Here is a 288358-nt window from a genome sequence, read left to right on the forward strand (position 1 = left end):
TTGCAATCGATATCAATCATCAAAATGCTGCAATGATTACCAACTACCGCTACAATACAACTATAGTATACTATCCACACCTAACTTAATGCTGCAATAAATATCACGCAGTCAATGTCCTGCAATGTCGAATTTTGTGTCATAAAATCATAGTTGACTACCAAATAACGGCTACAATGTCGATCATTTTGATGCAAGGAGTTTACATAGTTCATGAATCAAAGACATCCAACATATTTGAATCCTTGCGCATCTCCATGACACTTGCGAACGTTTACAGCCCGAAAACGATAATATACTGTATCCGAAATACGGCTACGTTAACGACAGATTTCTGCGTAATTCTGACGATATCATTCTATGTGCTTTGTACAGGATTGACATCTAGGATAGGTAAATCTCAGATGACTTCTACAACAAATTTTCGAAACGTTTACAACCAGAAATCAACAGTACACTATGCGATATTTAGCACTGAAGCAGGTGCGCGAGAAAGTAGCTTGCTAACCAATTTGTTGTTGTTATGCGTATCTAGTCACGTGATCGAAGTCCTGCAAAATGCCTATCTCAACGCAACGTAATTGCTAATCCCATAGCTGACGACCCGAGCGCTCAAATTGAATAAAGTTGCTCTAATTTGAAAACTACTGTCGGACTGATTCCGAAAATATACATTAAAATCTGATCAGGGCAATGAAACCGCCTCGAAATACACCTCAAAGTCTGAAAATCGGCATTTTTCTCAACAATGACAGACACGCAAGTGTCATTGTGATGGTCATTGTGGTGCGTCGCTGCGATTGTTTGAAACAATGCAGATTTTCAGAATTTACTGGCTATTTCGGGCTGGTTACTTTGCCTTGATGAAAGTTTAATATATATTTTCGGAATCAGTGCGACAGTGGCTTTCAAATAATATCAACTTTATTTAATTTGAGCGCTCGGGTCGTCAGCTATGGGATTAACAATCACGTTGCGTTCAGATTGCTGAGCAGTATTTTCCTCCGAGCAAGCAAGCGTGACGACGGGTGTTGCGTATCTATCCGTAGGTTAGTTATTTACATAGTGTCCTATATGGTGTCGACACAGCCAAATCTCACGCCTCAGTGAAATTGTATCACGTCACAATTTCCATTTAGCTACAGGCAATTTGACGGTCATTTTTGACCGGCTTGCCGAGCATTAAATTTGGAAAAACGGGTATCAATCGAAAGCTGACTCTCCACTGATTACGAAAATATAAATTTTATTCCGCTCGTGGCCCTGGAACTCCCACAATCAGCCTCGAATTTTTCATTGTTATGGAGATTGGCATTGGGACGCAACAATGCTGTCTGGCGAAACGAGAGAGTAGCTCAGGACGTAACAATGCTGTCTGGCGAATCGAGAGAGTAGCTCAAGAAAAAAAGAGCCAGACACCATTGTGATGAAATATTTGATATGGGCGACAATGCGGTGCAAGCGGAACCACGCAATCCGGTACCTCAATTATATTCACTGATAGGCCCTACTTTCGTGAAACATATCTGTCACTCCATAACTACTGTGCGCGAAGCGCAACAAAGATTCTGGAATTTACTTGAAGTTTATGAATATTAAAGGTTGGTCATCCGTCAAAACAGCCCTGAAATGCCTCGGGCTAACCTTCTTATTGGGGGGTTAAACTACTTCTACTTGACAAACTGAAAATGGCGAAAAGTAAGTAAGTAGATCACAAAATATTACGAAGTCGAAGGAGAGAAAATGAGATCTACTTGAGTAAGTACCAGAAGTAGAGGAAAACTACTTGAGCACCTCGTTACTGACCACCTTTGGATTTCAAAGACTACTCCAAGTCGTTTCGACACCTTCCTATCTTTTCATTGTATTGGGGTCTTGTGGTGTAATGAAATGATGAAATTTTAGTAATAAATTGAATTGAAAAACATCACCGATGTGATAAAAGAACATCCCCAAAAGAGCACCACAGATAAGCATATCACATTCCCCGTAATAAGGCGACTTCTGAGAATATCCTGATGTCGCTGACGTTCCGATTCATGATATTTTACATCAGTGTCGCGCAGGATCTACCTTTTTCCCTTCTCCTTCATCTTCAAAGGTATAGGCCTACAATACCGCCCAATGCGTGAATGCACATTTACTGTTTAATATAGGCCGCGTCAAGCTATAGATTACTAACCTACGGATAGATACGCAGGTCCCGTCGTTACGCTCCGGCAAGCAGTTACACTTGTCGCTGAGCAATCTAAAAGCAGCATAATTGGTGGTGTTATAGTTCGCGACCCGAGGGCTGAAATTTAATGAAACTGGTCTTAATCGAGAGCTACTGCCGCACTGATTCCAAAAATACAAATTAAAATCTTGACGGGGATATGGAACCACCTCAAAACAGCCCTCAAAATCCGAAAATCGGCATTGTTCCAACAATGGCACCACCGCAACACGATGAACGTAACAATTGCAATTTCATCAAGCGATTGTTCAGAGCAATGCCGATTTTCATATTTCAAGGGATGTTTTGACGTGGTTCCCTTTCCCCGACAAGATTTTAATTTGTATTCTCAGAATCAGTGCGACAATAGCTCTCAATTAAGACCAGTTTCATTAAATTTCACCCCTCGGGTCGCAAGTTATAACACCACCAAATATGCTGCTTTTAGATTGCTCAGCAACAAGTGTAACTGCTTGCCGGAGCGTAACGACGGGACCTGCGTATCTATCCGTAGGTTAGTAATCTATAGTCAAGCTCTAACCTGTCGGTTTTGTGCAACAAATCGGCGATTTTTGCAATGAACGGTTTTTCGTTTTAGCCGCTCGTGAAACTATAGGTAACTAACCTAGGTATGTTAGTTATCTATAGTGACACACGAGGTATAATGCGATACACAAGAGGCATTGCTCCGCTGTAAAGAGGTATGGTAAAGTAGGAAAATTGCCACGAAATCAATCAAGATTTAGTGGTGGCAGCAGAGGTGAGAAACTTGCACGAGCCGAGAATTTCGGCTGATGTCTTTCTTTCGGAATGTAGTCGGCCCCTAGACCGAAGCTATCTATTCCGCTGTCTTTGAAAACTAGTAAATAAGCTCTCGACATGGTGAGTTGACAAATTTTAGGATATTAGAATCAATGTGGAACAATCTGGCTTGCTTTAGGATCGTTGTTTCTTGAAGCAATGCCCGATTAACTTGGATTAGTCGATGCTTCGCGACCTCATGACCAGGAGCACATGCGATGGCGAATGTGACGTTTTGTTCAGGGTTTTGTCAAAGTTCTCAAGAACAAGGCTTACTTCAAGCGTTACCAAGTCAAATACAAGCGAAGGCGTCAAGGTATTACCGATTACTACGCTCGTAAGAGGCTGGTTGTTCAAGATAAGAACAAATACAACACCCCCAAGTATCGTATGATCGTGCGATTCACAAACAAAGACATCGTTTGCCAGGTACGTTTGTTTTTGAATAGAAATAGGGTCATTATCAAACTGTTAGATCTGTAAAAATGTGTCTGGAGACCTTTATGTTGGAGATACATAACCAGAATGCTCGCATGCTGTCAAGGGTCATCGAAAACCATCCATCCTTTTCTGCACATGTTTAGAAATTGATTGTCCGAAGTATATAGGTCTATTAAATATAATATTACATGTATACCCGAAACGAAATGATTGTCTGACCCATTATCACAAACGTGAATTCATTTTCGCTGAAGTCTGTTGTCACCAGTCCAGAAATGCTAAAATTGATGCTACTTGATAGTTCATATTGTTCTTATGGCCCCACCTACGCACATTTTTGCCCCGTGACAGCATGGTTCTGTTGCTCTCGCGGCTTCTTACCTACAGCTGTGCCAGAATAACTGCAGATTAATTACTGGTTGACATTTGATAGTTTGCCATTCAGCAGTCATCTGCATACAACTGAGACTACTAATTCCATAAGTTTATGTGGTTGTGATATATTCTTGCTGGTAAGATAAGAATTTATGCACAATTCATACATATATCATACTCGCATGCTGCGTCTGTTCACCCCATGGCTCGTAAGCATGGTGCAATGTATTATATGAATTGTTCATAAAATGTGATTTTTCATATCGCTAGATTTATTGAGTCTCGGTTCATTTTTTGAAATGAATCCTGCGTGACGTTGCCACCAATTCCACTCTGGTCATTGATTAACTCAATGTGGCACTTTATGTACCCCTCTCAATTTTAGATAGCGTATGCCCGTATTGAAGGAGATTACGTGATTTGTGCCGCTTACGCGCACGAGCTCCCGCGATATGGCGTCAAGGTTGGGTTGACAAACTACGCCGCTGCGTATTGTACAGGACTACTTCTTGCCAGAAGGGTAATTATCGAAAGCTCATTTTGCTTCCTAGATGATAATATTAACCACATGATTGTTACAATATATTCGTATAAATTTTCCAAATAAGATTGAAATTACAATTGATAACTTCATATTTGTCGGAATTCCTAATCAACAAATATCCAATTTAAAGTCTACTCAGAGCTTACTCCCATGGACATCGACATGTTCATGACAAATTTCTGTGCACAAGTTTGGCTCGTTCCGTACTTCACAGTTCTTGTGTTACATTTTCGGGGAAACTGGAAATTTGACTATAATTGTAGAATCGGACTGTTCAAATGAAAAATAATCAGATTTCACTGGCTCTGTGATGAAACTTGACTCATTTATTATATAAAAAAGAAATTTGAAATTTTTCTGTCTAGCCCATGAAATCGTTTGACTTTCAGCAGAGATGATGCACATGAAATTCCTCAATTCCAACCCCTAGAAGCGAGGTTATTGCAGCAGACTAATTTCTAATTCCATGATTTTACAATAGATGAAAGAGTTAGCCACCGTAAATACTATTTTGTTGAAATCGAAATTTTTCTACTGCAACAACTTCGCTTCTACTGGTTGGAATTGAGCCAAATTTGGTGTGCTGCGTTGTTTCAGCCAACATAATAATTTTTATCGCGTAATTTGAAAGAAAGAACTGCTTTTGAACAGTCCTATTGTGTACAACAAGAATTATCTAGTCACAAGTCTGTCATGGTAATTAAAACGAGGCGTCATTGAATCCTGTTCTGTTTCCAGCTCTTGAACAAATTTGGTCTCGATACGATCTATGAAGGCCAGACTGAGGTCGATGGTGACGAATACTATGTTGAAAACATCGACGGCAAACCAGGCGCTTTCCGTGCTTTCTTGGACATCGGCCTGGCGCGCACCTCTACCGGTGCCAAGGTCTTTGGTGCTTTGAAAGGTGCCGCCGATGGCGGTCTGGACATTCCGCATTCGACAAAGCGTTTCCCAGGTTGGTTTGAAATGCCCGTTAAATTATCTGTGTGTTCTTGCTGGAATGCCCTGGTACAAGCACGTACTGTAACTATATGTGATGATTTGTGGTGTAAGGAAATATCACTATGTTTCTGTTTGTACACTATGCTGCTCTGTTAAATCACCTCAATTTCGATTAGTTAACAAAAATTGTACCACATTATTACACATCTATGATACATTAATATTTAATACAGATGCACAAAATGAACTGCATCAACAATTTTTTCAACGAATGGATTGTGATCAATATTCTCAGTAAATCAGTATGACCTCGGCTGTGTTTATTGACGGCAAAGCGAACCACTGCCTTAATCTGAGCATGGTCTGTTTGTCGGCACCAAAGTAATTTCCATGATAGCCTCTTCTCTTGACTCTGCCATGCTTGTTTTGTGTGTGTGTCAGAGATATTTATAAGAGGTATAATATCGGTTTGCTATGTCTTCGGTGCCAACGGTACGTCTGCCTTGGTTCTATCCTCAATCGAACCGACACATGATGCAAAATTGCTACAATAGATCCGTGTATGATCTGTATAGTGTAAAGCCGCATTTCACCAATGTCTCAAACCAATGGTGGGTTTTACGACAAAGCTCTATCAGTATTTGATTACTTGTGAACTATTAATACGCTCAACTTTTTCAAGCACTGCCAAAATCGTATACTTCATTTCACTACAGGTTACGATGCGGAGTCGAAGGAATTCAGTGCCGAGACCCATAGACACCATATTTTCGGTGGACACGTCGCCGATTACATGAGACAGTTGCAGGAGGAAGATGACGACGCGTACAAGCGACAGGTATTAGTCGTTCCGAGCAGTATTCGCTGCCGTGACGCACATTTTTGCCCCGTGACAGCACTCCTTCATTGCTCTCGCGGCTTCTTACCTACAGCTGTGCAAGAATAACTGCAGATTAATTACTGGTTGGCATTCGATAATGTGTCAATCAGCAGTCCTCTGTATACAATTCAGATTCATATTGACTTAGTCGTGTTGCTGATCATCTGTAGTTATGATCACACCGTCATTACATTATCAGTTTTCGCAATTCATCAAAAACGGATTGAATGCCGACAACTTGGAAGAGATGTACACGAAATGCCACGCTGCGATCCGCGAAGATCCCACACCCAAGAAGAAACCTGAGCGTACTGATGTGAAGACCAAGAGGTGAGTCGGCTTGCCTTTTTCGTACTCGAGTACAAACTCCTGGATTTTCATGACCCGAGAAGTCGGATGCGTGGTGTATGTTACGACTATAGGATGTAGCCTACCCACTGAATCGGTAAGGTTGCATTGTGCGAGATCACACTGAAAAAGAGTGCTCAGAAGTAATGTGGAATCTTGAATACTCTCTACATGCCTCTTCTCTTGACTCTGCCATGCTTGTTTCGTGCGTGTCCGAGATATAATACAGAGGTAGAACATTGGTTTGCTATGTCTTCGGTGCCAATGGTACGTCTGCCTTGGTTCTATCCTCAATCGAACCAACACTTGAATGAAAGCGCTAGAATGCTTGTGATACTTCGGTGTCGGCACGTGTCTGACAGAGTTGCCTCGATGTTGTAGGTGGAACCGTAAGAAGATGAGCAAGTCTCAACGTGATGACCGTGTCAGACAGAAGAAGGCGTCTTTCCTCCGCGCCCTCCAAGCAGAAGAGTAACTTTATGATTGCTCTTTCGCATAGCAACGCAAAATACAAATTTGCTGCTACAGAAATTTGTTATGTTGATCTCGTTTGACTTGACAAGTGTGTCTGAAGCTCAAAGAGTTACTCGAAACCGGGAGCACGAATGTCGGGGTCGGGATTAGCTGCACTTGAGATGAGACAAGGGGTACGCAAATTAGTTACAGCGGTTTGTAAAAGCGGGAAACCCATAAGCTTACCTTTCACCGATTGGAAGATGATCCTGAATGAAGTGTAGCTGTGGCATTGATTTTCGATTCGGTTTATGGACAGTAGGGTGGAGTGAAAAAAAGAAATTTGAAATTCAAAAAGTGCCATTGATATTTGGTCCCAAAGCTCAAACGAATTACTTCTATCGTGATTTCAGGTTCTTGCGCCTTCCAGTGGCCGTGTAATTTCACCGAACGAGCCGAAAATAGCTAATTTTGTTCTGTCAAGGTAATCGCTTATGCTAGAAAGCCGGTTTTAGGCTTAAAATCTGCGGAAGCAACACGTTTCTATCTCACTTCCGTAGAGCTTTGTGTTGAAAATGTAAAGAAAAAAGTTATATAAGTAAATTATTGATTTTTCAAGTAAAATTGAGCATTGACGCAGAGTGATGATCGATCTTGTGACAGCGAACCACACCCATCAGTTACAGTTACAACTACTTTTAAAAACTTAATCAACCAAATGAAGTTCCCATTTTAGTGAGCGCCTACTAAACAGGTGTACTGGGTTCGATTCCCCATCGGAGGTTCATCTGGGCTCCGCTGTCGCCGTTCTTATCATCATCATCATCATTGGTTTATTAGCAATTTTATCAGTTCAATACACCACAAAAAATGCGATACAATGAAAAGACAGGAAAATGTCGAAGCGACAAGGAGTAGTCTGTGGAATCTGACACCCACCTTGGCCTAGTCGATGTAAAGAGGAGGCATGCACAGTGAATGGAAGTAAATAAGATAGTATAGAAAGCGACAAGAAATAGGGCGGCATGTCATGGGAAGCGAGATCGATAGGTCAGTCGTGGTCCGGTAATCTTGAGGATGGACTGTATCAATTTAGTAGTAATTGCTTGAATTTCTACTTGAATGTGGACATGCTCGTCGACTGTCGGATGGCCGGCGGGATACTGTTCCACAAATCAGGTCCGGCATTTTTGATAGAGCGATAATCTTTTCGGTCGATCATAAGATATTTGGATGACGTGGGCGCTCGTGTGTTGTACTTGTGCGCTTACGGCGACAAAAAAGACCCGAAGAAAGAAAGCACTAACAAGGAATGGAAAGAACTAGTAGAAAGGACAGCGGCTTCAAAAAAGATCAACATCGAAAAGAACGGTGACATCGGGCACTCTAGGACGAGGTGGATGTTTGAGTAAAGGATCGCTACTGATGCGTGTCGTTCGACATCCTATCTGTTCGTTACATCGCATTGTACATTGTGTGTAACTTGTTGAAAAGAAAATTCTAACCCAATGATTATTGTTGTTATATTGTTGAATACAGCTCAGTTTGCAAATAGTTAATGTTAGAGCTGCGTGTTAAAGCATCTCGATTCAACCATCAATAGACTTGAACCAAAATAGACTTCTTACCAGCATGTTGTAGGGTTTGTACACAGACAACTCCCTATTGAAAACACAAACCTACAACACCACATTGAAAACAAAAGCTGCTTTCAGATGGCACTGCAAAAGGTCCGGATAGTTTCGGTGACTGTCCAATCGGCTCGAAACTAGATGGTCCTGTTTCTGAATGGCCAATTGCTAATTTCAAAAGAATCCCTAATCCGCATTTTCCAGAATTGTCTGGTCTGCTATGGAGGAGTTGGGCAATGAGCATTGAGCAAAAGTATGCCTATCAAATGTGCAGTGTGCACAGTTCCTTTGATTGATCCAGTTCAGTGGTTCTCAGCCTTTCTCTAAAGACACTGCCGTGTCTCGAAAATTCGTGCTGTCGATTTGACATGAACTACTGCCGAAAATCCATTAATTTCCATAAAGATAGGAGGTGGCGAATGTAATAATAACGCGCAACGCTTCCAAGTACACCTTTGCATCTGATCGCAACATACATGGCACCAATATCATCATCTTCATTTCATCATCATTATCGATGTAGCGTCGAGCCTAGTCATTTCTATGTAGCAGCTCATCTTGAAGTTATTCTGGAACAGCAGTTATGTTTATTATAGGGATAAATGATTTTTTTTGCAAGCGAATTTATTCCGAAACCATAACAAAACATCTCTAAACAGCAATATGATTCTATCAGTAGGCTATTGGCAATTTTGCATATAAAATGAGTTTACAGAGTACAATATTTCATCTCGGACGGCCATACTGTTTACGCGAGTCCTTAAGTATTGCAGCTTTCAAGCGAAACTTCGTTGTGAATTCTCAGATTTAAAAAAATTGAAATTAGCTTCATCTTTATCACACATTTCTCAAATTTGAAGGTTTCGCGGACCCCTGGTTGAGAACCTCTGGTTTAGTTGAACCTGATCTACGGTACTTGGAGGTTGGGCCGATCATTCAATCCAGATGGTTAACTTTCGCATGTAGAATACTAAGGTTCTATGTGGGACGGAGTGGTCCATCAACCAACGTGAACTCTCTTGCACATTTCTGCATGGAGGTATATTTTCCGTCGTGGTTCGAAATACAAATGCACAATCAGATTATTGGGGGTGCTGAGAATTTCTACAATATTGTGTGACTGGATTTGAGCGTCGAGAGGGCCTCAATAAACAAAAACTTGAGTCGCGAAAGCAGATGGAATTGTTCAATACCAAACATGATGTACAGCTACAGACTAATACTGTTTATTACTGAAAGCAGCTTATGTTTTCAATATGGAATCGTAGGTTTGTGTTTTCAATATGGAGTTGTGTCAATACAAACCCCACAGCATGCTGGTATATTGGTTCATTGCTTTGTCTATTGGTCAATGGTCCATTGCTTGGTCTATTGGTGATATTGGTCTATTGATGACTGAAAAGAGATCGCGGGATGACTTTAGCATGCAGTTCTAACACTAGCTATTAGCAAACTGAGCTCTATTCATACTAGAAAGGGGACTTAATTTGGTTGAGTATATTTTAAAAAGCAGTTGTAAGTGATGAACATGACTGTGGTTCACAATCATAAGATCGATCATTACACTGCGTCAATGTTCAATTATACTTGAAAAATCAATAATTTGATTGTAACTTTTTTCTGTACATTTTCAAGACAAAGTTCTATGGAAGGGATAAAAACGTGTTGCTTCCGCAGATATTAAGCCTCAAACTGGCTTTCTAGCATAAGCAGTTAGATATGGCAAAATTATCAATTTTCGGGTCGCTCAGTGAAATTGCATGGCCACTAGAGGGTGCAAGAACCCGAAATTATGATAGAAGTAGTTCATTTGAGATTTGGGACCAAATATCAAAAGGCGCTTTTTAAAATTCAAATTTTTCTTTTTTTCACTCCACCCTAATGGACATTAGGGCTGCTAAAAAAGAAAAATTTTCCTGAATCTTGCTGACTACGTGACGAAATCGTTACATTGCCTTAAAAAACGATGCTCACTAAATTTGAATTCATTCCAACCCGTAATCGCGGATTTCGTAGTTTGAAAATGTCGAATTTACCCAAATATGCAGAATTTTTTAATTTTTCGATTTTTCTGTCAACCCCATGAAATTGTTGCGCTGTCTTCAAAAGCGATGCAAAACAAATTTGACTCAATTTCAACCCGGAGAAGCGGAGTTATATGAGTTTTTCACCGCGCGGCACCCGGGCGCGTCGAGTCCCCCAGGTGCAAGAAACCTGGTGACTAAAAAACTCACCAACCTACGTCATATCTCCGTAACTTAGTGCAGCTATAGATAACTAACCTCCGTAGTTAGTTCAGCTCAGATCCTGATGATGGTGACTAAAGAAAATGTGTCGTCAATTTTTGCCAATACTAGTAAAATCACGACTTCACTGCCGGTGATGACTTTTCTCTTTAATTATCATCATCCCAAATGTTACTCAAAATTTCGATGTCCTTTCACGGGCACTGCGTTCTAACTACGATGTGGTCTCAAATTAGAGTTGAAGGTGCGAAAAGCATTTGTCAATCAATCAGGTTTATTAATATTTTCATCGTTTCAAAACATCACAAGACTGCGATACAATGAAAAGATAGGATTGGAGTAGCCTCTAAGATCAGACACCCACCTTAGCTTAGGCGAAGTAAATAAGAGGCATCCACGTGCACATTGCATGAAAAGTAATGTCAGTGGCAATTTTTTTTCGGAAATCCACCGTATACAAATGACAGCTAGAAGATTTTCACGAAAAGCATACCAGTCCATGTCGGCTAACGCGTCTTCGATTTCTAAACATCTTGCGAAAAATTTTACAGACATTTCTTCACTGTTGCAATTTCTCGACGCGATCGAGGCAGAGAATGAAATTTTGATGGTTGTCACCCGATATTATGAAGAAGCTGTGTCTTACAATACTACGGTGAGACATACAGAGAGACAGGTGAGTGAGTGATGCTTGTTACCGGTAACAATTCTTTCATAATATCTGCTGTCAACAAACTAAAATTCATTCTCTGTCCTGACCGCGTCGAGAAAGTGCAACAGTGAATGCATGCCAGCGATTTCGCGATTTGATGGACTGGTATGGTGTTGGGATGACTCGAGTCATGAATTTGACTCCAGTCACCATTTTCGTATAACTTGACTTGACTTGACTCGGCGTATCAGAAATGTGGATTGACTCGTGACTCGGAGCAAAATTCACGAGTCAATTTCAAGTCATCAAGTAGTCGGTGTCGATAAAAATTACTGTATCTTACATATGTCCGGATTGTTCGCGAAACGCGCGACCAATCATTCAATGTTCGTGCGTTTTACAAAGCCTTCATTGTTCTCTCACAAATAAATTGACCGCAAACAAAGTGATCGAAGATTACAGCTTACGTTGTCGTAAACTAGGAAAGTAAAGTAATTTATGTTCTCACTTTTTACCTTTTAACCAAACCTCTTGTTTTATTGAAATTGAATTCGAATATAGTTTGTATAGTCCTCAACCATTGGCGCAAGCTCGAATTGTTTCATATCGATTTGTAAATGGATAATGTATTGCATCCTATCAATTCGTATCTATTCTCGATTTTGACTGGTAACTGTCAACTGAGGTTTAGCAGCACTACGTATATGTGAGTGCTACAGCGCCTTCTTGCGTACAAATTTAACTATATATTCGTTCATCGGTTCAAAATCAATGACCACTCAATCTGTATTTCAGACGACTAGCAAAATACAATGACGTTATTATGCCTCATACTTCGAAAAAGCAACTTGACTGGAATTGTGACTTGACTCGTGACTTGACTTGACTTGACTCGACTTGACTCGAGTCACCTCAAAAAATCGAGTGACTTGACTTGACTTGACTCGAGTCAAAATGTACAATGACTCGTGACTCGAAGGTAGTGACTTGATCCCAACACTGCTGTGCATGAATATATTCTGTACCACCATCACTGCCGTGTGTTATGTATTTTGTTTGGATGAAAATAAAGATTCTCTCTCTCTCTCTCTTGGCCTCAACCCTAGGTCCTAAGGTTTTGATTTGTCTTTCAAGGACTCCTTTGAAGTTAGTCAGCGTTCCCCCGAAGTGTTCACCTCAATTTGAGAATTTTGCTTTACACACTTGTTTTGTCCCTTCATACTATCTCCTTTCAATAATTGTTGACATTTTATCATAAACTTTAAAAAAAATATATGTTTCCAAAAAGCCTTATTTTAGGCTTTTTCAAAAATATAAGTTTTTGGCTGTTTTGGCATCTGGTTTCTAAAATGCCAAAAATATCAATGCCTGGGTATAGCCTATTTCTAAATGTGGGGCATTTTCTGATTTCGTAAAAATCTCGCTATCATGAAATCCGCGCGGAGCAAGAGATCGAATATTTATTTACCACATTGAACAAGAACATTTTAAAAGTATAAATATGAACACAGTGCAGATTTCATATAATGCATAAGAACATAAATCAATATAATTATATCGCATCCTTGTATGATTTTCGATTACCGAAAATTTCAAGTGTTTATCTGCGCGGGCCTCACGCTCAAGGACGAAGCATTGTAAAATGTTGAAATATTTCCGAACGGGAATAATCTTTTATTCCAATCCGCAAAGGTAAAGATTCCGCAGAACACAAGCACAAATAAATTAACATTGACAACGAGCATACCTAGATCGTCGACGACTACAGGTATCGCAATTAAAATTACCAGGCCTATTATTGTGAATGCTACTCCGACGGCTGCAGTGACAAATGCTCTAAAAATCATCTTGATGAGGCGGTGTTCTCGTTTTATCTTCAACTTGGATGCTATCGACCCTCCTCTCTTCATAAGAGGAAATATCAGTAAACACACGAGCGTAATCTGTGTCGCCACAGAGGTGAATGCCAAGATATAGAACGGAGTCAAGTCGTCACCATCTGAACATCCTAAGCCAGGTCTTGGTTCATAGCCAGCCGTGATCATGAATAAAATCAAACTCGCTATATACAGAAGAGACATAACTACCAGAAATGCCACACCAAATATTCTTGTTCCCGGACTGCTCAGATGGCTTAATTGTTTGTTGCCGTGAATAATTCTTTGTCTTATCCAATAATTCACACATGTGCACCCGAATGACACGTAACTGACGAATATCTTCGGCTTCTTTAAATAAGTGCAGTTCAACGCGGAATCTCTTCCGACGACGCCGTCAATATCCGTAATCACTCGAAGGAACGCAAAGATCGCGGCTCCCAAAGTCAAGCAGTCCAACGCGACCTCAAATCGCTTTGATCGTATCTTCGACTTGGTACGGTCCACGAAATTTCGTAATCCCTTTCGTTTGTGATAGATTGACAGCGTGATTAAAACGACACCAAGCACTGATGCCATGATGATGTTCAATATTTCGCATATTAGCCACTGTAAGTCGACTGTTGACTTCAAGACTCCATCGATAGACGTGTTTTTATCTGCTTCTAAACTGTCATCAACGAATATATCCAACGAAGAGTTCGCCATAGCTACGTAGGCTATGCTAGGCCACTGTCTGTTAGCCTGAGATTATGTCGTCAAATAAATTAAGCTCTCGCGTAGCAATAAAACAGTTGCTCCGATATATGACTGAACCACCATGATGAATAACGCGTGATTTATATAGTTACGGCAAAATATGTCATCCGACGTGACGTTACAAAGCCTCAAAATTTTGGATTGATCCGTGCGAGAAAGGAAGTGCTTCATTAAGTCTTGTGAAGTCAGAGGGCAGAGTTCGTGACATCATCTTTAGCTGTTCGGTATCGGCCTAATTATAGACAACGTTTGTGAAACTGTCCGATTTTCTGACGCATCAGGTGACACCAACAAATACGACGGCTTCCCAAGTAATTTCGTTTACGCGTCGCTGGATAATCCCGTCGATTACAGTTGCTGCGTTGCGTCTGACTTGGACAACGAGATAATTCTAGTTGTCTGATTAGAGAGAAAAGACGGTAATCTAATTCTAATATAACCTGTGAAATCTTTCTGTGCTACAATTTTTTCTATATCTGGTTTTCCCGAAAATGCAGCGGGAGATCAATATTGCGCGAAACGAGTCAAGCTCGGCGCGCAGACATTTGCAATTCTCGTGCTTATGAGAATGAAGTCTAATTTAATATGAACTGAACTTGTTTTTTTTTAATTTCCTTCTAATTCTAATTAATTGTATTCCCAAGTTTTTGTGAATTCAGTAATTCTAATTCTAGTCTAATTTGAGAAAACGAAACAGTGTAGCTATAACTCTAATTCTAATAAAAGCTGAAAATTCTCTAGTTGTCAATTCCGGTCGTACACGCGTCATGAATGGATTGATTGCATCAATTAATTACATCTTGATAATATCTATAGGCCTATTTACTGAACTCAAAACCTGCACTTTGCGATAAGTTAATAGTTGAATCCGCTAAATCGGAAATTGACAGACATGTTACTGGATCTTTTCCCTTTTACAATTTCGGTTTCGCCTACATCCGGGACAGACATAAGCCGCACGTATGCCGACTGGTAAACTTTGTTTTAATTGAGATTACCTGACCACGATCTCATATACCAACCTCGCCTTCGTTGACATACCAACTATGTTTGTAAATTGTCCTTTTTATGTTAGCTCGTATTGCTTTTCCATCGGCGTAAAACAGTGCATGTGGTGTGCAACTGCGCATGCCTCTTCTTAACCCTAGACTCAGCTGGGTGTCTGACTACTCCAATTCGTTTCGGTATCTTACTATCTTTTCATTGTATCACAATTTCGTGGTGTTTTTGAAAGGATAAACTTATCAACAATGAACCCAACTCAACTCAACTGGTGCCATCACAAAAATCTTATTTATTCACTGGAATGTGAAAATAAGTCGTGGAAATCTGACTATCATTGTAAAACAATCGAAAAACAAGCTTATACTGGTTGAGTATAATTCGTATTTATATTTATGACGCTTTGGCGACGCCGATACGGCACCGTATCTGTTTTGTTGATAGCGTGACTCGCGATAAACGTAATTGTGAATTACGCGCATGAAAGTTTATTTCTCCCTTTATTTATGGTACGACCATAGCGATTGGATTCCTTACTTGATAAAATTTGATACTTAGTCGGTAGTAATATTTCGATTTCGTCATCAACTTAAGATTCCAACTCTTCAAGCACTGTCAGGTGTCACGCGTGCAAAAAGGACCTATATTTCAGCATTGGATACACAGTAAAACTGTCACGAACGCTGAGATTGAATCGCAGCCTATCAGAATCTGTAAAACATGATGCATCCGAACGACCAGGTGAATGTTTGGAATAGGTTGCATTGCATGTATACAGTAGGTCTACATAGTATAGGCAACTAGTAAAACAAAAGATTTATTTGGTGAAATGTGATCAAAGTATTGCAGTAGGCCTAGTAATACTGCATTGATCATAATATTCTAAAGATAAAGGGTTTAACGGGAGAATGTCACCGATGCTGCTTTTGCAACATTAGCTTCGCTTTGCATCCAGAATAGGTCTTGATGAGTACGTGAGTTCAATTTTCCCGACCATGTAAATTCCATCGCCATATCGCTACCGTCCAAACATTTCATTCACCGAAAGTTCTCGCTCCACCTCCCTCCGTTCTTTTGATCGGATATAGCGTGCTTGCCGCGCTTCCTTGAAAGACTTGTCAAAGTCGGGAAGAGTGTGTTTTGTGCGCAATCTAGATGTGAAAGAATTGTTGGTTGCCGCATTTCGCCTTACGGGTATTGAGCCTGGAAATTTGTTTCCAACTGTATTTCGATGTGAAATTCGTCCGCTTGAATTAAGAAGACGCATTTCAACTGAATAATGATTGGGAAAACGAACAGACGATGTTACCGCAGCAATCCGCAGGTTATAGTCAGGCCGTGTTATTTTTGGCATATGCCAAAACTGCCAAAAATAACTTATTTTTGGCATTTTTCGATTTTTATTTTTGGCAGTTTTGGCATCGTCCTCTAAATAGATAGTTTCAGCCTCGAATTAGTCCCAAAAACGCTTTATTTGGGCTAGTTTGTCAAAAAACACCACAAAATGTGCAGCATCCACGTATAATCAGTGCCAACAAACAATAAGAAGAAGAAAAAACCTAACGATTTCATAGGTTAATAATATCAAACGAAACCACAAAATGTGCAGTATCCATCGGAATCGGTGCCAATAAGCAAAAAAAAAAGAAAAGCCTAACAAACACGCTCAACAGCTGATTGTTACAGCTGTTGAATAGACTTAATCTTTTGTACTGTAACGGTGCTTCCAAACTCACGTCAGCTAAGTTTCTCCTAAATTAATTTCTCGCCCAGCAAATCTGGGAAAAATCGGCTTCAACAGTAGCCGTTGAGGGAAAGAATGTTGCCAGTCATCCACAAAAGGTTTTCAGAGCTTTAAAATCTTTGGAGGGCCGAACCGGCTTCCATGCATCATGAAATGAGATCACTTCGCCGGTGCCATCGATCTCATCGCGGAAAGAATTTTCTTCTCGATCCTTTTCCAGGAGTTTCCTGTGTTGTCTCTCAACACATTCTATATTTTATTTAGTAGCCCGACTATCGTTTCTCCTTCAGTCTACCGATATATTTTCGGAGGACTTTTGTCACTTCAGGTGGCTTTAATATTACCAACTCGCATGGAAGAGTCCTGGGAAGGTTAGCTTGTTTAAGAACATTGACGCAACAAGACGGTCTGGCAAAACGAGACTATGCAGCTCAGAAATAGCCAGACAGTTTGTTGCGTCACAATGCTCAACTCGATCACAATGCAAAAATCGTGGTTGATTTTGGGGGTTCCAGTTCCAGTTTGAGCAGAATATAATTTATATTTCAATAATTAGTACTGCGGCAGCTTCTCATTGATACCTGTTTTATCAAATTTAGTGCTCGACAAGCCGGTAAAAAATGGTCGTAAAATTGCCTTTGGACAAATGGAAAGTATGACGTAAACCAAATACAGTCAGCCGTTCAATCTCGCTGTGCCCACACCATTCAGGACACCATGCTTGCAGCCTTGCACCCCTAATGGGTGGGCTGGACCCAGATTAAGAAACCTGCCTTCCACAAACGCTCTCCTCGCTTGTAACGCGGTCCTTTTATCACAACACCATGAACGAAATACACTATTTGGCAGGCCGTGTTATTTTTGGCATATGCCAAAAATTGCCTATTTTTGGCATTTTCAAATTTTTATTTTTGGCAGTTTTGGCATCTGGCTCCTGAAATGCCAAAAATAACACGGCCTGGTTATAGTGGTTACTGTAATCAGTCGCTACGCAATAGGAATCGGACTATAAATGATGATTGTTCGTTGTCCGTTGTTCGTCTTTGGAACGTTACGCTAACGTTCACATTGATATCAGCAGCTATATGCTTGGAACTCCCGAGTTTTCGGTGTAAATTTAAGTTGCAATTGATCACTTGACCACGGACGACCGACTTGTGAGACCACTTTTCACGATCGGACACAACGCAACAATTGCTAATTCGGTTAGGGGTAGTTTGGTTAGCGGACGTGTTACCAGTCAGCGTTTGTTTGCGGATTGGTTTAGGGTTGGGGTTGAAGTTGGGATTTCAGCGGTATATTGGATCAATCCGAGACTTCACTACACCCAGATAATCGTGTTTTACAATGTAAATGTTTTAAAAGTTTGGTCTAGAAATGCCAAATGTCCGGAATGTACAGCAGACGACTTGCGCGTGTATATTGCGCATTTACTTGCGCTATCACTGCTAGGTGATGCAGATGCTGGTATAGCTATAGCCGAGAAAGCCTCTTCTATGAATTATTTCGAAGGCTTGGATGACAACTATTCCTACTCAGAAATGTACGCCTAATAGATGATAAGGATGCGATGTGTACTGTCTACTTCAGAAATTCCGCGCTGAATAAGTAATATAATTTGTCATATTTGGTGTTAGGGTTGTTGATATGCAACATACAATGAATGTTCTTTCCGATTCTCTACTAGCCGATTGCCCCTCACAAGTGTCAGCCTACACTATTCGGATTTATTGCAATAAGGATATTTTATTCAATTATCATTCGCTACCTTCCGTCCGGCGCATATGTATCTGCATCAAAGACAATGTCCATTGTTGTTCGTGGTTTCGCCGCGCGATACAAAGGCATGCTTATGGTAGACCGTGTCGCAATTGACCCATCTTCCCAAATCCTTCCCGACGACGGTGGCGAAACCAGGATTTTGCTTGTGCGCCGTGAAATTTGCTGTCACATGCGAAGAAATAAGCTACGGTGACATAGTGACCAATTTGTGCAAGTCATATAGTCATATGGTGTTATATATACCTCTTTGTTTATGGAGCTTGGGGATTGTACGTCGACATTGCCAATCGTTTTATTCGTCTGATCATTCTTTGCCTCCATCATACTCATATAGGACTGAGTTGTGTCTTGAGCAGTGGACTGTGGGTTTGCATGCGATTCAACAGAAACCTGTAAATAACAATGGGTTGCATATAAATCATGAGCTGTTTCAAACACTTTTGTGCAAAACATGTTTTAAAGGGTGTTTTTAAAAATTATTTTGGAAAAGCTGTATAATTATGTCATGATTGCATAAATACTTTCGAAAATACATGTACAGTGTACATGTACGTGTCATATTTTGTGATACGATTATTGATGTACCATGTTCTTTTCCATTCTATACTAGTTGTTGACGATTACCCCTGATGAGTGTCAGCCGAAAACATTCGGGCTCATTTCAATATGAATATACTAATCAATTGTATATTGAAGTTCTGTACCTCCTAGAAGCTTTTTAAAATACATGTAGTATGAGCCATTGGACGACTTGCACTAGATATAGTCGACGTATACGATATGGAATTTTTGGAACCCTCAAAATCGCTGTCGGTTTAACAGTTATAGCACATAATTATGTATCACTGGAACGGAAATTCTGATCATGATGATAACCGCCGACCGTAAAGATGCTCCATGACGATGTAGTCCTGGTCAAAGATATTTTGGTCAGAGTCAATCCCCTGTGACGTTACAATTCAACATTCGATAAAAACAATACAACACATGTTTTAAACAGGCGCAATGTTTGTGATAAATGCAGCCCTTCCTATAAATAAGTGTTCAAAATAATAACCATAGCGGTTCTAGTATATTCATCCGCTCAAGACACAATTGGATCTATAACAACTGGACTCCTGTGTTGAGATGTATTTATTATTAAGATACATTCATTTACTTCATTCATATGTATCCTTTCAGTATAAAATGAAATTTGTTATAGGCTGACGGCTAGTAATTCGAGAAAGAAACTCGGTACAAAAATAGCGGTTCTCTGACATTAAGGTAATCACATGGGATGAATGATGTGAGCATATTTTACGGAGAATTGTCGTTATCACATAAACCAGTGGTCAAGCCAAAATGAACTCTGGGGTTTAGTAACCGTTCTTGTCATCTATAGTCGCTTGGTGCACTGACCTTTATAGATATACTCTCTTTTTGTTTATCGGTTGGAACAATGTTGGCATCGGTTTCATTTGCATTTGTCTCTGTAGTTTCGCTGGAGTTGTCCGGGGCTTGGTATCCTGGTACTGTAAAAACACACCAGCTAGATGCATATCACGGTTTGAGGCACACGCCAAAGGGAAAACATTGTAATGAATCAGCTATGTGTGAATGAACATTCTTCTGACCTTTCGGCTTTTCAGGTTTCGAGAATGATTTCACTTTCTCTTGTACATCTTCGTTCAGTAATTTTTGCTTCTGGAGTCGTTCGCGCGCTGCCTTATCCATTTGTTTTGGCCCCGCGTATTCGTAATAATTTCTATTGAATCGAAAGTGTTGTGTTTACTAACATTAGATTGTCATGATACTTCTTCGAAACACAATATCCTGTAAGTCTATCAGTATACACATAATAGTAGAAATTGTTGAGATGACTGGCAACAATTTCCAATGTGGGAACTCGTATTGGATATATTTCAAAATTATAAAAGTGAATATCACCTACCTCACGTTGCTGTACTTGCCCTGCAGCGCTTTCATCTGCAGGTAATGCGGTTTGTTGCTACCGGGTTGGCTTGTATACCCGAAAAAGTTACGTCCGTAACCTAGAGTAAGACAGCTTGTTTTTAAGTATGAATAATAATGTATTTGAAGAGCTTCTTGGAGGTACAGAACTTCAATATACAATTAAATAGTATATTCATATTGAAATGAACCCGAATATTTTCGGCTGACACTCGTCAGGGGTAATCGTCAGCAACTAGTAGAGAATTGGAAAGAACATTGTATATCAACAATCGTATCACAAAATATGACGTCACCAGCATGAAATTTCGAATGAGAGAGCGTTCAATGTACTATTTTTAGGTGATACACGAACTCCTTTTGTTGACAGAGTTTTGGTTGGTGTATTTTGATAAAAGTTGATTCCAAGGCACACATTTTTACAACTTTTATCAAAATACACCAACCAAAACTCTGTCAACAAAAGGAGTTCGTGTATCACCTAAAAATAGTACATTGAACGCTCTCTCATTCGAAATTTCATGCTGGTGACGTCATATTTTGTGATACGATTGTTGATATACAATGTTCTTTCCAATTCTCTACTAGTTGCTGACGATTACCCCTGACGAGTGTCAGCCGAAAATATTCGGGTTCATTTCAATATGAATATACTATTTAATTGAATAATGTATTTGTAGGCATGGATGTATGAATTGAATGTAAATATTCGCAAATTTGATCACCAAGGCTTAATATTAGGAACGCCAACTGCCAATGCTGAAACATAGACAGGATCCGGATGCGAAACTTAACGTTAGGAATGAAAATACCGAATTGGATCAGGAGTTCAATTTGATCGAACCGGATGCGATTTATATCCCAGCAAACTGTGTCTAGTTTAGTATCGATACAGTCGAGTTCCCATACCAGACTGATTTCTCGATATTGTTGTCGCGACTTTCAATTATGCAGGTATCTTATGTTATAAAAATAGGACACCTTTGTATTCATCGTCGTCGGTGATATTATTTTGCGTCGCGTAATATTGCTGCTCTTCCATTGCCTCTGCGAGCTCGGGATCTGCCAGTCGCAATGCCTCTGAAATTGTCATGCGGGTTTAGGAGTCTAATAAGTTCGTATTTCATAGGGTTAATAATTTTCGCAACACGTCATTCATACAATCTTGAGTGTCAATGAATGCGGCCAACTATGGCATTATGATTATAGTCATATAATGTTAACTGCCAAACAAATAATATCCAATGACCATCGGTGAGGGCAGATTTAACAATCAGCACGACTTTAATATTGCGATGATTGGTACTACAATCTTACTTACCCGGGTCTTGCAATCGCAATAAATGACTTCTCTTTGAAGCTGTTTGGATATTGTGCAGTTCCTGTCTCACCTGTTCTTGCTCCCAGTTACGGACTGCGATGTTGTGTCTGCGAGAAGAGTTTTCCATACAAGTGTCAGCTACTTTATGCTACATGACAGCTCTATGCTATGTTCAGATTAAATGCGGTTGAGGTTCCTTGTCGAGTCAGGATTTCACCCGCACTATAGTGAAAGCTTGTTTGAGTACTCACATTCGAAATACGACAATAATTCTTCATTCTTACAACTAAATTCAAGCCATTGTGTTCAACACTACGTCGGTGAGCCCAAAGGTGAGTCAGCCCTACGTGCTTTCGCCCGTCTTTCATTTATACAACTTGATCAATGTTACATTATCAACAATAATACTGGCTTTGTAGTGAGCAGCAGGTGTTCTCCATTTATTGACTTCACTGTATGTCAGCACATAACTTGTTTCTTGTTTTTGACGTTGTACCTGCAGTATAGTGGTGGGAAAATTAGTTTCCTAAGACCTAGGTGCTTCAAGTCATATCAACCTGCGATATTAATAAAATAGTTATGAATCCGAGAGATTTGTGCTTTTGTGCTAGCTATATTTCATCATTTGCTAAATATATGCCCGTCATGACTATTGTATCAGCAGACTATCGGTATTAGGAGTGACGTCTATAATAATAATAATGAATAATTGTGGTGAAATAGCGATGCCATGCACAGTCGTATATTCCAAGAGACTCTCGGAGGTAGCCTACAGAACTTCATTATCAATTGAGTAATATATTCATATTGAAATAAATCCGAATGTTTTCGACTGGCGCTCGTTAGGGATAATCGTCACCAAGTAGTAGAGAATTGGAAAGAACATTGTATATCAACAAATATGACGTCACCGGCATGAAAACCATCTGTTCGCCCCGATCATTCGAATTTCCATGCCGGTGACGTCATTTTTGGTTATACTATTGTTGATACACAATGTTCTTTTCAATTCGCTGCTAGTTTGCTGACGAATCTCGGCCGAAAATATTCTGGCTGAATGCAATATGGATATACTATTCAATTCGAAATGATGTATTAATTGGTCAGCATATTGGACAATGGACATAAAAGTAAAATAGGCCTGATTTCATCTGCATTTTAGTGGATTATCTGAAGATCTTCTTCAGGACTTCAATATACAATTGATATTTTGTGATACGATTGTTGATATAAATTATACAATGTTATTTCCAATTCTCTACGATTTGCCTTACGATTACCTTTGACGTTTATTTCAATATGAATATACTATTCAGTCGATTATCTGCATTTTAGTGACCCAAGCGTAAACTCATGGGGTTTCACGTCATCCAAACTGTCCCAGGGTACATAAACTTACTTTCTAGCGCTTTCAATTCCACCAGCTTTAAAAATGCGGTTCTGCATTCGAACTTCCGCTCGGTTAGTTGCTCGTCGAATTTCGTCTTCTCGTTTAACTAAATCCAACATGGTCGGAAACCCGCGGTTTCCAGATCTTTGCGGCATTTTGTTGCAGGGTGAGCACGGTTATAGTAACACTGTTATGGCAACTTCACTAATAGTACAGTATGTCTAATCCTGTGTAATGGCGAAAAGATTCAGTAATGTTTTACTATATTTTACGGCTGCACCAAGCAAGTTATTATTATTATTATAGCGGGCTAAATCCACAAAGTGGGATGTCTAATCTTTGTGTGGATGCGACCGGAAACTATAGAGCAAATCACCGACTCATTGATTGGTAGAATAGGTAATATACTTAATTCTGCACAACCTTGCGCATATGCCTATAGCATCTTACTACAGCGCCAGTGATAAGATCAGCTGTTGCAAGGCTGTCGTAATATCTTTTATACCAATATTTGTATTCTATGTATTTATGTCCTCTACTGCTGCTAGACACTGCTACATTGTCTGCTCACTCGGAGCCCGAGATTTGCCGCACTCTGCTCAGAGCTGGCACTATTTCGGACCCCTTTGAAGATGAAAAAGAACAACTACATATTTTTGCATTTGTACATTTCCGTCGCCCCCAAACGAAGATGTCATATAAGCTCGGCGTATTTATGAATTACAAGCGATTCAATTGAAGCAGAGATGAAAGGCGTACTTGAAAATAGTCATCGTAAAAGTTGTTAGCTAGTAGCTACAACCTAGAAGATATACGTACACCAAATGGCAATAACCTCTGGAAATATACAGTGTCGCGGTCACTGTAGACATACCTATATTCTCAACGGTCAGCGTGGAAATACATTTTGGCACCACAAAATACGGATATTGTTATGAACAGATGTTTGTGCCCGGTTATAACTCGACTTAGCACGCATTCGCCATCCTCATTCGGATAATCCACGCCCATGGATTTCCCACACAATCGGTCGGTACCGCGCCTAGGTTTGTTCAGTTGTAAAGCTGAATGCACCGCACAATAGAATGTAATTTATGTGGTCATATAATAATACCGACAGGTTCTGTGTTATTCTGGAAGGAATCAATCTTCGCTGGGATAAAAAATTAATTTAGATTGTTTTCCTATATAGGAACTTGCCCACAGTTCAGTGTTCATGCCACTTAAGAGTTCACAACATTCAAGAAAAGCTTTTATCCTTCAACCGTTTTGGGAATTCTATTTTCCGCTTTCTATCCAGATATCTTTCTAACAGGGTCGCGTCATTGAGTAGTCTAATATATTCGATTCCTGATAAATGATTCTAAATGTCTCAGCAGAAAATTGCTATAATACATTCTTCAGCATGAACGCGAACAGTAGATGGAGATGCCAGTATTGACGAAGAGTAGCCTATATTCGTTCCGATTTATCGGAAATCGATTTACGGATATTGCCTGACAAACCATGCGTCACCGCTTTTAAGTAACTCATAATGGAGGTCGGCGCAAATATATTAAAACCAAGGGAAAGTCTTAATAGCAACTTCGCCAATTCACATGAAGTGACAATGATTTATATTGCTAAGACTTTGGGCAGTAGAGTGTGTACATTGCGGTTCTCGTTTTAATAACCAACTGCTGTTACCAATGACAATTTATTTCATTTTGCATAAGCAATATATACCCTTATCATTGAATCTTTGCGTACAGCAGCCCAAGTCCGTTGCAACTGGGAATATCTCGTTGTAATGGGCGAAACTGTTTGATGTTTAATGAAACTGTGTGACTAACAGACATGTTCCAATTTCTCTAATGGCTGGCCGGCTGGGAAGTACTCGCAAATCGCAATACATATTAAGGCGGATTTCAATCACAGAAAAATCCTCACAACCATTGTTGTTTATTACGCGAGCTATACTCTAACAAGCACGATCTACGCTATGTCAGTGACGTCACAATATCAACGTTTCACTTGTCATCTATCGTGATGGCTATGACTTTACTGATATTATTCTATAACTTTTTATGGAAGTGATGAAATGCTATAAGTTCGAAGACAACAGCACCCTGCCGGAGAATGTCGAAGCGGCGCCATCACATACGCTTTGTTCGGTCTGCGTCCAATCCTAGTAATCTGAGTGCCCGTGGAGCCGTCATCGAACGCTTTCATACTCTTATATTTGAGAACATTTCACCCTTCGTGCCTGTCTACAGAAAGGAAAGCCTCTCCCGTCCAGAGTATATATGCGAAGATCCACCGCCAAATTAACAATATTACGATGTTTACCTTTTTCCTGTGTTAGGTCAGACACGGCTTTAACGCTGAACCGCCTTTCTGGCCAAACATTTTAATCCTCATGTTTTGGCAGATGGGACATGTTATACGTTCGAACAAACAAACCTCGTGTTTGGTTATCTCGCATTCAGCCAATAAAGGGAATCTTTGACTATTCATAAGGACGCCTTGACTGATAACGCGCTGAAATGTCAGCGATGTAATTTACGATTATGTGCTTCTGGTGGAGTGTTTAATATGCTTTAGATTTGAGAACCACTCTAAGTTGTTTCCACAGTTACCTGACTTGTAGAATGCTCTATAGCGAGACATAACCGGTACGTAGTTATCAAGCATGTCGATAATAATATATTCGATAGCGTATGATAAAACGGAAAAATAAACCAATTTTCTGAAATTAAGGCATAAAAAATGAAAACACTATAAAAACGCACAGAAATACGGTATGCATGTAATATTTTTGACTCTGGCAACAACGTTACGACTTCCGAGGCTCTCGAACTTGAGTTTAAACGAGCCTTCAAGAACCATTTAATGCGCCATTGTATGCGACTCGTTAAACCGGGTTCAAACATACTCCCGGACTCAAGTTGGGATTTAGACACGTTGACGAATCTGCCATTATGCTGGACAAAATTTCAAGGCTTTGCAGTCGATACACGGAGGCGGAACATCTTCCGATCGATACGTGTCATGCGGAATCTGAATGCTAGACGACCTTGTTCTCTGGGCAGTATTTCACAGGATGTCAGCCGTCGGTGTTCTTGCATTTATCTTTCGAATTTCGCATCATCTCTGCAACAGCTACCGAAACAAATAGACAGCATTAATTTCAGCTGAATTGATTGGGTATTGAAGCGATATTCTGGCACACGAGAACAGCAGTTTTATTATTTAGAGTCCTTAGGCTCGATCCAGAGGTGGTAAAAGTAGTCGTCGTTGCTACTCAAGTAGAAGTTGAAGTAACGTAGTAAATTTATACTCAAGTACAAGTTGAAGTAGTGATTTACGGGTAAGTAAAAAAGTAGTATTCTAGTACCAAAAGTTCTGCCTAAAATCTGAAATCTATGACGAGTAAGTAGTGCAGTTAAGCAAAAAACCAACTTGAGTACTTCGAAAAGTAGAAGTACGCTACTCCGGTACTATGGTTGAATCACGCCTCATCAAATTATGGTACAGTAGCGTAATGTATGATATGAATAGGATAGTTCTGGGCCTAGCCCTGGGGTGCCAAACTCAACTTGCGTCGTGGGCCAGATTCAATCCTCCAAAGCACTCGCGGGCCGGACCAGTCAAATGATTCCAAAAGGTTACCTAAATCTATGCCCTTTATTTTTCACTTGAATACTCAATTATCAAGCCTATCACATAACAATTCGCTATATCACGAACCATAGGGTTCTATTCTATAAACACGTTATATATATTTGCAAACAATGAAATTGGCAAAATTTCGACGATTGGCCGGTGGAATAGTTTTATAGCGTGACGATATATATTTTTGCATATAACGGTTTCTAAGTGAGGTTTTCACTTCTGCGGATTACTACTTTTTGGTCCATTTTCCATAAAATCTGTGAACTCACTGTGCACTTTTCCCCCTCTCGAAATTGGGTATCAATGGCAGAGCTACTTGTTTTTGATGGTGACTACAATGTAACCGCAGCACCAATGTCGGATGATTATAAACTTATAATGTGCCTATGAACAATTGAACAGCCTATGAACAATTGAACATACTCAACATTTGCTGTCTTGAGGGATTATTTAATTAAGGATGGCCTACTAGTATAGGCCTTGAATAAAGGTATTTCGTACTAAAAGTCTCAACATTTGTTGAAAATGTGCCATTTTTCAGAATCGCGTCGCGGGCCGTGCTGTGTTTGACAGTCCTGGCCTAGACCAATTAGTATATATCTATCTATCAATTAATCATATCAAATGCATCTGATAATTACAATTAAATAGCATTCTTATGTGTGATTTGTCTCTCTGTGGCTGATAATAATTAATTATCATCACCCGCACATAACCTATATATGCTGATTAGATTACAATGTTCTATCTAATTAGTTTATTATTTCGGCGATGGCTGTGCATTTGTGAGGAGAGAGATTATATTCCATGGGACGTGTAATGTTAACCTATACTCACCATAAAAGAGTATTCCTAGCACAGTAAATATCACTTGGACGATTAGCTTTGTGCTGACACACGTGAAGGTACTCAGTCCGTATTGGAATCCCATGCCTCCGACATACGCCGTGTTGAACACAGTCAATGCAACCGTCTTGTTCTCAGTGAAATGGATGGTATACGCGGCTGTAACAAATTTAGTGTTTTTTAAACTTCGATTTACTTTATAGCTACCAAGCGTACAATAAATGATGATGTGCAAGGCCTATGATATTCGCCTATGATTCGCATCTTACAGGAAAACTGGAACAGTTTTAATCGGAGTTTTACCCTGATAGGTATCACAGCTAGGGATGGTGTGAACCTCTGAAAGGTTCAGGTTCGTGTGAACGCGAACCTTTTTGAAAGGTTCTGTGTGAACGCGAACGTGAACCTCGTGACGTCATAATGCTAATTCCAACCATGCATTTTAGTGAGTTGATATATTAATCTAAATCAGTGGTTCCCAACCTTTTTCGGTGTCGGGGCCAAATTTAGAATTTCAGAGTACGGTCGGGGCCGCACGAATACCAGCGCAATGAAACGGACCCAAAATAGTCATCAAAATATGAAAATTGGCATTGTTCCGATCAATCGCCCGAAGCCATTGGCCATTGTTATGGTCACTGCGTTGCTGCGTTCCCATTGTTCAGAACATCGACCTTTGGTGGCTATTTCGGACCAGTTATATTGCCCTGGCGAGATTTCAATTCGTATTTTTGGAATCAGTACGATAGTAGCTTTCAAATTATTCGGGCACTTGGGTCGTGAGCTGTAGGACTACCAATTATACTGGTTTCAGGGCCGTCTAGTGAGTCAGCTTTTATTGCCTAAACGCGCGAGGCGCGAAAATTTTCTGTAATTCATAATTGAATCGGTCAATATGATCGGAAATCGCATATATATTGCTATCAATTTTTATCCTCTCTCTGCTCACGTGATCAGTTTTACAGGTAGAGCCTAGGGAGGTGTGTTTGAAAAGGTATAGGACCCCTCAATAATAATTGAACATATCCGGGCGTATATCCGTTGGCAGGAATGAAAGAGCACTTCGTGAGCCTCCCTCCCCCAAAAAACTTTGGTCTTGGGCTCCCATAGGGTGAAAAACCTACCCCTATCACTTGTTCGCTTTTACCACGAAATTATCTGTACCGTTTAGCGAGCCAGCGCAAAGCGCGAAATTTTCGATAATTTATGATACAATCGGTCAATATTATTGGGAATTGCATATATATTGCTATCAATTTCTTGTCCACGCTGCTCACGTAATCATATTTACAGGTAGAGCTATTAAGTGAGGTGTCTTGAACACCGTAGAACCCGTTTATATGACCCAGTTATTTCATGACCTCCTGTCTGCTATATCAAAAAATATAGAATAGCCCAAACGTAGGCTACTAAACTAAGAGACCCACACTATTTCAAATTGGTATTTCTTCACTGCAATATAATTTGTCCCAGCGGGATGATATGTGCCTTGTGAGGTTCAGATTGCCAAGACAGTATTTTGTATATATAACGAAGCTTCGGTCAGCATAAGGGCAGTCCTTTTCGGCCAAGGTTTTGTCGCTGTCAATCGATCTGACACACTTCTTGGAGTCGCATGTTACATGGCGTTAAATGATTAATATTCGATAAATATGATTTTTTTGGGGATGAGTACCCAAAAGTCAAGATATTTGGCAGCATGAATCACGCCTAGAGTAAAAAGATGCACAAATTTTCAAAAAATATTCTATAATTTATGCTTATTCACGAAATAATTTTGAGCCCCCTTCGAGCTTGCCCCCCTCAATTGGAGGGTGAGGCGTGCCGCAGTTATGGTCCTGTCTATACCTATATCTATAGCTACTGCTCGTTCAACTGGAAAGTTAGGGCACATTGCATTGAAATAGCAGCGACGTAACGTTAGCAGTCTACTCACGACTTTCCTGCAATCCTAATTACAAACTCCAGACTCCAAGCCAAGAACGGGAATTTTATTATTTTTTTGTCAATACTCGATTTCTTAATATTTAGTGGGGGCCGCAAGAAGGCTATCTGCGGGCCGCATGCGGCCCTCGGGGCCGCGGTTGGGAATCACTGATCTAAATAATACTTAGCGTCAACTAGGACCACATTATGCCACAATGCAGGAGTAGGCTACATACTGACTTTTTAACCGTCACCTAATGTATCAAGTGGAGCAATCAAATGATATAATAATCCCATAAAATCAATATCTTCCGTCACTTCGCCAAGAATTTTGACGAGGACTTTGGGGAAATATCAGCATACGCCGTAACGGTGTAAGCCAGACCTGAGCATGGTGTAAAACGGGTTTCTATACTTGCTACCCATATTACCCCATTAACAAGTTATACAACAGTGACCAACCACAATGTATACATGTAGTGTATTTCGCTCGTGATGTTGTGTGATTGCGGGTCAAGCTCACAGCAGAGAGTCACTAAATATTCACAAACGGAAAGCTGGATATTTCGAGCAAACTTTTGCAACAAAGCAGGTAAAATTTTTAAGATTGTCCAGGTGCATGCTCGTTTAGCGTTGATTTTTTATGCTACCAGCGCAATGCATAGAGTGGCCCGCATTTGAAATGCGAAAAATCTGAACCAAAGATGCTATAATGAAGTGAAAATTATAATACATGAAAAAGGTTCACAGTGCAGAACCTACCAAGGTTTTGTTGAGAACGCTAACCTCTAAATTTCCAAGGTTCACACACAGAACGCGAACGCGAACCTCACGTTCACACCATCCCTTTTACAGCCCGTGGGAGTTAAAACAATGATTAACATGCTCAATATATGTCGAATTCAATTACATGTCTAATGAATGCAGCAATGTTGTTTCCGAATGTTCGTGAAGTATAGCTAATTCTTTCTTGTTATTCTCGTGATAAGACTTGAGGCATCGTGAGTAACAAAGTGCTTTACTTCTTAAACTATCCAATATTACGAATAGTATGTATGGTTGCCACCGCGATAGGCTGAAGATACTCGGGCTTGAAAATAATAAAAAGACTTACCGATAACATTCTGTCGTATCATCCCGTTGACGCATCCAATTCCAATAAAAATGACGAATATGATATAAATGGCGTCCGGATTCGGGTTCCAGAAATAACATAGAGCGTAGAACGCTATCTCCGCTGTGCAAGCAACACTAAACAGCGGCACACGACCAAAAAACGGAAGAATCTTCCCGTAAATCCACGATGAGACCATTCCAGCGACTCCAAACGTTAACGCGAATGCCCCGGTCTGCAAATGCCAGTTATTACGAAGGTAAGTGTGCAAAGGCATTGACGTTATATATATGATCGAGGTCCACCGTCACTCATACGGAGTATTCAGACTATTATGGCCAGAACAACGGCATTCTTACCTCTCGACCGGAAGTATAAATTTTGATATGAACAGAGGTAGGCAAAGTATAGTCGGTCAGAGTTGGTATTCAAGTGGACGTAAAGCCATAAATTTCCACTCGCTTACAAGTAGAAGACGCGATTTCTCGTCAAGTGATAAAAGTAAGTAAAATTGTAAATATCTACTCAATTACGAGTGGTAGTAGCGATTTCTAAGATATTCCAAAACTAGTAGTGAGAAGTCTCCGAGTTACTTGAGTACGTAGTTTCAAAAACCAGATTCGGCCGAAGGGTCGCATATTTTTGGCAATTATTCGGAGATAGTTACTTTTGAAATTGCACTGAATCTTCTTGACTAATGTCAAATGACTAATGACACTACAAATAGGTGCAGTTTTCGAAATATGTTCATGATAAATGACTTTTTGGATATGGCGAACAAAGCCACTTGAGTTATAATCGCCAATCAAATAATAATAAACAACAACAACAACACAAAATGCGATCTAATCAGCCATATGCGGATGGAGAAATGGCACTCGGACCTATCCGTATACTGGTACGTTTCGTCCACATTTATTTACCATTTGAACTCCAGCCACGCAAGAAGCGTATGCTCTGGTAAGGTCTGCGAAGACGAATCCGACCAACATCCCTGTGTGAACAGCTGGGAATCCCAGCAACATTGCCCTTTTACTGATCATGAACCGGAAAGTTCTCATTATCGAGCTCCAATATCCACTTGTTTCTTTACTCTTGAGAAAACGTGAGAATTTACAGCCCGTGTAAGCCTACGAATCACAAAACTCGTTGACGGGACAATAAATGAAAGTGGGAGAACACAACGATCTTCCGCGATTGCGGATTTGTTATCGATAGTGGGCTTAGTCTTCAGTTTATTTCAGTTCAGTTTTATTAATAATTTCAGCTCTCAAAACTCACCAAGATTGCACTAAAATCAAATTATAGGATGCAGTCGAAACTACTTGTAGTGTAACCTTTCAATCACAAACCGACATTGGCCTAAAAGTTGACCTATTATATAGTTGGTTGAAGTGACTGCTACATCAATGGGGTCGCTGGTTCGTCATAACCATCCGATTGGATTATGCAGTATCATTACTGCTACTGCGTGTTGTTCACCACCGACTCCCCTGTTATGTACGATTCGGACATCTTATATAATTCATCGCCAGGTGTCAATATGGAGCCTTGAAATGATTTTATGCTGCAAATCACTAGGATTCAGTATCAGTTTGTCGCTGGCACCGTCATGGATTTGCATAAGAAAAAAAATCGATTACTTAAGCTGGATTCGTATCGGATTTTGAATTACTACATTTTTACATTGAATTAGCAGGGTCGTAATGACTAGAGTCACGATTTTTGGCGACTCGACTCGAATCGAGATATTTTCTTGTATATGAAAATGACTCGACGCGACTTGCGTCAATTTGTGTATTGACCCTAATTGTACTCGGGTTACGACTTGAAGAATAGTAAGCTTATCACATTATTGGTATTTCCCTTATTAGTACTGGTACTTGAAAAATAAGTGACGAAAATTAGTACATTATGAATGCGAGACATTCGATATCACCCAAACTGAGTTCCAAAAAAGTGGTTTGAACAAGATTTGAACTTGAAACTGAACCGTGAATACAATAACTTGTACTCGTATTCGGACTCGACGCTTTGTATTCTGACTTCACTCGGTGGTGAATTGAAAATGACTCGACTTGACTCGATTCAAAACTATGAAAGTAAGATTGACTAGTGAGTCGGAACCGTGCGACTTGATTACAACCCTGTCAATTTTCTGACTTGTCGCAATAATGTTCGATTTCCACGAAACTTTTCTAATAATTATAGCCACTACGATGTGGTAATATGTTTAGAAAAGAAAATATTTATCGAGCCTCAATGTAATCAGAACAAATATTGTTAAGTCGAACATTCAAGTACGAACCTTTCTTCTATCTGCATTTTTCTGCAAATATTTGCCGACGTCGGGTTCGATTTCTGATGTTAGACCATCGGCAGCGCTTTCATCGGTCGACGCATTGCACGACTCCGTACTTTTCGAAGCTTGCGATGTATTCGACTCCGGTTCAGAAATATTGCAGTCCTCGATAACATGATTTGGTTCTCTGTCTTCCCCGTTTGAGAATAACAGTTTTCGGCTTACGTTTTGACTGATTTTGGTAAGTTTGTGCGAGAACACGCCGATCCCAGGAAATATTGTGCAATGAATGATGATAGCTAACGCGTTAAGTAAAACTGTTGACATTATAAAAATGTAAACGCTCGTTTTAGACGGAGGCACGTATTGATGTAAACTCTGCTGAATGATGGCTTCATCTTGACAATCATTTTTGCCGCAATATTGATATAATGAACTTGCAGCGCTTGTGAAATTGTTTGTAGACAGGATAGATGTACTCGCGTCGGAATTAGGAGGTTGGTATGTTCCATAGAATATACCGTAAGTTAGTCCGTTGCCAACAATCTGAAATAGAAATGGTAACGGTGTGTTTGCATATATAAAACAAATAGAGGCCGTGTTGTGTGTGAGAAGTCGTTACGTTGTTGACGAGACTACATTGCATAATTGAAATCGCTTACACTTGCAATCTTGCATGAACTTTATAGAAATATTGATTACCGAGTTTAACATCATTGCTCACTTGTTGGTTTCACGTACATCATACGAAATCTATTTTAGCTGTAGTATGGGGTAAATTGTGCTGATCTGTATGTTGAAAAAGGGGAAAGCATGATGGGAATGACAAATGTCTGTAGGATGCACTACACCTAGCCAGTAGCTTGGCTCGCTTGACACTATACACCAGGGGTTCTCAACTTTCCTTGTATAACGGGCCGCATTTTAACAGCAAAAGACGCTGCGGGCCGCAGAACTATGTTACCTTGCATTCATGGGCTACTATTAAATTTAGGCTATTGTGGCAGATTTACCAGTCGTATACCGGCATTTAGTACATTTCTATGCATTATAAAGTAATAATGAACAGCGTTCGTAAGTTTGCAGCTGCTGCTTGTGAGAATATGTATCTTCTAGCGGCGCATGTAAATCCCTTCATGGAGCGTGCATTACATTCGTTGTCAAGTCGGTATATGCAACTTCAAATCCTTCCACCAGAGAGCCGAACTCTTTGTTCCAATGCGTGGGCGAGCAAGTATAAAATTACTATAACTTTTGCGTTACAGAGACCATTATCACATTGAGCTCTGAGTGATATGAGAAGAAATCTGGTGTTTGGGGGCATTTCTGAGCAAAACAATCAACATTTCTCCTTTCCATTCATGCCTAGGGCACTGTACCAATAGTTACAGAAGTCAGCTTTGTCAAGTTGATATTTTTCGCTGGTCCCCTCCCCACGTTTGCCCAGCCAGTATTTCTCTGCATATATGTCCACTCTGATGAAATTCAACCAGATATATAGTTATACAATGTCGGTGGATTCATCCAAGGCTGCGTAAAAGTAGTCTACGCGGCAACGTGTTTCAGAACAGGCGATAAAAGATTGACTGATATTGATGTTACTCGTCTGGTCAGGATTGAATCAGACGATTGCATCTTCGAAATTTGTCTGGTGATGTTGTCCTTGCTGCTAAGTTCCGGAAACAGCAAATATTCGCAAAGTATGTTACGATTTTATTGAAATCACACCTTCCATATCAGATTTCTTGGGTTTAGCGATATTCGAAGCAATTTTAAACGATGCGTCTGTAACGTCGTCGGCAATCTCAACAACCGTTCGCAGTGAGTCAAACACTCTTTAAAAGTGTAGGCCTACTAAGAAGCGGGATTCTCGTGAACCAGAGTCCAGCCGAATAATGATTCAAAACAATAACAATCTGAAGTCGAGCATATATCAAGAAACGAGAGCACATTGAAGCAGTGGTTCTCAAACATTTTTTAGTCACGCCCCCCCCCCCCTTTTTGATAGGGAAAAATTTCGTGCCCCCTTATCGTCATATAACAAAATGCAACCAGAATGCTAGCAATACAAACGGCTAGTTTGATGGCATGGAAGGTTATAGCCGTTGATCAGAGAATTCTCAAATATGAAATTCGGACTATACACAGAGAAATAACAGTGAATTAGGGATAAATTGTGCGCAGCGCGAAATTTTTTTCAGTTGACCGCACCTTCGCGCCCCCTCCAGATGCTTCACGCACCAAAGAGGGCGCGTGCCCCCAGTTTGAGAACCACTGTCTTCAAGAATGAGTAATCAAACGAAACAGAGACGGTGCGATAAAAGAGCTAAGTATCTAAATTAATTTGTAACAATACCGTGTCATTAGTAATTGCGTTTATAATGAAAGATGTCGCGGGCCACAAAATCTACGTCTGCGGGCCGCATGCGGCCCGCGGGTTGAGAACCCCTGCTATACACTATACATTTCTCCTGTAACATTTTCAGGGAATCCATAAATTGAATTAGAATTATTAGAGCATAAAAACTTTTCACAAATTAGAGAATAATTAGAATTAGAGCAAAGAAACATTTTGCAAATTATGATAGCGGAATTTCGCACCAGTTAGTCTAATCATAGACAAATAGAATCATTTAGTTTTCCGGGTCTGGAACCGACTATAAAGCATAGCCCCTTATTCCTACTATTAGACTACATAAAGAATATAATACCTGGACTCCTTCATTAATACTGTAGTATTTACTTTGAAACTGATCGAAATAATGGGCTTGATCTTGAGAAGTGGAGTACCTCGCACAATGCATTGTTAGCTTAATGATGAGCATAGAGTACGAGGGCACGAACAATGCTCTGCCAATACCGAAGAAAATCGCTCCAGGCAGGAGGACTTCCAACCCTGTGTAAAATGCGTACAGTGTGAGTAAAGCCAAGCGATCTAGTCTTCAACAGTAGAAAATCCAGCTAACCATGTACAGTAGGGCTGTTCAAAAATAGTTTTTTTTCCTGAATCTTGCTGGTTACGTGATTAAATCGTTAGACTGCCTTAAAAAAACGACGCACACCAAATTTTAATTCATTCCAACCAATAATCGCGGATTTCGTACAGTTTGAAAATTTTGAATTTACCCAAAGATGCAAATCGAATTTTTCTGCCAACCCCATGAAATTGTTGCGCTGTCTTCAAAAACGATGCAAAACAAATTTGACTCAATTCCAACCCGTAGACGCGGAGTTATTTGAGTTTTTCGACAATAAGTCTTGGATTATCCAATGATCAAGGATAATCTCCGAATTATCGAAGAATTGGAATGAATTAAAATTTGGTGTGCGTCGTTTTTTAAGGCAACCTAACGATTTAATCACGTAACCAGCAAGATTCAGGATTTTTTTAACAGCCCTAATGTACAGTGTACACTGTACAGTGCGTGTACACTGTACCGGCATGGGTATGGCGATATCTCGGTAAACAACTTCATAATGGATATCTCATGTGGGCCTAGTTCGAGTATAGGTTCATTTCATATTTGTATTTATAATCGGGTCAATACATCACGATACACGGGCAATCGGATATCGACAACATCTATGTATAGTAAGTATACATGTATGCGTCATTACATTGACGGCTAAAGTTGGACTTGAGGCCGGTTGAGTACGCCCAAATCACTTACAGTTCGATGCAACGCATCCAACAACCTATAATCCTGATTATTCCAGAGAGCTGCCATTATTGTCACACGCAACAATCAAACTAGTAAGTAGGCCTATATGGAGTACATGTTAACTTATCGAGCTCGTCTGCCTCATACAAACACATGTTTTTAGTACAACTGCATGATTGCGCAATGCCCATATATCTGATGCTGCGTGCGTTCCTCCGGTTAACGCATCGATTCTGAACCGGTGTTCCACTGACGACTATGAGTTGCATGATCCAGTTTCAGGGGCTCCGTGGAGGTCAGGACACACTCAACTTTGACATATGATTTGTAATGACACGCCTCATGATTCCCTATTCTCAGACTAACTCTAAATTTGAGTTGCAATTACCTTATTATATTCATTTAATCTTCCATAACGCAGTGTGTCTTTTCCTACATACATATTCCCGCCAGTTGATCAAAGGTTTTGAGGGTGACGACTTCTGTATATTAAGACGCTATTGTCCAGGATGGCTTGGCTTTAACTTGCTTATCTATATATCACGTTTCACTCAATTCCGTTTTTGTCATGCATGTTATTGATATACATACGGTTGCAAAATAAATATTTTTTCTCTCTCTCTCTCTCCAATGCAGCTCGGCATTGCGGTGTTTTAAGCTGATAAAAACACAATAAAGTAGCATATAGTCGATATATAATTCATCAGTACTTCGTAATTTGTTAACAATTGCGAACAGGCGATGTTTTGACTTGCGTTTATGATAGTTTATTGACAATCGATAGCTTTATTGTTGTAATATCGAGTCAAGTTTTACGCCTATAGTTGTCACGCTATCGGCCAGTACGATTGCTTGCAGTAGGAATTGTGCTCTGCAATACACATTGCATGTAAATATTAACCTCGATTTGCACGTGTATGTGTCTTCGTTTTTCACGAAGGTCGCTAAGCGTGTGGTAGCCTAGTATTTCGTGCGTTTAATTTGAGTCACCGCAGCTCAACGGATATAAACATTATAATGAGTATGGATCTTTGAACCTTGCTGCACGATCGACTTTTGCAAGCCGTTGATGGGGAGTAGCGGATGCGATAGATACCCCATAACATGTATATATAGTTCTAGAGATATACCTTACATTATAAATCACTGTTCCAATTCTCCACTAATTGCTGACGATTACCCCTGACGAGTGTCAGCCGAAAATATTCGGGTTCATTTTAATATGAATATACTATTCAATTGTATGTTGAAGTTCTGTACCTCCAAGAAGCTCTTTAAATCATTGTTACTAATCATGCATGTGATTGAACCACGAATTTCAGGCCACCAGTGCTAATATGCTGGATATATTTGTTTGATATTTTCAAAGGTTTATCTGGGCTTCTTATCGCCAAGCTCATTGTGACTGGTGAGTATACACTGAATTGAAAACTCATAGCTTACTTGAGTAAAGTTTCAAAAATAGATTTTGTCTATGAGTCGCATTCGTTTAGTAGTCAATTGGGGATGTCTATGCTTCGAATTGAATGATTCATCGTCGGGGCTTGCTCAAAACGAATAATAACAATGCAAACCGGTACAAGTTTCATGGTATAGTGGTGATTTCGCTCAGTTTTCCGGACAATTCCACTCGTCAAAGTGACGCAAACCTGTCTAAAATCTACTTTCTATTTTACAAAATCCAAAAGGTAAAGAGAAAGTAGTATTGCTTTAGAAACTATTAGACATAAGTGGAGGTAGTCTATAAGCATATCCATTTTGGTAGGCTACGTAGCGCAAACAAGCAAATCCTATTTGAGTACTTCAAAACTGTAGAAGTACCTCGTTACTCAGAACCTCTGCATTTAAATTAGGAAGGTCGCAGTATACCTTTTAATGTAACGGAGTATACTGACTTGGACAGAAGTTGCTGGCGCAGAATAGGAGCAGACTGAACTCTGACAAAATTAAAGTTGTAGTTGGTTGCAGCCTGTGCAGCAGAACCGGACACACAAACAAGCACATGAAAATCGTGACGAGAAAGGCTGTCGTAATGGTGATTGCACCTGTAATATGAAATGCAAAATTGAACAGATCATGGATATATTATCATGGCATGCGGGTGATCTGTTATTGGATATATTGGATAGAGTTGCATTTAAAACATGAGTTATTTCAAACAATACTATTTCAAAAAAATACCATCTCAAAAGTTGTATAATTATGCCATAATGGTGTAAATACTTTCGAAAAAACATGCAGTATGTGCCTTGGGACGAGTTGTACCAGACATAGTTGACGTATACGATATGGAATGGTTGGAACGGTTCAACAGTTATAGCACGTAATTATATATAACTTCACTATAATGAATGTTTTGATGATGATGACGATGTGGTCCTGGTCACAGATATTTTTTGGTCCGTTTAAGACAGGATTGGAAACCTTTTTCGTCAAAAGAGCCAAATTGACCCAATATTTTCAACTATGTACAAACGTATATTAACTGTGACGTCACGATTGAAGATGCATGACGTCATGACTAAAAATCATAAGCAAAGGCCATGTTTTAATCATGTCTGTTTTAAATTGAATTTATGTTTTAAATGCAACCCTGTCCCTCGTATCTGAGGTTAATCCCGTGTAATAGTTCAGTTACACGTAAACGTACGTGTAAAGATAAGATGCGTATGATTGAAACTATAATGATGTATAGCAAGACTCGCTGTTGTTTTATTTTAGGTACCGCCGCAAACCTTTATTCAGACTAAACGTTGTCGCGGGTCACACCACGGCGATGCTCCCATATCAAATGGAAGAGACGAATTGCAGAGATATACTGCTACTGCTACGTATTATAGAGTCATTAGTAACTCAAAAACACAAACAAGCAACCCGTCTAACACTGACAGCGCATACTAACCTACGCGTCCTTCAACGTTTAGACTCGTTTGCATCATTTGCACTGCGAGCACACCGCCGATCGACAGAACTTGTCCAAAGGCTTGCAAGTAAAATAAAGTCCGAACACGAGATCGTGCATTTCTTAAAGTCTTTTCTTTCTGCGTGTTGATGCTGGATACGACCATCACTCCTGTCTCAACGTCTTTGGGGTCTTCCATGGCAACAGTCGTTGCTGAACGGTTTGCTATTCACTCATGTATAGAGCTCGTGTATTTACTGAAACGTATGAAGTTTAGAAATGGTTTAAATGTACTTTGCATTGACCGCCGTGTCGGGATTGAAGAGGAACTTCATTTACGATGGCTGTCCCATCCAAGCATGGTTGGACAACTAGAAAAATTTCAGTTTTCCCAAATTATATTATAATTAGCATTGCGGAAATAGTTGCACATTTTTTCAAATTAGATTAGAATTAGAATTACTGAATTCGCAAAAGCAATAGGCCTACAACAAAAATCAAGTCCTGTCCGTGTTAATTCCAAGTTCATTATCACAAACATGGGAATTGGAAATGTGTGTACACCAAGCTTGGCTCGTTTCGCATTATACAGTTCTCCTGTAGCATTTTCAGGGAAACCAAAAATTACATTAGAATTCATTGAAACATTTCTCAAATTAGAATAGAATTAGATTACCAGCATTTCACTCTAAGTCTAAAGAGCCAACTGTATTGATCTGTTTGTCCAAGCCTGCCTGTAATGTCTGTGTTCTGTAGTTTGTGCTGCAGGATAGAGAGTCCCTATTGACAAACTGCGGATGCATAATTGCATATAATGACTATATTCAGGTTCCTCATCACCTCTGTATCCACTAGCATACACGTTTCATAAAGTCCCAGAACGAGAGCGGGCTTTACGGGCGTTACTGGTCCGTGGGCACATAGCATGCGACATTACCTTGCGTGTCAGAATTAGGGTTAGTTAATGTTTGCGTAAGAGGTAATTTCTGGATTTGGTTTGGGCTGAGAGAGGGAGAGAGAGTATCTTTATTTGTCAAATGTGCAAATCAATAAATTCAGTCGTTATAAAGTCATGGGCGTAAGTGCCATGCACACTGCCCAAGTGTCGTTTTCATTGTGTCATATTCATATGCTGAAATGTCAGACATACCGGCCTATAGGTTGAAATCAACCGTTGTGCAGCAGCAACAACAACAACAAAAACAACAACAGATTAATAAAGAATAGACTTCGAACTTGAAAATCTAGTACGTATTTGAATGACATTTTGCAGATTTCGACCAGCCAGTTTACAAAAAATCCAAGCACCATCAACCGTACCCTTGAACCCGTTGATATTTCTTTCGTAAATAACGAACTGTCACTCAAGCACGCGAAGTAGTATACCTATATTATGGACGCGTAGCCGTCACAGTCGGGAATTCTCCATTTTGATCAGCGCATCTGGCCTGCCTACAAATGTTTTCAGTCTGTCCTCTGTAGCTAAAAAAAGGTTCCCTCCCGATCATTGACTCATGGTATACTGTGCGTCATGTTCGACTCCTCTCATTGTCACCTGTGGTGCATATAACTCACAATCGCGTAGTTATTCCGTTTCTGTTCCGATTTAGTACTTCATTTCTCTACGCAGGGAGAGCGGTGCTTTATATTTTCTACGGTTAGTTAGGCGGATACATTGTCACGATTGGCAGCTATGATCAAATCAAAAACACATGTTATTTCACCCTCTACCTTGACCAAGCGTTCGGTATTATTGCCATAAAACGCACCGCACGTACAACTCACGTATTTTCGTTAGTCGTGAGAGTAATGACGCCAACTACAAATCTCCAGCAGAGGAAGTTACCACGTAAACAAGAAGCTATTGTGCAGCGGAGCCTGATGACTAAATTATAAACTATGCAATAACGGTCACCATCAACTTATTTTGATATAGTCTGCTTATTTAGATGGAGTTTACCCAACTCGACAAAGCAGAATTTCAAGACTTGGGCAGATATAGAGTGAAGCGAACTGGCACAGAGTTCAAGCGGCAGGCAGTTTCTGACAACATGGCCATAGTTAAACTTCCTACAATTGATATCTGATTATCTTGCAATAACGGAAAGTCAGGAAATTTTGGTGGAACGTACAGGATGGTCATAAGTCGTCGACTTTGAGGTACATAAGGTAAACGCCAAATTTTATCACGCTACACCCCCCATGCGCCGGCCGGTTATATTGAATCCAGCGGATTAGCTTTCCAACGCAACGTTTGAACGGGAATTCTGTTTTATCAATACAAATCTAATCTAATATAGTCACTTCACTGCTTGTTTCTTCAAACTGGTCGTTATATAAATATATCTGATTACGTCGACAATATATTTTACGACCGACATTCTTCCTTCCGAATATAATGCGATGCCGTAATTGTCAGTTCGTATCCAAACTTACGATTGCCCTGTCTCTTGTACAACTGTATATAGATCATAGGAATATTATCATCACACGGTATCATGTTCTAAACAACGTGTCTTATAATTACGGCATCTTCGTATAAAACTGGTAAGTATAACCTTCTCGGCGACCGCGAAACTCATCGGTACAACTGGGGTCATGCACTGTTTTTGTCGCGATATGTCAACTGTTGCATTCTAACTTTAGATTTCTACTGGCGGCTACATCTCACAAGGCTACAGTTTCATATATATGAAGTGTCTGATATTGTAAGCCCCTTATGTCGGTTTATAAGCAGGCATAGGTGATGTAATTTGCATGCGATTACTCTTTTGGTAACAAAGAAGCTTACTAACCCAGCAACATGTTATGGAGCAGCAGTGTATTGCTTCAAATCAGCTGATTGTTTCCCGTCACACATCATTGAACTCTCGTATGGCTGGTAGGCTACGCAATCTGCTTTGTTTACTTCTTCAAAATACGGGCGCTGAATTCAGTTCAATGCGAGAAGCGACGGTCACTATATTTAACATATAAAACAGAAACAACCGATTTCAAGGTACACAAGTATCCGTAAACATCGACTAAAAAGTTGGCTAAGATCGTTCGGGGCGACATTGTACAATCGCTTCACGCGATTTTAACATTTCAACACATATGTCGATTGTCCATGGCGTGTCCTAATCTGGAAAAGTGAACTAAGACTCATTTTTTTAGTTTCAGCGCTGTTTTAGCATACCACGTTTGAAACTTTTTGGACTAAAAACATGAAATAGATGTTCCGCTTTTAGAAGTAGTATTTATACTTCACTTTCAATTCCCAGTATCATATACTTTTAGTTCTATAATTGAATAGTATATTCATATTAAATGAACCCGAATATTTTCGGCTGACACTCGTCAGGGGTAATCGTCAGCAACTAGTAGAGAATTCGAAAGAACAGCGTATATCAACAATCGTAACACAAAATATGACGTCACCAGCATGAAATGTCGAATACGAGAGCGTTCAATGTACTATTTTTAGATGATACACGAACTCTTTTTGTTGACACAGCCTTGGCTGGTGTATTTTGATAAAAGTCGACTCCAAGGCGCACAAATGAAAGTGTGAGCGACCCTTTCCGAGTATGCGAAATCTGTCGTCTCGATAATTTTTCGCACAGGCGGGATTATCCAACAAGTGTTTGCCAATTGCAGAATTTATGGCCTTTGATTGGTCCGCATCAATCTTGAGCGGGTGGGTTAAGGGTGAGCTTTTCATCGAGCGTGTTCTAATGAATCTAGGGACATGCTGATTTACGCGTTCCTGCAAGCGCTTTGACGTTCTTCCCACGTAGCCACAATCACAGTGGCACTTAAATTCGTAAACTACATTGCTTTGCTGAAGTGCGGGTAGCACATCTTTACGTGTTGCGGGGAGCAGTTGCGTTGTCGTGAAAATCACGTTGGTCTTCACTGTGTCGTAACACTTATTGACCGCTGAAATCAATTGCTTTTCAAAGCGGGTGGAAATAGGCCCTATCCAAGGTAGATGGATGTAAACATCTTTGGTTGTTCGTTCGGTAGGCTCTATTGACTTTTCTGCATTGAAATGCGTTACTTTCCTCTCTATGCCACGGTTGATGACATGTTCAGGGTAACCGTTATCAAGTAAGATTTTCCGGATATTGTCAAGTTCTGAGTTCAGTTTATTACCCGAACATATCATCAACGCTCTATGCACGAGGGTGCCTATGAGGTTGATTTTTCTGCGGCTAGGACTAAATGAGTTCCAACGAAGGTATTGGCCAGTGAATGTCGGTTTCCGGAAGATTGATGTTTCAAATTTATTGGTATCATGTTTTTCGACTAAAACGTCCAAAAATGACAATGAGTTATTTCGTTCTTTTTCAATTGTGAATAACAGAGCCGTCGACGGTTTCGGCAATATTACAATGAAGACATAGCGTATTATCGGAACATCCTATTTTTAACGTATGAGCCTACAGTGGCTAGAGCGCAGACGGAACATGATGACCTCAAATTGCCGACATGTATGCATTGACGGTAATCTAGTTGAAACGCTCATAATGCATCCTTTTATCTTCACATACGTACAGTTCCTGCCAGAGAGTTCGCGAATATTGGCGGACAAGTGACTTAATTCTATAATTGATATCAGTTCTTTTGTCTCGATAACATACATGTTGAAGTATAAAAGCAAGTGCCTTTAATTGCCGGAAATAAAGCTACACAATATGGCATTTTTGCGGTCCACCATATTTCTTATTAACGTTTACTAATCGCGCAAAGTGTTTACACCCTATCCTAAACAACTTCTCCGTATTGCTCTTCGACTAAACTACGGGCTTTATAATATCGGGGAGGGCGCCATACCATGATATTTTTGAAAACGTGCCGTTCGAGAAAACAGAGGATTAGTATCGCATTTCCATATCAATACTATCATTTTCATCCCATGATGGCGACGAATGCTTCTGTTGTTGAAAATTGGATACCTCCCGGTACGCATCAGTATGAATCAATAGATTTTTTCGACGCTACTTCTACTTCTACTCGAGTAGCTTTTTTGACTACTTTCATCACCTCTGGTTAAAAGTTGTAGTGGCGCTTATCTCCCTTAAGGGTGTGGTGCACCACGGTCTGAAATTACCTCTTGGTATAAGTACCCTTGTAATGTAATTCAACCTCAGCTAAATACGAAACAAAAATTAAAGGATTCTACGACATGATAGCACGAATTCAGCCACTGGGGTTAATAGCTCGGGCTGGACCAAGAGGTTATAAGTCGTGAATGGGATGTCATGATTACGGCATGACTCAATGAGAAAGGACCATTGAAAATCATATCTTGCACAATTCCGTCGACGGTTTCGGCAATATTACAATGAAGACATAGCGTATTATCGGAACATCCTATTTTTAACGTATGAGCCTACAGTGGCTAGAGCGCAGACGGAACATGATGACCTCAAATTGCCGACATGTATGCATTGACGGGAATCTAGTTGAAACGCTCATAATGCATCCTTTTATCTTCACATACGTACAGTTCCTGCCAGAGAGTTCGCGAATATTGGCGGACAAGTGACTTAGTATTTCCGGTGGTCAACTCAGGGACCTGACGATTGGGGCCAGACATAGATGTTGCTTCGCGGTCGGCGATCTCGTTGCCATGGATACCTTTGAGACTGCGGAATCCATCCAAATTTTACCTCTATACGGATACCTCTTCCAGTAACCCGCTGAAGCTAGGGGAACACTTGTTGAAGATATCTAGATAGCACTAGATAGTATCATCCTTTATGATACGAAGAAGAAATATTCTGACGATTTAATTTTGTAGCTCTCAAATACAAATATATTTAGTTCTTCATTTCGTTTCTGTTTTTTTCTGGGTTTATTTCGCCTCCACATCTGGGTTTTTCCGAAATATCCCAGTGGCATCTCTGTTAAGAACCACTGTGTAGAGTGTAGGGTAGGCCAATGTGGATGTCTTTGTCTGATTAAAAGACTACTCCAAGTCGTTTCGGCACCCTTTTATCTTTTCGTTAGGTCGCAATCGTGTGGTGTATTGATTTGATTAAAAAATTAATAAAATGACGATGATAGCGTTAAGAAGCCTTTGTGCTTTTGAGCACTTCTCTTGAAAAAACACTATTTGCTACTCATTTATGTTTCGTCATTCATAATGGGGCTACCTGTAAGCCAAAGCCAAAAGTATATCGAATAAGGAATCTCATTTATTATGTGATGATTCTCTTCACCAGAATATCCATGAGGAGGTTTTTCTACACTGGGAGCCTCCCATCTTTTCCTGAACGCTCAAATAGTTTGCTGCTGTACTTCCTTATTTGAGCATAGTCAAATGGCACCGTCTAGCGGTTACACAAATATATTGATTCTGAACACCTGGAGCTGCGTTGACCTAATTATTTGAGGAAGGTTGGTTCGATTGGTTTGAAATAAGGACAGATTTGTTTGAAATGAGGAGAGTCTCATGTTTGAAATGAGGATAGTCGTGTCAGAAATAAGGATAGTCATGTTTGAAATGAGGATAGTCGCTATATTCACTAGAAAGTCAGTTGCAGTACCAGGCACGACTTCCCAGTGGTAACCCAGTCAGAACACACCCCAGACACGATGTCCCATTGGCAGCACAGGCCGAACACACCCCAGACATGATGTCCAAACACGCCCCAGACACGATGTCCGATTGGCAGCACAGGCCGAACACACCCCTGACATGATGTCCAAACACGCACCAGACACGATGTCCGAGTGTCAATACAGGCCTAACTCGCCCAAGACTAGGCTTAACATACGTCCTCTTTTAAGAAGATTTGTCCTGTTTTTTGACTTTTTTGAAAGTGTCCTCGGAGGACGCCCTTTTGTCCTATTTTTTGAAAGTTTAGGTCAGATTTAGAGCAAATTGCAAGTGATATGCTGCAAATTAGCACAGAAGTGAAGCTCCGGCGGGTATTTCGGAGTGAAAAACGGTGATTTAAGCTCTGAGCGAAAAGACGACTTTTTTTTTTTTTAGTCATCCACCTGACAATGTGAAGTGAAAAACGGTATTTTGAGCTCTGAGCGGAAAAGTGTCCTCTTTTTACATTTCCAAAATATGGTAAGCCTACCCAAGACACCATGTCTGAATGGCAACACAGACCGAACACGCCCCAGACACGGTGTCCAAGTGTCAACTCAGATCCGGAAACAATCCAGACACCATGTTTGAATGGCCGAACATGCCCCAGACACGATGTCCGATTGGCAGCACAGGCCGAACACTGCCCAGACATGATGTCCAAACACGCCCCAGACACGATGTCCGAGTGTCAATACAGGCCTAACTCGCCCAAGACACCATGTCTGAATGGCAACACAGACCGAACACGCCCCAGACACGATGTTAATAAGGTTAGTAATGTTTGAAATAAGGTCAGTCTCGTGTTTGAAATAAGGATAATCATGTTAGAAATAAGGATAGTCATGTTTGATATAAGGATAGTCATGTTTGAAATAAGGTTAGTCTCATGTTTGAAATGAGGATAGTCATGTTAGAAATGAGGATAGTCATGTTTGAAATGAGGATAGTTGCTATATATTCACTATGAGGTCAGTTGTAGTACCAGGCACGACTGCCCAGTGGTAACCCAGTCCGAACACATCCCAGACATGATGTCAGAACACACCCCAGACACGATGTCCCATTGGCAGCACAGGCCGAACACACCCCAGACATAATGTCCAAACACGCCCCAGACACGATGTCCGATTGGCAGCACAGGCCGAACACACCCAGACATAATGTCCAAACACGCCCCAGACACGATGTCCGATTGGCAGCACAGGCCGAACACTGCCCAGACATGATGTCCAAACACGCCCCAGACACGATGTCCGGGTATCAACACAGGCCGAACACGCCCAAGAGACTATGTCCGAATGGCAACACAGACCGATCACGCCCCAGACACCATGTTTGAATGGCAATAGCACAGGCCGAACACGCCCCAGACATGATGTCCGAACTCGCCACAGACACGATGTCCGTGTGTCAACACAGGCCGACACGCCCCAGACATAATGTCTGAATGGCAGCACAGGCCGAACACAACCCAGATATGATGTCGGAACATGCCCCAGACACGATGTGCGATTGGCAACACAGTCCTAACACCCCCAGACACGATGTTAATAACGTTAGTCATGTTTGAAATAAGGTCAGTCTCGTGTTTGAAATAAGGATAATCATGTTAGAAATAAGGATAGTCATGTTTGATATAAGGATAGCCATGTTTGATAAGGTTAGTCTCATGTTTGAAATGAGGATAGTCATGTTAGAAATGAGGATAGTCATGTTTGAAATGAGGATAGTTGCTATATATTCACTATGAGGTCAGTTGTAGTACCAGGCACGATTCCCCAGTGGTAACCCAGTCCGAACACATCCCACATCTAGTCCGAACACGTCCCAGACATGATGTCCGAACTCGCCGCAGACACAATGTCCGAGTGTCAACTCAGTCCGGACACAACCCAGAGACCATGTTTGAATGGCCGATCTCGACCCAGACATAATATCCGAACACGCGCCAGACACGATGTCCGAGTATCAACACAGGCCGAACACGCCCAAGACACCATGTCTGAATGACAACACAGACCGAACACGTCCCAGACACGATGTCTGATTGGCAACACAGGCCGAACACCCCCGGACATGATGTCTGAACACGCTCCAGACACGATGTCCGAGTGTCAACACAGGCCTAACACGCCCAAGACACCATGTCCGAATGAATAATTGACCATGATATTGGGAATTTTATCGAGCGATCATTCGGAACTATGCCGATTTTCAGATTTCAGACTTGGACGGCTATATTTATGGGTGGTTCCGTTGACCTGCTAGCTTTAAAATTGTATTTCCGGAATTGTAAATCCGGAATCAAGATCGGTATTGTTAAATTGGAGTTTCAAAGTTAATACATGAGTTCGGCCAATACTAATGTCCTTTGCATTTATTGCCGGTCGCCTGTGTTTGCCGCTGGGCTCATTTGACAAGGACAGGAATATTTGGGAATCACACATATATATATCGAAGATTCCTGATTACACGTCTATAATTGCAAGTGCAGATGCGAAGTCGACACAGACGACACGTTCTCTCATAATTGCGAGTATATCAGACTCAATTCGGTAAATTTTCTGGAGGGGGTGCTAAAAACAAGAAATTGAGTGACAATAAATCGCGCTTAGTACTTAGAAAAATATCAGGTCAAATGAATCTACCACGAAATATTATACTTTATGATCATACACGAAGATCTACGAAAAACAAGGCGAGCCCCGAACTACGCCAATGCGTCGGAACTAATGCTTCAAGTTACTAACAACCCAAATTTCGCGGGCAATCTAATCAAATCCACCCTGCAAATTCACAAAAAATTACATAATTTGTCGCGCCGATACATATAAACGTTATAAATTACATCATGTCTGGGGTGTGTTCGGCCTGTGCTGCCAATCGGACATCGTGTCTGGGGCGTGTTTTGACATCATGTCTGGGGTGTGTTAGGACTGGGTTACCATTGGGAAGTCGTGCCTGGTACTGCAACTGACTTTATAGTGAATATAGCGACTATCCTCATTTCAAACATGACTATCCTTATTTCTGACATGACTATCCTCATTTCAAACATGAGACTAACCTCATTTCAAACATGACTATCCTTATATCAAACATGACTATCCTCATTTCTAACATGACTATCCTTATTTCAAACACGAGACTGACCTTATTTCTAACATGACCAACCTTATTAACATCGTGTCTGGGGGGGGGGGGGGGGGGGGTTGGGACTGTGTTGCCAATCGCACATCGTGTCTGGGGCGTGTTCCGACATCATGTCTGGGTTGTGTTCGGCATGTGCTGCCATTCAGACATTATGTCTGGGGCGTGTCGGCCTGTGTTGACACTCGGACATCGTGTCTGGGGCGTGTTTGGACATCATGTCTGGGGTGTGTTCGGCCTGTGCTGCCAATCGGACATCGTGTCTGGGGCGTGTTTGGACATCATGTCTGGGGTGTGTTCGGCCTGTGCTGCCAATCGGACATCGTGTCTGGGGCGTGTTCGGCCATTCAAACATGGTGTCTGGGTTGTGTTCGGACTGAGTTGACGTTCGGATATCGTGTCTGGGGCGTGTTCGGTCTGTATTGTCATTCGGACATGGTGTCTTGGACGTGTTTGGACATCATGTCTGGGGTGTGTTCGGCCTGTGCTGCCAATCGGACATCTTGCCTGGGGCATGTTCGGCCATTCAAACATGGTGTCTGGGTTGTTTTCGGATCTGAGTTGACACTAGGACATCGTGTCTGGGGCGTGTTCGGTCTGTGTTGCGATTCAGACATGGTGTCTTGGGCGTGTTAGGCCTGTATTGACACTCGTAGATCGTGTCTGGCGCGTGTTTGAACATCATGTCTGGGGTGTGTTCGGCCTGTGCTGCCATTCGGACATCGTGTCTGGGGCGTGTTCGGACATCATGTCTGGGGTATGTTAGGACTGTGTTGACGCTAGGACATCGTGTCTGGGGCGTGTTCGGACATCATGTCTGGGATGTGTTCGGACTGGGTTACCACTGGGAAGTCGTGCCTGGTACTGCAACTGACTTTATAGTGAATATAGCGACTATCCTCATTTCAAACATGACTATCCTTATTTCTGACATGACTATCCTCATTTCAAACATGAGACTCTCCTCATTTCAAACAAATCTGTCCTTATTTCAAACCAATCGAACCAACCCTGTAGAATTATTTTATTTTCGAGCGAAGAGTTGTCAACAGAGAGTTGTGGTTGTATTTATCGAATTCGACTTGTTGTGTCATTCATTAATCCATATTCATTTTTCCGTGGTTGTATTTTTCAAGGATAAGGTTGGTTGTAGGGGTGGTCATTAACAACCTCATCCATTTTGAGGTTTTGTCTACTTACAACGAGCCCTAACCTGACAGACAGGCAGAACCTGAATGGCTTTGTATCATTGTAATTCGTTCGTGACATGGTTGGTGCTGATATATCTTACTAGTTCGAAAATTTGAAACACACCTAGGACTAGTTACTGTATTAAGGAGAGTAGGGCAATGCCTATTGCCGAAATCCCTCTGGGTGACTTTCACTGGTCCCTGTCTAGAATAATAGCTAGGTTTACTTTTATGAACGCTCCTGATTTTGGCAGCTACGATTGCAGTTAATCTGAGCTGATGAAAAGAAATCGACATGAGCCTGACGCCTGAGCAGGGCAGAGAGAATCTCGTCGTAGCAAAGAAGAAACTTATTGAAGGTTTGGGCTCCATTGAAAATGAAAAAATGTGAGCAGCCTCCTTGCGTATGTTGAATTCTATCGCATTTGACTGGCTATAGCGCAACCATACAGTGGACGTACCATTCTGACCATATTTTGAACACCGTCAAGAAACTGGTCATGTTGGTTCATGTTATTATTATGTCATAAGAACAATATCTTTCCTCAGGTTCAAAAGTTTATTTATCATGTTACCGATGTTTGCTGAATGCTACCGATTAAAATCAAAAAGCTTCATCTGAATAAATTTAGCAACTGATATAGTTCTTGTTTATTTCAACGCCAAATTTCCATACATCGTATCTTATCCTAATCTCCTTTTCTCAATGTAATTTTAGGTATTGGGCGAACATGAAGGCTTGGTTCAAGAACAGACTAACGAAAGAAGAATTCGATATCGAATGCCGACAATTGCTACCTAAATCTTCCACCCATCTCCATAATGAATTTCTCTTGGCCGTCCTCACCAAATGCCATTCAGTTGGCGGTACACAAGGTAGGCTATAATTACAGTATAAGCCTATCCTTACTGGAGACAGGTATCTCACTTTCGGGTTTAAAATATCCAATCGAATGATTCAAATTAAAGGGAACTCATCACTCTAGTACAGGGGTCGCCAACTCAAAACGGGTCGCGGGCCACTTTTCACAATTTGTAGAGGCCGCGGGCCGCATAACTTCAATGTCGAGATAAAATAGGAAACGCATAGTTTAACGGCCACGCTTCGATAACTCTACGTCAGTACAACGCTATTTTCTCTAATAGTTACATATATATATAGCATATAGTTACCACAAAAGAAATAATATTTTATTGAAGAAATACATATAGCCTACAACAAAACAATCTTGATCATCACTTTCATTCCATTTTGAACTATGAGCAGCCAGCGCACGATACCTGACAACACTCTTCAGCAACTAAAGCAGATGTGGCCAACCTTTTTGCTATTCGCAGCTACATTTCGATTCGGCCTACTTATATTGGCTACGGCCGCATTCTAGTGCATAGTCATAATGAACTAACTGGAGGCCAAATTCCCACGTTAAACTGTCACCGTCCATTGCCTGTGAACTCCGGACTAATCTATTTACTGATATCGGCTTACGCACCCAAATCGTGAGTGGTCATGTTATGAAGAAGCACAGGTATTCGTTGATATTCTTGAGTGAATTTCTTCATTAATACAAGTATAGTTTCACATATTGCTATCAAATATTAATCCTTCGTCAGCCCATGTGATCAAATTCAACGGTAGAGTTGATGCAGGGGGTGTCTTCGAAAATTTAGGGAAGTTATTAATGCATTCATTGCATGTCTACATCGCACACTCACTGACCTTTTAAACTTGAAGCAAAGTCATTATGATAGCCTATTTAGCTTTCCAGGCCAGAAATCAGTACTCCATAGGTCCTCAACTCAAATTTTGTGGAGTCTCCTAATATATTAATTTGAAACATATTTAATTCTTCATGTCAACTTCTAGCCTCGAAAGACGCGTCCGCCATTTTATCTCTAAGAGCAAAGAGAAACAAACGGAAATTGCATGCTACAAAAAGAAAATTCGAAGTAAGTGCTTCATTGAATAGATTGATTGAATTGATATTGGTAATTAGTATACTATACTCGACTCACTTATAAATATAAAATATGTCATCAATAAAATAAAACCAATACCGGTATCCAGAGCTTACACCTCAAAATCCTTTGAACAAACCGATTCGCATGTTGTTGATTGCCAATGCAATGCAAGTGACTGGATATTGTGCAAAATGACCTATTTGATAAGTAACCACATGCTTTGCCATGTTAGCTCTATTTTGTGAAACTATGTACCGTCTGTGGTCGCTGTTTTCATGTTGAAAAACTGTGTCAAAACTGGTAAATGATTCATCTGTTCATGCGATTGTCAATAGCCTACTGCATACTATAGGAGGTGTGTCGTCTGATAACCTGCTAGAATTGTAACCTGAGTCCCAAGTAATGTGCGGCTGGGTATTTTATACTTAGCTCGTGGATGGTAGACGCACGTTCCTGCGTTAAGTCCTTGATCTGGCAACTTCAACGTGAATGCAACGACAGTATTGCCTCAGATAGATATATTGGTCGGATATGCATGGAATATACAGTAGGATATCGCAGATGAGTCTGGTTTGTAATTGAAACGCGTGGGCTGATAAATGGTCAGTCACGTGGTACGACAAGAAATAAATAAATCATGTGATATACAGATATGAGAGAGAGCCCGGGCATCACAATACCTAGTAATGCTAGTATGCTAGTAGTATTTTGCGCACGCGTGATTGAACCCCATTAACTGTCACAGTGCGAGTCGTGAGCATAGGTGGTCAATAACTAAATACTTTATTAGAGTACACAAGTAGAATCGCAGAACCCACTTCATCCCCTTCTAAAAACCTCAATTGTTCTCTTGGAAAGAGTGACCTGCTTATCCCTGACTGGCTTGTTCTAAATCCATTCGCTTATTGTTCATATTGTTTCTGCTTGCAGTTGTTGCACACTGTCTGGAGTACCTGAATCTTTACAATTAACCATTCGTCATACTAGTTTATGCCAACACATTCAGTCATCAATAGCGCACCGAAATTTGATTGTGATATGCTTCCCCTGATTTGTGATAAAGTCATTATTCACATAATCGGTATAGAATTGAATAAAATGAATCTAAAGCTAGATTTTAATATATCGTAACTGGCATATGTTTTTATGTATGGATACATTAACACGAGAAAGATTATCTGATCCTTGTTGCATTGGAATTTGACCCGTTTCATCTCACTGGTCAACAAAATGAAAAATTTTTTTTAGGCAGAACATCTGAGAGCCGTTTCCGGGGTTTTTGAGGTTGCTGATTACGAATATCACATTAGTTTTGTCAGATTGGCTCTCTGTCAGAAGATATTTATACCCCTAAAAAAAGCCCAAAATTACTGTATTTACCCTTAAATATTTCACTCGGTATGAAAAAAATTGTAGTTTTTCTAATTTTATACTGCGCATAAATGGCTAATTGACTATAAAGAACCCTCATGTCAATCTCAGTCATTCTATCAATATCAACATGGCATGATGCGAAATATTTGTTTGTCAAAAAAGCAGTTTGTCAAGCCTAAAAATTGTACTTTTGTACAACGGAGATTCATATTCTTCTGTATCAATTGGTCATTCTACCAAGATTAAAGAGGAGTATAAAACTATAAAATTTGTCCTTGAAAGGCTTAACTACAATAGTCATTATGTGTCTCATTTCTTTTGACTGGTAAATGAATAATTTTCCACTGAGTCAACAAAGTGGGTATACCTGGTAACCCTATCAAACGAGCAACTTAAATCTGGTATCTGGTATATTCGAATGCCGATGAAAGATTCCAATTTCACATTAGGAGGAGCTCACAGCATGTTATTTCTCGTAAGATGTAGTAAATAAAACTTTTTAGCTGATCACAAAGCACCCAACTACAAACAGTTGGTCCGAAAATTCGTATCTGCATATCGAAAACTTGGAACAAACATGAGCATAAAAGTTCACTTCCTGTTCAGTCATCTTGATATATATCCTGATCATCTTGTCGATTAGCAAGGGGAGAGGTTCTACCAAGACATCAGAACAACAAAAGAAAGATACCAGGGCAGATGAGATGAACCATTGAACATATTATGTTAGACCATTGCCGGAACCTTTCGAGAACCTGCACTAAATAGCTTACAGGCGAAAATCGTACAAAAATCAATTTCGATTTAAAATATATCAATAATATTGTATTCCAACTTATATTTCAAATTTACAATAGGTGGTTGGTGTAAAACTGATTGAATTAATGCCACGTTATTTGAGTATCTAGGCAAATACTTATGTACATGACTGGAGTAAATTTATGTAGCCTACATGGTATTCGTGAAAGTCTGTAACTATGATAAATCTATTACCCCTAAATATAGTGCTGTTGCTGTATTTTGATATAAAATAGTCTTCTGTGTGTAAAAATAAAAAGTAGAATGAATTTCTAAACTTTATAGTACGACTAAGCCAATTTTATATCTAGTCATTACCCCGAAAATGGGAGATTTTGGTCAAAATAGCCCCATGGGTTATCTCCGCAACAAGAGCCAATTTGAAAGAACTAAGGTCATATTCGGAATCAGTGCCCTTCAGAACCCCCAAAACCACTCTTACTTTGTCTGCCTAAAAATATGTGTTGACCAGTGTTATTATTAGGAACATTGTCTGTTTTCAAAATATCCCTCCTCTCCCCCATGTTCTTTACCTCTCCTTCACTTCCTCTTGGCTTGTTATGCGCCTGAACTAGTCATCTTCATTTCAGACTCGATTTGCTCCTGCGTCGCCGATTCATCTTCCTCCGACCCGAAATCTTTTGGCTGAAAACAAACAGCTGGCTTCGAAAAGGCCGGCCAAGGCGAAGGAGCAGAGATTCCCGAAAAACCTGGTGCTGTGCGCCAAGTCTCACGAGATCCCAGGAATGGTGGAGATGAACGGGCGCGTCGGGGTGGTGACTTGGGAGAAGGGGCTCGATGATTTCTCAGAGGAAGTGTCGCAGTATGTCATCAAAGCTATTGATGTAAGATCACAGGCAGAGTTGGACAACGAGAAAGTCTTCAGCTTTTCCAAATTAAATTAGAATTAGGTAATAATAGCTACACAGTTTTCCCCAAACTTGACTAGAATTACAATTATAGCCTCAGTTTCTTTTCCAAATTAAATTAGAATTAGATTAGAATTATAGCTACACAGTTTTCTCCAAATATAGTTTCAGTTTCTTTTCCAAATTAGACTAAAATTAGAATTGTAGCAACACTGTTTTTTTTTCCAAATTAGCATTATATCTACCGTTTCTCCAAACTAGGCTAGAATTACAATCATAGCTACACAGTTTTTCCAAACTAGACCAAGATCAGAATTACAGCTACACAGTTTTCCCACATTAAATTAGAATTATAGCCACACAGTTTTTCCGAATTAGACAAAAATTAGCATTAGATCTCCAGTTTTCCCACATTAGATTAGAATTATAGCCACACAGGTTGTCCAAATTTGACTAGAATAACATTTATAGCTATACAGTTTTTCCAAATTGTTCCAAAATTAGTATAACAACTATACAGCTTTTCCACATTAGTCTTGAATTAGAATTATAGCTACAGTTTTTTTCCAATTTAGTCTAGAATTAAAATTATACATACAGATTTTTCATCAGATTAGAATTAGAACTACTGAATTTGCGAAAGCTTGGAAATAGACTTCGGTTTTAGTTCGTAACAAATCAGATACATTCTCGTATGTGTGAGAATTGCAAATATCATTACGGCAAACTTGGCTAGTTTCGCACTATACAATTCTCCTTTACAGGAAAACAAGAAATTACAATAGACTTAAAATTCGAGGATAGAAGTCAATTCATCTTTAATTCTGCATCGATTCATTGTCGAGTTCATGCACATACTGAACTGTTTGTTGCTGACCCGCAGGTGTTTCTCAAGAATATAATTACCGGTGTCTGCGCTCAAAGGTCGTGCTACAAGATACACGGGAAAGATTTCAAGCACCACATGGGTTGCACGGCTCGGAATCCCTATGCGCTAGCCGACGTGAACCTTCCCTCTCTCTTTGGAAAGAAGTCGAAGGAAACGTAAGCGGGGGATATGGCGTTTGCACTAACGCGCGTTGATTTGTACTTCATGTTCTGTTTTCTGTGATATGACCAATGGAGGTTTGAAGGCTTCCATAGTGTATCAAAACTATAATTTCTGTTGATAATTTAACTTGTTGGCAAGGTGAACTCGGAGAAAATCATCCCGGCTACTCGACTGAAACCATAGTGCCCAGTCCTATATGCGATCAGCGGCACTACACATTAGGGGTGCTCGAAAATAACTTTTTTTTTTCAAATTTCACTGGCTACTTGATAAAATAATCAGGTTTGCTAAAAAACTGCACTCCAAATTTGGTTTGAGAAAATGTTTTGTATTTATGACATAAAAATTGAATGATTTTTTTTCATATTTGGATAACATAGTATTTACAGTGACTATGACCTGTCACCGTAAATACTATTTTATTCAAATCGAAATTTTTCGACTGCAAAAACCCCGCTTCCACTGGTTGGAATTGAGCCAAATTTGGTGAGCATCGCAAAATTTTTATCATTTTTTTATGTAATAAATCCAAAACTTTCTTCTCTGGTAGCAGAACGGCTACATGTTGGAATTGAGTCAAATTTGGTGTGCAGAGTTATTTCAGCCAACCTAACGAAAAAAATAGTTACGTTCTGATCACCCTACTAGACATAGGTACAATCTCCAGAAATATGCACGACAATTTCTCTCATAAAAGTGACTAAAACTGCCTTCTACTTTTCAAATTCCGAATTGTAAAAAATAGAATTAGTTTTGCCGAAAAAAGGTTCGAGGAGACGTAGTCATAAACCTTCCATAACCACGTGATTAAGTAGTGCAAATATGCAGTACTTACGACTATACTACTTTGATAGAGTACTTTGTTACTGGCAACCACCTGGTTCCTTATGCGTTTTGTTTTCTGGTTCAGATTCTCTAACTCAAACAGACCGACCTACGACCAAGCCGAGCAAATTGCGATCGAATGCATGGGACATGCGGTACACTGCACCCCGCCGCCGAGACCTCCTGCTAATATGTACGACCTGCTGCAAGCTCTCAAGGTATGTGCCGTGTCTAGGTCAGTTCTTACTCTGGCTTTAGTTGAATGGCGTACTCTTCAATGCCAAGGTAATTGTGCGATTGTGAATTTGATTGAATCAAAAGTACACTGCAGGATATCGCTTTGCGATCTCGACCTCCCACTGTGTATTTATTTGTACGACAAATTGAGCAATTGCCTGTTACTTGATATGCGCGCGGCATATTGGCGACATTGCATCTCGCTGGTAATCTCGTGTGCAAATGTACTATATTTTTGTTTCTGTTAGAGTTGTTATAGTATCTACGAAAGTATAGCTTGGAGCGACGTTACATACATCATATATAGCCTACATAAGTTCATCAACACGGGCGAAGCTTGTCTGACCCATGTATGATAGGCATTATACGCATGTCCGTGACCCTAATAAATGAATGCTACATGATGAATTGGAAAAATTTCAAGCTACATACTTTAATAGTAGATATTTGGCATTGATCAAGTTTATTAATCAATTCTGCCATGTCATTATGGCACGACTTTGTGACATCATCGAACCCACATGCATACGGAAAATTAGTGCGGCGCCTATGCTTATGGGAATGATCTCTGATACGAACTGAACCTGATTTTTGTTGTATTCTGGAATTTCATTCAATATCTTAAGTTTTCAGAATTCAGTATTTCTAATGTAATTTGAAAAAAGAGTATAGCTATGATTCTAATGCCAATATAATTTGGAAAAGCTGTAAATTTTAATAGTTTTTTAACCCTGCTTCAAATAACCATGTGGCCAACGGCGTACTGCTGATTGATATCTTGTCTCGGTGGCAGTTGAAAACGACTTTTATCGAATTCGCAGAAAGACAAGTCGCTGATACCATCACACTCTGTCTATTCGACGTCGATGGCAAGAATTATCGAAGGTCTTTGGCATCCCGATCATGACGAAATAGAACAAGACCAGGAATTCGCCACCATCACCTCGAAGCAGATCACTGCGTACGGATGATTTTTTCACAAGATGACACGTCAAAGGAAGAAAGTGTCGTTTATTCATTTCTGTAAGTTGAAATGTCATTATGGAAGTTCGTTGAGAGTCATTGTTTCGGCGCTTCGACGATATACCCCCAAGATCAAAATCTATAAACGAAAAAATAATTTTTTTTTCATGTTGGGTACTGAATATGGGTTAGGACAGCGGTTCCCAACCGGGGAGGAATTCTCCCCTTGGGGGGAATTTTGCAATTTTTAGGGAGGAATTCCACTTTATAATTGTAACGGATTTCCAAAATTGTTCATGTCGGAACTGTCATGTAGTCAACCAGTTATATCCGAACGTGTGACCCTTATAGCTGTTTTTGCTGAAAGTATGTTCAAATGCTATTTGAAATCTCTTTTTTACATACGAATTCCCCCTTGTTGTTTTTTAAACTAGTTCAGATGTGCTGCAGTTTGCAAGAAAATTTTTTAGGACAGTGACGGCCTCTCGATCAAATATGTTCTAAGCGAGCAAATGTCTTGCCGAATCTATCACAACAAAGCCTCTAATGAAAGTATTTATCTTATATTTTCAAGTCAACATTTTCAGACAGTGACTGAATATTCCAACGTCATCGATTCAAGTCAAAGAGATCGCTAGCCTTGCTTTATTTTTAGTGAACAGCTACCCGACCGAAAAAAGACATGGTAAACTTGGTGCAATGCTGCCGAAACGGAATGGGTGTCCCAACTTTCAATGAGTTCTAGCAGGAAATCTGATCAGTTGTATGTATCACTTGTATGTATCAGGGCTGTAACCAAGTCACGAGGCTCCGAGTCACAAGTCAATCTCACTTTCATAGTTTTGACTCGAGTCAAGTCGAGTCATTTTCAATTCAACATTGAGTCAAGTCTGAGCCCAAGTCACCGAGCAGAGGGTCGAGTCCGAGTCATTGTATTATGACTCGAGTCCGAGTCCAAGTCATTGTGTTGACTGCTCAGTTTCCAGTTGAAGTCTTGTTAAACCCACTTTTTATAACTCTGTTTGGTGATATTGAATGATTTTGATTTATACTATACTAATTTTCCTCACTTTGAGCAGTTTCTTGTCGCATTTTCAAGTACCAGGACCAATATACGAAATTCCAATACGAAGGCCACTTTACTGTTCTTCGAAATTACAATGGAATGTCGGTCTTGGCCGTCTTATAGTCTCGAGTCATATGGCTTGGTTCGAGTCATGCACAATGACTCGAGTACAAGTCGAGTCAATACACAGATTGTCTCGAGTCGAGTCATTTCCCTATTTTGAAAAAATGACTCGAGTCAAGTTGAGTCTTCAGAAAATGGTGACTCAAGTCTGGTCAATCCTGCTATATATGAAAGCACCAATATTATTGTCCAAATGCATACGCATTACGCAAACTTGAGAAAAAATCGCGAGACCAGTAAATTTATGCATGCTGATTTTTCACAGCAGTTATATTAGCGATTGGTGCATGGTAAGCCGAAACACACAAATGGAAGTGTGGGGCTCTGTTGAGTCAAGCCTTCCAGAATTTGTTTGATTGGGGCCAAGACCATTGTTTTTGGAGGTCTACAAAGTGTTGTTACAGCCCTGCTAGAAACAAACACTCTGTACCGCCCGTCTTATTCTTCGGTCAACAGGTGTTTGCGCGGTAAAAATGACCTTTTTTAGTCATCGGCAGATTTCTCCTAAGGGGGGAATTTTGGCTCAAATTTCGGCCAAGGGAGGCAGGAGATGAAAAAGGTTGGGAACCACTGGCTTTGGATATCCCAATATTAGGGTTGTGGGTGAGAGATATTAGGGTTAGGGGATGAAAGATGTTAGGGCTCTGTGAATGACGTATATCAGGTTGGGCGTGAGGGATATTAGGGTTAGGGGTGACAAAATCCCCAAAGTAATGTCCCCAACCCTATTATATTTTATCACCCACTCGCAACCCCAACCCTATTATATTTTATCACCCACTCACAACCCTAATATCCCTCCCACAGCCCTATTGTATCCCTCCCACAGCCCTATTATATCCCACTCACAACCCGAATATCCCTCACCCACAACCCTAATGTCTCCCACTCACAACCCTAATATCCCTCACCCAAAACCCTAATATTGGGGTACCCTGACCATAACCCTAATATCCACCTCCCACACTTCCAACCCAACACTAAACAGAAATTATTTTTCTGTTTATAAATTTTGACATGTTTGAGCTCGGGGGCATATCGAAGAAGTGCCATTGTTTCAATCTGCTAATTCGAATGCATCCTTGTGTTGATGATAGGCCGCTGTCATTACTCAACAGCAGCCATCATGTCATGAATGGTGTAAGCCTCTTCTTTACATTGTCTAGGCCTGCGGTTCTTAACCTTTGCGAATTCGTACGCTAGTAGTCGACAATCTTATTGCTAATATTGAGTTGACCACAAAGACAAAAACTAGCACAATACACATCTATTATTACATTACTATAAAAGACTCGTGCACAAAATGAACTGCATAAACAGTGTTAAAAGAGCAAAACCATTAGAACATGATTTTCACACAAACAAAGGAATATTCACTGCAAATTAGTATGACTTTTCGGGTGCGTGTCTTGGCATCCAGTGACTGCCATTAAAACACCAACCACTGACTTGGATTTTCTATTTCGAGGGTTACGAACCTGAGGGCCATGACCACTATCAAGAGAGCCATGAAAAATGTAATGTTTTTTAGTTATCATCACTATAACTGTACAGACCGGTATTTTCAATGAATGATGTTTCTTACTTTTAACAGGGTCGAGAAATAGGGGGTTATTCATTGATTTTTGAAACTTTTGGAAGGAGTCACGGCGTAGAAAAGGATGGGAACCCCTGCTCTATATCATGAATGCTATAAGCGCTCAAGATTTTCACACACCGTTAATGATAATAAGACTAATGTTGAGGATGCGCCAATTTATCTAAATGCTCTGTGTCAACAGCAAATGCAAGTATTGACTACGTGACTCAATACGGAGAGGGTGCCGGAACTTCTAGCTTTTATCCAACATTCACTCTCTTGCGCCACTGCTTGATACGGGAGCCTGCAGCCACATATATCGTGGATGGAAAGACTGTTTGGAACATCACTCTGTTGCTTGGTCAAACACCGTAACCTCAGGCGGCAGATCATCGTCTACGTATGCGCCATCAGCGGGATGCAGCCAGATCCTCCATGAATTCTGTTTGCTTTTTACTACGAAAACAGCATAATGTAACTGCCAGCTGAAAAACAAATATACATCCAGTCTATCGGCCCAGTTTGTGTATGCTATTTCATTTATAAATTATGTGTGCTACTTCGGTTATAAATCAACACCCCTTTAACAGATTTATTCAGTAGATGCACCAACTTGACACAAGTCTTAAGTTTGTACATCCCTCGAATAGAGCTGCTTAAGTGCGGTAATTCATTGAAGGACTAATTTGATTTAGGGATAGGCTAGACCAAGGTTAGTTTAGTGGCGACCTTAGGTCAGGAATCGGGTTTGCAATGAGGCTTATTTCAGGGTTGAATTGACTTAACGTACATCTGGAGTACAGGACACTTGAATACGTTGGATCAGCAGCTCTCAAACGCGACTCATCCAGTCGGTTTTATCCACTTCATCAATACATTTTGTCACCCCTACCTCTACAGCGTGTCGGGTGATGCATAGATTAGGTTTGGGATTGGGTTATGATCCAATATCCAGCTGTGACCACGGAAGAGTAGATGATTGAAAACCAGAACATCTGGCATTCACAATGTGTCAATAATACTGCAGCCTGAATTGTAACTTTAATACATTGAACACTGCAGATAAAATATTCTGTTTTACCTTTCTTCAACACTATTCCTCGATGACTTGGTGTAGATATCTGCTCCTCTAGTGTTACCCCAAACTGGGACGGCCGACTGCAAATATCAGGAATGCAGTATAAGTTCAGGGGGATGAACTCGAATTCGATGAATGAATGAGTTGCTGCTTTAGACAATTTTGACAGTTGCGTGACACTTCAGGGTCAATTGCAATTATTTATGATATAAACAGGGTAAAATTGCAAAAAACATGTGACACTTCGCCCGAGTATACTTTCCTAAATATTCTCAAGTATTATTCGTTTCTTCATTTACTACTTCCTCAGTTTTACTGTGTATAGGAAATCACTCTAGGATGGAGTATCAAACTGTCTACTTTGAATATACGGAACCAGAACAATATAGAACAAGTAATGTCAAATCAACTTTCCACCAGCTTCAACATTTCCGTCTGTGTTCTATTGTAACGGTTGTATTCAAAAAATGAAAAGGCCACCTAGGTACATAAGTTACTAACCTTGAATTCGGTGTCCGTTGCAATCAATCTTCTCAAGTTCAAATTCTTTATTTTCATTTCTCCCCCTCCAAGCAACTGAACGCATTTTGTGTTCTGTTTCGCTAACTTTAATGGAACGGTGCAATATTCCTGCTTTTTGTGTTTTCCTGTATAGCGCATATTTTTGTGAATGTAAACGGTCGAAATTCAAATGTTCTTGACCTCACTCTGTATTACTCTTGTCGCTATGTTTGCCCCCAGCACGCCGACTACTCCGATCCCGAGAGAGACATAAACAAGGCCTTGAACGCCTTTACTGGCCATTATCACAGCCTTTCACGTTGTTTGAGGTACGCGGTAGCAGTTGTATGAGCATGAGTAATTTATAAACAATGAAGCCAAAGTTACTCAAGCAAGCAACACAGCTGCAATCTGATATGGCCACAGTCCGGTTCAGGAGCCAAAGCAGGATTTCAATGATTTTTTACATGGCCGGACTGGATCCGGATTTTGAATTTGCAGCGACAGTCGGATTTTAGCCGGATTGTTTTTTGGTGCAATATGATTAATTAGCATTGTTCTGGTAGGATTTTTTCGGATCAGCCGGATTTTTTCGGACTCTGAATTTCCAATTGCCAGCCGGGTCCGGATAGATTCGGATCCCGAAATTTGGGAATCCGCCCATCTCTGCAAAGTCACTAGTTGAGTGACTTTGCATCTCTGGCTGCAATGTGGAACTATAGTGGAACGAATTTAATATAAACGGAAGTATGGATGCTTCACCTTGACAAAAATAGCATGGATTCAATCATTGAAATCTGAATGAATCGAAAATCGCAATGGAATGGAAAACTGAATGGGATAGAACGGTTTACAGTTTTCCATACCTCAATAAATTCATAGGTCAGTACCATGTTATTTAGGATTGCCATACGTCCTCCTATTTCAGGAAGTTCGCACAAATGACGCGAAATAGGCCGAGTCAAAGTGATGACTTTTTTCAGTCAACACAACAAGATTTCCAGTTTCAAAATCAGCTGTTTTCAATTTCTGCGAACTAACTTTTATGTTTTTAAAAAGTGTCCTCCTTTCCGGATTCCAAAATATGGTAACCCGATGTTATTGTCATTTTCATCGATTCAAAATACCGCAAGAGAGAGAGAGAGTATTATTTTTCGCCTGCACCATCGAAATGCTTTGACGACGGAGATACGTGATACGGCCTTTATAGTAAGGTCATCTAGTCTGCACCCCCGTTTTTTATCCTCCATGCTATCCGTGATTGCTGAGCGCCTAGCCTATACAAATTGACTACCACGACCTATACAAATTGGGGCCAACAATTAAAAGATGGAACCAAGCTCTGTTCACCAATAGCATGCCACACAGAATAACACTCACCACAGAGTCGAAAATACTAATAAACATTGACAAAAAACTTGAGTGGACGAAAGAACAGTGGGCGGAAAGCACATTGAAGCAAATATATCTAGACATAAAGAGAAAATACGAGGAAACATACAAAAAACCCAAAGCCGAAGCGAACTGGCTGAACATACACCGTGAAAACATCTACGTGAGCGGGACAATCACAAACAAAGAGAAAATAGCGAGCTACAGAATAGCAAACGAGGGCTATCTCTTTGGCGCGAAAAGAAAAGGGTCTACTCGAGATGAAGCCAGGGCAAAAAGCGCTAACAAACTGCAGACAATGTGAAAACAACACAGAAACATCCAAACACATCGTTTTTGATTGTCCAACAGCAAAAAAGATTTTAGAAAAACTCGAGCGCCTCACGACCAAGAAAAACCAAAAACATACAATCTTCACAATGGATAACGTTATAAAAGTCAGTGAAACAAAAGAAAACAAGAACCAAACAAAAATAATACTCGCCGTATACAAACAAAACATGATACAGCACAGAATGAAATTAGAACACGAAAACATCAACGAGACAAACGAGGAATTTATGATAAAAGAAATACACAACAAAACTTTCAACTCAATCAGGAAACGACTAATACACCAAAACGATTTACCACAGGACTTGAAAGATCTTCAAAACAGGCTATCATCGGGCCCAACGAGTGCCTAATAAAAAAGTCATCGGGCCCAGCGAGTGAAAAAAAAGTTGAGCTAAGTAATCAAAAAACAACACATCCGTAATAAGTTAAGCAATCAAAAAACAATCGAAAACAACACATAGGTCATAAGTTTTAAAAAAAAAACGAACATAAAACCCCCAGACCGGAGGACGCCCCTATAACAGATGTGGAGAGGGGACTACGATGGTCTGGGTTTTCTGCTGGCCGCAAAAAAAATTTGTACGGTGGGAATCAGTGCGACATTAGTTTTTGATTAAGACCAGTTATACTAAATTTCAGCGCTCGGGTCACCAGCTATAGCACTACCAGTTACGCTACTTTTAGATCATTGCTCAGCAATAAGAGAGACTGCTTGTACAAGCGTAATGCTGGGTTTTGCCCACTCATTGAGTGCCTTTGTTGCGCACTGAGCTAATCAATTTCACTCAGCTTAGTCAGCTATCAGCTGTATCACTCAGCTTTACAAGTATCACGTCTATAGACTACGGCCAGGATGCAAAACGGTCAGGTAGGGGAGATGTGGTACCGATGGATCAAAAATCCCCCTAAAACAAAAATCATCTGTGAGAGACCCCATTGCTTGCGCACGTCAAATTTTTTTGTATGTGAGGAAAGATGTTGCCAGCATGCAATTGTAGACAAGTTCACGGAGTGCAATCATGGAATTATCATAGAGAATTTTCAAAGTATTTTCGGTCCCAGTGATCCGTCGGTACCACATCTCCCCTATCACTCAAGTTTCCGCTATTTTTCGCCAAGGGATTAGGGTTGGTGAGAGGGATATTAGGGTTGGAGGTGGGTTAGGGTTAAGGCAGGGGTGGGAAAACTTTTGAGCTCGCGGGCCGCATTCAACATCTGTATCCATTCGCTGTATAAAATTGAGATTATAAACCAAAACGCAATACTGATATTTGATTATGTAGTGAGGACACGGAGATAATATATGTGCTTATTTAATACAAGCCAAACATTGCTTTGATGATATCGTACACGCGTCAGAAACATAGCGGCGAGATGTCATAGGCTGGCGGACCTCCATAACCAATTTGTCAATACTATAAAGATGAAAGTCGGTTGGCCCGATTCTTAGAACAGGATTGAAATTTAAATCTGTGAGCAGCGATCTGTTCATAGATTTACTAATTCCACTTTTGGTTCAGTTCCAGGACACACAATGCTGACAGCATCATAACCATGTTATATAGCTTCAAACGTGCTTCTACTATGTGTAGATAAAATATAAATATACCCTAATTCTACGCACACGGACAACGAATCTACCTAAGACACGCCCGAATCGTTTTTTATAAGCAAAGAACACTGAAATAATTTAAAATGGAGTGGCCAATCTGAAATCTCACCCGTGATCCAAATTATGTCAATCTCGTTGCAGCTATCCCGCTGTGATATTAAGTATTTCCCTTTTATCAGTGGTTCTCAAGCTTTTTAAGACACCCCTTCCCTTATGATGGTGAAAGATTTCGCGCTACCTTATCGTCATATCACAAAACGCAACCACGATGCTCTCAAACCCAACGGGTAGTTCAATGATATTGGGTAGTTTGATGGCATGGAAGGTTACGACTGTGGATGAGAGATTTTTCAATATGTAATTCAGATTAAATACAGAGCAATAACTATGAATTGGTTGTAAATCGTACGGAGCTCGAAATTTTTTTACCGTTGGGCACAGCTTCGCGCCGCTTATCAGATGCTTTCACGTCCCCAAGGGGGGCGCGCCCACCAGTTTGAGAAACACTGTATTAGAATTATCAGGGTGAAATATACTAAGAAAAAGTTAATCAGTTCCCTGCATTAATTCGATTTTTAGTACGCATTTTAGCAATAGTCTGCCCACCCCTGGGTTAAGGTAAGGCTATCCCAAGATTAGGGTTGCGAGTATCGTGTCCGTCACCCATACCCTAATGGCCTAATCTAACGGTACTCCCAACTCTAATCTTGAGATACCCTAACCCTAAATTCGACCCTAGCCGACCTCCAACCCTAATATCCCCTTCCCAACCTCATTTTTAGAGCCATCTAACATTGTTCACGAGACTTGACGTGAGGCGTTATGGAATAACATGCACTGGACATGGACTGACATATATGAATAGACAGTTAGTTCGTGGTGCAGAACTTGAAGATAGCTTTCAAAACAACATCCATTGCAGTAAAATATTTTTTCAACTCGAAGACTTTTCGGGTGCCTCTGTTCAAGAGTTATCGTCACACTGAAGGGATTTAAACAGAATGAAAAGCAACAATCAGAAATTACATACCATGAGGTCCGCAATGTAACAATGGCAACACTAACAAACTTTGAACTGTACGGTACTATAGTAACATAGCAATTTGAAAATAAACAATACCAAACACGAATTAGAACGCACTAATGGGAAATTTGTAAGTTATACAGAAAATCTTTTTGTCAACATAAAATAGGCTTGGACTTGGTCAATTGGATGATTGTTGATTCTGAGGCTTTCAAATGAAACAAGGATCTCCCTCGCGCAATGACAGTAAACATTTGGTCATTATAGTTTTGAGCGCAAGTAGGGTTCTCACGTTGGCCAATTGACGAAGCGTATGCTTGATAATCGTCATAACAGTCAGTTTTTGCGGCTACATTGTGATGCGAACTCCGTACGGTCATTTGCGCAAGTTTTTGAGCGAATCAATTTGTGAAATCCGAAAGGATGTACTTCCTGCTTTAAATGCAAGTAAAGTTAGGCTTACCATATTTTGGAAATCTAAAAAGAGAACACTTTTTCAGAAATTTGAGACTTGCAAAACCGGAGAAGAATTCTCAAAATTCGGGGAACTTTTTCCACTTTGTGGTCGGTTGACTAAAAAAAAGGTCATCTTTTCGCTCAGAGCTCAAAATACCGTTTGAGCGTCACTGCTGTGCTAATTTACGGCATATCTCTCGCATTTAGCTCTAAATATGACCTAAATTTTCAAAAAAGAGGACAAAATCTCAAAAAAGAGGACAAAAGGGCGTCCTCCGAGGACACTTTCAAAAAAGTGAAAAAAGAGGACAAATCCTCTTAAAAGAGGACGTATGGTAACCCTAAGTAACGTTGTCTACGAATTTAAGTGCCACTGTGATAGTAGGTATGTGGGTCATCACAAAGATTGTTTGAACGGATAACGCAACATATTTCCAAATTGATTCGACCCTCAACATGATATAGTCCACTGGATAGTCTTAGTAGAATGTGCTTAACCTATCGATGCTTCTGCTTCTTGGATTACGCCCACACTTCCACACATTGCATCTGGAAGTTTTTCCTCATCATTACACCCTGCGGTTAGTTCATCCTCAACTGTCTCACTATCCAGGACGCGTACAAGTCTACGTCTGCACCTTTCGATACAATGGCACGTTTCCAGCATTTTTCTGAGGTTGATGGACAAAACTCTTTGCCTCTTTCGTGCCGTCAACCGCAAAATGTGCAGTTTATTAAAGGCGGTCTGAGGTCTCGCTTTATTCGCCACCGCTTCTTTTGCTGGATATGCAAACCTCCGATCAGCATTGTTCCGTCTCGCTTCTAGGGCAGTCACAACGTCGATAATCTTCTGAGACGTTAGCTTATCAAATTCGATTTCAGTTACCTCCTGTCCTTCCTTCCCTATATGATTCAGTAATAGTCCAACTTTCTAGAGTCGTCGAAACATGATGCGTAATTAATGTTCATTCACCGAAATAATTTAGGGCACCCTTCCAGCTCAAAATGGGGGGTTGGGTTGCAGCAGTTTCGGTCCTGGTAAGACGTCAAAGTCCAGTCGGTATTTTCGGGACTTAAGTATTGGAAATATTTCGCGCTTTTATCGCGCTCGAGGACCACTCGAGTATAATAAACCACATGATAATTATATGTGGTATATTCAGGGTCAAATCAAAGTTGTTAAAACAACAATCGGGTACGGTCCCATACCCTGTGGTTCGAACCATTTCTACTTTACATCTGCGATTAGCAACGCGGGGAAATTAATGGTATTGGATTTTGTTTTGGTGCTTTGTGTGACTAAGTAAGTCAACTGAGAAAGAGAAATGGGGTGCATATATCTGCTCACATTGAATTTAATACTCTACCCAGTTATTAATTTAAATATGAATGTTTTCCATTCATATGAGCTTGTGGACCACAACACTAGATCGTATCATCTTTTATGCTACGATGAAGAAATATTCTGACGATTCAATTTTTTAGCTCTCAAATACAAGTATATTTAGTTAATCATTTCGGGCACAAAGCTTCAAACATATTTTATGTACAAGGGGCGCTCACTTTTAAAAGTGTTATACAGTACCCCTTTCTTCGATGTCCAGTGTCCACACTCTGTGCGCTGCAGAATATAATACCTAGTTCGATACATTTTGTTGAAAATAACCCTAGCAAGTGTGACGGCAGTGTTATAACGGGAAATTGGCAATCTAAAAATACGCGCAATCCATTTTACATGAATTATGATAACCCACTACATTTGTGCAAACATTTGTATCAAACATCGTCACGTAGCGCGACTAAACATTTGACATACTTTGTGGAATGTTAATTTGCTTTGAATACTCGTTGGGCATGTGTCCTACTACTACATCATCAACTGCGAAGCCATTTTTCTTCAGCCCCCCCCCCCCCATATCGCCCAATGATTGAACGGAATCAATCAAGCATATCATAACATCACAATTAGTGTATTGCACCAAATCACTTTGAAGTAACGAAGTACTTCTACTTTTTCGAAGTACTCAAGTAGTTTCCCTCTACTTCTGGCACTTTTACTCAAGTAGATATTTCTTTCGCTACTTCTACTTCGTAATATTTTGTGAACTACTTACTTACTTTTCGCTATTTTTAGTTTGCAAAGTAGAGTAGTTTAATCCCCCAATAAGAAAGATGGCCGAAGGAATTTCGGAGCTATTTTTACGTAGTACCAACATTTAATTTTCATAAAGGTCATGTAATACCCATAATTTTCGTTGCGCTTCGGGCACAATAGATATGGAGTGGCAAATCTGTTTTAACGAGAGTATCGCTGAATATAATTTAGATACCAGGTTGCGTGGTTCCGTTCACACCGCATTCATCACAGTAAGTATGCCCCCCACCCCCCATGACGTTTGAAACTATCGTTTCGCAATCCAGCAATTACCTATTATACCTAGCAGCCCATGGCGTGTCCTAATCTGAAAAAAGTTTTCTATGACTTTTTTAACGTTAGACCTGTTTTAGCAGATCCACCGCTGAAACTTTCGGGACAAAAGACTTGAAATGTATTTTCCGCTTTTTAGAAGTAGTATTTGTATTTTTCTTTCCATTACGAGTACGCCTACTATACGTTGAGTTCTAATTATATTTTCAGATCTTTTGTTTGGCGAACGTGCATATTGAGGTATAAAAGCAAGTGTAGTAATGCGTTATATTTTCCGAAAATAAAGCTATACACTATATGACATTTTTACTATCTGCTATATTTTCACTAACGTATACTAATCGCGCAAAGTGCTAAATCCGTAACTGACACAACTTCTCCGTATTGCTCTTCGACTGAACTAGGGGCCTTATAATAGGGAGGAGGGTGCCATGCCATGATATTATCTAAAATCGGGTGTTCGTGTAAGCAAATGATTAGTATTGCATTTCCATATCAATACTATCATTTACATCCCGTGATGCTGACGACTGCTTATTCTGTCAAAAATTGACACCTCCTGGGATGCATCAATATGAATCAAGCAATCTCTACACCTTCGGCATAGCGCCATTTGCAGTTTTTGACAGTCCATGCGAACGAATTACGATCGTTTTCACTACTTACTTGAGTAGATTTAAAGTCAGTAAATTCTACTTCTACTTCAATTAGTTTTAGGTCGATATTGAAAAAAGTACCTCTACTTGTACTCATAGGCGCCGACTTTTATTTTTTTACGAGGTGGCGAAGTCTTGTGACGTCATAATTGCTCCATATCGAAGACGTCATCGTCGCACTAAAACTCGCTTTACTACATGCAGCGTGTACGTGCAGCGTTTGTGCGACATTTTAATACCGGCCCTGCACTCATTAATATCAAACCATTACGTCGAGTTATTCAATGGAATCTTAAAACGGCACGATCATTCGTCCGACGATGCACGATGCATTCCGTCAGACGGAAAAATCAGAATTTACGTCACTGAGAATTTGGAGTTGCGTCAATGTTATTAACGCGCCGTGTGAATAACGAAATGCACTGGCAAGTAGGCTGGCACACAACTCTCGAACATGAGGTTTCAAGCTGGCAATATTGATGATTACAAACGCGAAATCACGCAGCCAATCAGCAATTGTCTCTTGCGGTTTGTGGCGTCGGGTTGAGTAGCTCGCATCACGGCAATTGTTTGCAGATTAAAACAGCGATTTTGCCGGCGTCGGTGCATTTCGCGATTTACGTTCTCGAAGCATTTTTGGAGTACATCGGTGTGTATGTTGCAAATAGTTCTATGAACAATATATAACGTCCTATTTTCTATTTAATGTATCGTTTATGGGCTAGAACAGAGATGACAAACCTTTTTGCTATTCACGGCTGCATTTCGATTACTTGAGCAGCCTACGGCCGCATTCCTGGGCATGGTGGACGCCAAATATCTATATTAAGCTGTCTCTGCCCCTTACCGGTGAATTCCGAACTAATATATGTTTTCATATCGGCTTATTATACGCACCAAAATCAACGGCCGCCAGTACATACTACCGGTAATTTAATTACGTGTTGACGGCCGCGCAAATTTCCTTTCCACGACCGCAGGTTGGCCACCGCTGGGATTCAATTAATTCCAGTTCCGGGTGCATGCCGCGATTTTATCAAAAGAAATCGACTGTCTACCAAATGACCAATAGTTTAAAATTCGATATTGTTGTTCTCGAAACGACTACGTCCAGTAATCAAGTTTATCGGAATATAGAAGGCTCCCTGTTCGAACGAATCGAATAGATTCAGAGTTTGTACCACCCAGAATCTCGTGATGCATCAATATCTGACGTGGCATGGCATACTCAACGTTAATAACGCTTTGACAATGACATTGTGGGACGATTTCAGAGTACGAATGTATCAAGCAGACAACAAGAAATATAGATGACGGCAAACGAGAAAGCGTGTATTCCATCAGTATCGCCAGGAATTGGTTTTGAGTTTGACACCGTATTGAGTAGCTTTCGTCGTGCCAATTGTTATCTTATTACATCGGTGTTTAAGCTGTATAGCTGCATTTCACGAGTAATGTTACTGGCAAAGCCTTGTTAGAGAAACGAATATGCGCAGCCTGCGCAGAAATGAATTTCAATTTGCAGGGACACACAAACACCAATTCCGCGCTCCGATTACTAAGACAATCACGAAGCTAGCTAGCTCAAGAATGGTTTTGTCAGGGAATATGAGCGTACATAATTTAACGTCTATTTGGGTGCGTGGTCGGGAGAGGAGATCTATGATGGTGCTACTCATCAGCACACGCTAGGCGCGTAGCCTGTCGGAAAATAAGCGGGATATGGATTTTTTTTAAATTTACCAATATCGCATCAATCCAATTCGGGTTAATTTACATGTGTGAATGACGATCATATGATCTATTCTTGCTGACGATTTCAGGCGTATGATAAGGTTGCAAAAGAGTCCGGAAGTGCTGTCAATTAGCGAGTCCCTGATCTCTGGCGAACAATTAAATACGAGCGCGTATTACGCATCCTCGGCGACACATTCCGTAAATCGAAATGTTCGAACCTGATGGCACCGAATTCAGGTAGTTGAGACGCTTTACGTCTTTTAGAACTCAAGCCATGATACACATCTTCTGATCGTTACGTTCAAGTATTAGCGGAAATCAATTTACGCACGTTACAGTCTGTTTACAGGGATTCGATGTTATTCAGTTTCGTGATGTCGCTCTTTAATCAATACGACATAAAACAATCACTAATCACCAAAACAGGCAGAAGCCGCCAATGAAGATGCGATTGCGCCGTCAAGCGTTGGTATAGTGTAAACTAGGCCTATTGCAGATGCGCTTGTTCAAGCCTGCGGGATCAGGCTTATTCGAGATGTCATAAATCAGGCTAGCGACGATTGCCGCGTGCACGGAATGACTGACCTAATTTCGCGACCATCTCAGCGGGATATCATCGCACGCGCTCTAATTGACAACCTGCCTCTCGCAAATCGGCTGCGCGAACACTGATAACACAATTATTGAATTGAAACTGAATATTAGAGTTAGAATGGTCGTTTCAAAATGACGGGCTTTCACGTTTCACACAGGGGATTCGTACCCCGAAACCACCGTGGATACGCGCCGCGTATCGAAAACGAAGGACGAGGTCGCATCGATTCGCCTGATTACTAATTACTGGTCACAGTTTGAGCATTTCGTACGAGGTGGCCGCCACCTCGTAAATATGGTGACGAGGTGGCTGCGCCACCTCGTAACCTCGTAAGTCGGCGCCTATGCTTGTACTTGAGTAGTTTTTTCCGTCGCTACTTCTACTTCTACTTGAGTAGCTTTCTTGACTACTTTGACCACCTCTGGCATTAATTGACTGTTACTTGTCCTATTAATATGAACACTGAAAGACTGCTGGAATGACGCTCGCTTTAGAAACGTGACACATAAATTGAAGCGATCGATACGTTCACATGTAGTGAACCACTGGTATACATACTATATACAAAGCAACGACAAGACTCAATAGTCTTTACTCAAACACGAAGATGGAGTTGAATCCTCCATTGCATTGATTGTAATGGCACGAGCATTCTGATAGATTCCTCATTTGTCCTGTGCTACGCTATCCAAATGATCCAAATCACGTTACGAGTAGATTTTCTTCCGAACTAACTGTATGTAAGCGAGGGTGTACAGTCCTACTGCAATGCACCCCAGAGCGACGATGTTTTGCCACAAATCCCAATCTTCAATGCTGTCGGGAGACGAGCCAACAGCCAAAGTCCCGTGCAAAAAGGTTTCGCCCTTCAGCACGCGGCAAGTGACGTTATTTCTGGAGACAATCTTAAAATCGTCGGCACTAACCGAGCCGAATGGACCAGACGCCGCAATGAGTGAGGATGTGCTGTTTCCACACTCAGTAAACGTTAAACCGCGTAGCTCGTTTGCCGCAAAACCTATCAAAGCATACCTAGCTATGCTAAGGTATTGCAACCAGGAGAGCCATACTGGCATTTCCTCTAAATTCACGAGTAATCCGGAGAAGATAAGTGTAAATATGAATGTCAAAATCATCGCCAATCTTCCAACGGCTTCTGAGAAACTGACAGAGTAAAACACGCCAATCGCAACACTGGCATATCCGCACAGGATAGCTGTCAGCATGAAGATAAATAAAGCACCAGCGTCCGGTTTTAATCCAACCATCCAATATGTAATCAGGCTGAAGAGGATTGGCGAAATGGAGCGCAAGGGTACCAAGTCGGCGATAAGTTTCGAAATATAGTACGATGGCAGACTATAGTATCCAGATACGTGCTCCTGTGCAAATATCTCCCGTTCTCTGATGAAATTATCTATTACCAAGGAGGATCCGAAAATCAAATTGGTGCAAAAGAAGAACAAAACTCCCAGTCTATTTTGCACTCCTTTATCTGGCGTGTCTGGGACTTGTAAATATATCAATCCGAAAACAATTGAAATCACTGCATTGATCAGGGTGTTAGCCATTAGCATTCGTGGGTTTCTAATCATATTTCTTCCGGTCCGTTTGAGTAAGATTATCAGCTGATGCCAAAATCCAGTTGCGTACATTTTCTTTGATCTGACAGTCGTTTCTGGGATCACCGATTCTATTTTACGGAGCTCAACATCAAGTTCCCGCTTGATTGTTGAATTCGCGAAGGATTCTTTGAGAGAATCTGTCAATTCTCGGATTTCATCGCCTGATGATATAGCATTTGCGCGTCCGTGTCCGCCGTTTAGGACGTCAAGGTAAAAGTCAGCTGGATTGTCGTGCATTTCGCAGACGTAACCAAGCTCTTGAAAATAGTCCAATGTAGCATTTGAATCACCTTGATAAACGAGGTGCCCTTTGGAAAGTAAAGTCATACTATCGAACATTTTATAAATGCTGTATCTCGGCTGGTGGATAGAGCACACAATAGTGTGTCCTTGATTACCAAGTCTCTTTAACAAGGAAACTACAGACCACGCAGTGGCAGCATCGAGACCAGTTGTGGGCTCGTCAAGAAAGAGCATGTCAGGCTCAAGAATCAACTCCGTAGCGATTGCTGTGCGTTTCTTTTCGCCTCCAGAAATGCCTCTGATAAAATCATCCCCGATTCGGGTATCAGCACACGATAGTAGGCTTAAATCGGTCAATATCTGCTCGATTTTCGTTGCCTTTTCATTCTTTGCCACCGACTTCGGCAACCTTAGATTAGCGCAAAACCAGAGCGCTTCTCTTACAGTGAGAGTAGCTATAAACAGATTATTCTGAACAACATATCCACTCAAATACTGGAAATTTTTGGGTATCGGCTTACCATCCAGGTATACTCTACCGGAGACGCAATCCGGATCTTTGCGGTTAGCCAGCACATCAAGCAAAGTCGATTTACCGCTACCAGTCGAGCCCATAATTGCATTTAGCCCAGGTCGCAGTATTCCGCTCACTTCGTGCAAAATCCTTTTTTCTAAGTAAGGCCTGCAACTACCACACCGCATCTCTTCGACTAGCGCGTTGTATGATACGTCGTGAAAACTCATGGTCGAACCGAGGACGACCTTGGTATGTTTATGGCTCAAAACTGTCTCCGCTATTTCCCCTTTTCCATTGTACGCATTTGAGTTTTCGACGATTACAGCATCCATATCTGCCATTATGCAGACTGCAGTTTATATCCGTTCCTTCTAAACGTTACTTGTTAGCTGCAAATGGAAACTATAATTGTGGTCCATTCATTAATCAGAGCATATGATACAGCGTAACTAAAACTATTGTGATATAAGTTACTCTCCTGATCCATGCTGCTCATTGCTCAATGTTAATATCCGCATTAAGTCTAGATACGCGAACGATATCCATTTCTCAATACCTATATTATCTGGTGCAATATCGTTTTTAGGACTAGTATTTAATCAATTTTGTTCCAGAAAGGAATATGTATATAAAACTCATTCGCTATTACTCATAATTAAAAACGCCAAATCCTTGGTGAATAGGCCTATGGTCACTATGGTCTGCTCCTTTATCGCGGGCTTTTTGAATAATTCTCATGCTATTGCGATATCACTAAAGAAAGGTTCAGCACTAGTGTGCTGCAAGAAGATAAGGTCAACCAGCACTTACGACCTTTAACTCAGTTTCCTGCAGCAGCTATCGTCTTGGTATTGTCTAAAACACAGACTCGCTAGTACTGTTGTAGGCCGATAGAGGTAGACTCGCAAGTGCACCAATCACGAAAACAATCAACAACTAATTATCAATCATGATAAGCCATGGTGGGATCAAGCAGTGAAACTAAAACCTCGAAGTCTATGTATTGTAGATTCTCAACTCCAAATCCGTTCGCACGAGTTCCAAGCTAACTACAACGCACGTATATGCGCCGTGCGCTACGTCAATACTGATTAACTGACTGAGTGCTAAACATATTTCGTCGCAAAACATACGATCACGGATAATCAATCGCTAGGAGTTTGATCATTTCCTGTATGATAAGAAGCACCGAAATGCATTCCAGGTATTTTCGGCAATCAATGCATACAATAGTTGCAAGTTTTCGTTTTAGCCTACGTCGTGCGGGCTCACGAAAATATTCTCCGAAAATTCGAGTAACTCACTATACCTCAGAAAATAATCCAAGGACGGATACAAACGAAACGCATAATATTATATCAATCATTCTATAAGTAGCGACTCTCCAAGTCTCCAATCATCAGTGAAAGTCTCAATCACCAGCTACTGACAACGTAAATTAGGCGTTAGGTCCACGACATATAGCTGCTATCGTGCCACGCGAGCTCACCATCACGCACATAGCAAAATGATTTGACTCTCACTTGCACAGAGCCTACTAATAGCCTATAAATACAATATGCAAGATATACTATCTTTCAAGTCACGTTGCACTTCGTGGTCGGTTTCCTTCATTTTTAAAACAGCACCCAATTACGCAACGGCTGTTCAAGGATTTGCACTGACCTCGGGCTATGGTAATACTATTTATAAGAAAATATTCACATAGAAAATTTGCGCCACCGACGAATTATCAGTCCAAGTTATCAATTTGCTATGTGCAAGTGAACTTAATTCTAGACTGTCCAGTGTCCAGTAAATCGAACTCATAATGACACAACAAATTAGCAATTGTCGTGTGGTATATAGTAGTGATAATTACAGAAAAATCTCAAACGCTCGTGGCTGTGGTTTAAAATTAAATCGACATTCATATCGGTTAATTATGAAAAACAATATCACTGCATATTACATAATCCCGGTAAGTGAAGGTAGCCGACATCATGTCAATGTAACACGCAAGTCACAAGTGTTGTGCGATTAACCACTATGTTATAACTGCGTATGTTCATGTTCATGTTCATTGTTCACGTTCCTGTTAAGTGTGTGAATGTGAACCCTGAAAGTTCTGCATCAGGGCTACACTCAACAATTTACAGAAGTTTGCGTAGGTCGATTATAACTTATAACTCCAACGAAATAATTTACAGTCACACAGATGTAATACAGTATAACTATATACAAGATAAAAGATCCAGTAAAGAGGCGTTAGCAAAAGTAAGAAGCTGTTAGGCTGTTACAGATATAGTGGGAGGATTGGCATTTTACATTTTACATCGTTCTAGTTCTTTAAATCTTGGTGCTAAAGTGGGGAAGGCGAGTCGAAGGCAATGCTGAAGACGCTATGTCAATTCCTTATAAAGTTCATGTTTAAGAACTCTTGAGAATGTTTTCTAAATTAAATAATACTTAAACAGGTATGGTCTGGATTCAACACGGGAAAGGTCTGCATTCAAACCGCTGAACGCCAATTGAGTAGCCAGTGAGCATTTTTATGAAATGTTACCGTTTTGATCAACGTACAATATGACTAAAAACGCTGAACACCAAATTTGGTTCAATTCCAATCCGTAATTTCAAATACTTTATATAATAATAGTATTTACAGTGGCGAATTTCGTGACTCCGCCGTGACCAAACCTCGTGTTTCCAGTATGCCTGAAGGGAGAATAGCTCTATTTCGACGCGCTTTCATTTCGAGAATGCAAGCATACGATCGAGATGGGATAAACACATTGCTAATCGATGACAAATAATGCAGGAATTTAGTCGACTTCATTTAAATATCATCATCAAAACGACGGTGAAGTAATTCGCATATAGATTACTTTCCACATTGAAATCTGCGATCTCGGCAAGCAGGTAAAATAAGGGAAACATACATTTCCCAAGTGATATTTACTATTTGGAAGTAGCCTATCTCTTGTCCCTATGTAGATTTCACGAAACCAGAACGAAGCCAATTTCTGGTATTTAACGCGACGCCCTGATCGCAAAGCATGCCTCCCTGTCGTAAATAGTGTTCAGGAATCTGTAATATCACGAATTTCAGTTCCGATCTTGCTGATTCATCGTGATGTAAGGCTTTCTGAAAATTACATAATTATGCGAACAACAAAACGGATGGACTCGAATTCCAAATAATATACCTATCTGAAGATTTAGACCGAATTTGGATTGACTTTTAGAAAGTGAGCCAGGGCGCGGGATATCGAATACTTTAAACATTTACATCGACTTTATACACGAATTAGAACCACGTAGGATATGGACTCGCGTTTGGACGTAATACGAATAAGTGAATGCAGGGTTAGGAATTATCCTTACTAGCAAAAAATAACGTTCACAATTGTACAATAGTGATCATCATGCCGTCAATATGACTGGTCAAAATCGAGTACACCGGTATGAAAGATGTGGAAAGTTCAAACAATTTCCCATTTACGCGACCACAGAGAATGTTAATGCCAAAATCACATTGAAGTCAATTTGGTACTTTTTCGAGCCTACGTGTTTTATTGGGCTTTGTGACAATACTGTGGATTGATCACAACTTGGATATATGTTATTTCTACTGACGTGCCTATAACTTTGTCCTACATGTTTCGTGTGCTTCCATACGATCATTCGCGGTTTCATAACTGCCACAGTGGAGGATAGTTATTAAAGCTATATTTCTATTGTTGCTCTAATTGGCAAAGAAAATCAGGCAACAGCCTATTTCAGGGGTGGGCAATTATTTTTCTCCACGGTTGGAATAAGAAGCAGAGAATACGTTGGCGGGCCGAGTCAAAAATTGTCGCTGTATTCTCCAGCGTATTAAGTTTAATACTAAATTCAAAGCAGTGAATTATACTGTTAATAAATGCTGCTCAGTGGATGTGTTGATATTAGGGAATGAAAACGCGACGAATAATTACCAAACAATGATATTTATTTGCCGTCATATTTCGAAACAATGTTAAACATTTTAAATTTTAACTGTCTTTGAACCACTGTCCGCGTTTTTCAATCAATACATTAAAATATATTTGAGATACTACAAAGCTTATTGTCTTGGCCGCTGCCTTCCGAGCAGTGCCCAGCTTTGCGAAATAGCCTTGTTGTTGAGTTCGCGTGTAGTTCGTCTGAAATTCGCCCTCTCCTGACCGAGTGTATGTCTTCGTGTTTTTGTCACAGAACCGATTTAAATAATACTCCTTGAACACGGTGACCTGCTCGGCACTAACTACTGAAAGGACGGGTTTACCTCTGACTCCAGTGAACAAATATTTAGTGCTTCAAGCCTTCTTTAAATTTCCGCTTTCCGCTTCCTCGTTTTGACATGACTGTTCATCCTTTGTGGGGGATGTGGGTAATCACGGGCACTGATTGACTTGTTTTACGGATTAGGGATCTGGAAACGTATCACGTAACAATTTGAAAGACAGACCACGTAATGCGTAATGTGACAATGGCAACAAAGAAGGTTGGGTGACTTCTTTTGACTTTTTGTTACGGCGTAACTTGCTACATTGACTTTATTTTGTATCTGGATTACGCATACGAGGTACGTAAGCTGCGTATAGTGCGTGATCGCGGTATAATATTGAACAGGCTTGAAAGCAGAGGTGGTCAGTAACGAAGTACTTCTAATTTTTCGAAGTACTCAAGTAGATTCCTCCACTTCTGGTACTTACTCGAGAAGATCTCATTTTCGCTACTTCTATTCCTACTTCGTAATATTTGTCGATCTGCTTACTTACTTCTCGCTATTCTCAGTTAGTCAAGTAGAAGTAGTTCAACCTTCCAATCAGGAAGATAGCCTGAGGAAGCGCAGCAACAATAGAAGGTTTTAATTTTGAATTCCAAGCAACCTTTCGCGGGCTGCTCAGAATAGCTCCGAGGGCCGCTCTTTGCCCAGATCTGGCCTATTGGGATATATCAGCATCAACAATACAATCTACGCTCAATCCGATGCAGCACACTCGTCTCGTTAACGTCTAAATAAAAAATAATGCATGATGAACAATGAACTGTATGAACACACATCGAAAGAAGTTGGTTCTTAGATCAGTCAAAATGATTTGTTCATAATTCCCAAATTGATGGCAAATGATCCACAATTTATCGATGTATGATGTATATGCAGAACGCACGGTGAAAAAATACTGACGATAGCCCATTTAAAGTGTTATCATGTTGATGTAGCCGACTCTTGAAAGTAACGAGCTTAATTGTACGTACATACAATTGAATAACTAGTCTCAGCCGAAAATTTATATCAATATGAACATTGAACAAATTATTCAATTGTATATATCCGTGACCGCATAACGCTTTTCAATGGGTGACGCCACGTACATACCATATAATATGATATCACCGAGATATCGGATTCATTGGTCAAGGTGATTTATCAGGGTTTAACACTGGCGTATAACTCATATCGAGTGTTCAAATTTGATTCGCAATAACATGTATCGTATCTACTATTTGGTCTAACGTACGTCAGTGCTAGGTCATACTAGAGTCGAATTGCATGCCGTGTATTGCATGGTCAATTCAAAAATGTAGACAATTTAACAAATGCAACATCCATCCAACCCTATGCACGCTTTTGGCAGTCAGAGCGCTAGGTGCACTATGTGCACTGTGCAGTTATGCAGTCGACTGCATGTAATCTACATATTTCTGGTAATCACTTGAATTAGAATTGTGAATTGACACTGTGCAATGTGCAATTGTGCCTACTCTAGTGTGACCACTGACCATACGTCCTCTTCTAAGAGGATTTGTCCTCTTTTTTGACTTTTTTGACTTTCCTCGGAAAACGTCCAAATATCCTCTTTTTGAGAAGTTTGGATAGATATAGGGCCAAATTACACTGAGGCACAATAAGTCAGCACTGTAGTAACGTTCTGGCGGCTATTTCGGGATCTGGGCCGGAAAGTTGACTTTTCTCAGTCAACCACCTGATAATGTGAAAGAAAAACTGAATTTTGCGCGCTAAGCGAGAAAGTTGACCCTTTTTCTTAGTCAACCGACCACATTTTTTCTGGGTTTTCCTGCGGTTTTGCAAGTTTTAAAATTTTGAAAAGTTTCCTTATTTCAGATTTCCAAATTTGGTAACCCACACATAACCTTTCAAAAAGGTCCGCGTTCACACGAACCTGAACCTTTTAGAGGTTCACAACATCCCTAGTTATTAGGTCAAAAAATATCAACATTTTGATATTTTAGGTCTAAATATTCCGGTTTTGGGGTAAAAATAGCCCGACTTATAATAATTTTAAAAAGACCTACTTAATCACCTCTTGTAATTATATTAACACTGTTGTCCTACCTCGCCCAGACCTGGAATATGTGAGAAATGCGGCGATATATTGCAGTTCGTATAGCCATTAGCCAACCAACTATCAGTACGTTTCATAGAAATCGGGGGCAATCAACCAGCGGCTACCCAAGGCTGCGGTTATCTAGTTTTTGAATCGCAAAGTATAGACTAGTGTAGAACTTATGCACGTCCGGTGGAGGATAAAGTAGGGGCAAGTTCAATGCGTAATGTCGCCGATACCATTCCCGTGAATATAAGATCACGTATTCCCCAAAATACCTCTACACAATAAACCGGTAATATCCAATAAGAATAGGATATGGAAGTATATAACTGCTACAGTACACTGTACCGTACGTGTATGAATCAATAGAAGTTGGTGACTGTAACGAATGACAGAGAAATATCACAGATAGCAGTCTATTCTAATTTGTTTGTCACTTGCTCCGATTTTGCTGGGTAGATACTAGATAGCAACGCATACTTGGGGTGTGATGAAGCATCATGTTCAATTGTTCATGTTCAGTGAGTTCGCGGACTTTACTGCAGCGAAGCGGAACTCTACTGCACGCCATTGTTTAGCAATCGAACGGTAATTAGATTATATTTAAAATGTTGACAGGCTGGAAAGTTACGAAACACTTGAGGCTGGAAAGTTACGTAACACTTGTAACCACTGCCCACCAACTACGGGGAAGCAAGAATCCACTATAAACGATATAAGCCAGGTCAGGTAGCGCCTGTGGCGACAAAATAACCAACATCTATCTTGTTAGTGACAGCGTTACATTCTAAAATGGGCATGAAATCGAACACCAATGCCGCAACATAGTTCAGCAATCTCTGAAAAGCCATCGGACACTGCGGTCACGTTGAATCTCAGACGTAGTAGACTTTGTATAAGTTGTCTTCATAATGTGTTCATGTCATACATATAAGCTGTCGGCAGGATTATTGATGAACTGATGCAAGAAGAATCGAATGCAGAGATTCGCACTTTTGATAGGGTCAAGGATCATTTCACATTTACAGCAACTAGTTGTCAGCGTTTGACAACTAGAAAATGTTCATATTTTCTAAATTCGATTAAAGTTAAAATTACTGAATTCGATAAAACTTGGAAATTCAAATAAAGTCCGAATTAGAGGTCAGCGGTAATTCTCATAAGCATGAGAATTGAGAATGGATAATGTCTGTATATCAAGCTTGGCTCGATTCGAACTATACAGTTCTGTTGCAGCATTTTCAGGAGAACCAAAAATTAGATTATTAAGCATACAATTAAATTAGGGCATACAAATATTTCAGAAATTCGATTAGATTAGAATACTGACATTTCGCTCTCATTAGATGACTATAGAATTATCTAGCTGTCAAAGTTCGCGTGTGACGCTTATGAGGTCAAGCGCCAGATCCGCCGAGCATAGCTTAAAAGTGATGGTAGAACGACTTTTGTTGGGTTATTATTTGGTTTAAAAGTGGTCTGGAATGTGCTGTAGAACGGTTCAATTTCGGATTATCCAGAATTCGATGTGCGGTAATTTGATACCGTATGTAGCATGCTGAAATATTTGCCTGGATGCGGTTGAAATTGATTCATAAAAGTGTGATACGTGGTGCGCATTCGTGACGTGTTCGAGTTCGAAAGAATGATGAAGTACCGAGAATAACATGGATAGGGTATCGATTATACGTTTACGCGGAAAATAGCATCGGTATGTAGGTCGAAGTTCAAGAATCAAAAGTATTGCAAAGATAACATAGATATGTAGGCCGAAGTTCAAGAATGTCTCAAGATTGCAGCGTTTTAGTGGAAGTCATGCATTTATCAGTGTTCGTAGATAAAGCTCCGCCCCTGCAATCGCCGGTAATATCAGAAACGAGGCTGTACACTAGGGCTGTTCAAAAATAACCCTTTTTCCTGAATCTTGAGGGTTACTTGATTAAATCGTTAGGTTGCCTTAAAAAACGACGCACACCAAATTTGAATTCATTCCAACCAATATTCGCGGATTTCGTAGAGTTTCAAAATTTTGAATTTGCCTAAAAATGCAAAAAAAAAAAATTTTCAAATTTTTCTGCCAACCCCATGAAATTGTTGCGCTGTCTTCGAAAACGATGCCAAACAAATTTGACTCAATTCGAAGCCGTAGAAGTGGAGTTATTTCAGTTTTTCTTTGATAATTCTGGGATTATCCTTGATTGGTGGATCATCCCAGAATTATCATCAAAAAACTTGAATAACTCGGCTTCTGCAGCTTGGAATTGAGTCAAATTTGTTTTGCATCGTTTTTGAAAACAGTGCAACAATTTCATAAGGTTGGAAGGAAAATTGGAAAAAAAATTTTTTTTGCATTTTTAAGCAATTTCAAAATTTTCAAACTTTACGAAATCCGCGAATATTGGTTGGAATGAATTCAAATTTGGTGTGCGTCATTTTTTAAGGCAACCTAACGATTTAATCAAGTAACCCGCAAGATTAAGGAAAAAAGGTTATTTTTGAACAGCCCTACTGTACACAGAGGTTGTTAAAGTAGCAGACATTGGCACTCATGTAGATTGTGCGATTTACGAGACATGATGAGATTTTCTATTTCACGGTAATTTGAAAATCAAGATTTGAAAAGTACTCAGGTTAGTAGTTTCAAAAGTAGATTTGGTTGTTGTAAACGAGAATCTCTGCTTTATCAACCCTAAAACGCAGTGGTTCCGGTGTTATATGAAATGCCAAGGGTTCCGTGAGCCAGTCTCAGAGGTTTCCTGGAGATCAAAACACACACTGTACTAATCCTATGATTTGTAATCTTACGCCCGTCTTGGCCGTGGTTGGTTGCCAGTGATTAGGACCCATTAGTAGAATTATGATTGTTGTGGTGATAAGTCGAGTGCACTGGCGTGCGTACGTGAAGATGTGGTTCGTAATCGAAACCCCACCCTTATGAAACGCCATTTGCAAGTAAGCAATTGGTATCACGCTGATGCGCTTTGACCAAACAATACCATCTACTTTACAAGGTGAAGCCTCGCATTTCTGAACTGTTACCTGCAAGGGAATAATCGTACACAAAATCACATTGATTTGCGATGGATATTCATTTTCATGTTTACGTTTTGTGGGCAACTCATATTTCAATAATTTGTTCATTAACACTATGTTGGTGCACACTGCACAGTTCAAGAAAATGGGGTTCCGCTTGCCGATTAGCGTAAGTGTTCCGCGGGTTACACACCACTGCAATAACGTAAACTGATACTCATATATTATACAGGGCATATTAAGACCTAGATTCGTCGCTCGCCTATACCTCGGTAACTCGAAATTTCGTATAAAGAAATCTTCACACTGCGGTTAGTCATTAGCAGAAGGGATTTATTTCCCCATTTCCCATTCCACACACCATGATGGGGTTTACGAAACTTGCGCTATAGAAGTCTAAAATTTTTGTCTTCTTACCAGCGTAACACTAGGAACGTAATCTTACGGTAATTATCGTTGAAGGATATATTCGCATGGATTCCGGAATCGATGTAGAAAGTGCCACTGGCAATGACAGTTCGACAGAAAAGATTGAAACTATTTCAGAGACTGTGCATGATGGGGCTTCGCCCGGTAAGGTGCACGGCTCACTAATGAGTTTCCACAACGTATCGTATGCAGTCCAGCTGGAAAAGATGTGCTGTGGCCGCTGTAGAGCCACCGAATCAAAACCCATACTTCACGAAGTAAGTGGTGTATTTCACCCTGGCCTAAATGCCATTATGGGGTCAACCGGTAGTGGGAAATCAACGTTGCTTGATATCCTGGCGAATAGGAAAGATCCTGATTGCATCACTGGAAGCGTGTATCTCGATGGTAAACCGATACCTAAAAATTTCCAGTATATCAGCGGTTACGTGAAGCAGAATGATTTATTCGTCGCCACAGTCACGGTGAGAGAAGCCTTGTGGTTTTGCGCTAACTTGAGACTGCCGAAATCGGTTACTAAAAAGCAAAAAGCCGAAAAAATTAACGAAATCCTGAAAGACTTGGGGCTGTTATCCTGCGCTGACACCAAGATCGGAGACGAGCTCATTAGAGGCATTTCAGGAGGAGAAAAGAAGCGTACATCAATCGCTACGGAGTTGATACTAGAGCCACAAATTTTATTCCTCGACGAGCCAACAACCGGTCTCGATGCAGCCACTGCGTGGTCTGTAGTTTCCTTGCTGAAAAGACTAGGAAATCAAGGACACACCATTGTGTGCTCTATCCACCAGCCGAGATACAGTATTTACAAAATGTTTGATAGCATGACTCTTCTGTCCAATGGACACCTTGTTTATCAAGGAAAATCGAGCGACGTGTTGAATTACTTCGAAGAGTTGGGCTACATGTGCGAGACACACGACAATCCGGCAGATTTTTATCTGGATGTGCTAAATGGCGGACACGGCGACAAGTCTACGACTCGCGCTTCGGGCGGTAACATGATGGATTTGACCGATTCGTTGAAACAATCTTTCTTGAAGTCGAACATAAAACAGGGTTTAGATCGCGAGCTACAAAGCATTGAATCGGGAGCGGCTGAAATCGTGGTGAAATCAGAGAAAATGTATGCGACAGGTTTTTGGCGACAGACGAGCATATTGCTCGGACGCACTGGTCGGAATATGGTCCGCAATCCTCAATTGTTGCTAGCCAACACTATCGTACACACAACAATTGCTGTCGTCTTTGGATTGATATATCTACAAGTCTCGGATACTCCCGATAAAGGAGTACAAAACCGTCTGGGTGTGCTGTTTTTCTTCTGCACAAACTTGCTTTTTGGCGCAACTCTCGTGATCGCGAACTTCGTCAAAGAAAGGGAAATATTCGTACACGAACACGTATCAGGCTATTACAGCGTGTTGTCGTATTTCGTGTCAAAAGTAGTCGCGGACTTGATACCGCTACGCACGATATCGCCTCTGGTATTTGGATTGATTACTTATTGGATGGTCGGGCTGAAAGCCGAGGCCGGCGCTGTGTTCTTTTTCATGCTGGTCGCGGCCATAGCGGGATATGCAGCTGTCGGAATAGGTATACTATACTCGGCCACATTCTCGGAAAGCGTCGGGCAGCTGGTGATGGTGTTGACATTCATATGCACTATCATTTTCGCCGGGTTACTGGTGAATTTGAACGAAATGGGAGCGTGGCTGTCTTGGTTGCAATACCTTAGCATATGTCGATACGCTTTGGTCGCATTTGCAGTTAATGAATTTCGGGGGTTAAATCTAGTTCAGTGTGGAAACGCCACTGATGCTGCTTCTGGACCTTTCGGGTCGGTGGATACCTCGGGAGCTGAAGTGACTGTCGTTAACGGTAATGTGTGTCGCACGCTTAAAGGGGAAACGTTTTTGCACGGTACCCTGGCGATTGGATCATCAGCCGACGACATAAACGATTGGGACATGTGGGAGAACGTGGTTGCCCTTTCTTGTATTGTAGTGGCCCTCTACACGCTCACTTACATTCAAATGGCTCGACGGAAAATGTATTCCTAAGTCACAATTAAGTAGGGTTGCCATACGTCCTCCTTTAGGAGTGTGTCCTCCTTTTTCGGGTTTTTAAAAATATTCGAGGATGCCTAAATGTCCTCCTTTCGGGCAATTCGTCCTCCTCTACAGCTTTTAGAGCTAAGCTAGTGGATATATTTGAGTGAAAACTGGCATAGATGACGCTAAATGAGAAATTATTGGTTCGAACGACGAAAGTGACGACCTTTCTTTTTAGCTAATCAACCGTAATGTCGTGAAAAATTTACCATTTTTCCCGAATTTTACTTCAGTATTCTAAGTCCGAAAATTTTGAATAAGTGTCCCTCCTTTCCCGATTCCAAAATATGGTAACCCTACAATTAAGGCTGGGCAATATCGATTACTTGAGTGATTTGATTCTGAATCGTCGTCGAGTGTCTGTCATTATGACGGTATATTCGTATAAAGATATGGGAATTCCCAATGTGTACCTTTTATGCTACAACCAATAACAACGCCAGTTCTACAACACATTACACCATGTAACAAAATTTAGCAAAAGTTTTAGTTGGCTAAAATTTTTTATGTATTGTGTTTTAATATTCCAACCTAATTACCAAAATACCAAACTTTTTCCTGAACTGTACCAAATTTTGAAGAAATGCCAATTTCTCTAATTTTCGATTTCACGCATAATTGCTCCGTATTAATCGCAATAATTCTTTATTGGAGGTACGAAAACGCTAATGAAAAGGTTAATGTGAACAATTATAGCTTACTCATGCATCAAGTAACAATGCAAACACTTGAAAAATCGTCAGAAGTGGTTTTATTTGCGTGACTTGCGTCTGTGAAATGAGAAATCTTGTCTTACTATGGACCACAAATAATGCCATGTCACAAAATTTTGCAAAATTTTAATTGAGTAAAAATTTTTATGTATTGTGTTTCGCTATTACAAGCCAATCACTAAAATACAAAAATTTCTTCTGAGGTGTGGTTGTTCTTTGAGAAATGTCACTTCTTGTAATTTCTCGTTTTATTCAAAATTGCCCTGTAATAATACGCATAATTCCTTATTGGACGTACAAACACACCAACAAAACGAAGGAATATGCACAAATTGTGGCTACCATAGATTATAAAAGGACGGAAACACTTTTGGATGATTTGGGTCTATAGACTAAGAAATCTGCTGGTATTATGGACCGCAAATAATCCCCCGTCATGATGAAATTCCACCACTCTTATTATCTTCTTTCCAAATCATACATATCATCCTGAAACACGTGACTATGCTCCTCACTTACATTACCCATATTTGAACTAATAACATGAAGGTGGCAGTGCAGGTAATGCGTTTTTAAGGACATGCCCCACTTTACTTTTTCATATATCTCGATCGTATTGTTTAACAGACGTTTATATTCATTGCTTCGTTTATTTCCAATAAGATTTTCAACTATATCTCGAAATGCCTTGAATTTCCACATATGATTTAGTGAGTCCCAACTAAATCGTCAAGTTCGTGTCGGTTAGGAATGTGTGGTTTTGGATTTATATCTACATGTTGACATGTTGAAGTCATCGGAGTCATTTACGGTATCTTTAAGCCCTAATGAGTCTTCTGGAGCTTTTTTTGCCTAATAATTTGGGCAGTGAAAACTTACTGCAATAGGGAACAGGTGCTTAAGAGGAGATGGCATAGAAGGATATGAAATGGCAAGTCATTTTTTAGTTATTCTGAACCTTGGCATGTCACCCATTCAGAAATAACAGCCATCTATAAGGTTTCGACCTTCCCTTCTGATTCTTTAATAGCAAATGAGATGGAATGCAGATCTCCCCTCAGCCATCCATCCATATTTCATCCGCATGTTTCGCAGATTACATGAAATGCCCGGTTTTTATCTTTGTCTCCAATCTTCATGCCAAAGTAAAGTAAATAAGTATAAAAAAACATTACTTCTATCTATATTCTGTACTTAACTTGTTTCAAACTGATACAGACCACAGATATATCAAAATCAGCCAGCAGGCAGATTACATTTGCGATGTTGACATTAATGATGAGATTACACTCACTAGATCCACAATCAGTACATTAAGGGAACAAAACGAAAGGGAATTTGAGCAGACGTGGACAACTCGAAAATTTTCAACTTTTCTGAATTAGATTGGAATTAGAACTAGAGTTACACAGCTTTTTCCAAATTAGACTAGAATTAGAATTAGAGCTACACAGCTTTTTCCAAATTAGATTAGAATTAGAGCTACACAGCTTTTTCCAAATTAGATTAGAATTAGAATTAGACCTAAACATTTTTTTTCAAATTAGATTAGAATTAGAATTACTAAATTCGCAAAAAACTTGGAAATTGAATGAAATTGTGAATGGGAATAAAAATGAATACAACAAAAATCAGTTCATATCAAATCACAGCGCATTCCCATAACCATGAAAATGGTTAACGTCTGAACACCAAGCTTGGCTCCTTTTTTTCTATACCAGGGGTCACCGCAATCGCGACCGGCGATGATTTCATATTTTGGGAAAACGCGAAATAAAGCATTTTGAAATGCTAAAATTGATATCAGTTTCAAATTATTGTTGTTGTTTCAGAATAAGCTTTACGCCTGTGCCCAACAACACTATTCCACACTAGCTGAAACGGCTTCTGCGATGGCAACAGCATTCCATCGACGGAGAGTCAGCTGTATCAATAAGCATATTGCCTTGACCTGCAATGGCTGGCCCAGACACTACCAAGACACTGCCAAGACAGAGACGATTAGAAAACGGTATCGGACGTCCCCGCAAGATCAATCTTTATGAATGAGATAGTCTTTCAGCCAGTAACATGTCTGGCTAGCCCCAATATCGAAAGCGTTGTCGGTTATCGTACGCAGCTCATATAGTTCAAAATAAAATGTCGTTTATGATCATGATATTTCTTGTTGTATTGTACTACTTTAATACAATATTACTTCTGAGCACCGCCCATGTTAGTCAGAACAACGTTGTACTAACGTAAGTTTAAAAAACTAGAATGTTGTTCGCAGACCACAAGCTACTATGCTAGCATGCTGTTATTCATCACAATAACTTCTATGACTGCACGCGCACGGTATAAGTAAGGCGATGGCGGCTTGTCACTGGATTTCCCTACGTGAGAGGGATATTCTTGTTAACTCGCTGCAAAATGCCTCGGACAAAAAGGCATTTTTAGGAAAACAATAAATTAAATAAGAACTAAAATTAGAGCATAGGTTCATTTGACATATTAGATTAGAATTAGAATTAGAGCATAATAACATTTCGCAAATTAGATTAGAATTAGAGCATGGAAACATTTCACAAATTGGATTAGAATTAGATTACTGGCATTTCGCTCTAATTTAGTGTAATTTGAGAACTAGAATTATCTAGTTGTCCAAGTCTGAATTAGAGATTGCTTGCTGCAGCCAATACTGACTAACTGAGACTGAGAAGATGATTGTTACAAACAACCAACTATTATGAATTGAATGACAGATCAATGTGACGTCACAGGTAATAGGTATAGGAGCTTAAAAACGGGATGCGGGATGTTTAAAAAGATTAAAATGACATTTTTAAAGGACACTTGATGCAAATAAATGCCAGAAATATGTTATACTAAGGAATATGGTATAGGAAATATCATAAAGTCGGCTAAACTAAATTTTTGTTACATGGTGTTCATCATCATCATCATTGGTTTATTAGCAATTTTATCAGTTCCATACACCACAAAAAATGCGATACAATGAATAGACAGGAAGATGTCGAAGCGACTTGGATTTGTCTATGGAATCAGACACCCACCTTGGCCTAGGCGATGTAAAGAGGAGGCATGCACACTGAATGAAAGTAAAGAAGACAGGATAGAAAAAGAAAGCGACAAGAATAGGGCGGCATGTCATGGGAAGCGAGATCGATAGGTCAGTCGTGGTCCGGTAATCTTGAGGATGGACTGTATTAATTTAGTAGTAATTGCTTGAATTTCTACTTGAATGTGGACATGCTCGTCGGATGGCCGGCGGGATACTGTTCCACACATCAGGTCCGGCATATTATAGAGCGATGATCTTTTCGGTCGATCATATGATATTTGGACGACGTGGACGCGCGTGTGTTGTACTTGTGCGCTTTTGATTCCGAGGTAAAGAAGTCATTGAAATATTCGGGCCAACGACCGCAGTGGAACTGATACATAAATTTGGCGATTTCTAGTTTCCGCATATCTTCTATGTTTAGGACGCCGAATCTCTTCAGCAGCGACTTGTTGGATGGGCAACCAGGCCTCTTTGGGGCTCTGCCTATGATTCGGAGTACTTTATGCTGTAGTTTTTGCAGTGGCTACGTGCAGTTTTACTGGCACTGATACTTTGGTATTTTTCGACCATGCCTATTTCATTTCACTTACAAGGCTGTGTGTTGATCACTACTTCACAGAGATGTCATTTCGATTTACGTAGAGTTACATATGTCCTTCTTTTTCAGGAAATCGAAAATATCCTCCGAGGACGCCTAAATGTCATTCTTTTTAGAAATACGTCCTCCTCTATAGCTTTGACAGTCACGGGGGTGGACATGAATGACGCCTAATATGCAATGCTTCAACACCGCGGCATAGTAGCCTATCCTTAAAACAGGGGTTCCCAGACTTACGGTTGCGAGGTCGCGGAGACGAAAATTAAATACCAATGACTATTAGAAGAATGTCAATTTAGCGGATGCTATCGGCGGTTCATTTCTGAATATTTTAGTTCATTTTTCAAAATAGAAGGTATAATGCGAACCCGGTAAATAAGGTTTCAGATCAGTCGAAGCGTCATTCAAAGCACCAACTACTGTAATGCAAGGTTGGTGTCTGATGGTCATTAGTATGGAAATTAAAGAGTCGGGAGCATAGAAACTATAGAATGTAAACAGGGAACGGCAACGACCGATTTTGCAGCTTCGTTCCGCTTCGCTGAGGCTGGAGTGGAGAATTGTTTTGCGTAAACGACTGTAGCATTTCTGGCAATCCAAAAGTTATCTTTCCGAGCGCAGAAATTAATCTGGTCTTGATCGAAAGCTATTGTCGCACTGATTCCAAAAATATGAATAAAAATATGGTCACGCTCCAGTCTTTGACGAAAAATCACCCGTAACATCTGAAATGTGTATTGTTCAGAACAATCGGATAACCGCGTCACAATGGCCATCACAATGACCCGTTGCGACTCTCCGATTGTTCGAACAATGCCGATATTTCAGACTTGGAGGGCGGATTCTGCGTGGATCAGTGCCTGATCATATTTTAATTTACAACAAAAAGAGTTCGTGTATCATCTAAAAATAGTATATCGAACGCTCTCGTATTGGACATTTCGTGTTTGTGACGTCATATTTTGTGCTACGATTGTTGATATACGATGTTCTTTTGAATTCTCTACTAGTTGCTGACGATTACCCCTGACGAGTGTCTGCCGAAAATATTCGGGTTCATTTCAGTATGAATATACTATTCAATTGTTCTGTACCTCCAAGAAGCTAGCTGTTCAATTATCGAATAAGTAAGGCATGACTAATAATGATGACAGGATGCTTAAAACATGTACTATAATTCTTTTCTAGTAGAGTGCAGTGGCGGCTCGTGACAATATCGGGTGGTGGGGCAAGGGGTGTACGCGATTTTAATTGTCTAAATGACGTCACAATAGTGTATTCCGACGTGAAAATGTGACTTCGTGGTGGTCACACGCAGTCTGTATGGGGTACAGACATTAGGCATGGTAAACAGCACTTACATATTTCAAATTATTCGAAAGAAAATATGAAGTACAGTAGTTCATACCTGCATATTTTAACGTTTGTATCAGAAGGCCTATTGCGCGCGGCGTGATTTCATAGTTGCAAAATGTGCAATGACGAGTTCATTGAAATCTGGAATACTCAGAATGAAAGCGTTGAGAATCGTGAGCACATCTAAAGCATCGAGCCTAATTACTGCAGCAAAGTTGATAGAAAGCGATTTTTCAACTACAGGGATTTTAAAAGTTCACTAGTGGTACTACTTCGGAAAAAGATGTATTGGAATATAAACAAGTCAACTCGAGCCGAGCAATGTCGACCATCGGGTAATATCGAGACACCGTTTACAGTAGACCACATGCTTCAGATCACGATGCCCAATTTCGGTCGAGCTAGAGACACGGTCCCCTGGCACCAGCAGTGTAAAAGTGTATAACAAGGCGTCCTTATCCTCACTTATACGTCAGCCTTTCATTTTTTATCGCAATATGTTGCGAAAAGGTAAGAGTGCGCTTTCCTCCCGTGTACGATTAGATCAATGGACAATTTCCAGGCTGATAAGGGCCGAGTCTTGCGTAAATACACTGAATTTTGCGTAAAATATATTGAGAAATAGGCTGATCAATTGATCAGCTGTTAGCCGTCATCGAAAACGAACTAGCTAACGCGCTTGACATGGGGTTGTCAGCAAATGGCTTGAAGGCCACAATTTCACGGTGAAATTGACATTGGAGAATATACAACAAAGTAAATATTTGAATGCAAACCGAGAATCTTAGTAAACTGCTTCATGAGATCATCATCTCGTCACCTATCTCAGGTAAAATTAGCACAGACAAACACCGGCTTTTGCGTGAAATCCGCAATGCGGTAGTCAGCGTTAGGCCTACCATACTCGACCTCGATAATGAAATTACTGCCCTAATCATTGAGTGTCAACCTCGGGACTTGGCACAGCGTTCGATACTGAAATCAAGATATACCGTCCAAAAGCTCAAGACCGATATAGGTATGGAGCATCGTTAAAATCGCAATACCGGTATTGCGTAAAATCTGTTAGTGATAAATGGCGAGTCAGCTCTCACTCGACTTAGGAAACGAAATTACCACCCACAAAGTGCAGTGATAAACTTGAAACTTGGTACGGTGTTCGATACTAACACTAAGACTAACTATGCCAAATGGCATGACCGATCTCGGTAGGGAACATCGTCAAAATCAATGGAGACCAATACCCGCTTTTGAGTAAAATCGGTTTGCGATACATGACGGATCAGCACACAGTCAGCTTTGGAAACGAAATTACTACCCTACACTTTAAGTAGCAACCCTGAAACTTGGAGCAGTGTTAAATACGACCTTCACGACATAACATACCAAGATTCAAGAATTATCATGGTGCGAAACATCGTCAAAATCGACCTATAACTGCAAAGGTCGACTCAACGCATACGACGGTAACCGAGTTCAGATATAGATACGATTGTTATATCACATCTTAGTGGCAACCAGGCAAGATTGCCCCACTTGCTCGGTAATCTTATGAATAGGAGAGAGTAAATCACCGTTTCTTTATTGTGCGCGGCTTTGAGAGAACAGACAGTGAAAGCTTGTTATGAGCGCTACCGGGGCAAGCCCGGCTAGGCATTCACAAAGAGAAAGCACAGAAGACAATTCGATTTTCGCAGAGACTTCGCTAGGTACGGGCATTTACAAGCGAAAGCACAAGAATAATGCGGGTTTCGCTGTGATTTCGGTATATATTGATTGCTGTGCGTCTATAAATGGTATATAATTGTTATTGAACAGAATTTTAGGTGGGGCAATGCCCCAGTTGCCCTATAGGACGAGCCACCACTGGTAAAGTGTAACAGTAAAGCGAATACTCAGTAACTTAAGGCTGGTAATAAAGCAAGCATTGCACCTGAAATTCTTTATTTGCGAATAAAATCATTAAAATGTTCTTATTTGAACAGATACCAGTTCGGGAAGCGCGAAGATAGACAAACCAAATGGACATATATCGTACATTGGATATTATGATTATATTGTCGTATCGTGCGCGCTTCTTACTTATATGCAACCCAGTCATATACCACTCAAAGCACAGATTGATCGATATAGATGCTGTTACAGAACAGAAAAGCTCGCAACTAATATTATCTACTGAGTGTACAAGCTTGCAGCGAACACGATATCTCTCTTTATGAGCTCAGAGCATTTCTCCATCTTCTGCAGCAATCCAGGGTCGCCTATTACTCGCGCGGCGTTGCGGATGTCTCGGCAAGTTTCGTGAAGGCGCTGGATGGTTCGCACGATGACACCTGCAATTTTCGCATTGCTTCTATTGAGTCAAATATACGGTGCCAGACATTTCTAAAGACACCAAAGTGCGCTACTGAATAATATATTCGTATTGAAATGAACACGAATATTATCGGCTGACACTCGTCAGTGGTAATCGTCAGCAACTAATAGAGAATACAAAATAACATTGTACATCAATAATCGCATATTGAGTCCTTTTGAAACCTGTACTGTGTCAGTTTTCAAGTCAAAAAGTTTGTTCAGGCCCAACTACTTCGTAAGGACAGACAGTTCCAACCAGAAATGAAGATAAGTAGTACAATCCTATACGCGAAAACGCCTAATTTACATACATAGAGGAAAATTTTGTAAAAATTACGTTTTTTACCATCAACATAATTTTTAGAACAAAAACAAAAAAACAAACAAACGAATCGCCCTGCTAATGACACTACAAATAGGTGGAATCCAGAAAATACATTTTGTAACCACAATACAGGGGATATTTCACGCAGCTCCCATGACAATTTCACTCCTTACAGCGACGCAAACCTATCACAAACTACTCCCCACTTTTCAAAAGCCAAATTGTAAAACCTAAACAAGTGCTCCGAAAAAGTGGAAAAACTTTGCCGGAGGTGGTCAAAGTATCCACCGTCGGTATTCAAGTAGAAGTAGAAGTAGAAGTAACGAAGTAAAGTGCTACTCGAGTACAATTAAGTTAAAAAAGAAGTGGTCTAGGTCTAGTTTTGGCTAAAAAACTGAAGCAGTCTAAAATCACAACCGCTTGAGGATCAGTGCAAGCAGGCAAAATCTACTTCAAATACTCTGAAAAGTAGTGCTTCGTTACCGATACTAACCACCTCTGCTGACAGCTCCTGTATCTAAGCAACATCGCAACAAACCTTCCTGAACTTCTGTCATATTGGTGATGTCTTGGAAAGAGGTGCCTTTCGCCCACTCGTATACCACTTGGCTTAAACCGAATCTGAGGTTGGACACAAAGTCTTCCACGGGCTGACGTATTCCGCATTGCTGTTGGACTTCTCCGATCATCGTCGCCACATCAATTATCTTCTTCATTCCCTAGAAAAAGCGAATCGAATGTCTTAAGGCAGGACCAGAACGACAGTTTGCCATTCAGAGCTGGATAACTAGAACATTTTATGCTTTTCCAATTAGATTAGAATTAGAACCGGGCTGTAATTACTAGACAGTACGCCCTTTGTGTTGCTCATGTTTAGTGTTGCCTCGGACGCTGAGTATCGCACGTGAGATTGATTGATTGGTTACGTGTTGATAGGACTTTAGGCAGATGGACGTGTGCATGTGATCATATGCGACGGTGGAGAGAGAGGTCGACTTTTGTTGTGTTGCTGTTATGCCCTTGTGGCAATTTATGTCCTATTCTTTTGAATAGTATATTCATATTGAAACGAACCCAAATATTTTCGGCTGACACTCGTCAGGGGTAATCGTCGGCAACTAGTAGAGAATTGGAGAGAACATTGTATAACTACAATCGTATAGCAAAATATGACGTCACCCACATGAAATTTTGAATAATCGAGACGGATAGAGCGCTCAAGTTCAATATACTATTTTTAGATGGCACACAAACTCCTTCTGTAGGCACAGGCTTGGTTGGCGCATTTTTCTGAAAGTCGACTACACGTCACCCAAATGAAAGTGTGTACGGCTTCTCACGACAACACGGAGTCTGTGGTCGCGCAAACAGGATTATCCAACAAATGCTTGCCAATGGCTGAATTTATGGCCTATGTCTGTTCTGAATCAAGCTTTAGGGGAGGAGTCAAGGGTGAACCTTTCACCAAGCGTGTTCTTATGAATCTGGGGACATGCTGTTTTATGCTTACCTGCAAACGTTGTTCGTTTTTCCCAACATAGCCACAATCACAGTGACACTTATATTCATAAACTACACTACTTAGTCGAAGTGCATAAAAAATGACTTTGCGTGTTGCTGTTTTAATCTTTGTAATAAACTTCGCATAGACTCGAGTCCAAGTCATATGACTCGAAACTCGTACTGCCGACACAGGCATTTCATTGCAACTTCAAACAACAGTAAAGTTACACATCAATGGTATTTTATCTATCAGTACTCAGAATTAGGGCCAGACAGTGTTAAGAATGATAAAAATTGGCATATTATGAATGCGAGACATTGGGTTGAATGTTACTTGAACTCGAAACTGAACATTGAACACAATGACTTGGAATCGAACTCTATGTTATAGTCTTAACACTATGACTCGGACTCTACCCTCCTCACCACGACTCGGACTTGACTCGGAGATGAATTGAAAATGACTCGAATTGACTCGAGTGAAAACTATAAAAGTAAGATTGTCTTGTGACTCGGAACCTTGTGACTTGGTTGAATCCCTGAATTAGAGTAACAGCTACATGGTTTGTTTCCAAATTAGATTAGAATTATAACGCCTGAAGTAGTAAACAAGCATTAAATGTACAGCGTCAAGTTGAGTCAACGAAAAATTGTGAATCGAGTCCGCAGAACCACGCAGAACATCAGCGTGTGGAAGCTTGGGAAAGCACTTACATTTTCTAGATTGGGAGGCATGCTGATATCAGAAGAATCGACTTTTTGTTGAAAAACGGTGCTCGAAAGTAGCGCCACGATCTCTTCTGGTTCGAGAGGCGAAAGCACGTTCTCAAAAACGAGTTCGGTCAGAACCAGCTCGTGGTTGGCGATCTCGCACGCCACCCGGCCTTTCAATTGCACTGTTTCCCGTTCGTCGATATAGCGAAGCTCTTTCAGTACCTATAGATTACAGAAATTGATTACGAAATTGATTACGTAATAGTAACGTGCATGCTATCAAGGTAATGTAGGGCAGCGGGGTTATAAACCATGCCATGCATAGGCGCCCACTTTTATTTTGATATGGGGGGGCGTGATGAAAAAGGGAGGGGTTTGAATAAAAAGGAGGGGTTTGAAATTGTTTCAAATTTATCAAGTTACCATCAATTTATCACCGTTAAGTAAGAGCGTAAATCAGTAACTGCCCATAATACAAGTACGTGCGTAAATCAGTAACTGCCCGTAATACATGGATAGGACAAGCTTCATCGTGTTGACGCATTTACGCGTAAGCTTGCCAGCGATTCCTCGATCTCGCTTCAATATCAACTATTCACCAACACCCGCGCGAACAATCGAATGCGCAATCTCGGTGACGACGAACTATTTCACAAATTAATACGATTGAAGTCTGCTGTAGAATCTGTTCTGTAATGGCACATATTTCAAGTGATTTAGGCCTTTCGTATCTTTTGATAACTCGGCTTTAACACACATCTTCTTATGCTTTAGTATAAGCACTAATCAATTACTTCCGTTCGAGTCTGTTCGTTGCCAATTACGCAGATACAAAGTTATTCAATTTCACGATGTCAGTCCCAATGGTTTATAATTCGATCCGCGATAGAGTACCTCCAGCAATGACGTTAATTGGAAGTTGGAACATAGAAGGTCCCAGTTTTAACTAATCGAATAAATTCAGAATTTGCGCCACCGAGATGCGAGAATCTCGTTATGCATCAATATTTGACAACGTAATTCAACGCCGTGCACTGCACAATGCGCACTTGCGCAGTAATAATAACAAATCAAACAATAACAAGAGACATCGAGGAAAAACGAGTGTCAAAAGCAGACTAGAATTAGTAGCCTACAGATGGTAGGAAACGAGAAAGCGCGCATGTAATCAGTATTTCCTTAACTTGCGAGTCTGATATCGTGACAATTGTCTGCTCATTATAACGACGTTTGAGCTGCATTGCTGCATTTCCCGATAAAAGTAGGCAAAGCCTTGTTAGAGTAGCCTAATGTATATGCGCACTTTGCGCAGGGATGACTTTCAATTCGCAGGCATACAGACACACACTGTCCTATTTTGCGCTCCAATTAAGGAGACTCGCGAAACTAACTCAAGAATTATTTTGTAAACGAACATGCCCGCAACTACAATTTAATTAAGAAAAGGAGAACGTCTGGTTGAGAGAAGAGATAGTGATACTCAGCCTCAGCCCACGCGTGTCGAAATCGACGTCGTAAACGCGTGTCGAAAAAGAGATTGGTTTGATTGTCTGATTTGATTACTAATTACGGATTACAATTTATTGCGCCGTTTTAAGCACTAGTTTGTCGTCGCCGACGAAGCTGCGTATTCAATTATTCGCGCGCGTATCGGTTAATGGTAAATAGTAGGTATCTACGCGATATCACAGACTCGCTAATTGTCAGCGCTGATGATCTCGTTGGGTGGGCTGATGTCGTATCGAACTGGCCAGACAATAGAAATATACAAAACTTTGAAATCGCAGACGACGGGCGTTCAAGCATTTTGTATGGGGTGGCCGCCACCCCATAAATGTGTCATGGGGTGGCACGCCACCCCCTAACTCGGCGCCTATAATGCCATGAGCCTTTCCTGGGGCCATGAAAAATACTGACAAAGCGACACAAGGCTATCTTAAAACTACTTTCTACATTACTATGTCCATAGTGTGAAAAAGTGAGTAGATTTCCTTCAAAAACCTACAGTAGAAGTGGAGTAAGTACTGTAAAACAATTTCTTCTGAAGTAGAAGTACTCTCTGAATTCAGGTGACTCAAATTTCACACACCATGAACGTAAAATACGTACTTCTACGCTGTTTTTATACTCCGGAAGTAAATACAGGCTGTCGTCCGATAGCAGATATCGAAGCTTTTTCGATTCGCATTTGATCTTCATGTACTCTTCGACTTCTGTCATCTGCGTAAACAATGAGACACACACAGTCTTGATCAAAATCCATCCCACAGCTACGCACGGAACGGGGACGACAGAGGACACTGTCCAGTAACAAGGCCAGATGTAGACGACCTTGCATAAGAGCAATGCACGACAGAAAAAACACTTCCCGGTAGACTTGTACAAACTACTGAATTTTCAATTTGCGCAAGCAAAACTAAAACCAGAACTATTCACTTTTCGAAACTCGCAACTAGAACTAGAGCTGCTTGATTTTTTTAGGTTGGGCACAACGCACGATGATTCGACTACTTGCATCCGAATCAAGTATGAAATGTAATGATTCTAGTCGGATACTGAGAGACGATTGTTTCAAGTACTGAGATTATAGTTCAATGCATTTTTGCCTATGTGGATGCCTTGAAACCCTTATTGGTTATATCACAGCATATGAGCTTACGCAGTTATGCACGTTAGGGAAATCTCATTTCACTGTCAGTTTTGCCACAAAGTCAAGCGGTTAAAAATGCCAAATTATCCTCATTTGGTGTAGAGCCGACAATAATTCCTTTGCGGTCGCATGAAGGTATGTACTTGAACTTTCCATAACACCCATTCTCTTATATCGTCATAATGAGTGATACTCCAAAAATTCGACGCCTAATACTCGATTCAGAATCGAATAACTAAGATGCTCGATATTGCTCAGCCCGTTCTATTCTTAACAGTTTCATTGATAAGCTAAAAATTCAATCGATTGCCATGCCTAGGCAAGTCAATGGTAGATATCATGATATGTCACTTGTTGAAGGGTTACTAAAAATATTATTATCCATTCGCATACTCAATCTGATCTTAGATCGGTCAACTTCAAAAACAAAATCTCGGTACACACCAGAGTTTTAAATCGGGGATTATCGACGCAGGTGTAACCGGTCTGGATGCTTTCCTCGAGGAAGTTAATTCTCAGCAGATCTTCGACCAAATCCAATCGTTTTACGTCAAAGTCTCTTCTCGGATCCAGAGAGGGCAGCCCGTGGGGGTTGGCTTCCACCAGCCGTAGAAGCTGCTGTGTTGCAAGACACGTAGACTGACCCGGTGGTTCATCTCTGAATCGGAGAAAATGCCACGTCATTCAACTAATTAGGGCGAAATGCAATCTAATTCTAATCATATTTACAAAATGTTCCGATGTCTTCATTTAATTCTAATCTAATTTCTGGTTATCCCGAAAATGCCACAGTAGAACTGTATAGTGCAATACAATCCAAGCTTGGTGTACAAACATTTGCCATTCTCGGGCTTATAAGAATGATCTCTGATTTGATATAAACTAAAATTGATTTTTGTTGATTTTTTTACTAATTTGGAAACAATTGTGTACCTATAATTGTAACTCTAATCCCATTTCTAAAAGCTGAATATTTTCTAGTTCTCCAAGTCTCCTTCCAATGTTACTAGCTCACATAACGGTCAAGAAGCCAGGTAGTTCAGCGAGTAGGACTTCAAGACTCCTAATCCAGGCAAAAATTTCTTACCTAAAACGCGGAATTTGCCTCTTGTTGTGATCATCGATGATTCTGTCGGCTTTAACGTCAATTTTTGTTGTCGTTACATAAGAGATATCTTTCGCTTCAACATATATGATATCCTGCGAGCACACAAATGTTCGAGAGTAAGAGAGATTAATATTGTCAACCAACGGGGGTGAAAACATTCAAATTTGCGATACAATATTCTTGATTGGAATTATTGATTGGTACATGCGATACAAACTACAATTATTATAATAATATTGAAATGGACCCGAATATTTACGTGTGACACTCGAAAGAGGTAATCGTCAGCAACTAGTAGAGAATTGGAAGAGACATTGCATATCAACAACCGAATCAACAAGTATGACGTCACCGGCATGAAATGTCAAATAATCGCGGCGAAGAGATCCCTTGAGCTCAACATACTATTTTTAGATGGTGCATCAACTCCAGCTCCTCCAACCTCTGTTGGCACATACTATGATGCAAATTTAGAGTCTGAAGAGCTTCTCGGAGGTACAGAACTTCGATATACAATTGAACGGTATAATCTTATTGAAATAAATCCAAATATTTTCGGCTGACACTCGTCAGGGGTCATCGTCAGCAACTAGTGGAGATTTCAAAAGAACGTTGTATATCGACTGTAAATCACTGTTCTATTCAGCGATATGAGTGATGCGGCAGTAGAGTAATTTGCTGGCAAGTACAACAAACACAAAACGCTCTGTGTTGAGTCAAAGTTTAAGATGTTTACGTAAGATACAGAAAATTCGACATTTCATACTTGGTCGGCTTTCATTTCAGGCCTGAATAACGTCTTTAAAAGAACCCTTTCAGGTGAAAAACGATGTAGCTCGGCTTTGGCGGAAAATTCTTCCTTTTCAGTCATGACGAGGACTAGGAATTTCGGAGATTTGCCGGAAGTGTCCACCTGGCGATGAAGTGTAACTTTAGACATGTAATTCAAACTACAAAGGACACCGAAAAGATTGACCTGTCAAATGTACAATGATAGATGCTGGTTATATATTTTTAGCATAATACGCATACCTTGAGAGAAACCGCTATGCATTGTTTGTATTTGTCGTTGTTGATGACAAGCACTCTCCCGGGGTGGAGATTACGCAGGCCGGCAGTTGACAGGAATAGTTCCAGTTGTAGTTTTAGCCGCAATTCAAAAAGCTCAACGCAACTAAAATGTAGCAAAGCAAGAGAGTCATGACCGTTCGAAGACAAAAACTTGATTCTATAAATGTGTAACATTGACAGAAGCTACTCTGATTCCACATCAATCAGTACCTTTCGTAATATTGGCTAAAGTCAGTGTCCTGTATTACAGTGGCGGTGTCTTGTTTCTGTTCCAGTTCCAGCAGCAGCTCTTTCAATTTCACTTCTTGCTCCTGGCAAAAAGAAACGTATCAAATGAGAAAATTGCGGTCGATTTGCGGAAGCAAGGCAGACTTGGACAGCTAGATTACTCTAGTTGACTAATTAGAGCGAAATGCAGGTAATGTATCTTTAATCTATTTTATGTAGTGTTTCAATGCTCTAATTTTATTCTAATCTAATTTCTGGTTTCCCTGAACTGTAAACTGTATAGTATGAAACGAGCCAAGCTTGGTGTACAGAAATTTGCCATTATCATGCTTATGAGTGTAAACTTTGGTTCAATGAACTGAACTTGATTTTTTCTATTCACCTCCGAGTCAAGTCCGAGTCCAAGTCAGAAAGTAGCGAGTAGAGTCCGAGTCATAGTGTTAAGACTCGAGTCCGAGTCCCGGTCATAGTGTTCGTTGTTCAGTATCAAATTCAAGTCGAGTTCACTGTGAAACGCTTGGGTGATATCGAAGGCCTCACTTTACAACATATTTATTCAAACACACACAAGTTTCCGGGCCTGTTTTGCAATTTATTGGCCGTGACTCATGACATGAATAAGTCATATAGAATGAGTCGATTCATAAGACTTGGTCGAATCATGCGCAATGACTCGAGTACAAGTTGAGTCAATACACAAATGGAGTCGGGTCATTTCAACCCTGGTTTTAAGGATGCTGTAAAACATTGCTGTCCGCTTCCATACCTTCGAGTCTTTCCTGGAGTTGAATTCCGCGAAACTTCTTTTCATCATATCCTGAACTCGTAGCTCTTCGACGCGGTGAAGATTTAATATCATTCCGTACGTGAGACGGAATTGGGACTCCAGCTTTGTCGGACGCCCCAACATCATGCGGTGGAGATCGGACAATTCAGGCACATTTCCCTGTGAAACGCAATACTTTATTTGGTCGTATTTAGACTAACCGACACAAATGTAGAGTCAAATTACAGTCTACAAGGCAGTTAAAAAGGATGATAATATAATTTTTCAATGAACCGCAAAATTTATCCACTCTTGGCCTTCAACTGACTCTAATCAGGACCGACCATCATCAAATAAGGAGATAGCAATTTGAAATTTAAGCATGAAATGTATGTGTGACGTAAGATTTGTATAAAAATAGCAATCAGTGAGATTCACAAAACGAGAGTGTTTTGAGCATGCAAGCAATAAGACAAATAGAAAATGTTTAGAATACATAGCCAAAGACACAGCACTAATGAAACATGTGGGGAGAATAGAGACGGTTTTGTGTTACATTAGTGTTGTGTCATTGGCTATGTCATAGCAAATTTGTTGCAATATTCAAATTCAGTAACATGAAGAACTTAGGATTAGTGAATTCAGACAAATGATATCAGATTTCGTGATACATAACCAATAAGGGGACACGGTACATTGCGTCATTGCTGTTATATTACATTTGCCATGGTCGATGAATCCACATTATCAACATACACACAAATGTCATAAATGTCCAATGTCGATGTTATTCAGTACCAAAGATAAAATGAAAATATCGATGTATCGAAATGATCGCTTTGCCAATTGAATTGACCGCCAAAACAATTTTCTCAACCTCACAGAAAACAAATTCACTAATAAAAACACAACCGAAATATAAGTCAAAATCGATACCTTGCAGAGTATAATAACTGATCCCGTTGTATCTTTACCCCTGCGTCCAGCCCTTCCCGCCATTTGAATATACTCACCTAGAAATGAGGAAGAGTTCCAGAAGAAAGCAGTTTGATACTTATGGACCATATATCGTCCTTGCTGAGCTCGACAATATATTTGGTTAATAGCGAAACAATAAACATTCTAGGTGATACGCATTTGAAGAGCTTCTTGAAGGTAAAGAACTTCAATATACAATTCATATTGATATAAACCAAAATATTCTCGGCTGACACACGTCAGGGGTAATCGTCAGCAACTGATAGAGAATTGGAGAGAACATTGTATATCAACAATCGCTTACAATGCTTACGATATCCCCTGATGAGTGTTAGCCGAAAATATTCGGGTTCATATCAATATTATTCAAGTGTAAATTGTAGTTATGTACCTTCAAGAAGCCCTTCCACTTATTTATAAAGTAACATCATGATAATACCAACTGCTATAACTTTGCTGTCATTAAATTCGAGAAAAAATTTCTGTGAAAATCAGTTTCAAGCTTGCAATATCACCAAAGATAGCGGCAGACCTGGTAGCAGCTCTCTCATGCAGGTGCCGTCATGCTTCCGAATGCTATCAAAGACAACGGTCCTTGCTGGCATGTTAACACCCATTGCAAAGGTCTCGGTGGCGAACAGCAACTAAAAAAAAATTGAAATTCTTTACCACCGCCTCAGTTGAAAATAATAACACGTGAATCAACAGAGGTTATCAAAATATTCAGAGTTGACAGGCCAACTCAAGCACATCTAACGATGTAAATGTCTACTCAATTACAAGTAACGATTTTAAAACATGTTTAAACCACTGAAAGTTGAAGTAGAAAACGAAAGTCTTAATAAGGACTCTGGTAAGTAGATTCGGTTGAAGCATGGCCTACTTTTGGCAATTGATTGGAGGTAGCTAGATTTGAAATTGCAGGGTGTAATGACTGACGACAAGGGCTATTTCGTCCGGTTGTTATGACAATTGCACCCGTAAAAGTGATGCAAATATATCCCAAAATTTCTTTTTACTTTAAAAACGCCAAAGTGTAAAAAGGAAGTAGTATAAAAACATAAACACTGGGGCAAGTAATCCAAGTTAGCAAAAAACTACTTAAACACTACATAAAAAGTAGTTTGTTACTGACTAAAACTGTGAATCAAAAATACATCTTTTCCAGTTGCTAAAATGAATAGTATATTCTTATGGAGTAAGCACGGACATTATCGGCTGGCACTTGTCAGGGGTAATCGTCAGTAACTAGTACAGAATTGGAAAGAACATTGTATATCAGTTGCTAGAACTGTGTCGCGACTTATAAGTAAAAAGCACACCTTTACCAGTCCCCTCGTGAATAACATCTCGACAACCTCCTTCAGAATAGGGAGAACTCCGCTGTGATGAACTCCGAGTCCACGAGTCAAAAGACCAGCCATATGCGTGACCTGATATTGGTACAATGCAGAAACAGAAGAGATTTACACACGATTTGTTCAGACAGACATATTCGATTTCTAGTGACGGTACATCGTACTGAAAACACAATGGATAGCCATGGATAGCCTACCACAGCATAATAAAAATAACAACTTTTTACTACCAAAATAGCTCATACACGGACCATTTTAAATCTGGTGAAATATTGGTGAAGAAAACGCAATCTCAATCACAGAACATACTCATAGATCAATTTATGTACAGAGCATAAAAAAAATTACAACTTTCTCATGTAAAAATAGCTCACTATACAATAGAGGCTTTTTCAAATCTGCCTTAAAAAGCACATCAATTTCATAATTGAATGACCAGAAAAAGCTTGTTTTTTTATGATGCGATTTCTCTAAAACTATTTCTGTGATTCAAATTAAGATTTAATTATATATACTTCACAACGAATTGTGCCAAATATCTGCATAATCCAAAATACGATACAGACCAAATTCATTTTTGGTTGATCTCATTTGGAATAATTGTGCTGCTGCTTACAAAATTCCTCGAACTTAAACAGCAAATGTATGTACTTCTGTTTCAGCAAATATCAACAAGTGTATTTATTACGAACCTGTGGTAACTTTAACAGTAAATGTTCTGTAATAGACGTATCAATAGAGCGCATATCCAACCTGCGGCAATTTCCGATCTGTGCCCTTCAGCTTGTGAATGCACTTTGTGAAAAACGTGTGAATTTCGCTTTTTTCCGACGATGACGTTAAATCGAGCGACGTCAACATGGACGCGTTTTCGTCACAACGTCTTCTCGAAAATGTGAAAGCGACTACAGGAAGTTGCTCTTTTTTCCTCAAACGTTCGACGATAGAGAGCCAGACGCCTTTATCCTGATCACAAGATGTTGCAGTTGGTCAGAAGAAAAATTTAGCGGGCACTGGCTTTTTAGCATAAGCAGTTATCTAGATATGGCAAAATTAGCTGATTTCGGCTCATTCGGTGAAATTGCATGGCCACTAGAGGGTGCAACAACCTGAAATCATGATAGAAGTAATTCATTTCATATTTAGGACCAAATATCAACGGCACTTTTTTAAATTCATTTTTCTTTTTTTCACTCAACCATGACTGTCGCATAAGCTCGTTTTGCAAATAGCATTCAGCATCATGACGATTATTGCTATATTAAGTTTTACAGTTCTTAACTAGAAGCCTATCATATCCCTAGTTAAGCCGAGAATGTCATAGAACGCAATAGATGATGAACCCACTGTTCTCAAGAACACATAACTTTTCAATATATATTCTTACCGATCCAGGGGTTGAAGCTTTCCCACTTTTAGCGCCAAACGATTTTTGGTGCTTGCTCATCCTTTCTTTTTTAGCGTCGACCGCCTTGTTATGTGCGGTCACATGAAACTTTCTGTTGTGATCCAGCAGCAGGAACATTTCATTGCTGGTCTTATTGCTATTGCCTGAAGCCGAAAAAGAATACGATTTTGTGTGTGTTATGTAAGCAGCTCCGGAGAAATCACTTGCAAGGGTACCGGTATGGATTTAAAACAGACTTGTACAAACTAATGGATTTTCAAAATCCGTAACTAAAACTAGAACTAGAACTACTTGAAAAACAGTACTTAGTTGACACTCAACAAACCAGATTGGTACATGACTGCTTTGCAACCAACCCATACCAGGATCGCCAGAAGGTAACTCCAAGACCAGCGATTACCAAACTGGGCTCCGCAGAACAACACTTTCTTGGGTGCTATACTGTTAATGCTATCTTTACTATTCGTCTTTAGTTTGCAATAGCCGTGTTATTGTGCGGCGCTACATTTTTAAACATTGGTCTATGTCAGGGCAACTCAACCATTTTTGTAAACGCCCAGTTACAAATTTGCTTGGCTCCAATAAAACTCTCATGAAATAACTTACAGTCACACCAATGTAATGTGGTGTAACTACATACAAAATACGGTAGAGCAGTATCAGCAAAAGCAACAAGCGAAATGTATTTTTTTCCTGCTAGTCCCAGCTAGTGGAAGACTTTTTCAATTCTTGCTAGTTCTCAAATCTTGGTCTTAAAGTGGTGATAGCGAGTCGTAGGCAGTGGTGAGGGTTTTCACTTGTCACAAAGATGCGAAATCTTTTCCGGTATAAAGTTTGAAAACGCTGACTCACAGCTATAAGTAGACCCAAACATAGTGAGAATGATGGAGTTAGTTTAGATTGAAAAAGTCCGGCTGCAGCACTGAAAAAGTACTTCATTTGATTAGCACTGGTCTATGTTTTGGTGGTGGTCACTGGGCTCGTGCACTATAGAAAAACGTGGGTCATATGACCCAGTGAATGTCATGGTAACAGAATGAGTTGGTAGCACTTGGTAAACGGCTATTGCAGCAATTAGGCCAGTATACAAACCTATGTTGGCGCTCCGAAAAAGTAAACGTACATAGTTACCGACATACCCGTGTACAGAAAATGCTCCAATGGCACCGGCCTTTTCAAAGTGCTTATGACGAAAATCTTCTTTTTCTTCGTTCTTCCGACCCAGTTGGCGAATTCAACCGTGTTCGGCACCGTCGCGCTCAGCAGGATAACGTTGCAATGTTCCGGCAGCATGATCAAGACCTCCTCCCATACGACACCTCTCTAAAAATCGAGACCATAAAATCGATTCTACACAACTGAGGCAGAGCTGTACAACTAGAAAATTTTTGAGTTTTTACAAATTAGATTAGAACCAGCACTATAGCTACACGGTACACAGTTTTTTTTCCAAATAGGATTACAATTAGAATTACTGATATCTCGAAAATTTGGAAATTTAACTAAATTCCAAATTAGCAAGAAATACAACAAAAATCACATCAAGTTCATGTCGAATCAGAATTTATTCTTATTCAAGCATGAGAATGGCCAATGTCTGTACACCGAGCTAGGCTTATTTAGGACTATGCAATTCGCCTGTAGCATTTTCACGAAAACCAGAAATTACATTAGAATCAAAATTATATCATATTATCATTCCAAAAGTTAGACTACTATTAGATTACTGGCATTTCACTTCAATTAGTCTAATTACACAACTACATAATTAAATAATTCCAAGTCTGGACCGAAGGAAGTATTTTACAACAGTCTGAACATTGGCAAAATGAGTGCACAGATCATGTGACGAGGTCAGTAACAAAATTTCTCATCTTTTTTTCAGTAGTAATGGAGGCCTTGACTACATGTGATACTTAAGCAGTTGCTTTGTAAGTACTTCCCATTCTATTTGATAGAGTTTGAGGCAATGCCAGTCACTTTTTAGACTTGAATTTTGAGGCGTTCATCACTCTGTTGTTGTAATTATCGTAATATGAGTGCGTGAAATAACCCCTCTACATTACGGCAACTGGATAAATTTACAAAACTTGCACCTATTTGCAGTGTCGTCAATTCATTTTTGTTAGTAATAGGACGTTGTATATTTTGTCCTAGATTTTTTCGTGGCACATACACCGACTCATGATATACATACACTTACACACTATCTGTGCATATGCAATATGCATACCATGATTGCATGATGTGCATATGCCGTTGGATAAGGGAGGTGCAGATATAGCAGGGGTGGGCAAACTGCGGCTCTTTCAGCCTTTGATTGTGGCTCTCTAATGATTGCACATGCACATGTAGTTTACCTACAGTAGTTGAACCTGGTTATAAATTGATGCATTCTGTTGCATATTACTAATATACGTATTGTTTTAGTGTTGTTTCTTTGCTTATGGTATATGGAAGACTTGTAAAATATAAGAGCTGGCGACACAACAGGGTTAGAACTTTGCAATTGAACTCTCGAATCGAGTTCACATAAACATTTCACCAGCAAAAATGGTGCCTGATCAAGGGATCATCAATGATTAATCATGCAAGCGCGAGTCACAATCATTTACGGGTAAGCAATGGTCAATACGGCTCTACCATTTCTATTGTAAAAGCTAGCAAGATCTGAAGAGTTTGGCCAATAAAATTTTATCGAACGATAATTGCAAGAAAAGAAAGTATGAACTGGAAAATAGAACAGAAACTCGCAGCGTCATTACGAAAACAAACACCAAAACTTTGCAGGAGTTACCCAACGAAGACAGATTTACGGAGTAATGAGATTACCGAGCTGAAATCTTCCTTAAATTCGCATCGGCACTTGAAGGAACTGCTCCGCACTGCTCTGGCGTTATGTTATATCAGCCTAATTCAAAACACCTTGCATCCCAGGTGGAGACGTACCGTATCACAACAACATAATAAACTTCAATTGATAGCCTGAATTTCATTGTGAGTTAATAAATTTGTATTTTTGAATTTTAGTGTTGTGGCTTTTTTAAAGCTAAGATTTTTGATATGCGGCCCGCAGAACGAGCAGGTCTTCCCACCCCCGAGATCTGACTTTTTAAGGCTTTTCAAGTCTTGCACCACTCCTTCATCCCAATCCCGGTAATGCTGAGCGCCAAGAGGGTAAGTCATGGATACCAGTGTTACTAATCAGGCCTTTGGTCTGACCTGGCCGGAGATTGAACCCACGACATACCGATCAAGAAGCCGGACGCTCCTCAATTTGCAGATTATACAATATCAACATAGTTTGGCTTCAGATTTTAGATTTTTGATAACCATTCATTCACTCACCTCTGAATCGTTGATGTAATGTACTTCATCGAAAATCACCCATTCCAAGTCTCTGATCACTTCTGATCCGTTATAAAGCATCGATCTGAATTATGTATCATCAAGTGTCAAAACTATTTGGCTAATGGCAAATCCTGAATGGTTGTAGCAAGTTTGAGGTGTAAGCAACCAAATATAAGTCGTATAAGCAGATGCAATCTAGTTGGATTCAGAGAAGTTTTTGCTATTGATAAGCCCTGACTAATATACTATTGACAATATCATTGAATTCGCAAAAAGCATAAACGAATATTATAGCAAAGGAAAAACAATACCTTAAAATCTCGGTCGTCATAATGAGACAAGAAGCTTCAGGATGTAATTGCACATCTCCCGTGAGCAGCCCGACGTCTTGAAACGTAGTTTTGAAATCCCTATACTTTTGATTGGATAACGCTTTGATAGGGGAGGTGTAAATGACTCGGGTCATGTGCTTCTTCGAGAGCGCAATCGCGTATTCCGCCACAACGGTTTTACCTGAAAATGTTTTCAGCTTACGTTACGTATTTTGTCCCTAGATGTCCAATTAGACTTATCAGTACGGTAATCTAATTCTAATCTAATTTGTGAAATGTTTCAATGCTTAAATTTCATTTTAACTGAATTACTGGTATTCCTGAAAATGCTACAGGAGAACTGTATGACCATAGTGCGAAACAGCTAAACTTGGTGTATAGACATTTGCTGTTCTCACGCATAGAAGAATGAACTCTGGTTCGACATGAACTGAACCTGATTACTAATTCGGAATTTAAATCAATTTCCAAGTTTTATCGAATTCAATAATTCTAATAACAATCTAATCTGGAAAGAACTGTGTGGTTATAATTCTAAATCTAATTTGAAAAAGCTGAACATTTTCGAGGTGTCCAATTCTTCTGACCGATGTGTTTTTCTACTCCATGAAATCAGTAGGTCTATTTCGCGCACCTGCAGAAGTATGAGCGGCGACAAACACACTTTGATGATTCTCCAGGCATATGACGGCTTGCTTCTGGAACGTATCCAGCTCAAAAGGATACTAAACGGAAATGATAAAAAACAGTTCTTCATTAGCAGGTGTGGATGTTATGTTGAACAATGATTTGTTACCTTGTGTGCCATGTTCGGAACGATTTTGTGAAATTCAGTCATTGGTTTGCTGATATCGATTTCCTCGGCCCACACCTCTTTTGCTAGCCTGAAAAATGTTAAGGATTGGGTATCAGGGGCGTTTCGGATGCATGAAGTCAACTACTACAAAAAATTTGTGAATTAAAACTTTGCTAAAATAAGCTAGAAGATTTTCTTGTGTTAGTCAGAAATAATATTGAACTGATCATTGCATATTAAATAATTCAAATCATGGGATTAGCATGCTTTTTAAGCTTTGTTTAAAGCATTTTTTCTCATGTTCAAAGAAAGTTTATTACTAGTAATAGCATTAGTGTAGCAACAGATCAGAATTGACCGTACTATGACATTCTTATTCAAGTCCTTACTGAAGATGAACTGCAGCAGTCCGTGGGGTATCTGAGAGATTGCAAAAAGGGATTTTCGGAAATTTCATGTTCATACTTGACAGTTTCACACAATACTAACAAATCAGATTATAATAACTATTTCCAATGAAAAAGATTATCTTGAAACATAGCATTTCAACTTGCATTACTTTTTAGGCGAGCTGTCATGTCCCAGATTGTCCTGCTGTTTTTCCAACATATTCTCGAGAGAGGCACTTCTTGCCAAAGGCTGGCTGTCTTCAGAGGGATTCTGAATCACAATGTAATGTTTCCACTTGGAACAGAATATTGGATTGAGTAGTATCAAGTAGTACATGTACAATGTACACCAAGAACTGTTATGTACAATAATCACTCATACACCGATATGAGTGCCAGTTAGTCGGCATGCATTTTTACTGAAATCTTGAAACAGCCATGAAAAAGGCAACAAGGTGTGAGTTGGTGACTCTTGTATTAAGTAATTAAACATATATCTCCACCTAGAGAAGAAAATATGCCCTGTTAGCCAAAGGTCATCAATTACCGTTGAACATAGCAACGCAATTATCGGATGATGAATATAATATATCTGACCAGGTTTCTATTTAGATTTGAATAATTGAAATTGGCAATCCTTATATTTCCAGTGGGTTAGGTATTGTGTATGCGTCCAATTAAAATTAATTATGGCCTTTACTGTATATTGGTAAGAGGCCAAAAATAAGTAAAATTCACTTTGATTGAAATAATCTATCATGTATGCTTATAATATTTATATTTAGAAATTTCGTTTCAAGACCAAAAATATCTTCAAACATCAAGCTACATATCCTTGGAGTATTGAGGTATGAAAGTCTAGAGTTACATATGTATGGACAGTAATTTAACAGAAATGTAATGGATGTGTCAAATGACATCATACATGTGAAACCAGCTTACAAAACAGCTTATACCTGCAACTGTGTCTCATTAGTACTTATGACATGGTAGGGATTTGATAGTGATTCGAAATTAAAAATAGTAACAACACAGAAGTCGAGATCACACAGATTTTTGAATAGGGAACCACACACACGAGGCTCAAACAGTAATTGCGAATGATTCACAACAGAAGTCCTCGAGCAATCTTTTAGACAATTCCGAGGCATAAGTGCTTATGAAACTTACAAGTGCTGATGGCTAATGACGATTTAATTACCTTTTCACAACAATGAGGCCAACGATCAAATTTTCAAGTCAGGATTTGGCAAGATCAATTTCAAGTCACATGACATTCACTTAATCATAAATTGCATTCACAAAAATCTTCAAAGCTACCTTCTCAAAGTTTATAGAGCGGGCTGCAGGTGATTTGTACTAATATGTGTCATTCCAGCTGATTAGGAAGTCTGCAGTTGTGATACAACAAGCCATCTTCTTGGTATACTGATTTTGCATGAGAAATTGAATTTTACAAAGGGATTATTTCAGTTAGTGAGTCATGACTTATACAAATGCCGAAATGTTGGCCAACAAAAACGAGGGAAATTGAAGTAATATAGAAGGGATCGGAATAGTAAATTGAAAAATTTACTACCCTGAGGCTCACATTAGTATTAAAGCATACAAATGTCATGATGTAGATGACATAAACGCATGTGAAAATCAAGAGCAATTATACAAGGGCAAGGTCACGTTCGCAAGTGAATAATTGCCCGTAACCGCAATAAACATATTTTTAGTGTCCTCCATGTGGATTAAGAGTGTCAAGTCCTACAGCTGATTTCTGGGAAAACTATTCTGTATGTCTCCAAAGTATCAGTGAATATTTCATATCAAGTGCTGTATGTAGAATAGCAGAAAACTCTTAATTATTAAGTAGGAATAGACACTATAGGTCAGGGGCATGCAACTCATTCCCCCTAGACGATATCAGTAACCTGGCTACCATCCGATTACCATATGTTGAGATTAAAATCATTACATAGCCTTGGTGATGATGTAAGATCGAAATAAGGAATGTATTTCAGCAAAGACTGTCTTTTACACATTTGCGCACAACAATGATATACACATACAGCGTCTTGCTGGTCGTTTCCAATATCCTTCTCTTGCAGGATCCATTCGTTAATCACATTGTCTTCGCTGTGAATAAGGTCAGAAATATTCAAAGAATCTGAAAGCTTCCCCAAGCCTGAAACAGAAAACGTAATGTCTATGGACAAATTTCCATCATGCACTGAATTCTATGCCTGAAGCCAGCTTTCGAAAATGGACAGAAACTGAAAATTGGTCAGTTTTTACAATCTGGTTGGCATATATAAATAATTTGCGTCCGTAAATCTACTCATCAATTCGCGGATTAACTTATGGGTTAAGTATGACAAAAGAGATAACACTTTCATATAAAATGTCAGTGATACAAGCCGGTCTGATGAACAAGATGACAGAAAGAATTATTTCAGTAAGTATATTATATCTTAGAATTTACAGTATTTTAGGAAAAGCTTCTTGGAGGTACAGAACTTCTATATACAATTGAATAGTATATTCATATTGAAATGAACCTGAATATTTTTTTAGGAAAACATTAAATTAACAGATGACGATTGCTAATTTTTGATGTTTCAGTTGCAGTAGTTATCCATCTCTGGATAAAATGAATGGTAGTCTGTATTACAATGCTGCAAAATATCATTAGCAAGTAGATCAGATCACATGAGTAAAGGAATTCAGTCAAAATCTGATAATGAATATACCACATATGATTATCGAATCGAATTATTGAATTTCTGGATAAATTGTAATGTTGCGCCGGTAGAATGTTTGGTGTCACAGGTTTTGTAATATAATCTGTATGTTACTGATTCCTGCGCAAGTTCACGCATACCTGGACACTTCGTGAATTAAATCGAGCGATTCACAAAATTTTGGTTCATTTGAGTCCAATAAGGATCATTTGTTCACTTAATGGAATTATGGATTCATAACTTTAGGTATTTACTGATACAAAGTCTGCATAAGCAAACTCTAGTCAATTATGGAAAATGATGTGTCAATTACATGTTATTCAAAATGATGCTGTATAGGATTTAGCCTGGGGCTGTCAAATTCTTAACAAAACACATGTAGAAATCACAGTGAAATCATAAATCTATTAAAATATAGTTTCAAAATTATAAGAATCAGATGTGGATCGCAAAACGTATAGTTATATGATTGTTGACATTAATCCCTGACTTTTGTCCTTGTAGGAAAGGATTTAAATTGATTTAGAAGTAAGACCAGAAATTCTGATAATTATTGGTCATACCAGAAGAATTGTTGATAATAGGTTTCGCTGATCTCCATTTGGGCTTTTACAGCCTGCAGATATTAAGCATATTCCACAATAATAAGAATTTAAATTTCTCTCAAGCACATCGGCAATGGATTTATTTATAAGTTCGACCTCAGCGTTGCCAGCAGTTGACAGTTTAGTTGAGAAGGTAAATGCAATGAGCATATTGATAGAATATCAGTTGGTAAGTAGGAGGGTTTGATTTCATATCAATGGAAGCAGTCAGTATTGAGAAACAAGATGCAAGGTTACTTTGAGTGGTTGGTACACACTGTACATTGCAAGCATATCTATTACTTCCTGTTGCAGTATTTTTGTAGCCAATCCAATGCATTCACCCCATTCAAGTGGAAGTTTGCTGGCATCTGTATCAGTTGATGTCAGACACGCTGATAAAGAGATCTTTTTTCGAAAGCAGCATTGACTGACTGGTATTACGGTTGCCAAAGATTTTCAGAGGTAGATGGCACAATGACTTAAAATGAACACTTCATTATATTTTCGAATTATGACCGACCAAAGAACAGCTGTGATAATGGTACTAAGAATTATTGAGTGATGTATGAGAAAACTTTATTAATCTAAAATCTCCAATCTTGTGGTGGTCATGATCATGAAATAATGATCGTGCAGCACAAGATCACAACATAGAGCAGCACATAATAGTTGTTTTACCCATTTTCGGAAGTGTTCTAGGAATCTGTAAATCAAAGCAACCCACTTGTTGGTATATTACATAGAGACTCAGACTGGGACTGGGGATTTTCTGACTCTCTTAAACAATTCCGCCCAAAGGTATGTCAAATTTGGGGCTGGAACACCCAAAACTCAACTGTGCCAAATATACAGGTTTTTACTGTGTAAGTGTATGTATATATACTTTACTAGTAACATCATATTTAGTTGTGTCTTTGCACTAATTAATAATTTTGAAAATTCCTTTTTTTTTTAAGTTTCAAAATGAGGTTACCAATACTTATCGTGATATGGTGTGTGGTATTAGAAGATGTCACAGCAAGAACACCGAAGAAGTCCATAGAAGAATTCAAAATTGCTCTTCGTAGATTCGCTGCATACCTCACTTATACGACAATCAACTCCGGCACAGGAAACATGATTTACTCTCCTACCAGGTACCAATCATATGATGTATAGTGTATATATATTAGGGGGCTTTAAAAATAAATGGATTCTATATTGCAATGCTTTTGATAAGATGAGGCTTGGGTATTACAAGCAAGATGTCCAAAGTCAAATGAAAGTGATCAATTACTCTCCAACATCCACGCTGTACAGTACACACAAAATCGTATTGGTTCAGCAAGTGCCATCCCTTTGTAATGTCTTTGAGCGTGTGAATGACTCTGGACTTAATAGGTTTATTGGGAACTCTCTATTATGATGGGAAAAGATAAAATACCCAAAATCTGATTACACCTACTTCCGCACTTCAGATGTTCTGATTAAATACTTGAAAACCCGTATTTAAAAGATAGGAACACAGGAACCTGTGAATTTCCTCACAAAATATCTCAATAGGTAAGCACATATTGTTGTTTGATTACCATCTACGGCAAGTTGTACCTTTGTGGGTGTTGATTGTACAAGATCAGCCTATCGACAACATTTCAAGGTAATAGACTAACAAACTCTGCAATCACCCCAAACCTAGTATTCTTATAGAAATAGGACATTATAAATTGTTGTACTTGTTGTTTGTCACTGAGTATACACCGACTAATGATATACATACACACAATATGTACATATACATACCATGAGCGCATGAGATTCATTTGCTGGTGGACAAGGAAGGTGCAGATATAACCAAAAATAATAATCTCTTCAGTATTGTGACTTTCAAGTATTAAAAACCAATTATCACAAAGACTTTATCTTCAGCTTAGCCGAAGTACTGGGAATGCTCGAGGCCGGTGCAAGAGGAGAAACCAAGAGTCAGATTCAAACTGCTATGTTACTCCAGTCAGCAGATGCGGAATGGGTGACAAACCTGGGCAATCTGTTTAGGTAAAAGTCAGTATACAATTGAATAGTATATTCATATTGAAATAAACCCAAATATTTTCGGATGACACTCGTCAGGGGTAATTATCAGCAACTAGTAGAGAATTGGAAAAAACAATGTTTATCAACAATCGTATCACCAAATATATGATTGTTGATATACAATCTTCTTTCCAAGTCTCAGTCAGACGAAAATATTTGGATTTATTTCAATATCAATATACTATTCAGTCGTATATAGAAATTTTGTGCTTTCAAGAAGCTCTTTAAAAGTCAGCAGTAAATCATGGTACTCATTTTCACCGACATAATGGCATATGTGTGATCAATGTCGGAATACTGTCACGGTAATTCAGCTATGAACACTTGCACAGATCAGTGATCGAGCAGAACCATAAACAATATTTTTTCGATAGGAAAACCGGGAATAGGGTGTTTGATTTGAAAACACCAAAGCGACAAGACAAAGCGCTTGTAACTATGGCAAATAAAATGTACATCCAAGACCAATTTGAGATAATACCGGATTACGCCACTGAATTGGAGCAACACTACGGTGCGGAAGCAGAAAACTTGGATTTCAGTCTTCCATCTAAAGCAGCACAGAAGTAAAGTAGCACTAATTGCACATTATTTCCATCGTTTAACATGGCACTGGTTTCAAGAATAAACAAATGGGTTCACAATAAAACGGGAGGGATGATTCAAGATTTGGTAAGCCCCGATGATCTGAATGAACTTACTCGCCTTGTTCTGGTCAATGGACTTTACTTCAAAGCAAAATGGAGAACCACGATGAAGCTACAAGGACAAAAGGTAAGCAAAACATAGTACCAGTCGCATCAGTAGTAATTCGTATTTGAAAGGATTTATAAGCATCAACGTTAATGACAGGAACGAAATTAAGTATTTTAGAAGTATATTGATATAATATTGTGATTTCATTTTAATTACCATACTTTGATTTGACCGACAAATATCATACACAATTGAACTTGTTTGCAGACATTCAATGGTCGAGCTGGAACACAGCAGGTTGATTTCATTGGGGAAAAAATGAAGATTCCCCTGAGACTATCAAGGGGCGTGCAGACTGTTTACCTTGATTACAAATCATCTATTGGTACATATATGGTGATCAGTGTGCCTCAGGATAGCTATGGTAAATATGGTGTTTTACAGAAAAATTCTTTAAAACGGATGCAACATAATGAGCTATGTCAGTTCAAACTATACGTAAATGAAGTAATCTACATATATACTATATTATACTTATTATCGAACTTGTCTGGACATGTATACATCATTCAACTTTTGCAGCATGGTCCCAATTCTGGAACTACAACAATCTGTTGAACTATTTTGGGACCATAACAACAAAGCCAGCAGCAAAAGCGGTATTTCTTAGTATGCCTAAATTTGAACTGGAGGAGGCCATTGACATGAAGCCAGTGAGTATCTAATTATCAAAGTCAAGAAGTTTTGTATTCTTGCAAGAATTAGCTGTCGAAGAATGACTGCCATAGCAGATTAAAATTTCTTCAAATTGCTCTATAATGCCAACGCACCATATAATGATACAATGTGATTACCGTCCGCATATAAAATCAGAAACTTTGCAAAACGATCAATGCGGAGAAAAGGTTTGTATTACGTTTCCCAGACACTTTGGCAGCACTATTGCGTATTTGAAATCTGGCATCTCTTCTTAATATACTGATATACTTGACTCATTCTAGTGAATTTATTAATGAATGCAATTACCCAAACAATTATGTCTGGAAGAAGTTCTTTCAAACAGGAGAATCTGAATTTTTTGCACAGATATTCCACTCGATGAGAATTTATGATATGTTCGACACTAATGCTGCAAATTTCAGTGGCATCACCACTGGTGAAGACCTTCACGTATCAACATTTAAGCACAAAGCAAAGATAACGGTTGATGAATATGGTAAGAAATCAGTATTTCAGTTGTAGATCAGCAAATGAATATTCCAAATCAAGGACATGTAATATTCAATCCCAACCTGCTTGTATTGGAATTTAATGTATGAGACATGATGCTCACTATCTTTGGCCTGAATGAAGTAGCTTAATCATTCATTTGAGTGGGTAGCTCGTGCATAATTGAACAGAACCTATATTAAACTTAGGAACATCATTTTTCTCGGTTGTCTTTGATCATTGTTTTCTGATTATGTTTCACAGAGTTATAACATCTTATAAAATACTTCAAATGTTTAGGTACCAGGGCCTCTGCCGCAACTCTTGTATCACTTCTTGCAAGATCAAGCCAAAGGGTTCATCGTGTGACTGTCAACAAGCCGTTCGTTTTTTGTATCGTCCGGGATGGACACATTCTATTCGTTGGGAAAGTTGCTGACTTGAATTAAGCCAATTGCGCCCAACTTCAACCAGTTCAAGCGACAAACGAGATATATCACATATCGTAACCACATGATAATGACTAGAATTCCACAGCATTTACTTAGAAGAGCTGCTATCTATTGCAAAACGAATATATAGACCAGGGAGGAGGGGGGGCAAACTGCGGCTCTTTCCAACTTTGACCGCGGTTCTTCCACATGCGTTTCGCCATTTTGCTAGTGAGGTTTAACATGATTATAAATTGATCGATTTTATTGCGTAACAACAATATGCGTATTGTTTTCGTGTTGTTTCATTCCTTATGCTTTACGCAAGACTTGTAAAATTTAGGGGTAGGTGGCACTACAGGGTTAGAAATATGCAATTGAACTCTCGATTCGAGTTCACATATACATTTCACCCGCAACAATGGATGCCTGGTCATCAACCAATGATAAATCATCGTGTTCAACAATGAACTTGATAATTAATTACGCCAGCGTAGGTCACAATCATTGCCGGGCTAGTAATGGTGAATATGGCTCTTCCATTTGTATTGTAAAGGCTAGCAATAACTGCAGAGTTTGGCCAAGAAAATGTGGTTGAGATTAACGAGCTGAAATCTTCCCTTAATTCTCATCAGCACTTGAAGGAACTGCCCGTACTGCTAGAGGTCATAACATTCCTATTTCAAACACTTTGCAGCCTAGGTGGAGACACACCATATCACCACTCACCACACAATAATAAACTTCATTCGATAGCCTACATTTCATTGTTATGTCATAAATTCATATTCTTGAATTTTTGTGCTGTGGCTCTTTTAAAGCTAAGATTTTTGATAAGCGGCTCGTGCATGAAGCAGGTCTGCCCACCCATGGTATAGACTATGTGCAAATTCAAACATATCTGTGGTGAAATACAAATGCTAGTATTCAGGATATTTTGAAATTAAACAGATGATTGAAATAGCAGGATCAAAGAAATTGTTCTTGCATTGCGTAATAGTGCATTTGCGACTGCTCTCCTGAGGTTGAAAATCTATTTTTCACAGCAGATGTCAGATTAGCAAGTCATTAAAACCATACGTTCACAAATATTCCTTCACATTGCTTTCTTTTACTTTACGTTTTGAAATACCAATGATTGTTCGAAATGTGATGATTTCATACCCAATCATGAGTCACATGTTGAGTAAGCTTTCAATTGCCTGCATCCTGAATAATGTTATGCTATGTTTAAAATGTAATGCTTCAAATGCATATATTTGTAATATTCAAGTTCATGATTTTAACGCACAACGCGTTGTTTTAGTTAGATATTACTACATCAGCTTGTAACTTTTTCTTGATCATGCCATTTCTTGGTTTTTGCAGATTTAGATTCACATATTATTACATATCGGTTTTTCTAAACATTGACAAATATCGATATCGGATTTGGCAAGACAGCAGACACAATGGCAAAGTATTTTTTAATATTAGTAGCCCTTGTTATGGGATATTGTCGGGGAAATCGGATATACACCTTGACTGCTTCTGAGTTTCTGAACAGTAGAACCCAAGATACCGAAATTTACGTACTAGACAGCAACTTCACAACCAATGGAGATAGTGATGAGATCTACACAATCGAAAATGCAACTTCAACGACTGGGGAAACCGCTGATACGAGAAGTACCGGAAAAGAAACACATTTGGAAGAAATAACAATGGACGATGTTGATGACTTTCGGGGAAAATTGCGCAGATTTGCAGCCAACTTTTACAATCAACTGCGAAGAGTGACAGACGAAAATCAAAATATTGTCTATTCACCAATTAGGTAAGAATATTATAAATTGAAATGAGTGGTTATGAAAAATAGAACAACGTTGGAAAATTTGAAATTCTTTAAATACCACTGCACGATAATAATCTAAGCTCATCATTTAACAGCATTTCTCATGCCTTGGGAATGGTGAACACAGGTGCTAGAGGGAACTCTTCAACACAAATCAAAAAGAGCTTTCAACTAGAAGCAGATACCAAAGACAGTTATATCGATGCAATATTCAAGTATGATATGTCGATTAATTTGAGTCAAAATATTAATACAGTAAACCATAATATTAATGATTGGTATGATTTTAAAATTAATTGATTTCATTTTCCATGGTAACAACTGGTGACGGTGTGCTGTGTGTGTAAAGCAGTTGTTTTATCCATAAATAGTTTGATGAGAAAAGAGATTAATGCCTCTAATTTTTGTTTTTCTTCAAGGAATATTACTTTCAAAAAGTTCAACGGCTCGTTGGATTTGGAAATCATGAAAATTATGGTTGCGAGAAGCTACATACAAAGCTCATTGGTCGTGCAGCCAGATTTCATAGACAACATTCAGGACAAATACCATTCTGATGTGGTGTCTGTGGATTTTGACGACTCAAAAAATGTAACAAAACGGTGAGAATAATCATCATTTACTAACTTTGATACCAAGAATAGAGAAATTGAACGATACGAAAGAATTCAGTTCTGGGTATAGAGTAAGTCTTTTAAAAAAAAATGCCGAATTTAACTGGCGGGAAATAGCACTGGGAAGCAAAATACCAACATTATCTGACACAATTTCAATGCAACTATCGCAATAACCAAATTAAAATGGTCAGAAAAAATCTGGTACAGTATAATCTCAGGTCGGACTAAAAATTAATTGAGTCTTTATCTTCAGAATTAACCAATGGGTTGAAGAGGAAACACAGGAACTCATCAAAGACTTGATAGCGCCAGGAATAATCACACCCTTTACCCAGGTGGTACTTGTCAACGCTTTGTACTTCAAGGCACCTTGGGCAACTAAATTTGATGAAGATACTCCCCGTGACTTTGCAACACCATCTGGAAAAGTTACAGTGCCATTCATGGATGCAGTGATCGAGTGTCACCATGATGAAAATGATCACTATGTACAAATTGCAGTTCCTTACAAAGACGACAAAACTTTTTTTGTCATCATTCTACCGCATACAGCAGAACGTGAGCAAATTTTTATGGAAAGATACTTTAATTAAATGCATTGAAGATTATTACTTATTCACATTGTGACAATTCGACACATGGAATTTCAGCACCCTAGCTTTGACTTTAGTACATTTATACTTTGCTTTAATGCTTGGTAAGTAATTTCCATAGACTGGGGTATGAATTCAGGTATAAGAAATGAAAAATCTGTTTCGCATTGTGAAGAGATAGAGTTTCTTGAAGAGTGATGACTTGAATATCATTTCAGACATGAAATTATTTGAAAGCGAAGAAATCATTGAAGAATTCTTCGAAGGACTACCCCATAGAATATCAACTGGATGGGGCCGTCGGTATATAAAACTATTCCTGCCAAAGTTTTCGGTAGATCAAAGCATAAAGGCAGATAAGGTACAAAGGACATAGCATAAATTCAGTCACAATCCGTGTGTGAGAGAGGGCGGGAGATGATTTAACTTAGAGATAGCACAAAAACCATGTAATTCAATCATGTAATCGATCATGTATTCATTTTTTTAGATATTGAAGACAATGGGTGTGAATGATATCTTCACTGAATCATTGGCCAATCTGACTGGAATATCGGAAGGATTATTTGTCTCCGACTTTGTTCACAAGGCAAAATTAAGTGTAGATGAAAGAGGTGAGTTGGCACATTTTGTCGCTCTTGGGTTGACATACAAAATTGAATTCAATTTTCGGTAAATTGTGAGTACGTTTGTTGTGTTGTTATGAGCAGCGGTCGTTTACAATATTATCCACTAGAATTTAGTCTACCCAAAATCTCTAACTTGCAATCCACTCAACTGTAGGAGTGAAATGAGCCGGTAAAATTACGAAAAGAGACATTTATATAGCTTATCTACTGCGTGTTTAGTCACTGTGTGAGTCCTCAAATAAAATCACAAATCCAAGATGACATTTATCAGCTCTACCTGACAATGGTGTTATCAATATACAATAAATAACAATTGTAACATTCATAGTCTCGTGATCTGGCAGATAGGGCTAAAATTTCTTTATATTCTATAGTACTTTTTTATAACAGGCACTGAAGCAGCTGCAGCGAGTGCCGCTGTCATGGCTCGAAGATCACTCGTGGACGAAGTTTTTGTCAACCGCCCATTCATTTTTGGAATCGTTGAAACTGAAGGAGATATATTGTTTATGGGAAAAATCGTTAACCCGTCAGGGAAATGAAAGAATACATGATGAAGCCTTGCTAACTTTGTACCGTACTCAATGGAAGTCAATCTTGGATACATTTAGCCTCAATATTCTACTTGGTACATGCTGCCGGACAGTTACCAGTTTGGAAAAGCATTTGTAATAGTGCAATTTACTATATAGAAATATTCTAGGTTTTCTGAGGCACTGTGTACTTATTTTGTTGCAATAAGATATATACCCTAGCTATAAAAATTGACAATTTATTCTGATGCATGCATCAGTTGGGTTTAGCCTATTTAATGTAATTTTAAAATCAATTTGGTATTATTGAGAGAATCAAGAGTAGACTCTTTTATGCAATCTTACCGTAAATTGTTCAATGCGCATTGCTGATAACTGTAATAGCAATGTTGAAAGCTTGAATAATTGTTGGTGCATAACATATGATACTAGCAAAACATCGATACGCTACATTGATTTGATAACACTAATTATTTCATGTTTTTTAGTTTACGATTTGGTACATCAGCTCACATTTGAATGATTGTAAGATTTGATGCAGATATTCCCGTAAAATTATGGCTACTTTGACCTACTGTGTTGACTTTCGTGCAAAATTTCTATATGGTAAAACTGAAGCTTGCAGTATTTTCTTTTAATATAAGACATTTTTCTATGTGTAACTTTATAATGGAGCGACATGAAATTTATCAATTGATGCATGAATTTTCGCAATGTATAATAAAAAAACTTGCATGGTGTCTAAATTGTAAAAAGCATGATTTCATACAGTTTGGTGCAAGTAGCGCATGAAATTATGAAAATTTCATGAAAAGAGGTAAATAGCACGGATGGTATTTATCATAAGGAAAGAGCACATAGAAAGTCATCATAAGTAAGATTACCTCTAACTGGTGTATGATTGGACCCTCAACTGTTATTGGTTTATCTAATAAACAGTATGCATGACACAATACCTATACGTAGAGGACATAAGTCAGAGAGCTAAGTGAGAAAATAATCTGTGAACTACAGATCAACTCAATTAGCTTTCTTCACCCATCCAGTTCCATGCTCTCAATATAACAAATCTTTCCATTCTATTAATATGGTGTTAATTATAATCTTTCTTTATGATAAAAATGCATTTAAAAATATAGTTATTGATTGCATCACCAATCGGTGCAGTAAAATTTACCAGTGCAGGTGTGTAGTTTACTTCACCAAAATAATCCAAGTGCCCGCCAAAATCGAATTGCTAGTATCTGTGTGCGGTGCAATGCAAAGGGGAGGACGCAGAGCTATAATATTTACAGTCTCAAAAATATCAGAATCAAATCAATATAGAATTCGCAACAGTCACGGTCTTTTCTAAATCAACAGTCACCAAGCTTATAGTTTTGAGAAGGAATTTATTTTTCACTAAATCTATCTATTTCGACTTTAAAGGTGAATTTTGGTGGAGAGTGTTTTGTTTAAGCTGAATGCATCAGGAATGTTAGGAATCCAAATTGATGAACACGGAGCAAAAACATAGAAAATTTTGTTCTTGGAGTCATTGATTCCAATTCATTATGTAATAGCGTGATTGATGAAACGGAGATACACACCATGCATGTTGAATGTTATATTACCTTGTCTGGGTGACATTGACAATAAAATACGTGGTGGCTTTCCACAACAAAACTGGTCATCAATATCGCAATTCACATTGATTTATGTGCCAGATGTAACTGACTATAATCAAGGCATATGCAAGCATGCAGTCACTGACAAGTTGACCTCAATAATCGATTTCCTATTGAACATGATATTTGCTAATCTATTACCAGCTATACATGTGTCAACACATGGTCGGCTCGTGACCAAATGGTCCTGGGGGTGAAGTTATTTTTCGTAAATATATGATTCACATTTCTATAACAACGAAGCTGTCTGTTTTTTTAACCTCCAATGGTTATAGCATAATTACATAGGGACTCATCATTGCGCTGATTCGTAAAAAGAAATACAATAAAGTATATAAAGTAAAATAGCTGGATGCTGTCCCCTTGGTCTAAACTCTAGCCGTAGTAGCAGAGTGCTGAATTGTTCCTACTTTTATTTAATATATACTTCATATGCCGAGCTTTGCAATATTTTGTGCATGAAAATACGTAGTCATACTGTTAACTCAAAACGTTTGGGTCGTGAGAATTCGGAGTAATTATTTTGGTGTCACACTAAAAAGTACTAGAGGATCCCTGGCATACATGACTTAAATTTAGTGTTAGAGAATAATAATGTGATATTTGAAGAGCTTTTTGCAGGTACAGAACTTCAAGATGCAATTGAATAATATATTCATATTGAAATATACCGGTATATTTTCGACTGACACTTGTAAGGGTTAATTGTCAGCAACTAGTAGAGAATCGGAGATAACATGGCATATCAACAATCGTATAAAATAGTACATTGAGCTTAAGCAATCTCTTTGCCTAGATTATTCAAAATTTCATGCCCGTGACGTCATATATGGTGATACGATTGTTGATATACAATGTTCTTTTCAATTCTCTACAAATTGCTGACGATTACCCGACGAGTGTCAGTCAAAAATATTCGGGTTAATTTCAGCATGAATATATCATCCAACATGTAATATGTTTATTATAGCAAAATGCTATTCAAATTAGGAATAGTGTTCCTGTTCGCAATCCATCGAATACATTGCGGAGAGGTTCATATGGGAGATGACACTGAATCAAGTCAAGAACAGGACGTAGTTCAAGTTGAATCTACAGGAAATGAAGGAGATACAAGCAATCCTACATCTACAGCACCACCCTTGAAATTGACGACTTCAACAAATCCACCTTCAAGTATACTCGCTATCAAACCAACAGCACCGGAGCCAATCGTGATCACAAGACCGGATATAGGGAAATTTCATCAAAATCAACGGCTGTTCAGTGGAGATCTTTATCACAGGGTATTAGAAATGGCAAAAAAAGACGAAAATATATTCTTCTCTCCATACAGGTACGATAAATTCCTTCGATTCAACTGATTTCTAATCTTGATATGCATTACAGTATTTCACATGCGTTGGGAGCGGTTAATGCAGGTGCAAGAAAGCAATCCTCGATCGAGATTAAAGAGGCACTGAAAATGCCAAATTTCTCAGCAGATTTAATGAATGCACTCTTCAAGTAAGTACCGTTCCAATAAATATATGAATGCTAGAGTATTGAGTGGGTGATGTTTTTGCGCCTTCAAAATTTGCCAGAAGAAAAATGAATTGAGTAGTTCTCAATCTTGACAATGATTCAATTTTGAGAAATGATTGTAAGCGTAAATAGGCGCCATGCTGAAGAGAGGTTTAACCAATTTCCAACTTTAATATTATATTCATACAGAATTTTTCTGACTTTTTCGACTTTTTATGGCATAAGTACAGGAATCTCGTTAGTATCGTTAATATTCAATTGAATAATTTATTCATATTAAAATAAACCAGAATATTTTCGGCTTACACTCGTCAGGGGTAATCGTCGGCTACTGGTAGAGAATCGAAAAGAACATTGTATATCAACAATGGCATCACTAGTTGCTGACGACTAGCCCCGATGTGTGTCAGCCAAAAATATTAGGGATTATTTCAATATGAATATTTTATTCAATTGTATATAGAAGTTCTGCACCTCCAAGAAACTCTTCAAATCGATAATATTGTTTACCAATTTTAGTTGTGACAATAGAATGTAGGTCAAATCACTTCGCCTGGTATTGGTTATTTCGGATTTGTATTGTTTATTTTATAGTTTGATACACTGTGAGGTTATTCAATCTGACAAGTCACTGTCTGAGACACGCCTGAGATTACCCGTTTGCCGTGAAATTATTCACTCGTACCACAGATTCGTCACAGATGATAAGTTTTCGGATAAAGAAAAAACGGACGTGATAGCAATAATGGCAGCAAGAAGCTTCATTCAAAAAGGATTTTTAGTCAATCAAAATTATGTTGATACATTGCAACTTTACTATAACAATGGAATCGAAAGATTGGACTTCGCGAAATCCAAGAATGCAACAAGCAGGTAATCGATGTTAAGATTATTGTTAACAGAATATTTTTCTTTGGCACGGCAAGATTGGATAGTCTGTGAATTACAACCCGAATATAATGCTTGTTTCGCCTATATCAGGGATTTCTCAACCGTGGATCTCGGCCCTCAAAGGGGGCCTTGGCGAGTTCTAAGGAGGCCATGATAAAAGGCTTCGTTAATGAATTGTAACATGTACCGTAATTTTCCATGTATAATGCGCAAAATTTTACCGATTTTTTGCCTTAAAATAGGGGGGTGCGTATTATACATGGGTACAGCAAGCCTTGACAAAAAAATCCCTCGATCAAAAACTTGAAATCACACCTTTCTTCATGTTTGTTTAAATCGCGCATCAGCTCTAGCCATTGGGCCCCGTAATTCGTATTATAGAGTGTAACGCGGCGCCAAATAGAGAGACGTGTAGCCAATTAACAAAAATCGTGTTTCTAATTAACGAGAGTCGTCTGCAAAGCACGCGATATCTTGCTGAGTTGGTTTGCAGTTTGTACGCGAGCGAAATCAGGTCGCTGATTGCTACAAGCGTGCGGGACAATCCTTGTTGATTCATCGCGTTAACGACAGGCCTTAACAATCGCATACACAAGAGGCCATGTGCGCAAGATATAATCGCTTGCGTAATCAGTCGGATCTCCAACAGGACTGGCGCGCCCGACATAACCGTTGGCCTGAGATCCTGAGCAGTTGCATCTGTAATTGTAATAGGCCTCGTGCGCAAAATGTAGTGTGTCGCTCGCTAGCCTGAACTATCGCGTCGCCGACCTCACAGGCTTTGGCTACTATCTACTCTCGTTTAGAGACAATGCCGTTAATTGTATTATGATTAGCGATCATTATGTCATGATTGTTCGACAGTGACATCACAAAACAGAACAACATCGCGTACTAAAACACAGCTATTCATGCACTGCGAATGCAGGGTGCGTACTATACATGGGTACAGGCTTTTTCCCAGAATATACACATCATTTTAAGGGTGCGTATTATACATGGGGGCGCACTATATTCGGAAAATTACGGTATATTACCATGGCCCCATATCATGAACGAGAATTATAGTTTTGGTCTCTCAACGTCTTGAAACTTCAATTCAAATACTACCAACGGAAGTCTTGAAACTTCAATTGGTAGTATAACAGCATTCAAAACATGTATTACAAAGGTACACACGTTAGAGGAAACAACATTACTACGGTGCTGTGATCAACCCACAACATTGTCACAAAGTCAAATAAAGTAGGCATGGTCGAAAAAGTACAAAATTATCTTTATGTGGGCTAGAAGTAGCATTATATATATATATTCTTAGTGGTCCCATAAAAGCGGCTTAGTTTAACTTTCCACATCATCCACATACTCTTATGATGTCATAATGGATAATACTCAGATACTCGACTAGTATTATACATTAGAATTGTTCAAAAACTTTGTTCTTCAAATTTTACTGGCTTTTAGTTGAAATCGTTAGGCTAAAAAACGCTGCAAACCAAATTTGGCTCAATTTCACCCCGTAGAAGTGAAGCTATTAGCTAATTAGAGTTGGAAATTATGAATTTATTTACAAATTTTACTGTCTATGCCAAGGGTCACCAACACGCGGCCCGCGATGTCATATTTTGCGGCCCGCGACCTAATTTGAAATTTCGGAAGAACGCTTAGTAAAGCATTCTGAGATACTGAAATCTTTTTCACTTTAAACATATTTTTGATGTTGTTCAAAGTAAGCTATTCTCCTGTGCCCGATTCTCTCACTGCAAAGACAAAGACGCTTAGAAAACGACTTCGAGCTCCCCAAAAGACCAAGCTTTATGGGGAGATAGTTATCCAGCAAGTACTGTGTCTAGTTAACCCCAATATCGATTCGTTAGTCCAGGGGTGGCCAATCTGCAGCAGTAGAAGGAAATTATTGGACCGTCGACACTTAATTAGATTAGGATGTGTTGGCGGCCATCAATATGCAAATTGAATTTACGAAGTGATCCCTAATTAATGAGAGGTTTGAATTATTATTGAAATTTTGTGCGCGCCAGGCGCGGTTCAATGCGAGTTGATATTCGATTTTAATATAGTAGTGTCCTTTGTAATCTGAGCCCTACAGTACAGATGCAAACATCAGAGGAAAATAATGCGCCCCATAAAGAAATACCAATTTGTAATCGTGTTCTCCTCATCACGAAGGAAATTTGTGTCTGGTAGGCCTTCGTCCATTATCTTTCCACTATACCGACAATCCCGATGCGAGGTCAAGAAATAACAGCATGCAACAAAGGGGACTAATAACAATTGGACACCCTGCATCAACCCCACCGGTGAATCTGATCACATGGGCTGTTTATAAAATGACTACCGGCACTCACGATTGCAGTGCGCATAGTAAGCCGATATGACTTTAGTTCGGAGATCAATTGGCAATGGGCAATGGACATGGACAGTTCAACGTGGGTATTTGACCTCCAGTTAGTTCATTACGACTATATACTGGAATGCGGCTGTAGGCTACTCAGTAATCGGAATGCGGCCGTGAATAGCGGAAAGGTTGGCCACCCCTGCTTTAGTTGCTGAGAAGCGTTGTCAGGTATCCTGCGCAGCTCATAGTTCAAAATAGAATGAAAGTGATGATCATATTTTTTGTTGTAACCTATTTGTATTTCTTAAATAAGATATCATTTCTTTTGTGGTAACTGTGCCCGTCGCTCATGTTCGAGATAACAGCATTGTGCTGACGTGGAGTTATCAAAACGTGGTTAATAAACTGCGTTGCCTATTTTTATATCGATATTGAAGTCATGCGGAAGTCATGCCTCTGCGAATCTTGAAAAGTGGCCCGCGACCCGTTTTGATTGGCGACCCCGGGTCTATGCCATGAAATTGATAAGTAGTCTTGAAAAACAGTGCATATCATCTTTTTTTTAGGGGTCTGGAGGAACCGCAGTAAACCTCCCCCTGTAACGCTGTTACAGTACTGTGGTTTTACACCACAGCACGGCGTCACAAGCACCTTTAATAGGGTCCTTTGTGTCATAGGACATAAAGCACCCATCTCGGTTTGCTTCTTCGTTTCTACCTTTTTTCATCTGGTTAAGGTAAAACGGCTGGCACAAGCATAGCTGTGAGAGGGGGCGTTTGCGGCCACTGATCCCTCCACCGCCACGCTTGTGCCTGGGATAACTGGTGCTCGAAGAGCATCGCAGATCCCCGGGTCAGACAATGAAGACCGTCGGCCATACTCGTCCTCGGTTCATGAGACAGTGATTGAGGAATTGAGGGTTGTACTGCAAGGGTTTCGCATCTCCAACTACTTCATAAGAGATGCTTACCGTAATACAACCAAATACTCCCTTTCAAATACTCAAAAACAGTGCATAGCAAATTTGGCTCAAATCCAACTAGCGGAATCAAAGATATTTATGTATTATATTTAGGATTTGGCATAATAGTATTTACGGTGGGTTTTTATTAAATTTAAAATTTCAACTAAAATGGGTGCGAATCTACAGGTTGAAATTGAGCCAAATTTGGTGTGCAGCGTTTTTAACCAACCTAACAATTCATCAAATAGCCAGTAGAGTTAAAAACAATATTTTTTTTGAACAACAAAATTTTATGATAAGCCAGTCATACTACAGAAAACTAGTCCATGTAAACTTGTTATCTTCTGGCTTTGAAATTTACCAGGAGCAATACTATTTGTGTCTTGTGCAAGATATAAGCCTCAGCAGAACTTTTTGTACCATAGGATAAACAATTGGGTGGAGAGCAACACAAACAAGCTCATTAAAGACCTGATACCGGAAGGAATGATCACAGCCTTGACAAAAATGGTGCTGGTGAATGTGCTATACTTCAAAGCACCATGGGAGTCAAAGTTTCTAGAGCTCAAGTCGGAAACCTTCCATGCACCATCAGGAAAGATAAAAGTGCCATACATATACCGAAAGGGCACTTACCGAATTTTGGAAAAGAATGATGTGATATATGTTGCTGTGCCGTATAAAGACAAGAAGACATATTTCTTCATCATGATGCCCAAGAATGACAAAGGTCAGTATATCAGCACAAATCCAAATACATGGGAGGTACATGGGGGGACAATGTTAAAGTATTACCAACAGATCATGCTCTATAGTGGGGCTTCTCAACTGGTGAGTCGCGGTTCAAATGCGGACCTTTTCAGTGCTGAATCCGGACCTTATGTGTTTCAAAATATACTTACTACTTAGTTATCACAAATCCATTATCGTTGATTTGCAAAAACAAAGTCCAGTGTTTCATCCTATCTGTTCAGCTCAAGACTAGCAATATCAAACTGCCTTGATTAGAGAGGCATAATGTCTCAGATTCCGCATCGGTCATGACCAGTGAAAACCTTCATCCCTGCATTCAACTCGATCACACCAATTTAGTACCGAGATTTAAAGTCTAGCAAGAAATAAAAAATGCCTACTCCTCCACTAACTGTAACTAACAGAACAATAAATTCATTTTGCTTATATATTTTGCTAATACCGCTTTACCGCGGCCCCAAGGTAGTCCTCTTGCGGCTCTGATAGCCCTAAAAATAAAATAGACGATAGTTGTTTGTTTCTATGAATAGATATAGTCAATTTCTGTATATGAATGCTTAAAGGAGGGATATTAGTTATGTCTAAACCCGTCCATGGCAGCTTCTGTAAACCGGGTAAGAGAATTCTTGCTGACTAGCGTCAAACACATGGATGAGTACCCGTCAGATAAGGATATATCTTGAGTTCTGCTGGCCAAAGATCTTTATATATCATCTCTGTGAAGAGTAAATTTCGACACAATTTTACTAACATCCAATTAATGGCTCATAGTCAAGTATAAATTGCAATTAGCGTAAAGCGGCCCCAAGGTAGCCCTCTTGCGGCTCTGATAGCCCTAAAAATATAATAGACGATAGTTGTTTGTTTCTATGAATAGATATCGTCAATTTCTGTATATGAATGCTTAAAGGAGGGATATTAGTTATGTCTAAACCCGTCCAAGGCAGCTTCTGTAAACCGGGTAAGAGAATTCTTGCTGACTAGCGTCAAACACATGGATGAGTACCCGTCAGATAAGGATATATCTTGAGTTCTGCTGGCCAAAGATCTTTATATATCATCTCTGTGAAGAGTAAATTTCAACACAATTTTACTAACATCCAATTAATGGCTCATAGTCAAGTATAAATTGCAATTAGCGTATAATCCCCCGCAAACTTGTGCATCAAGTGCTGGAATGTATGAAGAGCTATCACATAACGACATAATAGTATGTTGGAGTAATGATATGCATTTTCAGTTTATTTCGATGTATAGCACTCGCCCGTCTGTGTCTATCAATGCTAAAATAACCGATGTAGAATCTATAGAAGTCTATGTGCATGCTTTTGAATTAGCTGGATGGTGAGATCCAGAGGTAGGCTAGCTACCTTTAAATTTTTGTTATAAGTAGCCTACTCAAGTGTTTTCTTGCGGCTCCATACGTACTCAGAAGTTTGAAATGTGGCTCCGACATCCAAAAAGGTTGGGAACCACTGTTGTAGAGCATTACATTTGTATGACTACATCATTTCATAAAAGTTATAACAGACCTGAGAAATTTTAAAACTTTTGTAACTGGACCTTTGCAAAGAATAGCTGACTAACCCTGCTGTATAGTCTACATAAATAATGTGAGTGGACGTACAGCAATGTGGGGTAAGTGCAAAATTTCATATCCTTGATCGAATTTATCTCTAAAACAGACCCAGCCCCGATTTAATCCTGCTCATGCTTCTAAATATGTGACTTATTGACTAAAAAGCAGGGTTGTAACCAATTCACAAGGTTCCGAGTCACATGTCAATCTCACATTTATAGTTTTGACTGTCTTGTTAAACCCACTTTTTACAACTTTGCTTGATGACATCGAATGTTTCGCATTCATAATATAGTAATTTTCCTCACTTTTAACAGTTTCTGGTCGTATTTATAAGTATCAGAACGGCAGTACCAGTACTACTAGAAATTACAATGACATGTCGGTCTTGGCGGTCGGAGTCTTGAGTCATATGACTTGGTCCAAGTCATGCGCACTAACTCTTGGATACAGGTCGAGTCAATACACAAATTGACTTAAGTCGAGTCATTTTCCTTATTTTGAGAAAATGACCCGAGTTAAGTCGAGTCACCAAAAAATCGCAACTCGAGTCAAGTCATTACAAGTTTACAACCCTGCTACAAAGTCGTGTCAATTACACTACACAATCTCTGAACTAATGTTGAAAATATGAAAGAGATCTACTCCTGCTTCATGTGCCATATATATGTGTGGGCCCTCTAATTTTTATTACATTGATTAAATAAGTCAACCCTTACAGCTATGAAAAACTTCCAAAGAAAGCCAAATATAAAGAGAGAATTTAGATTTCTACGAATGAGCATCACCCAAAGATGGAAACCTAAAAGTGTTGCCCTCTTCATTCCAAAATTCACAACGGAACAAAGTCTGGACATGAAGAAAGTAAGCAAATAGGAATAGACTTACGAAGTGTAAAACTCATACCGTAGTCCAGAAAATATGGAAATGGTCTATTGCTATGTACTCCATTATATCATGTAGATTACCCTATATATGAAATTCTTGTCTAAACACACTTGATATTTTACCATCAATTGTACCGGCAAATGGCCTACCTAGTTACGGGCATCAATATTCTCACCCCATCTATATAATTTCATTAGGTGTTGAAAGGAATGGGAGTGAACGAGATCTTCGATCCGATAAATGCAGACTTGAGTGGAGTTTCGAAGACATTCCTTTATGTTTCTGATTTCGTTCACAAGGCAAGGATAACAGTAAATGAAGAAGGTAAGTGGTTGCAATCAGTGTCAAACAAACCCCAATAAAGTTGAAATGCTGATTTCGCTAAATTATGCTAAGGTTTAGATCAGTGGTTCTCAACCTTTTTGTCTTCGCGGACCCCCTTTGGACCGTCGCGGACCCCCGAAGTTTTAGTTCAAATTGAGCTCAATTATCGCGCAATCATCATCTCTCTTCTGCAAATGATATCCGCAGGCTAGTGATAAACAGCAACAAAATGACTTTTATTAAAAATTGGGTTGACTTTTATTATTTTAAAGTGAATTTTGCAACAGCATTTAATTAAATACGTGGTCGTGTCTTGAAAATCCGCGCCTTCGATATGATATGAACGAGTGCCGAAAATCCATTTCGATAAGGATAGGTGGTGGAGAATGTAATATTAAAGCGTAACGCCTCCGACGTCACATTTGGGCATGATCGCAACAAATATGGCACCAAACGAATGAATGAACATACAGCGTCTAGCCTGGTCATTTCTATCTAGCAGTTCATCTTGAAGTTATTATGTAAAGATGGTTAAGTATGACAGGAGAAAATGGATTTTTTTAAACATTTCGAAGTCACCGTGATTGACCTTACTAATCCAACTTTATATTTTTTCCACAATCTCCAACAAAATATCTCTAGACAGCAATATATATATATATATATATATATATAGTAGGATATTTCATCTCAGACGGCCATTCTGTTGATGTATGTTCTGGAGTTTTAATAGTAATGAAGCGAAACTGACTCGTGATTTTCCTAATTTATAAAAATACAAATTTGGTTATCAACTATTTTGTAAATTTAGAGGCTTCACGGACCCCCTGAAAATGCTTCGTGGACCGCTAGGGGTCCGCGGACCCCCAGTTGAGAAGAGAACCACTGTTTTAGATCTTTCGAGGGTTTCCCGCTTTGGCCAACAGTTCCTAATTAACGGGGACTGTATAGAGGTTTAGGCGGTATATCTATTCAATTAATGTCCATTGTCCACCTTATTCGGCAATGCAATTGAGAGGCTGACGGCCTGATAATAGACTTGTAAAAACTATATATCTAGTTAGTTGATGGTCAACTAACTAAGCCTACTGGTTTTTTAAGTAGTGCTAGTTCTATTCGAGCATTTGAAAATAATGTAGTTTCCGAACAACTAGAAAACGTGTGAATCGCGATACCGGTGTTCTGCTGTGTGATGATCTTGCAGCCATTTCTTGCTGAGAGTCATCACTACTAACAGTGGCGTAGCCAGGGGCGGATTTTGGGGGTCGCATTTCATGTTCAGTTCATTTGGGAAGTTGATCAGATTGCAATAAAATAAAAATTAGTTGCTTCGGATTTGAACCTACTTACCGTAGTTGTGTTTTAGTTGTAGTTGCGGATTTTTCTAAAGGTCAGTAGTTCTAATTCTGGTAGTGAGTTTTGAAAAGTGCATAGTTCTAGTTTTAGTTCTAGATGCGAATTTGGAAAATTCAATAGATTATACAAGTCTGATTATGTAGAATCTGAACAAGTTTATAGAAAGAATGACAATCTAACATGGATGTTGTAATTAACATGTGTGCTGTGAGGAGAAACACAGAATTATAAAATAAATTCAAGAACAATCATTCCGCATCTAGCACATGGTGCTGATGATAAGGTCGAAAAGCTTTAACCTAATCGGTAGTGATAATGTCTTTGATGGTTCGAACTCAAGTAGACAAAACATTAATAGATAACGTAATCGAGTCATTCCGTAGCAATCATTCTCACTGTCAGAGGGTTGACTGCGTGTTCATGGTGAAACGCTCTACGATGTTTTGATAGTAGGCCCTATCGGTCGAATTAGTTGAGCAAAACCGGTCACTCATGGCTTCGTTGAAAGAAGTCATCTCTGTTGCAGTGAATAGCTCGTACTTATTCGCACTAGGCTTACGTTATGGACTCTAAAAGGAAGTAACCAAAACTTGTCCATTTTTACCAGCAAGGTTAACTCATATTTTTGATTATATACACGCTCGGTTGCCCTGCTCTCGTCTAGCTTCGTGGCGTAGTTGGTTAGGTGTTGAAATTCGGAATCCAACGATATATTACTTGTTGGTTTCGCATCCCATCGAGGTCGTGTTTTACAGTTTTCAAAAGTGAAGCAAAATTTTTCGGAAAAACCTGACAATGACAACCGGTTAAGCAGGGTTGGGCACAATGATTCGAAGCGAGTATTAATACTAACATTTGAGTCAAGTAGCAAGATAAAATTTTAAGTGTACTGAAATTATACGGTTCTTGCCAGTAAGTGGTAATTTGTCAATAAGAGTTATAGTTTCGATACCATTTTCCTCTGTGGAAGGCTGCAAACCTCAATGGGCTGTATCGCAGCATACGAAGCATGTAGTACAGTGTTTCTCAACCTTTTTGTCTTCGCAGAACCCTTTCGGCCCGTCACGGACCCCTGCGACCCTCCCAAGTTTTAGTTCAAATTTAGCTCTATTATCTTGCAACCGTCATCTCACTTGCGCAAATAATAACTCTAGGCTAGTGATAAACAGCAACAGATGACCTTTTTGGAAAATAACACAATACTATTTATGTCGAAATCGGGTAGACTTTTATTATTTCAAATCGAAATAAGAGTGCATTTCTGGAAATGCGCGGCCGTGTCTTGAAAATCCGGGCCGTTGATTTGATACGAACGAGTGCCGAAAATCCATTAATTTCCACAAAGATAGGTGGTGACGAATGTAATAATAACGCATAACGCTTCCGAGGACACCTTTGAGTATGATCGCAACATTTATGGCAACGATATAACGACCAGCCTAGTCATTTCTATCTAGCAGCTCATCTTGCAGTTATTCCAGAATAGCGGTTATGTATATCTAAGGAGAAATGGATTTTTGCAAACCATGCAAAACATATATTTGTATCTGTAGGCCATTGGCAATTTGGTGATTAAAATGAGTTCATCTCAGACAGCCATTATGTTTATGTGAGTCCTGGAGTTTTAGCGGCTATGAAGCGAAACCGCTTCGTGATTTCTCTAATTGAAAAAATACAAATTAGGCTATCAATCATTTTGCAAACTTGGTGGTTTCGCGGATCATCGGTTGAGAACCACTGATGTAGTACAAAGCTTTGTGCGCTAGCGGAACTGAGAGATCTATGATTTGACAGACAAACACCAAATAATCTTTAATGTGATATAGAACAGGTCTTATATAAATTCTTCCCTACAGCAATACTAATATTCTTTGTGGTCGCATAAAAAGCACCCATTTGAACTTTTTACGTCCTTCATACGGCTGTGACATCATAATAAGAGATACTCGAATACTCAATTCAGAACCGAACCACTCAGGCCCTCGATTTTCTCCAGCACCAATTTTAGGGCACAGAGAGTGGTGGATTGAGAGGGTGTTAGTTTGAATAGCCACATGAAATTTGAAATTAAGTGGAAGGGCTGCGGTGATAGATTATGTTACGAACCAGCACTATATGAATTTGCTGTAGGCCTTCTGTGTATCAGTTTCCTCTCACACTCAAATAAACCATTATTTTGTCCAAAGGAACCGAAGCTGCAGCGGCATCAGCGGTTGTTATGTCTGCAAGATCTCTGTCAAAGAATTTGTTCATCAATCGACCGTTCACATTTGGTGTATTTGAGGAGAGTGGTGATTTACTTTTTGTTGGAAAGATGCTCAACCCCACTCCTTGAGTCTTTTGGACTTGAGTAGGGGAAGACTGTACTTGGTAACGTTTGTACTATATCTTGAATTGTGTTAAAATGTCTTGGAGGAGAAATGACCACAGAAAAATTTCAGTCGGTTATTGACTACCTAATATGATTTGAAATATCGTTATGAATCATATGTCCCATTGGTTTCGAGAATGCGAATAAATTAACAATTACGTGTACATCGTTGATGTGATGCGTCAAATAAGCTTACAATTTCCAGGGCTTTGCCAAAAATAATGTTCATACTATGAGCAACCAAGACAGAAGACCAGTTTCCCTGTTTGACACCACTTGTGTAATATATTGGATTTTGTCGAGCTATAAAAGGCTGACCTGCCTCTTAATTGAGAAAGAATCAAAACAAGACGTGTATGCAAAACTGATTTTTTAATTATTTCTACATTTAATTATTTTGAAAGTCTTGTGAAATCGAGCCCGGCACAGGTATTTTCCTTGGCTTCATGGTATATACTAGAAGTTGAGGAAGATGTATGAAGTTGAAACTATCAATCAAGATTAAATAGCGATTAAAGTAATATTAAGCAAGGTACATTACATTTTGTCTTCCTGATTGGTACAAATTCTTTCAACTTGTGAACAATGTTGCTGACAAATGCAGTTAGCATCCCATCAACATTCAAACGCTTCAACGGCTGGAGTTTGTGTTTGGAAGTGAAGAATATCAGTTGTGCAGTGTGCATGAAGCAATAAGAATTCCAGTAAGCAGTGTAGCTCCTGTGCTAAAGATTACCAGCTCCCTCTCAGTAACCACAATGTATGGTAAGTTGCACTCAAGCAAGCGTTGCACTGCTATGAACCAACTCTGCTACCCAATCATATCAAAATGGACCGTGCCGTCGAAATTGATGAGTGCCGGAATGCAACCTCTTTGGTGAGAAATGTAGAGAGGGAACAGCCTATATGTGAGGCTTTGTATCTAACCACCTTTGGTCTTGAAAGACATTGGATTAATTGTAACAAACTTTTATTTTCAAATTACGGAGTAGATTGCCAAATTGCGAGCTATCAACCGACAAAATCACTCTTTCGAAGTAAAATTTGCTCTTTAGTAATGATACGTTGCTACTAAGATAAAAAATGATGTAGTCTGAAACTCACCAGCCACTCTTCCAAACTCGACGCCGCTTTCAAATCCCGGAGGGCAAGTCAGGAGATCTGGAGAAAACATAATATTTCTACTACCCAATCCTCTTAATGTTAATACTGCAAAGCTGCAATTCAGTGGGGAAATTGGTGGATACATTAGCACTTAATTTGGTTACCTTAGTTACTATGTATCAGATGCAATTTTACGTAAATTTCACTTATGAGAATGGGGGTGCGGCTTACGTATGGAAACAACCGATTAAACAACAATGCTTTGATATTTGAATTTCCATCATTCAGCAAAAAGAATAAAAACTGGTTTAGGTTGCTAAGGATCGGGTACAGATATTGGCAAAATTATGCTTACTGTGCATGCAGATGACACCCATATACTTGAACTGAGAGATGGTCAGTGTGTGTTAGCATGAGTAAGGAAACAATACAATAAGAAAGGATAAATCGCTCTCAAATAAAGAAGGCCTACTGTCATCAACATATTGAACGGGTCCTCGCAGAAAGCCTACACAATACACATTCACAGATATAGGTTAATCTATCTATAATCAATTTCCACAATACCTGCTTCAAAATTGATATTTATCGAGTCGCTGTCCAAAATCTTTTCCACCGCCGTTTCTTCCATGCCCCCTGATAGGTCAGAAGAGATGGGTGAGCTAATGCGCTGACCAGAATTGAAGGACCAGATAATTCTAGGTGTCTAATTAGAGTGAAGTGTTGGTGATGTATTTGGAGAAATGTTTCAATGCTCTAATTTATATTCTAATTTTACTAGTCTGCTAAAGCAGAACTGTATAGTGGGAAACGAGCCAAGCTTCGTGTGCAGACATTTGCCATTCTCATGCTTACGACAATGAACTTTGATTTTATATGAACTGAACTAAGTTTTTCTTGTATTTCTTTCTAATTCAAAACTCAATTCAATTTGTAAGTTTTTGTGAATTCAGTAATTCTGATTCTAATCGAATCTGGAAAAAACTGTATGGCTATAATTCTGCAGCTACAAACCTGGCCAAAAAGGGTAATTCGTAGAACTTCCCCGGGTCGCTTCAGACGGTGGGCCAGGGGCGCGTTGCAGCGAACACGAGTTTTTTGCCGTTCCATGTTGCCCCGTTGCATCGTTTCGCTCTTCATAGAAACCAAGAAGCTCTCCGGAGGTCGGGTTTCGTTCAACCTTTCAAACAAATAAATTGGATTAAGGAGTTGCTTGTAAAAATTACAGGACCGAAAACTAGATTGCCGGACCACGACCCGACCACTGGTGGCCATAGTAGTCAGTAGTCACTCAAGTAGAATTAAAAGTAACGCCATAAATCACTACTTGAGTACAAGTAGAAGTAGAAATTTCCAACTTATAAAAAAGGATGTATTTTAGGCCTAGTTTTGCCCGAGAAACTGAATATATTAGTAGATGTACCGGTATACAAAAATCATAACCACCTCACAGAGTAGGCCAAATACTTGTAATATGAAGCTAACAGTACGAGGTATGTAGCAATTGAGACAAAATACATGATATTGCCGGGCACATCAGAAAACGTTCATCGTGAAACAATCATTGAATCGCTTTAACGTCAAGGTCCATCGATCGAAAATAATTCAACTTGGCGAGAAACCGAAAATAAAAGCTTCTTCGCATCCATTTTCAATTCAATTTATTATGAACAACTTCATCATTTCAACACACCACAAGACTGCGATACAATGAAAAGATAGGAAGGTGTCGAAACGACTTGGAGTAGTCTTCAAAATCAGACACCCACCTGGCCTAGGTGATAGAAAAAGGTGGCATAAACAGTTGTGCACTGAATGAAAATTAAAAGAAGATACTATAGAAGGTCAGGCGACAAAAAGAGGTGGCATGTGTTAGAAGGCGAGTCGATAAGTCAGGTCGTGGTCTGGTAAATTTGAGGGCTGACGAGCTAACTGACACTTAAGGGGTGAAATCACCCATTTTAGAACCAATAGTCTATAAAGGCCTTTGTATTCTCTAATTGTGGATTGAAGGTAATTCGATTGACAGCACCAGAGTACAATGAGATCTTTCCGATGACTAGTTCTAGTCAATCAAGCGCTCTAACATGGCTTTAAACTAGAAGCAATCGTGGATGTAAGCATATAGGCCTACACTTCAATGGTGGGTGCGTTGCAACGACTCAATCCAGAGACTGGTATTCTAGTTTTCAAAGAGATATTAGGAACGGATGGTGGGTTGTGATTGGATTTTTTCCAGCCAAATCAAGCCCACCTAGGTGGTTAAAAATGTAAATAAATCCCAGTAGGCCTACCTACCTCAATAGAAGTATTAAGGGGGCACACATTCAGAGTGTACAATGATTCCACATCAACCTCTTCATCCCAGAATCTGTAGATCATTATGATAGTTAGAAACATAAGTCAGTGCAAAATATATCATTGTGATATCTATTCGGCCTACATGTTGCATCGAAACATTTAGATCCATAGAGCGTGTGCCAGGCTTCTCAAATACGAAAGTAGGGTTGATCACAATGATTTGAGTATTAATTGTAATGATTTGAGCATAGTGAATTTATAACTTAAATTATACTCCCCTTTCCACGAAGAGTGATATTATCAACAAGAATTATAGTTTCGACACTTAATTCCTAAATTATCGTTATGTGGTGTGGCACTGATATCATTTTTTTTCGTGGTCACATAAAAGGTAGGCTACATATTCAAACTTTTTACATCATCCGTTACCGTAATAATCAGTGATACTCAAAGTTCAATACTCAATTCGAAATTGAACCACTCAGGTAGGCCTACTCGATTTTCAGCAGCCCTACTCGAAAGAGGTGGCAGAGCTATATTCCAGCTGATTTCAAGCAGCATGGTGAGTCATTTATATCCTAGATCAGTATTTTCCCCAGCCCGTCAGAAGGCGCTGCTTCGCAAAGTGAAAAGGCCCAACATTTTAAGGCCTGACACATTTATAAATGAAATTTTCTCAAAAATTAAAGGTGACACAACTTGTATGTGAATGAATTGACTTCAAATCGTAAACTGGGAAAGTCATAGAATGTCCATATCCTACCTTTGCGATTTTCGGAAATCATGAATCCCCAAACGTTCGGGATGTTCCAAAAACTTTTCAGCCACTTCTTCTGTGAGAGGTTTGAATACCGGCGGAAGACCAGCAGGGAAAAGAGTCAAGGGATGAAAAAAATCGCCGGTTCTCAAATCGTCGACAGCTGCAATGTGGCCTTCTGGTGAAGTTTCAAGCAGAGCGAATTTGTACTCCAAATTTTCACCTGAAAATTGAATAGTAGAAATGTAGAAAGCCATAAAAACTACAATATCAACCTTAATTGTTTAAAAATGCTTCAAATTTCAGACGAATTTGAATGACTCCAGAGAAAGAGAGAGATAGGCTAGGGGACTTTATGCATCATCGCAAAAAAGAACTTCAGCCATGTAATTCAAACTACAAATGACACAGAAAAGATTGACCGGCCGCATCAAGGGAAATGTAGTTCAAAAAGAATTACGATGTCAAATATACAAAGGTAGAAACATTACGCATAGGTAGGCTAGACCATAGTTATTGCGAGATGGAGCTGCGGCTATGTGATCTGGTGATCATTGTGTCAACTATAGTTGTACAAGTAATCCGATCTATATTGTGCACATCAAGGCGAGAACTATGAATATGTCATAGTATAGGTCAAGGGAATTTCACAGGATGAGTCAAATTACGCAAGTAAATATATCTGGTTCAGAAAAACCTAATGTTGACCGATGTGGAGAATGATACTAGTTCATAATAGGAATACTGGTAGCTTTGGGAGAGTAAGTTTTCCAACTTTATGATGGCTATACTCTCGAAATAGGAAACCGAGCCATATCTGAATAACAGAGCTTGACCACTATATAGAAGAATTGCACAGACATGGCCACTTGGAGCGGGAAAATGTTATTATCAATGTAGCCCTAGTTAGCACATTAGATAAATAGGCAACTACCCCTTAAAATATGTGTATGCAACAATCAATGTTGAAGCAATATTATGAAAATGACAATTGCAGAGCGTAGTTCAGCTTATTTCACTAAACGTCACTACTTCACATTTCTCACCTGCCATCGCTCTTTCGTTCAGTTATGTCCAATAACCATCCAGTTGCATCCTAGCTTATTACGCTAATAAGTAGAGCCCTACAGCACCACATTCTGTAGAATAAGCACAGGAGAGTCAAGCACAACGTTTCAAGAGCCAGTAATGCTACCATCTCGAAGACAAAACACAAAACTACCTAATAGAAAACCCTGGCATTTCCATACACATGAAACATGACACAAAGTAATAAAGAAACAGAGCTTTATTACCAAAATAGCATACTAACAGAAATCAATGATCCAAGATATTCATTATTAAAACATGACACCATCAAACTCATCAATGTTCGATTCAAACGCCTTTACGAGTAGCCTGTCACTCGCCACATCATTTCCGCTAAAAACCGACCAACCAAAATAAGCACAGATACACGGGTTGTTGAATATTGAACAAGATCACTATACCGTACCCAAGATATCAGGCACACATCAATTTTTCATATGCCGATAACCAACAATATACTCAAAAGCACAAGATTGCCATTCATTTGACTAGATCGCATATCACCGCAGTGGTATTGAAGTAGATTTCGACCATTTTTTCAAAGTGATAGAAAATCAAGTTTCGATAAAATTTTCATATTTTTTCGGCTTCTTAGACTGATGCTTGTCACATCGTTTCAAAGTTAACCCATGGCCAAGATAAGACCGAGAAAGGAAATGGAAACTTTACGTAAAGTTAATTTTCTCAGAATGTGTAAAATGGGCATAACCTACTTTGATTCCACAGCGACGATATGCCACTGCCGCGGAAACCCTGAACCTTTGAAAATGAATGAAGACTGACTTCTAACGCCATAACACGAGAGAGCGGTTACATGACCCGACCAGTCCTCAGTAGGCTAATCTACACAGTACACATAACATGCATGACACAAAGCATAAATTGGCGAGAATGGTCCCACATTGATTTTATGCATCATCATATTCAGAGCCCAATCAATCTGGGGTCTGTTCGTGAGTAAAATAGTCAGACACCGGCATGGGCGACTCTCTTCAGTTCAGCATCATCTGTCCTTTTTAACTCTTTCCGGCCTGCTTCCTTAGCAGGATATAAATCTTCTCCTTGATCCAGTCTTTGTTGTAAGGCGCGTAGGTCTGCGTGTTTTTTTGAAAAACAAGGCAGCACAGATCAGCGAGGTTGTCGATAAAGTCAAACAGCTGACTGATGTCGTATGTGATGGATGGACTGCTCGGATTTGTGCGCTTCAAGTGCTCCTCGTAGATTTTGCACACACCTGAGAAAAGAAGTTAAGGATTAAAAGTATATCATTTCAAAAAATAAAATGCCATATGATACTCCCTTATATGTTCCACATCAGATAGTCATTTGTTGAAATTTTTATCAATATAAATCACCACAAGACTGCGATATAATGAAAAGATACGATGGATGCATATCCAAGACTAGTTGACGCCTTGCCATATCAACCCTTTTGAAATCTGGTCAGTTTTCGCAAAACTGACCATCACATTTCAAATTCATACCGTGACCTCAGCAAGACTTAAATCTGCGCTGTTTCAGTTTAAAAGTGGGCGGACTATATCCCTCTACTATTTCCGTTCTTGATTGACACCCCAAGACATGTCTAGGTTTTTTTTATAAGACTAAATAAACAAATTTTTTCTCTAAAAAATCTCTTTCGTTCTCAGTTTTCAAGACTGACCCCCCAGGATGGCGTCAGAGAGTCAAAAATGATGCATCAGTGCGTAGCCACCGTTGCCTGGTTTCGAACAAGCCGTCAACTGTGGCCGTAAACCGCGCGGTTCGTCAGATATCGAAAAATCTAAAATACATGGAAAATTTACATATGGGCGTGGTCAGTGAGTGGTCATAATGGTCAAGTTCAATATCAATACCGAATCGGTGCCCTACCGCCCAGTTAATGGCATGAAACAATGTGGTATACTTTCTTCTGTCATATCCAACCAATTGCAGGCACAGTAAACCAGTTTATGACTCATATTCGGTCAGAAACTTGACTATGTGCTTGAAAATCACCGAAGCGTGACCACAATTAGCAAACCCCCTCAGAATACTACCAAGAACAAGGTTTGATGTTTGAAACGGTGAAAAATTACACAGAACACCGTACAAGTCGACTTCTGATGTTCTGGCAGAATGTCTGACAAGATTTCCCACTCGGAAAATATCTGGAAATTTCAGGTGATAACCTCTTTTTTCTGCAGACGTATTTTGGGCCGAACTCCTTATGTAAGATCGTCGGTGTTCGAAAATTCTAATGCCTTATACCTTAGAATTAGGTATCATATCAATCAGAAGATTGCTAGCTTTCCCTACGAACAAAAATGAAGCCTCTAGGACATAGACAAATAAAGATATGGCCAGATGAAGTTGATCGATTGCGTATACGCAATCCGATTTTAAAAGGGTTAAGGAAGGCCGAAGTTATATAACGGAATTTCCAACGACACTGCTTTATATTATGATCCGCATCAATCAGTCGGTCAGTATTTATTGGAATTTTATCAGTTCAAAAAGTAATGAAAGATAACATAAAATATATATAATGAAAACGAATGTGTCATAAGATCTTCGCAAATCAGAGTATTTTCGGTGGTTATCAACCTATTATTATATATGCTATCGGGAAAGTTAGAGTAAAAATAAGTGCTGTTAGCTAGAATTCAGTGCCAATGACTTGAAACACAATAAGAATCAACGCAAAGCCAAATAACATTCACGGTTTTGATGAGTGCGTTATTATACCAGCTTGAAACGGTGGTTGTTTTCGGGGCAATAAGTTGCGCTTTACAGAAGGGCTTCTTGAACAGAATAATCAAGTAATTAAACAGAACGTTGCGCGTGACGTTGCCACCAATCCCACTCTTGGTTACTACCGATTGAAATACCCGCCCCATCAGACACACATGCTTTGGTATACTCCCATACATCAGAAATCTCATCTCTTACTCGTAAACCAGTGCAACATTAAGCATGTCAGGACTAACGGAAAACAATCGGTATGTGGCATCAATACCACATTGTATTGTTGTGCATGATTGTTTGTAACAGTGGTGATGTTGAACTTAAGTTAGGGCAATACAGTGGCTCAAGTGACCATTACAATACTAATGTGAATTTCAAAATCAGTACCGAGTCACATGGAGCTGATTTTGAATGAACTTGCAATGAGAAAATCAAAGATCTGCTAAAAGGCGCAACATGTTCTCCAAGATTGCCAGGAGTAAAAGCCAAATTTTGATGCAGATCATTGATCTTTCGTGGCAACCGCTGTCATTATTTTTTATAAATGATGTATTCATTGCCGGTAGCCTATCTTATTTACTCGGCGATTCAAAATGATATATTTACTTTACTCTTTTGGGCTATAGGTAAATGCAGGCCTACCTTCATGTTACTGTATAGGTATCACACTTGGACAACTATAGATGATTCAGTTGGTTCCCAGTGTGGAATTGGTGGCAATGTAAGATAAGATAATTGTCAGATGCTCAGCTCGATCCTCAGATCAGACAATTTTCCATTCAATTACTCATTTATTCCACGCAAGAAGCCCTTTTGCCAATAGGCCTATGGAATCAGTGTCTCGTGCACACTAAAGCAAAGGTCCTACTGACTACACACAGGTGTGATGTGGAGGGTTGCCAGTGAACTCGGCACTTGGTGAATTCGGCCGGACAAACTCGGCCATTGGTGAATTCGGCCGTCGGGAAATTTTGTAATAAAGTGTATTAACAACTATGAATATGAATTTAAAGTGTATTAACAGCTATTAATATGAATTATTAAACTTACAATAGCATTATCAAGTGATTCGTCAATCTTGTAAGGAGGTCAGGGCATGCGTAGATCATGTGATCACGGATTGCGCAAGCGCGGGAGATAACGCGACGTTCACATATCGACCACGCGTGGTCGGCTCAGTGTTGATTTGACTTGGCGAGGGACGGACGTACGACTTTTGAGAAGATGGATCTCTGTGTTTTATGTAATAACGAAGTTTTAAAGGATCACCAATAAATGTTTCCCACGAACACTAACAAAAATTTATAAACGTCAAAATATATTGTTTTTTGTGCCTTTGGAGAGACGGATATTAGGGTTGGGGTGGGGGTATTAGGGTTGGGGAAAGGGGGATATTAGGGTTGGGAAGGGGGTGTTAGTTTTTGGGGAAGAGGGATATCAGGGTTGGGGGAAAGGGGGATATTAAGGTTTGAGGAAGGGAGATTGGAGGTGGGTTAGGGTATCCCAAGATTAGGGAAGGGGGGATATTAGGTTGGGGGAAAGGGGGATTGGAGGTGGGTTAGGGTATCCCAAGATTAGGGTTGGGAGTTGGGGGAGATTAGGGTTGGGGGATAGGGGATATTAGGGTTAGAGAACGGGGGATTGGATGATAGGGTTGGGGAAAGGTGGATATTAGGGTTGGGAAGGGGGTGTTAGTTTTGGGGGAAATAGGGATATTAGGGTTTGGGGAAGGGAGATTGGTTAGGGTATCCCAAGATTAGGGAGGGGGGATATTAGGTTGGAGGAAAGGGGGATTGGAGGTGGGTTAGGGTATCCAAGATTAGGGTTGGGAGAGGCGGGGTTGGGAGTTAGGGTTAGAGAAAGGGGGATTGGAGGTGGGTTAGGGTCAAAGTTGGGGTAGGGTATCCCAAGATTAGGGTTGGGGATAGGGGTATATTAGGGTTGTGAGAGAGGGATATTACGGTTGGGGAAAAGGGGGATTGGAGGTGGGTTGGGGTATCTCAAGATTAGTGCCGAGTTCACCGGCAAGCATTCCAGTAAGTAACCAATCATGGTGACCGGTAACGCTACGCGATCTACCACGGCACGCGATTCTTCTTTATCTGATACATATATTTAATGCATTATTATTACAAAATTTCCCGAGGGCCGAGTTCACCAATGGTCGAATTCACCAAGTGCCGAGTTCACTGGTAATCATGTTGAGAACCGCCTTGGTACTTCAAATATATCACGCTAGGTCGCTAGAAATTTCAACTCGGCCCTTCTATTCTGTCATACACAACTCGTGTCCGAATAAAAAACACAATTTCTAATCAGACTAAAAATCAGCAGGAGAACTGTATAGGAGACAAGCGGAACTTGGAGGATAGACATTCGCCATTCTCACGCAATCACGGTTATGAGAATGAACCTTGATTTTGATATGAACTGTTTCCTTCCAATTCGGAATCCAATTCAATTTCCAAGTTTTTGCGAATTCAGTAGTTCTAATTCTGAGAAAACGGTTTAGGTGTAATTCTAATGCAATTAGGAAAAGTAGAAAATTTTCTAGTTGCCCAGCTCCGACAGGGACATGTATAATGTATATAGGCGTAGCCGCCGCAGGCTATAACGGAACGTACCTTCAACGCATTCGTTGACGGATTCATAGTCAGAGTACGTACGCCCCTCTGGCTTTTTCGTGGGTTGCACTAGTAGAATGGTATGAGACATGCTCTTCACAGTTATCTTCGATCCGCTTCAAATAAAAGGCTACTTAAACCCAGCGTACACAGTTGAGTTGAGTTGAGCGATACGGGTTCCTGAATCGAATTTCATGTGGCGACAGGCCAGTCGCGTCACTCGAGCGTGTCGTTATTGAAACCGAGACCATTGAATTCAAATATGTAACATTTTCGGATTCAGTACATCCTTTGCCCATTTTAGATTCACTATGGGTTAGGAATCGGACACGACTTGATAAAATCTCAATTCTGCTACCTTCTATAAACATAGACAGTTGAAGGCCTTAATATGGAATTGGACACGATATGATATCAACTCAAAGTCTGCTACATTCTATAGACATGAACAATTGAACACTGAACACGTCAAACATAGATAATTAAAGTATTCTGTGTTTACTCCTTCTCTAGACATGTATATTATCATGCCAATTTGAAATTTATCCTTGTTTCGATTCGATTGCTCAGTTCAGTTCAGTTTATCAATAATTTACTGATTACAAAACACCAACAGATTGCGATACAATGAAAAGTTCGAAAAGGGTTCTGATCTGGACTTGTCCTTCAATCAAGCACCAATATTGTCCTACCCATTGTATATTTATCAAATAACATGAATGAATGACTGAATGAAAAGTAGCAGAAGTCCAGTAGATAACAGAAAGTTGGCAATTTCTAGTTTCACAATATCCTGTATGTTTCAGGCCTTATGACCAATGATACGGATACCAATGTAGTTTTTGCTGCGGCCAAAGTGCGTTCTTATTCATAGCACCACAGTGCCATAAAGTAGCTTTGAACAGCGTGATTCTCAATGAAGAAGTTTCAATTATTTCATTGACATATTAATTGAAAAGGACTGGCGTTGGTGCCTTTGGGTACACCGCAGGTAACCAGGTGAAGAGAGGACAAGGTGTTGGAGATTGAAATCATTTGCTGGCTTACAGCGAGGTAACTTTTCATGAAGTCTTGTTGCGTGCCACAGTATCCGTATCGAGCCGATTTCGAAAGGAGAAAACTGATTGACGCTTTTTTTCTATCGTGAGTCTAATTAGTGAATTGCATTGCAATGATTCGTTCATGTCCCTTTCAACAGCACTTAACGATAGGTCCCTTATGATCACACTTCAAATCCAATGTGTATCGATGATGTAACCATTGATACTTTCTACCAAGGTTCAGGCCATAATGCTGTTCGCTCACATCCTTCAAATATCGTCAGATGCCCTAAACGGTCACACCATGAACATCTTAGCTGGTGGCAGAAACCACAGACAATCAAAGAAGTTCTGGCAGTAAAATAGCCCTGGTATTCATACAGAAACAAAACTGCAAGCAATCATGTAGTCGCAATTTCAGTATATTAGAAATGAGAAAGTTGAAAGCGTACCATGCTAATCGAATAAAAGTGAATTCATTACAGGATTCAATAAATACAAAGGTAGTGTAGTGCCCACCACGCAACAATATGGTTAGCGCTGCGTTAAATGATCGCAATATGTTACAGTAGTAGCTTCAAGAGCTGATTACTGTCAATTTGTTCTAGAACAGAAATCATTTCCTTTGCAACATGTTCACAAACAAGGCTTACAAGTCTTTGCAATGCTTGTTACACTGGTTAGCAGGAATGGGACAGTGATTAGCTGTGTCATGACATCTACAAAAAGTCAAAATTGCTTAGATTTGTTGAAATCAACTCAGGTCCTCAGGAAATATATAAGCCGGGATATAATATTAAACAGTTGCTCCTTTGATAAGTTGATGTTAAAATACATCGAAGCTGACAGTGTTCGATTTTTCCCAGCCCTAATTATCATAAACTGTTAACTGCAACTCATTTCAAAATGGTCTAGAACGCGCTGAACTTTTTCCTTCATGAGACTCGATATATCGACAGACATCTGCTCCACCGTCGAATACCGGATGCGTTCGAAGCTAAACAATCCTCTCAGAAACGACAGAACTTCAAACTGTGAAAAGACAGAATTTTTAGTGAGATGAAATAGCAACAAAAATCAGCGAATGGGGCAGTATGACTATGTGAAAGCAACATTGTAAATTGCTACTCAATTACGAGTAGAGATACCATTTCCAATATATATCAAAATGAATTCAAATTCAAGTAGAAATTAAATGTCCATGAAGTACTCAAGTAAGTAGTTCTAAAAGGTAGATTTGGTGGAGGCGTCATATACCTTTTAGCAGTTAATCACAAGTGTGTACTTATGTTGCATCACATGGCAAACGCAATCTGACTAATGATGCTACAAATATGGACGATCTTCAAAAATATACTCAGCAGTAGCTTTGATGTCTATTTCACGAAGCTCTTATCACAATTTCACTGATAAAGCTGATGCTAACTTATTCTAAAACAGTGATTCTTAACCAGGGGTTCACTGGAGGTCAAGACAAACAAAAAAATTTAAATTTAAATCAATAGATTTTTGACTATATAACTGGGCTGTACATTAGTTTGTGTGTAAATTTCAAACAAGCAGATCGAGTATCTGCACCTGAATAACTGGACAGTGGACATCTCTGGGATACGTCACAGGAGATATAACATTCTTACAATATTTTCGACCGATCGATATCAGCACTACAGCCAGAGAGCTACTCAATTAGAAGTAGTGCTGTAGAAGCAGCCCCAAAATTACTTCAAGTAGAAATAGAATCTGCTCGCTTTGAATACAACGTCAGCCATGGGTTGTTAAAAGCCAGCCCCAAAACTGCTTCAAGTAGAAGTAATAATTGCTCACTTTAAAAACTACTCGAGTAAGGAAGTAGTTGTGAAAAGAAGTCACTGACTGTCAATAGCCGCAAACTGACATATGCAGACGGCGAAGAGTAAGTAAATCAAAAAATATGGCAAAATCGAAGTAATGGCTACAACGCGCACCTTAAATTTTTCGCAATCATACTTCAGCTTCTCATCCGTGCCCAGGAAGCCCCACGCTAGAACCGGACTAATCGTCTCGGAAATTGCGTAGAACTTAGCGATAAACCCGTCTTGACACCTCAGCATTCGAGACTTGGCTTTGAGCAACGACCAGACAGCGGTGTTCAATGCCTGGTGACAAAGTAACAGAGATTTACAAACAGACCAAGTATAGGAGAAACAAACAGAGATGGACAGCTAGTATATTTTCAGCGTTTCCTATGTAAATTAAAATTAGGATTACTGAAATCGCAAATCTTGGAAATAACTGAAATTCAATATTAGAAAGAAATACAACAAAAAAAAAGTCCAGTTCATATCAAATGTCTGTACGCCAAGCTTGGCACGTTTCGCACGAGGCAGTTCTCCTTTGGCATTTTCAGGAAAACCATAAATTAGATTAGAGTTCAAATCAGAGTATAGAAACATTTGACGAACAAAATTAACACTATATTACCAGCATTTGCCTTCAATTAGCCTAATTAAACAACTACAATTATCGAGTTGTCAAAGTCTTGGAAATTAGTGATCTTGTTGCTGGTATTCTGAAAATGATCACACCACACACGTATCAGGTAACAACCAAACGCTCCGATCTAATTTTACTCACGGTTTCTTTGATGGAGCTAGTGAGCCATCGGTTACCCAGAACGGCTACAAGTTGACGTGGCGGGTTTTCGAGATCGTCAAAAGAATCCATGATGATAAAATCGAGAACGACATCGTAAAATGTCATCGAAACAACCTAAAATGATAATTGAAGAGCTTCTTGGAGGTACAGAACTTCAATGTACAATTGAATAGTATATTCATATTGAAATAAACCCGAATATTTTCGGCTGACACTCGTCAGGGGTAATCGTCAGCAACTAGTAGAGAATCGGAAAGAACATTGTATATCAACAATCGTATCACAAAATATGACGTCACGAGCATGAAATACCAAACGAGAGAGCGTACAATGTACTGTACCACCTGAAAATAGCACATTGAACGCTCTCTCGTTTTAAATTTCATGCTGGTGACGTCATATTTTGTGATACGATTGTTGATATACAATGTTCTTTCCAATTCTCTACTAGTTGCTGACGATTACCCCTGACGAGTGTCAGCCGAAAATATTCGGGTTTATTTCAATATGAATATACTATTAAAATGATTATAATAATAATTTCGAGCACTGAAATGTTACGCTTGTTGCCTCTAACAGTTGATTTACCAACAAGAATTATGGTTTCCGTACTATTTAGGTACTAATGATAGTCAAATATTCGACTCAAAGCGTACAATTCATTCAGCTACCCGATTAAGTCCAGCCCTACTGACCACCTACTGGTGACCCTTTACCTTTCTATACTTGAGTTCATCTTCTATTGCGTCTAAGTTGGCAGGGTCGCTCGCGTAATTCACTAGTGTGTTGAAAGAATGGGTAAAGTGCGACGTGCTTCGATTTGTCGAACGCAACAAAGATTCCATCATCGACCGACCGTTTTCGATCAGCCATTGCCGTACGGCGGCGTCTTGCAGCATCACCTGAAACATGATAAATGTGACGTTCGGAAATATGCGAGCACAGCAATCTATGTATAGTCGAATCCGCTTAATTCGTACACCGGATAACCCAGACAGACGCTTCTTTTTAGCCAAAATGCTCGGGAACGGAACAGAAGTAAAAAATGCAATTCACAAAGTCCGGTTAATTCGGACACAACAATCAGTACTTCGTTCAATTTAACACAAGATCAATGATTATGGTGAAACCATGACGATTCATGCGGTAACAACAGACAATGAACCCATATAGGGGCGCGCCGGCCCATCAAAGCATTGCATTTTGTGGATTTAGCCTATAATTAGCGTTGTTAGCTTTTCCATAAATGATTAACTGCCCGGCCAAAAGCAATTTCTCACTAGCTGAAATGGCTTCGGCAATGGCAATAGCCTTCCATCGAGGGTGAATCAACTGATATGAACGGGCAATGCGTCCTCGTTCAAGCTGACAAAGCATTCAAAAGGGTACGAATCTAGCATGATATACTCACGTCGACTGCTTGACGAACACAGTGAAGTTTGGCTAAAAATTCCTGATCGGAAAAGCACTCGAGCATGTCGGTGCGCAATTTGCGGCAGCGCACCTTTCCTGATTCGACTGCTAAGAGAGCTTCCTCATAGAGTTTCATTCCCTCACGCGGGACATCGTCTGCAGTTAACGTTTCCCACATCTGAAACAATGCAAGAAATAAATAGAAGACGAGGGAACATGAAAATTATTGCGACTGGTGCGATTAAAACCAAGCTCAAGGAATTGCTCTAGCACTTCAATATACAATTGAGTAAGAAATTCATATTAAATGAACCCGAATATTTTTGGCTGACACTCGCCAGGGGTAATCATCAGCAATTACTAGAGAATCGGAAAGAACATTGTAAATCAACAATCGGATCACGAAATATGACGTCACCGGCATGAAATTTTGAATAATCGGGGCGTACTATTTTTAGATAGTACACGAACTCCTTCTTTAGGCACAGCCTTGGTTGGCGTATTTTGATAAAAGTCGACCGATCAAAAAACGAATAAACGATACTCACGTCTTGGGCCGACACAAACGATGCCGTGTCAGAGTCCGCATCGAAGCCCGTCACAGTGACATCCGTATCTGACCCTGTAAAAAGCGATCGAGGTAACTAAAATCATACTGGTTGGCAATCCAACACGTAGTCTCTACTGAACACATTTGCTGGCTTGGGTTATCTGAAATTCAGGTGCAGCCAGACTTGTACACAAACTGCTGGCTTTTCAAAATCTGTAACTGAGCTGCTCAGTTTTCAAAACTCGCAACCAGAACTAGAACTAACGACTTTGAAAAATCTGTAACTAACTAAAACACAATTAATTAGATTCATTTTCGAAGCAACTCCTAGTTTGAAACGGGAGGGGTTTTGACTCACAAAAAACACCTGGCCACACCACTGTTAGCAGCCATGACTCTGAGCTAGCGATGGTTGCACGAGCATCACGCAACAGAACACCGGTGTCACGATTCACACCACATGATGACACGTGATTTCCAGTTGTTCGCAACTAATTTTTTTTTGAATGCGCAACTAGGACGAGAACTACTGATTTTTCAAAATCCACAACTAGAACTACTCAAAGAAACGGCAGTTAGTTGACCACCATGAACTTGATTGCTTGTACATGTCTGGGAGCTGCAGCCAGATTTATCACTTCACCGTTACTTGCCTTCTTCCGATCCGCTGCTGTACAGAACTCCCTCGAATTTTTCTTGAAGCCTCTCGGCCTTTCTCATGAACAGCTGCAGTTTGTCCTCGATTTCGTGAACGGAAAAGGATCGTGTCTGAAGAAACAAAAACAATGGAAACTATCACAAGGTACGCCTATCCCGGCGACAAAACTATTTCAAATGGAGCAGGCTTGTTTACCGCAAACTAGCTGTTGATTCTCACTGAGTGGCAGCACTGATACAGTAGGGTGAAGTGAAAAATAAAATACATTGATTTTCAAAAAGTGGTCTGGATATATGATCCCAAATATCAAGTGCAATACTTTATTCATGAGTTTAGGTTCTTGCAACCTCAAGTGCTATTTCACCTAACGAACCAAAAATAACCAATTTTGCCATAATTTGATAAGCGTTTATAATAGAAAGCTAGCTTTGTTCTAGAAAGCTACAGAAGTAGCATGTTTCTGTCTCAACTCAACGTCTGGACTTTGTCTCAAAAATATACTGGAAAAAGTTACAAGCAAAGCACTGATTTTTTAAAGTGAAATCAAGCACTGATGCACTGGGTGTGCGATGTCAGATTAGTAAAGTTGAATTGAGGTTGGAAAAGGTCATCGGGAAGAAGGTGAATATGAGTTGACGACCACCTTTCTCGGTATTCCTTTGAATGCTGCCAACGTACGAAATTGTCTTTTACAAGACACACGCCGACCAACGCGTCGTCTGCGTGCGGCAACGACTTTACGTTGTGTCCGATTTGACTTCTCGTCGGCAAGATGAACAGTGTGACGCAAGACCGCTTGAATTTGATCGAGTATCGCAAACAGTTTTGAGGTGAGAGGAAGGAGAGTCTGGCGTGAAAGCAGAAAGAGGTTGGCGCAGAAGAATGGAAGCAGTTCAAAGGTCGAGTCCAAAAAGAAGCAGTTGTATTAAGAGGAAATTCAGTTGCATTTATAAGCAATAAAGATGTTGAAAAGCTTTGTGATATGATATTGTTCACACATTCTCACAAAATTTAACCTCAAAGACCCTCAAACAAACTAGAAGACTAGCATGCACTAGATCTGTTCTTGATTTGCGGCGACGTGAGCCGAATATCAATACTGAAATCCAAACCTGCCCAAGAGAAGCAAGAGCATTGTCATGATCCCCTGCTCCAGACAGCGGATTCCGATTTGCTGGTGATCCTTCCGACTCTGACCTTGAAGATAGTAAATATTTAAATAATAAACTAGGGTATACAAAAAGGTATCAAAATTTTGAACGGTATACGGTATATAAGTATATTCATATTGAAATAAACACAAATATTTTAAGCTGACACTCGTCAGGGGTACTCCTCAGCAACTACGAGAGAATTGAAAAGAACATTGTATACCAACAATCGTATTACACTTAACTTGTTATAAAAAAATGACATCCTTCTGATGCAGGCAAAAATACCTGCTGATTGATCCTAACTTCTAACACATTTACAGCTGCAGTGTATGACCCATCGCTATGCAATTCTGCACATGGCCACGTTGTGTTATTTTCAACAACTTAGCCGTTCAAGCAGAGGTCATTTTGAATAATTTCTCTCCTGTACCAAGCCATCTTACTCACATCTCAGAGCAGAGGCAACCCCGCTTACAGGAGAGCATCAACTTTAATCCATCACAGACAATACAGAGCACTTTTGAAGATTTATCTACCTGCACCAACTCAATGTACCAAAAAGCTTATTGATCCAATTCCCAACTGTAGTAGAATAAAAAGCTGCGAAGTAAAATCAATGAAACCAATCAGTGCATGTTAAACAACAATCGCATTAGTCAAACAATACTGCTGCACACCATATATGCCTCTTTGTTTACTGATATCCCAAATACGAGTTGAAAGCATTACTGAGGACACATCAATTCATTCATTTCCTGTGGCCCAAGTCATTAATCACAGCTGTTCCAGTGATTCACAAATCAAAAGTTACCGTCATGACAGCCACGTGTAAGACTGTGTACAACCCAGGCTGAATAAGATAATATTTGGAGTATTCTCAAACTCAATTTTGACATTGTTTTCGGTAAATGCTTGGAGATAGTTAGTGATAAACTTTCAGCATCATGTTAACAGCGTGGAAATGCATTGAACTCCAGATATAGTACATAAAAAATCTGATCGTGAAAAATCCAATTAACCAAGATCAAAGATCATGGATTTCTGTACGGAAAATTTTATTACTGTGCCAAAACAAGTTAGCAATGTCAAGCATGTAAGTTAGTAGTAAGTCTGTAAGCAGGGTTGTAATGACTCGAGTCAGACTCAATTTGTAATTTCATGTTGACTCGACTCGGCTCAAGTCAATTTATGTATTGACTTTGACTCGACTCAACTTGAGTTAATTTGTGTATTGAAGAATAGGCGCATAAACCCAATTTCAACTGTGTGAAAAAACATGTGAAGTGTGAGAAAATGGGTATATTAGGGATGTGAGGTGTTCAATATCACACACGAGTTTTACAGAAGTGAGTTGAACTCGTCTTGATCTCCGTAGTGAACAGTGAACTCTTTGACTTGGACTCGAGTCCCGACACTAAGAATCGGACTGTTGCTCCCTGACTTGAACTTGACTTAGTCAAAACAGTAAGTAAAATTGACTCGAGACTCAGAACCTTGCGACTCGGTTAACCTCATACTGCGACTAGCCGACCAGTGAGTAATAAGACTTGACAGACATTTCCATAACTATCTACACCCAATTCAAGAATACTTCCAATATATCTAGTAACTTGTACCAGCAGTACAATTATACTTGTACCAATGAAACAGTAACTAGATATGTTCAATATTTCAAAGCAGCATTGTGGCTACCTGTATCTCTGATACTGTATCTTTGACATTGGCGTTTGGTGTGAAGACGCAGATTCGGAATGGTTAGATTTGCGAGGCGACAACATCTCGCTATGATCCGAAGACCTGACAATGGGAAGGAACTGTTAACACGGAAGCTAGGACTCATAGAAAACTATTTCGACGAATCGCTGTTTGGGAAATTCAGTGGCTAATTCTCCATGTATACAATTGAATATCACATAATTACAGCCATTCTACATGATCTTGCTCCAATGAAACATAATTACGATCAAATGAACTCTAGAGGAACACATCATATCAATTCGTTTTGATATAACATAGGCGTCTTATCGCTCATCACAAATACTTACATATCAGAAGATTCCAGAACGATACTAGCCTTCTCCCACTGCTCCAGTGCAGTCTCAATTGCGTTTACACCTGAAAAAGAATCCATTTCCTTGGTCAGGAATGAATCAAAGAATCATTTTGAACCAGGCCCCGCATGAATTTAAACAATGACCTTAATATGACTTGAAACTGGCCTTCACTCTCACACAATGCAGATCGATGTATAGGTACTCAAGTTGGAATTTCCCGAACTAGAAATGATATTATATCATATCAAGCAAAGCATCAACGACTTCTCAGTATAACGCTACTGTCGGTTAAAATATCATAGCCAATTGCTTGAAGGCTGATTTAAATTTCGTCTTGTACCTTTTTGATATAGTTTCTCCGCTTCAAAATACTGCTTTGTACCAGGACTAATGATACCGTTCTTCCCACTTTGGCTGAAAAATCAGTCTTGATTCACCAAGGGTGACCGAACAACAACGTGGATAATGAATATTTCTAGCATAGCATATAATTCACATACACATTTGTAAATTACGCTAAGAACCAAGTTATTCATTTAGAAGTGCAGTAATTGCATACCGTGAAGCAAAGCTTTTCACAGATGACAAAGTACTTGTTTCAGACATGATGGAATGGTCTCTCTTGTGTCTCGACACAAGCCTTCTTTCATCGCGGGTAACAGAACTGCCAACTGGAAGCACATAAAAAAATGCTAGCTGTAGGCTATTTCATGTTTGAGAAATTGGATTTGAATTAGGATAATATCTACCAACATCTTTCCAGATTGATTAGAGTTACTGAATTCGCAAAAACTTGGAAATAAAATTGAATTCCGAATTAAGAAATACAACAAAAATCAATCAAGTTCAGTTGATATCAAATCAGAATTCATTCTCTTTAGCATGAGAATGCCTAAGATCTGTCCACCAATCTTGGCTCGTTTCGCACTATACAGTTCTCCTCAGGGATATCTAGTTCTAGATATCCCTGAGTTCTCCTGTATCAATTTCATGAAGAACAGAAATGAAATTAGTGTTAAAATTACAGTGTAGATACATTTAAAAAATTAGATTGGAATTTAGAATACTGGTGTTTTATTCTAATTAGTTTAATTAGAAAACTAGAATTATTTAGTTGACCAAGTCTGATTTCAAGATGCATTCTGGGTCACAGCGTTATGAGATTTCTCTCATAATTAGCCACATTTTACAGCTTTTAAGCATTTAGGATTTTAGTGTGGTTTAGCAAATTCTGGAAGGCAGTAGCAGTTTTACAGCTGCACATTACGGACAGAAAACAAATTTGGCTCAATTCCAACCCGCGTAAGCGAATTTATTGGAGTAACATAGCTAAATGATTGAATTTCCCCCCGCAAATACTATTTTTTATTATATCCAGGATAGTCTACCACACATACTCCAATCTAATGATTCAACAATGGAGCCAAATTTCTTAAATATCATTTTCTTTAGATACTGGTAACTTAACAATTTCATGGGTTAGCCAGTGACATATTTTAAATTTTACTCTAATAACTACGGTTCTATAGGTTGCATGTGTGCATGTGCCTGCGCATTGTGATCACAATCAGCCTAAAAACTCGCTCACCTGGCAAATCAAGACGGTTACGTTTGGGTCTTCTTTTACGTTTCGAGTGGTTAGAATCCTCCAAAGCACCATTTGCTACATCCTTGGGTGGGCGAGTTTTTCTCCTTCTGAATATTTAACAGTTTGATCGTTTCCATGAAAAATAACAATAACAGATGGAGCAATATAGAAATCCTAACAATCACTGGAGGAGTGTCGGGTTCAATTCAATATGAATATATTATTCAATTGGATATTAAAACAACCTATTGGATAACGATAATGTGTTGAAGAATATCAACAAAGCAAAATACCACAAATATCATTTAATAACAGAATTTTTAAAGACGGTATTGCGCGATACTAAAACATTGCAGAGTGTTTGGAGGTACATAACTTCAACATACAATTGAATACCATATTCATATTGAAATAAACCCAAATACTTTCATTTGACACTTGTCAGGGGTAATCGTCAATGAATAGTAGCCTAGAGATTTGAAAATAAGATTGTATATTTTTAATAGTAATATAGTATGACCGAACATGACATACAACTGTCGACATACAGAGTTCTTGATTCTATGCCAGTTGCTGACGATTATCCTTGTTGAGTGTCAGCCTAAAATAATCGGGTTAATTTCAATATGAATAAATTATTCAATTTTATATCGCAAAACATTGTAATTTCAGTCTGCCTTGCCTGATTGTGTTCAGAATTTGGTGTAAATTACGCTAAGAACTTAGGTATTCAATCAGAAGTGCAGTAATTGCATAACGTGAAGCACAGCTTTTAACGGATGACAAGGTGCTTGTTTCGGCATAATAATTGTGGCATAATAATTGCTTACCTTCGCATGTAAATTGCAGTCACGAATAAAACGAAGACGCTCCCAACCGATGCAACCATCAGCAGACTCCGTTTGGTGGTATTTCGCCTGGGAAGCCATGACGACAGCTGACCACAAAGGTGCGCTACCTTTACAACTACACTAAGCATGGCGAATTGATAAAATTTGCCCGTCCATGAAATAGATGATCAGGAGATCTGATCATACCTGCTCTATATTCCGTACCCGTAAATATTACTAGCAATATCTGAAATTTTGAACAATTGATAAAATGACTTTTCTATGATATTGCTGGCAAGGCAGTGTAGTTGAAACAGGCAGCATAATGTATATTTCTTTAACAATATCGTACTGCACAACCATTGCAGTATGCTTAGACAGGTGGCATTTTCTGTTCGATGTAGGAAGATACTATAGTGGATGTACACAAAACGAATATCTCTTACAGAATGTTCTGACACAGATACAGATGAAGTGGAATGCTTGGAGAGGGTATATAGATGTAACATGTAACTTTCTGTACCCTTTACACCAGGGGTTCCCAACTTGAGGGTCATGAGCCTTTTTCAGAAGGGCCGTGAATGAATGATATCATCTCTATGTCCACTCGAGTATGACAAAATAAATGAATAAAAATTCAACGATTAATACCAGGACACAGATAAGCTACTTGACGATCTTGAGTTTTCTTCACACGTTTTACTTTAAGATATATTATTTTTTAATATTTGAAAACTACTCATGCTACTGCTGTTGCCTTTGCCATCAACATATTGTTGTGAATATGGCTTTTCAATGATGTTACTTTTTATGACAAAGCAGCGCAGTTAGCAATCAAGACATCATATCATGCTTATTGTGTGTTGTAACTTGATCAATTTATCATTCGAACAGCAGGTTACTGTACAAACCAGTTTCTTTAATTACAATAACAGTTCTTAATTTTACCAAAAAGGTTGAAAAAATAGGGGGGCCATAGATTTTGCAAAATGTTCAAACGGGGGCCAAGGTGTAAAAACGGTTGGGAACCCCTGCTTTAAACAATGAAATCATTGAGTGCTGTTTCAAAGGACAAAAATGATGTCCATATTTGGGTTACAAAAATTTGAACAGTACCAAGATACACCAATTTTAGTGTATCCCTTTATAAATCTGACAATACCTTGTGGCAGTCTCCACAAAAGTAAAAAACAACATCAGGCGCTCTTGGAACATATCAAGTTGTCAGCTTAATGGTGAATTTTCTCCAAGTAACGTGAACAACTGTACAGTGCATAGCATACTCATTCTCAACAAATCTTGACTTTTGAAGACGATGACCCATCGGTATTTCTCACCACAATTCTGGATGCAAAGCCACCACAATTTCACTTCAAGTGGTCCGCACCAATTGCTTCATTAACGCAAGAGTAGCCATCTTTTTCCAATAGTTCGGCAAGTTCAGATTTGATAGTCGATACAATCGGTGGACCGTTATAGATGAGTGATGTATAAAATTGCACCAACGAAGCGCCAGCCTTGATCTTCTCATATGCATCTGCCCCAGATGCTATTCCTCCCACACCAACAATAGGAATGTTTCCTTTGGTTAAAGAATACATTTTTCGCACTAACGATGTGGACATATTTTTCACCGGTTTCCCACTTAAACCTCCCGTTTCATTCTTATTGTGGTTTACTAAATGATCAGGTCGGCTAATCGTGGTATTGCTGATGATCAATCCATCAACGCCATAAGTCTTGTCTGTGATGACATTGGCGATATCATTAAGATCTTTATCATCCAGATCAGGTGCTATCTTCACAAGCAAAATCGGATTTCGTGGAAATTTCTCCTCGTCTTTAGCACATTTGATATCATACAGAAGGTCTCTCAGGAAAGTTTCGCCTTGTAACTTCCTCAAGCCAGGCGTATTCGGGCTCGACACATTTATAACAATATAATCTGCGAATTCGCCAAGATTTCTGATTCCCGACACATAATCGCCTTTGTGATCCGGTGAAGTTTTATTTTTGCCCAAATTAACTCCGAGTATCGTGTTTTTATCATAGTCTCTCCAAGTTTTTAATCTTGAAGCAACTACTTCATGTCCGACGCTGTTAAATCCATATCTATTTATGACCGCTTCATCTTCAGATAATCGAAATACTCTTGGCTTATCATTACCATCTTGTGGTAACGGGGTTACAGATCCAATTTCAATAAATCCAAAGCCAATCCTTGATAATCCCGTCATGGCTTCCGCATGCTTATCAAATCCCGCAGCGATTCCTACAGGATTACTGAAATCTTTCCCCCAAACTTTCGTTCGTAGTACGTCCAAGTTGTTGCATTTCTTAACGGGCGCATACTTCATAGCTTTGACAGCAAGATTATGGGCGGTTTCTGCCGATATGATCTTTTGGAGAGTGGGCATCAGAATGTTGGAATAAAATTTTGGCTCGCCCCGTGCAGTCTCGAACACAGCAAAACTCACTGCTCCGCCTACAACCAACCCAACAGCTCTTCCTATGTTATTCATAGTTGGGTTTTTGGCAGTAGATGATGTGTCTTGAAAATAGAAATTATAAGCTTGTGACCATAGGCTATATAGGAATAAGTTATTTCACACTTCATGTCGCACATGACATTGTTGTAACTCTGGTAGGTGGTAGGAGTCGATTGGTCTATAAAAGATGACGGATGCTATATCCAAACAGGAACCGATCTCGCCTTCAAAATGAAAAACTGTTATAGTCTCTGTCACGTGAAATACCTTCCTTTATTCATTGATTGCAGATCACTAACAAGTCAAATTTCTTGTACTGTTGCACATGCAATTCGAAAGCTTAAGAGCATTGTGACATCAAAAACCTATGGAGATGAATATCGAATGAAAAAAGATCCTCTGCGAGATAGATCAAACATGTTGTGAATCAAAACGACGCCATCCTTAGCGCATTCTCAACAGCCACTCTATACAGTGAAATGAAACTGGAATTCGCTAACTATAACACATGACATGCCCTACATATACAGTAGGCCTACAGCAGACCCTAAATTTTTGTTGAATCATTTTTGATGATTGATGCAGTGTTGGGATCAAGTCACTACCTTCGAGTCGCGAGTCATCTCGAGTCATTGCACATTTTGAGGCAAGTCAAGTCAATTGATTTTCGAAGGTGACTCGAGTCAAGTCAAGTCACTCGTTTTTTTGGAGGTGACTTGAGTCAAGTCAAGTCAAGTCACGAGTCAAGTCACAATTCAAGTCATTGTGAATATTCGAAGTATGAGTGATGATTCAAAGTCATGACATTTTGCTCGCCGCATGAAGGACAGATTAATTGGCCATTTATCTTGAATCAAATAACGAATAGACCTATGAAGTTAAATAAATGCAAAAAGGCGTTGTACCACTCACGCACACGTAAAACTGCTAATAAAATACGTGAATAACTGTATAGCTGCATGTTATATATAGTCTGTTATTATCATCCAAAATTGAGGATGGAATACGAAGCCTCGAAAAGTTGGAACAAATTGATATCGTACAATACACTATACCCAACCATCCACACATCCGTGAGAATATAAACGCATAAACTATATTCGTTCGATTTAAATCATACAAGAGGATTGGTAAATGTGAGCGCTATGCGCAATGTTAGCACTGGCCACTGAGCCGTCTAAGAAACAGAGATATGTTACTATTAGATTAATCTACTATTACTACGACAACGTAAGCTGTGATCATTTCGTTTGCCGTCAATTTGTTTGTGATATAACAATGGAGGATCAGTGAAACGTACTATCAGTGAATGACTGGTTGCTTTCACAAGTGACACCGGCGTATCGCGAACAATCCGAGCATACACAAGATGCAGAGATTTAATCGACTACGTTTACTTGATGACTCGAAATTGACTCGTGAATTTTGCTCCGAGTCACGAATCAATCCACATTTCTGAAGCGCCAAGTCAAGTCGAGTCAAGTCATATTGCCAAAGTGACTTGAGTCAAGTCAAGTCATATGAAAAAGGTGACTCGAGTCATCACAACACTGGATTGAAGATCACGGTATCATTAGGTAGGGTTACCATACGTCCTCTTTTTTGAAATGTTTGTTACGTGGAAATTGGACTGAGATAATAAATCAGCACTCAATTAAAGGTTCGGCAGGCTTTTAGGGACTTGACCCAGATAACTGACTTTTTTTTAGTCAACCAACAGAATAACTGATAGAAATTCAATATTTCTGAGTTGAGTCGGAAAGTTGACCTTATATTTTAGTTTTTTAGTCATTCAACCCCGAAATCGGAAAAAATATACCATTTTTCCGGATTTGGCTCCGCCCTCCAGCATTCTAGATCTGAAAATTTTCAAAAGTGTCAGATTTCCAAAATATGGTGACCCTATCATTAGGTGATGATGCTCTTAGTATCAATGAGGACAGGTTTAGACCTATATATCAATATCAATACATATTATATATATCTACACACTAGCATATACACGCACACCAGAAATAGGATTTAGATGCGTGTATTCTGTATACCGGTATTATACTGTATATATATATAGTATATGAAACACAACAACACAACATTTCGTGCGGCACTTTTGGGCCGTAAATCTCATTGAAGTCACTGCTAACAATGTTACACGATTGCGGGGTGTCCCAAAAACGCTGAAAACGCGAAAAAGGAGCAAAATAAACACGAAAACGTGGAAACAACGGAAAGCCCTACAGCTAGAGCGCTGAAATTGCGAAAGATGCGGAGAGCGGAACGTTCGGTCATTGACCTTTATAGCATATCGCTGAGCAACTATAAAACGCGGAAACCGCGGGAAATTTGGCTCCAACCTTTTTTATGGAAATGTCGGAATATTTAGGCATAGCAATTTACAACGTAGCTACGTTGTAAATTGCTATGATTTAGGCCATAGGTAAAATAGTAATCTAAATTAGCGGAAAGTGTGGAGCAGCGAATAACCTGTCTGAAACGCGGAAAGGCCGGAAAAGTCAACCATACTAGTTCAACTGTTCAACACAAATTTTGGGGACCGGTCCATATCAATCAATCATCATCATCATCATCATCATCATTGGTTTATTAGCAATTTTATCACTTCAATACACCACAAAAAATGCGATACACTGAATAGACAGGAAGATGTCGAAGCGACTTGGATTTGTCAATGGAATCGGACACCCACCTTGGCCTAGGCGTAGTAAAGAGGAGGCATGCACACTGAATGAAAGTAAAGAATACAGTATAGAAAAAGAAAGCGACAAGAAATAGGGCGGCATGTCATGGGAAGCGAGATCGATAGGTCAGTCGTGGTCCGGTAATCTTGAGGATGGACTGTATTTATTTAGTAGTAATTGCTTGTAATCAATCAGGTTTATTAATATTTTCATCGTTTCAAAACATCACAAGACTGCGATACAATGAAAAGATAGGAAGGTGTCGAAACAACTTCGATTGGCCATTAAGATCAGACACCCACCTTAGCCTAGGCGAAGTAAATAACAGGCATGCACACTGATTGAAAAGTAATGCAGAGAATATAAGCCGCAAGCGACAAAATGAGGTGGCTTATCCGAAAGGATGTCTCTTACCGGACAAATGCGACAAATGCAAATGTGACAAAGGTTCGTTCACCGTGATGTAGAGAATAAATATAACGTTACATTATAGATTACTTACCTACGGTGGTTTAGTTACGTAGGTTAGGAGTCTATGTAGTTTCAGTGTCCAACCCCACTGAGCTTATGAGCTATATTATGTCCCTCGAATTTCAACGACTACTTCACATCGGAGTCAAAAGCGCACAAGTACGGCACACACGCGTCAACGAAGAACAACTGCCACATGATCAGGACGGAATACAAGAAAATGCATTGCTCTATCAAGTATGCCGGACCCCAATTATGGAACACCATCTCGGCGGCTATCAGACAGTCGTCGAGCATGTCCGCATTCAAGTCGAAATACAAGCAATTTCTTTTAAATGAATACTAGTCAACCTTCAGGATTACCGGACCACGACCTAACATCGATCTCGCCTTTCGCCACATGCCACCTCATTTTGTCGCTTGCCTATTATATTGTCTGCTTTACTTTTCATTTAGTGCGCATGCCTTTCCTTCACTTCGCCTAGGCCAAGGTGCATGGGCGTCTCGATCATCCCAAAGACGTACTACTCCAAGTCGTTTCGACACCTTCCTATCTTTTCATTGTATCGCAGTTTTGTGGTGTTTTGAAATGATGAAAATATTAATAAAACTGATTGATTGATTGATATCAGGACTTAACTCTCTCCTACATCGAAAAAAAGGCCATAAGTCTGTTTCGGAAATTGTGAATTCGGATACCGGAAACAAACTTTCAGACCCGGCGGCCATCGCGAATCACTTCAATGAATATTTTTGTAACGTAGGCCCAAATATTGCTTCTTCTGTTACAAAACCTGTGTTGGCCAGGTCAGGGGTGAGATCGATATCCCAGTCAATTGTGCTTGAACCTACGACCAAATACGGAGTAGAAGTAGCCATCCACAAACTGAAATCGCACAAGGCCGACGGCTATGACCAAATCCCATCATGGTTTTTAAAAATGATAAGCCTGCATATCGGTCAATATATGGCCCATTTTTTCAACTTCATGATAGAGAATGGAGTCTACCCAAGCTATCTAAAAAAAGCCAGAGTAGTCCCTGTACACAAAGCTGGGGATAGAACTAATGTCGCCAACTACCGTCCGATATCCGTTCTCCCATGCATCGGGATTGTATTCGAAAAGTTGCTCCTCTCCCGCCTGTCCTCATTCCTCGCCAAAATGTCTGTCATTTCCCCTCAACAATTTGGCTTCCGAAACAAACACCAAACCGCTCATGCCCTCCTAACAGTGGCCGAACAGTACTATGATATCTCAGAGAAGCGAAATGTGGGATGTAGCATTTTTCTCGACCTAAAAAAAGCGTTTGACTGCGTAGATCATAAAATTCTCATCTCGAAATTGGCGCGTTACGGACTTCGGGGCCCACAACTTGAGCTCATGAAAAGTTACCTCACTGGACGCCAACAAATGGTTGCGATCTCAGACACCTTGTCCTCTCCTCACCCGGTGACCTGTGGTGTGCCCCAGGGCTCAGTACTTGGACCAGTCCTTTTCACCTTATATGTCAACGACATTTTTGAAACCTCCTCATTGAACACCACACTGTTCGCTGATGATACTCACCTCCTCTCTTCCGCATCTTCGACGGCAGAGCTGGATGCCCTGACTGCTGGTGACCAAATGCCCAAAGTCCATGAGTGGACGGCCCAGAACAACCTTTGCATAAACGCCTCGAAATCGCAATTGCTGACAGTAAATTCAAAAAATAACCTAACCGTTAATATCGCTGGTCAGCCCGTTTCCAACACAGATAATGCCAAATATCTCGGAGTTTTACTGGACTCGAACATGTCCTGGAAGAGTCATATTCAGTCCCTAGAAACTAAATTATCACCGAAGTGCGGCCTGTTCTACAGCCTTGGGCGCTTCATGCCTGCATGGGTTCTTCTGATACTCTTTAAATCCTTAATCCAATCGAAGTTACATTATGGCATCCTCTGTTGGGGGGCTGCCAGTAAAACTGCACTCAAGCCACTGCAGAAACTACAGCATAAAGTACTCCGAATCATAGCTAGGGCCCCAAAGAGGCCTGGCTGCCCATCCAATAAGTCGCTGCTGAAGAGATTCGGCGTCCTAAACATAGAAGATATGCGGAAACTAGAAATCGCCAAGTTTATGTATCAGTTTCACTGCGGTCGTTGCCCCGAATATTTCAATGACTTCTTTACCTCTGAATCAAAAGCGCACAAGTACAACACACGCGCGTCCACGTCGTCCAAATATCATATGATCGACCGAAAAGGTCATCGCTCCATCAAATATGCCGGACCTGATGTGTGGAACAGTATCCCGCCGGCCATCCGACAGTCGACGAGCATGTCCACATTCAAGTCGAAATACAAGCAATTACTACTAAATAAATACAGTCCATCCTCAAGATTACCGGACCACGACTGACCTATCGATCTCGCTTCCCATGACATGCCGCCCTATTTCTTGTCGCATTCTTTTTTCTATACTATCTTCTTTACTTTCATTCAGTGTGCATGCCTCCTCTTTACATCGCCTAGGCCAAGGATATGTGTCAGATTCCATAGACTACTCCTTGTCGCTTCGACATCTTCCTGTCTTTCCATTGTATCGCATTTTTGTGGTGTATTGAACTGATAAAATTGCTAATAAACCAATGATGATGATGATGATGATGATCAGGAGTTCCCAAACTTTTTAGACCGCGGCCCAAATCTGAGTTTAGTGGCGTCTCGCGACCCAAAACCTCTATTAGTATATGCTACACGTTTTTACGGGTTTGTATGATATAGCGAACGCACAGGCGGAAGTTGTATATGCAACGCAGCTCTAAGAAACATTTTTATCGCACGCGTTTTCAAATTGAGGTGAATTATTGTGAGGACGGAACTGTGCCGACTGCCACCCATTTCGACCACCGAACATATAATTATTGAAGGTGTTAGCCAATGATATACATCATTGGTTTTAGCCAACCAGCAGTGACGGTCACTTTTGGCTAATGTTATATTAACGCAGATCTTGTTGACACCGCACTTTTGCCATCCGTATGTTGGCCAAAACTTCACGTCGTCATGTGTTCCAGTGCGGAAAGCGGGATATGCTCTCGAAATACCTGTGTCTCATAGTCCCGCACCCGATCGTTTCACACCCCGACACTAAAGCATCCCAACGATCCCCGACGGTGTTTTCTAGAAAATCCAATGTCAGACGAAAACAATTTGTGTAATACAAAGGTCGACGTATTTTTGCGATCAAGCCTTATTGTAGAAGCGACTTTTCTGCAAATCTCGGTCATTTGCTATAGTAGCCCTACGCAAGACAGTGACCACGGAAATATACAAACTCCACAGGAGATCGCGTGAGGCGCGAAGAAATTTTTCGTTGCAAGAACTGCAATAAATATTACATACCTACATGTATTATATATTACCCGAGTAGGATGGGTGATTGCCGGGTTGGTCATTCATTGTCCGTTTCTCCATGGCTAATTTAACTGCCTTATTTTTGATGTTATCTTCAATGATTCTTCAACTATTGCTTGAATGGTTTGATATATCAGGCTTTTATTGGTATCATTTGCAGTTGATGAAACATTCGAAAAAAGTAGGGTAAACAACGTTTCTAAGCTGGTGGTATTTTGGGTAGACTCTACAAGATGGTATAGGGATTCTCAGAGATCAACTCAGCTCTCTCATAACATAACCTTACCAGCAGTAGGCCTACCCCCTTGATGCTTTTCAACGAATGTATGCTCCATTCAAATCAATTTATTCGTTGTAGCCTACACAGTACAATTATGTAGTATCAAGGCATTCAAACTCCTTGATAATGCAATATAAGATTCCAGCTGAATAAGGAGAAAAACACAGGGGCCTACTCTATGAGTTTCGCCTTCATGGAGTATTATAAATCCCCCAATAATGAAATATTAGCAGCAATCGGGTTACTAAAGCCATGTATTTACATTCAACAAACGATGACGCAGAGCAACAAGGGAAGAACGCTGGTCCTCGGTATGTTCCACAAGCAGCCATCTGATCTCAGTTCTTTTGGAAGGAAAATTAAAATGGTTTGTGAAATCCGTATGGGCAGAAGAAATGACATCAAAAGTTTTGCAGGAGTGCTAGTTCAAGATTACGACATCCTGCTCCGATAAACCTGCTCTCCCGTGGGTGATGTACAACGTGGAACGATTCTACTTGAGCACATCCAGTCGAGATCGAGCAATAAAGATAATAATGGCTGGGAATTTCATGAACCAGTTTAAATTAAAAATAACTTCTGATGAATTAGGGATATAATTCTGAGCCTGATTAAAATTGCATAAGATATCCGCGTTGCGCAATGTGGTGAGTAGGGTAATTATTGGTTCGTCACCAAACGCCGATAACAGTCATTCTTATGCAGATGGATTCAACATTTTGCCAGTGAACAATACCACTTCTGTTGGTTTGTGATACAGAAAGAATAGGAAAGGCTTGTTGCATATGAATTCAGGTGGAGGAGGAGGAGGGGGAAATGACCTGCTGAGCACACTAATCCCTGTGGCCGCCGCCGCTTCTGTTCCTTCCTCATCGACTGCTATGAAGGCCTTGTGAGCAATAACATCGACGCACAGATTCTCGGAGTCTGAAAAAAGATTTTTTGGTTGGACGTTGGGATGGTAACAATAGAGAGGGAGACTTTATTTTTATCCAGCGTAGAAAAGTTCGAAATTGTGTCTTATGAGACCACAATGCTCGCAATACATAACTCGATGCAATATTGTGTGTTGAAAATCCGGAAGTCCCGAATTAATATTATGCAGGGAACTCTAGCTAGACTAAGCCTGGACAATCCTGATTTTGTTTATGAGACAGGCTAATTTAGCTAAAATATTTTTAATCATCACTTGTACGAGCCCAATGCCTCCATATATGGCTCGCTCTGGTATAATATTGCTGAAAAATTGATTCCGTGCATCACATTGCTGCGGTAATTATAATAAGGGTTGCGTAACGCCTTGACGCAATCTTGACTAAGAGGTTAACATAAATAAAAAGCATACCAGAGATGCCGTGAAAGTTAGCCGCAGAAGTCAGCATACCACCTGCCCCCATTTTGTGGAATGAGTTGCACAAATCCCTCTCGAATTCCAACTTGAATTTTGGCACGCCCACTATCACTTCCCTCCATAACAATGACTTGTAAAGCGCTGTGAACTTTGCAGCATCCAATGACTTTTCGATCTCTTCCAAATTTCCCGTCGGAAGGATTATCACCATTGAAATCGGCGAGTTCTGATAATACATTTCCAACATCATCATGTTTTTCCCGGCATCAACAGCGAAAGGGTACCTCGCCTTTTTCCGCATCATATCAACCTTGACAATCTTATTTTCATGGGTATGAAAATCCTGTAAAACGGTTCTTGCCTTATCGAACTGAGATTTCCATTTTCCTTTGAAGTAAACGGCATTGGCCAACACGAGGCGCGTGTCATCGGCGATGGAATTCGGAGGCATCAGTTCCTGTATCTTTTCCTGTGTCTTCTCAGTCACCCATCTGTTGATATTCTGTCGTGATTTTTCTGGCTTATATCTGAAGTCTTCCAAGGCGCAGCTAGCTTTGTAAATTTTGGCGAGCTCATTTTTGAATGTATCGTTAACAGGGAATGATTTCTCCAAAAATAATTTATTGGCAATTTTAAGACTCTCGGCAACTGCATCGCCAGCCAAGGCATCTTGTATAGACGAAGCTTTTTGATGGAACTCTGCGCTGCCATTTACGGAGAGTGCTTTTTCCAGCTCAAGCTTGGTGTCACCGTCAGCTCCGAGAAGAAGCATAGATATGGCCGATGATACGCTGTAGGGCGAACACAAGATGTTGCTTCCTGGCTCTTCGCTCGCGAGGCGCTTGAAGAGATTGAATGCAAATATGTTGAGTGACATATCGCTGGTGTTACTTATCGTGCTGTAATCAAACAAAGCATTTTGATTGATGGTGCTCTTGAACTAGCGGGATTGTACGGCCGAGGTAGACAATTTTTCGACACTTAGAAAATTTTCCAATCGACTTCACCGGATAACATTATATGGATTACGTTAAAAATTTGACACTTCAATATGTAAACCATTTTAAGTGCTCCCAATGACCAGTGATTACAGTCGGTCCACGCGCATTGCGTTTCGGTGACTCTGGTTAGCATTGGTGGATACTTACTGCATGGTTACTAACAGCCCGTTCAATAATGATGAGAGCGGAGTCGCGTATTTTTTATACAATAACCGGAACGAGAGCGTACTCCAACACACCACACCAGAAATCATGTGCCTCAATCGGGGAAACGAGTAGTACAGTTGGTTAGACGCTACTGTCACGGCAGCGTGGGTTCAAATCCCGGTTCTGACCAACTTCTAGGCGTTTGAGGTTTCTTTGCGCTCCTCATCACCGACCTTACTACTACTACGCTAGTGCCCAAACTGAAAGTGAGCCGTGATACAAGTCGGCAGCAGAGACCACGATGGGGACGCATCGGAGTGGGAGGGACTGGCGATTGACTAGGAGTAAGAATGAATGTCGTCCCCAAAGATTACGAAGTCAAAGATGAAATGGACATTACAAAAAATTCGTGTCGTGGCGCACATAGCTCGAAAAAAGCAATAAGTGCCACTGTGTTGTGACGACAACGACAATAACGAGCCTAAAACGCTGCTGTACAATGTACAGTGTACACCGATTATGCTTGTCTCTTGCAGGTTACATTATTATCAATGTGTAGGGATAAACAGGCACAGCCCCGACCTGCAGGGACATAGCTAGCTATCCACAGGCCCCGATCCCCAGCGATGTACAGCATCGACCGAGTGTCATTGGATAACACTGGGCAACAATTTTGAACAAAAAATTTGTTGACTTTGATTTTGCACTTGATTTAGGCTAATTTTGGCGTGCTGATTCCAAAAATGACACTGTTTTTTTTCTATCATATCAAGCTTTTGCTCTACGACATATGCCTAAAATATGCAAATTGTCACGAATTTAGCCATATTACTTTTCCATACCATAAACAAATCCACACTTTTACCATTTAATAATTTATATAGCCAAGGGCTCAATTGAATTATTAAGAAAAAAGGTACTTGGATCGATCTAGGCCGATGCATTTATCCATTTTTGGTTAGTGGATGCAACCATCCGAGGATATATTTCATAATTTGATGCAAACTGCAGGATATGGCAAGAAAAATATACATGACATTTACTATCAGCTATAGGTTGAATGCCCCATTCAGCTTAGCCAGTGTAACTTGAAACTCCTATATACGCTCGATAATTTGGATCAAGATGAAGATCTTAGGGATAGCAGGCCTAATGATGAAGATTTTGAAATCGAAGATGGTTCAAAACGTTGAGTAGTCCATCAACACAAGTTATTGATCTGACATAAGCTTTCGGACTTGGAATATAAATTTCCGGAACTTTTAACATCCTTACGAGGTGAGAAAAGATTACTTGACAAGATAGAGAAGGTATCTCACTTTAGAACGGGAGAACCGCCTTTTCTTCGTCGGCCTACTTTCGGTAGCTTTTCGTGTTGCCGTGATACTGGTATTGGCATGATACTGTCACCGTGGATTAGGCCTACTGGAGGAGTTAGGAATCCCGATTTACAACTCAGGTGAATGGCAAATGCATATAGGTAGCTAAAAAAGGATCCTGAAATGTGGCGTTCTCCAAAATGGCAACGTCTTAGGTGCAGTAACAACTGCACGCTCAGTTGGTCTTCGTGAATGATACAGAAAATTGAGACTACTACAGAAACATTGAATTGTTGCAATATCACGAGCACGATTGGATCATATGTGGCAGCTTTGAAATATTGTGTTTTCTTAGTGGTCAGACAATAAGAATGCACAGCACATGCAACCGTGATACACATGTGCCACTGCCATATGTTTACGTCGGACAGCAGACATTAAAAAAATTTGTCTTAATAATTTCTCCGAAAACCTTTACACACTCAGAGATTGGCAAGGAGAAAATGTCCCCCAACACCTGAAGATGATGGGGATAAGATACCAGAGTAGATTGGAGCTTACATATGTTAGCTTACTATTGCTCGAGTATCGAAGTAGACAACCTACAGAATTATGAGTTATTAGCGTAAATTTGGACCCTGGAACTCGCACTTTATTCATCCTGTAGAAACAATAACAGTTTAAATCAGCCAAATAAAGCAGTGCAAATGTTTATTTGAAGTCTATTGATTTACTTTCGACTGCTTGTAGTTTTTGAAACGTTTTATAGATTAAAAGACAAAATATTAAAAGTGGTGCTATTATGTGGGTTATGAGATAATGTGGGGATGCCTAGCCCAAAAACTTGACGTGATGGAGAAAAACGGAAGTCATTTTTGAATTCAGCGCCCAAAAGTTAGTCACAATCAATTGTCTGATCGAAGTCAACAGAAATTGTGTTTACCAGTGTAACCGATTTAATGGTGTGATCAGTTATAGTAATCTTGGCGAGAACTTCTCGTATGTGTACCAAATAAGGCCACGACGTAGATAGAAAGTGTGGCGAGATAGCTTAGTGGTATGATCCACAGCTACAACAACAGTTTAAATCAGCCAAATAAAGCAGTGCAAATGTTTATTTGAAGTCTATTGATTTACTTTCGACTGCTTGTAGTTTTTGAAACGTTTTATAGATTAAAAGACAAAATATTAAAAGTGGTGCTATTATGTGGGTTATGAGATAATGTGGGGATGCCTAGCCCAAAAACTTGACGTGATGGAGAAAAACGGAAGTCATTTTTGAATTCAGCGCCCAAAAGTTAGTCACAATCAATTGTCTGATCGAAGTCAACAGAAATTGTGTTTACCAGTGTAACCGATTTAATGGTGTGATCAGTTATAGTAATCTTGGCGAGAACTTCTCGTATGTGTACCAAATAAGGCCACGACGTAGATAGAAAGTGTGGCGAGATAGCTTAGTGGTATGATCCACAGCTACAACAACAGTTTAAATCAGCCAAATAAAGCAGTGCAAATGTTTATTTGAAGTCTATTGATTTACTTTCGACCGCTTGTAGTTTTTGAAACGTTTTATAGATTAAAAGACAAAATATTAAAAGTGGTGCTATTATGTGGGTTATGAGATAATGTGGGGATGCCTAGCCCAAAAACTTGACGTGATGGAGAAAAACGGAAGTCATTTTTGAATTCAGCGCCCAAAAGTTAGTCACAATCAATTGTCTGATCGAAGTCAACAGAAATTGTGTTTACCAGTGTAACCGATTTAATGGTGTGATCAGTTATAGTAATCTTGGCGAGAACTTCTCGTATGTGTACCAAATAAGGCCACGACGTAGATAGAAAGTGTGGCGAGATAGCTTAGTGGTATGATCCACAGCTACAACAACACTGGGTTGTGTGTTCGAGTCCGACCGAGGTCGTCTCCAGAATTCCTATCTAGTGTTGGAGGTTAATCTGGGCTCCTACTCGCCACGTGATCCGCGTAAGCGGCAGGGTTTGTAATAACTCGACTCGAGTCACGATTTTTTGATGAATCGACTTGATTCGAGTCATTTTCTCAAAATACGGAAATGACTCGAGTCGATCAGTGTATTGACTCCACTTGGACTCAAGTCATTGCGCATGACTCGAACCAAGTCATATGACTCGAGACTAAGACGGCCAAGACCGGCATTTCATTGTAATTTCGAAGAACAGTTAAGTAACCATCCTATCGGGATTACGTCTATTGGTACTGGTACTTGAAAATGCGACCAGAAACTGTTGAAAGTGAGGAAAATTAGGATATTATACATGCGAACCATTCGATATCACCAAACAGAGTTATAAGATTGGGTTTTTTAACTTGCTTTAACTGGAAACTGAGCACTGAGCAGTCAACACAATGACTTGGACACGGACTCGAGTCATAATACCATGACTCGGAGTCGAACCTCTGCTCGATGACTTGGACTCAGACTTGACTCGGTGGTGAATTGAAAATGACTCGACTTGACTCGAGTCAAAACCATAAAAGTGAGAATGACTTGTGACTCGGACCTTTGTGACTTGGTTACAACCCCTGTAAGCGGTGTCTAATTAATACCGAGAAGTGGGCCGTGCTACAAGTCGGTAAATACGGAATCGAAAATGAAAATGATATCGGCCTGGTGTAAATTGACCAATGTAGTCGAAACACCATGAATACCAAACAAATCAAAAAAACATAGAGAGGAAATTAGGCATATACTATCTCAAGCATCACTATACGCTGCCTGTATACTAAAGTTTCATATTATATGCGGGTCTAGTCTACTTTCTTATCCACGCCCGTATTACGCCACCTAATTACCAAACATACGTATTATTTCATACCCAGAGAGGTGTTGACTACGCAGTAGCAGACGACGAATGTCACTGGTATACATTCATGCCCAGAGAAGTGGGTATGCGACAACCTCGGGGGTCAACTGTGCGGTTCCAAAAATGATAATGTACGGATGTTTATCTGATATAAATAACTATCCTTTCCATATGTACATCCCCAGTTACAGACGTTCTCCATCGCCAAATTATATTGTATCTGAACGCAATTGCCGTTGTTTATCTGTGCTGATTTTGATCGTGTTACATACCTATATGATTGACGAAATTTGTTATGTTATATCCTGACGATGTCATACAACTCCGTGACAATTTTTATTGTGGGTAATTAATATAATTAGAGTAGCAACTCCGTTATCAAAGTTGAGAATGTATAGCTGCGTCCAATCCTACCACATTACTTATTTTATACAGCACGGTTGTTTTTCCTTGTTGCTATTGACGGTTTTCAAGACCGAGGTGAGTGACGAAATTTGATAGGCCTATGTTATATCTTGACGATGGCCTCTAACACTGTGCCAAGTTTCGAGGTTGGCAATCAACGATTAGAATACGTTTACCATATTTTCGTGGCTCGAAATCCGGACGTTTGGGCGAATCCAATATATTTCCACTATACCGGCAATCCTGATGGGATATCGAGAAATAACAGCATGCAGCAAATGGGACTAATAACAATTGGCCCACTAACATACCCCTACGTACCTTTATGCAAGCATCATTTGGATTAAAATGTTTTGTTTGCTCTAAACCAGTGGTTCCCAACGTGGGCGATATCGCCCCCCAGGGGGGCGATTTGTCGGTCCAAGGGGGCGAAAATAGCCAAGGGGGCGATATGGGGGCGAAAACGGACGAAGGGGGCGATGGCGCATTGGAATCGCTATATTGGCGTCCATGACCGTAATTGCCACACCCTAACCCCCAATTGGGATGGGAGCCCGAGCTCGAAGGAGGCCCATAATTTTTTCGTTAATCAACATTATTTATTTTGGAAATTTAGGCAACTTTTTCAAGAAATTTTCGCGCTACGCGCCATTTCGTGGTCACGTATTTCTTGCTTATTGGATACCCTTCCTCCAAGAAATAATGCGCATGAGTTATAGAAATGGGCATCTCTGCGCCAGCCATTAACACACCATGACGCACCAAGACATATGTAGTTTCAGGCCATGTAACATGTGACTCCGAAAAGTGTGCCAGAACGAGAAAACCTTGGCGGAAAAGGACTGCCTTTATGCTGACCGACTTCGATATATATACGATATACATATTTACATATACATATTTAATTGTCCATAGGTGCCTAAATGGCTGGCGCCAAATGTTCCTGCCCTGGCAATCGGAATCCCACAAAAAAAGCCATTTCGCAGAGAAAAACTAATTGCCAGTGCAGAAATACAAATTTGAAATCGTGTGCGTCGTTTAGTTTAGTACGTATGGGCGATTTGAATATCTTTTGACATAGCAGACAGGTTACGAAATGTCATTACGCAACGAACTCATTATACCCACGGGTACGCCCGAATATGTTCAATTATTATTTACATTACATTTTCCAAGACACCTCACTCAGTTTTACCGGTAAATCTGAATACATGAGCAGAGAGAGGATAAAAAATTGACAGCAATATATGCAATTCCGGATCATATTGACCGACGCGATCATGAATGATAGAAATTTTTTGCGCTTCGCGCGAATTAAGCCGTCTGATAATTTGTGCTGAGAAGTAGCGATAAAGAGGTATCGGGGGGGGGGGGGGCTGACGAAGTGCTGTTACTGTCCTTTTGGAATCAAGTCGGAGAAATAACCTTTTTTGTTAGTCAACTCACCAAAATCTAGCTGGAAAAATGTAATTTCGAGGTCGAGCCGTAAAGTTGACCTTTTTTTTAGTCATCTCGCCGGTGATTTCAGTCTGTATGCCCATTTTTCGGTTCCCAATATTTGGGGGGCGATGATCGGTGTGGAGTTTGAAAAGGGGGCGATGAGTCAAAAAAGGTTGGGAACCACTGCTCTAAACCGTGGTTTAAGTCTGAACTAGGTTCCGGTTTCGTGTAACACGGGCGTATACTGCATATTCATATCCGTATGTCGCGGATGGTACTCGGGTGTGAGAAAACTCACGGTATCGCTAAGAGTCATTATTTGAATCATAGCGTTGCGATGTGGTCAATTACAAAAATAAATACCGATCTATTCGGGGACGAACCATTTATTATTTTCAAACGTTAATTTTGCACGAATATCTCAGTCGTGCGGAAACGCATTTTCTTACCAGCAGCTGCCTAATTGAGGCAACCGAAAAGTCTTCGAGTTCAATAAATATTTTATTACAATGATGTTGTATTGAAAGCTATTTCCAAGTCCTGTACCACGAACCAGCTATTCAAGTTGCCTAATTATTGAAAAACTATCTTGCGATTGTGATTATGAATTCTTGTTTTTATAACCATTTTCCCTTCGTTATATGCTCTCACAATACGTTACGTATAGGCTCTAATCACATCGGTTATCGGCTATACCTATTCTGTAAAGGAGATACTATTGTGATTGCTTATTGGCATCATCTGAGTTACTCGCCTTTTATACATCTGGGTTTTTAATAACTACGGTACACTGTAAATCCATCAGTGCAAATATACCAAGCCAAAAATTCTTATGTAGCCTAGATATATCCTAAGGGTGTAGTGGACTCTGTGTTTCCTGTAACACCTCAAGAAATCCAACACGGCGGTACACCCTGCCCGGGATAAATCTCCATAAGGATTAATCTGTTCAACTTATTTTCAGACACTGGAAAGGTGCGAAAGCACAATTTTATACCTAAAAGTGCTGTTCACATGATCTATACCCCACACTATGGTAGAAATCTGATGCAGACATCAATTTTTACCCCCTCGACGCCATTCAACACCAACTCCGGCACTAATGACCGGGATTGATTCGAGAACCTGCAACAGTAATTTTTTTTGTGATCGAGCGCACCGTACGCTGGCAGATCGTCCTACCAGGACTCAAGAACAATTCAATATCTGCATACTGAAGGCTGCAGCGAGTTGCCTATATCTTCCTTCACAACTTGCTGTCTCGCATATTCGCAACACGGCGACGGCAAGGGCGAGCATCAGCACATCACACACGCACACCGAACTCTAGTCATACTTCATATCCGCGATTGCCGATATAGGCCTATACTTGTTTTTGTATACGAAGATGAAAAGTATGCTATGACTGTTGTCTCACTACGAGTTCCAGATATCGCATGAAAGCTGGACGGAACGAACCTTTACGCAACCGGCGAAACCATTATTTCTAATGGGAACTCGAACCGAATCACTTCGAACTCGACAAGAACTGTGGCAAATGCGTTTAAACCCAACCTATCATATTGACAGGTCTATGAAAAACTCCCCTCGTATCTTTGCGGACGCTTTAGACCAGTACTTCCCAACCAGGGGAATTCCACCTTTAAGGGGAATTTTGTAATTTTTAGAGGGCATTTTACTTTGAATCGTAACTTCTTTACCAAATTTTGTAAGTCCGAACTGTCAAGTTGTCAGCTCGTTATTTCTCAAAGCATACCTTTTTGGCTGGTTTTTTTTTGCTGGAAGTATGTTCAAATGCTATTCGAAATCTGTCCTTTACATCCCAATCTCCCTTATATTCTAAACTAGTTCTAATGTGCTAAAAGTGCAGACAATTTTTTTAGGCCCGCGACGGCGTCTCTCTCAACCAAATTTTTCCTAAGCGGGTAAACGTCATGCCGAATCTATCACAACGAGACCTGCATTGGAAGTATTTATTTCATTTTCACGTCAAGGTTTTTAGATAGTGACAGAACATTCCAACGTCATCTATTCAAGTCAAAGAGATCGCATGTGAGCATTGCTTTACTTTTGGTGAACAGTCCAACAACTACCCTACAGCGAGAACAAACGTGCTAAACTTGGTGCAATGTTTCCAATACGCAAAGAGACGAACTAATTTCTTGTGCTACATTTATTAGCCAGACGGCGAAACGGGCCATGTCTGCAACTATGTAGTTTTTTCTAATGAGCAATAAATTGACTATTTTTGGGCAAATTCATCCAATCTGAAATATTTCCTAGCGTGCCTCGCGTGATTTAGTATCACTTGAAAACTAAAAATGAAATAATAACGCATTAAATACGCTTGATTTACAGAATTGATTCAAACTGTATTCGCAATTATGAAAGGACGGTATTTCCTTAGTATCGCTTGAGGAGGTAGAGATGCATCAGTCTAGAGTTGCGCAGTAGGCTGGTGAAGGACCATTGGCCACATGCATATCCAGTAGGGCTGTTCAAAAATAACTTTTTTTCCTGAATCTTGCTGGTTACTTGATTAAATCGTTAGGTTGCCTTAAAAAACGACGCATACCAAATTTGAATTCATTCCGACAAATATTCGCGGGTTACGTAGAGTTTGAAAATTTTGGATTTGCCCAAAAACGCAAAAAACAATTTTTCTCAAATTTTTTTGCCAACCCCATGAAATTGTTGGGCTGTCTTCAAAAACTATGCAAAACAAATTTGACTCAATTCCAAGCCGTAGAAGCGGAGTTATTCCAGTTTTTCGGTGATAATTCTTGGATTATCCACCAATCAAGGATAATCCCAGAATTATCGAATAAAAACTGTTTCTACATATCCATATGCTACGTTATATTAAATGATAAAACAGCGTTGTGAGCAATTAACCGATTTTGCGAATCCTCCGAACACTTTTCTGATGAAAATGTCCGCCGATTTGGGAATAGCCTACGCAGCCAACGATGAAGCCATACGGTGCTAGGACATGATTTCCTTCTTAAAACAGTGCTATATATTACAGTTGAAATTGTGAATTCATGCCCACAGCGCAATTTCCACAATATATTCACGGCCAAACCGTAAAAAAGAGAATGAGTAAGGCCTTGAGTCTGCCCACGGCTTGACTCGGAAAACGCTTGCTCATATGCTCAAACGCCGCATTTCGAGATCGACTCCAACCTCAGATCGTCATTGAATACAATAACCTCAAAAGTACAACTCTAAAGAGTGCGTTAAGTTCGACTCCAGTTGAACTCAAACTCGTTCTCTCACTTCGCTTTCCGAATACCGATTCTTACGCAATGTTGACGCAAAATGAGTTTGAGCACTGAGTAAGGTTTCTTGAATACGGGCCGACACAGGTTTACCGAAACCGTCGATATTGATATGTCTGAGCGACCCCAAAATGACGGCAACGAATAGTCCTGCCTTTGAAATCTGACCCTCACGGTACAAATCCGACTCGGAGAGGAAAACACATCACCCAGTCAACGAATATGAATGTTGAATCTTTCTAGTAGCCTAAAGACAATCATTACCGGAGGTCACGAAAACAACATGCTTCAGCAAAGTAATGTGGACCCAACCGAAACTTCAATAATAGTCTTAATATACAATTGAATAGTATATTCATCAGACTTTTACATTACATACATTACTATGTATTACTTGTGCGCCAGGGACTAGCGAATAAGTTACCTTCATACAAATATTAGAGGGCTACAATTTCATCGTGATCGACTATCAGTATCAGTTTATTAAAATTTTCATCATTTCAAAGCACCACAAAACTGCGATACAATGAAGAGATAGGAAGGTGCCAAAACGACTTGGAGTAGTCTTTGAAATCAGACACCCACCTTGGCCTAGGCTTAGTATAGAAGAGGCATGCACAACTTGCACAGTGTGCACTGAATGAAAAGTAAAGCAGAGAATATAAAAGGCAAGCGACAAAATGAGGTGGCATATAGCGGAAGGCGAAATCGATATGTTAAGTCGTGGTCCGGTGACCCTGAAGGCTGGCTAGTATTCATTTAGAAGAAATTGCTTGTATGTCGACTTGAATGCGGACATGCTCAACGACTGTCTGATAGCCGGCGAGATGGTGTTCTACAGTTGGGGTCCGGCATACTTGATGGCGCAATGCCTTTTCTCGTATTCAGTCCTGATTATAAGGTAGTTGTTCTTTGTTGACGCGCGTGTGTGCTGACATCCTACGGAGGTGTTGGAATCTATATTGAGGAAAACATTCCAAACGAGAGTGGTACGGACTACAATATGAATGTCAAAGGTTGCGAGGAAATATAGCTGGTAATTGATCAATTGGAACTCACAAATCTTTTCTCGTGGCTGTATTATATCGTCATCCCAGGGAGACAAAATGAGCCTATTCACAAAAGCGTTACAACACTCTATGGACAACGTCAATAGTGACAAAAAGATCGCTTTGATTGCGGGAGGTATTAATATAGATCTTTTAAAAGATAAAGGAGGCACATACTCCAAATGCAGTCAAATCAGTCAGTCCTTGTCAAATGATATCCAAGCCCACTAGAATAACTAGTAAATCAAGGACTTTGATCGATCATTTGTATACGAACTTGCACGGCATGGAAATCACTCCGTTTGTTATGTCTTCTAAAATCAGCGACCATAACCATATCACAACAGCAATAATAAAGGATACCAGCATCCGAAACTCACCACCTCGGCAGACGACGTAAATCAGCAGAAGACGAAGCACTCGACAAACGCCGCGTTTGATGAATTTCAACAATCGAGCATCGAGCCTCCCTTCCATCCCGATAAACAACTTCGATGAAAAATTTGGGGAGTTTATGTCTTCCATCAAATCGCAGCTTAAATGATTTGCACCTTTACAGCGTCTATCGAGGATTCGAAACAAGCAGAAGCGAAGCGCATGGACGGGTACGAAGTTGTTGCAATATACCCGCAAACGAAACCGGTGGCATAACAGACTGGACACCAAGAAACGTTCAGAGGATGAACGAGAAAGATTTCGACGCATCAGGAATCGCATCGCACATCTCATTTCGAAGGCAAAAGCAAAATACAATGAGAGATTTTTCAACGGACACAAAAAGACAGTCGCAAAATCTAGTCAAGACTTAACTCTGTCTTGCATCAGACAAAACGCCAGAAGTCTGCTCCGAAAATTGTGAATTCAAATACCGGAGAAAAACTCTCACATCCTGCGATCGTCGCGAATCACTTCAATGAATATTTTTACAAGGTCCTAATATCCCCCGTTCTATTACGCAACCTGCTACGTCCAGGCCGGAGGTGAGATCGATATCTCAGTCTGTTATCATAGTGTCCTATATAGTGTGGACACATCGAGATTGAACGGCTCACTGCATTTGGGTTGGATCAGTGGTTCCCAACCTTTTTCGTCTCGTGCCCCCCTTGGCCGATATTTGAGCTAAAATTCCTCCCTAAGATAAAGTTACCTGTGACTAAAAAAGTGTGCTTTTTAACGCGCAACCATGTGTTGACTGAGCAATTAATGGTCAAACATATTCAGATATGTCCGAACTATGGCGAATGCGGACCGCACTAAACTTTGGTAAAGTAGCCCACAGTCAAATTTGATCTGCTTTTGACCGATCGGGTAGCCGCTGACGAAAAATAAATCAACAAGTCCGCTTGCTGTGGACTTGAGTTGAATCGATGAATTTGGTACGGTATGTTTTTCACGTTAGCTCATATGCTGGCTTAAAAAGTTAAACAATTTTACGGGCAACTCTTAACGAGCGGAACTTGTGATACTAAACGGCGGACCAAGCGGAACCGCGGACCGAGCGGACAGGGGCGTATCTAGCCGGAAAAAACGGGGGGGTACCTTTAGAAAAGGGGGGTGTTTTTAAAAGGATAGGGTGTACCTAGTTCTAACCGATTGATCAGGATAAATGCATGCACAAATGCAGATATTACCATGGTCAGATAATCTTACTCGTGTTTGTGACTTCTTCATTCGCATATACTAAACTAAGTACAACTAAACATATCATTATAACCCGTAAGTGATGATAACAGCGGAAAGAGAGACAGCCAGGTATCTTGACCTTAATTACCAAAGCGAGGATGTTATCACGACAGTGCGCGCAGATCATATTACAGCACAGCGGGAGATCTCTCCATTCGCGCTCAAATACGAACACTCGACTGTAAAGACACGCTAATGAATTATAGTCTGTTTTCGTTTGTGTCAACTGTTCAGCCCGCTCTTACACATGATCTGGATTAATTTTGGTCTAAATCAATATGATATCTACTGTCTGTCAAGATAGTGTAGTATTTTTGGTGTGTGAAGATGGTAAACGTCACGTGAATAACAGCGGCCCGGCGAATGCTTAGGCTCGCGATCAAAATGCATTCCTAAATGCGTCTGCGGTGCAAAAGTGACAATTGCGAATTGTCAAGGCAAAGACTATAACTTCTCGTTATTACAACATTACATTGAACATTGCCTGCGCTCGGGACGCTTGCCTGATTTATCGCGTCTCCAACAAGCCTAGTTTTACTCGCTTGAACAATCACATCAGCAGTAGACCATGTGCGTACTGTACCATCGGTGCCTGCACTATCGCATCTGCATTGGCGCAGACGATATTATCGCTTTCCCACACAATCGCATCTGCAACAAGCCTGGTACGAAAGATATCATCGCTGGCCATGTGGCCAACAATCGCGTCTCGAGCCCAGCATGCGCTGGCTCCGATCTCTCGAGCCTAGCTCCAATCTCTCGATGGCTTGGTGACAATGCCGTTAGGTGTTCGCTGATTAGCGATTGTAATTAGAGTGACATTGCTGAACTGAGTGACATCGAATGTCCGCAGACGTGTGCGATTGTGCGTGCACCGTGCATGCGTAAGTGAATTCCGCTAATATCTAAACATAACCATCAGAAGATGTGTGTCAACGGTCAAGGCTTGAGTTGTAAAAGACGAGAAAGGTTTGAACAACCTGAAACCTGTGCCATTATAGAACAGATTCTAACTCGGACATTTTGCCTTGCGCAAATCGTCGCCGAGGTTACGTAATACGCCTTGATAAGCGGCGTATTTAATTGTGCGCTAGCGATCAGTGACTCGCTAATTTACAGCACTTCCGTTCTAAACATTTGTTGATAGTAAACTGTTAAACACGAAAACCAACTAGCGCGGCATCGAAATTTCAGGGCATCTAATGCAAGTGTTATTGTAATAATAGCGTTCAGATGAGGCGACACCGATTACCCCCCCCCCCTGAATACGCCCCTGCGAGCGGACCATAGCAAAATAGCTCAATACTAAACGGCGGACCGCGGAACAGCGGAACTTGTTATACTAAACAGCGGACCGAGCGGAACTGCGGACCGGGCGGACCAAAACAAAATAGCTCAATACTAAACGGCGGACCGCGGAACAGCGGAACACGTAATACTAAACGGCGGACGGAGCGGAACTGCGGACCGGCGGACTATCACAAAATTTGCAATGTAAACGGCGGACCGCGGATCAGGCGCATCTCGTAATTTTCTCAAGTGATCTTTTCCTGGACTTTGTTGAAGCTTATATTTTGCTGAAAATTTTGTCAAGTAATTTAATTTTGTCAAGTAATGTAATTCTTCAACGTGAAGTTATGAGTTACGACACAATTTTACTTTATTCCATGTAGTTTTGTACTTTATATGTTTTGTATTTCTAAAATGTAGTAAACTTTTAACGGTCATGACATTGTAATCTGTTGACACCGGGCCACAGTGTCAGTTCTATAATAGAACTGCTATTAACAATTTTATCATTTCAAAAGACTACAACACTGCTATACAATGAAAAGATGGCGGGCGAGATAGCGTAGTGGTAACGATAAGCGATCCACCAACCTGGCGGATCCGGTTCGATTCCCGTCGGAGGTTTATATGTGCTCCTCTCCCCCGCCGTTGCCGTTCTTACGGCGACAAGAAAGCCCAATAAAAGACCCAACGAAAGAAAGCACTTACAAGGAATGGAAAGAACCAGTAGAAAGGGTCGCTGCCTCAACAAGATCAAGATCTAAAAGAATTGTGACATCGGGCACTCTAGGCCGAGGTGGATGTTAGATTAAAAGGATCTGCATGCGTGCGTGGCGTTCGACATCCTCTTATCTGTTCATTACATCGCATTGTGTCTTTATCACATTGTACATTGTGTGTGTCTTCAGATGAAAAATATTACCCAATTATTATCCTCCAATTGTCCTGGACTGCGGGAGCAGTGGTAATCAGTTCACACCAGAATACACGGATCAAAGGTACTTCATCTGATGTCCCCGTGGGAAAGTTAAGTCATTTTCAACTAAGACTGTGAGAACCATAAAAGAAGTTAACCAGCCTAGTAGCTAAGGTGACATCCATAATCAGTTCGTACTTACACCTGCATGGCTTTAAGACAAGCATATTCATTATTCATCTTAGTCTGCTATTACCTTTGTTCAGTCAGTCCACGATTTTCGTTTGTGTAATCTGTCGTCTGACCCGTAGTTTTCATTGAGAGATCCTTCTGGGATTTGTATACGAAGTTGTTATTAGATTTCCCTTGCCAAATTATCGTGTTCCAGCAAAAAGCTACTTTCTACATGTCAGGAAGTAAACAGTTCGTATTTCAACTTTAAATTAATCGGTTAATTTGGATATAGTCCAGAAACGTAACCACTAGAAGAGTGAGCAGATGAAAACCTACTGGCATGTTCCAATATAAAAAGAGACCATCAGAGTTAGCTAGTTACATTTCATTATAATTACTGCTCGAGTGGAAACATACATAGAAATTTCCTCTGAGTCGGAGATAGTCGATATATACCATGTCTGAGGTATGTTTGAGGTGCGTTCGTACTGCATTGCAACCTGGACATCAAGTCTGGGGTATGTTTGGGGTGTGTTGGTACTACGTTGCCACACTGGAAGACACCCCATAGTTACCCTAGACAAGATGTCCATATGTTCGGCATGCTCCTTATTGCCAAAATGAAAGGTACCTTTTCAGAAATTAGGCGTATTGCGACATTTGCGAGTTGTGCCTGATCCGCGGTCCGCTCTTTACATTGTGGTCTTTGTAGTAGTCCGCTCGGTCCGCAGTTCCGCTCGGTCCGCCGTTTAGTATTGCAAGTTCCGCTCGTTCCGTCGTTTAGTATTGAGCTAATTGTTATGGTCCGCTCGGTCCGCCGTTTAGTATTGCAAGTTCCGCTAGTTCCGCGGTCCGTTCGGTCCGCCGTTTAGTATTGAGCTATTTTGTTATGGTCCGCAGTTCCGCTCGGTCCGCAGTTCCACTCGGTCCGCCGTTTAGTATTACATGTTCCGCTGTTCCGCGGTCCGCCGTTCAGAGTTGCCCCAATTTCACTAGCGGCCTTGTGCTGAATTCGGCTTGACGTTTTCCTGCTTAGTAGCAATTTGGTCGAGAGGCTGTCGCGGACCCAACGAAATCGTCTCGTGAGCCTAACTTTATCAGGGAATTTAATAGCTACGGAAGGCATTTAAACATATATCTAGCTTGAAATCCGTCAAAGAAACATACAATTGTAAATAAATAATTTCTACTTAACAGTTCAATACCACAAAAATATAAAAACCTCGTGAACCCAGTGTATCTTCCGATAGAATGCCAAAACCAGATTTCCCCTAAAAAAATTAAGCCAGATTCCCCCCGGTTGGGAACCACTGGGTTAGATCATACTTTCTATTTGGCCAAAGGCAATTTTACGGCCAGTTTTGACCTGCTTGCCGAGTAGTAAATTTGATAAAACGGGTACCAGGAAAGCTACTGCTGTACTGATTACGAAAATATAATTTTTATTTTGCCTGCCCATGCCGTTGGACCACTACCCCCAAAAAAGATCAGCGTCGAATTTTGCATTGTGATGGAGTTTTGCATTGTGACGCTGTTATTCTCGAGCATACCGATCACGCCGAAGTACAAATTGCCATTCACAAACTGAAATCGAACAAGGCCGTCGGCTTTCATCAAGTCCCATTATGGTTTCTGAAAATGATCAGTCTCGAAGGCCTCGGATTCATAATATGCTCATTTTTCTCACTTTCTACACATGCTTATTCAAAAACATAATGGCAGTTAAAGTCATGATATACGGGTCATGAATAAGTCATGTAGAATGTGTCCAGTCATATGATTTTATAGAGTCATGTGGAATGACTCGAGTAAAATCGCGTCAATACACTAATTGACTCAAGTCGAGTCATTTTCCATTTTTAAGGAAGTGTCTCGACTCATTACAACTCTGATAAGGATAATGGATATTTATTGCATGAACAATTTTAATGATATTTTTTAAATATAAGGATACAATTCTGGAGCAAAATAATAAATAATACAAGCTTTGGCGCTATGAGGCGAGTAATTACCTGTTCGTCGGCAAACGCCGACTACAGTCATTTTTGTGCTGAAGGATTCAACATTCTGCCAGTGAACAATATCACCTGTGCTGGTTTGTGGTACATAAAGAATAGGAAAGGCTTGTTGCATATGAATTCAGTAGGAGGGGGATTTGATAATGATGAGTAATCATCGAATTCTGGTGCTGTCGCTGCCGCCGCTTCTGTTCCCTCCTCATCGATTGCTATGAAGGCCTTGTGAGCAATACCACTGACGAACAGATCCTCTGAGTCTGAAACAATATTTGCTGGTTGGAGGTTGGAAAGGCAAAAACTTCATTTTTTCCACTGTGGAACAGGCCGAATAGTGTCTTTTACGACTATACAATGGTCACAATCATAGGCGTAGCCAAAGGTGTCCCAAAGAGTCCATGCCCCCCCCCCAAAAAAAATTGTTTCCGAAAATTTTCGTAAATTAGCATAAGGTGTAGTGTTGTTGAGCGGATGTATTCTACATGGAAATTTTCTTCGCGCTTAGCGCGATATATACTGTCAGTAGATTTTATAATTCTTGAGTACGCGCCTTTCGATAAATAAACATGAAAAATAGGCATAAATAAAAATACGCATGACGTACAGAATTGAATATAACTGTATTATTGTTGTGTGCTGTCTGCGGCTGCGAGACAATTAGACACTGTTCGGCGCAAAAAAAGACTCACTAAGGCATATAAAGTTTCATCCATCAAGAAGTGCGATCCTAGATCGATCGCCGGCAATAGAGCCTTGGTTAAAGATCACGCCGAATGTCCCTGTACCACAGTACAATGCGACCAGCAGAGGGGAATATTAGTACCCGTGAGTAAATGCAATTAGGATCGCGAATATGTTCAACTTAACCAGCTTCTAGCATAGGCCGTGAGTAAGTCTGGGCATAGGAGGTGACCTTTTTTTAGCAATCAGCTTACCCAATTTCGAAGTGGGCCACGGACAATTTTCAAATTGGAAATGGACTCGCGTCCAAAAATGCTTGGAAACCTCTTTTTGCAACGTGCTGGTGCGGACCGGCATTTCGGCCCATAAATAGTCTTATCCGTGTGAAGGGAGCTAAAAAAATTTTCGACAATAAACATTAACAATATCTTATTTTGGGCCTCCCTCAGCGATGTAGAATTAGGTTCCATAGATTTTCAAAGTCATCATCTCCACTAGCTCTACCGCTACCTTTGATCATGTTGTCTGACTTCTGAGAAAGGATAAGTATTTTACGGTGGGTAGAACCAATATTATTGATAGAATTCCTTCACAAAATTTAACAACCAAATCAGGGCTGTGGAGTCGCAGTCGGAGTCGTCGGAGTCGGAGTTTTGCTCATTTAACTTGATGGAGTCGGAGTCAGAGTCTCTTTTTAGCATGCCTTATAGTCGGAGTCGTGAAAAAAATACTGACTGGAGTCGGAGTCGAGGTTTGTAAAAATGCTCTCGACTCCGACACCAACTTCTTTGATATGAAAACAAGTGCTTTCAAGTTTCTCTTAAAATTGCTAATAATAAATAAAATACCAGCAATCGCAGTTATCAGTAACTATATTGTTAAAATTGGACAGTTATTGCAAATTGCAATTCAATTGGTTAGAGGAAGAAATTTCAACCACATCGCTACCGACACAAAATTACGGATGCAGTCACAAATTTGGAATTATACCGTGGTTCAATTTTTGGAATTATCCATGATATTATGAAACAGTAAATACATCGTCTGGTTTTGTAAGTGACCATGTCACTTGTAACATTGACAAATATATAACCAAACACTGCTTCTCACTTGACAAAATCAAAAATATTCCTAGTAAGTAGTTCAGTCACATGGGTCGAACAAATGATTAGGAAAGGGTGCAATAGTCCTATAGTCCATGAATACCTGACATGTGCATGTATACCAGTGATTCCCAACCGATTGACCTCTAGATATGCCACAAAATATAATGGACGATAGTTGTTGTTTGTTTCGATGAATAGGTACAGTCAATTTCTGTACATGAATGCTAAAATGAGGGATATTAGTTAATTTTAAAGCCATCCAAACCGCGAAAGAGAATTCTTGCAGGCTATCGTCAAACGCATGGATGAATGCCCGTCAGACAAGAATATATCTAAAGTTCTGCTGGTCACGGACCTTTATATATCGGCTCTGTGAAGAGTAAACTTCGACACGATTTTACTAACGACAAAATAACGTGTTACAGTCAAGTATAACTTGCAATAATTCCAATATTACTTGGCGTATAATCCCCGCAAGCTTGTGCATTAGGTGCTGGAATGCATGAAGACTGGAGAGCTATCAGATAGCGATATGATAGTATGCTGTAGTACTGATATGTATTTTCAGGTTATTTCAATGTATAGCACTCCCTAATCAGCGCCTATCAATGCTAAAATAACCGATGAAGAATCTATAGAAGTCTATATGTGCATTGTGCATGCTTTTGAATTTGCCGGATGATAAGATCCTGAGGTAGGCAAGCTACCTTAAATTTTCGGTATTAGTCGCCCCATACATTAGAACAGGGGTGTCAAACTCAAATGGCGTCGCGGGCCGGATTCATACTTTCATATCGCTTGCAGGCCGGACCAGTCACATTACTCCAAAATGTTGACTCAAAATTCCTGCACTACTACAGGGCTCTTCAACCGGGTGTATCGTACACCCTTGGGCAGACCTGGGCAAAGTGTGGCTCGCGGGTCAAATGCGGAGCTATCTTGAGTGGCCCACGACAAGTTGCCTGGAATCCAAAACTTAAAACCTACTTTTGAATATTGCTGCGTGGAATAAAACCATAGGCTGTAGTGTATAAACTGAACTGGAATGTAAATTTGTATACTTCGAAGCCTGTTCATTAATATGCCGCGATTACGCAGCTTACGTACCTCGCATATATAATCCAAATTCAAAATAAAGCAAATGCAGCAAAGTATGCCGTAACAGACAAAGTCACAATAAGTCACTATTTCCGTGTAGTTTAGTTCAGGGGTGTCAAACTGAACTTGCGTCAAGGGCCGGATTCAAACCTTCAGATCACTCGCGGGCCGGACCGAAATGTTACTTCAAAATCCATGCACATGTTTTTCATTGAATACTAAATAATCAAGTCATTTGAATACCGCTATATGATATTAAACCATGATTCGGGTTTCCTGGAGGCCGCGGGACCTTTTGCGTCTGAAGTGATACAGCAGTGCGACCACATATATTTGATTTATACATCTGCATTTTAAAATCTACTCAGAATTGCTTCGCGGGCAGTATGTTTGACACCCCTGCATTAGGGTTACCATATTTTGGGAATCTGAAAATAGGACACTTTTTCAAAAATTTCAGACTTACAATATTGGAGTGAAATCCGGAAAAAATTGTAAATTCTTCCCTACTTTGTGGTTGGTTGATTAAAAAAAGGTCATTTTCCGACTCGGCTCCTGAAATTCACACTTTTGTTGAATTATCCGTTGGTTGGCTAAAAAAAGGTCAACTTTCCGGCTCAGCTCCCGAAATAGCCTCCGGAGCGTTACTTCAGTGCTGATTTACTGTATCTCAGTCGAATTTACCCTACATTTAACAAAAATTCTTACAAAAGAGGACAAAATCTCAAAAAGAGGACATTTGGGCGTCCTCTGAGGATACTTTAAAATAAGTTAAAAAAGAGGACCAAACCGCTTAAAAGAGGACGTTTGGTAACCCTACCATACATACTCTGATGTTCGAAATGCGGCTCCCACATCCAAAAAGGTCGGGAACCACTGATGAAGACATATATGTTATTTGACTATACTCCCTAGATTTCGTTTCACACCATCGTTTATTGGTAGTGAGAAAGTGTGTAGCCTACTTGTCATCAGTATAGTGTCTAGTGATAAAATTTGTAGATCTCTGCAAGGTTGTAATGACTCGAGTCATGACTCGACTTGACTCGAGTCATTTTCTCAAAATACGGAAATGACTCGACGCGACTCGAGTCAATATGTGTATTGACTCGACTTGGACTCGAGTCATTGCGCATGACTCGAGCCAAGTCATATGACTCGAGAGGCAGACGGCCAAGACCAATATTTCATTGTAATTTCGAAGAATAGGAAAGTTACCACACTATTGGGATTTCGTCTATTGGTACTGCGGTGCTTGGAAATGCGACCAAAAACTGCTAAAAGTGAGGAAAATTAGTATAATATAAATGCGAACCATTCGATATCACCGAACAAAGTTATAAAACTGGGTTCAACAAGATTTTGACAGGAAACTGAGTGGTCAACACAATGACTTGGACTCGACTCGAGTCATAATACCGTGACTCGGACTCGACCCTCTTTTAGCTGACTTGGACTCGGACTTGACTTGGTGGTGAATTGAAAATGACTCGACTTGACTCGAGTCAAAACGATAAAAGTGAGATTGACTTGTGACTCGGTGCCTTGTGACTTGGTTAAAACCCTGGATCTCTGTATTAGTTGCTGATTCATACACAATAGCTACACTGCTATTGTTTATATACACATTCTAATTATACAGGATGGGGTATATATCATTTTTGAATGATTCATACATATTAGAGTATCCGTGGCTTGTCCGTGTTATAAAAACTTTAACATATGAATAAAAATGAGAATATTTTGAAATGAATTCTTCCATGTCAATTTCACAGTGAATATTTCGAGATGAGAATCACAATGAAACAATTTTCCATACAATCGTGAATAATATGCCTGCATAAGTTGAATGGTTATGTGAAAGTCATTTCACCGTCACCGTGGCATATAATTTTCGAAGTAAATTTGTAGTACTATTGGAGTCGGAGTCGGAGTTCTGTAAAGAAAATAGTCGGAGTCGGAGCCGGAGTCGGAGACGTTACGCTTAAAGACTCTAAATTCAGAGTCGGTCTAACGAAAATGTCTGGAGTTGGAGTTGGAGTCGGTGGTAAAATTTACCGCAGCTCATGAACCAGATGCACGTGTAGAAACCAGATGCATAAAGTAAGCCCACCAGAAGTTGCAGCGATCACCCTATTGTGGGCGTCAGACTAGTGTTTTTTTGGGGGCGGGCGTTGGCTTAAAGGTGTTGTTTCGCTTCGGGCTACTTTGTTCCTGGCTACAACACACAATCATGTATATCTGTACCGACGTAACAGTATAGCAGTGCTGTCAAACGCACGACCGGCGGGCCAGACAATTTCATCCGGCCCGTGAAGAAGTCTGTTGCCGACCAAATGAGACTACCGACCCTAGCAATCACCAGAGCTCAAATTCGAGATGGTCGAATAGTCTACTAGTTAATTGCCGACCCATGTTTAAAAAATACACTCTTGTATACAATATATATAGGTAAAGCATTGATAGTCTCACCTCATATGTGTTCATACCTCATTTAAGACAAGCTAGAGGGCGCTAAAGACTGTCCGGAATTCAAGGCACGAAAATATGGTAACCCTAAGCTAGATCCGATCGTTTTACCACCCTTGTGATAGAGCATTTCAATACATATTCAGGATAGCCATTTTTGATAGAATTAAGTGGATCTCATCTAATTCACAATACTATTTTCCTGGCGAACAAAGGCGCAAGCCCCGTTCAACCAGAGTTGATATTAGGTTCAACTTGCGCCGCTTCAGGCAAAATGAATCCCGACGGACATATATAATGGTAAGTTAACGTTGGCTTTCTGTAAACGGACGTCAAAACGAGTGTTCTTTCTAATATCCTAACCAACACGTCTAGAAATGGAAGAGACGCATTTGTTTCTCTTTCCACAGTAAATTGTAGAGTCGGGTGGAGACCATTCAGTTTTTTTGGAAAATATATCACTCTAGCTAATTTTTTGAAGATTTACCCTAGCGAGTGTCAGCTGAAACTATTCGGGTTCATTTCAATATGAATATACTATTCAATTGCATACATAGCTTACCAGATATGCGGCCAAAGTTAGCTTTAGAAGACAGCATGTCACCAGCTCCCATTCGTGCGAATGCGTCGCACAAATCCTTCTGGAATTCCAACTCGAATTTTGGTACACACACAATCATTTCTTTCGTTGGGAACAATGACTCGTAAAGCGCTGCGAATTTCGGAGCATCCAATGACTTTTCGACCTCTGCCAAATCTCCCGCCGGAAGGATTATTACCATTGAAATGGGCGATTTGAGATAAGGCATTTCTATCATCATCATTTTTTGCCCGGGATCAACAGCGAAAGGGAATACCCCCTTATTGCGCATCATCTTGACCTTGACAATCTTATTTTCATGGGTATGAAAATCCTGTAAAACGGTTCCTGCCTTATCGAACCGAGATTCCCATTTTCCTTTGAAGTAAATGGCGTTGACCAACATGAGGCGCGTATAACCGCTGATGGAACCAGGAGGCAACAGATTCTTTATTTTCTTTTGTGTCGTCTCAGCCACCCATTTGTTGACTTCCTTTCGTGATTTGTCTGACCTGCGTTTGAAGTCTTTCAAGTCACAGCTAGCTTTATAAAATTCGGCGAGCTCATTTTTGAATGTGTCTTTAACGCGGAATGATTGCTCCAAAAATAATTTGTTAGCGATAACTGCGTCGCCGTCCAAAGCATCTTGTAGTGACGCAGCTTTTTGATGGAATTCTGCGCTTTCATTTACAGAAAGTGCTTTTTCCAGCCCAAGCTTGGTGTCACCGTCAGCTCCAAGAAGAAGCATAGAGATGGCTGATGACACGTTATAGGGGGAGCACAAGATGTTGCTCCCCGGCTCTTCCTTCACAAGAAGTTTGAAGAGATTGAATGCAAATATGTTAAGTGGCATCATTTATCGTCCCTGGAGTCACTTTACGTGATGGAATCAAACAAAGCATTTTATATTTATTGTGATTTTCAAGAAGCAGTGCTGTACGGCCGAGGTCTCGACACTCAAACGATTTTCAGACCGAGCTCGACTGTATCGATAAACATTCGTTATGGCGGGGCGTACCCACAATTTTGATATTAGCACAACCTTGATATTGCCTGGACGTACCATCACTGGCTGTCGGACAAAATACCGAAACCAATCGCTTGGTGCTTCTCGTGAGACAATTGAGCTATAACGAAATATTCAACGAATGCTTATAGTCCGTCCTCATGATTACCTGATCACGATCTGACCTTTGTGACATGCTACCTCCTTTTGTCCATTGCTTTTCTATATTATCTTATTTTACTTTTCATTCAGTGTACATGCCTCCTCTTTACATATCCTAGGCCTTAGGTGGCAATCATACGGCCCGCCAGATGATTTCATCCGACCCGTGAAGCAATTACGAGTAGATTGGAAAAAAAATCGTATTATTATCCAGCACATTCCCAATAAATGTTGTGAATTTCAGTAAGAAAAACTTCAAATTAATAATCCGTAGGGATAACAAATGCCGAGCATGTTCATAGGCCACATTAATACCATTCGACAGCGGTGTTATGGTTTCACTCTAATCGCCATTAGGAAACATCGTATACACTGACACTCAATTCCGTAAAGGCATGGAGTGCACACTGCACATGCACACTGAAGTCTAAAACAATGGGCCAAACTAGTTATTCACAGAAAAAACGTCAGTGTCGAACCGTATACGCAGGTTACATGGAGAAATATAGTCACACAAATATAATTCAGATATTTGTTATCGCACTTCTGTATCAGTTTTGGCTCAAAAGGTCCCCGCGGCCTCCACAGAAACCCGAGTCGCGATTTAATACTGATAGACCTAACGACTGCGGGCTAATTCCTCACAACGAATACACATGCCTGACGCCAGATTACGGCTAGGGAGATTATAAATGTGCCAACTTAACGCGTCGTTACAGCCACTGTTTTAGCGGTTTATAACTATTTAACCGGCCAATTTTATCGTACTTTTTGCTAATTCCATTGTTTGCGAATGAAGCTGTTGCTAGAATAGAACCCATATGATCCACAATGTAATATATACCTTTATGTAAGTAGGCTTAGTAATAATTTATTCGAGAATTAACGAGGGCACGGATTTTGCTGCAACATTTTGGAGTCATTTGATTGATCCGGCCCGCGACGCAAGTTGAGTTTAACACCCCTGGCCTGGGCCAAGGTGGGTGTCTGGATTTCGAAGACTACTCCAAGTCGTCTCGACACCTTCCTATCTTTTCATTGTATCGCAATTTTTCTGGTGTATTGAACTGATAAAAATGGCTAATAAACCGCACGCCTCCTCAAAAATCGGATTTATGCATTCAAAACAGCTACTGACGAGCCATCCAGGACGTCCAGGATATTCACCTGACTACACTCTTAACGACAAGACTGTGTGTTCACACCCAAAGGCCGTTGCACGAGAACACAACCTAACTCAGAATTATATCTCGGTCATAAATCTTGCGTGCCCACGTGCCTACCTTCCTGCGTCCCTGCGTGCAAGCATCATTTGTATTATAATGTTGTGTTTGCGTGGTGTAAGTCTGAAGTAGGTTCCGGTTTCATGTACCACGGGTTTATATCTCGGGTTGTAGAGATGTACACGGATGTGAATATGCACTTTATCGCAAAGACTGCATTATTTGAATCATAGCGATGTGATGTGACCAATTTCGCAAACAAATCCCGATCCATGTTCGGGGCGAACTATATATTATTTCCCAACGTCACTTTTGCGTGAATATCTCAGTCGTGTGCTAACGAATTTGCTTACCAGTTGCCTAATCATTGAAAAGCTATTTTGCGATTTTGAATATGAAATCTTGTTTTTATAACTATTTTCCCTTCCTTAGATGCTCTCACAATACGTTACTTGGGTTCTAATCACGTCGGTTATCGGTTATAATTATTCTGTAAAGGAGATATTATTGTTATTGCTTTCTCGCGTCACCAGAGTTTCTCGCCTTTGCTACAGCTGTGTTTTTAATAACTATGCGGTACACTGTAAATCCATCGGTGCAAAATATACTTCGTAATTATCCTCGGTCCTAACAGTTTCTGGCCCTATTTTCGAAGTATCAGGACTGATAGGCGAAATATCAATAATGTGGTGACTTTACTATTATTCGAAGTTACAATGCGAAATGTCTGTCTTGGCCGTCCTAGTCTCGACTCATATGACTTGGTTCGAGTCATGCACAATGAGTTGAGCACAAGTCGAGTCAATACACAAATTAAATCGATACCGGTCGAGTCATTTTACGCATTTGAAAAATTGACTCGAGTCAAGTCGAGTCATGACTTGAGTCATTACAACCTTGTGAAAATCAAACAGAAAGGTTCGCGCAATCGCGCAACTCGACAATCGCAACCACGCAAGGACCATTGTTATACTCATTGTGCTGCGTCGTTGCGATTGTTTAGAACAATGCATATTTTCAGACTTTGAAGGCTATTTCGGGGTGGTTCCATTGCCTTGATGAAAATTTAATGAATATTATCAGAATCAGCGCGACTGTAGCTTTCGAATAATATCAACGTTAATAAATTTTAGCGCTCAGGTCGTCATCTATGGGATTAGCAATTACGTTGCCGTTTCATGCTATGAAGCAAATCAACAAATCTGCGGCTGTAGCATCACTCGACCGTGAATCACGTGATGCGCATCTATCCGTAGGTTAGTTATCTATAATTGCATTATTTGAAGACCTTGAATATTTTCAAACTCCTCGTCGATTTGAGCTATGATTCCGTACTGTCGGAGTTTCGTTTCTCCATTATAATGGATTGAAGAAAGTCGACGTCTTGAGAGATAGCACAGCAAGAGTGAAGTGTGGAGAGATTGCATCCGGATTTATGGGACAATGGCTCTGCTGAATGCTAAGATTACTATGTTCAAGTGAAACACCACAACTTTTGAAGTGGTACAATGAACCTTACAAACCATATCCGAAAGGCCAAGGATACAGCACAGTTGAAGGTAAGTTTTATCTCTTCCAATAAACAAGTCGGCAAAACAACTACTGACCAGCTACTGGAGAGGAAATTTGGACTGATTGAGGGACGTTCAGGATGGTGCTAATATCGACATTTTGTGTGACTCGACTATAAACGTCATGCTCGAAGCGTTGAACTGATTGACCAAAGGTGTTATAAGCATCAACAAGTTGCTACTAAACAGGCCTTCACGCCTTCCAGCACTTGTGGGCAAAATGCGGATTATCTGCATCCAATATTGACCATCTCCCGATTGTAAAATTCCATGGTTACAACTTGCTACTATTACTTCTTGATATATATTGGGTAATATGGTTAAATGCCTGATTGTTATATATGGCCATGGCTTAATAATCTTTGTCATTTTTCATTTGCTTATGATCCAAGATACCACTTTCATTGGTAGCGTTGTTTCTTTGCGTTAACCTTCCTATAATTGAAATTCCAATTTTTGTTCATTCCACAGACACAATTCGTGATCTTCTACTGCAGAACTGTAACTAAGCTCAGCTGTACAATTGATATTCTGCGATATCATTATTCGATAAGGATTTTTCGGATTCTTGTAAGAGATTTCCGGATAAATTCTGATAGTTGGATGATATTATCCGGTGTCGGACGGATAGTTTCGCAGACACCAAAACTGTCGGACGGATTCGGATTCTCAAAATTCAACATCCGCTCATCACTGCTTTGAGTACACGCTGATGCGGCTGTGTAATGCATCGTAAGGTACTCTGGGTGATTTTCTAGCATTGCGAACAACACACCGGTTATGGGGCAGTTTGAGCGATAATTTGAAGTTGAAAGTCACGCATCAGTGACTTTTAAGTACCCATTCAAGTCCACGACGGAAAATTCCCTAAAAAGTGGTTTAGTAAGTTTGCAAGGGGCTGGATACATGTCAAGAGAAACCATACTACCTTGCTTCAAGCTTTAGAAGTGGGAGTAGGGGCTCAAATGTGTATTGACCCAATTACCACGCCCTGACCACGCCCATGCGGAAATGAGTCACCAGAGGTGGTCAAAGTAGTCAAGAAAGCTACTCAAGTTGAAGTAGCGACGAAAAAATCTACTCAAGTACGAGCAGAAGTACTTCTTCAATAAGTCACCTAAAACTACTTGAAGTAGAAGTAGAATTGACTGACTTTAAATCTACTCAAGTAAGTATGTTGATTTGAAAGCAGTCTTAATTTGTTCGCATGGACAGCCAAAAGCTGCGAATTGAGCTATGCGGAAGGTGCAGAGAGCTTGATTCGTATTGATGCATCCCAGGAGGTATCAATTCTCATCAGAATATGCATTCTTTCACATCATGGGATGCAAATTATAGTATTGATATGAAAATGCGATACTAACCCTTTGTTTACTAGAAGACCCCGTTGTAGAGAATGTCATGGCGTGGCGGCCTACCTCATGATAAGCCCCCAAGTTTAGGCGACGAGCAATACGTAAAACAGGGGTCACCAACACGCGGGCCGCTAAGTCCTATTTTGCGGCTTGCGACTTGATTTGAGGTTTCGGAAGAAGGCTATGAAAACATTTTGAATTGCTGAAATTGACGTACAATGGCCAATACACAGAGGCGGTCGAAGTAGTCGATAAAGGTACTCAAGTAGAAGTAGAAGTAGCGACGAAAAAATCTACTCAAGTACGAAGAGAAGTACTTCTTCCATGAGCAACCTAAAACGACTTGAAGTAGAAGTAGAATTGATTGACTTTAAAAGTACTCAAGTAAGTAAGTAGTTTTAAAAACGATCCTAATTCGTCCGCATGGATTGCAAAATGGTGCAAGTTGCGCTATGCAAAAGGTGACTAGCTTGATTCATATTGATGCATACCAGCAGGCCTCCAATTTTCGATAGCATGTAAGCATTCGTCCACATCATGGGATGAAAATGATAGTACTGATATGGAAATACGATACTGATTCTCTGTTTACTCAAACAGCACGTTTTAGAAAATATCATGGTACTGCGCACCAGGGCTTTGGAGCAGCCGTAAATTTAAACTGCTTCAGCTCCGGCTCCGGAGCTTTCTCCTATCGTACATTAGCTCCGGCTCCAGCTCCGTAGCCGCAATATTACCACTGCTCCTGCTCCAGCTCCGGCCCCGGCTCTGAAATTATCGAATGGGCCTGTCTATATCAGGGGTGGCCAACCCGCGGGCCAAATGTGGCCCGCGAGAGGGTTTTGCGTGGCCCGCGAGGTAATTTCCTATTATATTATCGAAAATGAATTGCTCATATTGTGAACTTGCAATGCCAACCAAAAATTACAAGTCTGGCTGCGACACTTGGGATGTTGATGACTAAAAAATCAATTCCGACGCATTGGCGGATCCAGGGTTCAGTCACATTTTCAGTAAATCGTCGTACATTACAATAAACTAAAATAGTAGTGAAATTTTTCTTCAGGCTTCGCGTGTTTAATTGTCACACGATTTCTTGCTTGGTAGCCTATCCCCTACAGAAAATGAAAAAAACACCCAACTTACCCGATTGAGTCTAACTGTATTCGCAATTACGGGAGAAAGTCTTTTCGCGTTTGCGCTCGCATAAAGATCGTCGACGGTGAAATGTAGGCACAAATGATTGTCGCATATTATCGGAGACCTTCGATATCGATGTGGCCAGACTCCGAATAGGCGTGTCCTCGCAAACTGAGCCTAGCGGGCGGTATACAGTAGACCCGCAATATACTCAAGTAATAATATTATTGAACTAGTTTATTTATAAACTTTGAAAATTTTACCCGCTTGGCGCGGCTAGTGGACCGTGAACTCGTTCGTAAATTGTATGTGCCCCTTTAGCCGAAAAGGTTGGCCATTCCTGGTCTATATAGAATATTAATCTAGCCATAGGTTAGTTATCTATAGTTATCTAGAGTCTATCAGCCGTCAGTAACATCCGATGTAGCAACGAATACATAGGTGCCGCCTTGCCGGCTTGTGACGTCTTAATGAATACTTGTCAATTGTCGATAACATCACAGTTGCACTAGAACACAAGCCTTAAAGGCTTCTCTACACGGCAAATCGCCGGACCAAAGTCGCCATATATCTTTTTTATATTACAGTTCACGCCAAAACTACTATAAAAATCACTGAAATCTCAACAAACTACACTATCACATCACTTTTAAAAGCTACCATGCGGTAGAAAATCAGCTATATTATGTCACATTTCTAATCCATGATGGTAAAATATGACCCGTTGATGATTTGTGACTGAAAATTGTGATTTGGTTTGGTGCGACCTTTCGTAAAATTACTCGATTTCGGATTCACTGGGAGATTAAATAAAAATGACTCGAGTTGAGTCATGCCGAACGTTAAAATCACAGAAGGGCGTGTTACTCGGAACGGTGACTTGTTAATCCTACCGACGCAACAATCTACGAAATTGTCATGACGAATAGTAATATATCAAAAGGTCGTAGCTTGCGCTGCGTATGGTATATAGCTATCTAATCAGGTCAGTATGGCAACCATTGGCATTATGTGACCCCCGTGACATGTTGGTTATATGCTTGGTGTTGTTTGTTCTCTTTAGCCCAGTTAAAATCGGTGGCGAGCAAGGTAGTAGTACGCTCCACAGCTGTAACACCAATGAATTCTTCTGCGATTGGACATTTCTATTCCAGGGGTTCTTAACCAGGGTCCGTAGACCCCTTCGGGGTATGAAGCACCACATCAGGTGGTACGAGATGCATTTTGGAATTAGGCTTATATGCTGTGAAATATTTTCTTGGCCAATTGAATCATCAGAAAAATGGACTTCGCGCTACGCGCGATTTTATGTGAATGGGCTTTCTGATCTCAATATATCTACCATCAGAAACTGTGTTGAAGATAAACAGGGGCCATAGGAAATCTTATTAGAAGCACAAGGGGTATGATCGCTATGTTAAGAAACAATGTTATTACTATGGCTCAATAATGATTATATATTTATGGTGTTATTGATATGTTTCAATAATAATCGAAGGCGAAATCAAACGCTGATATTTAATTTGACTTTAGCAATGACAGTAACAATAGCCTACTTATCACGACTATATCAAACCCGGATTAGGCTACACCGCTCAAATGCTCTGATATCAGATCAATATTCAGTAGATTTTAAAATATTATACATGTGACAGGTGACACGTGACACGTCAAAGGTCCACTAACCGCAATATTATAACCCGACAGTTTGACGATGTCATGATGCATCCTCTCGCATGATGTTTATAACTCATTATTTTAAGAAATTATGCCTGGCATAAAAACAAATTTATTCAAATATTTGAAAATGTGATTTTTTTCCGTGTCAAGCGTGAATAGTACAATAGTAAATTACATTTTCACGATGTCTGCAAGCTCCCGTCAAATATTGCCTACATAGAAATTATACATTGAATATCCCTATTATTGATGCTACGGCCCGCGGCGTCATCAAAAACGAGGAAATTGACTCGCGAGCACATTTGAGTTTGAGACCTCTGATCTAGAGTCCGTCAACCTTCAGTAACATCCGATGTTGCAACGAAGACATAGGTGCCGCCTTGCTGGCTTGTGACGTCATAATGAATACTTGTCAATTGTCGATAACATCATAGTTGCACTAGAACGCACTTTACTCTATGCCAGGGGTCGGCAACATTTTGCTAGTTGCGGGCCAAATTTCGGGTGTACAACTTTTTAACGGGCCGGAATTTTTCTTAGTACTATATTTTACGCTCACTTCGGTGTATTATCCTACATTGCTGCAATCTCAATCATACCAATCAGAAGACACATGTATTTACACTTCAACAACACAGAATAAATGTGACAATTGACGCAGCTTGCTTTGTGAAAGGTTTTCAACTTCTGGTAACAAGTCAGATGAAACAAGAATCAGACCCTATTCAAAATGGACGTCCGAAATACGTCATCTTAGCTTGCTCTTCGTGAATTTCATTGTTCAAAACTATTGTTCACATGCGTACGTGCTTCCAAAAATCGATGCAATTTCTTTTGCATTGTTGGTCAGGCTGGGATAAAGACCAATTTCAAAAACGTACTCTTTGTCAAAGTCATGCAGCGATATGCTCTTTGTATGAAATTTGTCATTCAATTCAACTGCATCGCATTTCAGAAAGGCCCATTTGAAATTTTCAGGCAATGGTATTGGCGTCCACATTAAACGGAGTACTGAATAGTCAGAATTCCTTTTGTAGCGAAGGAATGTCGGAAAAGCGGGTGAATATTCAGTAGTTGAATTTCTTATCACAGTTACAAATGTAGTGTTGGTACTAGGTTTTCTCTGCTCCAGTATAGGAAAATGAGCATAATTTTCTTTGTACTGTTGACATTTCCAGAGTCACAGATTTGTTTTGAATGCGCCTCAACATCTCATGTATTTAGTTGTTTTCCCCCTGAAGTTGCAAATTCAATTTGTTCAGATGTGACATTAAATGTACCAGGAAAGCAAGATGAGATACCCATTTTCGATTACAAGATTATTAGTCGGCGATATTTGTGTTTTCGAGGAAAGTTGCTATTTCATTTCTCAGTTCATACACTCGTGTAAGCATAGCTGCTCGACTTAATGCGCGAACATGACAGATATAGACCTACATGACATCGCCATATTGATTCTCTGCTTCTAGTAATATCTGGCGTAACTGATTCAGTTAATGAGACAAAAATCATATTAACAGTTTTCACCATTGTGGCCAAAACACTATTCAGGTTTGTTGTCTTGGCACACAATGCCTTCTGGAGAATTAAACTATAGATAGGCTAACTATCATACGGAGGCTAGTTATCTATAATTGAACAGTTTGAGATTCTGTCATTGCGTCTGAGATGTTCCAAGCGTTTTTGAAGCAAAGGAAGGACACCTTTATTGTCACACCCCATTAGAGTGGTAAACCCTTTAAAAAAGTATGGAACACCTTCGGTTGCGATATACACCCAATTATTAAGCACTGATCCAGTCTAGTCTATCTCCATCTCCTACTTCAACCACCTTCGTTTTATGGCGTAACAATAGACTAATACGATGTAGGCTACTATTATATCGTAGCAATGCCGCATTTTTTCATGCAGTGCTGCACTGCAGATTGAAACTCATTATGAAACGGCGGGCCGTATATCTTGTGATAACTAATTATTTTGTCGCGGGCCGGACGATATCGCTTGGCGGGCCGGATCCGGCCCGCGGGCCGTAGGTTGCCGACCCTTGCTCTATGCCATTGCTGTGCACAGCATTAAAATTCAGGCCTGCTGTTCAATTATGATAAATCAGCAGATGTGGTTGTTGCATATATAATAGCATGAAATACGTCGGAGCCGGAGCTACTCCTCAAATAACGGGCTCCAGCTCCGGCTCCGGCTCCTGCTGAATTTTATGTAGAGCTCCGGCTCCGGCTCCAGCTCCGGTGAAAATGCACGGCTCCGGGGCTCCGGCTCCAAAGCCCTGCTGCGCACTCCCCCATATTATAAGGCCTGTAGTTTAGTCGAAGAGCAATACGGAGATGTTGTGTTGGATACGGTGTAAATGCTTTGTGCGATTAGTAAACGTTAATAAAAATATGGTGAACCGTAAGCTATATTGTGTAGCTTTATTTCTGGAAATTGAAAACATTACTACACTTGTTTTTATGTTTTAACATGTAAGTTATCGAGACAAAAGAACTGATATCAATTAGAAATCAAAATATATGGTACTGGGAATTGAAAGTGAAATATAAATCTAAAAACGGAACATGTATTTAATGTCTTTAATCCAGAAAGTTACGAAGGTTGGTATGCTAAAATAGCTCTAAAACTAAAAAAAAGTCAGAGTCCACATTTTCAGATTAGGACACGCCATGGACAGCTTGATTACAATATGATAAGTAAATGCTAGATTGCGAAACATCAGTTTCAAACGTTATGATAAGCCATATATATTGTGATGAAATACTTGATATGGCGAAGGGCGACAATGCGGTGTGAAGGGAACCACGCCAACCAGCTACCTAAATTACATTCACCGATAATTTCATGAAATCATACTGGTTACTCCGTATTCACTGCGCGCAAAGAGCGACGAAAATTCTGGGCTTAACTCAACTTTTATGAAAATTAAATGTCGATACTCCGTGCAAACAGCCCCGAAATTTCTCAGGCTATCTTCCTGATTAGACGATTAAACTACTTCTACTTCACAAACTGAAAATAGCGAGAAGTAAGTAAGTAGATCACAAAATATTATGAAGTAGAAGTAGAAGTAGTGAAATTCAGATCTACTTGAGTAAGTACCAGAAGTAGAGGAAAACTACTTGAGTACTTCGAAAAAGTTGAAGTACTTCGTTACTGACCACCTCTGCCAATACGCTGCCAAAACCGAGACGCTTAGAAAACGGCTTAAGGCAGTGGTTTTGAAACCGGAAGCGCGGAGCTGCGGTCGACTGAAAAAATTTTCACGCTCCGCGTGATTTACCTCAAATTCATAGTTAGAGTTATTGCTCTGTGTACAGTCCGGAATTCATATTATACATTTCTCTCATCAACATTCATAACCTTGCATGCCATCAAACTATCCGTTGGGATTGTTAGCATTATGGATGCATTTTGTGATAAGACGATTTGAGGGCGCGAAATGTTTCAGTATCAATAAGGAGACATGTCTAAAAAGGTTTGAGAACCACTGGCTTAGGTCTTCCCCCTCAAGATCAAGCTGTGGAGATGGTCTTTCAGCTAGTAACGTATTTTGCCCCCAAAAGCGTTTCGTGCACAGCTCAGAGTTCAAAATAAAATGAAATTGTTGACAATGATATTTTGTTGTATTTTTATTCCTTTAATAGAATATTACTTCTTTTTTGGTCACTATGCCCATCGCCTATGTTAGGTAGCATAGCGTTGTACTGACGTAGAGTTTTAAAACGTGGTTGCCTACTTTATATCGATATTGAATTCGTGAGGCCCGCGGTCGCTACGTAATTTGAAAAGTGACCCGCGACCCGCTTTGAGTTGGCGACCCCTGACGTAGAAGTTGTATCGGATACGGTTTCATCACTTTGCGCGATTAGTATACGATAATAACAAATAATGTGGATCGTAAAAGTTATATTTAGTGTGGCTTTATTTTGGGAAAGTAGAGACATTACTACACTTGCTTTTATGCTTCAACATGTATGTTCTGCAGAAAAAAGAACTGAAAGTAATCAGAACTCAAAGTGTGATACTCGAAATTGAAAGTGAAATACAAATACCACTTATAAAAAGCGGAAAATATATTTCATGTCTTTGGTCCATAAAGCTTCAAAGGTGATCTGCTAAAACATGTGTAACGTTCAAAAAAGCTGGATTTTCCAGATTAGCAAGACACGTAATGGGCTGCTAAATTACGATATGATAGGTAATTGCTAAATTGCGAAACGGTAGTTTCAAACGTTATGGTGGGCGATATTTACTGTGATCAACTAATTGATATGCGCGACAATGCGGTGTGAGCGGAGCCAAGCAATCCGGTACCTATATTATATTCAGTGATACTTTCGTGAGAACATATTTGTCACTCCATAACTATTGTGCGCGAAGAGCAACAAAATTTCTGGGCTTTACTTTACTTTTACGAATATTTAATGTTGGTGCTCCGCAGTGTTGGGATCAAGTCACTACCTTCGAGTCACGATTCATCTCGAGTCATTGCACATTTTGACTCGAGTCAAGTCAAGTCAATCGATTTTCAAAAGTGACTCGAGTCAAGTCAAGTCTAGTCGAGTCACGAGTCAAGTCACAATTCAAGTCAAATTGAATTTTCGAAGTATCAGTGACGATTCAAAGTCATTACATTTAGCTAGCTTTGTGAAAGACAGAATAATTTGCCATTTATCTTGCATCAAATAACTAATATAAATCTTAATATGCATGCAAGAAGGCGTCTATCACGAACACGTAGAACCGCAAAAAAAATACGCGACTAACTGTATAGCTATGCTACAGTCTGTTATAATATCAGCCAATAGGATCGAATACGAAGCCTCGAGAAGTTGTAACAAACTATACTACTACGACAACGTAACCTGTGATCATTTCGTTTGTGGTCAATATATTTGTGATGCAATAATGGAGGATCATTTTAACGAACATTCAGTGAATGCCTGGATACTCTCACATGTGACACAGGCGTATCGCGAACAATACGAACATATGCACAAAATACACTGATTTGATTGATCCCGTTTACTTCATGACTTGATATTGACCCCGATCACCCCTGCGTACGCCACTGCGCTGCTGATTGAGTCTAACTGCCTGCAACCAGCCTTGACCAATACGGGGATATCATCACAAACCATACGTTACGTATGGGTGGAGTATGTGTCTTGACACCCAGGAAACCCCTGAGATTGGGTCATTGAGCCCCTAGTCTTCCAGGGAGAACCGGTTAAGAACTACTGGGTCAGTCATTCGGTAGCCTAGCCCTAAAATTTCAGACAGACAGTGCATGGTACGATTGCACTTGAACACATCCAGTCGAGATCGAGCAATAAAGATAAAGGATTTCCATTTCATGAGCCATGTAATGATAACGTCGTATGAATAAAGGATATATAATCTCGGAGCTGAATAAATTGCATAGGTCATGCGCTTTGCGCATGGTGAGTAATTATTAATTCGTCAGCAAAAGCCGACTACAGTCATTTTTGTGCAGATGGGTTCAACATTTTGCCAGTGAACAATACCACTTCTGTTGGTTTGTGATACAGAAAGAATAGGAAAGGCTTGTTGCATATGAAGTCCGTAGGAGGACGGGGCATTGAATGTTTGAACATACGAATCCCTATAGCAGCTACCGCTTCTGTTCCTTCCTCATCGACTGCTATGAAGGCCTTGTGAGAAATACCAGTGACGAACAGACCCTCTGAGTCTGAAAAATGAGTTGTTGGTTGGAGGTTGGGATTGCTGTTGTTGTTGTATAAGTTTAATATTGGTACTCGACTTCTAATGGTCTTTTGCAACAGATCTATGATGAGAGTATCAGGTATCCTTTTATATCTTTATAACTCTCGACCGGTTAGTAGGGCATATTCTATCAGAGTGCCCATGGTAAGAGGATTGACCAGTAATGTTTCCAAGCGGAAAGGAACGGCGTCTCTAATTTGGTCCCTCAGATACTGTCGAGGGCCTTCATACTTGGTGCAGTGAATGACGTAATGCTCAACGGTTTCAGGTACGCCGCAGCTTTCGCACTTGGAGGTTGGGGTGGTAACAGAAGAGAGAGAGAGACTTCATTTTTATCCAGCGCAGAAAAAAATTCGACCACAATGGTCACAATACATAACTCGATTCAATATTTCGTATTGAAATCCGGAAGTCCAGAATTAATATTTCATGCAGGGATAGCTGCACCAAGTCTGAATAATCCTGATTTTGTCTGAGACACGCTAATGTAGCTAAAATATTTATAATCATCACTTACGAGCGGTAAACCTTCGTACTCGCTCTGGTATATTGCAGCACGTTGCTGCAGTAATTAGCCTAAGGGCCGCGTAACGCCATATGGCAGAATCGTCGTTCGAGGTCTATGGGTTTTAGAAAGTTGAGTGAAATTTTTAATCAGTTAGTTCTGTACCTATGTAGCCCATGTTCTATATAAAAGTACACGTGTATGTCTACCAATGTACATTTGATGTGTAACGAATAGCGATATCATATTTCTAGGCCTAAATTTACGGTTCTATGCCAAAACCGATAAAACCATATCCGAAAAAGCACATTCCCGAGAATGCCATTACCGCGAATGGATATTACCGAGAATGGTCATTATCGAGTCCGGGCAACACCGAGAACGGCCAATGCCGAAAATCTAACTTACTGTGACGGACGTTGTCGAGAATTTATACCTGAGAATCAACACCGAAAGCGGAAACGCCGTGATGCACATACACTCCACCTGTACATGCGTAACATGCCTGCATTGCATACATTGCATTCTCGGTATTGTCCATTCTCGGTAATGTCTATTCTCGGTGGTGTCCACACCATTCTCGGTGATGGCATTATCGGAGGTGGTTTTCTCGGTATTGACCGGACACCAAATTTACATAGCCTATACAAATTCTGTGTGCTGGATCTCATCTTACTATAAGAAAACGAAGTGACTAAGATCGAATCTGGGGAAGTGAACTTTTCGCATATGTCAAAACATTTTTAAAGTTGCGCTCCTGACTAAGGGGTTAACAGAAATACAGAGCATACCAGAGATGCCGCGAAAGTTAGCTTTAGGAGACAGCATAGCACCAGCTCCCATTTTGTGGAATGCGTTGCACAAATCCTTCTGGAATTCCAACTTGAATTTTGGCACAGCCACGTTGACTTCCCTCCGGAACAATGACTTGTAAAGCGCTGCAAACTTCGGAGCATCCAGTGACTTTTCGATCTCTGCCAAATCTCCCGTCGGAAGGATTATCACCATTGAAATCGGCGAGTTCTGATAAGACATTTCTAACATCATCATGTTTTGTCCGGCATCTACAGCGAAAGGGTACTTCGCCTTTTTCCGCATCATATCAACCTTGACAATTTTATCTTTATCCGTATGAAAATTCTGTCGATTGCTGGTTTTTGTTTTATCGAACTCGGATTCCCATTTTCCTTTGAAGTGAACGGCGTTGGCCAACACGAGTCGCGTGTCACAGCTGATGGAATTCGGAGGCATCAGATCCTTTATTTTATCATGTGTGTTCTCAGCCACCCATCTGTTGATATTCCGTCGTGATGTTTCTGGCTTAGATTTGAAGTCTTCCAAGGCGCAGCTAGCTTTATAAAATTTGGCGAGCTCATTCTTGAATGTATTGTTAACAGAGAATGATTGCCCCAAAAATATTTTATTGGCGATTTTCAGAGTCTCAACAACTGAATCGCCCGCCAAAGCATCTTGTATAGACGCAGCTTCTTGATGGAACTCTGCGCTGCCATTTACGGAGAGTGCTCTTTCCAGCTCAAGCTTGGTGCCGCCGTCAGCTCCGAGAAGGAGCATTGAGATGGCAGATGATACGCTGTAGGGCGAGCACAAGATGTTGTTCCCCGGCTCTTCGCTCGCGAGATTCTTGAAGAGATTGAATGCAAAAATGTTAAGTGACATATCGTATCGTCACTGGTGTCACTTATCATGCTGTAATTAAACAAAGGCTTTTTAATGATGGGGCTCTTGAAGTAGCAGGATTTCACGGCCGAGGTAGATCATTTTTCGACACTCAAAATATTTTGAGGCTCAACTCGACTTCACTGAATGACGTTACATGGTTCGCGGTCAAATTTGACACTTTCATATGTAAACCACTTTAAGTACTCCCAGTGGACCAGTGATAGCACACAGTCAATGCGCATTGGGCACAGGTGACTTCGGTTAGCATTGGTGGTTACTTACTGCATGGTTACTAGCATGACGTTCTATAATGATGAGAGCGGTATTGCGTTTTTTTTTATACAATAACTGGGTCGAGAGCTTACTCCAACACATCACACCATAATCCATACCCGTCAAACGCGGCTGTACGACGGTCGTACAATGTACATGTACAACACTCATCAGGCTTGTCCCTCGCAGGTTACATTATATTATCTATGTATACTGTATAGGGATAAATAAGCACAGCCCCGACCCGCAGCGACATAGCTATCCACGGGCCCCAATCCCATCGACGGGGATTGGACGTAGTTATATTTTTGTCCTTGATGTTTTTGCGGCATAGCTATTAACGAGCCGCCCAGCGATGGAAACGAAAGGACGTAGTTTTATGTTAGTCCTTGATGTTTTGCGGCATATACACCGCCTCGTGATATACATGATGTGCATATGCCGCTGGACAAGGAAGGTGCAGATATAGCCTTGTAGGGCTTGCTAAGTCTTGCACCACCCCTCCATGCTATCCCAGTAATGCATGAGCGCCAAGCGGGGACGTCATGGATAGCAGTGTTACTAATCAGGTAATAGATCTGACCCGGCCGGGAATTGAACCCACGGACTGCCGACCAAGAGCCCGGACGCTTTACCATCACGCTATCTTGATCGTTATGTATCGACGAGTGTCATTGGATAATCTATTTAATGTTGTGATGAGTTATCTTGACGAGAGCTTCTCGTACGTGTACCAAAGAAGTCCACGACATATATAGAAAAGTAGGCATATACTATCTCAAGTATCACTACGCTGCAGTGACGTGTGGTCCTGGGAGGCAAGTGAGGCAGTGCCTCACCTGTCGCCAGGATTAGTAATGGAAAATTGTGACTCCTTCAATGATTATTTATATTTACCGTCGGTGTTCATGAATAACTAAATTTGAAAATTTTTCCTTTCAACATCACCAATTGTCATATGTGAAAGGAGATGTGAGACACAGGTGAGGCACGGGCAAGTCGTGCCTCACCTGCGGCAATGCAAATCATCATAAACGGTTCAGAATTCTTGATAACTGCGAATGATATTTTCGCATCGATTCCGAAAATACGAATATTATTAATCCTGGAGTACCGGAACCCCTGCAAAATCGCCAAGGATGTGAAATTCGGCATTATCACGGACAATGGCAATGCAGAGAAACATTACCAGGTGACGCACAATCGAATCTGCCTCACTCACTATTCGTTAACAATCGGAGAATCGCAGCACATTGAAACGCGCTATCGATATAGAAAACCGACAGTGGTGTGTGAATTGTATAGTATAGCGACGGCCAATATGTAATGCAGAGCAAATACATTCCCTTACTAATGTAGCCGTTATGTATTTTCTATCCATACAGCTACCTTAAATTGTGGTACGTGATAGCTACTGACATAGCCTGCGTTGTCGTTGTTTGTGGCCTTAATGGTGTTTTAGACTGCAATAGTCATTGACACCAGGTCGATATTCTATATCTATGTTATGATTCCATATCGGCGGACCTGTAGCACGGCCGACTTTTAGGCTTTTGTAAGACACCGCTTACATGGAACAGATAGCGAGGAGTAGTCTTGATATTCTACGTCTGAAGATTACTAATGTGATAAGAAATAGGTCGCCAACTCAAGGGAGGGGGTCAGGGTCAGTGCCTCATCTGGCATGAACCGCACCGCACGTCACTGCTACGTTGCCTGCACACTTAATTATCATACGTATACTATTCAGGTCCAGTCTACTTTATTTTGCAAGCCCCTTTTCTCGCTTATTACTCCACCTAATAATATCAAACTTGACATACGTATTATTTCAAACCCGGAGATGTGTTGGCTAGGCTACAGCGACTGTCACTGCTCTACATTGATACCACGATAAGTGGGTACGCGATATAGCCTTCCCATGATTTCGCTAGCAGCACAGCCTTGCTGGCCAATTGTGCGGCTCCAAAAATGATCACGTAGTGATGTTTATTTGAGCAAACTAACAATTCGTTCCACATCGACATCACCAGTTAATTATTTATCAGACGAAGCCATTCGAGAGGATGAAAATCGATTTCGACATGCGCCCGCTGATAAGAGACGAATACATGTTCTCCTTCGCCAAACTATATTGTATCTGAGCTAGAGTTCTACTGATCATGGTATTTCGGGATCCGGATCCAGTCCTGCTCTAGATTGTAGACAACATCGTCAGAATGAAGCAACACGGTGTGTCACCAGCAGTGTGTTCGAGTCTCGGCTTTGCTATGTTTCTATGTATCGGGCGTTTATCTGGGCTCCTCATCGCCGATCCCGCTGTAAATACAGCGCCTTCAAAATTTCAGAAAGAAGAGTGAGCCGAACTCAAGAAAGATGGCAGCAGAGACCGGAAAAATTACGATCGAAAGCGGAAAAATGACCTCAAAAGACACTAATTTATGGAATAACCGTGCAAGCGCAAATGGCCCAAGTGTTGATAAGCGCCAATTGTTTTGACAGAACAAACAAACAAAATCAGCAGTGTACGCACAACTTCGGTGTTCCCTCGGGTTACCATAGAGGACACTTTTTCAGAATTTTCAGACTTGAAAAACCGGAAGAGAATTGTCAAAAAATGGTAAATTTTTCGCACTTTGTGGTCACTCGACTAAAAAAAAGGTCAACTCTCTCGGTCAGCGCCCAACATACTGTTTTTTCCTTCACGTTGTCAGGTGGTTGACTAAAAAAGAGTCATATCCTGCTCAGCTATCCAAATACCGGCTGAGAGTAACTTCAGAGCTGATTTACGGCATCTCATTCGACTTTGGCCGTCGATTTGACTACAATTCTCAAGAATGCGAGGACAAAATCTCAAAAAAGAAGACAAAAGGACGTCCTCCGAGGTCGCTTTTAAATAAGTCAAAAATGAGGACAAATCCTTTTAAAGGGGGACGTATGGTTTAGGGCCAGAATTCGTTGGAATGTAGTTTTTCATGTAAAAATTTGTCAGTTTTTAAGTAAAAAACGTTTTTTCAGGCCAAACTACTTCGTATAAGGACAGACAGTTCCAACCAGAAATGAAGATAAGTAGTACAATTCCAGCATTATGTTGGAAAACACCTAATTTACATGCATGATGTCAAAATGTGGTCAAAATTAAGTTTTTTAATGTCAAAAAATGTCACAATTTTGATTTTTTAGGTCAAAATCTTCCGTTTTTTAGGTGAAAAAAATCGCCATAATAATACACTACAAATAGGTACAATAGTCGACAATGTATTCAGCAGTTACAGTGCTCGATATTCCACGCGGCTCGCACAACAATCTCACTCTAACAAGTGATGCATACTCATTTCAAAACTATAGTTTTTTCAAAACAACTGTTGAAGTCTTAGTAAGTTAATTAAAGATACGGGTGGCCATTCCGTGCTATATACAGTATAAAGCGTGATGGTAGTTATAAACGAAAAGGTTCCCGCTTGGGGTTTCTTCGAGCCACCTATATACCGTTCTAGCCTATCGCCCATCATTTGGTTTAGTCAAGGGTTCCTAAGCTTTACTAACCCGCAAAACACGTAAGCTATAAGCTGCAAGCCTTCGCGGATTCCCAAATTTTCGTTGAATCATAAAACCAAAATCGATCCAATACACAACTAACTAGACCAGTGCTCTTCAACCTTTTTCGCCGTGCTACACCCTGTTACCGTTTACTCAGAACTCGTACACCACTGACCACATAATATACCGATGCCATAATAAGCCTAATCCAGGCGGGTTCAACCTTTTTGCTATACAGGGCAGCATTTCGATTACATATATAACATACGGTCGCATTCCAGCGGAGCGTCGTCATGGCTCGTCTGGACGATAAATACTCATGTTAGATTGGCTACTGGGATCTCCGCAACGCGGAGATCGCTTGCGGTGTTTTTCCCCATCGCTGATATCTTGAGATATCCCTTGAGTATAAAAGTTTCTAATTGTTGTAGAAGAACGTATTCCCGCAGGCTTTCGAGCATAAAATATTTGAAAAAGTTGCTTGGATTCAGTTTCTAGTCTCGGCGAGCACGAAAATTTCCTTAAACTCGTGAATGAATTTTGTCGAGAATAGTGATAGTTTTACACAGAGCTGTCGAATATTTATCCATTCTCAGTCCAAGTCATGAGATTAATCGGTAGAGCTGATCAACGGGGTATCTTCGAAAATTTTGGGTACAAAATTAATGGTGACTCATCTAGCGGTTTGTATTATTCTCTTCGTTGCATATTGTTACTTCTTAACCTCCCATCAGGATTGTCGGTATCGTCAACACATATCATAAATCGCCGAAATGTACCAGGAAAACCTTTATTCGTGAGACGCACACGATTCCAATTTGGTGTTTCTTTAGGAGGCACATAATTTTCCTCTGCATTTGTACGTTGGGGCTCAGATTGCAAGCATACTGATATGTTAACAACGAAAATCCAAGTCCCCCTGAATCACGCTAAACGTGAAGAAATTTATCAAGTTGAATTAAAATCTCTCAAAGATTTCGGAACCAATTCGTATTTCAAATTACGTATTGACGGCAGCCAACACACGCTTAATTAATTTTGTGTAGACGGCCGTATATTTATTGTTTAACGGATGCATGCGCCCGTACGTCCGCTGCAACAGGAAATTCTGAATGCCAATAAGGGCTCGAGGTTCCGGGATCACCATCTAACACAGTGGTTCTCAAACCCAACCCCCGTGCCCGTAGCCTCCTGGCTACGCCCTTCTCAGCCTGTGCACTGCGCTATCAAAGCATCTCACAGGAAGTATAAAGTCAAAATGTCTGAGCTATCGTGGCGGTTTATTCGAGAATCATTGTAGACGGATCTCGCAAGCTGAATACAAATCGACTTCAAAATTAACCAATAATTTCATTTCTAACGATTGGAGCTGGGCAAATTCGAGCACCTGAGTGATTCGATTCCGAATCACGTATTATGCTTCGAGCCGAGTAATCGAGTATCACATATTATGACGTCATAACAGAAAACAATATGTCCAAGTTCAAATATGTAGATTTTATGCCACCACATTGACTAAAAGCCTGTTATGCATTACATTACTTTGGTATTTTTTCGACCATACCGATTTCGTTGCACTTCGTGTGGGATGATCATTGATCATGACTTCGTAAATGTGTTATTTACAGAAACGTCCGTGGCTTTGTACAATATATTTCGTATGCTGCGATAGGCCAATCACGGTTTCAAGGCCTCCACAGTGGCAAATAGTACCTAAACCACAATTCTCGTTGATAAAATAACTAGCAATGACGAGGAGCGTATAATTTCAGTACTCGAAAAAATCGTCTTTTACTATTCGACTCGAATCATTAAAATCAATTCTCGATTCAAATTCGAGTACTCGAACCATTATGTCCAGCACTACTAACGATTAAATGATGAAAAACATTTGCTTACGACATCACAAAATGTATGCAATTTACAAACTGCGTTCGCGTACAGTTGATATTGACATTGTACGATATTGCGCATCTGGTGAACCTGCTCCAAGCATAAACTTGCGTATTTATAGTGATAGTCATCGGTCCATTGCAATGTGGATCTAGTACATCCCAGTACACCCATCCGAGTGTCGCTCCCTTTAAAATTACGGTACACCCGGGGGTGCACGATGTACTCGGTTAAACAGCCCTGAACTAGACATCCAATGCATTAGATTCTTGGTGCACGAATGAACTGTGCATCAGCAAAGTCTTAAAAGAGAAACCCCAATAAAATACAATTTCCACACAAACCGAAAACATGATAAAGAATATTTATTACAAAACAGTGTGACTTCAACTGTTCCCTTTCAGATACTAAATGGCTCATAAATGTGAGGCTTCATCTTCACACTTTTGTGCAGATGGGTTCAACATTCTGCCGGTGAACAGTATCGCTTGTGTAGGTTTGTGATACAGGAAGAATAGGAATGGCTTGTTGCATATGAATTCAGCAGGAGGAGGGGGCACACATAAAGCGATCATCATCCCTGTAGCCGCTGCGGCTTCTGTTCCTTCCTCATCGACTGCTATGAAGGCCTTGTGAAAAATAGCAGTGACGAACAGATCCTCCGAGTCTGAAAAACGGTTTGTTGGTTAGAGGTTGGGAAGGTAACAAAAAAGAGAGACATCATTTTATGCAGCGTAAAAAAATTCGAAATGGCGTCTTATGCGACCACATTGGTCTCAATACATAACTCGATGCAATATTTCGTATTGAAATCCGAATGCCATTACCAAGAATGGTTATTACCGAGTCTTGTCACCATTGAGAATGGACATTACCTAGAATGGCCAATGCCGAGAATATGACCCATACTGTGACGGACGTTGTCGAGAATTTATACCCGAGAATAGACACCTAATGTGTCAACGCCGTGATGCTCATACACACGACCTGTACATATGCATAACATGCCTGCATTGCATACATTGCATCCTCGGTAATTTCCATTCTCGCTGGTGTCCATTCTCGGTAATGTTCATTCTCCGTGGTGTCCATTCTCGGTAATGTCCATTCTCGGTGGTGTCCACTCCATTCTCGGTAGTGGTTTTCTCGGTATTGACTGGGCACATAATTTACATAGCCTACATATTCTGTTTGCTGGATCTCATCATACTATAAGAAAACGAAGTGACGAGGATCGAGTCTTGGGAATTTCGCCTATCTCAAAATATTTTTATAGTAGCGTTCCTGACTAAGAGGTTAACATAAATACAAAGCATACCAGAGATACCACGAAAGTTAGCTTTAGAAGACAGCATAGCACCAGCTCCCATTTTGTGGAATGCGTTGCACAAATCCTTCTCGAATTCCAACTTGAATTTTGGCACAGCCACGTTCACTTCCCTCCGGAACAATGACTCGTAAAGCGCTGCGAACTTCGAAGCATCCAATGACTTTTCGATGTCTGCCAAATCTCCCGTCGGAAGGATTATCACCATTGAAATCGGCGAGTTCTGATAAGACATTTCTAACATCATCATGATTTGCCCGGCATCAACAGCGAAAGGGTATGTCGCCTTTTTCCGCATCATATCAACCTTAACAATCTTATCTTTGTCGGTATGAAAATTCTGTCGAGTGATGGTTTTTGCTTTATCGAAGTGAGATTCCCATTTTCCTTTGAAGTGAACGGCGTTTGCCAGCACGAGGCGCGTGTCACAGCTGATGGAATTCGGAGGCATCAGATCCTGTATTTTTTCCTGTGTCTTCTCAGCCACCCATCTGTTGATATTCTGTCGTGATGTCTCTGGCTTGGATTTGAAGTCTTCCAATGCGCAGCTAGCTTTATAAAATTTGGCGAGCTCATTCTTGAACGTATTGTTAACAGGGAATGATTGCCCCAAAAATATTTTATTGGCAATTTTCAGAGTGTCAACAACTGAATCGTCAGCCAAGGCATCTTGTATAGACGCAGCTTCTTGATGGAATTCTGCGCTGCCATTTACAGAAAGTGCTTTTTCCAGCTCAAGCTTGGTGTCACCGTCGGCTCCGAGCAGAAGCATAGACAAGGCCGATGACACGATGTAGGGCGAGCACAAGATGTTGCCCCCCGGCTCCCCGCTCGCGAGATTCTTGAAGAGATTGAATGCAAATATGTTAAGTGACATATCGTATCGTCCCTGGTGTCACTTATCGTGCTGCAATCAAACGAAGGCTTTTTATTATGTTGCTATTGAACTAGCAGGATTGTACGGCCGAGGTAGAGGATTTTCCGACACTCAAACAGTTTTCAGGTTTAACTCGACTTCACCGAATAACATTACATGGATAACAGTGTAAGATTGACAGTTTAATATGTAGACCAGTTTAAGCGCTCCCAATGACCAGTGATAATACTCGGTCCGCGCGCATTGCGCATCGGTGACTCTGGTTAGCATTGGTGGTTAGTGGTTACTTACTGCATGGCTATACTAACATGTCGTTCTATAATGATGACAGCGGGATCACGTTTTTTATATAATTATCGGGGTGAGAGCTTTCTCCAATCACCACACCAGAAATCATGCACCTCAAATGCGGCTGTACACATTCTACACTCATCATGCCTGTCCCTCGCAGGTTAAATTTTATCAATATGTAGGGATAAACAGCCCTAACCCGCAGCGACATAGCTATCCACGGGCCCCAATTCCCAGCGATGTGCATCGACTGAGTGTCGTTGGATAACCTATTTAATGGTGTGATGCGCTATCTTGGCGAGAACGTCTCGTATATGTACCAAAGAAGGCCACGACATATATAGGAAATTAGGCATATGCTATCTCTAGTATCACTGCGCTGTCTGTATACTGAAGTATCATACGTAAACTATTCAGGTACAGTCTACTTTCTCATCCACGCCCTTTTCTCCCTTATTACACCACCTTTTTAATATCAAACTTGACATATATATTAATTGATACGCAGAGAGGCGTTGACCAGGCTATAATAGAAGGATAATGTCACTGGTCTACCTACATTCATACCACGAGAAGTGGGTATGCGATTTACCCACGATTTCGCCATCAGCACAACCGTGCTGGCCAATTATGCTGCTCCAATAATGATCACGTAATGATGTTCATTTGAGCAAATTAACAATTCGTTCCAGATGCACATCACCAGTTAATTACGGAATGAAATCCGGATCAAATTCAGATCCTGTTTACCTCTTTAATATTAAAGTCCGGATCTACAAGAATTCTGAAAGGCTCAAAATCTGTTGAACGTGCTGGCGATATTTTACTTTATCCCTCGGCAATGCAATAAAGTTTGTTAAGGTATTTTTTAAATAATGTTGCAATGCAGAATGCAGCCGAGTCGAAGTTCATACAAAACATCGAAATAAAGAAACAGAAAGTCACGTTCATGCACTGGAACCTTAGAATCCTGTCCTAATCCAGATCAGGCATTTGGGAAGAATGTGAATTCGGATCCAATCCCGTTTCAGAAGAACATCCCGGATTCCCGTCCGATTAGAATCCAAAATCCTCATCCGGTACATCTCTGAACACAATAGCCGTTGTTTATCGGTGGTGATTTTGACGGTGTTCCATACCGAAGTGGTTGACGAGCTTTGGTATCTTGACGATGTCATCCAACTCCGTGTTAAGTTTCCAGGTTATCAATTAATGTTCAGAGTGGCAATTCCGTTATCAAAGTCGAGAATGTATAGCTGCGTGCAAGCCTACCACAGTACTTATTTTTACACAAAGCCGTTGTATTTCTTGTTGCTGTTGACGGTGGTCAAGACCGAGGTGCATTATTGACGAAATTTGGTATGTTGTATTTTGACGATGGCCCCTAATATTGCGCCAAGTTTCGAGGTTGGTAATCAACGATTAGAATAAGGTTACCATATTTTCGTGGCTCAAAATCCGGACACTCTTGAGAGCAGTGGTCTGAAGCCTATGGCTCGCGAGCCAAATATGGCTCTTTTAGTCTTTTGGGTATGATATATGGCTCTTTGCCAGATATTTATTTTTGTGCTTAATTTAGCAATATTGCAGCAACTTTGTTAGTATATTTTCCTCAGGACCAGAACAATTATTCTAGTGACTGTATAGTGTATAAACATTACTCTTGAGAGGTCAAGTTGCTTTAGCGCCGGTGGCCAATATCACTCGCGAGTTCGATGCACAGTGCACAGACTGCACACGACACAGACTGCACACGACATCGCGCGTCTTGAAATCTCGGATTTGCACGATACTTTGATTGACCAAATGATCAAAGAGAAATTGCAGAAATCACGCCGCATGTATGACGATGCTGTCTTCAAATACACATTGTCGTCCTGATCTACGGCCAGAAATGAGCTGCCGCGGATGTGGAAGTGACATTCAAAATTACAAACGATTACGAATCAAATTACAAACAATGCCATAGTTGCCAGTGTCCACTTTCCATGTTCTTGATTAGTAAGCAGCGTTGTAGTGTAGTACCGGCGTTAAAATGTAGTGCGTGTGGCGCAAAATTATGTCGTCAACATCATAGGCTTTTATTCATGTAGAAAATGGGAAAACATTTATTAATTCAAAGCGAATTTTGAAGCTAAATGTTTTGAAACACGTGGTCGTGTCTTGGAAATACGTGCCTTCGATTTGATATAAACGAGTGTTGATAATCCGTTTTCACACAGAGAGGTGGTGGCGAATGCAATAATAACGCGTAACGCCTCCGACGACACATTTGGGCATGATCGCAACAAATATGGCACCAAAATTGACAAACTAATTTTTTCATTGAACATATAACGTCAGGCCTGGTCATTTCAATCTAGCCGCTCATCTTGAAGTTGATACGGAAAAATGGGTATGGATATCATAGGAGATCTTGATTTTTATAAACATTCCGAAGTCACCGTGATTGACTAATCCAACTTTTTATTTTTCCCAATTATCCTATATACGTTCGTCGTATGCGTAATCTAGATTCAATCTAGATGTTGTCGATATCACATAGCTTAATTTAGGACGTAATTATAACATAAACTTAAACACGCAGTAACTCGGCTGAGGCTGTAAGAAGGCTAATTTTAGAGAACCGGCTAGTGAAACTACCGACACAGCAAGGCTATTTCACCAAGCAACACACCGCTCGGGATTAGGGTTAGGCACATTGATTCTAGTACTTGAAAATCTGAATCGAGTAATAGTTTTGATGATTCGAGGCGAGTATAGTAAATGAACGATTTTTTTCGAGTACTAAAATTAGATGCTTCTCGCCACTGAAAGTTAATTTATCTACGGGAATTATAGTTTCGATATTATTTTCCACTGTGGAAACATTGAAAGCTCGATTGGCCGTATCGTAGCATACGAAACATGGTACAAGCTACAAACGTTACTGGAAATAACACAATTCCGAAGTCATGATCATCCCACAACATTGTCATAAAGTTCAATGAAATCGGTATGGTCGAAAGAGACCAAAGTGTCTGTAATGTGATGGATATACAGGCAGTGTTTTTAAGGTGCTTTGGACTTGCAACTAAAGTAGAAAAGTAATCGTTGTTTCTCGCTATGTCGTGTCGATAATACGAATATAGCCTACAATCAATAGATCACGCCAGGAAAAAAAGAATAAGTGGAGGTACTGCTAACAGCTGAATCAAAGAGTTATTCACAAAAGAAATGCATCTTCGATACTCGTCAATGTTTATGCCTGATTTATGGTGCACAATAATCAGTTTCTACGTGTGGAAACATAACAAGCAGAAGCCAACAAGCACACTTTGTTCGATTTGCAGCAAACTTGTTGGGCGGCCGTATTGGGCATAGGCTGTTTGGTCGCTGTCACTATCATGTAAGCTGTGCCTCGTCGAACAATTCATTTATGTTGCGTTGATTGCATGTGGTGTAAATGCCGAGGTTTGTACCGCATCTTTAGAGATTAATGTTTGTCCTAAAGTAACCTTTGAAATCAGAAACAGCGTAATAATTGCTTTTCTTGCGAAACCTAGATTCGAGGTAATTCTATTCCTTCTGGACCAGAGATGCCACTCCTGGGTTTTTCCACCCAGATCTGGGTTTTTCGAGCATCACCTGGGTTTCTGGGTTTTTGTGTTTGAAATCTGGGTTTTTTTCAACATCATGTTTGTCAGGTCAATTTTACGGCGCAAAATGGATTATTAGATTAGTAAGATCTTCTAATGTCGACGGATTCCACTGTGATAGAAACGGCAAAGTCCAAAGAGACCCATTTACTATTAAAATGAGAGGTCTTGGCGTGATGCGATAGAGCTTCATTGAATACTGACTACTAGGTCGCAGAAAGTCATGTTCACAGGGCAACTCTGATTTAGGACTTGAATGCTACTGGTAGCGCTGCAACAAATTCGTTGTGCGTCAGTAAATAGTGTGTAACTCCTGTAAAGTATGCAATTTATGCACATGGAAAGACCAATTGTTGATCTAACTAAATTACCATGTTGACATCAGAGTATATTCACTTTCAACAGGGACACTCAAAGAGACACATTTTGGGCAACCGGGCAAGTTATTCAGAGTGAGGGGGGTTTGTTAAACGCAAATGTACTCTTAATTACATGATTTGGCAGTTTCTTTTTCGACTAAACATCCCAGATAAAAGTGTTTGTCGCAGGTTTAATGAATCGAAAGCTATTATCAATCGATCTGGTCAGCTCACAGTCACTAGATCTACCCTACCATCATTCTCACGATAGATGGGGATTAGCATTGTTACTAACATTACGAATATATAATACACTACGTATTGACCCCCCCATACCGAATGCCTGGTAGCAATGTGTCGAGAGGAAAACATCATATTTCGATGGATTTGCTCATTTAACTGAGCAACATGCATATTATAGTATGGAAATGAACCGTTAGGATTTCAATATCAAGTGCTAAAACTTTTTCTATGTCCGTATATCTGTGATTGATGACTCTCAATCACTGTTTTACAGCTATATCATAGAAATTTGAGTGAAATAGAGGATCTGGGTTTTTCTGGTTTTTTTTAACGTCCAAATCTGGGTTTTTCCAAAATAACTCAGTGGCATCTCTGTTCTGGACTCTTCTCTGACTTAAACTGAATACTATGAAGATTATGCTGTGATAAACGTATTTACTCAACCTGGCGTTTATTGTACCTCCGCTCAAGCCTGATGCGGAGCGATCAAAGGCCATAAAGTCTGCCTTTGGCAAACATCTACTGGAGAATCCCGCTTGTGCAAAAAGCTACCGAGACCACAGATTTCAGTTGAGTATGTGTAGTTGTGTACCTCTAGGAAACCCCTGAGATTGGGTCATTGAGCCCCTAGTGCTCTAGGGAGAACCTGTTAAGAACCACTGGGTCAGTCATTCGGTAGCCTAGCCCTAGAATTTCAGACGGACAGTGCGGAACGATTCCACTTGAACACGTCCAGTCAAGATCGAGCAATAAATATAATGAATATACATTTCATGAATCATTTATTGATAACTTCATATGAATAAAGGATATAATTAAGGAGCTGAATAAATTGCACGGGACATGCACGTGGCGCAATGTGGCGAGTAATTAGTTGTTCGTCAGTAAAAGCCGACTACGGTCATTTTCTTGCAGATGGCTTCAGCATTCTACCAGTGAACAATATCACTTGTGCTGGTTTGTGACACAGAAAGAATAGGAAAGGCTTGTTGCATATGAAGTCAGTAGGACGAGGGGGCATTGAACGTGCGCGGACACTACTCCCTGTGAACGCCGCCGCTTCTGTTCCTTCCTCATCGACTGCTATGAAGGCCTTGTGAAAAAGATCAGTGACGAACAGATCTTCTCAGTCTGAAAAAATGATTTGTTGGTAGGAGTTGGGAATTGGGATGGTAACAAAAGAGAGAGACATCATTTTATCCAGCGCAGAAAAATACGAAATTGTGTCTTTATGCGACCACAATGCTCGATGCAATATTTCGTATTTAAATCTGCATTTAAAATATTTATACTGGGTTATCTAATTCTAAACCAGTGGTTCCAAACATTTTTCGTTTTCGCTCTCCAATCGCCCATTCGTTTTTTCGCCCCCTGTTTCTCAAAATCACCCACTGGGGACGATATCGCCCAGGTTGGGAACCACTGAATTCTAGAATAAGTCTAGATAATCCGGATTTTGTTTGAGATAGTTTAATTTTGAAAAAAATATCTATAATCATCACTTACGAGCCGAAAGCCACAACATACGGCTCGAACTGGTATATTGCCGAAAAAGTGATTTCCGGCAGCACGTTGCTGCACTAATAAGGGCCTCATATCGTCATATTGCGGAATCATCGTTCGAAGTTCATGAACCTTTAGAAAGTTGAATAAAATTTTCGAAAACGCAGTTCTGTACCGTATGTATATCATACATTATTAAAATACACATTTGGTGTACAATGATATCATCTTACTAGGCCCATGTTATTGTTGTTCGTGGTATTCGGCGACTTATGGTCATGGTCATTTACACCCGGCATATTTTCTTCATTTTTATTGCGCAGCTGCAGACTTGTAGCACTGCCCACTTCTAGGCTTTTATAAGACACCGCTTTACATGGATGAGATTACGAGAAGGAGCCTACAGATAAACCTCCAACACTTGAGTAGGGAATTCTGGAGTCGACCCCGATCGGTCTCCAGCCCGCAACCCACTGGTGTTGCAGCTGTGGAATATACACTACGCCAGTTCTTTTCAACCTTTTCGAGCTCTAATCGCACTTTTTTTGTAAAATAAATTTCATTCGCACCAGGTAATCGAAAATTGTTATACAAAACGAAGATGAAGATACTTAACAACATTTTGTTCAGATGTGCAACAAATTGGCTACTATGTAACTTAGGCTACCAAGTGTCTCATTAAAAAGGCAGCTTTTTTAGCTCGTTTGCTTTCAACTATTTCATTAAAACCCTTCTCGGCCAAACAATGTTGTTGGGTTTTGTACAGAAACGTCTACTAGTGCTTGGACGGCCAAGTCTTAAACTCTGTTCCGCACTCATATCCAATTTTTCGCGAGTGAAAAATGCTTGTGGGCAGAAATCGTTTTTGAGAGCTGACACAAAGGTCCCGGAGGCTCCAGTTTGTCGAAAGGATGAAAAACCCACATGTTTGTGTTGAGACTTTGCCTTATGTCTTAGAACATAAGGTGCAAAACGATCAAGGAGAGTAGGCACATTAGAGCTCACTACCTTATGATACGTTGCTCCAAATTCTGCCTTGCGAGTATAGACGAGAAGAGCAAATAAACTCACGATACTGTATGTTCTACTCTTCAGCTCAATCCAACTTGAGAATTCATACCAATTTAATAACGGTAATGAAGCTTTTAGACTACCACCAAAATCTGAGTTTTTGTGGCCCCCATGGAAAGGAATTCATTTTTAATATTACAGTTGTATGTCATGATTTTACGGGCATGTATGACATACAGAACGCGCACACCACAATTCTACCCAACACAGCTCTACAAAACATGTCTGACGCATGCGATTTCAAATTAGGGCGAATTGAATTCATCAGGGTGTTGCAGTTGTAGGCTACTACTGTCTACTCAGATTGCAATAACGGGACTATACCGTGCCGACAACAGAGCATATCGAATCCATGTCGAAAGGTTTGGCCATCCAGCATCGATCATTGTTAGACCAAGGTTTTGTCGCCGTTTATGTTTTTGTCACCGCATTTTATCAGCGGTTTGTTGGCCAAAACTTTTCGTCTTCATGTGCTCTGACGCAGCAGGGGTTGGCCTCGAAATGAATGAGTCTCATATGATGAACTCGCTCGCTGCACACCCCTACGGCCTACACTAGTTCATCCCGACGACCTTAGACCATGTTTTCCTGTAAAAACAGCCCGACAAATCTTATCATGAATTCTCATGATAAAGCAGTGGCGGCTCGTGACAATATCGGGTGGTGGGGCAAGGGCTGCGAGCGACTTTTATCAAAGCCGATAGGCCGTCCGAAAGTGTTTCGTACACGATCCTGGTGTGTTACGACCACTGAGCTGGTGGTTACGAGTTACGACCAGGTGATAGGCAACCAAAGCGGAGGTACCCGGCGTACGATTGGATCAATGGACTGGACAATTTCTATCATCATCATCATTGGTTTATTAGCAATTTTATCAGTTCAATGCACCACAAAAATGCGATACAATGAAAAGACAGGAATATGTCGAAGCGACAAGGAGTAGTCTTCTAGACCTTTAATTTTCGCTCTAAAGGCAACTGCGTAAACTAGCCTACGTACGGAGCAAAGATTCAATACGATTCATGTTCGCACTTGACTTGACCAGACTAATTCCAATGACTAGAACTCGAGAGATTGCGTAAGCCTAACTTCAAAGGTCAACGACTTCGGACACATACGCAATTGTTATCTCATAGATTGGGCCTGTCATATTGAATCCAGAACATCAATTTGAATGGTCTTTGAAGAACTAAGGACAGCAGTCTCGGAACTTCGGTCTTGGAACAACATAGTACATTTTGGCCTTGAAACTGGAGATTGTGACGCAACACATACGGCTTACTGTCTGCTGCCAAATCGCCGCTGGAAAATATATTAATCAATAAATACATGAATGAAAGCCGTAAACTTAGCATACTGTTACATGAAATCATCGAGAAGTAGCATTCGCAATCTCATAACCCATTCCGGCATGGTACACTGTCAAAATCAATACAAACAGACGAACACCGAACTTTGAGTAAAATAGATCGACGAATAGGCTGATCGAAAGATCAGCTGTTAGCCGACATCGAAAATGAAATAGCTATCGCATTTGACAGGGGATTGTAAGCAAATGGTTTGAAGGCCACAATTTCACAGTGAAATGCACATTGGCGAACATAAAATTATGTGAATATTTGAATGCAAACCGAGAATCTTAGTTAGCTGTTTCATGCGATCATCGAGATATACCATTGGAAATATCATCACCGATCTCGTTATGGAACGCAGACTAGATTAGCACAGACAGACACCGGCTTCTCCGTGAGATCCGCAATGATGTAGGTAGGCTAAGTATCAGATCAGCGCGCATCTCTACCATACTCGACCTCGAAAACGAAATAACTGCCTCAATCATTGAGCGTCAACTTTAAGACTTGGCACCGCGTTCGATACTAAAATCAAGACATACCGTGCAAAAGCTCATGACAGATCTAGGTATGGAACATCGTTAAAATCAATAGAGACCAATAACGGCTTTTGCGTAAATCTGTTAGCGATAAATGAAGAGTCAGCTCTCACTCGACTTTGGAAACGAAATTACCACCCACATAGTTCAGTGACAAACTTAAAACTTATTACAGCGGTCGATACTAACATTAAGACCGATCATGACCGATCTCGGTATGGAACATCGTCAAAATCAATGGAGACCAATACCGGCTTTTGAGTAAAATCTGTTTGCTGTACAATGTACATGATAGATCAGCACACACTGAACTTCGGAAACGAAATTACCACCCTTATCTTTGAGTAGCAAGCCTGAAACTTGGAGCAGTGCTAAATACTACCTTCACGACATATCGTACCAAGTTTCAAGAATTATCATGGTGCGAAACACCGTCAAAATCGACATATACCAGCAAAGGTCGAGTCAACGCATATCACGGTAACCGAGGTCAGACATAGATACGATTGTTACATCACACCTTAAGGGCGACAGGCATAGTTGCCCCACTTGCTCGGCCATTTTACGAATAGGAGAGAGTAAATCACTGTTTCTTTATTGTGCGCGGCTTTGAGAGAATAGATAGTGAAAGCTTGTTATGAGCGCTACCGGGGCAAGCCCCGGCTAGGCATTCACAAAGCGAAAACACAGAAGAGAATTCGATTTTCGCAGAGACTTCGCTATATATGGGCATTTGTTAGCGAAAGCACAAGAATAATGCGGGTTTCGCCGTGATCTCGGTATATACTGATTGCTGTGCGTCTATAAATGGTTAAATTGTTATTGAACAGAATTTTAGGTGGGGCAATGCCCCAGTTGCCCTATAGGACGAGCCGCCACTGTGATAAAGCCATATTTTCTGCGTGTCTCGCTTATTGGCTACAGTACCCAACACAGTGACCCTGGATATGGAGAACCTATCGCAGGACTTTTCGCAATAACTTCAACAAATATTACATACATATTAACAGATAGCTCTGGCACCGCGTCGACCTAAAATAATACCACTTGCGGTCCGTACTTTAATAACCCTTGAAGGGGTAAAAATTTGCGTTACAGTAACTTGCAAATGGGAGTCTGTAATGATGGTATTTACTACTATCCTCGTGCCTCGCGCTAATTGAACAATTATTACGAAAATATTATGATTGTTTAGCGAACGAAAGCAGAATGTCAATTTGACGTCATTTTCCAGCCTGTCGCAGGCTCAGACGGGCTGATATACTATGTCTGCCACTTCACCAGCTTAAACCAGGCTTTTAGCTACGTAATAATTACAGTGCGAAAATATTAATTCACTACGGCTTGTGAGAGATAGGATTGATGGTGCGTCTGCGTCATATTAAGTTTTTACAATTGCGTCGCGACTACAAAAGTTACACTGACCTTAAATTTCCTATTGGGCGTATTTCAATTATCCTACGTCAGAAAAATTAACAACTAATCACGATTTTCATTCGCACTTGATGCGGATTCTCATTCGCACCATTCGCACCACCTTCGTCATTCGCACTGCAATTTTTTTCATTCGCACAAGTGCGAACCGTCACACAGGTTGAAAAGCACTGCACTACGCTATCCCGTCACATTTTCATTCATCTTTTTATAAAACAAAAACGAAGTGACGGGGATGTGAGTATGCGGGAGTGAATATTTCGCCGATCTCAGACTTTTTGAAAATTTTCATTGGCGATTCGGAGATTAACACATATATACAAAGCAAACCAGAGATGCCGCGAAAGTTAGCTTCAGAAGACAGCATAGCACCAGCTCCCATTTTGCGGAATGCGTTGCATAAATTCTTTTCGAATTCCAACTTGAATTTTGGCACACCCACGTTCATGAAGCTCCGGGACAACGACTGGTAAAGCGCTGCAAACTTCGGAGCATCCAATGACTTTTCGACCTCTGCCAAATCTCCCGTCGGCAGGATTATCACCATTGAAATTGGCGAGTTTTGATAAGGCATTTCTATCATCATCATTTTATGTCCGGCATCAATAGCGAAAGGATATTTCGCCTTTTTCCGCATCATATCAACCTTTACAATCTTATTTTCACAGGCATGAAAATCCTGTGTAACGGTTCTTGCCTTATCGAACTGCGATTCCCATTTTCCTTTGAAGTAAACAGCGTTGGCCAACACGAGGCGCGTATCATTGCTGATGGAATTCGGAGGCATCACATCCTGTATTTTTCCCTGTGTCTTCTTAGCCACCCATTTGTTGACTTTCTGCCGTGATTTTTCTGGCCTGTTTTTGAAATTTTCCAAAACACATTTAGATTGATAATATTTGGCGAGCTCATTTTTGAATGTATCGTTAACGGGGAATGATTGCTCCAAAAATAATCTGCTGGCGATCTTAAGACTCTTAACAACTGCTTCTCCTGCTAAGGCACCTTGTATTGACGCAGCTTTTTGATGGAACTCTGCGCTGTTATTTACGGAAAGTAATCTTTCCAGCAGAATGCGGTAGTGACTACGGCAATGTTTTGTCATTTCGTCGTCGAGAAGCCCATACTGACCGTTTCACGCGCTCAATAATGGGAGCTGTAACACTCGGGTTGCATTTCACTACCGCATTCTCCCGTGCTGGTTAGGGTGGATTTACCAGCTGCGCTAACTCCCTCCAGCAGTGTGATAAGATGTGCAATGTCAATGTGAATATTAATATGTGTAATGATCTGTTGTCATAAAATATTCAGATTTGGACTACTAGATAATTCAAGTTGTCTGATTAGACTCGATTGAGCGAGATCTTGGTAATCTGATTTTCACCTACAACATCTCTTCATACTCTATAATTCTAATTTTATTTGTGAAATGAATTTATTTGCTGTGATTTTAGTGCCAATCTAATTTCAATTTTTCCTGTAAATACCACAAAAGAACTGTATAGAGTGAATGAGAAAGGAGATAAGCTCAGTGTGCGGACATTTGTCAGTCCCATGCTTTTCAGAATACGAACACGGATTTGATATGAACTGAACTTCATTGTTGTTGCACGTCTTCCTTTCCAACAGAGTCTAATCGAATTTCCAAGTTTTTGCTTAGTCAGTAATTCTAATTCAAATCTATTTGGAAAAGAGCTGTGTAGCTATAGTTCTAATTCTAATCTAATTTGCAAACAAAAAGTTGATTTATAATTCTAATTCCAATGCCATTCGGAAAAGCTAAAAAAATCTAGTTATCTGACTGTTTGAATAGCGAACACCGTGCATGTCCACTTTCCAGTCGATTCATCATATGCCAGACTTAATACACTGCAGTGGCGTAGCAGCATATGCTGCCGTCCCTGGCTTTCGTTGAAATTGCCGTCCTTAGTAGAATGCAACCTTTTTCAAATAGTTTCATGTTCAAACATTCTTTTCAATAAAAATGATTATAAATAATGCTGCGCCGCGTCTCAGAAGTTCTATATTGCTCGAGAAAGAATCCTCACTGTCTCAACGTTAAGGCCAAAGATATAAGACAGAAAAGGGAGAACAAATGAACTTTTCGAGCTTTCACCGAGGCAAATCAGCAACAATATCTTCAAAATCCAGTTTTTGAACGTAGCCCATTTCTATAGAAAGAATGGATAGAGCTGATAGCCGATCATCATTCACGGTAGAACGTGAATACGACTTTTTCATTTTAAGCTTTAAGAAACTCCTCTCACGGTTTGAAATTAAACACCAACGGTAAGACGTTTCAGACAAACGCATAAATATGGTGTCGAATCAAGTAGGCCTAGGTGTGATTTAGTTAACCACTGTAAAACATCCAACGCTGTTGAATTACGAACAAACGTGGTTTCACTGCTTCGCACCAGCCTCTAAAATCTGTCAATGTCCACAGCCAACTCCAAAAAGCCCATCTCTTCGTGCTCTGTGCAGCCTCATGGTGCCGTCCACTGGCAGCCTGTCGCCCCTGGTGAAGAATCAGAACCGCCAAGTGACTGCTACGACACTGCCACACTTTCCCGTATCTCCAGCCTATATCAATAACTCGTGAGATGTAATCCGTGTAATTACAGATTGTATCGACTCATACTAGCGTGTTTATTCTGTCGTTATTCCACTAGGTGTTGTGCAGAATTGAAAAGGACATAAGTGCTACGGATACGTTAAGATTTTTCAAACCATATTCCGCATTGGTGTTGCATCAGATTCTTACTCGGCAGTCATCGCAATAATACTCACAAGCGTGATACATTATTATTATTGATTACATATTATTATTTCTATTGCAAAGTCAACTAGCGAATGCTCCGAGTTCGGAATGTGCGAGACAATATTTTTGTTGTTGTCACTTGTCAGAGTCGAAGTGCAGTCATTTGGCACGCGAAAGGCACCTGCTACAGACATGTCATGGGCATCCGACTCGATGACTCATAACCAGCGGGCAGATTCTAATGCAAATGTCATAATTTCAGCCGGTTCTGTTCGAAAAAGTCTTATATGGGTAACCAGTACTGCTAACCGGTTTGTTGATCTCATTAAATTTCGCAAGACGGTTTTATAAAACCGGTGCTAACTGACTGAATCCGACCGCTGCTCGTGTCGCTTGTCGACCAGACATAGTATACATGAATCGTGAATCGCAATAAGTCTTGTGTACGAAGAGGTGAATGGACGACGGACGTATAGTACAGTGGCTACGAAAATATGCGCTATGTGTCGACTAACATTGAACTATAACCAGCCCAGCGCGCAAGGATGATTGAACAGAACAATGAGCACCCCTAATTAAGCACCCCGACATAAGTCAATTTGCGCGCACACGATATCAAAATAGCCATCGCCAAACGTATCACGATAGGTAATAAGTATGGGGCGCAATGATCCGAGCACTCGAAGCTGAATCGTGCATTAATTGTGATGATTCGGGCCAAGTAAGGGGATATGATTGTTTCGAATGCTGAAATTGCACGCCCCTTGACACTTAAGAGTTCATTTATCAACGCAAATTGTGGTTTCGCTACTATTCCACGCTGTGAAAGGCTGTAAACCTCGATTGGTTGCAGCTGTTGCAACATATAAAACATATAGTACAAAGCTACTCAAGTTAGTGGAAATGACATATCTGCGAAGTCGTCATCAAACCACAACATCGTCACAACGTGCATTGAAATAGGCATGGTTGAAAAAATACCAATTTATCGTTATGTGGTGTAGAACTGATTTTATATATTCTTAATGGTATCATAATAATGTCAAATTAGAACTTTTCACATTTTCCATACTGTTACATACTCAAATACTCGATTTGAAGTCTAATACTTGATTCAGCATCGAATCTCTCAGTTCCTTGATTTGCCCCAGGCCTAGTAATACCAATACGTTGGTTCTCCCTCCAAGCACTAGCTGAATGTCGAAGTGCCGCCCGTGAATTCGTTACTCTCTTCAACGCGGTTGGGCATCGATTCCTCAAGGCTCGCGGCAGTGGTGGTGAATGTGATACCGTTTGAGGCTTTCATCTTTTCTGACCTGCCGAAGTCTTCTCTGAGCATCTTCACCAAGCGAAGTCGGAATTCGGGATGGAGAAAATTGTATATGAGAAAGTTCATGAGACTGTTGGCGAACAACATGTAGACCGCGAATATATAAGCTGACGTCATGTGTCTGTGATTGGCTTTTTCGGGGTTTGATAATATCAGCATCACGATGATGTACGGTAGAACGCAAACTGTCGATAAAATAAAACAGTAAGCATATGCGACACAAAACTTGCATAGATCGTGCAGGTACACGCCCGACATTCATTACCGATATACGAGAGGTGGTCACAGCAGAATTGACAGCTATAGATAATTCCAATCGCCAAATTAGACTGAGATGCCGGTAATCTAATTTTAATCTAATCTGTAAACGTTTCTATGCTCCGTTTAATTCTAATCAACTTATGGTTTTCATGAAAATGGTACAGGTTAACTGTAAATTGCGAAACGAGCCGATCTCGGCGTACATGCATTTGCCATTCTCGTGTTTATGAGCATGATCTCTGATTTGATACGAACCGAACTTGATTTTTGTTGTATTTCTTTGTAATTCGGAATTCACTTCAATTTCCAAGTTTTTGCGAATTAAATGCGTCCAATTCTAATCTAATCAGAAAAAAAATGTGCGTTAGGTCAAAAAGTGTCAAAATAGTTTACAAAGTCGAGATTTTTTGCAGGCTGCATTTCGTTTGTATCGTACATGTTTGCACTGTCGGGGAATTTATCATTTGACATTTTACAGCTTGTGGCCTCCTTTAAAGGCCTACCGTTGTAGACGGTCGATTGTCTGCTCACTGTGAATCATAAACGGTCAAATGAATCAATAGGTTACCATGGTGTTATGCTCAACATACCGCAATATCCTAACTGACGTAAGACTGCGTGGAATTGGTTCTTATATCAAGAAGCGCATGATGAAAAATTGTGATGTACACAGCATTGCCAGAATGAAGCAACACGGTGTGTCACCAGCAGTGTACGCACAACTTCAGTGTTGCCAGTCACCAAACTGCTGCTGTTAAACGTTCTTTCTCCATTCTTGGCAATAAACTACTTAGTAAGGGCAGACACTTTCTACCCGAGAATGTAGCAAAGTATCTCTTGTTGTACTACAACAAATTTTAAATATTTCTACCATGATGCATGATGTAACTACTGCACTGTAAATCCGCAAGGTCGTATTGAACACTTCATAACACTTTCTTCTGCGTACAGACACACTTTTTGGGCATATAAACGCATTGGGCCATTATCGTCGCAACGCTTCTGCGTATTTCTCCGTTTACATGTAACACTTCGTCACTGCGGCTTATTTTCAAAAAATTTATACTTGGTAATTTATCATCAATTTTGCATTCATAAACCATCGCTACGTTTGGAGATCACATTAAATCACGGTATATGTAAAATAATATTACTCACTTGACCCAACACTAAGTTTAAGGGTAATATTTCAATGAAATATACATATTTCCCTGTGACGCAGAGGGGTCACAACCTTCGTCACGGTAGAGCGCGCTCGATTTCAGTTTGGATTTGAATTGGTGGTTCGTCAGGCTTCAGGCAGAGAGTAAGGTACACGAAAAAACTTGGCGAAATGGATATATTGAAGCAGTTTCTGCTACCTGATAGCGTAAAGGATCATAAATTCCGTGTACTGTAAGGTATGGAGATGCGGTAAATGTTATTGAATGTATGTAATGTGAGAATAGTCATAAAATTAACTCGTTTTGACATTGCAGTAACGTCGTTTGTTTTAGATGTTTTAGCAGGCTACTCATATCCCTTATTCATATGAATGTTCTTTAGATGTTTTGTAGTATATGATTCGTCTGATATTATTGCTGGATGATCGAGCTTCGAATCTGATAATATACCAGGCTGCGACCAGGTCCAGTACTACGGTACTGATGCGAAGCTGCTATAAAATTAACTTTTTTGACATATGGATAAAGGGATGTTCTCTCTATCCACACTGAAATATCACTATGTAGGCGATATTGTGGTCCATTGTGGACAAGTACTGCAATGTCAGCAATTGAATGCCGGTATGACAGTCATGCAACGGTTTTGATTGTTTTTCAACTGCAACACGTTTTACACTGTAGGCCTACTGTTTATTCCAAGTGGTAAGGTGTTAACTAAAGCGATTTTTTTGAAATGTCAAAATAGGTCAGAATTTTGTCAAAATTGTACCGTTAGGTCAAAAATTGCCAAAATTCTTTACAAAATCAAAATTTTGTTGGCAACTTGCATTTCGTTTGTATCATAGATGATTGCACTGTCGGTGAACTTATCATTTTACAATTTACATCTTGTAGCCTACTTTATAGTCCTACCGTTGTAGACGGACCATCGTCTGCTCATTGTGAATCATAAACTGTCAAATGAAACAAATACTCAACGTAGCCTATTGCACTATCCTAACTGAAGCAAGACTGCGTGGGCATTGGTTCTTCTATTAAAAACCGTATGATGAATACTTGCAATGTAGACAATTTTGTCATAATGAGAGAGAGAGTGCAGTGTACGCACAACTTCAGTGTTGCCGGCCAACAACTGCAGCTGGTGAACGTTCTTTCTTCATTCTTGCCAAGCTACTTAGTTAGGACACACACTTTCTACCCGAAAATGTAGGAAAGTATCTTTCGTTGTACTACAACAAATTTTTAATTATTTCTACCATAATACGAGATGTAACTAATACTAGAATTATTCATGGGTCCAGATTTCGATAAAATAAGTTCCTTTTCATGTATAAATTTGTCAATTTTCATGCTAAAAGATTTTTTCAGATCAAATTACTTCGGAAGAACAGACAGCTCCAGCCAGAAATAAAGATAAGTTCTGGTAATACAATTCTAACACTATGTGAGAAACACCTAATTTAAGTACATGGGGTCAAAATTAAGTTTTTCATCATCTAAATATGTGTGAATTTGAATTTTTTAGTCAAAATCTTACCTTTTTAGGTCCAAAAAATCGCCCCAATAATAGCACAGCCAAACAAACAATCTTTTCAACAAACCATGGATCACAAGGGGTAGTATTTGTTTTGCCCAATCCCCAAATTTGACTTTTCTGAGTTTATTGTGATACGGTAACTGAACTAAACTCTATTTTGCAGGTAGTATGTATTGAACTTGGCACCTTTTTGAAATGCATTTGCTGTATGGAATACTGGTAAGCATCACGGTGTTTTGTAAGTGAACTGGTATATCCTTAGAGAATGAATTTGATTCTGTTGCAATCGGTTATCTTTGTGAAAAAGATTTTTATGAAAGTTTGCTGGTAAAATTTCACAAAAATTGTTAACAATCCAGAAAGTATACTAACTGTGCCAGAGTAAAATTGGTGGTAACGTCATGTGCAACTTTCCATTCCATTACTCAATTATTCTATGAAATACACCCTTCTGTCACGCACAACTTATTGCAGAAAAAAAAACTGTATCCAGTATGATATCTGCGTGATTACTGAGCAGTTCAATTGAATTGCGAATTTTTGCAACAAATATTTTCTTTTCAATAGTCTTGGATTGATCCTCAAATTCGTTCAACTGATGTCCACTCTTTAAAAAGAGCCCCCTGGGTCTACCGTGCCTGCGCTATCAGACAATGTTGACAGTGACGTGAGGAGTCGTTCGTAACGGGTTTTGTGCCGGCACAGTCATCTTATGTGATACAGACCTTTGTCTCAAGAGCCCATGGATACATGTGATTATGTAAGCCTATTTTTTCATTTTATATATCACCATTGATTATGTAATTTGCTGGTTTTTGCAGTCCTACTTTTCTCACGAACTATTTCGCAGAGTAGCTTACGGGCTATTCGATATGAGCTGAAAAAGGCTTCATCTGTGTACACTGCACAGTAAAGTGTACCCTGAACTGTGTACACTGAACAGAGATGTAGTTGAACGTAATGAGCTCGTGTAACTTGTACTTTAACTATTGCTTACTGAACTATAATGGGCTAGGTCAGTGGTTCTCAACCTGGTGGGCTGAGCACCTCTCCTGCGCTTCTGTAACCTATCTGTGTGAAATATTTATATTTACTTCTGCATCAAATTTACAATTTTCCTTTGTAATGTTTCGTATTTTCTAGGAGCAGCATTTGGATTTGACCAGTAAAAAAAAGATCCGCCATGGCACGCCACGAATCAGGGACTCATCAAGCCTGGGTTGCGGCTGATGGAAAGAATATGAAAAATGCCCTAATGTGCAGGTAGTATGTATTGCAATTGGCACCTTCTTGAAATGCATTTGTTGTTTTAAATCAGTGGTTCTCAACCTTTTTGTCTTCGCGGACCCCTTCCGGACCGTCACGGACCCCGCGGACCCCCACGATGCTTTAGATCAAATTTAGCTCAATTATCATCCAATCGCCATTTGACTTGTGCAAGTGATAGCTGTAGGCTTAGTTATAAAGAGCAACGAAATGACTTTTCTTGAAAATATGATCATACTCTTCATGTTGAAATTGGGATGACTTTTAATATTTCAAAGTAAATTCTACAACTGCATATCCTTAAATACGGGGTGGTGTCTTGAAAATACGCGCCTTCGGTTTGATATGTACGAGTGCCGAAAATTCATTCCCACAATTTTAGGTTATGGCGAATGTAATAATAACGCGTAACGCTTCCGACGACACATTTGGGTATGATCGCAACAAATATGGCACCAAAATTGAAAAGCGATTTTTTCAATGTACATACAACGTCAAGCCTGGTCATTTCTATCTAGCACAGGGGTGTCAAACATACGGCCTGCGGGATGCATCCGGCTCGTCAGACCACTTTATCCGGCCCGCGAGGCCATTCTGAGTAGATTGAAAAAAAATTAATCTCATTATCCGACAGATTTTTAACAGAAGTTGAGATTTTACTACTAAAGAATTCGACGCAAATAATTCAGCATATTTTTCACCACGAATAGGTCGGACCAACGACGCATATCCGTTGTCCAGTGACATTGTCCACTAAAACGGGCACAGAAATATTTCAACGATATCCTCGTTACAGCCACTCTTATAGTAGGTAATAAATGTATTCAATTGGCCAATTATCGTATTTTTGATAATTCCATTGTTTGCGAATAACGTTGTTGCTGGAATAAAGTGGGCCCACATATTCCGTGATATCAATAAAGCATTCCAGTGAAAAGCAAAGATATGGATGTCGACATAGCATATTGAAATTATTTGACTGGTCCGGTCCGCGAGTGACTAAAACTCCACAAAACATCTTCAAACAGCAAAATGTTTGTATCAGTAGGCTATTGGCAATTTTGGGATTAAAATGAGCCCGCACAGTATGATATTGCATCTCAGACGGCCATACTGTTGATGTGAGCTCTGGAGTTTTACTAGTAATGAAGCGAAACTGTGCCACGTGATTTCCCGATTAAAAAAATACAAATTAGGTTATTATATATTTTGAGGCTTCGCGGACCCCCTGAAAATGCTTCGCGGACCCCCAGGGGTCCGCGGACCACCGGTTGAGAACCACTGTTTTAAATACTGGTAAGCATCGCGGTATTTCGTAAGTAAACTGGTATATCCTTAGATAATGAATTTGAGTCTGCTGCATTTGGTTATTTTTATGAATGTTTGCTGGTAAAATTCCACTAAAATGATTAACAATCCAGGAAAGTATGCTACTCGTGCTGTAGTAAAATTGGTGGTACGGTCACATGCAACTTTCCATTACAATAATTATTTGTTCTATGAAAGACACCCTTTTGTCACATACAAATGTATCCAGTGTGATATCTGCGTAATACTGAATGCCGGTGACGTGATATTTTGTGATACGATTTTTGATGTACAACGTTCTTTCGAGTTCTCTACTAGTTACTGACGATTACCCCTGACGAGTCTCAGCCGAAAATATTCGGGCTCATTTCAATATGCATATACTATTCAATTTTATATTGAAGTTTTGCACCTCGAAGAAGCTGTTCGAATATTGAATAGTTCCCTTGTATTGAAAATTTTTGAAACAAGTATTTTCTTTTCGACAGTCTTGGATTGATCTTCAAATTCATCCAACTGGTGTCAACTCTTCGAAGAGACCCCCTGGTTCTACCGTGCCTGTGCTAACAGACAATGTTGATAGTGACGTGAGGAGTCATCTGAACGGATTTTGTGCCGGTGCAGTCATCTTTTGCGATAATACTTTTGCCTCAAGAACCCATGGAAACATGTGATCATGTAAGTCTATTGACTCATTTCATATATCACCATTGATCATGTAATGTGCTGGTTTTTGCAGTCCTAATTTTCTTAATAACTATCTATATATGCGATATGAGCTGAAGAGAGGCTTGATCTGTGTACATTGAACAGAGGTGTTGTTGAATGTAAAGAGCTGGGGTAACTTGTATTTAAACTACTGCTTACTGATCTATACTTGGAACATCAAATTGAGATCATTTCCCATGTCGTGCTAATTCCAAATAATTTCGTTAATTAAATTTAATCAGGAAGGAACTATTTTGAAAGATTGAGAACAATTACAATTACTGCAATGAAGGAAAAGTATTCAACACCTTCGATAAGATGTCACAAAGTTTTTTGTACTAAAGACAATCAATGTGTCCTTTGTCTGGTCAATTATTGTAAAGGAAATCCAAACCCATAGGAATAACGATTCTACTATATTTATTTTCGGATCTTGTTTGCAATCAATTACATTTTCAGCAAAACGAGGTTGATGAAGTCAACTGTCTTCTTCTCCAAGCCAAATTGAGAGACAAGCAAATACAATCCAAGACCCAAGCGCATGTCTTATTGAAACAGGTATCGTAATCTTTCTGTTTTGTGGACCATACAAATATACATAGACCGTTCATAGACGTACATAGACGTTGTGCTATAAATTTCATCCTGAGTTACAGTTCTGCATTCTCACTGTGGCCTGTGCGTCTGAATGTCAATGTAAATGTCAAAATGGCCGAATTGAAAAAAGCGCGGACCTAATTCAAGATATTTTTATAAGTCGTTATGCGAATTTTAGTCCTTCTCAGTGATAGGATTTCACATGTACCCGAGCGCCTTTCCTGCGCTTGTGTAACCTGCATGTGTGAAATATTTATATTTATTTCTGCATAAAATTTAGAATTTTCATTGACATATTCAAAACTTTGGAATTTAATCACATTTTCAAGGAGCACAACTTGGAGTCGACCAGTAGAAAAGAAGCAAACACCATGCTAATTCCAAATAATTTCGTTAATTAAATTTAATCAGGAAGGAAGTATTTTGAAAGATTGAGAACAATTACAATTACTGCAATGAAGGAAAAGTATTCAACACCTTCGATAAGATGTCACAAAGTCTTTACTAAAGACAATCAATGTGTCCTTTGTCTGGTCAATTATTGTAATGGAAATCCAAACCCATAGGAATAACGATTCTACTATATTTATTTTCGGATCTTGTTTGCAATCAATTACATTTTCAGCAAAACGAGGTTGATGAAGTCAACTGTCTTCTTCTCCAAGCCAAATTGAGAGACAAGCAAATACAATCCAAGACCCAAGCGCATGTCTTATTGAAACAGGTATCGTAATCTTTCTGTTTTGTGGACCATACAAATATACATAGACCGTTCGTAGACGTACATAGACGTTCTGCTATAAATTTCATCCTGAGTTACAGTTCTGCATTCTCACTGTGGCCTGTGCGTCTGAATGTCAATGTAAATGTCAAAATGGCCGAATTGAAAAAAGCGCGGACCTAATTCAAGATATTGTTATTAGTCGTTATGCGAATTTTAGTCCTTCTCAGTGATAGGTTTTCACATGTACCCGAGCGCCTTTCCTGCGCTTGTGTAACCTGCATGTGTGAAATATTTATATTTATTTCTGCATAAAATTTAGAATTTTCATTGACATATTCAAAACTTTGGAATTTAATCACATTTTCAGGGAGCACAACTTGGAGTCGACCAGTAGAAAAGAAGCAAACATCATGGCACGCCACGAATCAGAGATTGACCGATCCTGGATTGTAGCTGATGCCAAGAATATAAAACTGCTTCAGTGAAAATGAAGTATTCAGAAACATTGTTGACGTTTTGAGCTACTATGCATTGGATTGTCATACCCTGAAGGAGTGGTTCTCAAACAGGAGAAAGCATTTGAAGGGGCGTGAACCCGCTGTCAACTAAAATCTTTTTCGCACATGGCAGCTTCTACTTATTTCTCTGTGTATGGTCAGAATTTAATATTTAAATATTCTCTCATCAACAACTATTACCGTCACTGCCATCCAACTATCAGTTGGGATTTTTAGCGTTCTGGTTGCTTTTTTTAATTTCATGATACGACGATAAGGGGTGTGTGAATTTTTTTTGCTATCATAACGGGGCGTGTCCAAATATGTTCATGAACCAGTGCCCTAATGACTTCCAGATTTCATATTTTGCAGCAGACTGGCAAATAACAACAAAATCTTTTCTGTAAATCTGCAAAATTTGTATGGACTCAAAGAAACGATTTCTTTGTTATTTAAACAAAAGTGATTGGCATTAACCTGATATAAATCCTTGTAATGCAAGCCCAAGAATATTTTTGATGCCTGGTTAGCAGGCCCAATTTCATTAAGAGTAAAAAAATACTTTGTTACTTGTTTATCGTGGTAGTGGTAGTGAAACTGATATATTCATTGTTTGTTTTTTTACAATAAAATTAGAAATTTACAAGCCATAATTTGATCAATTATAAATATGTTTTAATGATTTGTGTTGATCATGTTTTCCGTTAACGGACGTAACCAATGAATTTGATTCCATGCCATTGTCACGAAAGTTAAAGATACTAAATGATATTTTGTTATCACTATCCCTAATTCCCTATGCATTCATTTTCATGATTGAACGAGTTGCATGATATTTGTAGTGAGTTTGCTCTTGATCATTTGTGATGTTCGTGATTTCATGGACTATTCCGGAAACGGTTTCAACTGCTGATCTGAATTTATGAAACCCTGTCACAGCAGCTATTGGAAATTTCAATGTTTGCACGTATTTAATCACCCAGGTTGGGTATTATAAGCGTCATCTATTCATGAATCAATAAAATCTGATTTTATTTTGAGCCCTGCGTTCCGGTGACTAGTCAACCAGCCACTTTGAGGCTGAACACTTTTTAGGTAAACACTTTTAATTTAAACACTTCGCAACACTTCTAGGCGTTCAATTTTTGGATCACGTTTCGTGTTCAATTTTCCGGGTTGAGTAACACTTCAGAATTTACAGTGTGGAATTCTTCATAGGTCTAGATTTCGTTTTCTTGTAAAATTTGGCCAGTTTTTACGTCAAAAAAGTTTTTTCAGGCCAAACTACTTCGTAAGGACAGACAGTTCCAACCAGAAATGAAGATAAGTAGTACAATTCTAACATTATGCGCGAAAACACCTAATTTGCATACGTGAGGTCAAAATTAAGTTATTTCAAGATGAAAAAAAGTCAAAATATTGATTTTAAGGCCAAAATCTTGTTTTTTAGGTAAAAAATCACCCAAATAATAACACTACAAATAAGTACAATCGTCGACAATGTATTCAGCATTTACAGTGACGGGTATGCCTGGTGACTCGTATGCAAATTTCACTCGTAGAAGTGATACATACTTACTCCAAAACTACTTTTTACTTTTCGAAATCCAAAGTATGAAAAGTAAGTAGTTTTCACAAAACAACTGAAGTCGAAATAAGCTAGTAAAATATGCTGGCGGCCATTCCTTGGTATAAAGCGGGGGTCACTAACACGCGGCCTGTGAGGTCATATTTTACGGCCCGCGACCTGATTTGAGATTTCGGAAGAAAGCTTAAATCGTTTTGAAACGATGAAATTGATTTCGGTTTAAAAATAATGTTGTTGGTGTCCAAAATAAGCTAATCTTCGCTGGCCAACATCACTATTCCTCATTAGCTGATACGGCCATCTGCGATGGTGATAGAATTCCACGGAGGAATAATTACACTGGTCAACAAAATGAAAAATAAATTTTGGCAGAACATCTAAGAGCCGTTTCTGGGGTTTCGAGGTTGCTGATTACGAATATCACATAAGTTTTGCCTGACTGGCTCTAGAAAAGAAGATATTTATACCTCTAAAAAAGCTTGAAATCACCGTATTTACACTTGAATATTTCACTTGGTAGAAAGTAAATCTTAGATTTTTCTACTTTTCTACCGGGCATAAATAGATAATTGACTATGACGAACACTCATGTCGTTCTCAGTTATTCCATCAATATTAACATGACCTGATGATGTGAGAACTTTGTTTGTTAAAAAAGCAGTTTGTCAAGCCTAAAAATTGTACTTTAGCACAATGTAAATATATTTTCTCCTTTACCAATTGGTCATTCCACCAAGATGAAAGAGGAGTATAAAGCTATCAAGTTTGTCGTTGGAAAGCTTGACTAAAATACTCATATGCGTCTCATCTCTTTTCACTTGTAAATGAATAATCTTCCGTAAAGCCAATAAAGTGGGTAGCCTTTGCCTAGTATCAAACGAGAAGCTAAAATGTAGAATCTTTGATGGATCTCAGATTCGAATACGGACTAAGGATTACAATTTCATATTAGGAAAGGAGCTCACTACATGGAATCCCTTCTAGGATGTGATAAATACAACTTTTTGGAAGATCACAAAGCACCCGACTACAAACAGTTGGTCCGAGAATTGGCATCTGCATATGGAAACTTTGGATCCAAATTGAGCATTAAATCTCACTTCCTGCTCAGTGATCTTGATATATTTTCTGATAATATTGTTTATTAGAGGGAATAGAAAGGTAAAAGGTTCCACCGATATATCAAAACAACAAAAGAAATATATCAGTGCAGATGCGACGAACATATTATGGCAGACTGTTGCTGCAACTGTTCGAAAAACTGCACTAAATTGCTTACAACCACAAAATAGTACAAGAACCAATTTTGCTTCAAGATAAGTTATTAATATTATATTCCAATTGATTATTTTGAACCTAAAATAGGTGGTTGACATAAAACTGATTCAATTAATGCAACGTTATTTGAGTATTTAGGTAAATACTTATATGCATGATTGAAGTTTATTTATGTACATGATATCCGTGAAAGTGTCCAATTATGGTAAATCTAACACCCCGAAATATAATTCTGTTGATGTATTTTGATTTAAAACAGTCTTCAGCGTGTCAAAATAACAAGTAGATTGAATTTCTGAACTTTATAGTACGACTGAGTCGATTTTGTATCTAGCCCATACAGCGAAAATGTGAGATTTTAGTCAAAATAGTCCCATGGATGATCTCCAAAAATAGAGCCAATTTGAAAAAACTAAAGTCATATTGGAATCAGTGCCCTTCAGAACTCCTCAAACCACTCTTACTTTGTTTGCCTAAAAATATGTGTTGACCAGTGTTATCTGACATAAACGGGCGTATTGCCTCGACGTGCAATTGCCCACACACTGACAAGACCGAGACGATTAGAAAACGACCCCATTCTTCACCACAAGCTCAAGCCTTACGAGGAGATAGTTTTCCAGCAAGTACCGTGTTCTATACTATTACCGAGAAAACCATTACCGAGAATGGACATTACCGAGAATGCCATTACCGAGAATGGACACCACCGAGAATGGACATTACCGAGAATGGCCAATGTCAAGAATATAGCTTACTGGGACTGACGTTGTCGAGAAATTTATACCTGAGCATCGATACCGAATGTGGAAACACCGTGGTGCACACACACGACCTGTTCATGTGCATAACACGCCTGCACTGCATATATTGCATTCTCGGTAATGTCCATTCTCGGTGGTGTCCATTCTCGGTAATGGCATTCTCGGTAATGGTTTTCTCGGTATTGACCGGACACCGTCTAGCTAACCCCAACATCGATTCTTTCTTTAGTCGCTGAAAAGTGTTGCCAAGTATCGTGCGCAGCCTATAATTCAAAATCGAACGAAAGTGATGATCATGATATTTTTTTCGAATTTTTATTCCTTTATTAAAATATTATTTCTTTTGTGGTGACTATGCCCGTCGCCCATATAAGAGAGCACAGCGTTGTAATGATGTACAGTTTTAAAAACGTGGCTGTTAAACTGTGCGGCATATTGTAACTCGATATTGAATTCTTGCGGCCCGCGAAATTTGAAAAGTGGCCCGTGACCCGTTTTTAGTTGGCGACCCCTGTTATAAAGCCTCTTTGTAGTAACAAACAGAAGGGTTCACCAATGGAATCTCTTCGAACTACCTACATAGCTTCCTAGCCTAACGTCCATCACTTGGTTTAGTTCAGCGGTTCTTAACCTTCACTAAGCCGAGGACAACTAACTATAGACATCAAATACATTACTGTATTACTGGTGCACAAATGAACTGTGCATAAACAGAGTGTTACAAGAGAAAAACCATTAAAATATCATCATGAATATTTATTGCAAATCAGTTTGACTTCAGCTGTTCCCTTTCAGATACTATAGTTCAGAAATGCGAGGCTTCACCTTGGAAAGTGTCGCCGTATTGTTCGGTCGAAACGGAACGGTGTGATACCAATTGCTCAATTACAAGTGAGCTTATAAGTTTTGGAGATAGAATTGACATTTCAGAAGGAGGGATTCGATTTCTAACCCCAATCCCCCCAGCGAACGCCACTGCGCACGATACACCACCACATCAGCAGTCACAGTTCGACAACTACTGATTAGGTATAATTCCCTGCAACCAATCATTGCCATGACGGGCGAGTTGAGTGTGTGTCTTGACCTCCAGGAAACCCCTGAGACTTGCTCAACGAATCCATACAGTTGCATGGAACGGCGGTTAAGCACCCCTGGTTCAGTCATTCGTGTAGGCTACCTAGCTCTAAGATTTTAGACAGACAAGGCTGATAACTCACGAGTGAAGCAGACAACCATCGCGATCAACATTTTGAACACCCGGACGTGAGTCTTTCTGTTAAATGTCTTCAGTTTCTTTCTCGTAGGTTTCAAAATCTCCCTCACGATCGATATTTGATCGCGTGTGCGTTGAAAACGCGGCTGCGAAGTAAATATCTTGTTGAAATGTCCTATTGGGCGATACAAATTACACAAGAATGGTTTGCTATCAAATTGCAGCATAACTGGAGAAAGGTGACAAAGTAATCCTAGGCTTCCAGTACCAGGTACATTACATGGAAGCAGAGGTGGTAAGAACGAATGACAAGATAGCGCAATGGCGGGTTGTCCGGCTTTTTGATCGGGCGTCATGGGTTCAATCCCCGACCGGATCAGACCTAACACTTTATCAGTAAAACTGGTATCTGTGACTTCCCCGCTTGACAGGATTGCATGGAGGGATGGTTCAAGACTTCGAAAGCCTTACAAGGCTATTTATGCCCCCTTCTTGCTATAAACTCCTGTAGAGGGACCTCCGGTATAAGTCCTAGCCTATGTCCTGCACTATTTTCACACATTTAACCTACCGAGTCCTCGGACTCATTGGAATTGTTGTTGGTGTTGCGAGGTCTGTTTCCAAACACGCAATCTTCGTTTTTCCACCAGGAAAGCCAATTCCTCCTTTCCTCGATGCTAGATTCCCTCCTACATCCGTTTTTCGTCTCTGTACTTCCTCGGTAGTCCTTTATCGAGGCGACAGTTACATCGTCTTCAACTAACGCATCTGGATACGCGGCTTGAATCATTTTGATCCTATAAATAAATCAATTTGGTTTGGAGTTATTCAAAACAAGACATTAATTGAATGAAACCCAGTTTCGACCCAAGTAGTATAGTAGATCTCTCGTGATGCGCCATTGGTTTCTTATGGGCGGGGTGGCATGTCGCCTGGAAACCCGGGGTGGCATATCGCGCTTTTAGACCCCCCTCTCGGTCGCACATCGCCATTGGTTCTTATGGGTGCGCTCGCATGTCGCACTTTCCGGTATAGGCATCTCTCACACATCGCATGGAAAACTCGTGTTGAACCGGTGACGCTTTTCGATATATGCATCGCTCGACCGGTGCTAGTATAGCCATCTCTCGATCGGTAACCCTTTTCGGTATATGAATCGCTCAACCGGTGTCGCGGTGGTAATTCGTACTTTCGGGTATATGCATCTCTCGGCCGGTGTTGAATATGTATCAAGTAAATAGTCATGTGATTGGTCCTTAGGTAATGTGTATATTCCAAATTACGGCGAGTACGACAATGATATATCGTTATTCTTATGGACGCGGCGATGATTCGTACTTTCGAGTATAGACATCTCTCGCGCGGTGTTGAATATGTACGAGTCACCAACAATAACCGCGCGGACGGAAACGTGGCTTGTTGTGAGGATTAAGCAGTGCGACCTATATTTCGAATGACCTGCGCGCTGAATTGTTTCACAACCAACCGCGGTGGTCGTGACTCGCCTTTTTTACTATAGGTGGTGACGGTGATTCGCCTGTCGTGTATTCTTACGGGATCTGTGGTGACTCGCCATGTGTTCTTATGGGCGCGGTCGCATGCGGCTATTGCGTCTTATGGCGGGGGTGGTGAGCGGCTATTGATGCTAACACGAAACCCGGGGTGGCGAGCGGCACTTATTTCCTATGGCGGCGGGTCTTATTTCTTATGGGTGCGGTCGTGATTCGTACTTTCGGTATAGACTGCGGGCGGCATGTCGTACTTTCAGCAAAAAAGGTGTGAAATAGTTTGCCAAGTCTAGGAATCACTTGCAAGGTAATATTTTGGTATTTAGTTTACCACAGAGCCGGCGTAGACGGTGATTCGAATATCAACAATAACAACGCTCACGAATTAACACTTCAAATAGCTGTGAAATAGTTTGCAAAACCCCGCGATCGCTGACAAGATAATGTCTCGGTCATAACCATCTTTCACGACTTGGTGTCATAACCATACCGATCGCTCACGCGGTGAAATTTTAGTAATCAGTTTGTCACAGTACTTGATATCGCTGGTAAGATTTAACAAGTAACGAATAACAGACCGCGGTAACTTGAATAGCGACAAATTGTCACTTATTTCCGCTCTAACCCTAATCCTTTGTGAAGTGAACGCTTATTCAAAAGGGTGTGATATAATTTTAAAATCCAACGACCACTCACCGGATAATGCTTCAGACATAGCAATTCCTCATACCCGCCTACAAGGTAATATTTCGGTAATAAGTTTGTCACAGAGCCGTCGCAGACGGTGATTCGAAAACCGACAATTTGTCACTCGCCCGCGATCGCTATATGTTTCACGCCTCCAGAATAGTGGCTGACTTTAGTTGCGTGATAAGATCCATGAAAATATTCAATCAATGTGTTAGTTTATCAACTTGAAATGAAACTCACTACACAAATCAAGTCGATTCGTATCTGAATGTTTTAAATCGGTACAACTCTAATCCTTTGACAAATCCCTTAACGCGTTTTTGTTGAATCGAACGTAACCCGAATATTACTGACGCCGACTTTCAGCCGCATCGGATCATTCACACATTCCACGCCGCTGTTTTAACACTTATAGAATCAATACCAACTATCTCTGACCCGATAATATTCAATCATTTTGGTAATTTGCCAACTTTAAATCCATTCGCGGGATGTACTAAAGGTAAATCCAAATAATCCAGAATGAAATATTTGGACTTTGACATTGTGTGAATTGAAATAGGATTGACAAACATGACTACCAACTTTGATCCAGCCACATTTCAAGATTACACTTTGAAACAAGTAATGTGACATTACAACTCTATTCACAATCCTGCTTTCCGTTTGTCAAAGAGATATTTTAACATCTTACCATACTCAAAAGAATTATTCACAACATTAACAATTGTTAAAATTCTAGTTTCACTTACTTGATTATATCATTACAACTCACAAATTTGAATTAATTCATCCCGGTTGTATTCGTATGCTCTATCTTTTTATTCAATTGTAAAGGTTGTTACTATTCTGAAGACAAAGTATTTACTAATCGGTGCATATACGATTTGACTTGGACATATTATATTTTGAGTATACGAGATTTGAATGTCTGAACAATAACTGAGAATTAATTTATCACAATTAAATCCGTATATTACAGCGTAAAAGATATTGGGGTGTCAGCAACTCTGTACGGTCGTAGTTACAACCACATTAACTAATCTACCCAGGCAACTCGTCATGATCATTCCTGAAATCAACACAAACACGACCACTGACTTGAGTTAACCGCGAAACACCATCAAGTTTTAAATCCGCTTGCTGCTGACGGATTATTCGAATGCATCGATGGAGAATATTATTGAACTCGTCGGTATTGTTACTTCAACAAATTACACCGACTGCGCAAGTTAATATCGAATGGTAAGACTTGATCACATATTTGTTGATCACAGACATTACGAAAAAAACATTACCGAGATTTTATAAACTAGTCATATTACTCTACACATCTATCAATATCAAAATGCGAGTCATCCAATTTTTCTACTAAAGTAACATTACACTTTTGGATTCGGATTCGGTATAGTCATACAAATTGTATTAAATCCAACATCAAAACAAAAGGAATTTTTTTAGTTTATTGAAATCAAATCATTCGGCTTCGACTTGTGCTTTTCTAGATTACCCGCGACAATTCGTTTCGAGTGAGTTGTAACCAAAGTCAAGATATCTTTGTGTCCACAGATATGGAAGATGAATATAGCTAACACAATCACGTATCGAGTATTTCACGGGTGTAATAAACTTGTTAGTGTCACCTATCTAAAAGTACGCACGCGTTCGATTTCCATACCGACTGTTGCGATGTTTAGGATTCACTTACAATAACCATGGGTGAGGATTTAACATCAATGTCGTTACTATCGGAATTTGCGACAGAGAATTGAAACATATGCACTTTACAGAGTGTGAAAATATCACTTTGAGTATCGAGTACCGTTCGAAGCTAGCGATCAATTCTTAATCATTTCAGTAACTCCCCATTGTGCGTGCTAAATGTAAAATATCGCGAGGTTATACACTCTGAGACTTTGATCATTACAAAAGTAAATTGTGATATGTTTGTTAGATGCATCCAATTCAACTAGAAGTGTCTAGTGCCCAACACTCGTAATATCAAAAAAGTACTTGCTACACTGTTATTTGCTACGTGTTATGCATTGTTGTTTATTTGTAGTATTGAATGAAATTGTTCTTGAACCCTCAAATAATAATCCCCGACATGAAACCAAGCCGCTGAAAGTCGTTACCATCACGAAGATAGAATGTGTACGATGTTTGTCAAATGTGTCCTACCTGACCAACAGAAAACAATTTTCACTAGCTTGGTAATGAAACCGAAGTCTCCATTCGATATTTTGTTTGTGTCAAATACTTTGCAATGAACACATTTGGGTGGTTGAGCTTTACATCATCAGACTGTCATCTGTACATCAAGAATACATCCGACTTGTAACCGGATCGTTTACCTAACCGAGTTGTATGCACAGTTTGATATTTTTGTCATTTAGTGATTGCTGAACATACCACTTCGAAATACTGCGTTGATCTTAATTTCCATCATCGTGATAAGTGAAGTACATTTGTTTTGAATTCATAACAATAGGCTTTTCTACGACATGGTAAATTATTGACAAGTTCTGCTTAGAAGATTGGTTGCATATCACGAAAAATAATATACCACACATATTATTACTGTTACCCCATTCATCGGCATTTTTTCCGTTGTCGATTTTCAAACGAGTAAAATTTATTACTTGAGTTGCTCTGCTTACTATATTTAAATTTAAACTCGCCCGTCTTTCAACAACAAACAATGTTAAAAAAGTATGCAATCAAACACAACAAGTTTTACGATACTAATTATTATCCCACATAACCCATTTCTTACCGAAGACATATGAAATATATTCATGTTACACGAAAATATTCGCTCATGCTACAAACCTGTACAATGATTGGGGGTGCTTTCAAACTGTTTCGATACCTCAAGAACTTTATTGTCTGAACGGTTGTTCATGTATCGTAATAATCAAGTAGTTCAACATAGAACTAGTATTAACAGAAACATCAGAGTTGTTTACACAAAAGTTTGTATGCGTGCAGTATGCGAATACCATGTGTAAGTCCAGCACAATTGTGGTATCCATCCGGGTTTAGTTAACACAATTTACGACACCGAGGTCACCTCATCTTTCGTAAGACAACAAACCAACCAAGGTTTCAGGATATGTCCGTGTCATAGCAATAAATCAGCTACTACAACAACAGAGTACATATGTTTTCTAGTTACGGCGCTTACGTCTTACACACAAATCAATCCACTTTGCTAACAAAAAGTGCTGGGTCATCAAGTGATTACCCTAACAACAAAACAGCTAAACGTACTATCATACAAAATGGTCGTTATAGTCACCAACGGTACATCGTACAAGTAACAAGTCTCGAGAATCCAGTTATTGAAAAAACATGAAAGTGTTTCTACACCAAGTCGTTATGTTGACGAAAGCGTATATTGTAATATCATGATCGATTTGCATTCGTGGTCACAAAATGTCACTACTCTAAATAATTATTTCTCACTCAAACACAAACGCATACTTGTCGCCAATCGTTTTCATCAAGCACGAGTTCAAGAAACCTGCTACGACATGAATTGTTATTTTTTTATGTTGTGTAAATAGGTAATAATTAATTTTAGTAACACTATATCAACATCATCTAGTTGCGCGAATAGATTTACACGTGGTCTTGTGGTTTTAATCGAAGTACACAGCGCGGTCTAACGCGGAGTCATCTCTATTGTACAGCAACTCGGAAATCGAAATGCATGCATTAACATTTAAACAGCGATCGCGTTTCGTGACGCGAAAAATATGTTCACCACCGCGATACTCTGCACAGGGCGTGCAAATCCTTTTCACACTCGTAATAGTATACCAACGGCTACCGGCGACAACGTTTAACAATACCAACGACACTAAACATACGATACCTACCCAAGTAAAATTTCCATTTTCACCTAGAGGTCAGCCGTTACCTGACTAAAAATACCATTGTCCTTTGGAGATTTATCGTTTACCCAGTGTAACAATCCCCTTTTCACTTGGAAATATATTTTTGACCTGGATAACAAACCCCTTTTCACTTGGAAATCTATTTTTGCCCTGGATAACAAACCTTTTTCACTTGGAAATATATTTTTTCTCTTGGTAACAAACCTTTTTCACTTGGAAATATATTTTTTCTCTGGTTAACAAACCTTTTTCACTTGGAAATATATTTTTTCTCTGGGTAACAAACCTTTTTTACTTGGAAATGTATTTTTTTTCTCTGGTTAACAAACCTTTTTCACTTGGAAATATATTTTTTCTCTGGGCAACAAACCTTTTTCCCCGGGTAACAAACCTTTTTCCCTGAGCAACAAGCCATTTTCACTTGGTGGGTCGTCGTTTACCTGAGTAAAAATATCATTTTCCTTTGGGGATCTGGCGTTTACCCAGTGTAACAATACATTTTCTCTTGGTCATCTAGCTTTTCCTAGAGTAACAAAACCATTTTCATTTTGAAATCTGACAACCACACCGACAATTTGATATTTTTGTATTTTCTTACAGCGAACAGCGACAAAATATACACCAACAACGACTCCGATACATTTGTCTAATCAAATATTCACTTGTGTTGGTGCATCCCATCAAAATCGTCGGTTACCCACATGCAATGTGCTGTTGTACATCGACGTTTATGTTTTTGGAAAATTGGACAATAGGCTTCGATAGTTCTGTGATGTCCGGGTTCGTGCTTTGGATTTTCCAGAGTCAAAATGTCTGAATAAAACACCCCCTTGACTTTGGTAACTGGTTGATACACGGATAATGGTGTTCGGAAAACGGATGAATTTATGTTCCCCATCGCGCTAATAACTCCGGGTTACTTGTGAGTTTCCTCAGGTCTGTTTACTATAGTGTGTCTTTACTGGTCAATACATGTCGCTCCAGTCAGCTGCAACCGGATCACTAATATGAGAAAGTGTGTGGGCCTGATCCGGATATTCACTCATGAACCAACGACCAATATTCAAGTAAACATGTTACAGACCGTGTTTTGTCTCCATGAAAAATACCAATGCATACACCATCACATACAAGTAACGTCACGATTGTTCACAAGTATTCGCGTAAACGAGGTGTACATACAATGTGTCGGTGTACAAACATCATGGAAAACAAATTCATGTTCTCAAGTATCATCATGCGACGACTCTGTACATTCAGTGTGGGCATAGATGCCTTGGGGACAGACAAGCAGCCATATTTGGACGTAACACGATCTTAGTATGAGCCGCCTCAACCCAACTTGTGAAAAATGAATCTCACACGAGTACAACCCTTTCACGGGTTCACACCTTGATTTTGCAAGATTTTTCGGATTCTCATGTAGACTTGCATCGTGATCCAGACCTCGACTTAATCGGGTTGCGTAACTCGCTCAACCCCTGCGTATCGTTGGTCATAACCTGCTAACTTTTTCGCTGAGACCGCAGTGTTTCACCTGGTTTTATGTATTTGGTGATTACCATCGTTATCAATCTTTCACGCGATGAATATGTCGGATGTCGCTACTCCCACATAACGACTCCAGCTAAACATCGTGAGCAGTGACTCCGGATTGAAATCGTAAACAGGGACTCTGTGTGTGTGTGTGAATCTCGAGTTCGATTACGATTAGATAATGTAATCCAGGGTGTGTCTCTGCGAGCTGAAGGCGGATTTCGTGTTAATCACACCGCAAGAGGGTGCTATCTCGTAACTCGACAGCTCAACATAAATCGCGGTTGGAAACTTTTGGTCTAGTTGATCCAGCTACGTATTGAAACGTTGTACCCACACAGCCCATTGAGAAAACGTTGTCGTTACCTGACCATATCCACGAGTAAATATGGGACTACGCGTAACTGTCCATAGATTCCTCTGGCCCCACACCGTGGTTTTACGACACAGACAAGATGCAGCGGTGGAAATATTGAAAATGAAAAAACGATACCTTGGTGACATTTGATTTGGATTTTACACCTGATGAACCATACACTCGATTGGTACATTGGGATGACAACTCTATCGTCGAGGTCAAGGGAAAAGAAATGTACAGATTTGTTGGTGTTGTGGATATTCAGCGAAAATCAGGGTATATGGTTGTGTATGGTTCGCATATTTGACTGAGAATATATCGGTATGCATAATGCACTGTCCATTGTATCATGTCGTGTGTAATCTATGCCCACATTGAATGTACAGAGTCGTCGCATGATGATACTTGAGAACATGAATTTGTTTTCCATGATGTTTGTACACCGACACATTGTATGTACACCTCGTTTACGCGAATACTTGTGAACAATCGTGACGTTACTTGTATGTGATGGTGTATGCATTGGTATTTTTCATGGAGACAAAACACGGTCTGTAACATGTTTACTTGAATATTGGTCGTTGGTTCATGAGTGAATATCCGGATCAGGCCCACACACTTTCTCATATTAGTGATCCGGTTGCAGCTGACTGGAGCGACATGTATTGACCAGTAAAGACACACTATAGTAAACAGACCTGAGGAAACTCACAAGTAACCCGGAGTTATTAGCGCGATGGGGAACATAAATTCATCCGTTTTCCGAACACCATTATCCGTGTATCAACCAGTTACCAAAGTCAAGGGGGTGTTTTATTCAGACATTTTGACTCTGGAAAATCCAAAGCACGAACCCGGACATCACAGACATATCGGAAACCCCTTTATTCACCAATTCCGAAAACATACATGTCGATGTACAACAGCACATTGTTATTGTATGTGAGTAACCAATGATTTTGATGGGATGCATCAGAGCAAGTGAATATTTGATTAGACAAATGTATCGGAGTCGTTGTTGGTGTATATTTTGTCACTACCCGTTGTAACAATATCCAAAAATATCAAATTGGCCGGTGTGGTTGTCAGTTTTCAAAACGAAAATGATATTGTTACCCAGGGAAAAGATAGATTTCCAAGTGAAAACGGTATTGGTACTCGGGTAAATGATAGTTTTCCAGACGAAAAGGGTTTGTTACCCAGGAGAAATGATTAGTTACTCTAGGAAAAGCTAGATGACCAAGAGAAAATGTATTGTTACACTGGGTAAACGCCAGATCTCCAAAGGAAAATGATATTTTTACTCAGGTAAACGACGACCCACCAAGTGAAAATGGCTTGTTGCTCAGGGAAAAAGGTTTGTTACCCGGGGAAAAAGGTTTGTTGCCCAGAGAAAAAATATATTTCCAAGTGAAAAAGGTTTGTTAACCAGAGAAAAAAAATACATTTCCAAGTAAAAAAGGTTTGTTACCCAGAGAAAAAATATATTTCCAAGTGAAAAAGGTTTGTTAACCAGAGAAAAAATATATTTCCAAGTGAAAAAGGTTTGTTACCAAGAGAAAAAATATATTTCCAAGTGAAAAAGGTTTGTTATCCAGGGCAAAAATAGATTTCCAAGTGAAAAGGGGTTTGTTATCCAGGTCAAAAATATATTTCCAAGTGAAAAGGGGATTGTTACACTGGGTAAACGATAAATCTCCAAAGGACAATGGTATTTTTAGTCAGGTAACGGCTGACCTCTAGGTGAAAATGGAAATTTTACTTGGGTAGGTATCGTATGTTTAGTGTCGTTGGTATTGTTAAACGTTGTCGCCGGTAGCCGTTGGTATACTATTACGAGTGTGAAAAGGATTTGCACGCCCTGTGCAGAGTATCGCGGTGGTGAACATATTTTTCGCGTCACGAAACGCGATCGCTGTTTAAATGTTAATGCATGCATTTCGATTTCCGAGTTGCTGTACAATAGAGATGACTCCGCGTTAGACCGCGCTGTGTACTTCGATTAAAACCACAAGACCACGTGTAAATCTATTCGCGCAACTAGATGATGTTGATATAGTGTTACTAAAATTAATTATTACCTATTTACACAACATAAAAAAATAACAATTCATGTCGTAGCAGGTTTCTTGAACTCGTGCTTGATGAAAACGATTGGCGACAAGTATGCGTTTGTGTTTGAGTGAGAAATAATTATTTAGAGTAGTGACATTTTGTGACCACGAATGCAAATCGATCATGATATTACAATATACGCTTTCGTCAACATAACGACTTGGTGTAGAAACACTTTCATGTTTTTTCAATAACTGGATTCTCGAGACTTGTTACTTGTACGATGTACCGTTGGTGACTATAACGACCATTTTGTATGATAGTACGTTTAGCTGTTTTGTTGTTAGGGTAATCACTTGATGACCCAGCACTTTTTGTTAGCAAAGTGGATTGATTTGTGTGTAAGACGTAAGCGCCGTAACTAGAAAACATATGTACTCTGTTGTTGTAGTAGCTGATTTATTGCTATGACACGGACATATCCTGAAACCTTGGTTGGTTTGTTGTCTTACGAAAGATGAGGTGACCTCGGTGTCGTAAATTGTGTTAACTAAACCCGGATGGATACCACAATTGTGCTGGACTTACACATGGTATTCGCATACTGCACGCATACAAACTTTTGTGTAAACAACTCTGATGTTTCTGTTAATACTAGTTCTATGTTGAACTACTTGATTATTACGATACATGAACAACCGTTCAGACAATAAAGTTCTTGAGGTATCGAAACAGTTTGAAAGCACCCCCAATCATTGTACAGGTTTGTAGCATGAGCGAATATTTTCGTGTAACATGAATATATTTCATATGTCTTCGGTAAGAAATGGGTTATGTGGGATAATAATTAGTATCGTAAAACTTGTTGTGTTTGATTGCATACTTTTTTAACATTGTTTGTTGTTGAAAGACGGGCGAGTTTAAATTTAAATATAGTAAGCAGAGCAACTCAAGTAATAAATTTTACTCGTTTGAAAATCGACAACGGAAAAAATGCCGATGAATGGGGTAACAGTAATAATATGTGTGGTATATTATTTTTCGTGATATGCAACCAATCTTCTAAGCAGAACTTGTCAATAATTTACCATGTCGTAGAAAAGCCTATTGTTATGAATTCAAAACAAATGTACTTCACTTATCACGATGATGGAAATTAAGATCAACGCAGTATTTCGAAGTGGTATGTTCAGCAATCACTAAATGACAAAAATATCAAACTGTGCATACAACTCGGTTAGGTAAACGATCCGGTTACAAGTCGGATGTATTCTTGATGTACAGATGACAGTCTGATGATGTAAAGCTCAACCACCCAAATGTGTTCATTGCAAAGTATTTGACACAAACAAAATATCGAATGGAGACTTCGGTTTCATTACCAAGCTAGTGAAAATTGTTTTCTGTTGGTCAGGTAGGACACATTTGACAAACATCGTACACATTCTATCTTCGTGATGGTAACGACTTTCAGCGGCTTGGTTTCATGTCGGGGATTATTATTTGAGGGTTCAAGAACAATTTCATTCAATACTACAAATAAACAACAATGCATAACACGTAGCAAATAACAGTGTAGCAAGTACTTTTTTGATATTACGAGTGTTGGGCACTAGACACTTCTAGTTGAATTGGATGCATCTAACAAACATATCACAATTTACTTTTGTAATGATCAAAGTCTTAGAGTGTATAACCTCGCGATATTTTACATTTAGCACGCACAATGGGGAGTTACTGAAATGATTAAGAATTGATCGCTAGCTTCGAACGGTACTCGATACTCAAAGTGATATTTTCACACTCTGTAAAGTGCATATGTTTCAATTCTCTGTCGCAAATTCCGATAGTAACGACATTGATGTTAAATCCTCACCCATGGTTATTGTAAGTGAATCCTAAACATCGCAACAGTCGGTATGGAAATCGAACGCGTGCGTACTTTTAGATAGGTGACACTAACAAGTTTATTACACCCGTGAAATACTCGATACGTGATTGTGTTAGCTATATTCATCTTCCATATCTGTGGACACAAAGATATCTTGACTTTGGTTACAACTCACTCGAAACGAATTGTCGCGGGTAATCTAGAAAAGCACAAGTCGAAGCCGAATGATTTGATTTCAATAAACTAAAAAAATTCCTTTTGTTTTGATGTTGGATTTAATACAATTTGTATGACTATACCGAATCCGAATCCAAAAGTGTAATGTTACTTTAGTAGAAAAATTGGATGACTCGCATTTTGATATTGATAGATGTGTAGAGTAATATGACTAGTTTATAAAATCTCGGTAATGTTTTTTTCGTAATGTCTGTGATCAACAAATATGTGATCAAGTCTTACCATTCGATATTAACTTGCGCAGTCGGTGTAATTTGTTGAAGTAACAATACCGACGAGTTCAATAATATTCTCCATCGATGCATTCGAATAATCCGTCAGCAGCAAGCGGATTTAAAACTTGATGGTGTTTCGCGGTTAACTCAAGTCAGTGGTCGTGTTTGTGTTGATTTCAGGAATGATCATGACGAGTTGCCTGGGTAGATTAGTTAATGTGGTTGTAACTACGACCGTACAGAGTTGCTGACACCCCAATATCTTTTACGCTGTAATATACGGATTTAATTGTGATAAATTAATTCTCAGTTATTGTTCAGACATTCAAATCTCGTATACTCAAAATATAATATGTCCAAGTCAAATCGTATATGCACCGATTAGTAAATACTTTGTCTTCAGAATAGTAACAACCTTTACAATTGAATAAAAAGATAGAGCATACGAATACAACCGGGATGAATTAATTCAAATTTGTGAGTTGTAATGATATAATCAAGTAAGTGAAACTAGAATTTTAACAATTGTTAATGTTGTGAATAATTCTTTTGAGTATGGTAAGATGTTAAAATATCTCTTTGACAAACGGAAAGCAGGATTGTGAATAGAGTTGTAATGTCACATTACTTGTTTCAAAGTGTAATCTTGAAATGTGGCTGGATCAAAGTTGGTAGTCATGTTTGTCAATCCTATTTCAATTCACACAATGTCAAAGTCCAAATATTTCATTCTGGATTATTTGGATTTACCTTTAGTACATCCCGCGAATGGATTTAAAGTTGGCAAATTACCAAAATGATTGAATATTATCGGGTCAGAGATAGTTGGTATTGATTCTATAAGTGTTAAAACAGCGGCGTGGAATGTGTGAATGATCCGATGCGGCTGAAAGTCGGCGTCAGTAATATTCGGGTTACGTTCGATTCAACAAAAACGCGTTAAGGGATTTGTCAAAGGATTAGAGTTGTACCGATTTAAAACATTCAGATACGAATCGACTTGATTTGTGTAGTGAGTTTCATTTCAAGTTGATAAACTAACACATTGATTGAATATTTTCATGGATCTTATCACGCAACTAAAGTCAGCCACTATTCTGGAGGCGTGAAACATATAGCGATCGCGGGCGAGTGACAAATTGTCGGTTTTCGAATCACCGTCTGCGACGGCTCTGTGACAAACTTATTACCGAAATATTACCTTGTAGGCGGGTATGAGGAATTGCTATGTCTGAAGCATTATCCGGTGAGTGGTCGTTGGATTTTAAAATTATATCACACCCTTTTGAATAAGCGTTCACTTCACAAAGGATTAGGGTTAGAGCGGAAATAAGTGACAATTTGTCGCTATTCAAGTTACCGCGGTCTGTTATTCGTTACTTGTTAAATCTTACCAGCGATATCAAGTACTGTGACAAACTGATTACTAAAATTTCACCGCGTGAGCGATCGGTATGGTTATGACACCAAGTCGTGAAAGATGGTTATGACCGAGACATTATCTTGTCAGCGATCGCGGGGTTTTGCAAACTATTTCACAGCTATTTGAAGTGTTAATTCGTGAGCGTTGTTATTGTTGATATTCGAATCGCCGTCTACGCCGGCTCTGTGGTAAACTAAATACCAAAATATTACCTTGCAAGTGATTCCTAGACTTGGCAAACTATTTCACACCTTTTTTGCTGAAAGTACGACATGCCGCCCGCAGTCTATACCGAAAGTACGAATCACGACCGCACCCATAAGAAATAAGACCCGCCGCCATAGGAAATAAGTGCCGCTCGCCACCCCGGGTTTCGTGTTAGCATCAATAGCCGCTCACCACCCCCGCCATAAGACGCAATAGCCGCATGCGACCGCGCCCATAAGAACACATGGCGAGTCACCACAGATCCCGTAAGAATACACGACAGGCGAATCACCGTCACCACCTATAGTAAAAAAGGCGAGTCACGACCACCGCGGTTGGTTGTGAAACAATTCAGCGCGCAGGTCATTCGAAATATAGGTCGCACTGCTTAATCCTCACAACAAGCCACGTTTCCGTCCGCGCGGTTATTGTTGGTGACTCGTACATATTCAACACCGCGCGAGAGATGTCTATACTCGAAAGTACGAATCATCGCCGCGTCCATAAGAATAACGATATATCATTGTCGTACTCGCCGTAATTTGGAATATACACATTACCTAAGGACCAATCACATGACTATTTACTTGATACATATTCAACACCGGCCGAGAGATGCATATACCCGAAAGTACGAATTACCACCGCGACACCGGTTGAGCGATTCATATACCGAAAAGGGTTACCGATCGAGAGATGGCTATACTAGCACCGGTCGAGCGATGCATATATCGAAAAGCGTCACCGGTTCAACACGAGTTTTCCATGCGATGTGTGAGAGATGCCTATACCGGAAAGTGCGACATGCGAGCGCACCCATAAGAACCAATGGCGATGTGCGACCGAGAGGGGGGTCTAAAAGCGCGATATGCCACCCCGGGTTTCCAGGCGACATGCCACCCCGCCCATAAGAAACCAATGGCGCATCACGAGAGATCTACTATACTACTGACCCATCGTATAAATTGTTTATACCAGTGGGTCTTAGACTTTGCCAACCTTGCAAACCCTTACGCTAATCTGCAATCGTTCGGCGAAACTTGAGTCACAGAAACAAAAATCATACCACATGACAGATCTAATAATTACTATATAGAATACGGGTGCACAAAATGAACTGTATAGCATCTTAGAGGTAGGCTACAGAACTTCAATATTCAATTAAATATTATATTGATATTGAAACCCGAATATTTTTGGCTGACACTCGTCGGGAACTAGTATAGAATTGGAAAGAACATTGCATATCAACAATCGTATGGCCAAAATAAACTGCACATTATCAGTAATGTTAAAAAATCCATGAAAACATGATTTTAACACATAACAACTAGATCAGTGGTTCTCAACCTTTTTGGCTTCGCGGACCCCTTTTGACCGTCACGGACCCTCGCGGAACCCCTCAAGTTTTAGTTCAATTCTAGCTCTATTATGGAGCAACCATTATCTGTCTCGTGCAAATATGAACTGTAGGGAGCAACCTTCATCTGTCTTGTGCAAATATGAACTGTAGGCTTGTGATAAACAGCAAAATAATAATTTTTCATGAAATAACATCATACTATTTATGTAGAAATTGGTCGACTTTTATTATTTCAAAGCTAATTTTGCTGCTGTATTTCTTGAAGTACGTGGTCGTGTCTTGAAAATCTGCGTCTTCGTTTTGATATGAACGAGTGCCGAAAACGATTTCCGCAAAGATAGATGGAGACTATAATGCAATATTAACGCATAACGCTTCCGACGATACTTTAGGCGTGATCGCAACATTTATGGCATCACAATGAAGAAATATATATAGTATGAACATATCACGTCCAGCATCTAGCGCAGGGACGGGCAACATACGGACCGCGGTCCGGATTCGGCCCGCAGAGAGTTTCTACCGTCAAAGTGAAATCCTAATCAAAAAGTATCGACAAATTTTATGCGCCAAAGAATGGATCCAAGTTTTCCAACCCGAGAAAGACTGTCATGAAACGACTTGTTCTGTTCGGGTTTACATATACATTTACGAGCAAACATTTTCGACCATGAACAATTGAACATTAACAAGACAATGCTGCATACCAATATGACTGGTGATATGAATTTCAGGGTTGGGGCGTAATGCTTTGATAGCAACGAAACACTCCTTGTTCATAAAAAAATCAGCCTTGTCGATAGGGCATCCGCAATAAGAATGCGCCAAATCTGATAGCCGAGCATTAAGAGCAGGTATATCATTGTCCGATTTATGGCGAGTGTCAGCCAAAAATATTCGGATTCATTTCATTATGATTATACTATTCAATTGTATATTGAAGTTATGTACCTCCAAGAAGCTGCTCAAATAGTGGTTATGTATGTTACAGGATCAAATGGATTTCGTGGCGAGGCTTCAATCCCTGCATTGGGACAAATTAGGGAAATACTTCGGAAATTTTTATTTCAAACGACTGTTCTCTAATTTGATGGGACTGACAACTTCAAATCGAGAAGGTTTCGCAGACATTACGAAGTCACCCTCATTGACGTTATACTATCTCCACATTTTTATTTTGTTCCACAAACATCAGCAAAACGTCTCTAAACAGCAATATGTTTGTATCAGCAGGTTATTGGAAAATTCGCAATGAAGTTAATTTCCACACTACGATAGTTCATGTCAGACGATGATGATGATGATATGAGTCATGAGGTTTTAGCAGTTGTGGTGCGAAACTGCCTCATACTTTCTCAAATTAAAAAATAAAATGGAAATTACGTTATCAAAAATGTAGAGGTCTCGCGGACCCCCTAAAATTGCTTCGCGGACCCCTGGGGGTCCGCGGACCCCCGGTTGAGAACCGCTGAACTAGATTATAATATTTCCAGAAAATCAGTGTCACTTCTGTTATATGAGCCGGGTGTGCGACATGACATCCGTCGAACCCCGGGACTGCTTTAGTAAAACCCGCGGTTCGTTTGAGCTCCGATAAAAGTTTAAAAGGTTTATACAGAGGTTTCAAAATTGCTCATATTGAATGTACGGGCACAGCTTTTCAATGTATATGGCGAGACAGGGTTGTTCAAATCCTGTCACGAGCATGCGCCATGCGATACGAATTTTTAGCTACATGTACGCTACCAAACCTATTTCCAATGAGAACTATATCCCAGGATTCTCCGGTATGAAGCTAGACAAAGCGATGTATAGAACAGAATGGCGAGACGAGAATATGGCGCCTTCTCCCTCCTGTTGACTATACATCAATTGTGTCAAACGTCCCAATAATGAACACCAAGAACTACTAAAATACTTGATACTGTTTATTTTATACTGCAGTTCAGATGAGCCCGTCTTCTGTATTTGAGGTGATGGACATGCGCGAGGCAGGAGACAAGAAAAAAGCGTACAGCTTCATGCGTCATTTATTTTCATCAAGTGTGCATGCCTTTGAGTTACATCGCCTATAGGCCCAAATGGGTGTCTGATTTCAAAGAATAAACCAAATCGTTTCGACACCTTCGTATCTTCTCATGGTAATGCAGTCTTGTGATGCTTTGAAATGATGAAACTGTTAATGAACTGATGATGATACTATTACGAATCGGGCGTTCGTTACCTGTTACGTCTTTCGCATTTCCGCTGCATAGCGCTTTTCGTCATGTTCCCCCGGGTGCTGAGACGATTGCGAACTCTCAAGCTTTTACACGTGTACAATGCGGTAAGCATTATCAGCAGAATTGTAATCGCGTATCTAAACAGAAACGAATATAATGTAGACGACGATGGGATTTTACTAATTAGATTAGAATTAGAATCATATCTACACAGTTCTTCAAATTGTATTAGAATTAAAATTACTAAATTCCCAAAAACTTGGAAATAGAATTAAAGTCCTAATTAGAGAGAAATACAGCCAAAATCAAGTTCAGTTCATATCAAATCAGAGTTCAAAAATTCTACTGTAGCATTTCAGGAAAACCAGAAATTATATCAGAATTAAAAGTACACCATAAAAACGTTTCACAAACTAGATTACAATCAGATTACTGGCATTCCGCTCCATTTATTCTAATTAGACACCTAGGATTATCTAATCCAATTCTGTACAGGCCACTAGGAACAACAAATAGGCCTACATTTGCCGAGGAACTCAGAGTTATACTGTACTCACGGTCCACCAATAATGACTCCGATGTATACAGAAGACAGCATACTTTCACTGCTGCCGCGTACCCGTTGGACGAAGAAAAACGTCGACAGATCCATCTCATACGATACTTTCTCGGGAAAGAACGTAGGAACCATGGACAAAACTACGGCTGCATCAAGGAAATATACATTATATCATGGTAACATGATATCGTCAGGAATTACGTGAACGCGTACTGCACTCAAAGCGAAAAAAGTGCGTATTCAGACCCGTGACATGCAGGTGTGAATATACACCCGTAATAGTCTAATCACGAATACCGTGTAAACAGATTCTAAGTGCTAATGTGCGTTACACTTACCGAATACCCACACTGCTGAAATACTCAGCCAGAGAGATCTCCGTGGGAAGTATCTGCCGGATCTGTGCTTCAATGGCCTTGCTATCGCTAGAAATCTGGTGAAAAGCATTAGTGCGTTCAAATTCTCGGTGTCTGATAACGATTCAATCGCGAGCGGCAGTTGTCGTTATGTTGGGATATTTATGGTGTATTTCGGTCACAATGGTCATTTACACCAGGCCGCGATATTCTTTATTATGGTTCCGTATCTGCCGACTTGTATCACGGCCCTCTTTCAGGTTTCGAACGTTTTCTGCTGATTGGCAGTCTTGACTATTAAGTCAGTTGAGAATCAACACTCTGCACGCCTACGTAATCAAGGCAGTTCATTTCGACTTGAAGAAATGAAATGGGAAGCTTCGTTGTAGTTCCTTTTAAGAGGGATTTTCGCCATATTTTGGGTCAGGATAAAATATTGCTGGCATCACAAGGCAGAGGTCGCGTGGGTTACGAAGTTACGTTGTGAGAAGTGATTAGGGTTGTATTTAAAACAAACATTTTTAAAACATGGCCCTTGTTTACAACATGTTTTTGTTGGTTTTATGTTTATAGCCATAACGTCACGTATCCTCATTTGTGGTGTCACAATTGGCGTTGTTATATGATACCTTAAGAATTATAATTGAAAACCTAGGGTGAACATTAGGGCTCTTCAAAAATGACCTTTTTTCTCAAATCGTACTCGCTACTTGATAAAATTGTTAGGTTACCTAATTTAAGCCTACACACCAAATTTGGTTCAATTCCAACCAGTAGCCGCATTGCTACAGGAGAAGAAAGTTTCGATTTAATATATAAAAATAAATAACAAAAAATTTGAAAATTTTCTGTTCACCCCATTAAAGTGTTAGGTTGTCTATAGAAACGATGTTCACCAAATTTGGTTCAATTCCAACCAGTGGAAGCGGAATTCTTGCCGTAGAAAATTTTGATTTGAATAAAATAGTATTTACGGTGAGCACAACTATAATAAATAAACAAAGAATCGGTCATCGTAAATACTATTTTATTCAAATCCAAAATTTTTCGACGGCAATAACTCCGCTTCCACTGGTTGGAATTGAACAAAATTTGGTGAACATCGTTTCCATAGACAACCTAACACTTTAATGAGGTGAACAGAAAATTTTCAAATTTTTTGTTATTTATTTTTATATAATAAATCGAAACTTTCTTCTCCTGTAGCAATACGGCTACTGGTTGGAATTGAACCAAATTTGGTGTGTAGGCTTAAATTAGGTAACCTAACAATTTTATCAAGTAGCCAGTAGGATTTGAGAAAAAAAGTCATGTTTGAAAAGCCCTAGTGAACATGACTCCTTTGACGAAAAAGGTTTCCGACCCCTATTACAAACGGGCCAAAAAAATCTTTGACCCGGATTACATCGTCAAGCAGCATTTTTACGATAGGCAGCCATCATCATTATAACATATCCATCCCGTTCTAGTGATACATAACTATGTGCTATAACCAGGCCTGTTTATTTTTGGATATTGGGTTTTATTTTTGGAGATTCTCCAAAAATAAGATTTGAAAACATCCAAAAATAAGCTTTTTTTGGATGATGTTTTTTCAGGTTTTTTAGTGAAATAAACGAGTCAGAGCAGCTTAAATACTACTGCAACAACAACCAGGGAACTCATAAAAACACGCAAGAAACAGCATGTGTGTGTGAGAGGGGGTCTCCGAAGCGCTAAAAGTACTTCCACTTACTGGATTGATCAGAGGCGTGGCGACAAGGGTTGAACAGGCAGCAGCGTATGAAATTGTGCGAGTGCGGTGCGGGCTGCACCACTGGACCTTGTGGCGCAGGCCGAATACCGCCAGCTCAAGAATCACTTCGTCCACACGACAATGGGACTGAATAGCTACATCAGACGGCAACAGAACTTGATCCGGGAGATGAAAAGTACCTGCCTCAAGTTTGTTCACACCGGTTGATTGTCAATTCGGAACGTGAGCACTTGCTTGACTGGACACGGTACCAAACTACTCGAGGTTATCAACGAGAAAAGTCCGGCCTGTGCACCTTCGTCGCAGTGGTGGATCCAACTGATCGTCCTCGATCGCATGACCACAGAGCTGAGCACCACCTTCACGAAGCTTCAGGAACTTGGGTTTCTGATCGTGAAGCAGCTGGAGGAGCTACATCGCCTGGTCAAACGCCTTCGAGCTCGGTGCTCAGCTGAGGACTGGGACAACGACACCCACAGCATAGACGGTTTTATGGTCAGAGGGTGCTGCGCTAAGTTCACTGAGGTACACAACTTCGTGGATGATCAGGGGTGTGCAGTCCTCGACCTCGAAGGCGTTCGATCAGGCGACCAGTCCTCGACGAAGAGGAGACACACCACACGTTCGATACAGCCGGGAGCCTATTGCAGGGCTCATCGACGGCAATAAGAATATCGAAGTTGCCGACAGTGAAAGGTCCTGCCCTGTCTATAACACCAAGTGGTGCAACCTCGTGGGCCGTGAGAGAGGACACAACAAACACTTCTTGCTCTTTTTGATTCTAATAATATAATCAACAATGATACATAGGCCACTTTATATGCGGCTCCGTGAATTGATCCACAAACACCGAGGTCGGCTGTCGATCAAGTGGACATCCGAGTAAATACAGAATATCGAAGACCAATTCCAATCCATGTCTTTCCGATACAAAATGGACGATACTTCCAAGAGCATTATTGACCAGCGTTTGTCAGGAGCAAAGGCTTGGAAGATTGAAGAGTTTGAAGCCATCCGACAGTTCTTTGGGCCTCTATCGGCTCGATGTTTCCCACAACTGCGACGGTCAAAGCCGATTTCTCGAAAATCAAGTGCGAGAAGGGTCTCTGAAGGTCGTCTGTCACTGATTTTGGAGGGCATTCTCCAGGCCAAAGCCTTTATGATGAAAGTATTGGGAAGTTAGATTAAGATCACTAATGATGTCGATACGTTGGAGGACATGAATACATGATATAACATACTTCCGGTGAAGTTTTCTAGCGGTATTAGGGCTATAAACACCTTCATTCCTTATTTTTGGAGATTCTCCAAAAATAAAATTTGAAAACATCCAAAACTAAGCTATTTTTGTTATTTTTGGAGAAATTAAAAAATAAACAGGCCTGGCTATAACTGTTGAACCGACGATGATTTCGCGGGTTTCCACCATTCCATATCGTCATACGTCGACTATCTAGTGCAAGTCGCCCGTATGAAATACATATATTTGAAACACCTCTTGTTTTAACTGCAACCATTTAGTAACGATTTACGCCACTATTATCAATTGAACACAGTGTCCGAGATTGAATCCGGATTAGCAATATCGATGAAAGCCATCACTCTAACAATATTTTTCCGTTGGTGACAACGCCAAAGAGAACGCGTTTCGTGTAACAAAACTTAACACCTGAAAAGGTGTTTGGTGTTGTCAAATGCTGTGTTGTCTCATATAGGCGTTTTCTACGATATCGCGCATGGACTAAAAAATCGGCAATGTAAAAACTATCTAACTGTAATCTATAGAAATAGACGCGAAGGGAAGACACCAATTTTCTCTCGAAACTGATGTCTTTTACGCGATACGCCATCGCCACCAACGGGAAATATCGCGCTAGTGTTGTCTCGAATTTGGAGTATACCTGTCAGCGCTGAGCAGAACAAGATTGTACAGAGACGAGACCACTGATATGATCGCCACTACACCGAAGATTACACTGGCCGTTGAATTTCTCTTCTTGATGGGATGTAGTTCGTTGGGCTCCGCATCTCGCTGTGGATAGTATAAAGTGAAAAATAGATTCGCAATTGCCGCTGGTATGACTAGAAGTCCGACGAGTAGGTCTGACGTCGCCATCGATAATTTGATGCATCCGTGTCGCCGCTTGAGCGATGGGTTACGAAGTATTACGCGAATAACGAGGAAGTTTGCTGAAGAGAATTTCGTACGGTTATTTAAAGTTTCAGCGGTATGTCGGTATGTGCATGTCAGCAATATGTACCTATTGAAAAAAGAGCTTTCAAATTACAGATGAATTGGATAAATTTTGCCGTCAACTCTATAACAGGTATAGATATAGATAGACCATAGGGGAGGCCAGACCGGATACATGTTTGAGCCGCAAAACATAGATCTGAAAGGGCCGCAACACACAAAATCCAAAATACGAATTTATTCACAATGGAGTATATAGGCTGTCAAATAATGATTATACCGTGAGTCTCCATTTGGTAGTAAGCTAATTGAATTTCGGCTGACATTTTGTCGACGCACCGAGGAGCCGGGGGAGATACTGTAGTGGTTACGATAAGCGCCCAGCACGCAGACGAAGCGCGTACGATTCCCGTCGGAGGTTTATCTGGGCTCCTCTTCCCCTGCCGTTGCCGTTCTTACGGCGACAAAAGAAAGCCCAGAAAAAGACCCGACGAAAGAAAGCACTCACAATGAATGGAAAAGAACTAGTTGGAAGGGCCGCGGCTTCAAAGAGATGAACATCGAAAAAGAACTGTGACATCGGGCACTCTAGGCCGAGGTGGATGTTAGAGTAAAGGATCGCTTCTGATGCGTGTCGTTCTACATCCTCCTATCTGTTCATGACATCGCATTGTGTCTTATCGCATTGTACATTGTGTGTGACGTGTTCAGATCAAAAATATTACCCAACCATGTTATGTTATGTTATTCCTTGAAGGTCCAAATTGAACGATCTTTGTGTCGGACAATATTTCATGATACAATAAAAATGGATTTAGTTGTTTCAGCTTCATCCGTTACTCGCTGAAAGCTTGGCAATAGTTTTTGCTCGGGATTTAGAGAAGATTTCAACTCATTTAGCTTATTCATCCGTATCTCCAACTAAGGTGGACAAATCGTGGGACTGTTTTTATATTTAGCTTCGCAATAACGTTTCAAGTTACTATAGTTTTGTAATGATTAAGCGAAGCTTTATCGCTGCTAACACACAAGTGACCAATGTTAGCAGTGAGTGCAAGCACTTCCTCCCATTTTTGTTTTGAATGCGTTTTTAAAAAATAATAATTTTAAAGTCATTTTCGTGGTTAAACTCTGCAGTCATTGCTAATAATAGCCTACAATATGAATGTACGGGCGGCAGTTTCGCCACCCCTGATAGACGAACACGGTTTTGGTCTGGGAAGAGAAAGAAATGGATCAGTGGCTCCTGATACCTGATAAATAAGGGAGGTAAAAATTTATGCAATCTTAACGGGACATGACTAATTGACTATATTGGTGTATGCTTAAAAAATAATCGACTAAGTAAATTCTTAACGGAATATACATGGATCATATAACATTCTTAAGCACGGCGTCGAAACTACCGTTCAGTCAGAACAATAATTGAGTGTCAGCACTGTCAGAAATGGATTTTGAATTTACAGTACTATTGCACTTACCTAAAAGAATGAGAAAAGAAAGTAGAAACATCCCGAAAACCACGAAGCCGGTGTCCAATTTTCGACAATTTTCACAGTGTATCGGGGCCAGTCTGCCGTCCTCACAGCCGTACGGGTTACAGAGCGGGAAAACAAACGGTATGGGCTGTCCTCTATTTGACTGAAAATTACCAAAGACGAATCAATGGCTGCTGCAGTCAACCCAATTTCATCCACTCGCGCAGGGTTAACGTTGTAAAGTATAGACCAACACTCCCAAGGATATCATTTCTAAACCAAGGTATTAAGACATATATCGGAATCTTAGGAGCATAATATTGTTATATGGTCGTAATACGTATTCCAAATCATAATCCATGTTGTATGCAGTTCCAAGAAACTGCATTCTATATTCAGAGTTATAGCAAAGTATAAAACCATAGTAAAATTATAAGAACGCGACCACGTGCAACACACAGCACATGTAAACATAACCAGCATAATATTCAGCTGGAGTGTCAACATGATTCACGAAAATTTAAGCAATACACTGAGTAGCCCCCGATATAGTCTCTTTGCAATATTAATATTGTATCACACTTTATTCTTCACAATTACTGTTATTATGGTTTGTGTGTGCAATGTACAGTACTTTGGCACACGATAGTTTTCTGAAACGCAATAACATCATGGTGACATTATGGTGCTACAACGAGGCCCGTAATCGTAGGCTCCGTGTTACAATGACTTTTTCCAAAATATAGAGGTGGACACTCAATATTCGCTTGCTGGTTTCAACCACTTACAAATATACCCATGTGTAAGTGTATACTTGGTTTGATTGTCAAATGTTGCATTCTTAACCCGCGCATCTAAATTAGTATAAATTGGGATTGGGCGTTTTAGGATTTCAGATATATTTGCAACTTGTTGTTTGATAAGAGTAGAATTGGAGAAGGCCCGGATAGAGGGTGATTTTCAAGCGAAATTATCGAAAATCGTATTTATTTTCAGCGATGCCAGGTTTATCTTCATTTTATGTTGGATTGACTTTGTTCCCGCCAACGTAATCCGACTAGTGACAGTTTCTATTTAAGGAATTTTGATGACGGATGTTATGATTACTGGAAAATTGCGATACTTCGCAGTAACGGTTCGCAGCGTAGAACGTACCACGGCTTGTTGGCGAGCGCGCACTTCTGAATTATCGAGGCTCGCGTACCTGCACCAGGGCTACTCAATAATCACTAGCTAACGTGCAATTACAAAAGTTTTAAAATTTCTTAGGTCGGTTATAACTCTCATGAAATAATTCACAGCAATACAAATGTAATACGGTATAACTATATACAAAATCCGGAAAACAGGTATTAGCATAAGCAATAAGTGAAATGTATTTATTGTTCTGTTAGTCACAGCTAGTGGGGGAATCGGCATTTTATTGTTATTGCTAGTGCTTTAAACCTTGGTTCTGAATTGATGAGAGAGAGCCGAAAGCAGTTTTGAAGGATTTCTCAGATCATACAGATGCGGAATGTATTCTTTATAAAGGTCCTGTTTTAAAACACTGACTCGCAGCAGCAAATCAACGATAATGAATTTGGTGTTCTTCAAAAACTACTTAACTCCTGAGACAAATTAGATCCGGATTCAACACTTAAAAAGGTCCGCATTAGGACGGCGATCCACCAGTTGAGTATACCGTATAGCTCTGTCGTACACGATGCTATAGTATCGAGTGCTATGGTTAAAATCTGTTACCGTATTGCCGTTGTGGTTTGTTTCTTTTGACCCGTCTGGCACTTCCGGAAGGATTGCTCTTCCTGCAATCGTCTTGTCATAATCTGCCATCATTCTTACGGTGATCAAATTCAATGGGGCAGCGGAAGCTGTCCAGTTCTGTGACCAATACGTGCTGGCGAGTGTTGCCATGATAAAAGTCTCAAAGATTCTACAATCTACATGTATCAACTGATCAATAAAATCTGAAATAAACGGAGTAAAATCATAATCAAACATGATGAAGAGTCAATCGCGCCCGCAAGAAATATCATCAGAACCGATTATTCTGACAGAACGTAACTTCGCACACCAAAATAATGACTGTAAAGTGTAAAGGATGTCAATCAAACGTCATCAAAAAGTCAGCACGTCACTTCCGCAATATACTATCATTTTGATCAAATCATCCTTGTTAATTCGGATGTCCCGAATGACCGCCATGCATATTTATAGAGTTTCCATATCCTGATAGACATCCTCTGCTTTGAACGATACCAGCCTCTCATTCGAAGTATACTGTATACATGTACGACGACGTACAACTACATCATATATCTGTGGTCATATTGTTGAATATCCCAACCAGGTCATACCGAGATTGATGTTTTGATATCCCAACAGAAATATGTTAGTTCAGAGATTTTACTGGCAGTATTAGTCGGCAAAACTGCTTGAGCCTATATATCCAAGACCCGAATCATGCTAAAAACTTTTCAAAAGCCTGTACCAAATTAAGAGTTCCGGGACCGAAACTGGTACCAAGAATTAGCCTGTCATTCACATAGTTTGATTGTCGTAATGTCATGCACGTGTATTAACTCTAGCCGAGATGACAGTTATCTGATAACTATACGGCTATAGGCTACTGAACTGATGCACGCCAACAAACAAATGCAACGTACTACAACCCAACATCGACACCTAGAAATTTTGAACTGTTTATATCGATAAATACAGATTCGCTGCATAACATGAAATTACGAGCTAAAATTGGATCTGCACATATCGGCAACCTTGTGGTGATAAAATTGCTTCGCTGTACTGTACATCAGGAGTATGGTATCGCGTCCGGTCGCACTGGGCAGCGCAAAGTTAATTCCACTCATATGAACAATTCTATTGATTGGGACAAGGCAGGAGTGCTGATGCTGAGTCAAAGTCATTCGCAATGCATTGTCAGATCTGTGACTATTTGCGAGTCCACACTTGTGACATTAAGCTTATTCAACATGCATGCAATAGGCCGAATCACATAGTACCGTGAGTATAGATAACTAAGATACTAGTTATCTATATCACGACCGGGGCAGGGTTTACTGACGTCAGTTTGATGTATAAGTAATCAGGTCGGTAACCGAAACGAAGCTCGCTTCCTAAACCTCCGTCTCACCTGGACCATCACTTCTAGATGTACAATGTACATACTGTTTACTTCCTGTAATCTTTTTGGCCGTGCAGTCACTATACAGGACGTGACAACACGCATGATTCACTCAAAAACTGTACATACATCTGTATTAATCAGCGGTGATCAGAAGCTAGATAACTCTGACATTTTCGCACTCGTAGAAGGAAGGAGATTCGATAGAGTTCAGCATGGAGAGATCGCGTTACTGCGATCAAAATATGATGCCGAACACCGCTCCTTCCAATACCAATGTATGGTACATTGTACAAGTACATGTACAATTCAACCAGCTTCAATCATAGATCATATGGACCACAAACGCTAAAAGTATGCGAAAGTTACATTCTCATAAAATCAATCTATATCAACAACATATATCACTATATCTCATTGCACTGTCTGTCTATGCCGGATAGTTGTGAATCGTCTGTGATAATGCGAGAAATGCGATACGAAACAAAGGTATGCGATAACATAGGTATGCGATAACATTAGCGAGCAGTCTTTGAAGTGAAATTTTATTCTGATGCGAGGCTGGATTGATGCGATTATGCGAATCTGTATAACCGAAAACATTGCGTGACGCAAATCAGCAGGCGAAACGTAATTCATCGGTGTTTGCTATAAAAATCATGGCGATGTCGGAATGCCCTTGCAGCATCCGCTGTTCACATCTGTCTGCACGCTCAAACTACATGCTTCAGAGATTCTCGACTTATACCGGTTCTGCGCTATTCCCGTATAATAGGAAGCAGTAAACATATGTACAATTGGACTCGGTATGTATATTGTGATACAAACAGTGATTGAAACGGATTACTGTACTGTACTTGTACGTAGATCTATTTGCACACAATTTAGAAAAGTCACGAGATTTAGATGAAACAGCTGGTGTAATCTTAATAAAACACAAGATACTGTAATACTCACGTAATATGTAATGACTATATGAACATAAAACACCGTTACTATGAACAAGAGAAAGAGCTACATCAAACTCTTGAATTTATCTATAATTTGCCTATTGATATTTAAAAAAAGGGAATATTCCGAGTGAGGAGGTGGACTAAACGGTGTGCAACCAAAAAGCAAAATGTATTTACCACAATTATAGTATCAATCTATTTAATATATCATATTATAATCTTTACAGTTTCATTGCAACGTGCATTGCGATAACATCGTGCTGAACATGCGTTTACTTATATAATGCATTTACAAATGAGCTGAAATTCGCAGATACTTGGCTCAATACTTAACGCAAATACAGTTGATTGATACGTCCTCTTCGCTACGCATAAACTCAGTCCGACAAGAGTTTGGCCCTGTTAAATGCGATCGTGGTGAATGCAGCATATCAAGCTACGATTCAGTGGTCATATTCAGATAAAATATGACCAGTCAAAGATATGAAATTTTTGATGCGTTACTGATCTGCTCTTCGAGTCGACGATGCATTATTATCGTCGATTGCCTCAGATGTATAACTCTATATAGTTCTACGAATTTTCGCACGCTGAATAACGGCAAATATATGGATCTTACGATCGCGGGTTACATTTTCAAAACCTATATTTCCACATGTCTTTCAGAACGACGATGCTTATACAATTCAAATATGACTCTATGTTCATTGTTCCATGTTCAATTGTTAATGGTCACATTATTGCACGCAAAATGGCTAAACGCAATAATCGAACCCGTCCGGTCTGTTTATTCAAATAATTGCTTGAGTGACTCATTCACATTTGTTGAGAAAATTCGAAATTTCGGTCTTGATCCCAACGATGTATATATGAGCTCATTCGATATTGTTAGTTTATTTACCAATGTGCCATTGACTGAAACTTTCAATATTTGCGCTGACACTCTTTACAATGGTGAGCTTGAACCTCCTCCAATTCCGCGGGAAATATTCTTGGAGTTGCTTGAAATATCAACGTCGTCGGTTGAATTTAGTTTCAACGACATGATGTATAAGCAATCTGACGGCATTGCCATGGGTTCACCATTGGGACCCACCCTCGCTAATATTTTTGTCGGGTTCCACGAGAATAAGTTATTTTCGGACTCTGATAAACCTCTTATGTATTATCGATACGTTGATGATACGTTTGTGGTTTTTCAAAGTGAGCGACAGTGTGATGCCTTTTTCGATACGTTAAATTCAATGCATCAATCCCTCAAATTCACAGTAGATAAAGAACAAAACAGTTCCCTACCGTTTCTTGATGTTTTGGTAGAAAAAACGGGTCATCAATTCACCACATCAGTTTATCGGAAGCCAACATTCACTGGTCATTATGTTAGGTGGAACTCCTTTTGTCCGAAAAAGCGTAAATTAAATTTGATCTCTACCCTTGTGCATCGAGCACTTATGATTTGCTCTAAAGACAAATTGTCCGCAGAATTAAATTGGATTAGATCCATTTTGTCCAAAAATGGATATCCCGATAGCATCACTGACTTTGCCATTGCGGAGAAAATGCGCAAATTCAGACAACCTACAGTTTTCGGCCCTAACAAATGCCCGGTGTACATACACCTTCCTTGGCTTGGCTCTGTTTCCAATAGATTCACCAAATCAATCAGATCATGCGTTGAATCATGTTACAACACTGTTAATACGAGGATTGTATATACAACGAAACAAATTTTGCCCAACACGCGAAAGGATGTGCTGCCTGCTTTTCATCAAAGTATGGTCATATATGAATACAAATGCCACTGTGACAGTCGGTACGTGGGACGCACATCCCAACGCTTGCTAGAGCGTATCAAACAGCATGTTCCTAAGGGGATAAGATCGGCATCGCAGTCTCCTGATTCTGAGAATATCACTCAGCAATGTAAACAGAAACACACATCAAAATCCCAATCGTACAGCCAAGTGTTGGCATGCAGTTCTTCAATTGGCCAGCATTTGATCGACAACCCGTCTTGCGCCTCAAACTATTCAGACGACATGTTTTCAGTTTTGTCCAAGGGTAGAACCATATTTCATTTAACAGCTTTGGAATCCACTTTCATCAAACTCAACAACCGGTCCTTTGTCGACAGAAAGAATTTTTGTATAATCTTAAAATCTCACACTAGTTGTTGTTGCTTAGCTGTTCGTCCGTATTTCTGTACAATCTTTTTTTTATTCTGTGTTGCTGCATTGTCTCATTGCATTAGTATGTTATTCCTCACGGGCAGTACTTCTTGAAGTTGCTTGTTGCTATATACGCCGCATTGTTGCTATAGTTGAATTTCCATTCATGTTATTTATAAATTTTCATTATTGCGTCACAATTCGCCATTTGGTTTTGAATCCATCTCTGTTCTGCATCCTTTATCGTGCCGGTTGCTCTTGATAAGAGGCACGCGAAAAGTTCTTCGAGTCAATAAATATGAATTTACTGTTAAAAGCCGTGTTCAAGTTTTGTACCACCAATCAGCTATTCAAGTAATTACATATATGTATATACGGTACGGTACGGTAGGCCTATACCGCAGATGTCACATATGATCATATAGCACTTGCTGTTCCACCTACCAATCGTATATAATTTTCCGACATGGGAAGCAGAATAGCACCTAGCCTACTATAATTTATTATATTCTATACATAGTGTTTATAATATATGTCCTTTCCATATACTTGTCAACACCATTTGTTTCTCCATAGTGATGGCATTTGCTTCGCATCATGGTAAACGCTTCCGATGCATATACAATACGCAACGTCTGTTTTCCAGCTATAGCGCAAATATCTACCCTGTCACTTTACCGAGCCTACGTAGCTCACCCTTTTACCGAAACCATATGCTATGTAATTGACAACGCGCAAGATCGAGTGCACTTTCGCAAGGTGAAGCGATAATGCAATTTAGCGAAGGCATCACACCCCAGCATATGGGTCATTGGCCGTATAAAACGCATATGGACTTATATGTATTACAGATATAGATATCAGCAAATCTCCTATCGCACTACATTCTGACTTGTCACAGTATACTTGGATATTGTATGCTCTGGCGTGACCGATTGTAAAGCAAAGATATGCGAACACGACCATATGAGACTAACACTAGAATATAAATGCAAGAGTGATAAATAGTTGTCTTTACCTGATTTCCGACTGCAAATCACGCCATCGGACTCTCTTGTACGAAATCTTGTTTTCACAATCATTCCAATGAGTGGAACTAGTCAAATACACCATCCCTTATGGACATATATCCCGGGGCGAGTTGGTTCTGTTTATGCGCATTGAGAATTATATCTTTTTGCGTATTCTTGTGGGGTAACACACACCAAAACGGAACCACTCCACATCTGGAATATACATCCATAAGAATAGTTGCATTCGACTCGCGAAAGCGAGATTGTGTTCTTCCATTAAGTGCGGTTTACCCGATTTGCACCATACACCATGATGAAAATTAACAAAATACACGTTTACAGTGATACATCAGAAGCTGTAATGTATCAGGTGCAGAAATTAGATATCGCTGCATACAAAATTATTAAATTTAGGTTTGCCAAAATAGTAGAACGACGAATCAGACATAGCGCATTACGTGGGCACCGGCAGATTGTAGCTGAATATGCGTGGGTCACGAACAGACAGGATATGAATAAGTTACGGTGTGGCTTTGAACAATAATAAACCATATCTACCATGAGGTTCCAAATACAGCCATCGCGAACGATTCCGCAAAACGAAATACAACATATTTCCATCACAAACCTGCAAACAATAGCACGGGTTAGTGAATCTAAGTATATCAAAGATTTAAAAGTAAGCGTGCCATCAGTCGCTAATCAACCTACTACCGCACAACAGCGAGCAGATTTTTTTACTTTTAGGCCGTATACCCGAAACCCTGTGCTTGCTCAGACGATAGACTGTTACTCTACCTAGTGACTTGAAGAAATTACGAACGTATGTTTTACATTTACATGCGTCACCTATCGGAAGTACCTGCATCACAAATCACAATGTTGCTCGATTAAAAGCCAGCATGATCGCCTGATCGCACATCGCAGAGTGATGATGATCAGATCAGACGATGAACGGAAAGCCAAGATGTTACTCTTTCAGTTCGCCTTTTTATTTCTCGTGCGTGAGTATAGATTAGTGGTTCTCAACCGCCGGTCTGTGGCGTGTTTCCCACCGGTCCGCGAAATATATTAGAATTTTATATCTCAATTCCAAAATGCGAGAAGATGGACGCTTGTCCATTAACTAGAGAAATAAAACATCAAATTGGGAAGTTTACAACGTATTTTTCTGTCGTAATAGAGAGCTGCTGGTGTATATTCTGGGTGTTTTCACAATGGTGTAAGTATCGAGTGCAAGTGTTGTACGAAACTGTTGATATAGCCACAATGCGTTTCGGACAAAATCATGCGTGAAAGCTGGTCATTAGGCCGTTAACCACAACCAAGTTCTCAGAAAGATCTGGAACTGCACGCAAAATCGTTTGAATCACAGGAAATACACAGAGTGGTACCATCGCTACGGTTGCCTCTTCAGCAAATGCCCACTTGCTTTTGTGTATACTATCTTCTTTACTTTTCATTCAATGTGCATGCCTCCTCTTTACATCGCCTAGACCAGTGATTCTTAACCTCGTCTCCAGCGCCCACCAGGGGGCGATTTCGATTTTGAAGGTGGCGGAAACGCTCAGGGGCGATATGAGGGGGGGGGGTGCTGGGCTCAGGGGGCGGTATGGGGGCGCTGAAGAAAAATGGCCTCGCAGTAGATCAGGTGTGTCAAACCCAAATTGCCTCGCGGGCCGGATTCAAACCCCCTAATCGCTCGCGGGTAGCACCAGTCAACTGATCCCAAAATGTTACCCCATGCCATGCCCTATTTTTTCACTTGAATACTCTATCATCAAGAAGATATAGATAAAAGTACAGTAGTCTAAATTGTACCACGAATCATAGTGGTTATATACTAATCTACTAAGTAGCAACACCTTTATTCGCGAACAATTGAATTGGCAAAAATACGATGATCGGCCAGTTGAATATAAGAACCTCACTGGCGCTAACGACGGTATAAGTTGGTATATTTCTATACTATCTTTGCTTTAGTCGTAATCAGGCGTAAGCCCTGCGTATGAGGAGTGAGGAATACAAAAGATCTGTAACTGTAAACGCGGCCGCTGTAATTTGGTTTATTAGTGTTTTTAAATCGAGATTCCGGTTTGTCTGGAGTCGGAGGACCTTTTCAGTATAGGAAGTGACACTGCAGTGCAACAACAAATATTTGAAATATAATTTTGAATAACTAATATATTATTCATGTAAATTGCATACAACCGCTTCGCATTGGCGTTTTCGCTTCTGTCAATGACTGCATTTTTGGTCCATTTTTCAAAAATAAACAGTGAACGTAGTGTGGATTCTTTGCGTTCTCGAAATAGGGTGTCAATGCCATCGACTTGATCCCAATGGTAACTATGAGTGAAACCCCAACGCAGCAGTCGGATGGACTATAATGAGGCCTATGGTCGTGCCCGATATCTGCTGTCTTAAGGGATTATTTAATGAAAGTATTTCCTACAACAATTCTCAACATTTTTTACCATATGATTATACATATGACATATACAGACGGACATATGATTATACAGTAGAACAATAGTTCTATATATATCCCTGAGCTCTCATTGCAAAGTAACATTCGACAAAATATGCCAAATCACGACGTTTGTCGTCGCGCGCCGGGTGCAATATACCCAAACGATGTTTCCATGAATGCAGTGGTTCATTTTCATTCACGTAAAATGAATTGCGCGTACTTTTGGATTGCCAATTTCCCGTTATAAAACTCCCGTCCAGGTAGCTCAGGGTATTTTTCACAAAATGTTTCGTGCTAGGTATTGTAGCGAAATCGAAAAGGCACTGTACCACTTTTGAGAGTGATGACCTTTGTACTTTAAAGATGCTTTGAAGCTTTTTGGCCAAAATGATTAACTAAACTTACTTGAGAGCTGCAATGCCTATGATAGCTACAAAATTAATCGTCAGAATATTTCTTCATCGTATAATAAAGGATGATACTGCTTAGTGTTGTGAGTTGTGACCCACATTCATGTTCAAGTTAAGAGCTTGGTTTAGTACTAAATTTAATGTGGGCAAAGATCTCTACCACATTGTCAGTTGAAAGCAATAAAACAAAATACAATACAAATAATTTCACCGTATTGTCAATCGCAAAGGTGAATTCGGGATGTGTACATCGAGCTCGAACCAAATGGTGTGGGCCCGTAGGCCTTACGCGATGGATATTATAACAACCTTGATTTGGTCCTAAATATAGCTAATACAATTATTATATCGTCAATCAGTCTGGTGGTCCCCGGGCGCAATTCAAACGTGAAATATTGCTAATATTGAAGTCCCAATCCGAAACCGGACTTCGACCACTTACCTATAGTTTGTACTACAGTCCCTAAAATAGGGGGGCGCCAGACCCAGGGAATTTTTTTAAGGGGGCGCTGGAGGAAAAAAAGGTTAAGAACCACTGGCCTAGGCCAAGGTGGATATCTGATTCCATAGACTACTCCAAGTCGCTTCGACACCTTCCTATCTTTTCATTGTATCGCATTTTGTGGTGTATTGAAATGATAAAATTGCTAATAAACCAATGCTGATGATGATGTTAGCAATTTGATGTAGATAAAAATTCTGATCTAAATGGAATCCCGGAAAACCCCGCAACCGGCCGCTACCTATATTACATTCACAGATACCCTCGTGAAAATTTTTTTTCTACTTTGCGTGACGGACATTTTGGGCTTTACTCAACTTTTGTGAAAATTAAATTCTTGTCGGCACGCCGTGAAAACTGCCCCGAAATTTACCAGTCTCTCCATAATTCATTGGTTCTCAAACTGGCAGGCGCGAAGCCGCCTAAGAGAAAAATGATGTTTCTTGAACTCGGAATAAGCTTGTGCCGAAACTCTTACCAATGGCAATATTCTTCAATGTATTACGATTTATAAATGCCATACACTCATAATTGCGTCGTACGTAGGGTTGCTTTTAAAACATATGGTTGTTTAAAGTACTTTAACATGTTTTGAACAGTGTTTTAAACAGACGCCTTTTAAATTTTGTTTTTTCATGGTGAATAATTATGCCATAATTGTGTAAATACTTTCCAAAAAACATGCTGTATCAGCCTACGGACGATTGCCACCCGATGTAGGCCACGTATACGATATGTGATAGTTGAAACCCTCGAAATAGTCGGTTAGACAGTTATAGTGCGTAGATATAGAGTAGACCATTGGTAGGGAATGATTGTTCTGATGATGATGACCGCCAACCGTAAAAATGCTGCATGATGACGTAGTTCTGGTTAAAGTTATTTTTGGTCCGTCTATATGACGGGGGTTGGAAACCTATTTCGTCAATGGAGCTATATTTACCCTATATTTTCAACTGTCAATGTCAATCAAGTATGACGTCGTCATATTCGTGACGTCATTGCTTAAAACAAAACAAAAAATATGTTTTAAACAAGGGCCTTGTTTTAAACATGTTTGTTTAAAATGCAAACCGTGTCGTACTATCCCTATACACCGATGCTAGATTTGATCTGATGTCTGAGGTATGTTTGACCCAAGTTCAAGTAGGGTAATAGAAGGGACTAGACACTAAGATGGCGTGCTACCATTGCGCATGATTATTTTTGACAAAATATTCAAGTGAAAATTTTCGTTTGTGACTCAAATTGAGGACACTCGTTAGCGCCCACGAGTGGATTTCAAAATGAGGTATGCACACATTGTCTGTCAATATGACGTCACACTAGCCAAGTTTTGCTTATCGGCCTAAGGTGGTCACGACCCGGTTCAGGGCTATTGGGTAATCAGGACCGAAACTAGATTTTTCAGCCCCTCTCGCCCAAATAAACAATGATTTTGGGCCCACCAAAAGGTCATCGATGTAACTTCTGGAGCGGGCTTCCTATATGCATCTGGTCATTTTTATTAATGAATTCTGTCAATATTATTGGCTTTTCCATATATTACTAGACAGATTCATCCGATCTCCGCCCACATGATCAGAGTTAGCGGTAGAGCTGATGGTGGATGGCTTCGAAAATACAGGGAGCGTAATTGTACTTCGTTATGTCATGTTCATGTCACACCGACATAATTATTTATATGCCCAGTGCCGGTGCGAAACACGGAGCGTTATAAACACCCCACATCCGGTGGTTTCCAACCTTTTATGGTCGCGACTCCATCTCTAACTTGAAAACGATCCGTGGACCAGATCAAAATTTGACGAGCTGATTACTAAAATAAGTATGCACCTTTGACCAGACTTACTCACGGGGTATTTTAGAAGCTGATTACGTTCAACATCCTCGCGAACCCCTGAATGAAGGCAAACGACCACACGTTTAGAACCACTATCTTTGAATAAAGTATTTAAACGGCCTTAAACGTCTCTAGGAATATACCGTTCTCCTATAATTGCATTTACAATTAGGCGTATTTCAGTAAATGAAGGTTATTTATATTTATTTTTCATTGCAGTTTTTGCGAGGGTGGTAGTCCCCATATTAAAATCAAAAATGTGACAGTAAATCGCGCGCAGCGCGAAGAAAAATTTCATGTTGCATAAATCTTCCCAAAAATAATGTCATTATGTTGATTTACGAAACAATTATGAGCCTATGTCCAGCCTTCAAAATTCCGGACATTTAGGCATATTTCAGAAATTCCTCCCGGACGCAGTTTAAACAGTGAAATTCCGGACATGTCCGGGAAATTCCGGACGTATGGCAACCCTAATATAACCAAACCGAAAATAATCAAACTATTGCCAATAAAAGACGGACTTCAAGTTTCCTCCAAATTCATTTCGCTTGGACCATCGAGGTCGAATGATAATTCGAAAAAGAGCGAAAGTAAATTACACCGTCGTCTTTTAACGCTAAACAAGCAGAAGGCACTGACAGGAGTCTACCAGAGAGAGAGATATGATATTCTTTTTCGCCTGCACCATCGAGATGCTTTGACGACGGAGTTGCGATACGGCCCCATGAGGTCATCTAGTCTGCGCCCCCGTTTTTTTTCTCCTCCATGCTATCCGTGATTGCTGAGCGCCTAGCAGCGGATACCAATTTTCGAGTCTTTGGTATGACCCGGCCGGGGATCGAACCCACGACCTACCGCTCGAGAAGCCGGACGCATAACCATTACACTATCTCGCCCGGCGGACCATGCGGATCGCGGAGATCGCCGGTGTATGGCCCGCCGAAAATCCATAAAACCAACACGCCACTTTGTCATATTCGTGCAATGTCTGACTCGGCACAGGATCGTTTGACAAAATGGCTCATCATGATTATCGAGCCGGTTAGGTCTTTGTATTCAAGGAAATGCATACACGACTCTTTCATATTGTAACTGACGGCTTGCCGCGCCTGAAGCGATGAGGTAGCTGACCAAATATTCTGGGCTGTGCTGTAACAATACTTGAATTACACTCGCTGTCCAGAGGTTGGCGAATTCGTAATCCACAGGTTCACCAGATACAGATATATTTCAGACAAGTACGTCGGAGTTGCGTAACAAAACGAGTCTCATCTCCATATGAGAGAAAATGCGGGTTTTGACACCCTAAGAATACGTAACAATGGTTATTGGGCAATAGAAAGACGGATTTGAGAAAAAATTCGCAATACGAAAAAGGCAGTGATCTCTAGCTAAAACTTCTGTTCTGCGTAAGAAAGGTTGCGAAGCTTGGGCAAATAGGAAGAAGGATTTGTAAAGTTTGCGCAATACAAAAAGAGTTGAGTAGTTGTCGTCATATAACACAATCGCATATAGGACATAGGTCACGTGGTGAGCTTATTACTACTAAAATATCACATTACCTCGATACAAATACATGTTAGCTAGGAACCTTGCGTTACAAGAACCAGCTGTCCGCTACATTTGTTGAGAAAATTGACAATTTTTACCTCGATCCCAACGACGCTCATTCGATATCGCTAGCTTGTTCACAATGTACCATTGACCGAAACCTTGAAAATTTGAGCAGACGCTCTTTACAACGGGCATCTTGAACATCCTCCACTACCAATAGTGAAGTGTTTATGGAATTACTAGAGATCGCAAAGTCGTCGGTTAAATTTATACTTTCAACGACACAACGTACTGGCACATTGATAAAATTGCCATGGGCTCGTCATTGAGGACCTAGTCTCGCCGATATATTTGTCGGTTTCTATGAAAATGATTTATTTTCTAGCGCCAATAAACCTGCTGTGTATTACCGATACACAGTTGATACTGATTAACACGCTCGCGTTTTTCCAAAACGAGCGGCAGTGTGACGCCTTTTTGCACAAACTTAATTCATTGCACTATTCTTAAATTCACGTTGGAAAAATAACAAATAATTCTTTACCGTTTCTTGACGTATTTGTGGAGAAACTGAACCACCAATTAATCACGTCGGTTTACCTTGGAAACGAAAATTAATCCTTATTGGCACGCTTCTTTATAGAACCCTTATGATTGCTCCAACGGAAATTGGTTGGGGAATTGGAGTGGATTAGATCAATTATTTAGAAAAATAACTATCCTGATAGTATTATACACTTATTCAGAAATATAGGCTTACTTATTATATACATATATGTAGAATGTAGATACATACTTAATCATGCATATACATCTATAGCAGGGGCGGGCAACTTCTCCAGCCGGCGGGCCGGATATTGGAAAATAAAGTACTTGGCGGGCCGGATTCCTGAATCCATACAATATTTGCATATTTATCCACCTACATAAGAAATGAATCGTATTTAATATTTATTTTAAGCGTAAAGCATAGAGACCAAAAACAGTAGTCAATGAATTTAATAAAGTCACGTACTTCAATAGCTGTTGAAGTCAATGAGACATCTGTGGTCAAAGTTGTCAACAAGTTCTTTGAACTCTGGCTGTATGTTGGACGTACAAACCCTTAGTAAAGATTGCACGTAAACATAAGTTCGATTGGAACGCAGCTTTGTAATGTTCACGTTCGAAAACGTTTACACGCAAATGCATGTGGATTCGGGCCGTGGGCTCGATTATCATGTAAGTATGGAAGCTGTCCGCGGGCCGATCAAAATCCCGTCGCGAGTCGGATCCGGCCTGCGGGCCGTATGTCTTCCGCCCCTTATATATAGGGTTACCATATTTTGAGAACCGAAAGACACTTTGCAAAAATCACAAAAACAGGTGATTTTGATAACTTTTCGACCGATACTAAAGTCTCGACCTGTGCGGGGGTCGAGTTTTTGATCGAATTTTAGTACTTTTTCCAGAAAAAGAGGACAAATTCCTAAAAAACAGGACATTTAGGCGTCCTCCGAGGACACTTTCATACACACATTGAAAAAAGAGGACAAATCCTCTTAAAAGGGAACGTATGGCAACCCTAACATATATCCACAGCCGCAAAACGTGAAGAAAAATGCATGTGATTGGAAAAACTTGGAACGACTCCCGTTCGGATGTGATAGCTCAAAATATTTGGACTCTGTTGTTGCCGCTCTCACTGACCGTGATGCTTCCGTCTGACAAAACGAAAACCCCTACCGGCTCCTTCATCTGTCCCGGCTCCGAACCCTCGCTCCCAAAGGAAGACACAAACTCTCCGTCACTAGTGAAAACCTGAACCCGGTTGTTGCCGCAGTCGCAGACGATAATGTTGCCGTCATCATCAGTGGCGATTCCTGTCGGACTCGTGAACTCAGACTCGCCCGTCCCTCTTGTTCCAAACTCGAAAAGATGGCGACCGTACAGGTCGAAAACTTGGACAGTGTCATTGCCCTCGTCACTGACAACGACCTGCCAAAAAGTCAAAGGTCACAAGAGTTGATATGGAACTGACAAGACTTACATACTCTGCCGTTTGAAGTCACGCAAAGAAATTCCGGTACTACTAAACGCTCCGAACCGAACTTCCGAACGAACTTTCCGTTCGCCGAGAAGACTTGAACTCGGACATTGTTCACGTCGCAAACGTAAATCAGCCCCTTGTCGTCAGTTGCTACTCCGTTTGGACAGTACAGTTCTCCATCCTCTGAACCTTCGCTACCGAACTTCCGAACAAACTTCCCGTGTTCGTCAAATACTTGTATTCGGGAATTAGAACTGTCCGAAGCGACAATCCATCCCTGTGATGTCACACACACGTCATGAACGTCATGGAATTGACCTTCTGATCTTCCGTAGCTCCCGATGACTCCCTTCACTTTTCCGTTCACGTCGAAGATCTTGAAGCACAAATGCTGTAGCGCGGTCGCGAGTTATCAAAACAGAACCCACAAACCTGAATCCGTTGGTTGGAAGAATCCGCGACTACGATGTCGCCAGCGGCCGTTGGGGATATGCCACATGGAAAACGCATCTGCCCCACGTCATAGCCTTCCGTCCCGAAGTATCTGCGAATGGATTTGAATTCAACGTTTCGATTTCAAGCTTTATGACAAAACTAAAACCGTTCACTTTTTCACTTGCCCCTTGTTTCGATACCGCTGCAACACGTCTGCTGCACGAGAGTCTTCAGCGGGTTGTCGTTCTGTACGTAATCGTTTTGAGAATGCGCCAATATGAACTCGAGGTCTAACCTGATGTCTGCGGTCCGGCTTCAACAGTATCCTGATTTTTCACCAGTCCTTCGGCCAATGAAATTGGTTTCATATCTGCAAATCATAAATATGACACATTCAAACGTGT

At 40.0% G+C, this 288358-nt stretch overlaps 19 protein-coding genes, 1 long non-coding RNA gene, 2 other non-coding genes and 2 pseudogenes across 26 annotated transcripts in view; 9 read left to right on the forward strand and 15 right to left on the reverse strand.

Moving 5' to 3' along the window:
* The first annotated feature begins 2938 nt into the window (after window positions 1-2938).
* LOC145459259 (large ribosomal subunit protein uL18) lies at window positions 2939-7080 on the forward strand. The gene is made up of 7 exons (XM_080337917.1): window positions 2939-3097; window positions 3260-3445; window positions 4218-4352; window positions 5115-5334; window positions 6038-6159; window positions 6401-6531; window positions 6931-7080. Exons 1-7 carry the CDS (start codon window positions 3095-3097, stop codon window positions 7022-7024), a joined length of 891 nt encoding a protein of 296 aa, XP_080194043.1. The 5' UTR covers window positions 2939-3094; the 3' UTR covers window positions 7025-7080.
* LOC145459533 (small nucleolar RNA SNORA57) lies at window positions 5719-5854 on the forward strand. The gene has a single exon (XR_013921453.1). It is a non-coding gene; the product is annotated as a small nucleolar RNA SNORA57 (small nucleolar RNA).
* On the forward strand, window positions 6724-6857 carry LOC145459531 (small nucleolar RNA SNORA57). Its single transcript, XR_013921452.1, has one exon. It is a non-coding gene; the product is annotated as a small nucleolar RNA SNORA57 (small nucleolar RNA).
* An 8893-nt stretch (window positions 7081-15973) lies between the features above and the next one.
* LOC145459247 (uncharacterized) lies at window positions 15974-132107 on the reverse strand. Its single transcript, XM_080337894.1, has 10 exons — window positions 132088-132107; window positions 23369-23586; window positions 21970-22076; window positions 21630-21728; window positions 20629-20728; window positions 20312-20442; window positions 20097-20209; window positions 18939-19085; window positions 18682-18857; window positions 15974-16320 (listed from the first exon to the last, which is right to left on the reverse strand). Exons 2-10 carry the CDS (start codon window positions 23512-23514, stop codon window positions 16188-16190), a joined length of 1152 nt encoding a protein of 383 aa, XP_080194020.1. The 5' UTR covers window positions 23515-23586; window positions 132088-132107; the 3' UTR covers window positions 15974-16187.
* On the reverse strand, window positions 26022-42839 carry LOC145459235 (protein unc-93 homolog A-like). Of its 2 annotated transcripts, none has more exons than XM_080337880.1 (9): window positions 42561-42839; window positions 39766-40022; window positions 38759-38908; window positions 35913-36097; window positions 33208-33747; window positions 31823-31993; window positions 30900-31134; window positions 27851-28018; window positions 26022-26500 (listed from the first exon to the last, which is right to left on the reverse strand). In XM_080337880.1, the coding sequence occupies exons 2-9, from the start codon at window positions 39962-39964 to the stop codon at window positions 26445-26447; spliced, it is 1704 nt and encodes a 567-aa protein (XP_080194006.1). In that variant the 5' UTR covers window positions 39965-40022; window positions 42561-42839; the 3' UTR covers window positions 26022-26444. The 2 variants fall into 2 exon arrangements, with proteins under 2 accessions (XP_080194006.1, XP_080194005.1); XM_080337879.1 differs by lacking the exon at window positions 42561-42839 and adding an exon at window positions 41152-41482.
* On the forward strand, window positions 50577-62128 carry LOC145458556 (transcriptional adapter 1-like). 2 transcript variants are annotated; one of them, XM_080336960.1, is made up of 8 exons: window positions 50577-51084; window positions 51416-51573; window positions 52565-52647; window positions 55422-55676; window positions 56584-56744; window positions 57662-57794; window positions 58635-58836; window positions 61747-62128. In XM_080336960.1, exons 1-7 carry the CDS (start codon window positions 50993-50995, stop codon window positions 58782-58784), a joined length of 1032 nt encoding a protein of 343 aa, XP_080193086.1. In that variant the 5' UTR covers window positions 50577-50992; the 3' UTR covers window positions 58785-58836; window positions 61747-62128. The 2 variants fall into 2 exon arrangements, with proteins under 2 accessions (XP_080193086.1, XP_080193085.1); XM_080336959.1 differs by having other exon boundaries at window positions 50578-51084; window positions 61560-62128.
* On the reverse strand, window positions 61166-63557 carry LOC145458557 (uncharacterized). The gene is made up of 4 exons (XM_080336961.1): window positions 63330-63557; window positions 63124-63269; window positions 62626-62702; window positions 61166-62029 (listed from the first exon to the last, which is right to left on the reverse strand). Exons 1-4 carry the CDS (start codon window positions 63424-63426, stop codon window positions 61891-61893), a joined length of 459 nt encoding a protein of 152 aa, XP_080193087.1. The 5' UTR covers window positions 63427-63557; the 3' UTR covers window positions 61166-61890.
* On the reverse strand, window positions 73849-76186 carry LOC145459232 (broad substrate specificity ATP-binding cassette transporter ABCG2 pseudogene; annotated as a pseudogene).
* Window positions 85066-89076, forward strand: LOC145459038 (broad substrate specificity ATP-binding cassette transporter ABCG2 pseudogene; annotated as a pseudogene).
* Window positions 95341-144689, reverse strand: LOC145459226 (superkiller complex protein 2-like). The gene is made up of 28 exons (XM_080337866.1): window positions 144561-144689; window positions 143521-143737; window positions 142755-142827; window positions 141471-141636; window positions 141024-141092; window positions 140457-140513; window positions 114809-114924; window positions 112919-113019; window positions 112360-112447; window positions 112198-112288; window positions 111543-111744; window positions 111229-111313; window positions 109020-109203; window positions 107860-108023; window positions 107226-107438; window positions 106437-106547; window positions 105647-105758; window positions 105073-105149; window positions 104137-104316; window positions 103353-103453; window positions 103104-103245; window positions 102838-102984; window positions 102051-102163; window positions 101408-101621; window positions 100423-100533; window positions 98314-98535; window positions 96635-96815; window positions 95341-95746 (listed from the first exon to the last, which is right to left on the reverse strand). The coding sequence occupies exons 1-28, from the start codon at window positions 144565-144567 to the stop codon at window positions 95586-95588; spliced, it is 3705 nt and encodes a 1234-aa protein (XP_080193992.1). The 5' UTR covers window positions 144568-144689; the 3' UTR covers window positions 95341-95585.
* LOC145459246 (glia-derived nexin-like) lies at window positions 116506-121842 on the forward strand. Its single transcript, XM_080337893.1, has 9 exons — window positions 116506-116529; window positions 117024-117203; window positions 117973-118098; window positions 118512-118703; window positions 118761-118911; window positions 119101-119257; window positions 119416-119546; window positions 119920-120049; window positions 120343-121842. Exons 2-9 carry the CDS (start codon window positions 117031-117033, stop codon window positions 120489-120491), a joined length of 1209 nt encoding a protein of 402 aa, XP_080194019.1. The 5' UTR covers window positions 116506-116529; window positions 117024-117030; the 3' UTR covers window positions 120492-121842.
* Window positions 121925-125419, forward strand: LOC145459240 (ipis-1-like). Its single transcript, XM_080337888.1, has 7 exons — window positions 121925-122289; window positions 122403-122522; window positions 122727-122909; window positions 123178-123482; window positions 123736-123878; window positions 124008-124131; window positions 124537-125419. The coding sequence occupies exons 1-7, from the start codon at window positions 121925-121927 to the stop codon at window positions 124686-124688; spliced, it is 1392 nt and encodes a 463-aa protein (XP_080194014.1). The 3' UTR covers window positions 124689-125419.
* LOC145459241 (neuroserpin-like) lies at window positions 127301-139516 on the forward strand. The gene is made up of 7 exons (XM_080337889.1): window positions 127301-127682; window positions 127736-127852; window positions 128561-128743; window positions 132507-132811; window positions 135135-135277; window positions 135499-135625; window positions 139168-139516. The coding sequence occupies exons 1-7, from the start codon at window positions 127321-127323 to the stop codon at window positions 139314-139316; spliced, it is 1386 nt and encodes a 461-aa protein (XP_080194015.1). The 5' UTR covers window positions 127301-127320; the 3' UTR covers window positions 139317-139516.
* Window positions 144690-144784: 95 nt separating the features above from the next.
* Window positions 144785-150167, reverse strand: LOC145459264 (enhancer of rudimentary homolog). Its single transcript, XM_080337922.1, has 2 exons — window positions 149955-150167; window positions 144785-145837 (listed from the first exon to the last, which is right to left on the reverse strand). Exons 1-2 carry the CDS (start codon window positions 150043-150045, stop codon window positions 145620-145622), a joined length of 309 nt encoding a protein of 102 aa, XP_080194048.1. The 5' UTR covers window positions 150046-150167; the 3' UTR covers window positions 144785-145619.
* Window positions 150168-151398: 1231 nt separating this feature from the next.
* Window positions 151399-162026, reverse strand: LOC145458719 (mitoguardin 2-like). Its single transcript, XM_080337176.1, has 14 exons — window positions 161876-162026; window positions 161046-161152; window positions 160017-160128; window positions 159798-159871; window positions 159449-159518; window positions 159096-159200; window positions 157362-157446; window positions 156245-156359; window positions 155590-155663; window positions 155040-155219; window positions 154345-154530; window positions 153608-153742; window positions 152959-153129; window positions 151399-152026 (listed from the first exon to the last, which is right to left on the reverse strand). Exons 1-14 carry the CDS (start codon window positions 162022-162024, stop codon window positions 151880-151882), a joined length of 1710 nt encoding a protein of 569 aa, XP_080193302.1. The 5' UTR covers window positions 162025-162026; the 3' UTR covers window positions 151399-151879.
* Window positions 162027-162121: 95 nt separating this feature from the next.
* On the reverse strand, window positions 162122-166605 carry LOC145458720 (dihydroorotate dehydrogenase (quinone), mitochondrial-like). The gene has a single exon (XM_080337177.1). The coding sequence runs from the start codon at window positions 164395-164397 to the stop codon at window positions 163243-163245; it is 1155 nt and encodes a 384-aa protein (XP_080193303.1). The 5' UTR covers window positions 164398-166605; the 3' UTR covers window positions 162122-163242.
* A 4655-nt stretch (window positions 166606-171260) lies between these two features.
* On the reverse strand, window positions 171261-173609 carry LOC145459170 (leukocyte elastase inhibitor-like). The gene is made up of 2 exons (XM_080337804.1): window positions 172559-173609; window positions 171261-172140 (listed from the first exon to the last, which is right to left on the reverse strand). The coding sequence occupies exons 1-2, from the start codon at window positions 173439-173441 to the stop codon at window positions 171911-171913; spliced, it is 1113 nt and encodes a 370-aa protein (XP_080193930.1). The 5' UTR covers window positions 173442-173609; the 3' UTR covers window positions 171261-171910.
* Window positions 173610-190002: 16393 nt separating this feature from the next.
* Window positions 190003-196958, reverse strand: LOC145459250 (leukocyte elastase inhibitor-like). Its single transcript, XM_080337897.1, has 2 exons — window positions 196042-196958; window positions 190003-190385 (listed from the first exon to the last, which is right to left on the reverse strand). The coding sequence occupies exons 1-2, from the start codon at window positions 196913-196915 to the stop codon at window positions 190150-190152; spliced, it is 1110 nt and encodes a 369-aa protein (XP_080194023.1). The 5' UTR covers window positions 196916-196958; the 3' UTR covers window positions 190003-190149.
* Window positions 196959-204792: 7834 nt separating this feature from the next.
* On the reverse strand, window positions 204793-212557 carry LOC145459249 (leukocyte elastase inhibitor-like). The gene is made up of 2 exons (XM_080337896.1): window positions 211250-212557; window positions 204793-209918 (listed from the first exon to the last, which is right to left on the reverse strand). The coding sequence occupies exons 1-2, from the start codon at window positions 212133-212135 to the stop codon at window positions 209689-209691; spliced, it is 1116 nt and encodes a 371-aa protein (XP_080194022.1). The 5' UTR covers window positions 212136-212557; the 3' UTR covers window positions 204793-209688.
* Window positions 212558-218194: 5637 nt separating this feature from the next.
* On the reverse strand, window positions 218195-220109 carry LOC145459248 (leukocyte elastase inhibitor-like). Its single transcript, XM_080337895.1, has 2 exons — window positions 219163-220109; window positions 218195-218511 (listed from the first exon to the last, which is right to left on the reverse strand). Exons 1-2 carry the CDS (start codon window positions 220046-220048, stop codon window positions 218261-218263), a joined length of 1137 nt encoding a protein of 378 aa, XP_080194021.1. The 5' UTR covers window positions 220049-220109; the 3' UTR covers window positions 218195-218260.
* A 5436-nt stretch (window positions 220110-225545) lies between these two features.
* On the reverse strand, window positions 225546-231583 carry LOC145458752 (serpin B6-like). Its single transcript, XM_080337220.1, has 2 exons — window positions 230809-231583; window positions 225546-225710 (listed from the first exon to the last, which is right to left on the reverse strand). Exons 1-2 carry the CDS (start codon window positions 231581-231583, stop codon window positions 225706-225708), a joined length of 780 nt encoding a protein of 259 aa, XP_080193346.1. The 3' UTR covers window positions 225546-225705.
* Window positions 231584-233077: 1494 nt separating this feature from the next.
* On the reverse strand, window positions 233078-273941 carry LOC145458262 (uncharacterized). The gene is made up of 9 exons (XM_080336588.1): window positions 273170-273941; window positions 271430-271589; window positions 269656-269944; window positions 265981-266075; window positions 265641-265788; window positions 265086-265220; window positions 248048-248273; window positions 247481-247622; window positions 233078-234754 (listed from the first exon to the last, which is right to left on the reverse strand). Exons 1-9 carry the CDS (start codon window positions 273425-273427, stop codon window positions 234429-234431), a joined length of 1779 nt encoding a protein of 592 aa, XP_080192714.1. The 5' UTR covers window positions 273428-273941; the 3' UTR covers window positions 233078-234428.
* LOC145458263 (uncharacterized) lies at window positions 237334-243670 on the forward strand. Of its 3 annotated transcripts, XR_013921100.1 has the most exons (8): window positions 237334-237416; window positions 237694-237749; window positions 238098-238290; window positions 238674-238793; window positions 240593-240782; window positions 241272-241370; window positions 242035-242133; window positions 242501-243670. It is a non-coding gene; the product is annotated as an uncharacterized LOC145458263 (long non-coding RNA). The 3 variants fall into 3 exon arrangements; XR_013921099.1 differs by lacking the exon at window positions 237334-237416 and having other exon boundaries at window positions 237475-237749; XR_013921101.1 differs by lacking the exon at window positions 237334-237416 and having other exon boundaries at window positions 237475-237749; window positions 238680-238793.
* An 11204-nt stretch (window positions 273942-285145) lies between the features above and the next one.
* LOC145459009 (uncharacterized) overlaps window positions 285146-288358 on the reverse strand; it is a 3998-nt gene continuing 785 nt past the window's right edge. The window contains exons 2-6 of the mRNA XM_080337534.1: window positions 288250-288324; window positions 288128-288200; window positions 287952-288063; window positions 287524-287895; window positions 285146-287467 (exon numbers count right to left, since the gene is read on the reverse strand). Coding sequence (XP_080193660.1) covers window positions 287141-287467; window positions 287524-287895; window positions 287952-288063; window positions 288128-288200; window positions 288250-288324 — 959 coding nt within the window. The 3' untranslated portion in view covers window positions 285146-287140. The remainder of the gene's footprint in view (window positions 287468-287523; window positions 287896-287951; window positions 288064-288127; window positions 288201-288249; window positions 288325-288358) is intronic.

Source organism: Botryllus schlosseri, chromosome 16, assembly GCF_051294905.1.
Source record: "Botryllus schlosseri isolate E-star chromosome 16, Bs_hap1, whole genome shotgun sequence".
NCBI lineage: Eukaryota > Metazoa > Chordata > Ascidiacea > Stolidobranchia > Styelidae > Botryllus > Botryllus schlosseri.

What these genes read in the sequence shown, in the direction of transcription:
- LOC145459241 (XM_080337889.1), top strand. Translation starts at nt 127,321, where the DNA reads ATGCTATTCAAATTAGGAATAGTGTTCCTGTTCGCAATCCATCGAATA. An exon ending in TTAATGAATGCACTCTTCAA is followed by an intron (nt 127,853 to 128,560) that starts GTAAGTACCGTT and finishes CTCGTACCACAG; the next exon opens with ATTCGTCACAGATGATAAGT. An exon ending in GATGCCCAAGAATGACAAAG is followed by an intron (nt 132,812 to 135,134) that starts GTCAGTATATCA and finishes CAACCCTTACAG; the next exon opens with CTATGAAAAACTTCCAAAGA.
- LOC145459247 (XM_080337894.1), bottom strand. Translation starts at nt 23,514, where the DNA reads ATGCCGCAAAGATCTGGAAACCGCGGGTTTCCGACCATGTTGGATTTA. An exon ending in GGAATTGAAAGCGCTAGAAA is followed by an intron (nt 22,077 to 23,368) that starts GTAAGTTTATGT and finishes CTCTTCTCGCAG; the next exon opens with ACACAACATCGCAGTCCGTA. An exon ending in AAGAGAGTATATCTATAAAG is followed by an intron (nt 19,086 to 20,096) that starts GTCAGTGCACCA and finishes TGTTATTTACAG; the next exon opens with GTTTCTGTTGAATCGCATGC.
- LOC145459170 (XM_080337804.1), bottom strand. Translation starts at nt 173,441, where the DNA reads ATGTCACTCAACATATTTGCATTCAATCTCTTCAAGCGCCTCGCGAGC. An exon ending in TAACTTTCACGGCATCTCTG is followed by an intron (nt 172,141 to 172,558) that starts GTATGCTTTTTA and finishes ATCTTTTTTCAG; the next exon opens with ACTCCGAGAATCTGTGCGTC.
- LOC145458720 (XM_080337177.1), bottom strand. Translation starts at nt 164,397, where the DNA reads ATGAATAACATAGGAAGAGCTGTTGGGTTGGTTGTAGGCGGAGCAGTG.
- LOC145458557 (XM_080336961.1), bottom strand. Translation starts at nt 63,426, where the DNA reads ATGGCCAGTAAAGGCGTTCAAGGCCTTGTTTATGTCTCTCTCGGGATC. An exon ending in AGCGACAAGAGTAATACAGA is followed by an intron (nt 63,270 to 63,329) that starts GTGAGGTCAAGA and finishes TGCGCTATACAG; the next exon opens with GAAAACACAAAAAGCAGGAA. An exon ending in AGGAATAGTGTTGAAGAAAG is followed by an intron (nt 62,030 to 62,625) that starts GTAAAACAGAAT and finishes TTTGTTTTTCAG; the next exon opens with CTGGCAGTTACATTATGCTG.
- LOC145459249 (XM_080337896.1), bottom strand. Translation starts at nt 212,135, where the DNA reads ATGTCACTTAACATTTTTGCATTCAATCTCTTCAAGAATCTCGCGAGC. An exon ending in TAACTTTCGCGGCATCTCTG is followed by an intron (nt 209,919 to 211,249) that starts GTATGCTCTGTA and finishes CTCATTTTTCAG; the next exon opens with ACTCAGAGGGTCTGTTCGTC.
- LOC145459259 (XM_080337917.1), top strand. An exon ending in GACTACTTCTTGCCAGAAGG is followed by an intron (nt 4,353 to 5,114) that starts GTAATTATCGAA and finishes TTCTGTTTCCAG; the next exon opens with CTCTTGAACAAATTTGGTCT. An exon ending in ACGACGCGTACAAGCGACAG is followed by an intron (nt 6,160 to 6,400) that starts GTATTAGTCGTT and finishes TTACATTATCAG; the next exon opens with TTTTCGCAATTCATCAAAAA.
- LOC145458556 (XM_080336960.1), top strand. Translation starts at nt 50,993, where the DNA reads ATGAGCCTGACGCCTGAGCAGGGCAGAGAGAATCTCGTCGTAGCAAAG. An exon ending in CTACAAAAAGAAAATTCGAA is followed by an intron (nt 52,648 to 55,421) that starts GTAAGTGCTTCA and finishes TCTTCATTTCAG; the next exon opens with ACTCGATTTGCTCCTGCGTC. An exon ending in GGAAAGAAGTCGAAGGAAAC is followed by an intron (nt 56,745 to 57,661) that starts GTAAGCGGGGGA and finishes TTTCTGGTTCAG; the next exon opens with ATTCTCTAACTCAAACAGAC.
- LOC145459264 (XM_080337922.1), bottom strand. Translation starts at nt 150,045, where the DNA reads ATGTCTCATACCATTCTACTAGTGCAACCCACGAAAAAGCCAGAGGGG. An exon ending in CGTCAACGAATGCGTTGAAG is followed by an intron (nt 145,838 to 149,954) that starts GTACGTTCCGTT and finishes TTCTTTTCTCAG; the next exon opens with GTGTGTGCAAAATCTACGAG.
- LOC145458262 (XM_080336588.1), bottom strand. Translation starts at nt 273,427, where the DNA reads ATGTTTGATTATGATTTTACTCCGTTTATTTCAGATTTTATTGATCAG. An exon ending in CAAACCACAACGGCAATACG is followed by an intron (nt 271,590 to 273,169) that starts GTAACAGATTTT and finishes GGTAATTTTCAG; the next exon opens with TCAAATAGAGGACAGCCCAT. An exon ending in TTCTTTTCTCATTCTTTTAG is followed by an intron (nt 269,945 to 271,429) that starts GTAAGTGCAATA and finishes AATTCTCTTCAG; the next exon opens with CAAACTTCCTCGTTATTCGC.
- LOC145459235 (XM_080337880.1), bottom strand. Translation starts at nt 39,964, where the DNA reads ATGGAAGACCCCAAAGACGTTGAGACAGGAGTGATGGTCGTATCCAGC. An exon ending in AAACGTTGAAGGACGCGTAG is followed by an intron (nt 38,909 to 39,765) that starts GTTAGTATGCGC and finishes TTCATATTACAG; the next exon opens with GTGCAATCACCATTACGACA. An exon ending in GATACGACAGAATGTTATCG is followed by an intron (nt 28,019 to 30,899) that starts GTAAGTCTTTTT and finishes AATTTGTTACAG; the next exon opens with CCGCGTATACCATCCATTTC.
- LOC145459246 (XM_080337893.1), top strand. Translation starts at nt 117,031, where the DNA reads ATGAGGTTACCAATACTTATCGTGATATGGTGTGTGGTATTAGAAGAT. An exon ending in TGAAGCTACAAGGACAAAAG is followed by an intron (nt 118,912 to 119,100) that starts GTAAGCAAAACA and finishes ACTTGTTTGCAG; the next exon opens with ACATTCAATGGTCGAGCTGG. An exon ending in TGTGCCTCAGGATAGCTATG is followed by an intron (nt 119,258 to 119,415) that starts GTAAATATGGTG and finishes CAACTTTTGCAG; the next exon opens with CATGGTCCCAATTCTGGAAC.
- LOC145458719 (XM_080337176.1), bottom strand. Translation starts at nt 162,024, where the DNA reads ATGCTTAGTGTAGTTGTAAAGGTAGCGCACCTTTGTGGTCAGCTGTCG. An exon ending in GTGAAAAGCTTTGCTTCACG is followed by an intron (nt 159,872 to 160,016) that starts GTATGCAATTAC and finishes CTGATTTTTCAG; the next exon opens with CCAAAGTGGGAAGAACGGTA. An exon ending in CAGCAGCGGATCGGAAGAAG is followed by an intron (nt 155,664 to 156,244) that starts GCAAGTAACGGT and finishes CGCTTTTTACAG; the next exon opens with GGTCAGATACGGATGTCACT.
- LOC145459240 (XM_080337888.1), top strand. Translation starts at nt 121,925, where the DNA reads ATGGCAAAGTATTTTTTAATATTAGTAGCCCTTGTTATGGGATATTGT. An exon ending in TCTACCGCATACAGCAGAAC is followed by an intron (nt 123,483 to 123,735) that starts GTGAGCAAATTT and finishes ATATCATTTCAG; the next exon opens with ACATGAAATTATTTGAAAGC. An exon ending in ATTAAGTGTAGATGAAAGAG is followed by an intron (nt 124,132 to 124,536) that starts GTGAGTTGGCAC and finishes TTTTTATAACAG; the next exon opens with GCACTGAAGCAGCTGCAGCG.
- LOC145459250 (XM_080337897.1), bottom strand. Translation starts at nt 196,915, where the DNA reads ATGATGCCACTTAACATATTTGCATTCAATCTCTTCAAACTTCTTGTG. An exon ending in TAACTTTGGCCGCATATCTG is followed by an intron (nt 190,386 to 196,041) that starts GTAAGCTATGTA and finishes ATATTGTTTCAG; the next exon opens with ACTCAGAGGATCTGTTCGTC.
- LOC145459248 (XM_080337895.1), bottom strand. Translation starts at nt 220,048, where the DNA reads ATGTCACTTAACATATTTGCATTCAATCTCTTCAAGAATCTCGCGAGC. An exon ending in TAACTTTCGTGGTATCTCTG is followed by an intron (nt 218,512 to 219,162) that starts GTATGCTTTGTA and finishes ACCGTTTTTCAG; the next exon opens with ACTCGGAGGATCTGTTCGTC.
- LOC145458752 (XM_080337220.1), bottom strand. Translation starts at nt 231,583, where the DNA reads ATGACAAAACATTGCCGTAGTCACTACCGCATTCTGCTGGAAAGATTA.
- LOC145459226 (XM_080337866.1), bottom strand. An exon ending in GGAGCATTTTCTGTACACGG is followed by an intron (nt 108,024 to 109,019) that starts GTATGTCGGTAA and finishes TTTCGGCTTCAG; the next exon opens with GCAATAGCAATAAGACCAGC. An exon ending in TGCCTCCCAATCTAGAAAAT is followed by an intron (nt 96,816 to 98,313) that starts GTAAGTGCTTTC and finishes CGCTTTTTCTAG; the next exon opens with GGAATGAAGAAGATAATTGA.